General features: G+C 37.8%; 26 protein-coding genes, 1 long non-coding RNA gene, 2 other non-coding genes and 2 pseudogenes across 51 annotated transcripts; 24 read left to right on the top strand and 7 right to left on the bottom strand.

The window, feature by feature from the left end:
• The first annotated feature begins 25,149 nt into the window (after positions 1–25,149).
• Positions 25,150–26,800, top strand: LOC125212313 (protein KTI12 homolog pseudogene; annotated as a pseudogene). The gene is made up of 2 exons (XR_016136677.1): positions 25,150–25,306; positions 25,654–26,800. The product of XR_016136677.1 is annotated as a protein KTI12 homolog pseudogene (transcript).
• A 4,129-nt stretch (positions 26,801–30,929) lies between these two features.
• On the top strand, positions 30,930–35,708 carry LOC125216394 (putative methyltransferase PMT5). The gene is made up of 9 exons (XM_048118090.2): positions 30,930–31,157; positions 31,338–32,274; positions 32,399–32,534; positions 32,728–32,968; positions 33,622–33,826; positions 33,966–34,117; positions 34,224–34,527; positions 34,846–34,978; positions 35,044–35,708. Exons 2-9 carry the CDS (start codon positions 31,769–31,771, stop codon positions 35,191–35,193), a joined length of 1,827 nt encoding a protein of 608 aa, XP_047974047.1. The 5' UTR covers positions 30,930–31,157; positions 31,338–31,768; the 3' UTR covers positions 35,194–35,708.
• Positions 35,709–39,623: 3,915 nt separating this feature from the next.
• LOC125216503 (14-3-3-like protein GF14 iota) lies at positions 39,624–41,939 on the top strand. Its single transcript, XM_048118236.2, has 7 exons — positions 39,624–39,780; positions 40,119–40,425; positions 40,953–41,040; positions 41,135–41,244; positions 41,341–41,486; positions 41,577–41,623; positions 41,701–41,939. Exons 1-7 carry the CDS (start codon positions 39,708–39,710, stop codon positions 41,704–41,706), a joined length of 777 nt encoding a protein of 258 aa, XP_047974193.1. The 5' UTR covers positions 39,624–39,707; the 3' UTR covers positions 41,707–41,939.
• Positions 41,940–62,874: 20,935 nt separating this feature from the next.
• LOC125213961 (PLASMODESMATA CALLOSE-BINDING PROTEIN 2-like) lies at positions 62,875–63,860 on the top strand. The gene is made up of 3 exons (XM_048114783.2): positions 62,875–63,026; positions 63,367–63,606; positions 63,690–63,860. Exons 1-3 carry the CDS (start codon positions 62,972–62,974, stop codon positions 63,728–63,730), a joined length of 336 nt encoding a protein of 111 aa, XP_047970740.1. The 5' UTR covers positions 62,875–62,971; the 3' UTR covers positions 63,731–63,860.
• Positions 63,861–64,968: 1,108 nt separating this feature from the next.
• Positions 64,969–65,555, top strand: LOC148931253 (uncharacterized). The gene is made up of 2 exons (XR_016136177.1): positions 64,969–65,118; positions 65,194–65,555. It is a non-coding gene; the product is annotated as an uncharacterized LOC148931253 (long non-coding RNA).
• Positions 65,556–67,214: 1,659 nt separating this feature from the next.
• LOC125210568 (pentatricopeptide repeat-containing protein At1g26460, mitochondrial-like) lies at positions 67,215–92,110 on the bottom strand (annotated as a pseudogene).
• On the top strand, positions 83,522–86,148 carry LOC125213962 (glutamine synthetase, chloroplastic/mitochondrial-like). 10 transcript variants are annotated; one of them, XM_089066300.1, is made up of 9 exons: positions 83,522–83,756; positions 83,848–84,175; positions 84,351–84,476; positions 85,069–85,119; positions 85,214–85,292; positions 85,360–85,459; positions 85,547–85,621; positions 85,798–85,833; positions 85,922–86,148. In XM_089066300.1, the coding sequence occupies exons 6-9, from the start codon at positions 85,437–85,439 to the stop codon at positions 86,043–86,045; spliced, it is 258 nt and encodes an 85-aa protein (XP_088922426.1). In that variant the 5' UTR covers positions 83,522–83,756; positions 83,848–84,175; positions 84,351–84,476; positions 85,069–85,119; positions 85,214–85,292; positions 85,360–85,436; the 3' UTR covers positions 86,046–86,148. The 10 variants fall into 10 exon arrangements, with proteins under 10 accessions (XP_088922426.1, XP_088922428.1, XP_088922429.1 ...); XM_089066302.1 differs by having other exon boundaries at positions 83,522–84,003; positions 84,122–84,175; XM_089066303.1 differs by having other exon boundaries at positions 83,522–84,003.
• LOC148931252 (uncharacterized) lies at positions 87,143–88,695 on the top strand. Its single transcript, XM_089067035.1, has 2 exons — positions 87,143–88,065; positions 88,156–88,695. The coding sequence occupies exons 1-2, from the start codon at positions 87,148–87,150 to the stop codon at positions 88,693–88,695; spliced, it is 1,458 nt and encodes a 485-aa protein (XP_088923161.1). The 5' UTR covers positions 87,143–87,147.
• Positions 92,111–98,704: 6,594 nt separating the features above from the next.
• On the top strand, positions 98,705–100,844 carry LOC125210867 (PLASMODESMATA CALLOSE-BINDING PROTEIN 2-like). 3 transcript variants are annotated; one of them, XM_048110475.2, is made up of 4 exons: positions 98,705–98,969; positions 99,311–99,550; positions 99,630–99,669; positions 100,289–100,844. In XM_048110475.2, exons 1-4 carry the CDS (start codon positions 98,915–98,917, stop codon positions 100,563–100,565), a joined length of 612 nt encoding a protein of 203 aa, XP_047966432.1. In that variant the 5' UTR covers positions 98,705–98,914; the 3' UTR covers positions 100,566–100,844. The 3 variants fall into 3 exon arrangements, with proteins under 3 accessions (XP_047966432.1, XP_047966435.1, XP_047966433.1); XM_048110478.2 differs by lacking the exon at positions 98,705–98,969 and adding an exon at positions 98,984–99,045; XM_048110476.2 differs by lacking the exon at positions 98,705–98,969 and adding an exon at positions 99,046–99,186.
• Positions 100,845–112,704: 11,860 nt separating this feature from the next.
• Positions 112,705–115,120, top strand: LOC125211160 (ureide permease 1-like). Of its 2 annotated transcripts, none has more exons than XM_089066906.1 (8): positions 112,705–112,776; positions 112,974–113,258; positions 113,335–113,473; positions 113,541–113,691; positions 113,780–113,817; positions 114,193–114,272; positions 114,339–114,713; positions 114,790–115,120. In XM_089066906.1, exons 1-8 carry the CDS (start codon positions 112,705–112,707, stop codon positions 114,940–114,942), a joined length of 1,293 nt encoding a protein of 430 aa, XP_088923032.1. In that variant the 3' UTR covers positions 114,943–115,120. The 2 variants fall into 2 exon arrangements, with proteins under 2 accessions (XP_088923032.1, XP_047966829.1); XM_048110872.2 differs by having other exon boundaries at positions 112,716–112,838.
• An 845-nt stretch (positions 115,121–115,965) lies between these two features.
• Positions 115,966–117,636, top strand: LOC148931251 (uncharacterized). Its single transcript, XM_089066768.1, has one exon. The coding sequence runs from the start codon at positions 115,966–115,968 to the stop codon at positions 117,634–117,636; it is 1,671 nt and encodes a 556-aa protein (XP_088922894.1).
• Positions 117,637–120,930: 3,294 nt separating this feature from the next.
• LOC125212744 (magnesium transporter MRS2-5-like) lies at positions 120,931–123,388 on the bottom strand. Of its 2 annotated transcripts, XM_048112988.2 has the most exons (7): positions 123,248–123,388; positions 122,296–122,814; positions 122,041–122,111; positions 121,847–121,975; positions 121,438–121,770; positions 121,310–121,357; positions 120,931–121,227 (listed from the first exon to the last, which is right to left on the bottom strand). In XM_048112988.2, the coding sequence occupies exons 2-7, from the start codon at positions 122,702–122,704 to the stop codon at positions 121,000–121,002; spliced, it is 1,218 nt and encodes a 405-aa protein (XP_047968945.1). In that variant the 5' UTR covers positions 122,705–122,814; positions 123,248–123,388; the 3' UTR covers positions 120,931–120,999. The 2 variants fall into 2 exon arrangements, with proteins under 2 accessions (XP_047968945.1, XP_088923735.1); XM_089067609.1 differs by lacking the exon at positions 121,847–121,975.
• A 2,076-nt stretch (positions 123,389–125,464) lies between these two features.
• On the top strand, positions 125,465–128,222 carry LOC125212746 (uncharacterized). The gene is made up of 4 exons (XM_048112990.2): positions 125,465–125,601; positions 126,479–127,465; positions 127,625–127,870; positions 127,964–128,222. Exons 2-3 carry the CDS (start codon positions 126,501–126,503, stop codon positions 127,830–127,832), a joined length of 1,173 nt encoding a protein of 390 aa, XP_047968947.1. The 5' UTR covers positions 125,465–125,601; positions 126,479–126,500; the 3' UTR covers positions 127,833–127,870; positions 127,964–128,222.
• A 435-nt stretch (positions 128,223–128,657) lies between these two features.
• Positions 128,658–131,607, bottom strand: LOC125208975 (nuclear transport factor 2-like). Its single transcript, XM_089069419.1, has 9 exons — positions 131,501–131,607; positions 130,575–130,747; positions 130,201–130,462; positions 129,918–130,096; positions 129,741–129,831; positions 129,540–129,661; positions 129,415–129,477; positions 129,244–129,307; positions 128,658–128,947 (listed from the first exon to the last, which is right to left on the bottom strand). Exons 2-9 carry the CDS (start codon positions 130,743–130,745, stop codon positions 128,829–128,831), a joined length of 1,071 nt encoding a protein of 356 aa, XP_088925545.1. The 5' UTR covers positions 130,746–130,747; positions 131,501–131,607; the 3' UTR covers positions 128,658–128,828.
• A 794-nt stretch (positions 131,608–132,401) lies between these two features.
• Positions 132,402–132,473, bottom strand: TRNAT-CGU (transfer RNA threonine (anticodon CGU)). The gene has a single exon. It is a non-coding gene; the product is annotated as a tRNA-Thr (tRNA).
• A 59-nt stretch (positions 132,474–132,532) lies between these two features.
• LOC125211369 (Asparagine synthase family protein) lies at positions 132,533–137,268 on the top strand. Of its 3 annotated transcripts, XM_048111116.2 has the most exons (14): positions 132,533–132,687; positions 132,781–132,985; positions 133,698–133,891; positions 133,997–134,129; positions 134,256–134,522; positions 134,708–134,805; positions 134,994–135,108; positions 135,394–135,499; positions 135,861–135,954; positions 136,156–136,352; positions 136,455–136,554; positions 136,664–136,780; positions 136,894–136,950; positions 137,024–137,268. In XM_048111116.2, the coding sequence occupies exons 1-14, from the start codon at positions 132,592–132,594 to the stop codon at positions 137,171–137,173; spliced, it is 1,929 nt and encodes a 642-aa protein (XP_047967073.1). In that variant the 5' UTR covers positions 132,533–132,591; the 3' UTR covers positions 137,174–137,268. The 3 variants fall into 3 exon arrangements, with proteins under 3 accessions (XP_047967073.1, XP_047967076.1, XP_088923267.1); XM_089067141.1 differs by lacking the exon at positions 132,533–132,687 and having other exon boundaries at positions 132,888–132,998; positions 133,760–133,891; XM_048111119.2 differs by lacking the exons at positions 136,894–136,950; positions 137,024–137,268 and having other exon boundaries at positions 136,455–136,573.
• A 1,757-nt stretch (positions 137,269–139,025) lies between these two features.
• On the top strand, positions 139,026–143,948 carry LOC125215031 (putative RNA-dependent RNA polymerase 1). Of its 2 annotated transcripts, none has more exons than XM_048116316.2 (5): positions 139,026–139,184; positions 139,707–140,317; positions 140,581–142,439; positions 142,512–142,662; positions 142,743–143,948. In XM_048116316.2, exons 2-5 carry the CDS (start codon positions 139,793–139,795, stop codon positions 143,811–143,813), a joined length of 3,606 nt encoding a protein of 1,201 aa, XP_047972273.1. In that variant the 5' UTR covers positions 139,026–139,184; positions 139,707–139,792; the 3' UTR covers positions 143,814–143,948. The 2 variants fall into 2 exon arrangements, with proteins under 2 accessions (XP_047972273.1, XP_047972274.1); XM_048116317.2 differs by having other exon boundaries at positions 139,033–139,184; positions 139,786–140,317.
• Positions 143,949–145,459: 1,511 nt separating this feature from the next.
• LOC125215034 (cytochrome P450 CYP749A22-like) lies at positions 145,460–147,776 on the top strand. The gene is made up of 5 exons (XM_048116325.2): positions 145,460–145,792; positions 145,854–146,077; positions 146,611–146,837; positions 146,910–147,270; positions 147,342–147,776. The coding sequence occupies exons 1-5, from the start codon at positions 145,483–145,485 to the stop codon at positions 147,774–147,776; spliced, it is 1,557 nt and encodes a 518-aa protein (XP_047972282.2). The 5' UTR covers positions 145,460–145,482.
• A 998-nt stretch (positions 147,777–148,774) lies between these two features.
• LOC125215033 (Translin family protein) lies at positions 148,775–151,046 on the bottom strand. The gene is made up of 7 exons (XM_048116324.2): positions 150,919–151,046; positions 150,725–150,837; positions 150,248–150,327; positions 149,922–150,063; positions 149,692–149,841; positions 149,311–149,530; positions 148,775–149,202 (listed from the first exon to the last, which is right to left on the bottom strand). The coding sequence occupies exons 1-7, from the start codon at positions 150,983–150,985 to the stop codon at positions 149,105–149,107; spliced, it is 870 nt and encodes a 289-aa protein (XP_047972281.1). The 5' UTR covers positions 150,986–151,046; the 3' UTR covers positions 148,775–149,104.
• A 36-nt stretch (positions 151,047–151,082) lies between these two features.
• On the top strand, positions 151,083–151,155 carry TRNAV-UAC (transfer RNA valine (anticodon UAC)). Its single transcript has one exon. It is a non-coding gene; the product is annotated as a tRNA-Val (tRNA).
• A 2,416-nt stretch (positions 151,156–153,571) lies between these two features.
• On the top strand, positions 153,572–159,804 carry GEK1 (D-aminoacyl-tRNA deacylase). 3 transcript variants are annotated; one of them, XM_048116322.2, is made up of 9 exons: positions 153,572–153,891; positions 154,558–154,700; positions 154,857–154,920; positions 155,553–155,605; positions 155,861–155,916; positions 156,119–156,193; positions 156,369–156,548; positions 156,621–156,685; positions 159,554–159,804. In XM_048116322.2, the coding sequence occupies exons 1-9, from the start codon at positions 153,603–153,605 to the stop codon at positions 159,556–159,558; spliced, it is 930 nt and encodes a 309-aa protein (XP_047972279.1). In that variant the 5' UTR covers positions 153,572–153,602; the 3' UTR covers positions 159,559–159,804. The 3 variants fall into 3 exon arrangements, with proteins under 3 accessions (XP_047972279.1, XP_047972277.1, XP_047972278.1); XM_048116320.2 differs by lacking the exon at positions 159,554–159,804 and adding an exon at positions 156,859–157,125; XM_048116321.2 differs by lacking the exon at positions 159,554–159,804 and having other exon boundaries at positions 156,621–157,125.
• Positions 159,805–162,998: 3,194 nt separating this feature from the next.
• LOC125211753 (18S pre-ribosomal assembly protein gar2-like protein) lies at positions 162,999–166,323 on the top strand. 3 transcript variants are annotated; one of them, XM_048111666.2, is made up of 5 exons: positions 162,999–163,287; positions 163,883–163,971; positions 164,238–165,154; positions 165,369–165,982; positions 166,063–166,323. In XM_048111666.2, exons 3-5 carry the CDS (start codon positions 164,261–164,263, stop codon positions 166,169–166,171), a joined length of 1,617 nt encoding a protein of 538 aa, XP_047967623.1. In that variant the 5' UTR covers positions 162,999–163,287; positions 163,883–163,971; positions 164,238–164,260; the 3' UTR covers positions 166,172–166,323. The 3 variants fall into 3 exon arrangements, with proteins under 3 accessions (XP_047967623.1, XP_047967624.1, XP_047967625.1); XM_048111667.2 differs by lacking the exon at positions 162,999–163,287 and adding an exon at positions 163,344–163,700; XM_048111668.2 differs by lacking the exon at positions 162,999–163,287 and adding an exon at positions 163,762–163,806.
• Positions 166,324–184,104: 17,781 nt separating this feature from the next.
• Positions 184,105–186,664, top strand: LOC125216478 (wall-associated receptor kinase 2-like). The gene is made up of 3 exons (XM_048118193.2): positions 184,105–185,032; positions 185,113–185,292; positions 185,366–186,664. The coding sequence occupies exons 1-3, from the start codon at positions 184,174–184,176 to the stop codon at positions 186,559–186,561; spliced, it is 2,235 nt and encodes a 744-aa protein (XP_047974150.1). The 5' UTR covers positions 184,105–184,173; the 3' UTR covers positions 186,562–186,664.
• An 18,766-nt stretch (positions 186,665–205,430) lies between these two features.
• Positions 205,431–210,096, top strand: LOC125214353 (Prolyl oligopeptidase family protein). The gene is given in 12 exon segments (XM_089069236.1): positions 205,431–205,913; positions 206,142–206,305; positions 206,568–206,790; positions 206,869–207,090; positions 207,092–207,314; positions 207,507–207,641; positions 207,713–207,841; positions 207,942–208,029; positions 208,104–208,449; positions 208,596–208,812; positions 208,954–209,147; positions 209,223–210,096. Coding segments are annotated over 12 exon segments (2,493 nt in total). The 5' UTR covers positions 205,431–205,557; the 3' UTR covers positions 209,419–210,096.
• A 123-nt stretch (positions 210,097–210,219) lies between these two features.
• On the top strand, positions 210,220–214,981 carry LOC148931250 (uncharacterized). Of its 2 annotated transcripts, XR_016137360.1 has the most exons (5): positions 210,220–212,628; positions 212,757–212,937; positions 213,749–213,827; positions 214,214–214,401; positions 214,573–214,981. XR_016137360.1 is itself a non-coding variant. In XM_089069237.1 (4 exons), the coding sequence occupies exons 1-4, from the start codon at positions 212,524–212,526 to the stop codon at positions 214,317–214,319; spliced, it is 471 nt and encodes a 156-aa protein (XP_088925363.1). In that variant the 5' UTR covers positions 210,220–212,523; the 3' UTR covers positions 214,320–214,981. The 2 variants fall into 2 exon arrangements, 1 of the variants encoding a protein (XP_088925363.1); XM_089069237.1 differs by having other exon boundaries at positions 214,214–214,981.
• A 142-nt stretch (positions 214,982–215,123) lies between these two features.
• Positions 215,124–215,689, top strand: LOC148931249 (uncharacterized). Its single transcript, XM_089066767.1, has 2 exons — positions 215,124–215,558; positions 215,657–215,689. Exons 1-2 carry the CDS (start codon positions 215,124–215,126, stop codon positions 215,687–215,689), a joined length of 468 nt encoding a protein of 155 aa, XP_088922893.1.
• Positions 215,690–225,497: 9,808 nt separating this feature from the next.
• Positions 225,498–227,860, bottom strand: LOC125208915 (B3 domain-containing protein Os01g0234100-like). Its single transcript, XM_048108442.2, has 6 exons — positions 227,700–227,860; positions 226,648–226,797; positions 226,344–226,553; positions 226,239–226,272; positions 225,785–226,169; positions 225,498–225,702 (listed from the first exon to the last, which is right to left on the bottom strand). The coding sequence occupies exons 2-5, from the start codon at positions 226,759–226,761 to the stop codon at positions 225,793–225,795; spliced, it is 735 nt and encodes a 244-aa protein (XP_047964399.1). The 5' UTR covers positions 226,762–226,797; positions 227,700–227,860; the 3' UTR covers positions 225,498–225,702; positions 225,785–225,792.
• A 7,057-nt stretch (positions 227,861–234,917) lies between these two features.
• LOC148931248 (uncharacterized) lies at positions 234,918–236,078 on the bottom strand. Its single transcript, XM_089066766.1, has one exon. The coding sequence runs from the start codon at positions 236,076–236,078 to the stop codon at positions 234,918–234,920; it is 1,161 nt and encodes a 386-aa protein (XP_088922892.1).
• A 25,636-nt stretch (positions 236,079–261,714) lies between these two features.
• LOC148931247 (uncharacterized) lies at positions 261,715–262,671 on the top strand. Its single transcript, XM_089067941.1, has 2 exons — positions 261,715–262,138; positions 262,205–262,671. The coding sequence occupies exons 1-2, from the start codon at positions 261,715–261,717 to the stop codon at positions 262,669–262,671; spliced, it is 891 nt and encodes a 296-aa protein (XP_088924067.1).
• Positions 262,672–270,660: 7,989 nt separating this feature from the next.
• LOC148931246 (uncharacterized) lies at positions 270,661–271,617 on the top strand. Its single transcript, XM_089067940.1, has 2 exons — positions 270,661–271,084; positions 271,151–271,617. Exons 1-2 carry the CDS (start codon positions 270,661–270,663, stop codon positions 271,615–271,617), a joined length of 891 nt encoding a protein of 296 aa, XP_088924066.1.
• A 7,989-nt stretch (positions 271,618–279,606) lies between these two features.
• Positions 279,607–280,563, top strand: LOC148931245 (uncharacterized). Its single transcript, XM_089067222.1, has 2 exons — positions 279,607–280,030; positions 280,097–280,563. The coding sequence occupies exons 1-2, from the start codon at positions 279,607–279,609 to the stop codon at positions 280,561–280,563; spliced, it is 891 nt and encodes a 296-aa protein (XP_088923348.1).
• Positions 280,564–284,743: the final 4,180 nt, after the last annotated feature.

The following is a 284,743-nucleotide window of genomic DNA, read 5'->3' as shown; positions in this document are numbered from 1 at the left end:
CTGTAAATTTGCGGCCCATGACATACATAATGTATTAATAAAAATATGGCCCAAATATATTATAGGCCCAAATCCATTTCAATTCTCTTTTCTTCTATCTAGGGTTCATCAATCAATCCTCACAAACCCAAATCCATTTCAATTCCCTTTCCTTCTATCTAGGGTTCATCGATCAATCCTCACAAAGGAAATGACAATGGAATCTTATTGTGTTGATTGTATTGCAAAATGAGTGAATTACAAAAATGTTCCTTGGACTATGGGGTTATCTCATTAATGGTTCGGCGGACTTTAAAAATATCACCAACAGTCCCTGGACTAAGGATTAATATCAAAAACGGTCATTTTGCATTGTTTTGAGACGAAAATGCCCTTTTGAGGGGTTTTGGGCGGGGGGGTTGTTGGGCAATTTGGTCCTTTTACACTTTTACCATTTTAAGTCTGATATTATTTCAGTTATATATTAAATCTGATATTATTTCAAAATTATCATTCTTCTTCCCTTTTATCATCCTTCACTTTGTTTCTTTATTTCAATATTAGATTTAATTTATAAAATTAAATTTTAATTTTTAATTTTTAAATATCAATAAATTTTTTTAATTAAAACTATTAATTCATGGACACTATAAATATTGATTAAAACTATTAATTTTTTTTATTTAATATAATATTTAGCTGAATAAAAGAAGTACAAAAAAATAATATTAATCATGATGGAAAAATAAGAGCTATTCTATTTAGCCTCCGTTCGGTTGTTATAATTGCTTGTGATAGAATAATATGAAGTTGACTAAAAATTTTATATAGGAGTATTTTTGTTGAAATTTTCTAGTAATTTTGATTTCTTTCAAATTAATATAAGAAAATTATATTAGTCTTACATTAGATGCATATGTATTTCAGAATGAATCGTGTTATATGATCTATTTATGATTAAAGATATTAAATATTGATTAAAACTAAGGCGTTGTCATATCTTATTGATTAAATATTAGACACTATCAAATATTGATTATGCTATTAATTTTTGTTATTTAATAATTTTTATAATTAAAAAAATTTATTGATATTTAAAAACTGAAAATTAAAATTTAATATTGTAAAATTAAATCTAATACTGAAATAAAGAAACAAAGTGAAGGATGACAAAAGGGAAGAAGAATGCTAATTTTGAAATAATATCAAATTTAGTACGTAACTGAAATAATATCAGATTTAAAATGTTAAAAGTGTAAAAAGACCAAATTGCCAAACCCCCTAAAATCCCTCAAAAGGGCATTTTCGTCTCGAAACAGTGCAAAATGACCGTTTTTTATATTAACCCTTAGTCCAGAGACTGCTGGTGATATTTTTAAAGTCCAGAGACCATTTATGAGATAACCCCATAGTCTAGGGACCATTTTTGTAGTTCATTCTTGCAAAAGAAGAAGAAATTTTGAAATTGAAGTATAAATTAAAGGAGAGTCATAAGTTCCATCAACTACTCTCCAGAATATCATATGAAAACGAGGTATAAGCTCATCCACCAAATGTTGTCAATTTTTGTTATTTTAGTCCATTCACAAAATAGTGTCCACTTTTCCTGGTTAGGGTAGGAGCTTGGATAAATAGTAACGTAAAACAAGAATAATGTAAATCAATTAAGTATCTTTAAATGTAGAAATCAATTTTTTTGTTAAAAACCCCACTTATTTCATTTATTATCATCTTATGTTCTAATTATTTAATTTCTTAGATGTAGAAGCAATAATGAATTAATTCTACTGCTACTAACAATCTTCAAAAAATTAGTTGGACATGAAAAATCTAAGTTAGCATTGTTCATTAAACTAGTACTAGTATTTAATTAACTGTTAATTTGCAGCCCAGGACATACACAATGTATTAACAAAAATATGGCCCAAATATATTATAGTTACTTAGATCTCAAGCCCAACATATTATATAAAATAAAAAAATATAAACATCGAAATATAATGCGAACACCTGATCCCACTTTCCAATCTTTAACCATCGCTCCTCTATACATGAAAAGTCGGACCATGTTTTCTTAAATTTATTTGTTAATATTCTATGTGTAGTATATGAGCAACTTTAAAATATGAGGATTATATCCTTCCCCCAAAAATTCTAACGCCCTCGGTATATATATCTATATATATAGATAGTATTTGAATATATTAAATTAGAGTTCTATTATCTACAAATCCTCTATTAATGACTAAACTAGAGACCAAAATTGAGCCCTTAGATCTAGTTTTTAATGGATGAGATTAGACCATACTTTATTAATTTCGCTCCTTCATTAGATAAACAATTTACTTCAATCCAAGGGTATTTTGGTCAAAATACATTTAGGGTAAAAATTTCGCAGCAACCTTCATTCAATTCATGCGGTTTTCTTCATTTTTGATTCTCTCTCTATCTTCTTCTCCAAAATCGACGAATTTCTTCTACAAATCGACGGATCTTCTTCTACAAATCGACGTTGATTTTTTTCTCTACATCAACGCTCATCTTCTACTCCAAATAAACGATTCAAAGCTGTTTCTCCTGCTAAAATCGACGACTCCACAACTTACTCTTCTGAAAATCGATGACATATTCGTCCACCGGACTACAATCGACGACATTTCCAGCATATTAGAGTATATTCTAGTCGATTAACCACATATTCGAAATGGTTGACACAAGGAAGTCGTCGACCGATAGTGGACGCCAGTTGCGTTCGAGCAGAACTTCTGGTGAAGGTAATACACCTATTAAGTTTTCCAATTTTTATTCTTAATTTACTTCATCTAATTCTTAAATTTGTTTATGATTTTAGTCAAAACAGAACTCAAATATCATCGTAAGAAGACAGATAAATCGAAGGAAAAACAATCAACTACCAACAACGATGCAGCTACTGGAAGAAAAATTGTTGAGGAACCGTCCCATAAAAGTTGAGTCGTATTCCTTTTTAGTCCGTCTCAATAAAGTTGGGTCATTTCCTTTTTTAACAAAAGACAAAACATCTAATCACTCTTACTTTATTCCATCATTTACTTTACTCTCTCTTATCTTTCCTACTTTTTTCATCTCTCCTATTTATTTAATATAAATTCTTAATCTCTGTGCCCAAAAGTTTTGTCTCAACTTTTATGGGACGGAGGGAGTATTTGTTATGAAGTAGTAATTTGATAAAATGAAGTTAAAGCCCTAATATATTATCCTATGAAGTAGTAAATTCGTAAAATGAGGTAATAAAATATTGTAATGAAGTAATAGACATTAAATATGAACTATCTATTTACTGTGTTGCATGGGTTTAGGGTTTTAGGATTTAACTCAGCTGCTGACTTGTTTGCACATTAAAATGAACTACATATTCTTTTTAATGAAGTAGTAAATTGATAAGATGAAGTAATAAATTATGATAATGAAGTAATACAAATGATCTGTATAAAATACAGTAAGGTTTATTACCAAAATGAAGTAATAAAACATATAATGAGGTAATAGTCTATAAATATGAACTATATGTTTATTGTTTTGTATGAGTTTAGGATTTTAAAATTAAAATTAACTGCTGCATTGTTTGCATATTCAAATGAACTACATATTTTATGTGATGAGGTAATGCAACTGATCTGTTTTCCTATTACCTATAATCTAGTTGTTGTGGAGTATTGAATTTATATAAAGAAGTAATAAGTTATGATAATGAAGTAATATTAACGATATGTTTATACAGTAGGTTTTATTACTAAAATGAAGTAATAAAACATTATAATAAAGTAAATGACTCTAAAAATGAAGTAATAAAACATTATAATGAAGCAACATCTTTAACTAATGTGTTGTTTGCACATTAAAATAAACTACATATTCTTTTTGATGAAGTAGTAAATTATATAATGAAGTTAGTTGTGTCTTTAATGAAGTAAAAGTGAAAATCACATTAAATGAAGTAACATTGAAAGTATCTTTTTCTCTACTAAGTGTGCGCACAGAAGGAAATAACAGGTTCCCTCGGTCCAGCAAATCCACTAGATCACGCGGTCTAGAAACTCGTTGGTCGTAGGAAATCCTGGTCGTCGGACACACAAAGCACTTCTTTCAAAAACCCTCAACCACTTTACTAAACCTAGTATAGGGAAGTAGGGATCGATCCCACAAAGAAGGATGCGTAATAATCATGTTCAAGGATTTGGACTTGTTTTTGGTGTTGGCTGCTGCCACGCATTTTTTCTTGGGTTGAGGAAAACAAATTTAACTTGATTTGGGAATCTTAAAACTCCTATGCTAATAGCTAGACCTAGGCGAAATAACAAAAGAACGTTGCAAGAAAATTAACTGCTCAATCACCAGATCTAAGAAAACTACTCTAATTACCTAGACCTAGGAAATAAACTGACTGTGGGGACCATGACTGAAAAAACAGAGTACGGACGAAAAGCTGGCAGAATAACTAACTCGAGTACTAACTAACAGCGACATCATCTTCTTCAACCAAATTGCGTAAAAACTCATAAGAAAATCAACATGAACGAAACCAGAGCAGAGCAAACTAAATCTAAATCAAATTGATGCATAACAACGAAAAACTAAACGGATCTACAGATGCTAGACGAAGTAAAACAGGAAACAAGCAGAAAACTCAAATCCATCTAACAACTTCCTTTTCTCACTTCGGATCCAACCTCAGACGCTAAATCCACTCCGGATCCAAGCGTCCGACACAAACTCCAACCAACAGAAAACACTTCATCACTTCAGATTTGAACAACAACCTTCAATCAGTCAATAAACCACATATCTATCACCGAAATCTCAGATCGAGCACCACAACATCAAAATAAAACAAAGATCGACATAATACTTGTTAAAATAAACTCTCAGCAGCGAGATCTACGTAAATCAACTCAAAATATCACAACTAAATGCAAATCAACATAAGCGAAAAATAACGAGTATCATCAACAGCCAAGTCGACTCCCAAAAGTGAAGTTCGACCGCAAAAGTGCAAAACAACGGAAATTAAAAGAGATTGTATCTTCGTCCACACGCGGACGGTGTTGCAATTGAGAACTTCTAAAGAAAATGAACCTTTCGTAACCCGAACTACCCCATATCTCCCATTCCCAAGTGTGTGTTATGTGTGTGAGCTAAAAGAGAGTGAAAAAGTGATATGATGTGCGTTGCATGCTCTTCTATATATAGGCGTTGGAGTGGGGCCCAGCGAGGTATAGATAGACTTTGTTGCCCTCAGCTACTGACTCCCTCCGTCACGCCTTCTTTTCTTTTGAATTCTGCTCACTTCACTTCATTCCTTTGCTAGACCATCTCCTTCAGCATTTCCTCGATCTAGCGATATTTTTCACACACCTGGCTTAGGAAACGTGTTAGACCCAGCAAATTATAACGCTTTTCACCATATAACCGATGCATGAAATTAGCCTTATCAAACTGCTCACACTTAAACCATACTTGTCCTCAAGTATAAAGACAAGAAAAGAAAAAGAATAAGGCGAATTTCAAGCAAGGTTATCTCCTGACCGACTCCTAGACCTAGACACAATTAAAAACTTAAAAAGTTTAAGAAAAACATACAAACCCATAAACACATATACATGAGCTATCTTCAACTTTTAGGCATCCGTCCCCACAAGATTAAAGTTAATTCAATAGGTTGCACTCCTCCAAATAGGCCCTTTCCCTTCCTTTACCTAGTCAATCTGTCAGCTTGTCAAGATAGCCTTTTACTTACCCGATTGTTGGATTCACTCGATCACTCATTCCTCACCAGGGATGTTAGGATCGATTCTCTCTTAAGTTAATGCTACACCACTGAAGCGTCGGGTTATGAGAGTTCCTCCTTTCCTGAGTCAGGCTATTATCCTTCCTGCCTTCTAGACAACTTCCCTCTGGACTTCGTCCAGCTTATTCCTCCTTTTTTTATACATATTTTTTCCTTTCTTTTTATATAAATATATATATATATATATATATATATATATATAAAAATATATATATATATATATATATATTTTCCTGGACTTCGTCCAGCTTATTCCTCCATTCCTCCTCTCTTCTGGACTTCGTCCAACTTATAACACCTTACCTGGACTTCGTCCAGCTTATACCTTCATAACCCAATTTCCCATTTTTTTTTCCTTCACAACTCTTCTCCCTAGGCATTCAGTGGTGGCCCTTAATCATGTGTTAGCTCGAAGTTATTTAAGGCTTATAACTCACTATTATAGTAGGGCTTCACAACTAAGTAAGTAGAGGCATCCTCCATCGTTCTCGCTTCACTCAGATTAACTAGGCTTATTACAGGAAAAAGCTTCTAAGTTGAAATGCCTCCTATCTTCAATTCTTTCACTAAGGGAATCATGCCGTATTATATTCACTGGCTCATGCGAAAAAACTTAGACTTACAGACTCTTAGCATGCAGACAAAATAATGCATTGACTCCTCTCCCCCTCCCACTTCACTCAAGCTTGTCCCCAAGCCATCGTAGTGAAGAGGGGAACAGAGAGATCAATGCAAAACAACAAAACAGGTTACAAAAATAGAAACTTCTCACACTTAGACCAAGCATTGGGCTAAGTGGGAGAAAAACACAATAAAACAGAAAATACAAACTTCTCACACTTAGACCACGTTGTGGGCTAAGTGGGAGAAGACACAAACAATTATAAAACACACATAGGTAATAGAAATAATAAAAAAACTAAAAGAATGAAAATTAAAATTTACTTGGTCATGGATTGGTGATTCACTTCTGGGGCTGGCTCCCTCGAGAGCCAGACTGGGGTGGGATTCCGGGTCGGGTCATTCTTACTTTCTTCTTTGCTGGCTGCTCCAGCTCTTCCTCCTCCTGTTCTGGTTGTTCGAGTACTGGTTTCCTCACTATAGACTTTGATTTAGATGGGGCTGGAACTTGTTTGGGAACGGCCGGGGGGATCAACTGCTTGAGCGATTGCTGCGATTGCCTGACAGAGGGACTGCTCTGAATGGGCTGCTTGACTTCACTGCTGGACCCAGGAGTTGCCTTCGACTGGGTCAAGGGGAGCGTCTGCTGCATCCACTTCAACATTTTCATTGAAAGCTCCACCGCTTCCGTCATTCGCTCATTTTGTTTGGCGCACTTCACCGCCAAATCTGCAATGTTACCCCCCAGGGTCTTCACTTCCTCCCGATTCCCATTCAACTCCTTCCTGATCCTACCAAGTTCCTTAATTATTTCCCTCCTCATTGACTGCATTTCCTTCTTCACGTCCTGGACTTCCTTGCGTAGCTCTTCAATCTCTTCACTTGGCATGGCTTCCTCGGCTTCCTCCGGCTCTGCTTTCACCTTATCTCCCAACGAGTAGAAGAGAGTCTTGGTGCCGTGAGTCTGTAGCAACCCCTTGTTGAAAAAATAATCAACATTGAACACTTCTGGGGGTTCGCACATGACTACCAACGGAGCGGTCTTGGCAATTTTCATTTCTATGTTCCGCTGGAGGTAAGCGCCGATGAGGTGGCAGGTGTACATATGACGCGCAGGGTTGCTCGTCATTTGGTGGCATGCCTGCGCCAACCAATATCCTAGGTGCACCTTTACACCTTTCGCCATGCACCATGTGAAGTAGAGGTCGGTAGTTGTGAGTGCTAAATTAGCGGTACCCATCAAGTTGTAACTGACAAACGTCTGAGCAAAGCGGAGAATCCGGTCTTCAATGTGGGAGGCCTTGGAGCAGCTGGACTTAAACGTCCCTGCCTTGGTGTGCGTGATCAGTTCCCATGCCGTTTGCACCTTGAAACCGGGTGTGTTCTTCGGCACTCCAACCATCCTATCATTCCACGCCCCCTCTTCATCCTCGGCTTGGGTAAACAACCTCATCCGCAGGGACCATTCCCGAATGCTCATCTCATACTCTTCATTAAAAAGCCTGAACGTTATAGAATCCGCGTCGAGATCAGTGGTGTTCTTCAAACGAAAGGTGGAGAAAAACTCCCTTGCTAGATCCACTGGCACCCTCTCCTGGCTGTGCTGTAATAACCACTCAAATCTATCGATTGGATACAAGCGCGGAATTCCTTATCACATGCAATCATTTTAAGCTTCCTCGAGCTGTACTGCTTCCCCGACTTGGCCATCTTCCCGGCGCTACATCTTTCCTTGTACACTGCGATCCTCTTTTGGTCGTCGAACTGCCTCATCTCTTCTAACAACTCTTTAGTCAGCCAGACTTCCAGACGCCCTGGAATCGGCTCATCTTCAGCTTCTTCAGAGTCATAGATGGGTTCAGGATGGGCTCATCCTGTTCCTCGACAGAGGGTTCCTCGGTTATAGGGGAAAGGGTCTCCTCGACCTCCTTGACGGAGGGAGCTTTCCTAGACCGGGTAGATGAGGTCGCCGCCGCCTTTCCTTTCCTCGCCCTTTCCTTGGCCAAGCGGCGCTCCTCTGCCTCTGCAGCATCAGGAACTAAGTCATCGACTTCATCGAGGAGGCTCCTCCTGGTGCGCCTCCTTTCTGCCCTCTCATCAACCTTAGGTTCATCTTAATCCTGGTCGCCCACCAGGTCCACAATCAATTTCAGCCCTCCCTCGGGCTCCGACACTCCAGTAGTGAGCAGATCTGCTTCTTCCAATCGCTTTTCCGGGGTTTCTCCCTCGCCATCCAACATCGGGATTGCCCCCTCAATATAAATGGGGTTCTCCCCCCTGACATCTCATGGGGTTGCCCCCTCTTCCATAGGTTCAGGGGTTGCGCCCCTGAAATCAATTGGGGTCTCGTCCCCAGTTTCCAAAGGGTTTTCCCCCTCAGCAACATTCTCTAAAACAGGGGTTTCCCCCTCAATCACACTATCCACAATAGGGGTTACCCCCTCCACCACTTCATCGAAAACAGGGGTTTCCCCCTCACAAACTTCCCTACCTTCAAGATTAGGGTTCTCAGGTTCTTGTCTTTCTGTCTCCACCATGGTTTCGTCGTTCGTCGGTCCGTCACCTCCCGGCCGTTCGTGTACTGCCTCCTCTTCCTCCGCCTTTTGTGAAGCGGTTTCTGCATGATGAGATGTAGAATCTTGTGGTCCTTCTTCATGAAGATTCACCGGTTGTGCAGCTGAGTCTGCCGGAATCGTCAGTGGTGGTACGACCGGCGCAGACGGCATCAGGCTAGCGGCGAACAGGGCATACACTTCTTTTGCTTTCTCGACGCTCCCCAATTTCTGCGTCAATTCCGCCAACAGGGCTGGGTCGTACACCGTGCTTTGTGAACTTCCGGTGCGTTGGGTTGAATCCATCGGTGCAGATCTGAAAATGAGAGAAAAACTGGTCGGATTTGGTTAGGGTTTAGTTTCTAGAGAGAGAGAGAGCAAAAGTAGAGAGAATGGAGAGTAAATCAGATTTCGTCGATTTGGGATTATTGGAGAGAGAAAGACGACGGTTGCTTTTCTGATGAAAAGATGGTGCGGTTGCAGGCATGATGTAAGCAACCGTACAACTTCCATAATTATCGGCCAGATTTTGAATTTCAAAATATCTTTTTCCCTCCTTGACCCCTTCCTCCAGGCTTCCCTTGACTTCTCCCTTCAGGTTCTTCTCTAGCTGATTCCCTTGACCATATCCTACATGAAAAAGAAATGAAGGTTCCAGACTCCTAGGTCAAGGTTAGAGTATAAAAATATCGGTTCCCTTCGGAGTCTGGTGCTTCGAAAATATTTTTGGATTTTCTAAGTTTGAAAAGTAATTAAACTATTTACACACTTTATTTTTATGTATTCCCGAGATTCCCTGGTTCAGTTTGTATTTTCAAAATTGTTAACCTACTCCTTGACCCAGGAATTCATCGGGAATATCCCCCCGTCCGTTTAGGCGATAGTAGGGAGTGCATGTAGTGGAACTTCGTCCACAACACACAACTCGGAATTATCCCTATAGACTTTCACTCTATGACCATTGACAAGGAAAGGAACAGAATTCGGAGCACTTCCCTGGATCTCCACTGCTCCGTTTGCTCGGATGCCGATGATGGTATATGGGCCGATCCATTTAGACTTCAGTTTACCTGGCATTAGCTTGAGTCGGGACTGGAAAAGGAGCACTTTCTGTCCCACATGAAGTTCCTTGACCCGGAGATTCTTATCATGCCATAACTTCGTTCTTTCTTTGTACCACATGGCAGACTCAAATGACTCCAGCCGAAGCTCCTCCAATTCTTGCAATTGTAACTTCCACTCTTCTTCGCAAGCTGTCGGTTTCATGTTCAGTTCTTTCACTGCCCAGTATGCCTTGTGCTCAATCCCAACAGGTAAGTGACACATCTTGCCAAACACAAGTCTGTAAGGCGACATTCCAATAGGCGTTTTAAAAGCAGTTATGTAAGCCCACAATGCGTCTCCGAGCCTCTTGCTCCAGTCCTTCCTTGACGGATTAACTGTTTTCTCCAATATCGCCTTGATCTCGCGATTAGAAATCTCTGCCTGGCCATTAGACTGAGGATGGTATGGAGTCGACACTCTATGGTGGACACCATATTTCTTCATCAAAGCCTCCATGATGCGATTACGGAAATGAGTTCCTTGATCCGAGACGATGGCCCGAGGAACTCCATATCTGTTGAAAATTTTGGTCTTCAAAAATTTTGCCACCTCCTTCGATTCGCATGTTGTGGTGGCCTTAGCTTCGATCCACTTAGACACATAGTCCACCGCAACCAATATATACGTGTTCCCACAAGACGATGGGAACGGTCCCATAAAATCCATTCCCCACACATCAAAAATTTCACACACGATCACCGGGATCTGAGGCATCTCGTCTCTCCTTGAAATTCTCCCCTTCTGCTGGCACCTCTCGCAACATTGGCAGAATTTAAAGGCATCCCTACTTAGCGTCGGCCAATAGAAACCGTTGTCCAAGACCTTCCTCGCTTCTTCCTTGGTCCAAAGTGGCCTCCACATGCTAAGGTGTGGCAATGAATTAACACATCTCTTTGTTCTCATTCGGGAATGCAGCGTCTAATCACTTGATTTGAGCACATTTTCCACAGGTAAGGATCGTCCCAAAAGTAATATTTAGCTTCACTTCTAATCTTCATCCTCTGGGCCCAGGAAACTTCGTCTGAACTTGGCATCTCTCCCGTGACCAAGTAGTTGGCTAAATCAGCAAACCACGGTTCTGCATTTAGTGCGCGCTTCCCCTTATCCGATTCCACTAGACCGGTCAGAGCCAAAACTGCTTCCCAGTTAGGTGGTCTAGGAAATTTCTCCAGAAGGTACAAATGCTCCTCGGGGAAGGCATCGGGTATGGCCTCTTCTGTTTCCCCCTGATGTATTCTGCTCAAGTGATCAGCTACTTTATTCTCCGTTCCTCTCTTGTCTCTTACTTCCCAATCAAACTCCTGTAAGAGTAGCACCCAACGGATTAATCTCGGCTTAGACTCTTTCTTAGCCAGCAAGTACTTAATAGCCGCGTGATCTGTGAAGACTATAACCCTCGACCCAAGAAGATAGGGTCAGAATTTTTCAAACGAGTATACGACAGCCAACATTTCCTTCTCCGTGGTGTCATAATTTTTCTGAGCCTGATTCAGCGTCTTGGAAGCATAGAAGATCACACAGCTTTTTCCATCAATTTTCTGTCCTAGGACAGCTCCCACAGCAAAATCGCTCACATCACACATTATCTCGAAGGGATGGCTCCAGTCTGGTGTCCTGATAATTGGTGCTGATACTAACCTGTCCTTAAGCAACTGGAACACCCTTTCGCATCCTTCGTCAAAGATGAATTCCACATCATTATGTAACAACCGAGTGAGTGGTTGCGTGATTTTTGCAAAATCCTTGATAAACCTCCTATAGAACCCTGCATGGCCTAGGAAGCCTCTCACCTCTTTTTGGTTCGTAGGGTATGGTAATTTGATATCACATCCACCTTTGCTTTGTCTACTTGAATACCTCTCTCCGAAACCACGTGACTCAGGACAATGCCTTCAGTCACCATGAAATGGCATTTCTCGAAATTCAACACTAAATGCTTCTCTTGGCATCTTTGTAACACTAGATCGAGGCTGGCTAATGAGTTTCCATATACGGTGAAATCGTCCATGAATATCTCAATGCATACTTCCAACAGATCCGAGAAAATGCTCATCATACACCGTTGGAAAGTTCTCGGTGCATTACACAATCCAAACGGCATTCTTCGGTATGCATAGGTACCAAAGGGGCACGTGAATGTGGTTTTCCCTTGGTCCTCTAGATTAACGTAGATTTGGAAATAGCCGTTGTATCCATCAAGAAAACAAAAGTACTGTTTGCCAGCTAGTCTTTCCAGCATCTGATCAATGAAAGGTAAGGGATAATGATCCTTCTTTGTGGCTTCGTTCAACTTCCGGTAGTCGATCCACATCCTCCATCCCGTCACTAGTCTGGTGGGTACCAACTCATTCTTTTCATTCTTAACAACCTGTATTCCTGATTTTTTTGGTACCATATGGACAGGACTGACCCACTCACTGTCAGGAATGGAGTAGATAATCCCTAGAGCAAGCAATTTTAACACCTCCTTTAGGACCTCCTCTCCCATATTCGGGTTCAGTTTCCGTTGTGCATCTCGATGAGCCTTCGCACCTTCTTCTAAACGAATGTGGTGCATACAAAGATCCGGACTTATTCCCACCAAATATGAGAGAGTCCATCCTATTGCCTTCTTGTTTCTTTTGATGACTTCTAATAAATCCTTCTCTTGTTCCTTGGTCAGGTTGCTGTTGACTATTACCGGAAATGTCTCATCCTCTTCCAAGTAAGCGTACTTGAGGCCTGGTGGAAGTGTCTTCAGCTCCTTTTTTGTTCCATTCGTCTCCTGGGGCAAGGGATTGTTGTCCGCAATTTCTGGTGACGTCTCCTTCCCAGACCCAGGAGATTTTTCCAGACTAGCCACATGAGCCGATCCCTTAGATTTAACTGACTCAGGGTTCCTGCAGAATTCCATAATGGCCTCCGTGAGTTCTTCATCTGTCAATTCTGCTGTGTTCATTGCTGCACACCATCCTACAACTTCTCTGTCAATCGAATGACTCAACTCCGAGTTGTCGATTTGTTCCTGTATCAATTCCGTCTCAAGATACTCTTGGACCAAAGGGTTAATAACATCAATAGCATAGAGATTCTCAACATCTAAAGGCCTTTTCATCCCCTCATCTATGCTAAAGGTATACTTTTCCCCGTTATAGTCCAAGCAAATTGTTCCATCAAAGACATCGATAATGGTCTTAGCGGTACGCAAAAATGGTCTCCCTAAAAGTACCCCACTGGACTCAGCAGACTCATTATCATTCATCTTGATCACATAAAAATCAGCAGGATATAGAAAATCATGCACCTTGACTATAACATTTTCCAACACTCCTTCGGGGCAGATGCAAGTTCTATCTGCTAACTGGATCACTACCTTGGTAGCAACCATTCTCACCCCAGTCAACTTCTTATAGATCGAAAGCGGTAAAATATTTATTGACGCCCCTAGATCACACATAGCATGCTCGACCTTGATATCCCCTAGAGAGATGGGCAATGTGAACATACCTTGGTCGGTGCATTTCGAGGGCATCCTTCTCTTTTGTATCACAGCAGACACAGTCTCCCCGATCACAATCTTCCCATCTGGCTTGGTCTTCCCTGCAATAAACTCCTTGATAAACTTACTGAAGGCAGGCATTTTTAAGGCTTGCAAGAATGGCAGGTTGATTTCCAACTTGCTAAAAATCTCCATGAGATCCTCTGTATCATCCTTTTTCTTCTTCGCCTCCCCGCGATATGGAAATGGTTTTGCTCGCTTTACTGCATTTGTGGAAGTCCCAGCCTGGGTTTCATCAACTCCCTTGTTTCCTTCCTTACTCACTTCTTCAGGTTCGGGGTCTAGGAAGAACGGGTCCCTTGGTCGAGGTAGGGATCCCCCTAAATCTCCCTTCTGGAGGTCTTCCTGAACAAGGATTTCCCTGGGTCTAGCTCCTTCCTCTTGATGCAGCTGACTCTATTTCCCTTCACTAGCCTGCATGGGCACTTCCTCATCAATTTCCAACGTCGGCCCTTCATAACCCCGCCCAGATCTCAAGGTGATTTGACTAATGTTTGCTCGATCTGGCGGTTTGACGGTGGCAGGGAGTTTCCCTTCATTCCCTCGCATCTCATTCAAGGAGACTGCAATATGGGACAGTTGCTTTGCCATCATATCCATGACGGCTTTATGTTCAGACTGAGCATCTTGTAACTTGTGCACCATGTCATTGTTGGAGTGTAGGTTACCCTGCATGAACTACTGTGAATTCAATAGATCATGGACCATGTCGTCCAAACTCCTCTGCGGTCTGGAGTTGAATTGACCAGAATTTGGTCCTTGACCTTGGTTCTGACGATAGTTGCCTTGATGATTGTTGTATTGGATGCTAGACCCTTGATTTCCCTTATGGTTATTGTACTGGCTACCAGACCCTTGATTCCCTTGATGATTTGGTTGGGAATTCTGGTAGTTCCCTTGGTTATTTCTCTGATGAGGTGGCACATAGGAACTCCCTGGATTGTTCTGATTTCTGTTTCACCAATTTGTTTGATCCTGATTCCTGTACCCCAGCTGCAATTGCCCCTCTTGACCTTTCCCTGACCAGTTGGACTGCTTCTCCGGAGGGTGTGCATAATTCGTGAGCTGAAGTGGAGGTGGCTGGCCTTGATCATGGTCAGTCCATCTGAAGTTTGGGTGAGTCCTCCATGGAGCGTCCCTCTGCCTTCCTTGGTTCCAACTTCCGTCGGGATTCCAACTTCCCATCGAATTTGCCTGAGCTTGACACTCCCCTTCGCAGGGCTGACTGTAGTATGGTTGAAGTTGCCTTTCCTCCTGACCAGGGGGTTTCTCAATTTCCACTGGAGCATGCGGATTATATTTCTCAATTGCATTTAGCAAGGCCTTTTCCAGTTTATCGATCCTATCTTCCACCTTCTTGTCTTCTTGTTCCATCACTGCATTGGCTGATCCTCTCCTCAATATACTTCGCGGGTTATCATAGGCCTTCTTCGCCTCGATCAGCCTTCCCAAGGTTTCCCGAGCTTCACTTGCCTTATTCTTGGTAAAATTTCCCCCGCTAGAGGAGTTCATCAAGTCCTTTGATTCCGGGTTTGCACCTTCGTAGAACAGATATTAAGTCTCCGCTTCTATCATCTTGTGGTTCGGACAAGCATCCAACAGCCCCTTGAAACGGGACCAATAAGAACTCAGAGACTCATCGTATTCTTGTTTGCACTCCTGAATCTCCTTCTTCAAGGCATTTGTCTTGTTGGATGGAAAAAAGTAATCCAGAAACTCTAGTTTAAAATCCTTCCACGTGTTGATCGAGTCCGGTGAGAGCCTTAGCAGCCAAGTGTTTGCCTCCCCCTTGAGAGCAAACGGAATTGCTCGAAGACGGTAGTCCTCCTCTGCTGCCTCATTGGGTCGCTTTTGAATGCTTCATAGTTTACTGAACTCGTTCAAAAATTCATAGGGGCATTCGTTCCTACGCCTAGAGAAAGTGGGTAGAACTCCGAGTACATTCGTCTTGATATCGATCAACCTCCGTCGTGGGTTCGAGACTATAGCATGAGCGGGTTCACCGTCAAGATGTGCGGTGAGCGACCTATTTCCGGATCGGGATCTAGCAGATGAGCCATATTCGGGTCCTCCTTCTCCTCGGTCTCGGAATGCTCTGTTTCTGTTGACGACTTCGGGTTCCCCTCTGTCGACGAATTCCACTCCTTTTCACTTTCTGACTCGAACGGAAATGGATCCTCCGTCCTCAATCCTGATCTGGTGGTGATGGTAGATGTAGATTCCTTGACTCGCCACTTGTATTGGCCGCTCCCTGACCCAGATGAGCTTGCCCAACTTCCAGAATGGAAGCCTGCTTTCATAAACTGTCAAGGAGAAAGAAAATGACAGAAATTAAAATATTTACACCAAATCCTTAAACGAAATAACAATAAACGCCATCCATCCCCGGCAACGGCGCCATTTGAAAGTATCTTTTTCTCTACTAAGTGTGCGCACAGAAGGAAATAACAGGTTCCCTCGGTCCAGCAAATCCACTAGATCACGCGGTCTAGGAACTCGTTGGTCGTAGGAAATCCTGGTCGTCGGACACACAGAGCACTTCTTTCAAAAACCCTCAACCACTTTACTAAACCTAGTATAGGGAAGTAGGGATCGATCCCACAAAGAAGGATGCGTAATAATCATGTTCAAGGATTTGGACTTGTTTTTGGTGTTGGCTGCTGCCACGCATTTTTTCTTGGGTTAAGGAAAACAAATTTAACTTGACTTGGGAATCTTAAAACTCCTATGCTAATAGCTAGACCTAGGCGAAATAACAAAAGAACGTTGCAAGAAAATTAACTGCTCAATCACCAGATCTAAGAAAACTACTCTAATTACCTAGACCTAGGAAATAAACTGACTGTGGGGACCATGACTGAAAAACAGAGTACGGACGAAAAGCTGGCAGAATAACTAACTCGAGTACTAACTAACAGCGACATCATCTTCTTCAACCAAATTGCGTAAAAACTCATAAGAAAATCAACATGAACGAAATCAGAGCAAAGCAAACTAAATCTAAATCAAATTGATGCATAACAACGAAAAACTAAACGGATCTACAGATGCTAGACGAATTAAAACAGGAAACAAGCAGAAAACTCAAATCCATCTAACAACTTCCTTTTCTCACTTCGGATCCAACCTCAGACGCTAAATCCACTCCGGATCCAAGCGTCCGACACAAACTCCAACCAACAGAAAACACTTCATCACTTCAGATTTGAACAACAACCTTCAATCAGTCAATAAACCACATATCTATCACCGAACTCTCAGATCGAGCACCACAACATCAAAATAAAACAGAGATCGACATAATACTTGTTAAAATAAACTCTCAGCAGTGAGATCTACGTAAATCAACTCAAACTATCACAACTAAATACAAATCAACATAAGCGAAAGATAACGAGTATCATCAACAGCCAAGTCGACTCCCAAAAGTGAAGTTCGGCCGCAAAAGTGCAAAACAACGGAAATTAAAAGAGATTGTATCTTCGTCCACACGCGGACGGTGTTGCAACTGAGAACTTCTAAAGAAAATGAACCTTTCGTAACCCGAACTACCCCAGATCTCCCATTCCCAAGTGTGTGTTATGTGTGTGAGCTAAAAGAGAGTGAAAAAGTGATATGATGTGCGTTGCATGCTCTTCTATATATAAGCGTTGGAGTGGGGCCCAGCGAGGTATAGATAGACTTTGTTGCCCTCAGCTACTGACTCCCTCCTTCACGCCTTCTTTTCTTTTGAATTTTGCTCACTTCACTTCATTCCTTTGCTAGACCATCCCCTTCAGCATTTCCTCGATCTATCGATATTTTTCACACACCTAGCTTAGGAAACGTGTTAGACCCAGCAAATTATAACGCTTTTCACCATATAACCGATGCATGAAATTAGCCTTATCAAACATATAGTATTCTAAGTGAACTATCTATAATTATATATGATATGTTGTAAATTTATTCTGTATTCTTATGTATAGGTGAAAATTCCTCTAAAAGAAGATGAATGCGAGTATTTCTTTGGAAATCTTCTCAAATTACTTAGGCAAGTACTCCATTCATACACTTTATTACTTCATTCATGTTCCCTGTTACTTCATTTATACACTTTATTACTTCATTCATGTTAATGCACACATGAATGAACATACAAACTGTGCTATATGCAGAAGACAAGAAATTGAAGGCTCTAGTGCAGAATATTACCCCCACAGAGAAACTAATGGGTTTAATTCATAAACTCTCATTATATTAACTGTTGTGTTCTTTCAACATTAAAATGAACTACATATTCTTTTTAATGAAGTAATAAATTGATAAGATGAAGTAATAAATTATGATAATGAAGTAATATAAATGCTATGTTTATACAGTAGGGTTTATTACTAAAATAAAGTAATATAACATTATAATGAAGTAACAGACTCTAAAAATGAAGTAATATAAAGTGAAAATCATATTAAATGAGGTAACAGAGTAATCCAAGTGAAGTATCTATAATTGTGGATGATATGTTGTATATTAATTCCGTGTTTGTTATGTATAGGTAAAAACTTCCAACAATAGAATGTGAAATTTCAACATGTATTATATAATGTGCATGTTTGTACTTGTTTATGACGACGATGTTGTGAAAGTTACAAATATGGAAATGTGTTCTTTGATACCTCGGTAATTGATTGTGGTTGGCGTTATAGATGCATGGGCTTCCTACCTCAATAACATGGAAGAATTCCGATCACCGTACTCATCAAGGTGGCTATTCTTCACCACGTACCCATGTGTAAGTACAAATTATTGAAATATAACAAGATTGTATGTTATGAAGATCCTAACTACATTAATATTAATATGCAGTTGTATACCATTGTGACAAAACCTCAATCCATGGATGCCAACACAGTTATTGCAAACTTCATTAATATTAATATGCAGTAAGTACAAATTATTGAAATATAACAAGATTGTATGTTATGAAGATCCTAACTACATTAATATTAATATGCAATTGTACACCATTGTGACAAAGCCTCAATCCATGGATGCCAACACAGTTATTGCAAACTTTTGTAACAACTTGGATAGAGAGGTGAAAGAAATACCATATTTCAAATGGGAAGATGTGAACACGGTACAAGCAACATTAGTATTACTTCAAGTGTGATTTATGTCTTCATTTGTCAGATTGTTCATAGTACTTCATTCATACACTATATTACTTCGATCATGTTGCTTGTTACTTCTTTCATACACTTTATTACTTCATTCATGTTTCATGTTACTTCATTTTTCAGATTTTTCATAGTACTTCATTTGTATACTTTATTACTTCATTCATGTTGTTTGTTACTTCATTCAATAAGTCTTCTTCCCCGTATGTGCAAATCAGCATTATTATGCTGTTTGTTTTTGCTTCAAGAGAAATGCTATTACTGTAATAGACAATTCTGCAAACGGGGATGACAACGACCTCACAACAAATTATGGTCACATTCCAGAAACATTGGTTCGTATTCTTCTCTTATGATTGAATTTTATAGCACATACATATGAATACACACAACTATAAATGACATGTATTTGTTTTGTACATGCAGAGATCATATTTTTATCATTTCCTCACCAAGAATGGTCTCCACTCATATTGCAAGATCATTTCCAACGCCAAAATGAAGAGATTGAAAATGCCATGGAGGACAGTTGATAACATTGAAGACTGTGGAGTATTTCTGATGCGGCATATGGAAACGTACAAGGGTACGCATGAAGGTTGCTGGAATTGTGGCTTGAAGAAATCAAGTTCGGGTGTGCTTTAGAGCTTGATGGCTAAATATTGTTTGGCGTTGATGTTAGCCGAAAACAGCCACGAAAGCTTCAACAACAAAATTGTTACAGCAGCGTATTACGAAGAGGAAAGGCAAACACATTGAAATTGATGTTGAGAAAATGATTGCAGCATATTTAAAGAAGAAATGATGACTTTAGTAGATCAAGTTTTGTATTTGACATACATCTGTTATGAATAATTTTGAATAAAGTACCACGCTTTGTAATGTTATTCATTATTAGCCTATAATATTGCATTGGGTAACAGATTTAGTTCATTTCAGAAATCTTAGTCCATTTCAAAGATCTATTGACAAATGGAAAATATAAAGTAAGATTAATAATCTACTCCTACTATATATTTTCTCTATTCTCTTTAAGATTAATAAGATATTATAAAAACATTTTAGTCTATTCTCTTTAAGCTTGTAAAAAGTCTAAACAAGTTCAAATTCAAAATGTAGATGAAGTACTCCCTCCGTTTCTTCATAGTTGAGTCATTTATCCATTTCGGGAAGTTTCTTCATAGTTGAGTCATTTCTATATATGGTAACTTTTTTCTCTTTCTTACTTTACTCTCTCTTACTTTATTCTCTCTATTTGATTCACTTTATACTTTATTCTCTCTACCTTTTTCTCTCTCTTACTTTTTTGTCTATTTATTTAACACATCCAATATTCTTTTCTAAAACTCCATGCCAAAAAGTTTCGCCTCAACTATGGCGAAACGGAGGGAGTAAGAAACTACATGATTGAAGTACAGAAGTAAGGGAATGAAGAACATAAATATCCGAATGAAGTAACATTTGGAACAGAACTACTAGAACAGAATAGAACAACCAGCCTCAACATTGGTTTTTCCTCTTTAAATGTTGTTCAGTATTAGCCTAAAATACTGCATTGGGTACCATATTTAGTTCATTTCTGAGATCTTAGTTCATTTCAAAGATCTATTGATTATTGATAAGTGATTGACATATGGAAAATATATCAAAGTAAGATTAAGAAAAACATCATAATAAAAAACAAATAAGCCATTATAAAAACACTTCAGTCTATTCTCTTTAAGCTTGCAAAAAGTTTAAACAAATTCAAATTCAAAATGTAAATGAAGTAAGAAACTACAAGACCGAAGTACAGAACTAAAGGAATGAAGAACAAAAATATCCGAATGAAGTAATAAATTTTGGAGCATGACTATTGGAACAGAACAAAACAAACAACCAGCTTCAACATTGGTTTCTCTTCTTTTACTTGTTCTTCTCCTCCTGTATCTTGTCACAATTTCTTGAATCATACCGACCAACCTCGCCACATTTTCCACATTTCCGACCAGGCTTGGACATCTCTCTCATTTCTTTCTCAAGGCGTGAAAGACGTCGACCGGAACCCTTGGTTTTGACGACATCAGGCGGATAACTTCTATTTCACTAGGGACTTCTGAGCCATAAAAATTCTCAATCATCTGTCTCTTTTCACTTATGGACAATACATTTCCCTCACCATGTACTACTTTTCTCCCTTCAGCCATAATATGTCTAAATGCACGAATTTTATCTCAATCTCCTTCAATAAGCCGTGCAATATCATAAAAATCTCCATGCATATCCCTGCTTCATCTCATCCACAACAATAAATGTTTCAATATCATCATCAAAACCACAATGCACAACCTTGATAAATTTAGACTTCAACCAACGTCCTCCATGTAACTCATTAGGGATTAATTTCAGTTTTACTAGTTGATAAGGCTAATTTCATGCATTGTTTATGGGATAAATTCTGTGATTTCCTGGGTCTAACAAGGTTTTATAAGCCAGGTGTGTAGAGAAACTGCCAGCCCCAGGAAGATAGAGAGGATCCCCTGGAGAAAGAAGCTGGCGGAGAAAGTGAGCAGAAAAAGGGAAGAGTTTACTAGATGAAGGTGTTAGGTTTGGTATACTGAAAAGCATGTTTCGAGCAAGTTTCGCGCGAATAGAATCTTGCTTGTATACGTAAAACTCTACAATCCACTTTTAACTGGCACGATCAACGACGACGAAGATCTTCCGGCGATCATCTCGCCGGAACGGCACTTTATTCTCCCTTTACTTAATTCACCTAACACAATTTTTCTTAATCTCTGAGCCGAAAAGAAACGCCTCAATTACTATGGAACGGAGGGAGTAGTAAAATTTTATACTTCTTCTCACAAAATTTCAATACGTACAAAGGCAGTATAGCATAGCTGTTGCTTCTACGAGATGGAGGCGATGGACATGGGTGCGACCGGATACAATGAGGGTGAAGAAATATCAGACATTGAAGCATCGGTAGGGGCAGTGGAGAATCTCCTCGGTTATTGTTTCAAGTAGAAGAAGCTTCTGGAAGAGGCCTTGGCACTCCTCCTGGCTGACTCCCCCTCCGCCTCGCCTCGCTCTTGGCTTGGCCGTCGCCAACTTCATTTACCTTTACTATCCCAGCCTCGATCCCGGGAAGCTCTCGCTCCTACGCTCCGCCAACACCAGCACTGTGAAGCTTGTGCGTGTCGCCGTCCGCCACCACCTCTATAAGTACGTACGCCACAACGCCGCTGTCCTTGATGAAAGGGTATCTCCTTCAATTCATTTTTTGTAACTACTCAATTCGCCCCTCTTTCTCCCGTTTATGGCTTTTACTTACTGATTCCATTCCAATTTCGGTTTGCACTTTATTAGTTTTTTTTTTTTTACCAATAATTGATGTTTTATAGTAACTGGTAGCTGATATGATAAAGAGAAATTACTGCCAAGTTTGGAGAAAATTTATACAGTGGTATACTTCTGATTGACTCTAGAGGTGTGTAGTGGAAAAGATGTAGTAATCAGAACTTGGCTTTGCTGCAGTTGATGGTGAAGTTGGCTTTTGTTAAGTAAGCACTTTTAGTGATGGCTAATTGTTCATCAAATGTATAGTTCACGTTCGATGAATTTTGCTGTAATTCATCACTGAATACGCCTGATCAAGTGCTTCTTAGGATGCTGAGACAACTACGTTAAGATCATGTTCAATTTATGCCTATGTTTTTATGTAAGAGTATTCGTACTGGTACTACAAGGCAAGGAAGAAATAGAGATACATAAGAATGGAAGGTATTAGTGTATAGTGATGAAGTTGATTTTAATTTTAAAGTTAATATAGTGTATAAAGAAGTTTTAAAAATTATGAGTAATTCTTTGCTGTGATAGATTTTTATTTCTGCTTCATGATTTAATGTTTATACATTATATTATGTGATTTGTTTCAAATTTATATACTTCAATGTTGATATATAGAAATTTTTTCCTTATATAACTAAAATTGTTACTCATATTGTTCATTGTTAATATTGATTCTAATTTTATTTAATTAATTTAAAATTAAAAATTAATGTGTTAAAAAATATATTAATTTGTGGATAGCACAGATGTGATACTAATCTACACATATATAAAAGACCAATTTTAGTCTTCTTTTAAAATTTTTGTAAGTTTTGTCCTCATCTAGAATATTTATAAGTTATAGGACCAATTTGAATATTATGGAATAACTAATTCCTTCCAATAATCATTACATTACATGTAGAAACGTATTTAAAGTATATTTACGTTACATTATCACCACAAAATAAAGTAATACTAATTTTCATTCGAATTCTCAATGATTATTGTAACGGTTCTCCACTAATTAAAATATTAAATTACGTACAAATAACTACTCCCTCCGTCCCGCTTAAGAAGACACGTTTTCCTTTTTAGTTTGTCCCAATTAAGATGACACATTTCTTTTTTTAGTAACTTTCTCTCTCCAATTAATACACTCAACCACTTTTTTTCACTCCTATTAAAATATTCATCTTTCTTTATCTATCTGCTTTAATACTTACGTTCACCTTCTCTCTCTCCAATTAAATACTTTAATCAATAACTCCCAAAATCCCGTGTCGGCTAAGCAATGTGTCATCTTAGCCGGGACGGAGGGAGTAGCTATTAATTGTAGAAATTAACTAGCATTGAATTATATAAATTTACTGTTACATAAAGAGAATTAACCTATCCTATTTAAATTCATGGCTATAAATATATGGTCCATAGGTGCAAATACCATTTGTATTCCACAAAATTCTTACCACAAGTTTGGGAAAAGAAAATGGCCGTTAATAGTTGAGTATTGTAATTGTGTGACAACGAATTTTCAAACAATAGGTACATTTCATATATTTTGATATAATTTTATAGGTAAAATGTAAATGGTGAGATCATTTACGCGGTCTTTGGGTGTGTCGAGGACCTTAATTGCTCGGTTGTAGTTAATAATCGAGTTCAAGGAAGCTTGGATGGAGAAGGTAATCAGCAAAAAATTTTGTGATTAGTTATTTTATATATATATAATGTCTTTTTTAACATATATTTTATTTTAATTATGATCCTAAATTTTTTTATGGACTATACAAATATGATAGGTGGCAGTTATGAATTCACACAATCTTTATTTTCTATTTTCTATTTACGATAAACTTTATTCTTTGGGTTCATATGTTTGATTAATTCTCATTATTTATGTAATTGCGGGAATTATATACACTACGTGGATTGTGGTGTTGGAATAAATTGTGTAAGCATATCGTGTAAGTTTGAAATTTGTAGTTTGTTTTGATAATTGATATTGAGCTGCAAATATTTCTTTATTTTAATTATTAATATAAAACTTAAAATAATACTGTATCTTTGAGATAATGAAATTTGATGTTAATCTCCAATTGATCGAGAATAAGGGGGATATGAGATGGATACGTAAGTTGCAGCAGAAGTATATCGCAAAAGAAATTAACATCTGAGTGAAGAAGACGATTTGACAATGTGTTTATGTTTGGTTAATAGTATTTTATTTATTTATCTATTTATTTTATAATTATTTTTATGTTTGACTTTGGAAATAATTTTCATGCACAAATATTATAAGTAATGTCTTTTTTTTTTAGAGAGATTGTGTGTGTTTTGAAAATTTTAGTAGTAAATTTTTTTATGTCCCGCATACTTAAACTATTTTATCTCTATATTTTATTGGCTCTTTAGTATTGATAATTATGTCTACTTCTATTGATGTATATGGTATTGAAGCATTTATGTTGTTTATTACTCCATATAATATGAAATTATGATTGTCGTTTTGTGGAAGACATTAATACAATGTAAAATTATGATTATTGTTTTATGATAGAGAATAAAATGGTCCTTTGAATTGTTTTATACATCTGTGATTAAAGTTGATTTATAAAGTTGTTTAGTTATATCTTTTGGGGTTGTTCATTTAAATTGTACTCCCTCCGTCCCGCTTTAGCAGTCTCATTGACTTTTCTGCCCTCTTTTTATAAAAATGATAAAAAAAATAGTTAAACATGAGAAATGGTAAATTAAGAGAGAGAATAATATAGAGAAGAGTCTTTTCTACATTATTGTCTCTCTTACTTTACCATTTCTCCACTTTAATTATTTTTTATTATTTTTACAAAAAGATGATAGAAAAGTCAATGAGACTGCTAAAACGGGACGGAGGGAGTATTAGTCATCTGTGATTTTTAATCATGAGATCATATAGTTGTATTTGGTTTTAAGTAATTATTAGTTCAAAATATGATGTTACTATGATGAAATTATATCGATACGTGCATAGCACGAGCGTGATACTAGTTTATTTAAAAGACCAAATGAATTGGGGCTTGAAATGGACGGATCCATTCTCTCCGGTCCGCAGCTCCAGTAGCTTACAGTTTGAACTTTGAACTAAAATCAAGAGAAGCCGTCGAAAAAGGAGAAAGAAGCAGAATTATTTGCTGCGTGAATAGCAAGCTGTCCTTTATCTCTGCAATTCCAGGTATATTGTTGTTGCTTCGCCCAACAGTTTCCTCTTTTTTAAAGTTTTTTAAGATTTTGTTTGAGGTCTAGGATTAATTGACAAGTGTTGCATAAAATTAGACAACAAGAAGGTGTGATTTGCTTACTTTGGGAGATATCATGTGTTGACGGATAGCAATGCTGAATTAATTAACTTCGATCAATGTGGAAAGCCCAATTATTTAGAAGAATCATGAACAGCTATTATAGGGTTTTGTATTTGGCTTGAACAATTGTTATTAATCACTTCAAAATGGAAATTATCGATGCATTTTTGGCAGATTGTTTTATTTTATGAATGGAAGCTTACACAAATTAGCCTTGCAGATGGCTTTGGTTGTTATTTGTGGTCAGCCTTGTAGTGGGAAGTCGACAACTGCGGCCTTCCTGCCCGAAGCCCTTCACGAAACAGAATGCAAGCCATCAGTCCGGATCGTAGATGAGTCTTCCTTTCATGTCACACGGAACGAAGGTTATGCTAACATGCCATCGGAAAAAAATTTAAGGGGGGTTTTGAGATCCGAAGTCGACAGATCTCTGTCTAGAGACAATATTATAATAGTGGACTCTTTGAACAGCATCAAGGGGTACCGGTACGAGCTATGGTGTCTGGCTCGCGCAGCTGGTACAAGATATTGTGTCGTGCACTGTGATGTAGACGAGACACACTGTCGGAGATGGAATGACCAAAGGAGGGAGAAATCAGAGGCGTGTTATGATGATAAAATATTTGAGGATCTGGTTAGGAGATTTGAGAGGCCGGACAGCAAGAACCGTTGGGATTCCCCGTTGTTTGAGCTGTGGCCGTCTAGAGATGGGATTGAAAAATCGTCTGCTGCCATAATGGATGCTGTGACTTACTTGACGAAAAGAGTAGACTCCAAAACCAAAGATGTCAAAGTGTTGCAGCCCACTATTGCAACACAGGGTGCACGGCTAACAGAGGCGAATTCTCTATACGAATTGGATAGAGCGACACTTGAGGTGATGAATATGATCGTGGAAGCACAGTCACGTGCAGCTGCAGCTGGAGGTCCCCTCAGGGGGTTGACTCTTGGACCGGGTTTACCTAGTGTTGATATGTCAAGGCATGTTGGCCTCCCTGAGCTGCGTAGGCTCAGGCGGACTTTCATAAAATTAACAGGGCAGTCGAGCTTGAGTGGTCCGCCACCACCCTCGGATGCTGATAGTGCAAAGAGGATGTTTGTGGATTACTTGAACAGGGAATTAGAAAGTAGTTAAGAGTAAGAGGCAGATCGCAGTCAAGACAAATCCTCATCATCGTTCTTTAAATCCACGTGGCGTCTATGCCGGAGAGATTTGCATTCTGCATTCTCCTTGGAAGTGATTTTGAGATGAACAGCATTGCAATGGAAATATGCATATTTCTTGAAGATCTTGTGCCTTTTTGTTTTTTTGTTGTATGGTGCCAATCTGTTTAAGACATATATATAGTCATAAGTTACTTTTTCCATCCATCTTCTGTTAGATCTTTGTTATTTGCTTTCAAACTCATTGTTTTTCTGCTAGATTTCTACATTCTTGTTCCTTTCGATATAGAATTAAGGCCATTCATATAGGGGACGATACAAATTGCCGATCGATCGGCGGTTTTATCGTCCCCTATTTTACGATTTCCGCCGAGGAATGGTGCCCTGAAACTGCCATTAAATCATCCGTGCCGAATTCGATCGGCAGTCCGATCAGCCTATTGCAGGCTTGACCGCTGATCGCGGTTTTTAGTATTATTACTCTTTAAAAATCACACTATGAATACCACTTTTCATCTCAATTTCATTTACACCAAACACTCCAATTTTAACTTATCTCTCTTTTTTCCACTCTCTACACTCGAAATGGATCCCGCCGACGATGAAGAGATTGTGGGTGCCTTAGAGCAAGCCATGTTGGAGTATGGTATGCACATAGAGCGATAACGACGAAAACAACAGTTAGAACAGTAGGTCCCTAGGCCAATCCACCATCGGTAGTGGATCTTCCGAGATCATGGCGTAGTTGTACTTGGACTACTTTGCCACAAAACAATGGTGGGGTTCGACGATTTTTCGTCGGCGTTTGAGAATGCATTGATAGACGGATTTATAGGGTGCTATTTGCAGGTGTTCAACGTTTGAGAATGCATCGATAGACATATTTATGGGGCGTTATTGCAGGTACTTGGACCGAAAGATAAATTACTGACGTATTAGGAGGAAAATAAGGATGAGATGATTGGTAGGGCGGGTTTATGCCCCACTATTATCAATTCTCGAAATTATATTTCTTGTAAACAAAATGGATTCTAAGAGCATTAGCAATGGAATGCCCTTCCAAAGTGTCCTTTTTTTAATTATTTCCATGTCAGCATTTTATTCCACCTATTCTTAAGCGTTTATCTCCTTGCAATGGAACGGCCTATCTCAAGGGTCTATTCTACTTTCCATTTCATTTCTATATCATCAATATTTTTTTTTATTTTTTTTAGTTTTTTGCACTTCTATATTTAATATGTTATCACCTTAATTAAATTAAAATGTTAAAATAATATAATACATGAATAAATTTTAATTGATCTCAAATATTGGGCAACTAATTAATTAATTAGATGAAAATCTAAATTAGGCCATCTCTAATCTATAGTCCATTTATTTAATAAAATTATTCGCCCACTCATAAGCCCAATAGAATTAATACAATTAGTTTAAATACAAATTACGGTTACATTTTCTCTTCTACCTCAATCATCTGCTGCTTCTTCTTCTTCCGCCGTATTTCTTCTCTCTCTCAGCAAAATAAAAAAATATGATCATAGGGCCAATCGTCGGCTCTATCACCACAATGGTGGGCCGTCGTTAGGATCGGCCAAGACCAATACAACAGCTCAAATGGGGGAGGTGGAATGGGGCGATGATCGACCCCCCTCTTCCAAAATGAGGGGCCGATGGAGTAGCCGATCATAGACTCGATTGATCGCCCCCCATTACTAATGCTTTAATATATTGAATTTATAAGATTGGCGTTGCTAATGCTTTAATATATAGAATTACATTCTAGGTTTAGAAACGCATTCCAATACAAAATGATTTTTGGAGTTTGGAGTTAAGTGGGCCCCACCGTATCTCTTTTCCTTTTATCTTTGTCGGTTACTACCGTTGCACTAAGATTTGAAAGAGCAAGTAAAGTAAATATTTATAGATGAGTATTTCTTGAAAACAAACGCATTCGTCTTTAATCCCACGCCAAATTTTTATATCGAAGTAGCTATTTGAACGTCATGGCATGTGTCACTGCTTTATGCTTACACAACACAACTCATTTCCCGTTTTATGTAGTTGTAAGTTTGTAAGTTAGTTAGGGCATTTGGTTGTAAGCAATTGTTAAATGTTAACCACATTTTCTTCTTAAAATCGATTATTTAACATATGTTAAATGTTAACCACATTTATTTTCCTTAAAAACGAGTATTTGACACATTTAGATTGGTGTTGCTCAAAATTGATACAAGTACATCTTTGAATGACCCATAATGATTTCAATTCTCTCTTCATGTAAATACGTGATATCGGTTATTCTTATTTGTTAACAAAATTAATAATCATATGTGAAATAAATTAGTAAAGAATTATATATAAAATATATTTTAAAAAGTTATGCCCAAAAATTGCTAAAATGTACACTTTCTCAGCCATCTCTTAAATCTATGAACTATTAAAGGGATACGATTTTTAATATATAATTAGTAAAGTAAGAGAAATAGAAAAAAAATGATTGAAATATATATTGTTAGTGCAGATTGAATCTCACCTTATTAAAGAGAAAAAAAATTTAAAATAAAAATTCATAAATTTAAATAATATATTTAAAACGAAAATAGTTTACTAGTATATTTTAATGGTATTAACTCAGACTTAGTATTTCAAATAGCTACATGCCATGACGTTCAAATAGCTACTTCGATATAAAAAGATGCTTATGAAGAGTATATTTGGCGTGGGATTAAAGACGAATGCGTTTGTTTTTAAGAAATTCTCATCTATATGTTGAATTTTGGAGGTGGATGGAAGTAATAGCTGGAGAAATCAGGAAAGTATACATGTACCCAACATGAACTTTAATTGTTAAATTAATCACATTATTTTTATTCTTGTTAAACTATCATGCAACATTTCGATATGGTTACAACTATTGTAATTAAACAAAATTTTAATATCTATCCAACCACATACACAAACATGACCATATTAAAATAAAATAAATCTTTAAGCGAAAGAAAACACACTAGTCCTTTAGTTGTAATGATATAATTAGGACTTTATGTTGGAAAAGGGTTTGACGAACCACATGTTGCAATGATTTCACGCCAACTTACATAAATTACAAATTAAGCTATAACTAAATGCGTAATTATATTGTTGGCTCAAGTAAGCATAATGTATAAATTTAATTTTATTTTATATTTGAAAACCTAAAAGTTAAAGATTTGTATACTATTTATCCTTAATTTGTAGTAGTATATAAAATAAAGGTAAATCTATATACAGCCGCATGACAGATGACTACACAATGATATTTTAGTAAATTAACAAATGGATAATTGCATCACTTCTATTTTAATCTTTTTAGCTTATCAATTTTTCATCGTCTTTTTTCATTTATATAAATTATATATCAATATTTTTGAAATAAATATTTATAAAATTTGAACAATTAAATGAAAATTTAAATATAATCGTATATAATTAATTTATTTTTTCCTGAAAAAATAATAGGTCAATTTTTGAGTAAAATTTAAATGATAAAAATGACACAAATTTTAATAGGTCAATTACTATATATTGAGATAAAATTAATAAGTTTTAAAGTGTAAAATAACCAAAAAGTTGGATCTATTCCGTCATTAATATCCTTATTTTTAGAATGGTTATTATGTCACCAAAATCATATGAATCAGATAGGTTGCATGGGAATCACTAAAAGGCCTAGTAAATCCAACAAAAACAAAAATCTCTAATAAAGCCGAATTATACATTTCCTCCTACTAACATTCACAAACGAAGTAGTGTGATAAACAGGTTTGTTTAGAGGGAGTAATAATACTCTTAAACATAGTTAGTAAATATAACTCAGTAGTCTTATTATTTCCTCAGTCCCAAAATATGTTTATTTTCAACACATACTTTTTTAAAGTGATATTAGCGAGTTAAATATAAATAATGAAAAATGATTGATTTAGAAAAAGAACGACTCACTTAACTTGTTACTCGTGACTTTTCAAAAATTAATACGAATTAACTTGCAAATAGAGATAATATAATTTTGTCATTAAAAGGAGTGGTTAGAACTTGACGACTAATTGTCTCATAATCATTATTTATGAGATTAATTAATATATACCATGACTGATCAACTCTGTTATTAAATTTTAATTTTAATTTGAACTTGAACTTACATGGCGTCAACTCTATTATATTTCTTTTATGGAGATTTTGATTAATTAATAAAAGATGAAGATTGTTTGTGGGGTGAAAGTGCAATTAGGAATAATATGGTGGAGTAAAACACAAATGTACGCAGAGAATAATTGCTGCTCGATTTTGTGTTCCTGAATTTGCGATGAAATTGGTTCTCAAAATCAGTCACAAATCATTTGAAAATTCGAATTTCTGTTACACAAAATAAATAAATCCAGCCATTAAATTATTGTTTATTTTTTCCCCAATTATAGCTCAGAACTTTCTCTCTCTAGATGTCAATGGCGAATCCGAACCTTGCTGCTTAACCGCCGAGGACCTGACCTTTTTCCTTCTATATCTGCGCACTTCAAAATAACGGTGAGCAAAAACTCAATTTTACTCCTCTTTTTTTCTTTTTTCTCGGAGTGTTGTTTTTGCTGCTGTCGGTAATGCTGATTGTATTGTTTGTGGATCTGATATGAGTTTGAGATCTAGGTGGATTTTTGGAGTGAATACTATTAGTGATTTGTGTTTTTTTGTTGTAATGCCGTAATGCAGGTTTGCCTGGCTTGATCTGAAGGCTTCTGTTATCGAATTCGCGTGGTGATTTGATTGAGAACTGAATTACTTTTTTTTTTTTAATTGTTTTGAGTTCGGCATTGCTGTATTTGGATACCTGTGGCGGTTAATTTGGCTTTTAGTGAGGAAGGCAGTTGCTGAATGGATTGTTTGCAGCCCTAAAAGGGAAAGTTTGCGCGATCTAAATACATACGTCATAACTTAGGATAATTGATAACTGAATCATGTGAAATTGCAGAATTATTGGTTTGCGCCGATGCTAGCTGAGATAGTTTGGAGTTTTGATCGTATTTTTTGTGATCTGATAATTGGTTATGGTCTTCAGTTGTTGGAGGTTGAATTTGGAGCAATAACCAAACTCCAGTTGGAAAATTTCTGCATTCATTTTGAATAGATCACAAGAGTTGGACATGAGAAGCTCTTGGTACAATAAACTATTATTGACCTTTGGGCCTAGACCGCCGCTCAACTGGTTGCTTTTGTTTCTAGTTATTGTATTAGTTTTGGTTGCGCTATTGGGATCTTCTCCTTTTAATCCACTCGATTCTGTGACTGATCCTACAAGACCTGACATTTATTCGAGCTATAGAAGGTTGAAAGAGCAAGCTGTTAATGATTACTTGGAATTGCGAAAATTAGGAACCAGTCCGTCAAAGGATTTCGATCTCTGTGGGAAGGAACGAGAGAATTATGTTCCTTGCTACAATTCATCTGCTAACCTGCTAGCTGGTTTTAAAGATGGGGAGGACCTTGATCGTCATTGTGAAGTATCACGAGACCGAGAGTATTGTTTGGTTCGTCCCCCAAAGGACTATAAAATCCCTTTGACCTGGCCAAGTGGAAGGGATGTGATATGGAGTGGAAATGTGAAGCTGAGCAAAGACCAATTTCTTTCATCGGGCAGCATGACAAAAAGGTATTCCTTCTTGTTTTTTACATTTTCAGTTGCATTTTGACTACCTGGTGAGTAAAAGATTTCATATACTCAGTAACTTCTTGTGAGTAAAATATTTGAACTGTTGATGTTGCAACTGCTCCAGGCTGATGTTACTAGAAGAGAATCAAATTTCATTTCATTCGGATGATGAAATGGTTGTTGATGGCGTGAAAGATTACTCTCACCAGATCGCTGAGATGATAGGACTGGGGAGTGACACTGAATTTCGTGATGCTGGTGTAAGTTTTCATCACCAAGAATAGCTGCATTTGCAAATTCAATCAGGTTTTATTTTTTGAATCAGGTGACTCAGGTCAAAACATATTGGTTGTAAGTCATTTTTTCACTTGGAACCAATATTAGTACATGCTTTAGTGCAGGAAATCATTTAATATTTCTGTCACATTGAATTCTTTTCCTGCTGCATTGCAGGTGCACAATGTATTAGATATTGGGTGTGGGTTTGGTAGCTTTGGTGCACATTTGCTCTCACTGAAGGTAATGGCTGTCTGTATGGCGGCGTATGAATCAACTGGCAGCCAAGTTCAGGTAGCCCTTGAAAGAGGTCTCCCAGCAGTAATTGGAAATTTCATCTCAAAACAGATACCATTTCCTTCCTTGTCATATGACATGATTCACTGTACTCAGTGTGGTATTTTCTGGGATGACAAAGGTACTTTCCCTGATTGTTCTAGGATGCTGTTCTTTCAATCTGTTTTTTCTTAGTGCGAGGCTTTATTTGTTATGAGACATTCTTTGTTGGTCCTATGTGCCTTTAATTTTCTTTGTGTTTCTTTCTGATTAGTCTATTTTAGTTATGCAAGTAACGATAAGCAGTGGGCAAATTTCTTGCAAGAATACCTGTAATGCATGCCGTGTTAAATAAGAGGGAGAGTATGTCAAGAGTAATAAGAAACATCATGACCATTAAATCATCAGTTGTGGACTTCCAGTTGAAGATTTTTATTTAAGATACAGAGTTATTTTGTTGGATAACATGCAATGAAGAACCTTCTGATTGTTCGCTATTTTGATGAACTACCTTTGTCGAGCCTGCTTAGGGAAATGGAAATCAATTTAGTCTTTTGTGTATGCAATTTTGTTTAAAGTGATTGTAGATTTAAGCTTTTCCTTCCTTTTTCATACAACCGAATCACATTATATGTAAATCCGACTTCTCTCTAGAGTTATATATAATGTGTATGCTCAATTGAGTCAAGTTCAATCATCTATGATAACTAAACAAGAAAACTCAAGTGGCTGAATTCTAGAACAGGGACCGTCTTGTCTGGTTTCTGTTGCTAATGATGTGCTACTCTCTATCAGATGGAATGTTTCTTATTGAAGTTGACAGAGTCCTCAAACCTGGAGGGTACTTTGTTTTAACCTCACCCAGAAGGCGGCAAGGAAGCAAAAGAGCCATAGCAACTCCTCTTGAAGAATTTACGCCAAAACTTTGCTGGAATCTTCTGGCACAGCAAGACGAAACATTCATCTGGCAGAAAACCACAGATGCTAAATGCTACTCCAGGTGAGAGCAGTTACTTTGTTACATGTTCTTATTCCGTCTTTGTTCTGTTCCTCTTCTCCATGATGTATTCATTCATTCATTCATCATATTCCTATTATTTTCCTGCTTATTGCTGTAAAATTTTTGGTTCTGATTGTAGTAAGCAGACCTTTCCCCTTTGTAATGGGGAAGATGGCCAATCTTACTATAAACCACTTGCACAGTGTATAAGTGGGACTGGTACCAAGCGTTGGATTCCAATTCAGAACAGGTCTTCTGGTTCATTGAGTTCTGCTGAGCTTGCTATCCATGGTATGTAACACGTAGTTTGAAACCTTATGATGTATAATATCCTTGCTTGGTGGCCACTGCCATCTTCAGCTTTCAAACAAATTAATTACATTCAATTTGAATACAGGAATAAGTCCTGAAGATTTATTTCAGGACTCGGAGTATTGGAGGTCTGCTTTAAGAAATTATTGGTCACTGCTTTCTCCCTTAATTTTTTCTGACCATCCAAAGAGGCCTGGTGATGAAGACCCAATGCCCCCGTACAATATGGTTCGAAATGTGATGGACATGAATGCTCGTTACGGAGGTTTAAATACTGCCCTTTTGGAAGCAAGAAAGTCTGTGTGGGTAATGAATGTCGTTCCTGTGGGTCAACATAACACACTTCCTGTCATTCTTGATCAAGCTTTTGCGGGTGTCTTGCATAACTGGTAAGATGTTAATTCTGGTATACTCTTCCCTGTGTATATTGTTGGAGTTGAAATTATGTATATCTTATATCTGTCTAGTCCAACTTAAAATCTTCAATCAATTTTTCATAAAATAGCCAATTAACCAATTTTCTGTAAATGAAAGAACTGTCTACTGTAGATATGTGCAGTTTGACGGATCATCTTCTTTGCCTTGTGAAATTTCTTGTTGAGATTATAAATATCATGTCGTCCCACTCTTCTGTCTTCTAATCTGCGACTGAAAGTTCCATATCCTCATATCTATATAATACTTAAATCACAATTTTTATGATGCAGGTGTGAACCTTTCCCCACATACCCTCGCACGTATGATATGCTTCACGCTAATGGACTTTTATCACACCTTGCTTCTGAGAGATGCAGTATGCTTGATTTAATTTTTGAAATGGACCGCATTCTTCGGCCTGAGGTAATTTTTATCAAATGCTTTTAATTCACCAAAATCTTGATTTTACTAAACCTTGTTTGTGGCAGGGATGGGTTATAATTTCTGATAAGGTTGGTCAAATAGAGATAGCACGAACTCTTGTGACACAGCTGCGGTGGGAAGCCCGAGTCATCGACCTTCAAGATGGCAGTGAGCAACGCCTGCTAGTATGCCAGAAACCGTTTCTGAGAAAATGAGGTTTCCTAGTACGAAATATTTCGCCATCTATACGACACTCGGCTTGCTTTAAACGAACATCGGATGGAGCACGCACTGTGTCTAATTTTTGACACTGTGAAGATGAAATCACATCAGTTATGGTAAAATGATGGAGTTAGAGCAATGAGGAAGTTTCCTGACACGTTTTTCTGGAGAAGAAATGTAATTCTATACAGATGAGAAATTTTGGAGGTTGTAGATATCTGATTAATGTTTGCTGCTGCAGTTCAAAGGAAAAGAAGATTTTTCCCACTCTAAAGGAGACAGATTGTAGCAAAGTTGATCCTTGTGTTTTTTTTAATGTATTTATTAATTATTTGTGTAATTCAATCATGTTTGTATTTCTTATTCGATTGCTACAAAGTTCAATTTTATGTTCTATATTCTGGGTTCTTTTTCCCCCTTTGCTGCATAGTTATTGGGTTTGGGAAATTTACCCAAATTTGTGTAAACTCATATCTCATTCATATATATACTTTGAAATAAATTGTTATATAGAGTAGTACAAATTTGAATATTGGAAATTAACTTCATCGAGATGTTACATAATCTTACTCGCCATTCCTCTTTGAAAATTGAAGTTTCATTTATGTTTTTTTGCGCATTTCTTATACTCAGTTTAGTACTAGTACTCCCCTCGTTTCACTATAGTTGAGTCATTTTTTTATTTCGCAAAGTTTCTTCATAGTTGAGTCATTTCGATACATGGTAACTTTTTTCTCTTTCTTACTTTATTCTCTCTACTTTATTCACTTTATATTTTATTTTCTTTACCTTTTCTCCTCTCTTACGTTTTTATCTATTTATTTAACACACCTAACATTCATTTCTTAGACTCTGTGCCCAAAAGTTACGCCTGAACTATAGTGAAACGGAGGGAGTACTATTTATTTTTGAAGTACTACATCGTGCTTGTCCTTGAAAAATAAAAACTTTTGACACGATACATGTTTTAATGTGTAATTGATAAAGTAAACGAGAAGAGTTATTAAAGTAAGGGAGAGGAAAAGAAAAATAGGCATAGTAAAAGAGAGGAAGAGAAAAAATAATGAAAATAGTGTTAATGGATCGTGGGGTCCACTTCCTGTCACACCCCAACCATTATGACTTACGCACTTACTATAAATAAATTCAAAATTTTAAAAGAAATAATCCACACGTCAAATACAAAAAACACATATATTTTAAAATTTCAAAACCAACATTTATGAAGTACATATTTAAAAATATTCTAAACAACAGTGGGACCCTCTTACCACTCTTTATATTATATATTTATCTATATGCAAAAATGATGAAGAGGAGAAAGTAAAGATGCGTCAACCGCCAAACCTGATAACATGTGCAGTCCTACGACATGTCAACGAATAATTTCACTGATATCTTTTTTCCTGAAAAATATTAGTGGTTTATATGAGCCACAACTCAGTGCCTTTAATTCCACGGACCAAACATCAACCATATTCTTTAAATAATATATATATAACAATATTTAAAAATAATTCCATATACATATGCACATGCCACTTTGTTCAGTTTATTATTCTGTGACAGTTCAAGCTATCTGCCCGGGATTTCCAATATGCTAGTGTGATTTGACCTGTAGGTCCCACTGTGCATTGACCCGTAGGTCCCAATATGATTTGACCCGAAGGTTCCAATATGATTGACCCGAAGGTCCCATTATGTCCACTGTGATTTCAGATTCAGGGCAAGACTATCACAAATCATCTCTAATCGAATGATTCAGTTAATTCCATGACCATATGCAAAACATATCTATTGCATCAATTACGTATCCATATATTCCATCAATTAACTCCAATACTATAGATCAACATATCCATTACACAAATCACATATCCACATTATATTGCACCATCAATATCAAATAACATATAATCAGTCTCACATCATATAATTCAAATCCACTCCAATTTAACACATAACAATTAATCACATAAAATATGTAAAATTAAAAATGTGATTTATACACACCTATTTACGATAGGCAATCTAACTTAATTCCAAATTTCTTTTCCCATTCTACAATCCTTTATCTGTCGTGTTCACATGCTCCCCATTTTTCTTATCTATAAATATTTCTTTTGCACCGGTTATCTCTAAAATGAAATTTGAGTTTATGCTATAATTTTTCATCATCTCCCTCTTCTCTCTCTCTCTTTTTTTTTCCAGATAAAACTCCCCTCTTTATATAAAAAGATTCATCACCTATATACTACACCGGAGTGGATCTCCTAATCCATTTTTCCTACTCTATTCTTAACTGCTCCAAAACTACACACGTGAGACGATATGGCCAGCTCCTCCTCTTATTTTCTCTACACGTGTCCCAATTTGTAACCAAATCTATATATTACTATATATCAAAGAAAACAAGCTACGTATATCTAAATACATTAACTATTAAAATATTAAATAAAAGTTCTTCTACGAACACATTCACGTATATATATATAATATAAATTTATTACTTTAATTAGTTAAATATTAAATTGGTTTATACATTTATAGTACAGATACATAGTTTAATTATCCTGAACATAATTTTAATATAATACCATTGCTTATACTCCCTCCGCCCCAGATAATTCGATCCAGTATTCCATTTCGGACCGTCCCATATAATTTGTCCCATTCCACTAACCCATTCCTACTCACATTTATTATAAAACTAATATTTTAAAAGTAAGACTCACATTCCACCAACTTTTTCAACTCATTTTCCATTAGATTTCTTAAAACTCGTGCCGGGTCAAAGTGTCCCAAATTATTTGAGACGGAAGGAGTAAATATCATACCCATAATAATATTTGTACAAAATAATCTACAAAAATATAAAATAATGCCTACTTTGGTCAAGGATGTTACACTTCCAACAATAGAGAGTTTCAATTTTTAAGGGACGGAGATAATACTCTGTCCTTGAAAACAATGAAAATTTGGTTCGCCATGAGTTTTAATGTATAACTGGTAAAGTAGGAGAGAGAAATAAATGATAGTGTAAGTAGTGTTAGTAGAGAGTGGACTTTGTATCATTAGTAGTGTAATATAATTGTACAAGTTATAAATAAAATGATGTGTGAGGATCTTGTGTTTAAATTTCATACTTTTCGGTGACTGACTAATAAGAAAATAGTTCATACTTTTTAGGTATGAAGGGAATAGTAATTATTTAGAGGAGTATAATTGTAATGTAACGTAATGACATTTGTGGCTAGGGCTGGCATGGAATGGTATGGCAACTTGACATGAATCCTCACAAAATTAACGGATTGGATCAAAGATTATTGTATTTGTGTGTCCTTATTGGGTCCGTTAAGAACATGAAAAATTCGTGTCGGATTTGGTGTATCCGTTAAGAAATAATATTATAATATTATTAATTTATAGTATTATTTTAAAATTTGAGTTAGAGCATCCCCATCCGTGCTCTTATTTAAGAGCACGGAGGTGGGCCCGGACCCACTTTTACTCCTTGTCCTTAGGCAAGAGCACAACACCCACATCCGTGCTCTTCCGTAAGGACAAGCTCAAGGATCCCACTATTCTATTATTTAATTTAAATACTTCAATTACTAAAAACATTTCTACAATATAAAAATATATTAAAATATAAAAATTACATAATTAAATCCTAAAAAATAAAAAATACATAATTAAAATTCTGAAAAATAAAAACACATAATTAAAAAGTGAATTTTGAGGGGAAAAATTGAAAAATAAATTAAAAGTGTGTAGAAAACGAATATAATTTATTGAGAAGTGGGAAAATATTTTTTTTATAATTAAAAAATGATTTTTAAAATTAAATTCGAATTTTTTAAAAAAGTTACAAAAAGAAATGAAATTGCCGTTGGCCAATCGTGTGCCGCCACGTAAGGCTGCTCAGCGGCACGGACGGGTAGCTCACAGCGGCGGACGGACGAGCTCGTGCTCAGCGGCACGGACGGACGGACGGACGCCACCGCTGCGGATGCTCTTAGGATACGCAGTGTGAGTGAAATGTGAATTTTGAATTTTGAAGTTTGAATTTGTTAATACTTAAATTAGTTATGGTGTCATGTTTAGATTTGGAGGTAGCAGGTCTAGTTCATGTTCAGATTTGAGATTTTTTTAATATGTCGTGTTCGTGTTTATCGTTATTTGATCGAGTCATTAACATGTTGATATGATAACAGCCCAATGATAAGCCATCGGGTTGTGGCTGCCCATATATATTCCAACTATCACTATGTCTAGATTCAATTTCGAACTGAATTAAAATGATTTAAAAATTTACACCATTTAGAAAAGGCCGACAACAAAGAAACATAATCAAATTACGGAAATGACCCTCCATCAATCACACGGCCCACACCACATTCATTTTCTTATAAAATCTCATTCTCCTTTACACCCAAGAAAATCAAAACACCTAAGTTTTCGTTTTTCCTTTTAATTGGTGAATTTGCGCATCCTCAATCCAGAAATGTCGACCGAGAAGGAGAGAGAGACTCATGTCTACTTGGCCAAGCTCGCTGAACAAGCTGAGCGCTACGATGGTATCAAATATAAATCACATTTTTTCTTCTTATTCACTTTATCAATTTTACAAGGGGATCTTCTGTTTCCCTCATTTTTCTTCTAATTTCATTCTATATTTGCTCAAATTATGGCTTACAATGTGAAATTGGGGATTCATTCCACTGCAAAGCTATTTCTGTGATTTATTTTATTTTTACTCGGATTTCTTTTTTGTTGGTAGGGATTTTAGTAGTATAATTTACAGTCTTAACCTAGTGGGGACAAAGAGCTATTCTAGTGTAATCATGTAGTATTGTTTTCTATCTATCTTTCAATACAATTATAAGCTTGATTCATGTTAAATTGGACTTGGCAGAAATGGTGGAAAGCATGAAAAATGTTGCAATGCTTGATGTTGAGCTGTCTGTGGATGAAAGAAATCTACTTTCTGTGGGTTACAAGAATGTGATTGGTGCTCGTAGAGCTTCGTGGCGAATCATGTCTTCCATTGAGCAGAAGGAAGAGTCCAAGGGGCATGACAACAATGTCAAGCTCATCAAAGAATATCGTCTCAAGGTTGAGAATGAGCTGTCCAAGATTTGCCACGACATACTGGCGGTCATCGACAAGCATCTCATTCCCTCTTCTGCCTCTGCTGAAGCAACTGTTTTCTTCCACAAGATGTGAGTGAAATTAACTTAGTTTTTTGGTAAACTATGAGGATGTTCGATATGCAAGATTGTATCTCGGGATTGATTATATATGTAGTATGTTTGGTTCATAAGATTGAATCCCACAACTCAATCTTCGATGGATAATCATGTGATCATTAGTCATAGCCAACTCAATCCTAGACCTAAATTATATCTTGATACTATTTTATCTAGGAAACCGAACACCACCTATCTCGATTGGTAATCATAGCATAGGTATCGTAGTCTAGAAGCATTGGATTTTTGTTTGTTACTATCAGGCAGGGCTTGTGAGTTGTGAGTTGTGAGTTGTGATGTACTTTTATTTTTCAGAAGTGAAAAGAAGGCATATGCTTCTCGATTGAGTCTGAAACCCTACATTTTTAAGTTAATGATTCGATTGGAGAAGTGAATTAGAGGATGTTGTTATCACGAACCTCATCATGCATTTCACATTTTCATTCTGGCTAAAATTGGTTTGATCTCACTGAATCAGTTCTCTACCTGGTATTTTATAGGAAAGGTGATTACTGTCGCTACCTTGCTGAGTTCAAGGTTGATCAAGAAAAGAAAGAGGCAGCGGATCTGTCCCTCAAGGGCTATGAGGCATGTTACCCAACTAAGATAGATAACTAATAAACCAATCTTAGTCAACATAATCGATTATATTGCTGAAATGTTTTTTTGTTTCCGAATGTAGGCTGCATCTGCCATCGCAAATACAGATCTGCCCTCTACCCATCCTATCCGTCTTGGTCTTGCTTTGAACTTTTCAGTGTTCTACTACGAAATCATGAATTCACCCGAAAGGTAATCTTGTCAAGTTTATTAAGATGCAATGCATCGTTCTTAGATATCTTCAGATCAGTGATGGTAGTAACACTTCATTTCGTATTTAATTGGCAGGGCCTGCCATTTGGCTAAGCAAGCATTTGACGAGGCCATTGCTGATTTGGACACTCTGAGTGAAGAGTCTTACAAAGATAGCACTTTGATTATGCAGCTTTTGAGAGATAACCTCACTCTCTGGACATCTGATTTGCCCGAAGATGGTAAACAATAAGTTTTATTCATCTTACTGCGTAGAGAATGTGAATGCTGATGAGAATGACTCGTTTGTAACTGCATTTTTCCCTGTTTAGGCGAGGAGAATGTGAATGCTGATGAATCCAAACCAGCAGAAGCTGAGGTGAAATTTTTACTTCCTTTTCTTTTAGCATATCCCAGCCAATCAATATCTACTGAGACGTTCGTTTTCTCCTGCAGAATTAATGCCGTGGTGCAATATTTGTATCTAAAACTTCATGTTCTTCCAAAGGGTGTTGTGTGTTTCAAGCTTCCAAGTAAAGCTGCAATTGTAGGGAGAGTTGGGTGAAGATCGAATCCCCTAATGTCAGAACATGATGGTGACTAATATTTACACATTTTTGTTATGTTAGTTTGCCTGCAAATTCTACCTGCAAATTTTACCCCTAAAATCTATTCATCTTCAAACTTCAATATCACATTTGGCTAATGCTGAGACAGTTAGATTCTTGACTAGAATGTGGCATCTCATGATTCTTTAAGGGCTATTGGATCCAAAATCACAAATTTTAACATTTTTTCATTGAATTAAAATTCGATTGCAGTAATACAAATTTAGGCTTTGTGGGGAATTTATCATGATTAGAAATTTTGCAAAATTTGCGATAAATTCTAAAACTATGATAACCCACCGGCCCTATTTATTTGTCATGATTCTAACTAGAAAAATAATCGAAAAATAATTTAATTTCTGAAATTTTAAAATATAATGTTTATTACAATATTAAGAAAACAAGGAATGTAATCTTATTCCTAAAATTAGGAAAAGTTAATGGAAAAACTGGGATTCTGATTCCTCGGCCTAAAGCTGTTATTCTTTTGAGAAGTACGGAACAAAAGATGCAATACCTGATTTCTCTTCTACGCATCTCACCTCTTTCGGTTTCTCACCATTTTTCACCTCTACCAAGTTATCTTCTCCCTTTAAATCTCTCAAGTTCATGGTTATTTTCATTATCAGGTAAGTTCTTTATAGAGCTTTTTTTTCAGTTTTTTTCAATTCATAAATTTCTGTATGTGATCTATTCTTAGTTGCCTGCGTATAATTTGTCATGTGTAAATGATTAGTTTGTGTAATTGATTGTAATTGACAGTATCAAAAACTTAAAAAGCACGTACACCTATATCTTTGTGCGTATACTGTCACCAAGAAAATATTTGTGTAATTATCTGTAATAATTTTGTATTTAATTGTTACACCAAAAAAGGGAGTAGTTTTTTAGTCCAACCATTTATGCCATTTTTGAGTACATGACTAAAATTTTTTGCAGTAGATCCATATTTGATGTTGTAAAATAAAAGACGCAAAATAATTTGGGTTTGCAGTATGATTGGAGAAGTTTTATAGGCAAAACACATTCTTAGGTCCTTATATTTTAATCAAAATGTTCATTGGGTCCTCGTACAATTTTTTCGTTTTAATAGATCCTTATACCTTTCTCGTAAATTTCATCACATCCTCGTACAATTTTTTCGTTTTAATAGGTCCTTATACATTGATTATAACTTTTATTAGGTTCTTATACAATTTTTTATTTTAAGACATTCTTTTACTTTTATCTTAGATAATAATTTATGTTTAATTAAATTTAATGAAGCTTTTAATTTTATTATTTAACTTATCTTATGATTATAAATATTAAGGGAAACGTATCTTTCAATATAAATATAAATAATCAATTAAAAATTCGGATAATTATTCTAAAAAAAAACTTCGATTTTAATCTTCAATCACCACGATTAATCTTTTTTATTATTTTCTACAACTTATTGAGATTATTGGATAACAAGATGATATTATCTTTATAGACTATGCTAAGTTAAACAATGGAATATTAAAAAGTTAATTAAGTTAAATTAAATTTAGATTATTATCCAAAATAAATGTAAAAAAGTCCCTAAAATAAAATATTGTACAAGGACCTAATGAAAGTTATGATAAAAGTATAAGGACCTACTAAAATAAAAAATTGTACGAGGACCTGATAAAAATATTGTGAAAAGTATAAGGACCTATTAAAACGAAAAAATTGTACAAGGACCTAATGAACATTTTGATTAAAGTATAAGGACCTAACAATGTATTTTGCCAAGTTTTATATACCAAAAATGAGATTTGATGTATGGTTTAGAATACTCCCTCCGTCCATAAAAAATAGTCTCATTTTGCCATTTTGGATGTCCACAAAAAGTTGTCCAATTTCTAAAATTGGAAAGTTTTTTTTCTCATATATACCCAATTTTTTTTCTCTCTACGTCTCTTACCTTACCTACTTTTTATCACTCTCTCTTAAAAACCTGTGCCATTCACAAATGAGACTATTTTTAGTGGACGGAGAAGAGAGTATTATCAACCAAGTTTAAGTTGATATTTAGAACGTGTTTACTACTCTCTCTCCGTCCTACTTTAAGTGACAAATTTCTCTTGGCTTTGAGATTTGAGGAAATGATATTTTTTTGAAGAGTGAATAAAGTAAAGAGATAAAGAGAGAATAAAATCAGATACTTTTTTAGGAGAGGGGGGTGGGGGGGGGGGGGTATTGACTCGCCTAAATTGTTCACTATAATTAGAGCATAAAAGTAAACAAAGCAATCGACAATTTGGTTTCTAATAGAATATGGAGAAAAAACAGAGCTTATGGATTCAACGTACAAGTCTCTGTCTCAATTCAATTAATTAGACCTATTATTTTTTTTGTGTCCAGGATTGCTAGAAAAATCACGATTCTAGGATAAGCCCTCTCTTGAGTGCACCTATCTAGTAGAATAGACTCTAAGTATTCAAAGTCTCCTTCCAATAGATTAGATTCTAACTCCTTAAGTTCCTAAGACCCAAGCCCTCACGAAAGGTCCCCTCTCTCAAGTGCAAATAAACCTATGTAATGTACTCGTTCCCTTAATCACGTAAAACTAGGTATCTCTCAATTAATCTAGCTAAATGGACGTAGTTCTTATATTAATCAGGTACAAAAACAATAAAAGCACAAGTCCAAGCAAAACAATAACAAGAGCTAGGTAAAAAGGTTCAATTGCACAAATTAAAATAGAAACATGTAGTCTTCACCAAAAACCCTATGAAAGTATTTAGCTACTTATGTTCATAGGAATTCTAACAAAATATTCGTTGAAAAAAAAATTGGAAACATGAACAACAAGGAGAATGGATGTCACAGAGAAGAGCTGAACGGATGGAAGTCTTCTAATCGTTGATTGAATTCTCCCGGACGTCTTCCTCTTTCTTTAAGACGGTTTTTGGGTATGAATGGTTGCGTTAGGAGCCGTGTTTGGTGCCCTTTTATAGGTAGAAGTCCGAATTTGAGTTGAAATCGTCCGTGCAAGTTCCAGTGGGTCGTTGAATTGCCACTCGGTGAGTCGCCGAGATGATTCTGGAAAAACGACACTTTTTGGCAAGATGCCGAAATTGCGATGGCTTCGTAAAACAGCTATAACTTTCTCTACCAAACTTTGATTGACATGTTCAAGGTATCCACACGAATCTCTTTCGAAGACGAAGAGAATGGTATCTATTTGAGAGAATATGGAGCTCGTCTTCGCAGTCGGATTACGGTCCGGAGGTGGAACAGGTTCTAATTCAGTGGCTGGACCTGCAAGCGGATGACGCAACGTGGATGGAAATTGAGGATGTACCAGGTCGGTTTCCATACTTCCGCCTTGAGGACAAGGTTGTTTCCGCAACCGGGGCAGTTGATAGCAACAACTATTGGGCATGGAAAGTTTACAAATGAGGCCATCATGGTGTGGTGGATTGGAATGCAAAAGTGATACGCTTGGATTTTGCACTATTTTAAGGCCGTTATTTGGTCCGTTTTTGATGTCAAAGTCACTCTACACGTCCATTATTTGCATATTTTGTCTATTTTGGTATTTTGACGTGTTTTGTGAGAAATGTGCATAATTGAGCCGAAAAAGGGAGCCAAAACGCAAAGTCTAGAAATCTAGAGTCAGACGGCGACCGGCGACCGCCGCGGAGGTGTGCGACGATCGCCGGCGCCTGGCGGGCAGAGCAATGCATCGGTCCGCCTCGGCAAAATACGCTTGGAAGAGAAGTCTCACCCGGCGACCGCCGGAAGTCATGCGGCGGTCCACCGCCGGAGAAACAGACTCTCTTGACTCCAATGCGGCGACCGCCGGCCAAGGTGCGGCGGCCTGCCGGAGAATGGCGGCGAATCCGAGATGCCTTAGATTTGCTCCAAGATTTGCCATATTTTGAAGATCTTTTCCTTCTACAACAAGGAATGGCTTTCCCCTATAAATAAGACCTCAAGCTTCATCAAAAAGAGAGAGAGTCTACTTGCAAAATAATTCGTAGAGATCAAAAGCTAGAGTACTTCACTTCCAATTGTCTTCCCTTCAATCTATGTGTTTAGCTTATTTCATCATGTGTAACTAAACTCATAGGATTCTAGGGATGTGTTAGTAACGACTTTGGTTATACAATTCATTTTTCTATTTAATATCCGTTTTGTTTTTACTTTGTTTCTTCCCTAAGTAATTCTGATGCTTCATGATTGAGTGACACAATCGTATATGATTTAATATAACTTGCATCATAACCGTGAGAGAGTTCTAGCGAGTTAGATCCACTCAGTAGACGCTACAGTTAGCTTCCCTTAAAACGGCACTGTTAATTGAGAGTGAGGACTTTTCAAGGGTCTTAGGAGCTTTATGATGTTACGTGTTAGGATTGACAACCCTAATCTTGTAATCAACATTTGCATCGCATGAGCATAAGCTAAGTGACTCGTCCTATCAAAGTAATAACTGTGCTAGGGTATTGTAGTTTGGAATTTGTATAACCATAATTGTGAACGCACATCCCTGGGATTCCCTTATCTCTATCGATTGTCTCTGTGTTTTTCTTGCATTTAGTTGTTAATTGCTTTTAATTGTAATCTGTTTTCAAAAAGTTTTCAAAATTCACTTGTTATTCCAGATAGTAATTGAGTTCTAGTAGAGGATAGACACTTTGTGTTTGCCTTCCCCGTGTTCGATATCCCGATACTGACCTTTAGCTATACTAATTCTACCCTATATACTTGCAGGTATTTTTAGTGCTAATAAATAGTGCATCAAAAAGGCGGGGATGGCGTGGTTGTGGTGGAAGATTTAAACGTGACTAAGTGAAACAGAGGTTTTAGATAGCAGTTATCGTTCATTATTGAGTCAGTTATTGTCTATTATTGAGTCAGTTATATTCAATTAAGTCCATGATGGAGCGGTTATTTCCATTAACTCCATTAATGAGTCAGTCATTCCCACTAAGTCCATTAGTCAGTTACCTTACTGATAAGGCTAATTTCATGCATCGGTAATGTGCGAAAAATGTTATAATTTGCTGGGTCTAACACGTTTCCTAAGCCAGGTGTGTGAAGAAAATCGCTAGATCAAGGAAGTAATGAAGGAGATGGTCTAGCGAGGGAAAGGAACGAAGTGAGCAGGATTTACAAGAAAAATTGGCGTGACGGAGGAGTCTACAGCTGAGGGCAACAAAGTCTTATCTATACCTCGCTGGGCCCACTCAAATGCCTATATATATATAAGAGCATGCAACGCAAAGGAGAAAGTTTTCACTCTTAGCGCACACACTTTACACACACTTGGGAATGGATCTGGGGTAGTCGTGATCGGAAGGGTACTTTCTAGAAATTCTCGTGTTTGGCAACACCGTCCGAGTGAGGGCGAAGATACAATTACCTTTAATTTCAGTTGTTTTGCTTGTTTTCACCGTCGAACTTCACTTTTGGGAGTCGACTTTGATGTTGATGATGCTTAATTGTTTTACCGTTCGTGGATCTGCGTTTAGTGGTTAAATTTCAAGTCATTTTGCATAGATCTCTCTGCTGTTAGCTTATTTCTTCAATTGTTATGTCGATCTCTGTTTATTTTGATGTTGAGGTGTTTGATGTGGAATTTGGTGACAGATCTGTGGTTGTTTGAGTATTCGGAGTTTCTTTTTTTAAATCTGACGTGATGGAGAGTTTCTGCTGTTTGGAGTTCATGTCAGACGCTTGGATCCAGAGTGGATTTAGCGTCTGAGGTTGTATTCGACGTGTGGAAAGATAGTAGTTCGATAGATCTTGTTTTTTTTTTCTTCTTGGTTTCTATTTTACTTCGTTTAGGGTATGCAGATCTGTTAAGTTCTTCGTTATTATGCATAAATTTGATTTCAAGTCAGTAGCTCTGTTTTTATTTTGCTCATGCTGCTTTTCTTAAGAAGTTTACGCAATTTTGGTTGTAGAAGACGATGTCACTGTCAGTCGGTACAGGAGTTAGTTATTCTGCCAACTTTTCAGTCGTACCTTGCTTTTTCAGACATGGTCCCCACAATAGGTTTATTTCCTAGGTCTAGCTGTTAGTTTAAGAATTTTTTAAAAAGTTCCCAAGTCAAGTTAATTTTTTTGATTTTCCTCAACCCAAGAAAATGCGTGGCAGCAACCAACACCAAAAACACTCCCAAATCCTTGAACATGAGTATTACGCATCCTTCTCTGTGGGATCGATCCCTACTTCCCTATACTAGGTTTAGTAAAGTGGTTGAGGGTTTTTTTGGAAGAAAAAGTGATCTGTGTGTCCGACGACCGGGATTCCTCGCGACCCACGAGTTCCTAGACCGAGTGATCTGGTGGACTTGCTGGATCTAGGGAACCTGCTATTTCCTATTTGAACACGTAGACCACAGCCAAACCTTTCACTTACCACTGTATTATAGGTAGTGGTAGGGATAGTCTTGAGCATATTTTTACTTGAATTGTAATTGGCAAGTGCTCTTAACGATGGTAATTGAGAGAGGTAGGGCAAGATTGGTTGCTAGACATTGTAGAGAATGTGTATAGAGAAAGGTACTTTGTTCTCTTATTTTTTGGTGTGTTATATAGGAGAGGAGTATCATTAATTACAGAAAGAAATCAATCACCAATCATTCTATTATAGGGAGTATATTACATAATATATTCTGCATTAATCAAGTATCAATTATGCCTCAATCACTGATCTTCTCTGATATTTGAAACTCCCCCTCAAGTTGAGCAATGGTATCTCCAATGTTTAACTTGTCCAAAACTTCCTTGAAGACTTTGGGATGCACAGCTTTAGTGAGGATATCCGCAAGTTGTTCTTTGGATTTAACGAATGGAAATTCAATGACTCCTTCTTCAAGATCCTCTTTGATAAAGTGGCGGTCTACTTCCACGTGTTTAGTTCTATCATGTTGCACATGATTCTCTGATATGCTAATCACTGCCTTGTTGTCGCAGAATAGTCGACTTTTCCGAGTAGGTGGGAAACCTATCTCAGTTAGTAGTCTCCTTAGCCACAAAATTTCCATTAGACCACTCTTGATTCCCCGGAACTCAGCTTCAGCACTTGATAGAGCCACCACCTTCTGCTTTTTACTTCTCCAAGTGACTAGGTTACCACCCACAAAGGTGAAGTATCCTCCTGTTGACTTCCTGCCGATTGGATTACTTGCCCAGTCAGCGTCTGTATATCCATCTATATCCATATCTTCCCTTTTCTTTAAGAACACCCCATAGCCAACAGTCCCCTTTAGATACCTCACTATTCTTAATGCCGCTTCCATATGGTCCTCTTGGGTCGATGCATAAACTGGCTGACTATGCCGATATCGTAGGCAATGTCGGGTCTGGTGTGAGATAAGTAGATTAATTTCCCTACTAACCTCTGATACTCTTCTCGGTTTGTCAAGCTTGCTTCTTCTACAATCTTTAGTCCATGATTAGATACCATTGGCGTTTCTGAGATAGCAGAGATGAGAAGGATACCATATGCCTCGGATGTTGGTAGTCTCATGTATGCTATGCTTTGTACTAGACATGATACTTGCTTTGCTGTTGGCATTGTAGCAAGATATCAATCAAATCTCGGCCAAGGACATTGGACTACCGTAAAGAACATACTCAAGTACCTTAATCGGACTAAGGACTATGTTCTAGTTTACAATGCAGCCGAGCTCTGTCCTATAGGATATACTGATTCAGACTTTCAAGCTGATGTAGATTCGAGAAAATCAACTTCTGGATATGTGTTTATCTTAGGAGGTGGAGCTGTGATTTGGAAGAGTGTAAAACAGAAATGCATTGCAGACTCTACCATGGAAGCCGAATATGTGGCCGCTTCGGAGGCTGCAAAAGAGGCTGTATGGCTTAAGAACTTCCTTCTGGACTTAGGTGTGGTTACGAATATGCCCAAGAGCATCACCATTTATTGTGACAATTCTGGTGTTGTGGCAAATTCGAGGGAACCACGAGCTCATAAAGCGAGCAAGCACATAGAGAGGAAGTATCATATCATTAGAGATATAGTGCAGAGAGGAGACATACAAGTGGTCAAGATTGAGTCAGAAAACAACCTGGCAGATCCTTTCACGAAGGCATTATGATGCACTTTTTATTAGCACTAAATAAACCTGCAAGTATACAGAGTATATATAGTATAGCTAAAGGTTAGTACCGGATATCGAACACCGGGAAGACGAACACAAAGTGTCTATCCTCTACTAAGACTCAAATACTATCTGGAAAAACAATTGGGTTTTGAAAACTTTTGAAAAACTAAAAACAATAGAAAGCATAGACCAACTAAAAAGCGAATAAAACACAGAGAAAGACGATAGAGATAAGGGAATCCCAGGGATGTGTGTTCACAGTTATGGTTATACAAAATTCCAACTACAATACCCTAGCACAGTTTATACTTTGGAAGGACGAGTCACCTAGCTTATGCTCATGTGATACAAATGTTGATTACAAGATTAGGGTTGTCAATCCTAACGCGTAACTCCAAAAAGCTCCTAAGACCCTTGAAAAGTCCTCACTCTCAATTAACAGTGCCGTTTTAAGGGAAGCTAACTGTAGTGTCTACTAAGTAAATCTAACTCGCTAGAAATCTGTCACAGTTATGAAGCAAGTTATATTAAATCATACACAATTGTGTCACTCAATCATGCAGCATCAAAACTACTTAGGGAAGAAACAAAGTAAAAACAAAACGGATATTAGATAGAAAAAGGAATTTGTATAACCAAAGTCGTTACTAACACATCCCTAGAATCCTATGAGTTTAGTTACACATAATTGAATAAGCTAAAAGCATAGATTGAAGGGAAGACAATTTGAACATAAAACTAAAGCAAATAAAACCCGTGGGTTGAATCCTTGTCGTTCTTGATGTTCTTGAAATCCTTCTCCAACTCCTTGCACCAATGAAGTACTCTAGGTCTTGATCTCTATGAAGTATTTTGCAAGTAGAAGTTCTCTCCTTTTCGATGAAGCTTGAGGCCTTATGTATATGGAAAAACCATGCCTTGTTGTAGAAGGAAAAAATCTCCAAAATATGGTAAAACTGGGCGCAAATCTAGGGCTTCTCGGATTCGCCGCCTTTCTCCGGCAGGCCGCCACACCTTGGCCGGCGGTCGCCGCGTTGGAGTCCAGAGAGTCTGTTCCCTCGGCGGCGGACCGCCGCACATCTTCTGGTGGTCGCCGGACGAGACTTCTCTTCTAAGCACATTTTCCGAGGTGGACCGCTGCATTGATCTGCCTGCCAGGCGCCGGCGGTCGCCGCACACATCCGCGGCGGTCGCCGGTCGCCGTCTAACTCCAGATTCCCAAACTTGGCATTTTGGCTCCCTTTTTCGGTTCAATTATGCACATTTCTCACAAAACATGTCAAAATACCAAAATAGACAAAATATGCAAATAATGGACGTGTAGAGTGACTTTGACATAAAAAACGAACCAAATAATGGCCTTAAAACAGTGCAAAAACCGAGCGTATCACATTAGCGGTCAAGCCGTTTAAGAGCCATGTTGAAGGAATGGGAGTTCAACTAATACAAGACCTCAATCCGCTTTCAGTATAAGTGGGAGATTTAGATGTTAGCACATTTTTTTTGTATACTAGAAAGTGTTTTGAGTATAAGTGGGAGATTGTTAGAGTTTGTATACTAAAAATCACGTTTCGAGTGACTGAATACTGTAAAACTCTTATTTTCTTTTCGAAGGAATAAAACAGATTATTTTTGTCATAATGTTGTTATGTTTTACATTTAATTGATGTTACTTTCATGTTTAAATGTATAAGTTAACTTAACAAAGTCTAAGTCTTTGTTTTAGTAGACCGGTTGTGGGCAGCGTCCACTTTAAGGTAACACGGTCAGTCCTAAACAAATAAAAAGAAGAATTTCACGACCTAGATGGAATTAGACTATCCATCGTGAAAGGTTACAATGTCAGTCCGCATATTTCTAAGCCTTACTAAAATAAGATGACATTGGTGTGGTAAAGCACTGAACGGATCTAACAGCAAGACTTGTCTGTGTGCTATCTACTGAAAGGCGAGGTCTTGATAAATATTTGTTTCTTAATCAATGTAGGTTAGCATTGAGCATACGACATTGATTATGCATTACTTTGACTTATCAAATGGTGCGGGTTTTTCGTAACCCAATAATCGTGATATATTGGGTAGTGGTGATTAATATCTAGCAGTGCTAGGATTGCTATTATATTGAATCGTGCATGAGGTGAGTCTCGTTTGATAATGTCCTCAAGAGGAGCGCGAAACAAGGTTTTATTATTCGGAACCTAGCTAGTTGGAGTTTGATTACTCTAAGAATAATAAATAAGCGTTTCATGCTAAGTCCACTCTTGGAATTAATAAGAAGTTAATTAATTAAGTCCATAGCAAACATTAATTAATTAATGGACATTTTTATATTAAGCGCGGGAAATGAAAGTTAAAACGGAAACCCAGATTACTTATAATTTTGGATTTGGATGGGGAGAGTTCAATATTACTTCTGTGGTGGCTGTTCGTAATATTCCAATTAAAGCTTATATTAAATTGTGGGTTCAATTTAATTAGTAAAAAGTAAATTGGATGAGCCCATATCCAAAACCTTCCATAGATCCATGTCTGGGCCCAAAAGGAACTTAATATAAATAGGAGAATAAAGAAGACAGAAATCAATAATTTTTATAGCCAAAATTTTCGTCCCCCTCTAGTAAGAGGAGCTCGAAATTTTCCTCTAATTGAAAAAAAAATTCTCCTGCCTTCTTTATTTAAGTACTAGTATTCCGGTGAGATCATCCTCCACTGATATTGGAGTAAAGTTCGGGAACCAAAGAGAAGATCCGTGGTCTAGTATTCAAAGCGTCACGTGGAGAAGTAGCTAGCCATCATCAATTCTTTGGAGAATTAATAAGGTATTATTTATGCTCCGTAGAAAAGCACGTTTTAGGTTTCAATATACTTAAAGTATGATTAATTCAAGTTATGAGCATGATACATATGAGAATTACGCGAATAGATTTTGTCTAAATAATCTGCTAAATAGATTTGATTATCATGTGATTTATTTGTTCGATTAATTATTAAATTATGTACACGAACGCACTTCCGCTGCCAGTTCCTTCACTTGGAATTTTACCCAGAGCGCCTCCAGTGTCAGATTCCCTTGCTTCATACCATACGCCTGTTTGTGTAAGTCACTGACTTGGAATGGAGCGGCATCACTTCCGTATGTAATCGCCAGCCCCTCCCATAGATCGCGGGCTGTTGCATATTGAGACACCTCGCTCACCAAGTTGATTTCAATATTGTTTATGATCCAATTGAAGCAGCAGTGGTCCCGCTGTTTCCATTTCTGGTAATCTGGGCTGTCGGTTGAAGGAGGGCCGGGAACTCCATCGATGTGAGATGCTAAGCCCTTTCCTCCGATAGCCCGCTCCATCAGATTTGACCAGAAGAAGTAATTATCACCATTTAGCTTGGTATGAAGGTGAACTTCCCCAAACGATTCTGGTTGAGGAGAGATTTGGCTTGGTTGTTGGTTCGTTGGCTTCGGCTGTTGGCTGCTTTGCCATTTCAGAAACTCTGCAAACTGTGCAGCGAGTTATGTAGAGGAATTTATTTTGGTTAGTTGGGATTTTATCTACGTCAGATTTTGACATTTTTGTGGTTTTGCAGGTATTTTTAGTAAAGATCGGGAAAGGTATGCCCGGGATGGTGATGAATCTGTTCAAAGTCCCAAACCTGCTCTGATACCATCTTAACGATGATAGTCGAGAGAAGTAGGGCAAGATTGGTTGCTAGACATTGTAGAGAATGTGTACAATTCCTCCCTTTTATATAGGAGAGGAGGATCACTAATTACAGAAGGAAATCAATCACCTATCATTCTATTCTAGCTAGTATATTACATAATATATTCTGCATTAATCAAGTATCAATTATGCCTCAATCACTGATCTTCTCTGATATTTGACAAGTGCCATAATGGGTTTAGAGGTTGTTCAATATCTGAGCACTCTATTCGCGTAATGAAATTATATATGTTTTACATTTCTCCTTTGAGTGTTACTAGCAACCATCTTGCCTTTACTCTTATTAGACATCAATAGCAGCAAAGGTTTGATAAACAAGATCATCACCCAAATGTTTGCATTGCCAAGGGTGATGCGGTTAAGTGCAACAATAAACTTATATGGAGGATCAGATTGGCCTAAATTCTCAAGCTGGTGAGCAAACACTTTGACAAAATTTAGTCATTTAAAATACATTAGTAAGCTTATACTATAATGCAATCATGCAAAAACTTGAGGATAGCTATTCTTGTATCAATAGACAAGAACTATAGGCATCCACAGAGAGGAACTTACCATATCCAAGGTCCTGAAACCTTTCTTCGATAATGCCATTGACCAGAGTCTTTAGAGAATGGAATGAGAGAAAACTTCTTCTACATCTTCTCTGTTAGTATACCTAATTTGTAAATTCCCTAAATTAGCATGACTATATATTTCCAATGTAAGATTCAGGACTATGAACCTTTGTTTGGCACAAGGAATGTTTGAGAACAACCTATGAACCATCTACAAGTCGAGAATTGCATGCTCTACCAGCAGTTCCAAGGACAGGCGGCCTTGCTACTTCACCCCAAGCAATCCATTTGGCCATGAACTCAAGACCATAATAAGTTAAATCACTGTCATTAGCAATATAATTACACGTCCGCCAAGGAGGGCATTGTTGTGATTTTTAGGGTGTGATTTAAGTTCACAAAACAAGTTTTAATTCCCTAAAAACACTACTTCTGCAAGTATACAGACGTGCAATGTAGTACAAAGTGTATCGAATCCACAGAGAGGTGGATAATTTCTAAAGCTATTAAATCTAACTAAAAAACGATAAATTTGTAGTTTTATATGTTTGGACAAACGACTCAAACAGATAGATCAAGAAAGTAAACTTGAGATTATCACAATAAAAGGGAAGAATTACTCCTAATTTGGTTCAGGTTGTTTTTTCACATGACTTCTATTTCCTAATTATTTTTCCAATGCCTTTAGGGATCATGTTAATTTTACGCTCGCTCGCAGGTGATCACTGATTGAGGAATTTTACACCTAGGATAGGTTGATCACGTCTCCTAGGCTCTACTCACCAACCCCTCACTCCTATAGTCGCATAGTATGCTCGAGATTAACTTTTTAACATGATTCAACACAAAGGATCCACCCCCGGGTTATCACCTAACTCGAAGGTTCCTTATCTTTGTTTGCTCCTTATATTAAGTTAAAAAGACATTAGAATTAAAGCAATTTCCAAGTTCAGTTTGCATGCTCAACTCAACAAGGATAAGAATAATCATCAAAGATAAGAACTATAAAGCAAAAGAAATTATAAAAATTCAATTAAGGAAGTTCATGTTCAACAACCCTACTACAATTAGGAGTAATCCCAAGCTCTAACCACCCGTGATGGTCACAATAACAAGGAAACAAGCTAAAGATACCATGGGGGATAAGGCGTGAGTGGATGAAGCTTCAATCTTGCTCTTCTTCTTCTTCTTCTTCTTCTTCTTCTTCTTCTTCTTCAAGTCTGGCTTTCAAGCTCCAATTCTCTCTCTAAAATCGTTCCAGCCGCCAAAAGTCCCATTGGAAGTCGTGCCCTAACTTTTTAAATAGTTTGGGCTGAAAAAAAAAATAGGCCCAGTCAAATTTGCCCGGTCGGGCATTTTTTAGAACAAAAATCGCCCGGCCTGGCGCTTTCGCGACATACAGGTCGGGCATTTTTCGCCCGCCTGCGCGTTTTTCAATGCATTGCGCAGTCTTCGTAAAACACCCATATCTTCTTCATCCGGACTCCGATTGAGGCGTGCGAGGTATCCACGCGAAGCTATTTCGAAGGTGAATGTAGTGGTGGCCTTGTAGAAGCATATTAAGTTAATCTTGAAAGGCTGATTACAGTACAAGTTCGGACCTTTACTGTTCTCCTCTCTCTCTTAGAGCTTGGTCTTTTGTCCTACAATATATCAAAATAAGTCCATTTTTCAACTTAAAAAGTATGTTAACATAATGCAATAAAGGACTACAATTTGATTCACATCAGGCATAAGGATTTATTCTGTTCCATTTACTAACATCCACAAACTCGAGGTCAGCAATGAACCCTATTCGGTGATTGTCGAATCAAATAGATATATGAATAGCTGGTCAAATGAATGTACCTTGCATCTCTCTATAATTGATACCAAGGTATCTAGCCTCCTGTTATTAACCAAACTATGAACACAACGAGAAAATGCATTCATTAACAACATGTATTCCGATGTCAATGCCAAATCTATGTACAGTACTTCGGAGCACGACTAATGGATTGTCGAAAGAAGCACTGTAATAACCATGTCATACGACTCGTCGTCAGGCAAAGAATCCTTGCATTCAAGGCCCTCTCTGGATCATCCTGACACGAATAAAGTACTCCCTCTGGCCCGCTTAAGATGACACGTTTTCCTTTTTTGTTTGTCCCAACTAAGATGACACATTTCCTTTTTTGGTAACTTTATCTCTCCAATTAATACACTCAACCACTTATTCTCACTCCTATTAAAATATTCATCTTTCTTTATCTCTCTACTTTAATACTTACCCCCACCTTCTCTCTCTCCAATTAAACACTTTAACCAATAACTCCTAAAACCCCGTGCCGGCTAAGCAATGTGTCATCTTAGCCGGGACGGAGGGAGTACTATAAAGAACTAATTCTTATACTTGACAAGAAAAGGAGAAGTCATGAATTAACTACCAAAATATTCATATTTACTGAATTCGTAAATTAACATCAACTCAAAGAACCAAAAGCTACCTATAAGCACCTCCATCGAGTTTATGGTTAGTAACAATGAGAAGCTATCAGATTCTATCTGAATTCAACAAATGGCATAGGCAATGCTTGTTCATTTAATTTGAATAATTTGATAAAGGCTAGACCTATCAATCAATTTCTCGGCTGCTAACGATTCAACAACGTGTTGCATAGCCTTGAGCACATGAAGATACTAGTCGAACATGCATGGGCGCCAATCTCAGCGCCAAGGAACTGGAATGGGCGACAAACTTAGCACCGAGGGGCGATGGATGGGAGTAGATGATCGGCTCCCTTTCTACAATGGGAGACAATCTTGGGTCCGAACGTGAGGGTTGTGCGATCGGCCCCCTTGTGAGTGCTCTGTTGAAGTGAATGTAAAATGAATTTAGTGAAGGAAAGCGGCGCCTTGTCTTTAAATTGTAAATAAACTGATGTGTATGTGGGTTATGAGTTGGAGAAATATTTTTAAAAATGGAAAAGTGCTATTTTTATAGGACGGGAAAAAAAAGGAAAATGTCTCTATTTTTAGGCAGCAGAGGAACGTCAGCCAGCTCAGGCTCTTGGCAGATGTGAGCGAGGCGGAGCCAAACATTGAATTGGGGCCATTATTGCTGCTGAAAGATTTGATCAAAATGTAGTGACTAGCTAAGCGTATAAAATCGTTGTTAGGGCTTTTGGGGTTGTTAGAAGATATTCCATGAAATCAGGGATTTGATATTGTAGCATATTCTACCGAAAATAGAGGAGAAAAATTAATTGTAAATTAGGTTTACCTTGTATAGATATTATGTAGCCTATATAATCATGTATTCCGTCATTCTAAATAATTGAATAAGAACAACCCTTTCCTCCGACCTTTGGTTTAACACGGCCTCAGAGCAGATCGATCTTGGCTCAGAAAACTTTCATCACAGCCAATAATACCTATTTCTCGACCCTTACAGACCAAATCAAGCCCAGAATACAATCGCTACAACCAAAATGTCGGATACAGAAGACACAAAAACCAATCCAGAACAGATAATCAGCCTAAGGAATAGCAAAAGTGTCACTGTTGCATTCAAGTTGAATGGAAGAAACTACCCTGTTTGGTCTCGATTGATCAAAGTGAAGACTGGAGGCCGAGGAGCCTACTCATACATCCGAAACGAGCCCCCGGAAACAGGAAGTGTGGGAGGAGAAAGACTTGGTGGTGTTCTCGTGGATTGTCAACAATATTGAAGACGACGTCATCGCCGATTTCGCACACCACCAAACATCCAAGGCGCTGTGGGACAACCTAATGGTGACCTTCAAAAGCAAAGCAGATCGATACCTCATCTACGATCTGGAAGATCAAGCAATCAACATTAAACAAGGGAATATTGACTTAGAAACATATACCGGAAGATTCATGGTCTCTGGATCAACATCGATAGGTGCCAGAAGCAACCAATTAGCTGATGTGTCAAAGGAATTGATCAATTCCGTGCACACTCAAGTGATAAGCGACTGATTAAATTCTTGACGGCATTGAATCGGGAATATGATTTAGTTCGACGGGAGATATTGAAGGAAGAACCCCCCATCAGTGGAAGCTTCCTACGGCATGGTGAAGAAGGAGGCGGCTCGACGTCACATCATGCCACCGGCGTCCTCTTCGCCTACCGGAGACGCCATCGGAGGAACCGATTCATCATTTGGGGGGAGATCGGTCACGGTTTTGTCGCCCAAAGTCAACGCCCATCAAATTGAGGAGTTCCGCCACCACCACGCTCCGCCGCTACCAGCCGGCCGACGGGAAATCGCCCAGATCGCCCAGATACATCAAAACTTTGGTGCTCTCACTGTGGGAAGCAAAAGCACATATGGGAGACATGCTTCAAGCGATTGGGCTACCCAGAATGGTGGGAGGAACGACAAAAGGCGAGATCGACACAAGCCTAGGCAAAGCTAGCCGTCGGGGTGAACGACGAAGGAGGTTCACGGAGAAATGATGGGGAGACTACTGGGCAGGGAACCAGAGTTCGATCGGACGGTCAAACGACTGGCGGCAACGTGCGAGGAGCGGGCAATTTTGCAGAACGGATTGAATCGGGAAACGGCGCCGCCCAAGGAGGTATAGGGTTTGGGTTAAAACCAAACCCTAAGTCTAATTTTTCATATTATACTTTCGACCCTGTGCAGAATAAGAAATTTTATAAAGAATCCCATGTCATTAAAATTCAAACCCCAGCTGATTATAAATTCGAAATTGGACCCAAAACTTCCCAGATATTGCGAGTTTACTCGGATTATGTGTCAAAATATCGATTTGCGAATTTACTCGGATTATGTGTCAAAATATCGATTTGCGCCCTTATCTTCTGCTGCATTTCATGTTTAAAATATAAGTAAAGAGATTACTACTGTATTATCTAAAATACTAATGCAACGTCAATTTCAATAGATAAAGATGTAGAAAAAATTTATATAATAGAATTGATTGTCCAACGGATTAGTGAAGTATACTTATAAACTAACTATTTTCCAAAATTCAACCAAAATGGAAAAAGGGTAAGAATCATTAACCACGGATACAAAGTTCGAATGGATTATTCTATCGATCTATTTTTATATAAAAATAAATTCTCTTCGTTGTTATTATTTGACACTAATTTTCCTTTTATTCATCTGTCAATATTTGTCGCACTCGTTAAGTTAATATTTTAAGTAACATATAAACTTTTTCACACTCACAATATTAAAATTAATATTATATAAAAGTAGAACATACATTTGACTAACTTTCTTCATTCATTTTTTTTATACTCCTTCGGTCCGCTATTAGGAGTCTCATTTGTTAGTAAAACGGGGTTTAACAAATATTAAGTAAAGTGGATTGAATAAAGTTAGTGGAATATGAGTCTCACTAATATATATTAGTTTTAAATCAAATATGAGTGGAATGACCGAATGAGTTACTCCTATTCGCGGACGGACTAAAATGAAAAAAACGGGACTTCTATTTGAGGACGGAGGGAGTATTCCTTAAAATTTGAACAGTGTCAACTTATAACATTTTATAGTAGTACATGGAGGGAGTAAAGTAACGTACCCCCTCCAACCACCTACAAAATAAGTATAAATGATACAGATTTTAATGTATAATTAATAAAGTAAGAAAAAGAGGTGATAGGAGCATTGTTAGTGAAAAATGTAATCCGCTTTATATGAGAGCCTTAAATAGAATTGATCTATTTTTCAACGACATTCTAAAATGTTTTGACAAGAGTGTTAGAGTATTGGATTGAGCCCACATGCATAAATAACCGTTAGATGGAAAACCAGAAACACATCACACATGCAATACAGTATAAACTCAAATTTATTACGATTAAGAATCAATTCATCTCTTGTTTTGACAAGAGTGTTTTTAAGAGACGAATGAGAGTATTGGATTGAGCCCACATGCATAAATAACCGTTAGATTGAAAACCAGAAACACATCACACATGCAATGCAGTATAAACTCAAATTTATTACGATTAAGAATCAATTCATCTCTGCAAATCAGCTAAAACCCCAAAATCACTCCATATAAAGTTGAAACAGATATACGAATGACCCTCGGTATACGGTGAGGTGATCTCTTCCGTATTCCGATTTCTACTTTTCCCCCCTCTCTATCTATTGTATTACGATAAAAATCAATTCATCTCTGCGCAAATTAGTTAAAACCCCCAGAATCACTCTGGTCTCTATGTAAATTTGAAACACATCGCACATGTATTTATAAATACAAACTTCTACTATCTAAAATACTGATGTCACGTCAACTTCAAATATCAAAGTAATGATTATTGTATCTTGCATCTATAAAAAAGACCCTAACTATTTATAAATACAAATAATATAAGTAAAGGGATTACTACTGTATTATATAAATGCAACGTCAATTTCAATAGATGAGGAGAATAGATGAGGAGGGGAGTGATCAATGGCTAACTCATCCCTTAGTTGCTAACTATAACTAATTTAAGACCATAAGATTTTAGAAATCTTATGATCTACAATTTGCCATGTGTAATTTCGTTTTTCATTTTTTAATATTAAAAAGATAATAGCAATTATTAAATTTAGGGTTTAGAAATATAATGTCAATACAGTGTATGAAATACATCAACACGAAGACATAATAATGTCAACACAATTTCATATTGACATTTTACAAGCATAATATTGACATATTATGTAAGGTGTATTGACATAAATCTGTTCGTAAAAAATACAAAAATTCAAAAAAAATATTCAATTTTCTTTTTCAAATTTTGACATCGGAACATATTGCATGTAGTATATCGTTGGAATCCCTATAAAATTATCTTTAATTTGATATATGTTATATGAATTTAAAGTTTTGGGATTTCTTTTAAAAGTTAGTTATAACTAACTTGACATTAATACCCCTATTGATTTTTATTAGAATTAATCCTATAGTTTTATTGACGTTTTTTGTTGATCGTATTGACATTTCATGGTTGATGATCTAGGTCTTTAATTTGAATATCTAATGGCTATTATTGGGTTGTAGTTAACAATTAAGCATTGAGTTAGCAATATAACACTCCCTCAGATGAAGATGGAGAAATAATTTCTATAATTTAATTGATTGTCCAACGGATTAGTGAAGTATACTTATGAACTAACAATTTTCCAAAATTCAACCAAAATGGGAAAAAGGTAAGAATCATTAACCACGGATATAAAGTTCGAATGGATTATTCCATCGGTCTATTTTTATATATAAATAAATGTTCTTCGTTGTCATTATTACGATTAAGAATCAATTCATCTCTGAAATCAGTTAAAACCCGAAAAGCACTCCGTATAAAGTTGAAACAGATATACAAATTACCCTCAATACACTCTTTCATTTCCACTTTTTCCCATATATTACGATTAAGAATCAATTCATCTCTGCAAATCAGTTAAAACCCCCCAGAATCACACTAGTCTCTATATAAATTTAAAACACATCACACATGTATTTTTATAAATACAAACTACGTACTACTATCCAAAATACTACTCTCTATATAAATTTAAAACATATCACACATGTATTTATAAATACAAACTACTACTATCTAAAATACTGATGCCACGTCAACTTCAAATATTAAAGTATTAATGATTATTGTATCTTGCCAAAACATAGTTATAAAAAAAATCCTAACTATTTATAAATACAAAGAATATAAGTAAAGAGAATACTATTATCTAAAATACTGATGCCACGTCAACTTCAATAGATAAAGATGTAGAAAAAAATTTCATAATTGAATCAGTTGACCAACAGATTAGCGACGTATACTTATGAACTAACTATTTTCCAAAATTCAACCAAAAAGAAAAAAAAGGTAAGAATCATTAACCACGGGTATAAAGTTTGAATGGATTATTCCATCGGTCTACTTTTATACATAAATGTCTATTTTATATATAAATAAATGCTCTTCATTGTATTATTTGTAACTAATTTTGTTTTTATGTATCCGTAAATATTTGTAACACTCATTATGTCAATATTTTAAGTAACATATTTCAAATTTTACTAAATTTATCACACTCACAATATTATCATAAAATTAATAGTATATAAAAATAGAACATACATTCGACTAACTTTCTTCATTCACTTTTCTTTATATTTCTTATAATCTAAACAGTGTCAACTTATAAAATTTTATAATATATGGAGGGAGTATGAGTAATGTACTCCCTCCAACCCTAAAAAATAGACAGAAATGATATAGATTTTAATATACAATTGGTAAGGTAAGAGAAAGAGGTGATCGGAATGGAAAATGTACCCACTTTATATGAGAGCCTTAAATAGAATTGATCTATTTTTAAATGACAATAATTTGACTAGAGTATATTTTTAGGAGACGGACGAGAGCATTAGATTGAGCAAAGTTGAACCGGGACAGCCCACGTGCATAAATGACCATTGGATGGAAAACCAGAAACACATTACACATGTGATACAATACAAACTCAATTTTATTACTACGGTTAAATATCAATTCATCTCTGCAAATATTTTAAGCCCCGTAATCACTCTATATAAAGTTGAAACAGATATACGAATTTCTGTATATACATACGTAAAACTCACCTCCCTTGTCTAGAAATCTCCAATACCCTCAATATACTCTTTCGTTTACACTTTTTCCCTCTCTCTTGTGAAGGTTAAGCCATCCTTTTCTCATAATTTCTTGAGGATACTCATCTAATCATGACTGTTTTCAAGGTTGGTTTAGTGTTCATCTTAGCCTTGGCTGGCTATTCAGGTGAAGTTCTTGTTTTCTTGCAATTTTCAAGTAATATGCTTGTTTTAAACTGAGAAAAGGAAGAAATAAAAATGGGTTTGTGAAAAGTTTTGATCTTTATCCTTTTTTCCTATCTAAATTTCTATTCAGGTGAAGTTCTTGTTTTCTTGCAATTTTCTAGTACTAAGAGGTAGAATGCATATCTTAAACTGAGAAAAGGAAGAAAAGAAAATTTGGGTTTGAGAAAAGTTTTGATCTTTATCCTTTTTTCTTATCTAAATTTCTTGGAGTGATTTGTTGAGTTTTATTCAAGAATGTCTGAATATTGGTGCCTGTTTTCTTACCTGATCTGTCTGTACAGATGCAAGTTACTGTGTCTGCAAGAGTGGTGTGAGTGACAGTGTTCTTCAGAAAAATATAGACTATGCTTGTGGAAATGGAGCTGATTGTGCAGCAATTCATCAAAATGGGACTTGCTATAACCCTAACACTGTTAAGGATCACTGCAGTTATGCTGTGAATAGCTATTATCAGAAGCAGGGAAATGCCCCATCCAGCTGTGATTATGGAGGGACTGTCACTGTCACTTCTAATCCTCCTAGTAATTACCTACCTTAGCATTTGTTTTTTTATTGATTTCTATGCTTCAAATGCTGACCCTCTCTGTTTCTAACCAATTTGCAGATGTATCATCATCATGTGTCTATCCTTCTGGTGCTAAGTGATTCATTCCCCCTTTTTCCCAAGCACCACTGTTGGTTATGGATCTTGAATTTAAATCTCTTGTTTGATTTGAAGTTGTTGTGAATAATCTATACATATATAAAAGGCGAGTTTTGGCCTTCTTTTGAAATATTTATAAGTTTTATCCTCATTCTGAAATACTTATAAGTTATGGACTAATTTGAATATTTGATAATTGGGCATGATAATCAATGCATATTGCATTTATAATTCAATAAGTAATTATTTAATAACCGATAAATGTGGGAATCATAATTAATAAGCATCTTCTTTGTCCATATATCATTTTGGGTATTACAAATGAAAATCTATCTATACATCTTCATCTTCATCATATAAAAGTTGTGTTTTGAGTACTAATTTAGAATATTTTTAAAATATATTTGTATTAAACAATATAGTGTATTAATAATAATTATAGGATTTGTAACTTCTTTCAAAATTAAGAATTGTATTAGTAATAATTATGATAATTTAAAATGGCAGTTACAATCTAATCACATTATTGTGTGGGGAAATAATTTTTGTTGGGTTAAGCGTTAGTAATAAATAGAAATCCACCATGTATATATTGATGAATTAACATAATTTTCACGCCGCGTGTGTATCTTAATTTATTTCAATATATTAAAGAATTTATGTACGTACAAAATTATTTTTATGCACATAGGAAATCACTAACTCTCATTTAAGAACCAAACAAGTATATATGCGTATTACATAGGTTAAAAATTTTAATCAAAAACTCATCTATCTGCCATTTTAGATTAAAAGATTAAGTCTCTTTTAATTTCATAAGTATCGAGTAATATAAAATTATTTTAATTAAATGACATTTCATTTCTTTGTAACACTCAATTTAATATCCAAAAATTAATTCTCATCATTATTTTACCGTTACATATTTGCTATCATGAATTCTCTATGAGAATAGAATAAAAAATCAAAATAATAAATTCTCTTATAAAATTAATGTGTGTCCGTATATAGTTTCCATCCATCAATCAATTTTTTAATTAATTATTCAGTTTTTGAAACTTATTATTCACATTTAAAGGTGCAAATTAATGACTTTAATTTGGAGAAGTTATAAAGCATCTCATGGTTAATTTTTTATCTATAAATATGACGATTGAAGACTTACTATCTACACATTCCTACTTACCTCACACTTAAGTTTGATATTTTTGTTCATATATCTTATGAAAAAAGGTCGTTATCATGGAATCATTCTTCACCTTTCTCAATGATCTGGAGCCTTCCACAATTTATTTTGTTATCGAAGTTCGTTGCATCCACGTTTATGAAGCTACTGCTCATGGAGCCATAACCAATGCCATCGGGTTATAGTGTTTTTCATTACCGTGCGGTATGCTGTTTAATGAGTTATTTTATGTTTGTATGCAAATTATATAAAATCATTAATCATATTTTTTTTGCTTAGGGCGTTAGCATTCAAGCAACTTTTTCGTGAAGTTTACACGAAAATTTTGGTGCAATACTTAAGGAAGTGACGTTTTTTCGTACAATTTCATGTTTATCATTTGTTGTATTTTCATTGTGGTTGTGTGTTTTGTTTTGTTTATTTGTTTTTTTTTTAATCTTCACAACGACAGAGAATGAGGTAGAGGGGCACAGCGTGGACGAAGGCCGATGATATGGTGAAATTTATGTGTAGCATCACAGTTGGCATACTCCTGTCCAATTTGCATATTCATATTTAGTCTTTTTCAATAATAATATTATTAATAGTCCTACTAATTGTGGATTGGATATTAGGCTATTCATCAAGTTTAGACTTCCCCATATTATTGGTCTTTATATTTTTGGTCTAATCTTCTTCAATAATTATATTAGTCTGATGAACTGTAGTTTATTCCTTTTGTTATAAAGATGAGCTATTAGGCTTTTAAGTTTAAGCTTGCCGTTATTCCTTTTGTTATAAAGATGAGCTATTAGACTTTTAAGTTTAAGCTTGCCTATATTATTGGTCCATTATATATTTGGCTAAGCGATAGCCTTCACTAATATATATTACCATCTTTTTGGATCACTTATATAAGACGTTATTACTTATCCTCTGTCCCATGATAGAAAATTATACTATATCAGTATTTTTTTTCCACATATCTATATAAGTTGAGTTATGGAAGTATTAATGCTCTTATAAATTAAATAGTATATTATAACTTAATTCTTTTTTAATTCTTTTTTAAGTTTTACTTTAATATTGCCTGAATCATTTAGCTATTGTTTTATATTTATTCCATGTCAATTTTTAAAATTTGTTGTTATTAAGTGTGTCAATTAATAACAAAATAGTAATAAGTTAATTTGAATTAGTCTAATAATATTGATGTATAATTTATTTATTCACAATTATGAAATTTTTGTATAGAAAGTAGTTCGTGAGATGTTATACTTTCAATTAATTCTAATATAGGAATAGTATTTTTATTTAGTACTCCATGATACATGGATTATTTTTTTTTTCTTCGAAGAACTTAATGAAATGATGTTATTTCAAATAATTTCCATTCATGTATTATGAATCAAAGCTTTCCAAATTTTTATGATTCATTCTTAATTATTTCATGTTTAATATATATGTTTTAGCCGTATAATTCATAGTTATTATATACATTTTTTATAATGTTTTAAATTTTTTGTAAATAACCTATAATTTAAAATTATTATTTTAAAATATTTAATCTGTGCATCGCACAGGTGTGATACTAGTAATAATAATGATGATGATTCCTGGAAACATACATATATGATTCCATGCTATACTCTATAATTCGAAAAGAACGTTCCGGCGGGATCTCTGTACCCATTCGTTAAACGTTCAGCAAAAGATTCCACCTTGTCGTCAAACTTGTAATTCAGCAAAAGATTCGACCCGGGCAAGGGCTTCACTCAGTTAGAAGGTTTTTCACATTTGGGGAGTGTAAAAGGGGTAGGGTTCAGAATTTGGGGGAAAAAATGAACTGATATCTATTTCAAGGGAAACACGCCATCTAGGAAGGCGTTTTTATGACGAAAACGGCATTGTAAATGACGTTTTCGTTTATGATTTTATTTTTATATATCAAATTACACTAAAAACGCCAACATGATTGTCGTTTTAAGTTTAAACACTCTAACACGACGTTTTAATATTAAACATGCCAATCTGAATGGCGTTCTAGAATATCGATTTTATTTTTTATTAATAAGAAATTAATATAAAAATGCCAACGAAGATTTTATTTTTTACTTATAAACACGCCAACTTCGGTGGCTTTTTTCCCATAAGTGGAAGAAATAAAAAGTGGGTACATACTAGCCTACACATTCCAATAGACATGCATGGAGGATCAGGTCGGCCTAAAAAAATTCACAAGCTCGAGAAAATTTAGTCATTTACATCACATTAGTAAGGTTATACTATATTGCAACCATGCAAAAACAAATGAAATTAACTCAGCCTATGAAAACCAATTTTCCATAAAGCTTGAAATTTGATCCCTAACTTCATAAACAAGCATAAATGTATAAAATCGATTAACACAAGTCAATGACGTTTGAAACAATATCAATCCAACTGATTTACTCTTTGAGAATCATTTAGAGTATATGCATCCAAAGCACTTAGCAAACAAGATAAGCACTATAGGCATCTATAGAGAGGAACTTACCATATCCAAGGTCCTGAAACTTTTCTTCGAGAATGCAATGACCATAGGATTTAAAGAATGGAATGGACAAAAAAGTTTTTCTTCATCTTCACTGTCAAAATTTTTATAAGCTATCTTGAACTCATGTTGTGTACTGAATGCCTTTTGTAAATTCCCTAAATTAGCAAGACCACATATTTTTCCATTATAAGATTCAGGACTAGGAACTCTCTTTTGGCGCAAGGAACGTTTTGAGAACAACCCGTGAACCATCTATAAGTCGCGAATTTCATGCTCTACCAGAAGTTCCAAGGGCAGAGAGGACTAGTCCTTCATTGACCGAAAGAAGAACATGCGGCCTTGCTACATCACCCCGAGCAATCCATTTGGCCATGAACTCAAGAGCATAATTAGTTAAATCACTATTACCTAGTTGCATTGCAACATCTGCAATATAATTGCACGTCCGCCAAGGAAGGCATAACGATTTATTCTGATCCATTTTCTAACATCCACAAACTCGAGGTCAACAATGAACCCTAATCGGTGATTGTCGAATCAAATAGATGTAGGAATAGCTGGTCAAACGAATGTACGTTGCATCTCTCCATAATCGATACCAAGGTATCTAGCCTCCCGTTATTAACAAAACTATGAACACAATGAGAAAATGCATTTATTGACAGCATGTATTCCGATGTCAATGCCAAATCTATGTACTTCAGAACACGACTATTTTCATTTGTAGAAAGAAGCACCGCAATAGCCAAGCCATACGACAGGTCGTCATGCAAAGAATACTTGCATTCACGCCCTCTCTGGATCATCATGACACGAAAAAATTAAAGACTTATCAATAGAACAATAAACTTTATAAGGAACTACTCCCTCTGTCCATTAAATGTTGTCCAATTTTGTCATTTTGGTCCGTCCGCGAAATGTTGTCCACTTTGCTTTTTTTCATTTTTTGGTAAATGGACCTCAATTTCCACTAAATCATTACACTCACATTTTTTATACAACTAATATATAAATGTGGACAAATGTGGACAACATTTCGCAGACGGAGGGAGTGATTCTTATCCCCCTTTGTTCCTAATTAATTGGCACTAATTCCGTTTTTTGTCTCCCCATTAATTGGAACTCTTACTACTCCCTCCTGTTTTGGTTGATATACTGAAAAGCATATTTCGAGCATGTTGCATGGATAGAATTGTTTGTATACAATAAGCTCTACAATCCACTTTTAATCCAAGGCGCGAAGAAGTAATTTATCGCATTTGTGATTGTTTATGCATTTATAAGATGTTTCTTAAACATTTAAGTGTATAAGAAGCAAAACAAGTCTAATTCTTCTGTAGACTGGTCATGAACGACGTTCATAGAAGGTGACGCAGTCGGTCCTTTATAGAAGAGAAATAGAATTTCACAACCTGGATAGGCTTTAACTACATATCGTGAAGGTAACGGTTGAGATAAGTTTTTCTTGTTATTAATTGTAAGACGAGGTCTCGGTGATTGTTATTTTTTAATCATTGTTGATATAGCATTGAGCATACGATATTGATTATGCACTACATTGATTTATCAAATGGTGCGAATTTTCCGCAATCCAAGAATCCTGATATCTTGGGTAGTGGTGATCAATTTCTAGAAGTGCTAGTATTATTATTGCAATGAAATCATGTGCTGGGTGAGTCTAGTTTGATAATACCCTCAAGAGGGCGTTCGAAAAAAAATTTAATATTCAGAAACCCGGCCGATTGGAATTTATCCTAGAATAATAAATAAAGATTTTGAACTAGACAACTCTTGGAAAAAAATATTAATTAATTAAAGTCAAATAGCAGACTTAAATTAATTAATAGATATTTATATCTTAAACACGGAAAATAATAAATTAAAGAGAAAAAGCTCGGATTACTCGTAATTTGGAATTGGACGGACAATCAATATTATTTTACTGTAGTGGCTGATAATAATATTCTGTTCGACTTGTATTAAATTGAGGCTCAAATTAATTAGTAAAAGACCAAAAGGTTTGGCCCATCATAACTCTATATAAAGGAGATTAGACAGAAGAAAAATTAATTCATTTTATTGAAAATTTCGTTCTCTTCTCTACAGGTTGAACGTGTTTTTCAGTTCTCTCCAGAACTGAAAATCTGTCTTCTTTCTAATCAAGCCCTTTTCGATGATGACAAGTTTTGACCACCCAAAGGTTATTATCTTAGTTCGGGATACAGATTAGAAGATTCGTGGTTGAGTACGAAGAACATCACGTGGAGAAAGAGCAAGCAATCGTCTGATTCTTTGGAGAATCAGATCGGTAATTCTAAACCGTAGGAATTCATGAATTAGGGTTTAAATTCCTTAAGCATGAATTAATGTGCGTTCTTGTATGTAATTGATTATTTAACATATGATTAATTAATCTCATAATCTGTCAAATAGATCAGTAGATCTGATTTGTTTGTTTATGCATGTCTTCCGCTGAGCAAGGAGCACCAAACCCCATCGCTTTCGTCCCAACTAAGTTAAGAAATTGTATTGAAAAGTAGGAGAGAGGAATAAAGTTGAAATGATAAAGAGAGAGTAAAGTAAATGATAGAATAAAGTAAGAGTGATTGGATGTTTTTTTTTTGTTAAAGAAGGAAATGATTCAAATTAGTTGGTCATCTCACATAGGAATACGACTCAACTTAGTTGAGACAGATGGAGTACTACTTTTGGTAATAGACTCCTCATTCTCTTCACTCATTCACTCACATTTTAGTACTCTATATAATTAATAGTATTGATGCACTATTTTTTACCACTAAATAAACCTGCAAGTATACAGAGTATATACAATATACCTAAAGGTCAGTACCGGATATCGAATACGGGGAAGACAAACACAGCTATCTTGTACTAAAACTCTATTACTATTTGGAGAACCAAGAGAATTTTGAAAACTTTTGAAAATAGAAAATAAGTGAAAGTAAATAACAACTAGATGCAAATAAAACACGGAGATAAAAGATAGAGATAAGGGGAATTCGAGGGATGTGCGTTCACAGTTATGGTTATACAAATTCCAAACTACAATATCCTAGCACAATTATTACTTTGATAGGACGAGTCACCTAACTTATGCTCATGCGATACAAACGTTGATTACAATACTATGGTTGTCAATCCTAACACGTAACTCCAAAAAGTTCTTAAGACCCTTGAAAAGTCCCCACTCTCAATTAACAGTGTCGTTTTAAGGGAAGCTAACTGTAGCGTCTACTAAGTGAATCTAACTCGCTAGAACTCTCTCACAGTTTTGAAGCAAACTATATTAAATCATACATAATTGTGTCACTCAATAATGTAGCATCAAGAATACTTAGGGAAGAAACAAAGTAAAACAAAACGGATATTTAATAGAAAATTGGAATTGTATAACCAAAGTCGTTACTAACACATCCCTAGAATCCTATGAGTTTAGTTATACATAATGGAATAAGCTAAACATATAGATTGAAGGGAAGACAATTTGAATATAAAACTAAAGCAAATAAAACCCGTAGGTTATATCCTTGTCGTTCTTGATGTTCTTGAAATCCTTTTCCAACTCCTTGCACAATGACGTACTCTAGCTTAAAGTCTCTGGGAATTATTTTTGCAAAAACAATCTCTAATTTGATGAAGCTTGAGGTCTTATTTATAGGAGAAAGTCAATCCTCATTGTAGAAGGAAAAAATCTTCAAAATATGGTAAATCTTGGAGCAGATATAGGGCGAATCGGATTCGCCGCCTTTCTCTCCGGCGGGCAGCCGCACCTTGGTCGGTTCTGTCCTTTCGGCGCGGACCGCCGCATGACTTCCGACGGTCGCTGGACGAGACTTGATTCCAAGCCTGAGTTTCCGAGGCGAGCCGCTACATAGCTCTGACCGCCGGGCGCCGGCAGTCGCCCTACAACGTTGCGATGGTCGCTGGTCACCGTCAGGACTCCAGATTTTCAGACTTTGCGTTTTGACTCCTTTTTTCAGCTCAAATACGCATATTTCTCACAAAACACGTCAAAATATCAAAATAGATCAAATATGCAAATAATCGACATGTAAAGTGACTTTGACATAAAAAACGGACCAAATAATGGCCTTAAAACCGTGCAAAATCCGAGCGTATCAACTCCCTCAAACTTACATTTTTTGTTTGTCCTCGAACAATACAATAAAGACACAAGAATAGACGCACAGAATGCACAAGGACTAGACGTCGTCATTGCCTTAAAAGATGGAAGAATAGATTCAACATGTATTAACGCAATCAAATCAAGCAAGGCTTATTAGTGCACTTACATTACAAACTCGTGGAACACCTTGAATTCAAGCGCTCACATGTGGCAAACTTCCAAAGATGGGAAGTGTTCTTTCTCTCACTCTCAAAGTGTATAAAGGTAATGTATATAACACTCAAATCATGCATCATGCAAAGTTTACCATAGGCTTGCTCAAAGTCTAATCCCTCCTCTACTAGCTGTGATTAAGCATCAAAAGTCTGAAAGGTCTTTATCTTTGGTTGTAATGTAGGCTCTTTGGTAGGTGAAGAATATCTGGCTAAAAAGTGACTAAATATAAAATATCCCAAGTAGCGTTACAGTGACTCCACTTTTCTAAAAATCCAAGACACTTTTAATACTTTATTTTTCTCCTTCAACTCACTTTCCAAACCTTTAATTTTTCTTTTTCTTTTTCACAACCATTCACACTTTTTCTTTTTCTTTTTTTTTTATTTCTTTCTTTATCATAAGCATCCTTTCTAAGATCAATCACATAAATTGAATTTTCACTTTTTTCACAACTTGTAGTTTCTTTAAATTTAAGCACACAACCTTTATACTTTCTTCCTTATCTCTACAATTCCTTTACAAAATAAGATAGCAAAAATTAACTAACCCAAGGAATTGTCCCCATTATTTTGGCTTCCAAAGAATAGGCTTAAAGGCTCAAAATTGGCTCCAAAGGGAAAAATTTTAAAAAATTGAGAGGGTCGAAAATTTTGGATAGAAGTAGGCTAGAAAAGATGGCCAATTGACGGACGAGGTTTTTTATGGCAACGACTCTTGTGTGTGCGTGTCAACTGGCAAGGAGGGTGCCTAGACCTAGCTGTGTCGTTGGGTCTGTGCCTAAAACCTCTTGTCAACAAAAATACCTCAACCCACTTCTACTGGCTAGTATAGTGGAGTAAGGATCGATCCCACAGAGATGGATGTAGGCGAAGTGCAATTGCAAAGACATTTTGGAAGGATTGGTTTGCTACCATGCTTTTGGGGTTGAGCTTAAACTAGGCATGAAATGTAATGGGACCTATATCTAGAGTAGGAAACTTGAACTTGAAAACGAAAATAGAACATATACTTAAACTGCCCGGTAGGTGAAAATGAGACCTATACCCCTCCTGACTAGTAGGTCAGGGTGGACTCTAAATGCTGCATGCTAAAAGAAATTAAAATGCTTGTGTAAACTAGGGTGCGAGTGTGCATGTGAAAAGCTACTAGATGAAACTTACTAAAAATGGCTAGACAAAAGGCAAAGGGAATCAAAGGACTGGCTGCTGGATTTGCAGAAAAGCTGAAAAAGTTCAGTACAAAAGCAAAGAGTAACAAAAGCAACATATCTTTGATTGTGACATTTTCTACTTCACCAAGCTAAACTAACCAGATCTAACAAACTCCATTGATGAATGCTCAAGCTCAAAAATTCGTAAATGCAATATTTAACTTGAAATCAAGAACGAAAGCCAGAAAAACTGAGATTTACGCATACTGGTCAACATGATAGGGTGACAGAAACAAGCAGAAACAAATTCCATGCATTTTATGAAACTTAAACCGATTAAATCTTGTAAACATTTAAGGAAAAACTAGATCTAACAAAGCTAGGCAGATTCAAGCACGTAAACTAAAATCTAGATATTTAAAGCAATAACAAAGCTGAAACTCAAATAAAATCATAAAAACTTAATTTCATTCAAACATTCAAACCAAAATATGCTTCAAACAGATTAACTACTGAAATCCGAGACAAATGCAAGTAGAACAAGTTCTTAAACTAAGAAAGCATTAAAAGAAAGCATGTAAATGGCTGATGGCTTCTTCTAAAACTGGAACTGGACTACGGCGGCTGGAATGAATCAGGCATGATGACTCTCCGCCGGCAGGTGGCCGGAATCTTCAAGGCAGGCTGCTGGATTTAGAGAGGAACTAAGAGCTAATGGAGCTATTCTCCCAAAAAAGTGAGTAGTGTATTTCAAAGTTGTGATAAAGTTCCCCTATGTTCAGCTCCTATTTATAGGGTGGCTTGCCCTAAAATCTAGGGTTGCCTCTTCATGCGAAATGACAATTTTGTTCCTCTTTAGTAGTTGATTGTTCCAAGAAAGTCCTTCCTTCTCGTGTCCAGTTCCGTGGTATCCATCCTGGCCAGTTTGCACCTTTTCTGCTCATATTGACTTTGCACACCGTTTGCTTCTTTTTCACTCGAATTTCTTCCGTTCCTTTCCTCCTGATTTAGTACCCCAACCTGCACACTTTAGCAACTATTTTGCAGATATTATCCAATAAAGCACGTTATACTGACCAGTAACCAAGGCCTAGAACGAGACTCATCACCAATCATCCTCCTAAATCAACTTAAACACTATGTAAACTTAGGCAGACTAGGAGCAAGTTCTAGAAACATATACACGAATACAGATAAATCACACAAGAAGGATATTAAGGCTCAAATCTCACAAAGTATATGCATGATTCAAGGCGAACAAGCAATTCACTAATTATGCACCTTTCACCAAACCATCAAATCAAGACGTCAAGCCACGATTAAACATGGATGGAATGTAGTATCATCAGCAACTCAGTCTAAAGTGTGTCCCTAAGCATGCATGTTTCTAAGTTCTTCATGCTAAGTTCATGACATGGATTCAAGAAAATATTTTAGAAAACAAAATTCACCTACGGGGTTTTGAAAAACAAAAACAAAAACTTAAAACAAAAAGAAAACCCTAAAACAAAAACCTAAACTCACGGTCCACCACTTTATCCCCCCAAACTTATTTACAACAAAGTGTAAAATAAGTTTGTAGAGTCGGTTGGGACGTGAGTAAACTACTGAAAAGAAAACATACCTTGAAAAATTTCGAGTAGAGGTCGGTTGGGAACTGTGCTCAAGTGGCGGTCCGCCGCGGCCTGTCTGGTGGTCGCCGCATATCGTCAGATTTTTCCAGCGTTCAGGTGGCGGACCGCCGCAACACTTGCGGCAGTCGCCATGTAAGGGTCTGAACCTGCGAAAAAAATTTCAAAGCAGAAAATTAAACCAAAAGCAAAAATACTTTAGAATTAAAGCAAAAATTGTCAAAAACATAAAAAGAAATTGTCTTAAAATATCCAAAAACATGATACAAATGCTCATTTAAAGTCATTGAGCTTGACTTTTTCAATCTTGAGGAGGTGGAGGGAAACGGGCGTTGAGGTCGTCGAACGCGCCAATAAGATAGGCGATGTCGCCACTCATGGTTTGGCACTCTTGTCGAGCCTCGGCGGCCATCCGTTGGAGCTCTTCAATTTGTTGACGTTGATGAACGTCCTCTAGCCTTTGTTGCTCCCAAAATTGTTGCTTCGCCATGCGCCAATCGTCTTGAACCGTCCATCCTTGGCAGTTGTAGGCATTCTCCCTTTGTTGCTCCGCCCAACGGTTGTCCCAAGTGTTGGACATATTTTGCATATAGGAGAAAATATCCCCTAATTGGGCGGAGGTTGGCTTGAAACTCATCATTGGGACTCGGCCTCCCGCGGCGGCGGTTCGCTCTAGTCCAGCGGCGATGTCCTTCCACTTCTTCTTGATGTTGGGGCGGCGGTGGTGGCGGCACTCCACTTCCTTGGGCATGTGAATGCTCTCATTCCTCATTATAGTTGTCAATGGAATCGAAGGCGGAGTCATCCTCGGGTTCAAAAACGGGAATGCGAGAAGGGAATTCCTCTTTTTAAACTCCCCATTGATGGGGTTAGCCTCAATGTCTCTCCGGTGGGCGGGCGTGTCGAGCTTCCAATTGGCTTGGTTTGCCCAAACATCGACCTTAGTCAACTGCGGAATTGGAACGGGAAAGTGATCCCCCGCCGTCAGCTGCGACCCCACCTTCGGTCGTAGATTTGATCCGTCAAAGAGAAGAATTGTTGGAGGAATTGAGACACAACTTAGAGCGGGCGCAGCAAAGGATGACGGAATCAGAGAACAAGCATCGCCGGCACGTAGAGTTTGGGGTCGGTGATCGCGTCCTTTTGAAGTTGCATCCGTACCGTCAGCATTCGATAGCAAGATCGATGTCGGCTAAATTGGCTAGGCGTTATTATGGTCCTTTTGAAATTATCGAACGAATCGGTCCAGTAGCCTACAGATTGCGTCTGCCTGAGGGGAACCGAATTCACAATGTTTTTCATGTGGGTCTTTTGCGCGCGTTTGTGGCAGGGGGCGACACAGAGCCTGCTGTGGTGTTGCCGTCGGAGTTCTTTGGGGATGAGCGTGAGCCGAAGGAGCATGTGTTGGCGCGTTGGTTGGACGAATCGGATTCCCCGACGTGGGAGCCATTGGACGTTATACGTCATCGATTTCCTAATGTGCTCCTTGAGGACAAGGAGGTCGCTATGGAAGGGGGAGTTGATACGATACAACCTCATGACGCAGAGCAACAACCAGCTGTCGACGAGTCAGCTGTGGAGTCTCAAGGTGAAGGACGCGATTTAACGGTGGTGCCACCGTCGATCGCCACGACGAAGGGCAAGAGGAACGTGCGTCGGCACGACGAAGGGCGCTGGAACCACTCTCGGCCATCGAGCAACGCCGCCGACCGCCGTTAAGGGATTTAGCCCTTAACAAGTTCCAACATGATTATCATATGCAATACTCAAATTGGATTGACTATGAATCGAGTGGTCAGCCGCAGTCATTATCTCACTTTGATTATAATTATTGGCCATGCCAGCCACCATCACACCCATACCCAACCGGAGTAGGTAGGAGGGAGCAGTTTACCATCGCCCAATTTGAGTCCTGCGTGGGGCAACTTCGGGCGCAGCCGCGACCTCCACCAGACCCACCCAACGGAAAGCTGCCGTATGCGACGCATTACCAGCCGGACAAGTCCCAGCTGATAGAAATCCATGGGTTCCATCCTGAAACCAATTGGTGATAGGAGGAGGGCCCATGAGACTTATATACTAGTTTCAGTTTTCTCTTAGACACCGATGTGGGACAGTCATATGTTATATTTTTTAGTTTCAATTGCCAACACCCTCCCTCAAACCCTTCAAGGTGAACCTTGGAGGGGTTGGACTTTTTTTTGATCGATTTTGGACCACTTGGCCCAAATTTTAAGTCAAGATATACTGCTGGGTCAGTCATTTTTTCGGTTTCGGCCCAGATATACTGCTGGGTCAGTTAAATTTGACCCATAGTCGGCGACCCGCTCTGATACCAGACTCCTTTGATTCTGGGTTGAGTAGTTTCTCGTTGACGGACTCCCGTCTGACTAATCCGTAGGCCTTCCTTGCTGTTGGAATTGGCTCCATATTGAGGATCTCCCTCTTGATTTTGCCGTATCTGTGGTCGTCTAATGCCCACAAGAACTGGTACAATCGGTGCCGCTGAGTGTTCTGGTTGTACTTTTCAATACTGGACGGAGTGTCCATCGGGTTTGGATCTCTGGTATCGATTGAGATCCAGAGATCTTGGAGTGTCTGCCATAAACCCTCCAGTGATAAGTTGCCTTGTTTGATGCTATATGCTTGTCGGTGCAGGTCTGAAATCTGGAATTGGTCGGCGCCGCTTCCATACGTCGTGGCTAGACTATCCCACAAGTCGTATGCCGTTTCGTATTGGGAAACCTCATTGACTAGGCTGGCGTCAATATTGTTTATAATCCAGTTGAAACAACAATCATCCCGCTGCTGCCATCGATTGTAGTTTGGGTCTGTCGGTGGGAGAGGATCTGCAACTCCAGTTATGTGAGATGCCAGACCTTTCCCCCGGATCCCCCTCCTCATCAGTTTCGCCCATAGGGGGTAGTTATCCCCGTTGAGCTTTTCTGCTAGGCGCACCTCGCCTAGTGATTCAATAGATGAAGGCGGTTGGTTTGGGTTTTTCTGAGACATACTTAGTCTCATGAACTCAGCGAATTGTTCGGCTGAAAGGGTTATTGGCTGGTTGTTTTTCGGAGGTGTTTCAGGTTCGGAATCTGACATTTTGTTTGGCTGTGTTTTGCAGGTTCGAAAAAAAAAGCCGGGAAAGGTACTCGAGACTATGATGATAATTTTCTGAGTCTCAAGCCCGAATTAACCTGCTCCGAATACGGAATTGGAGCGGGCCTCGCCGTAATCGACAGAAATCGGGCGCCCACATCGCAACACCACCAACCACCGAGAAACGCTAACTACCGGAAGGAAGAGGATAGGAGCAAATTGGTATGCAACCACTGTGGAGGGAAGAAACACACCAGGGATACATGTTTCCACATCCACGGATTCCCGGAGTGGTGGGAAGAGATGAAGAAGGCGAGGCAGGCCCGAAATGCAAGCCGAAACGGCGGAGGCAACGGAGGCGGAAGAGCATCAGCAGCCGTCGCTCTCGACCGCGACACCTACACCGAGAATCCGGTGGGCGGCAGCGGCGGCAATAACGGCGGAGAAGTGAGGACCACGGAGGAGAAGCCCAAAATTGGATCTGTCTCCATAGCACGGACATGGTCAGAAGGTAATTCATCGCCCATCGCCGGCGAAATGGCCGGCGAAATCACCGGCGACAGTAGCGGCGAAATCGCCGGCGAATTGGGGGAGAAGAAATTGGGGGAGGCGGCTAGGGTTTCTATCGAGAAAGTGGGGGAGGCGGCTAGGTTTACAAAAATTAAACAACCCCAACTTTCGGAAATTGCAATCCCGGCCCCCAGAAACCCGAAATACCACTTGATACCCCACCCTAAAATATCCTCTCAGAAACCACCCCTAAACTCCCAGAAACCCCATACTAACCCCCACCGCCCCAAACCCTCTCATATTGAACCCCACAAAAACTCTACATCTCAGATTAAACCCCAAATTGCAAAAACCTTGCAAATTACACCCCAACAATCAGTCCCAGTTGAATATCAGCCCTCCATACCGTGTCGGAACTCATTTGATGCCTTAGCCTGTTCCTCTACATCCGTGTCGGGCCCGAAGGATCCTCACTGGATCTTTGACTGTGGGGCGACGGATACAATCTCCTTTGAGGCCTCAGATTTTATATCTATCTCCACGGCAAATAAAACCTTTGTCCAGACTGCCAGTGGGGACCTAGCACGAGTTATGGGGGCTGGCACAATTAATATTTCGCCCACTCTACGCCTCTCTAATTGCCTCTATGTCCCGTCGTTATCACATAAATTGTTGTCTATTAGTCATGTGACAAAAGAACTGAACTGTAAATTACTAATGCAACCTCAATTTTGCATGTTGCAGGATATCAAGACGGGGACGATAGTTGGGCGTGGCACTGAGCGAGGCGGACTGTACTATGTGGACGAGATAGCCCAACAGAGTACTGCAATGATACTGACTCCCGGACCGACAGAAAGACAGGCTTGGCTATGGCATCGTCGGTTAGGACACCCGTCTTTAGGATATTTTCGACTTATTTTTCCTGAATTAGCTACTTCTTTGAAATCCTTTCATTGTGATACTTGTGTACTAGCTAAAAACCATAGACATTCCTTTAAGTTGAACAATACGAGAGTACAATCTCCTTTTGCTTTAGTACATTCTGATGTTTGGGGTCCTGCTCCCGTCACTGGGGGGCACGGCTTTCGGTATTTTGTGTTGTTTATTGATGATTACTCCCGTATGACCTGGATCTATTTTTTGAAAAATAAACATGAGGTGTTTGATAAGTTCGTAGAGTTCTATAATCTTATTCAAACCCAGTACAACCACACTATCCAGATCCTTAGATCAGACAATGGGGGGGAATTTGTCAACAATAAAATGCAGGAATTTTTTAAACTAAAGGGATTGGTCCACCAAACCTCGTGTGCGTACACCCCGGAACAGAATGGAGTGACTGAAAGAAAAAACCGTTACATCCTGGAAATTACCCGAGCCCTCTTAATTGAATCCAAAATTCCAAAATCCTTTTGGCCCGAAGCTATCGCTACCGCCGTCTACCTCATAAATCGTCTACCTACCGGGATTCTTCACTTCAAAACACCCTTAGAAATTTTTTCACAACACTTTGAAATCCCATCCTCCTTATCCCTTGAACCCAGAGTTTTTGGTTGTTCCGTCTTTGTCCATATCCCTAAGCACGAACGTTCAAAATTTGATCCCTGCGCCCTCAAATGTGTTTTCCTTGGCTATGGAAAAAACCAAAAAGGCTACCGATGTTATGACCCACACACCCGTCGGATGCACACCACCATGATGTGACTTTGTAGAGGGGGAATACTTCTACAGCCAATCCAGTAGTCAGGGGGAGACACAAACCTTCGGAACATAGTCCAAACAATGACCTCCTAGATTGGCTACCAGATATTGAAAACCACCACTTAGGGGGAGAGCCACATCCAGGGGAACACCAGACAGGGGGAGAGTCACAGCCAAGCCCTGTCACAGACGTTGGTCCACCTGAGGAAGTGAGCAGCACCGCCGGGCCGTCAAGTCCTATAATACAGAACGACGAACAAAGTGACATTGTCCAGCCGTCAACCCCGCCTTCGATTCCTGAGGTAAACAGTTCAGATTTGAATAATATACCTTCGGATCACACTAATCTTGATAGGGGCAGTACTGGGGAATGTGGAGCTAGTGGAAGAAATGGAGATACAGGAGATCCATATGAACTACCTCGGAGAATTACAAGAGGAATCCCTCCTCGAAGGTACTCACCAGACTGGAAGGGGAGAAAGGCAAAATACGCAATCCAATATTGCTCAAAGTCACCTATCAGAAATGGCTCGGGCCTTCGAAGCTGCCTTATATGAGGAAGAAAACATTCCACAGTCATTTGATGAGGCAAACAAACATAAGCATTGGAGAGAAGCCATGAAGAGGGAGATAGATGCCCTAGTAAAGAATGGCACATGGGAGAAATGCACATTGCCAGAGGGAAAGAAGCCAGTTGGATGTCGGTGGATATTCACCATAAAAAGAAGAGCAGATGGTTCAATCGAGAGATATAAGGCGAGACTTGTGGCAAAAGGGTACACCCAAGTGTATGGAGTAGATTATGAGGAGACATTCTCCCCAGTCGCAAAGATGGATACTGTGCGAGCACTATTATCTGTAGCAGTGTGCAAAGACTGGTCACTACACCAGTTCGATGTGACGAACGCCTTCCTCCATGGAGAACTAGAAAAGAACAAGGAAGTTTACATGGAAGTCCCACCAGGATTTTCTGAAGAATTTGGACGAGGAGAAGTCTGTCGACTACGAAAAACCTTGTATGGGTTGAAACAGTCTCCACGGATCTGGTTCGGGAGATTCTGCCAAGCAATGTTCAAACATGGATTCCAGCAAAGTCACTCAGACCACACGCTCTTCACAAAAAGGAGAGATAACAAGGTAACATGTCTGATTATTTATGTTGATGACATGATTATTACTGGAGACGATGTAGAAGAAATCCAGAGGTTGAAGGAAAATCTATTCAGAGAATTCGAGATGAAAACCTAGGAGCACTCAAATACTTCTTGGGGATTGAAGTGTTACGATCCAGACACGGAATATTCCTAAGGCAAAAGAAGTACGTCCTAGACCTATTGACAGAAACAGGTCTCCTCGAGTGCAAGCCCGCTGACACTCCAATGGTTCCCAACCATGGCTTGAAAATAGAGGAAGGAGCAGAGCTGGCAGACAAGGAAAGGTATCAAAGACTGGTCGGAAAGCTGATCTATCTCTCACATACTAGACCGGACATCACATACGCTGTGGGTATAGTAAGTCAGTTCATGCACCAACCACAAGCCAATCATATGTAGGCCGCATTGAGGATAGTACGGTACTTAAAAGGTACTGTAGGTTATGGAGTATTCCTAGCAAAGAGAGAAGACTTGGAGATTGATGGATACACCGATGCTGATTGGGCAAGCAATCCGGTGGATAGAAAATCTACAGGAGGTTATTTCACCTTCATCGGAGGGAATCTAGTCACTTGGAGAAGCAAAAAACAAAAAGTTGTAGCTCTGTCAAGTGCTGAAGCTGAGTTCCGAGGAATGAAGAGTGGACTCATGGAGATTCTGTGGTTGAGGAGATTATTGACAGAAATTGGTTTTCCGCCTACACGGAAAAGTCAGTTATTCTGCGATAATAAGGCGGCCATTAGTATCTCAGAAAATCCAGTACAACATGACAGAACGAAGCATGTGGAAGTTGATCGCCACTTTATCAAAGAAAAATTGGAAGGAGGCATCATTGAATTTCCCTTTGTTCGCTCAGAGGAACAGCTTGCTGACATACTCACCAAAGCTGTCCATCCAAAGGTCTTCAACGAAATATTGGGCAAGTTAAGCATCGGAGATACCATTGCTCAACTTGAGGGGGAGTGTCAAGACATAATAAAAGAAGAGAAGATTACAGAATTAATGGTGAAGAATATTTGATTGACTAGGATTGATACCATTACATATTTTCCTAGAATAGATTGATTGTATTTACCATAGATAGAAAATTCTCACACCTATATAATAAGGTGATGAAGTCTATTGTAATACAACACAGAAATATACAAAAACCGATCTTCTACTCCCAAACGCTTTCTCAATATGAGTTACCCTAACCTCGCCTCTCTCGATTACCATCTTTAAGACCAGCAGCCGTCGTCCTACCAACCAGAACCGTACCCACCACCGTCGCCGTACAGGCAGCCACAGTTCGCAGTCATGGACAAGAATCCGCACGCACCGCTGCCTCACTACTAACAATCAGCATACCAGAACGTGGGGTATCCACCAGTCCCTACGACTCTGCTATATGATCAGCAAACACAACCCCCGTCCGGCTAAACGGCGCCGGCATTCCAACCCCCACAGTTAGCAGTCATCGCCCATCTAACGCAATCAATCGACGTCAATACATGTGGCTTATCAGCCACACCACGAGATGCCATATGATCAACCAGAGTGGCAGTCCCCTTTTCAGCCACTGCAGCCGGTCCAACCACAGCATGCAACCTGCTGGGATCCACCCAGACAGCAGCCGTCACAGCTGGACCCAGCTCCACCGTATGGGGCGCCGAGTTACGGACTCCCTACCTGCTGGGATCCACCCGGACAGCAGCCGTCACAGCTGGACCCAGCTCCACCGTATGGGGCGCCGAGTTACGGACTCCCTACCTGGGACTATCGCGTGCAACAAGAACGCCACGCATATGATCAACAACAGTGGCAGGATTGTTACAATCAAACTAAAATGGAGATACCTGCGGTTCACACCCCTTTGTGAAGACCAGATGTATCAAGTCAGACTAGTGGCTTGCCAAGTGATACTAATGCCATTGGGGTAAGTAGAGATAGCAGTCCCGATTTCAATTTGGGTAAGTAGAGATAGCAGTCCCGATTTCAATTTGCTCAAGGATCGCAGCTTCCCTGAGAGTGATAGAGTTCAACGTGAGCAACAAGACAGATCAACTAAGGATGAATGTCAAAATAGGAGTAGCACAAATGTCAGATCCTCGGTTAACAATACAAAACCTCCAAGCACGAGTTTTCAGAGCACGGCAAAAGAGATTCCTAAGTCCAATTTTGGACCTAGAGCTTCGGATTCTGTTGGGCTAATGAAGTTCGCAAAAGAATTATCTAGTCCTCTGTGATCTTAGAAAAACACTACAAAAAAAGTCTATATTACTGGCGGATTTTACTGGCGGACTATTTCCGTCAGTAATACTGGCTGAATAGTGGCGGATAATCCGCTACAACAGTCAGTGGCGGAATACTGACGGATCTGTGGCGGATTTTAATTTGCCCATAGCAGTGGCGGATTAGTTCCGCCAAAAAAATCATTTTTCAATAAAAAATATAAATATAATAAATAATAAAAAAGAGTGGCGGATTTCCTCCAATTATTTCCGCCACTGTAACAAATCTGAATTATACTAGGGCACACTTAGAATTCACGCATTTATTCAATTCACTCTGCGAAATCTTCCCGTCGTTGCCGTCGCCACTCCAGCCCGTCGCCGCCGTTCGCCGCTCCAGCTCCGTCGCCGCCGATCGCCGCTCCAGCTCCAGCTCCGTTGTCGTCGCCCACTGTGCTCGATCCACGCTGGTGCCTCGGTGTCCTTACGGTTGATATAGGGGGGTAAATTTATTGTTCATTCAAGCTTCAATATCGTTGTTGTGCAACTCAATTTTGAAGTAACATTTTCTTTTCCGAATCTGAATTAAATTAGGGCACAGATTTACGCTTTTCATTCTGAGTGCGCGAATCCTCCCCGCCGTAGCCGTCGCCACTCCAGCACGTCTCCGCCGTTCGCCGCTCCAGCTCCAGCTCCATTTCCGTCGCCCGCTCGCATTTCGCAACAACCGCGGTCGCCACTGCCACCATGGTATCCTTGTTTATCCCAGCCTTTCTTCGATTCTCTATTTTCTCATTTAACATTTGTTCGTTCTCATTCCTTGCTTGTCGACATAACAATTGGTAAATTCTGCCTCTTCTCTCTGAAGTGGCGGAAGAGAAGCCTGCGGTTGATGATTTCAAAGCCCTTGCCATAGTTGAAAGTAATTCCCTTAAATTCGACCTCTTAATTGTAATTCAGGCTAAATTATTGCAGGAATTGAACTGATTTTCAGTTGGTTCAAAACTATCGATTTTCTTTTCTGCTGAAATTTCGACGTTATTTTGGGGGATAAGAGGAACAATTAATTTGTGAAGCATTTCTGTTTTTATTGCCAGAGCCTGAAGAAATTGAGGAGAGTAAACGTGAAGGATCTATGGGCAGAGGTACTCACTCTCACAGATCTCATTTTGCTGGAAATTCTTGTCTTGTGAAGAGAGTGAGAAGTCAAAAGCAGAAAACAAGTGAGTGCTTTCTTCTTCAATCATGAAATCTTTATTTTATTTTGTCTTGGATGCTATGTTTATTTTTTATTCCGTACATAATAGAAACTTAGGACTGTAGAAACTTATTAGTGTTAGTGTTGCCACCATGAATGAATGATTATTTTCTTCCATATTAAACTCTCTGTTAACTGCAAGTCTTTATGAATGAGTGAGAAGCTTTTTATGTGAAAATGGACTTGCCTCTTGCTCGTTGTAATGATGTTAGCATGCATGATATTTGCTTCATGACTTTTTTCTAAGAATTAGGCTTGGTGCCTCCTTTCTTTTCTCTCCTTGCTCACTTTTTTCTCTGAATGCTCTCTGTTGATGCATCTTTGTGACATCTTCTTGAAGAAACATCTTATATGAAGTTAAAATTAATGATGTTAAGGTGTTATTTTAGTTTCTTTTTCTAAGTAATGTGCTATAATTTTTTTTAAGGTTTTACTTCATCCAGCAATCTTTGATGGAACCTAAAGTAATCCATTAAAAGTCCATTACTTTTTTTTGTCTTTTTACTTTATATGTTTGGATCCTTATATTCTAATTAGTTTAATTTCTTCAATTTTAGGCTGTATATTTCTTACACATGCCCCTATGCTCATTTTGCCCAGAGAACAAGGTCCACACATTTGAGTTATTTTAGATTTGATGATAGTTGAAAACTAGTTGATTTCAAGTTATTTTTAGATTTTTGTTTGCATTTCCCTGTGTAGGATGCCATCACTAGATTTTTGTCTTGACTTGATTCGATATATTGATCAAAACTTCGAAGGCCCTTCGCTTTTTCCTAATGTAAGCTCATCTACTATGTTCATATCACATATTTGGTGTTTGCCTTACTACTGCGCGACTGAAGCAGATAAGTCGTTTGGAAGCAACATATCCGATGCTCATTACAAAGTTTGTTTTATGCTGGGATGAACATAAGTGGTACTAATGGGGAGGTTATCCCAGGTTAGGTATCTTTCCTCAGTTAATCTTGTTTCATAAAATACACACAAACACATTGCCCTTAATAGAATACTAATGTTGCTTGATTCTTGCAGTGGGGGTTTCAAGTTGGTCCAAGTGTTGGGATTAAAGCCGGAGACCACATCTGGTGCGCAAGATACCTGCTTGAGGTACGCCATTGTTTATAGTAAATTTCTTGAGATCAATAAACAAAATTGGGTTGTATTTCTTGACAGAGAATTGCAGAACCAACTGGAGTTGTGCTCACTATAGATCCAAAACCAATTGATCTACTGTCAATTTGATGGTAGCTAGCTAATCTATTCTTGATCGTTTGATGGTTTAGGGACTGGAACGGAGCAGAATGTCACACCTATTACAGGTATTGTTGCCTTGTTGGGCTACTGCTACAGTTAAATTTTTAGTTAATTACTTATGCATGAGTTTGTGTGTGTTCTTTCAAACTTCAGCACCCTGAGCATGAGAGAGGAATTTCCAAGTGAACCATCAGCGCATGCGGAAAAGAGAAACGAGCGAAGGCTGACAGGAAAACACGAGACTGCCCGACCTGAAGATTATTCTACAAGAACATAACGTTATTTTGTTATTAACTAAGTTTTAGAATTTGCACTTATACTCAATATTATTAAACTTTGGTGTTATGAGTAATTTTGAGTAACTAACGAGTATTCGAGTATCTATTGTTACTTTTGCCATGAAAAAATTATTTATTTATTTGTTGGAAAAATTATCTCCAGGGTGGGTGAATAAAAATAAATAAAATCAAAATTTCTACTACAAAATATAGTGGCGGATTCATCTGCCACTAAATAGCATTATATGTTAGTGGCGGAATAGTGGCGGAATGTGAAGTGGCGGATACAAATCCGCCACTAACAATGGCGCTCCAAATCCGCCACTATTTTAAATTTTTAGTGGCGGAATTTCTCTGGCGAACTGTTTTCCGTCAGTAAACCGTAGTGGCGGAAATATAAGGTTTAGTGGCGGATATTTCCGCCACTAAATAGCGATTTTTTTGTAGTGAAACTATATGAATTACTCCCTCCGTCCCATATTAGGAGTCAGTTATAGTTATGGCTCGGGTTTTAAGAAAGAATTGATGTGTGTAATAAATGAAGTGAGAAGGTGGGGTGTGTAATAAATGAAGTGAGAAGGTGGGGTGTGTAATAAATGAAGTGAGAAGGTAGAATGTGTAATAAATGAATTGAGTTGGTTGAAAGTGAGTCCCTTTTGACTTTTTAGGTGTAAAAATATGTTTAATGTTGACTTGTTAGACAAATTCATTAAATTAAGTTTTAGGTGTAAAAATATGTTTAATGTTGACTTGTAAGACAAATTCATTAAATTAAATAAACTTAAGATTTTAAATGTTTCAATATGATTAATAAAAACAACAATTAAGTCACCTAAAAGGTGAAGAGGCCATCGGCCAAAATTTAACAAAACAAACAAGAGGGAAACAATTTTTTCATTAATTCAAACTCCAAAATTAGGAGGGAATTAGTACAATCCATGGAGGGAAAAATCAAATGCTAAGGTACACCTATAAATACATTCACTCCACCATTACTATCAACCACTTCTAATCTACCTACCAAAAAAGAAAGCAAACATATTTATAGCTAATTTACCCTCAGAAAATTCTCATCATTGGGCAATGGAGATGGAGCAAGAGATGGAGGAGGAGATGGAGCAAGAGTTATTTGAAGAGGAAGATCAATTTCCAGAGGCAGAACAGTTTCCAGAGGCAGAGCCTCTTCAAGAGGCAGAGTTTGGGCAAGGGTCGAGGGCCTCTCTGAGTTTGAGCAGCCAAGAGAAGAACCTTATTGTGCAGTTCCTTCAACAGCAATGCCGTGCTGGAGCACTTCCACATGGTTCATTGAAAGATGCAGCCAACAAATTCAAAGTGCATCCAAGGACAGTCAGCCGCTTATGGAGGATAGCCAGTCATCAAATGGAACAAGGAGAACCTGTTGTCATGAAAGGAAAAGCATCAGGTTATACCAAGACAAAAGGTAAAATAGACCTTGATGAAGACAAGTTTAGACACTTGTCTATGCTTGAGAGATCCTCCATAAGAAAACTTGCTATAAAGATGCAAGTTAGCAAGACCACAGCTGGCAGATGGTCCAAGGCTAACAAGATAAGACCACATACAAATGCCATCAAGCCTGCACTCACTGATGCAAACAAAATTTCAAGAATGAGATGGTGTCTGACTCATATTCAGCCAACCATAGCTGAAGGTAAGCTTCTCTATCATGCAATGCATAACATTGTTCATATTGATGAGAAATGGTTCTACATGACAAAGACTTCAGACAGATACTACCTGTTGCCGGATGAGGATGAGCCTTACAGGTCTTGTAAGTCAAAAAGATTCATCACTAAAGTGATGTTCATGTGTGCTGTCAGTAGGCCAATGTTTGGCAGTGATGGGCAGACCATCTTTGATGGTAAAATAGGCATATTTCCATTCACAGAGCAAGTTCCAGCCAAAAGAAAGTCAAAGAATAGGCCAAGAGGGACACTTGAGACAAAGCCTATCCCATCAGTTAACAAGGAAGCCATGAGAGAATGTCTCCTTAATCAGGTTTGTACATTTCTTTGTTTCACAATGCTATCAGACATTAGTAATGTCATCACTTAGTCATCTAAGCATTCAATCACAAATCATGCACAGATTATTCCAGCAATCAAGGCTAAGTGGCCAGCCAATGCAAGCAAGGAAATATACATCCAACAAGATAATGCCAAACCCCACCTCACATCCTCTGACTTCCAATTTGAGGCTGCTGCAAGTACAGATGGTTTTAAATTCCATCTAATTAGCCAACCAGCCAACTCCCCAGATACTAATGTGCTGGACCTTGGATTTTTTAGGGCTATACAGTCACTACAAGATGACAAACTAGCCACCAATATAGATGAATTGTTGGCAAATGTTTGGAGTTCTTTTGAGGAACTCACACCACAAACTCTGAACAAGGTTTTCCTAACATTGCAAAGCTGTTTAAGCAAGATCCTAGAAGTCCATGGGGGCAACAACTACAAAATACCCCACTTGAACAAAGATAGGTTGAGTAGGACAGTGGGGCTTCCAACCTCACTTGAGGTTGAAGAAACTCTTGTAAGGGGCAGCTTGGAGTATCTACTACTCCCTGAGAATGATGTGGGTGGCTCATATCACATAGGGCATCTAAGCACTGTGTTAGGGTTGTAGATAGGGCACTTGGGTCATGGGGTTTACAGTATAAGCATCAAATTAGGTTGGTGTTTAGGATGTAAACTTGTTTTTTGGTTTGCAGCCTTTATTTTGGGTTAGGGTATATAGGCTGCAATATATAAGCTGCAGTATGTATGAATTGCAAGTGTAACTGCTATAAGTGGGTGTTTTTGTTTAAAAACCATCACAAAAGGTTCATCATATGCCCTAAGACTCCAAACCATGAAAGGGGTGGCTTATCAGAGCCTCCACACCATCAAAGGGGTGGCTCTAAGCACAATAAACCAACCAAGGCAGTGTATACACATAATAGCATGCATCTCTCAGAAAATTTTCATCACAGAGGACCAATCACACAAGATCAGAGCCTCCAAACCATCAAAGGGGTGGCTCTAAGCATCATAACCCAACCAAGGCTGTGTATATACATAATAGCATTGCTAATCTCAACAAAATTTCATCACAAGGCACCAATCTCACAAGATCAGAGCCTCCAAACCATCAAAGGGGTGGCAGTAAGCATCATAACCCAACCAAGGCAGTGTAGACACATAATAGCATGCCAATCACACAAGATCAGAGCCTCCAAACATTAAAGGGGTGGCTCTAAGCATAATAAACCAACCAAGGCAGTGTGTACACATAATAGCATGCATCTCTCAGAAAATTTTCATCACAGAGGATCAATCACACAAGATCAAAGCCTCCAAACCATCAAAGGGGTGGCTCTAATCATAATAATCCAACCAAGACAGTTTATACACACAATAGCATGTCAAACGCTCACAAAAAAGTCATCACAGAGAAACAATCAGACAAAATCAGAGCCTCCAAACCATCACACAAGATCAGAACCTCCAACATAGCCAAGGCATCAATATTCCTCAATCAATTCCATAGAAACAGCCTCCAAACCCAATACAGGGGGTGGCTTACTCAGAAAAAATACTCACAGATTAGAGGAAATCTTTCATGCTAGGCAACAACATCAACAACATTGCTTTCTCATTCTCGGTGTACTCCACCTTTGATGAAGACGGTGGTTGAGCTTTAGAGTCGGCAAAGGGGTGGGACGGTGGTTCTGTTTCAGAGTCGTCAAAGGGCAGGGACGGTGCCTGCGTTTCAGACTCGTCAAAGGGCAGGGATGGTGCCTGCGTTGCAGAGTCGTCATAGGGCTGGAACGGTGGTTGAGATCCTTCAAAGCCCTCAGACGGTGGTGGGGTTTCAGATCCGTCGAAGACCCCAGCCGGTGGAAGAAATTCAGATTCTTGGACGACCTCAGATGGTGGAGGCGTTTCAGAACCGTCAACGCCGCCAAACGGTTGTCGATTTCCCGATCGGTGGTACAAATCCACCGCTCGTTCGATTTCCCACCGGTCAAGGACCTCCGGTGGTGTTTCAGGGACGATTAGGGTTTCTGACGATTCAAAATCCGGGGTTGCAACCCATTCATCGGCCATGAAAAGGCAACGGTGATGGAGTAACGGCGGTTTTAGAGAGGCGATTAATCGGAGGCGGGGATTAGGGCTCCGTTCTAGATGAATCGGAGGCGACGATTAGGTTTCTTCTAGATCGAAGAAACACAGTCGGGAGAGAGAGAGATAGATGAAAGTCAAATGAGGGTAGGGTTAGGTGGGTTGGGGGGGTTGGGGTTAATTAAATGTTTGATTTTTATTTTGGTTTATTTTAATGTAGGTAATGGCATTTTTATGTAATTTTGATGAAGAATGGGGTAAAATTGTATGAACAAATATGGAAAATACTAAAAGTGACTCTTAAACTGGGACGGACTTTTATGGCAAAAAGTGACTCTTAAACTGGGACGGAGGGAGTATCATGGAGCGGTGTGTAGCTCTTTTTGTCTGACTTTGTGGAGACTTTTCTTGGGATATGCACCCTCTAATTCAGATAGAAGGGATGGAGTGCTGAGAAGAATGAGCATGGAGTGTATTGACCATGTTGCTCAATATTATGAGATTGCTGATATACTTTGCACATATGAAGAGATTGGCATGCTTTGTTCGATTGCTTGATTCTGTTGCAGAGAGGAAGGAGGACATGAATTCTATTTGAAAAATCAATTGAAGAAGTGAAAAAGGTTGTGACATCATTCAATGCTGCTCGAGTGCCATCCCAAGATGTTAGTTGAGAATTGTTGGGATAAGAGGAAAGGTGCTTACACCGGTTTCCATGTAATTACAATGACATCGCTTGACACTAATGCTCGATTGATACCTCCACACATCAATGACACACTGTGCTTGGTAATTAGTGATCGTGTTGACAAGCATCCGGTTTTAGCGTTGAGTTATCACGAATCCAAGGGTCCTCCCATGGTGAGTTGTGATGTTGATGAAAAAGGGAGACACTCGACTAGTCGGTGTGTGTTAAATCGAGGAGGGGATAGCTCGTCAAAGATTCTGTTCGCGACGCTCTTTGTTGTGTCGTGGTTCCCACCTTGAAGACAAGGTGAATTTTAACCGTGGGTGAGTTTGATACTGATATATCTATAGAAGATCCCATAACACTATTATTTCATATATTATTGATTTATTATATCTTTCCCATATATCTCTTAGGATCTTTATTATTTTGTTCACCAAGTTAGGTTATTCGTAGGAGTATTATAAATAGGATCTATTGTTATTCTCTTGAATCAATCAATGAAATCATAATTATTTGTTTTTTATCTTTATTTAGTTTTTTGTTTAAAATTTCCGATCGTCGACAGAACCCGGCTTCTCTGCGACTTTGTTTATCTTGTTCACTTGATAACTATTCTATTAACTTTTCACTATATTTCTTGAAACTTGTGCCAAATCAAATTGGTGCTAATTAATGAGGGACGGAGGGAGTATTTGACAAAGAAAAGGAGAAGTCATGAAGTAGCTTGCAGGATATTCATATTTACTGAATTCATGAAATTAAAATGTGGAAAAATAACAACACTCTCCGGAAACTAAAGCATGAAAGCAGCCGTAACAGAAGATATGACATTGTTCTGGGACATAACATCAACTCACCTCCATCGAGTTTATGGTTAGTAAAAATAAGAAACTAGCTGATTCTATAGCATAGGCAAATCTGGTTCATTAACTTCATTTAATTAGAGTTAAACATCCAAACGGCAAAAGAAGAATGATTTTTCTCTTCATAACCCACATTTGAAAAAAGGTCAATAATTTGATAACTGCATAGCCTTGAGCACAAGATTGAACGACGCCGTATTTGGCGCTACCTCAAAATCATTCATTTTCTTGACGAGATCGATGAGCTGCGCCGTAAAGATCGACTTCTGGCTTGTTCGGTTTCCCGCTTCTATCTAGCGATTTGATCTAGAGCTCAAAGAGCTGCTTCCGATCCTGCCATCGCTGCTCTGTGGCGTCATCCATTCGACAAACTGATCGATCATTCCATTCGCGATTGCGCTCGCCCCAAGGGGCTTAGGCTGAGGAACCCGAGGCTGGGGGAGGTGGAGGAGGTCGCATTCCGCCAATTTTCAGTGTGGAACGTCAGCCAGAGGAGTCAATTGCTCTTGCTCATTGCTGGACGGAGATCTCTGAGGACCCGATTGTAGCCAACAATCACGAGGGCGGTTTCTGGGGCGTATCACAAAAAGATACGAACATGTAAAGCCCGCAGGTGCCCCGGCACACCAGTCCGACGATCTACGCAAACATTGGAAACGCCTGGTGTATGAGTGTGCTAAATTTCACGATTTCTACAATGGCAATGCGAGATGGTTTAAGTAATGGGAGATATATCTGCAACTAAAGGATTGCCCCAAATTCATAGGGTTAATACGTTGTGTCAGGAAGGACGAGCCGGAACCCGAGTACTTCTGAGGCTGTGCTTCCGTTGTTTTTTATTATGTTTTCTATTTTTATCTTTTTTTTTCTTTAATGTATGATGTTTTATTATGTTTTTAAATGAAAATTTAATTTGTTGTATATTACGTTCTCTTTTGATTACACAAACAATTAAAAGTGAAGTATTAAATGAAATGTTCATGATGCAAAAATTCAAAAGACAAAGTATATGATCAAAATCATAAAATGAGCATATGTTCGGACTAGTTTTGGTCTTTACTCAAATGATTAATTTTGGGTGAAGTTTGTGATTCCTAAAAACTTTGCTTTTATTATCCGTATAGGTATAAATTTGAATTTTAAAAAAAAATACCATTAACTAATTGAAGATGTACCCACATTTGAGGAAGGGAAAATGTAAAATTCAATTAAAATGAATGAGGCATATTTGGGCAAACTTGACTTAAACAGATTAGATCCAAGTTTAGATGCAGAGGCAAATTTCTTTCAAAGTAGGTTGATTTAGTTATCGCGGCCTTGGGCCAGCCGAGAACTTTGCTTTTTATATGGGTGAAAAAATGCAAAATAAAGAAGAACTTGTGCACGTAAGAGGGAAATTTCGGATGCTTAGGTGTAGGGAAATATGCACGAGTGCTAGGTATAATATGCACCGGATAGGAAATATGCATGGTATACCACTGTATAGGAAAATTGATACCGTTACCGTACCAAAAAATTTCGATATGGTGTCATACGGTACCGAAAATTACGATATACCAATAATTTGAAATTTTCAGTACGACACGGTCGATATACTTTTTTTGTAATTTTGTACTCCTCTTTTAAGGATTGTCTTAACTGATGAGTATTTCCTTAATATATTGCCACCCTTACTCTCTCTTACGGAGTACAACCACTTACATTATCGAGAGCACCGACATCGCACGCACGTTCAGATGCTTTTCTAGATTAAGTGAGTTCTGTACTTTACAAACTATTTTGATGTTTGCATGTTTAATAGTCAATGGCAGGGCATGTGGGGTTAGCAGCATCCACCGGTAAGTGCCGCTGGAAAGCTTCGTTCGCTGACCAATGGTAGTTCTACTTCTAATCCAATGTAAATTAGAGAAATAGTGAGAACTGAGAAATAGGAGGTGGAGGAAAAGAATTTGGAGAGAAAATATGATGAAATTGAAGAGAAAACGAGAAATTCGGGGTCAAACTCGAAGATTTATGTAAATGTAAAGTGAATTTAGGGCTAAATTCTATAAATAAGTGATTCTGGAAAACTGCTTCCATGGATAGGTGGTTTTTTTTTTTCTATCATTGGGTGCTACGCATTCTAAGAATGCCTGTTTGAACACGCATAGGCATTCTTAGAATGCGTAACTTAGGTGAATATTCGCAGAACAAGAAGAATCAAACTAAACACGCATTCTCAGAATGCGTATTTCAAATACGCATTCTTAGAATGCGTATCTAACGTGAATAAAATTGGTGCAGCACATAACAGAATCGCAGACGCCGCCGCTTCTGAACTACACTTTCTCGCGAAACCCTTCCAAGAATGCTACATTGTCATCCGATTCTTGCATAAATCGTCCAAATTCGTCTAATTGTTTCTCCCTCAAGGTAAGTTACATGCTTTTCTTCTTTATTTAGCATATATTTATAGTTTATGGTGAAAATTGTAAATTTAGGTCGACGAAACGTCGGCGGCAGCAGATCGACGGGAGCGGCGGCGGCGAAGAAGCAGCGGAGACCAGAAGATAGTGGAGTGAAGTGGCATCTGCGATTTTGTTCTGATTTGCCACAATTTTATTCACTTTAGATACGCATTCTTAGAATGCGTATTTACTTTTAGTTTTCTGCGAATTTATTTATTCACCTAAGTTACGCATTCTAAGAATGCGCATTCAAACACACATTCATAGAATGCGTAACACCCATTGACAGAAACAAAAAAAAAATCACCTATCCACGGAAGTAGTTTTCCAAAATCACCTATTTATAGAATTTAGCCGTGAATTTAGTGAAGGGATGCGAAGTCTTTCCTTTAAATTGTAAATAAATTGATGTGTATGGCTCATGAGGTGGGAAAAACTTTTCATAAATTAAAAAGTGCTATTTTTATGGAAAGGACGGAAAAGAAAATGTCCTTATTTTTAGGCAACAAAGGAACGTCAGCCAGCAGAGGCTCCTGGTGGAGGTGAGAGGAGGCGGAGACGAACCTAGAGAGGCGACGCATCGACGGCATTGTTCTTGCCAAACATCGAATTGGTGCCATTATTGTTGCGGAAAGATTTGATCAAAATGCAGTGATGAGCTAAGCGTATAAACCGTTGTTAGGGCTTTGCGGTTTTAGGGGTCAAAATTGTAAATTTGCATGTACTAGTAGTTTGAAAATGATGCAATAAAACAAAATTTTAGGGCAGATAGTATTTTTAAGATGTTGTTTAGTTAATAAGATAATCATTAAGATTATGTAGTAAATATAATATGTAGAATGACAAAACGCCCATGTTATTAATATATGCAAAATATTTCTGTAGGGATGTGATCAGGTCAATAAGTGAAATTCTGTCAAAAATGAAAGCAAATCTCAGTCATTGGATCTTGTGATGTAAATGTTAGATTAATGTCACGTGTCATCTAATAATGTAGATTGTGTCGTCTAATAATGTAGCTCGACTAATAATGTAACGCGCTTTAGTCGAACAATGTAGATTGTGTAGTCTAATAATGTAGCTTGTTACGCTTTTACTGTGATAATGTAGCTCGGATATTATTATCACAACCATCCAATTTAAGGATCCAAGGGCTGAGATTTACTTTGATATTTGACAGGATTTCACTTATTGACATAGTGCACCCCTATTTCTGTAAGTGCAAAGTTAGTAAGATACATAAGTGTTGCTTAGATTATTGGACTCCCTTCGTTCATTGATACGAGTTTTAATGAGAAATTGTAAAAGTAAGAGAGACGTGGAGAATAAATAGATAAAGTAAGAGAGAGTGATGAAAAAGTGCATAAAATATTAGAGAGATGATAAAAAGTAGGTAAAGTATGTGATATAAACTTTCCGCTTTTAGAAATGGGACTATCTTTTGTGGACATCCCAAAATGACAAAATGAGACTACTTTTCGTGGATGGATAGAGTATTAATAATACATCATTGGTCCACGAAAAATAGTTTCATTATGTCATTCTGGAATGTCCACAAAAATACTCTCATTTCAAAAATAGAAAGTTTATCTCTTTTAATTTACCTATATATTCTCATATTTCTCACACATGATTCACTTATTCAACATATCTCTTACTTTACCTATTTTTTCTCTTTCTCTCTTACTTTACTAATATTTCATTAAAACATGTGATGTCCACAAATGAGACTAATATTTTACGGAGTCCCGATTTATCATTTTTAGGAAAAAATTATATTAATTGGTGATTATAGAAGGGCATGTGAAATACTCCCTCCGTCCCACTTTAGGAGTCCCGGTTTACCATTTTTGGGTGTCCCACTTTAGGAGTCCCGGATGGAATATTCCATAAATGGTATTAGGCCATACATTCTACTAACTTTTTTCCACTCACATTTTATTATAAAACTCATATAAAAAGGTAGGACCCACATTCCACTATCTTTTTTCACCAATTTTCCTTTACATTTCTTAATACTCGTACCGAACTCAACCGGGACTCCTAAAGTGGGATGGAGGGAATATATAAATTAATAAAGATTTGATTTAATTTAATTATTACTCTCTCCGTCCCATTAAATATGAAATATACTATTAACAATGTTATTGTACCTTATGCTTTCAACTATAAGTTTCCTTCGTCCACTCCGATTCAACGCCGCTACACCCCAAAAGTTTCTTTATTTTGACTATAAGTATTGTCAAATGTCTATTACTCATGTATAATCGTAGTATCATAATAATGGAAAAACTAAAGCACTAAAATTGAAGTTTAATAGGAGTAGTAACTTTTGTACTCATCACAATATAATTTACTTCCTCCGTTCCATACAAATTGACCATATTTCCTTTTTTCGTCCGTCCCATAGAAATAGTCATATATCCATTTATGGTGACCGTTTTCTCCTTCTTTTTTACTTTTTCATTTATCGGCCCACCATCCACTACACAATTTCAACTACTTTTTCTCCTTCTTTCTTACTTTACCAAAGTACACATTAAAATCCGTGCAAACCCTAAAGGGCCAATTTCTATGATATTAATAGAACAAATCTAAAACATACTAATAACTTTGGATTTGTGATTATACGATTAGTCGGGTTCGGGTACTTGCATCAGATATAAAGTACCCAAATTTACACACAGGTCGGATATCGTATAAAATACTTTTAAAATTTTGAATTTGAATACCTGATTTTTTTGGATTTGAATACCATCTGGTACATACTATAAACAATGTGTGTAAATTTAAAACACTCTTTATCAAAGTTATGAATATCATGGTTAAAAAAAATTTACCCTAACTATTTATAAATACAAATAATGTTATTAACTAAAATACTGATGTCACGTCAACTTCAACCGATAAAGATATAGAAAAGAAATCCATAATTGAATCGGCTCTTCAACAGATCAGTGAAGTATACTTATGAACTAACAATTTTCCAAAATTCAACCAAAAAGGAAAAAGGGTAAGAATCATTAACCAGGATATAAAGTTCGGATATTCCATCGGTCTATTTTCATATATAAATGTCAATTTTTTACTCCCTCCATCCCACTCTAAGGGATATATTTTCCTTTTTGGAATATCTCACTCTAAATGATACAATTGATACAATTTTAAAAATAGAAACATCACTCTCTTTCACTTTATTCTTTTTTACTTTACTCACAAACAACAATACATAAACCTCCGTACCAAATAAGAAATGCTTCACTTAGAGAGGAAAAAAGGAAGTAGTATATAAGTAAATGCTCTTTGTTGTCATTATTTTATTAATTTTCTTTTTAGTTATTCGCCAATATTTGTGACACATACATATCATGTTACTCTCTCCGTTCCACAGAAGATGTCACACTTTCTTTTTTAGTTTGTCCACAAAAGATGTAACATTTCCAATTTTAGAAAAAGTTCCCTCTTACGTGAATATAAAAATTATATTTTCTCTCTCTATTTAATACACAAAACAAAACCTCCTAAAATCTCGTGTCGTCTCACAAGTGTGACATCTTTTGTGGGACGGAGGGAGTAATACTTTAAGTAACATATTCCATATTCCACTAACTTTATACATTCATAATATTATTATAAAATTAATATTCCCTCTGTCCCATTAGAAATGAAACGTTTTCCTTTTTGGTTTGTCGCATTAAAAATGAAACATTTATAAAAATAGAAATAAAATCTCTCTACTTTTTCTTCTCTCTTACTTTACTCTCTCTTCATTAACTCACAAAACAACACTACATAAAATCTCGTGTTGTAAAGCAAATGTTGCATATTTAATGGGATGCAAGAAGTATATAAAAGTGGAATATACATTCGACAAACTTTTTTCATGCAATTTTCTTTATAAAATTCGAACAGTGTTAACTTATAACATGTTATGGTACATGGAAGGAGTACGAGTAATGTATTCTCTCCATCCCTAAAATATAGATAGAAACGACAAAGATTTTAACATACAATTGGTAAAGAAAAGTAATCATAGTATTGTTAATAGAAAATGTAATCCATCTTATTAGAGAGAAAATTCTTTTCCTAAAATAGAATTTATCTATTTTTAAAAGATATTCTAAAATGACAAATATGATTTATTTTTAAAAGACTATAAAGTACTCCTTTCGTCCCAAGATAAGTGACTCATATTCCTTTTCGAAACATCCTAAGATAAGTGACTCATTTCCTTTTTGGTACTTCCTCTCTTACTTTTTCTCTATACTTTATTCACATTCCATTTTATTAATAAAACTCCATTTACTTAAATATCGTACCGAAAAGTTTATGGTTACTTATCTTGAAACGGATGGAGTAATAGATTGGGCAAAGTTGAACAAGAACAGCCCACATGGGTAAATGACCGTTGGATGGAAAACCAGAAACACATCACACATGTGATACTGTACAAACTCATATTCATTAAGATTAAGAATGAATTCATCACTGCAAATCAATTAAAACCCCAGAATCACTTTTTCACCACTATATAAAGTTGAAACAGATATACAAATTTCTGTACATACATACCTCCACCGTCAAAACTCACCTCCCTTTGTCTAGAAATCTCCATTACCCTCAATATACTCTTTCATTTGCACTTTTTCCCTCTCTCTCATAATTTCACCAACCAGCTTGAGTAGAAGTGAAGGTTAATCCATCCTTTTCTCATAATTTCTCGAGAATACTGAGCTAATCATGGCTGTTTTCGCGGTTGGTTTAGTGTTCATCTTAGCCTTGGCTGGCTATTCAGGTGAAGCCTTGTTTTCTTGCAATTTTCTAGTACTATGCTTGTCTTAAACTAAGAAAAGGAAGAAAATAAAAAATGGGTTTGTGAAAAGTTTTGATCTTTTTCCTTTTTTCCTATCTATATTTCTTGGAATGCTTTGTTGAGTTCTATTCAAGAATGCCTGAATATTGGGGCTGTTTTCTTATCTGATATGCATGTCTTAAACTGCGAAAAAGAATGGGTTTGTGAAAAGTTTTGATCTTTATCCTCTTTTCCTATCTAAATTTCTTGGAATGATTTGCTGAGTTCTATTCAAGAATGTCTGAATATTGCTGCTATTTCTTACATCATCTGTATTTGTACAGATGCAAGTTACTGTGTGTGCAACAGTGGTCTAAGTGACAGTGTTCTTCAGAAAAATATAGACTATGCTTGTGGAAATGGAGCTGATTGTGCAGCAATTCAACAAAATGGGGCTTGCTATAACCCTAACACTGTTAAGGATCACTGCAGTTATGCTGTGAATAGCTATTATCAGAAGAAGGGAAATGCTCCAATGAGCTGTGATTTTGGAGGGACTGCAACTGTCACTTCTAATCCTCCTAGTAATTACCTTAACATTTTTTTTTAATTGATTTTCCATGCTTCAAATGCTGACCCTCTCTGTTTCTAACCAATTTACAGGTGTATCATCTTCATCATGTGTCTATCCTTCTGGTGCTAGGTAATTCCCCTTTCTTCCAAGCACCACTGTTGGTTATGAATCTTGAATTTGAAGCTCTAGTTTGATTTGAAGTTGTTGTCATTTGATTAGTGATTTTCTTGATTGATTAAGGTGAGGAGTGAGTTAATGTGCCCTTGTTGAGATGGAGGATTATTAATTACTCCCTCTGTCCCATGGACATAGGCTAATTGGGATGACACGGGTTTTAATGCGTAATTAGTAAAGTAAGTAGAGAAGGAGAAAAAGTAGTTGAAATAATGTAGTGGATGGTGGGGCCCATAAAGAGAAAATTAGAAGGGGAAAAAGTCGTCATAAATGGATATGGAATATTTGTTGGGACGGACGAAAAAGGAAATTCGGCCTATTTCTATGGGACGGAGGGAGGGAGTAGTTCTTTGTGATAAATATGAGTATACTTAGTAGAGTTGTAGATGTGAAACTGATCGGTGTAGATGCCGGCTTGTTTGTCGGATTTATGTTGATAATATTGGCATTTTTGTAGTGTAGAAAGGGCTTTATAGATCCGAATATCGTTCCAAACGCTTTTCGCATTTCATTTTTTCACTGTTGTTTATGTGTTTCGTGTTCAATATCTCGATCGTCTTCAATCATTGTGCAGCAATGCTGGTGGCGCTACTCCATCGACCACCCCTGCCACCGGAGGAACTTCAACCACTCTACCACCTCCGGCCTCTCCAACCACAGTAGGCAGCACTTTCCCAGGCGGGAGTGGTGTCCCTGGGTCGCCCATGACTCCTGGTTTTGGCCTTGCACCAACGGGGACGGGAGCTGGATTTGACAATGCTGGTGTCAAGCTTTTTGCGTATCGAAGCAGCACTTTCATGCTTGCTGCTGCAGTGATCTTCATATCTGCCCTCTTTTGCCCAACGATGTGATGAGAACCCTTGAGTTGTGCAAGATTCTCCGGGCCTGAGAGGTGGAGAAACGGACGGTCCGACATCGACTACACAAACAAAGTGATTCTCCTTTTGTGTTTTTTGTTTTCTTTGAAAAAGGAAGGGTTGGGGAATCTGATGCTGCTATTGTGGCTGTTTTGTTGGGGTAGAATGTGGTCTCTCACCTGTTTACATTTTTGTGTATACAATCTTAGATTAGGGACCCGAATATGATGCTTTATTATCTTTTTCAAATTTTATTACGATTTTGATACTCTAGTTACATGCTTCATCAATAGGAGTACTATTACTAGATAGTCTTGTGAGCTATAACCTCCATCCTCGAAATATTATCTATGTTTGACTCAACACGGATTTTAAGAAATGTGATGAAAAATAAGTGGAAAAAGTTAGTACAATATAGGTCTACATAGTATTAGTTTTATAACAAAATATGAGTGTAATGAGTTAGTGGAAAGTAAGATCTATTTTGTGGACAAACCAAATTGACAAAACTGGATAACAATTCACAGAGGGAGTACCTTATTTATTTACTTATAATTGTGTTGTAGGTAATCATAGGAAGATGGGTAAGTTTGATTGTACTCTCTCCGTTCCATAAAATAAATTAGATAAATTAGCTTAGGAATTAAAATTAATAAATTTCTCCTTTCTTGCATGGAAAACCAATCAACGAAAAAATAATACTCCCTCCGCCCCAGATAGTTTGGCCCATTTTTCTATTTCGGCTCGTCCCACATAATTTGTCTCATTTCACTTTTTACCATTTTTTGTAGTGGACCTCATATTCCACTAATTCATTCCTACTCACATTTTATTATAAAACTAATATATAAAAGTAGGACCCTCATTCCACTAACTTTTTCAACTTACTTTTCATTACTTTTTTTTAAACTCGTGTCCAGTCAAAGTGAGATAAACTATCTGGGACGGAGGGATTAGAGCATCCACTATAGGGGAGCCACGGCCGGGCCACGCCAAAGCCGCGAGCCGCGGCTCCCATAGTGACATGGATGGGCAGCCGCGGCCGGGGGTGCCCACGAGAGCGCCACGATCGTGGCCCAACCGTGGCTCTCCTATTGCAGCGGCCACGGGCCACGGCTCTCCATATTTTCTGATTTTTTTTTTTTTTTTAATTCTATAAGTATACACATTTTTTTACCTCATTCCTACACAAATTCTATAAATATACCCATTTTTAATTAAAATATACATAAAATGAAAAAAATAAATTATTTGGTGGCTTGGGCATGTCCACTATAGTGTAAAACATGGGCGTTGGTGGCCCGGCCACGATTTTATGGCTTGGCCACGTTTTGTGGCTTGACCCGGCCAACTATAGTGGACACTCTTAGTAGATGATCCGTGAGCAGAAGAATTTTAATTTGGGCTCAAGACATTTTATTGACCAATAGTGCCACTATCCAATTTATTTGGCCCAAAATGAATTAAATCAAAAAGCCCATCTCACAACCCACATCAATAAAAAAACGTGGCCCAAAAGAGAAATAATTCCTAAGCGGCCCAAATCACAAAATGAATAATTCAAATCACAAAATATTTAATAATTTATTTAGATAAAAGAAAAATAATGGTGAAGAAAGAGGATCTCTTACCCTTCCGGTCAACTACCTCTCTCAAACACACAAATCAAATTAGGGCTCTCAAAACAAAATCACATCAAAATTCTCTCCTGTAAATTTGTTGCGTTCAGAAATTTTTAAGAAATTGTAAATTTGAGTGTCAGAGTTCGAAATCTGATAAGTTTCGAAGATTTAAGCTTTTTTCATGTAGCTATGTGATTTCGGAAATAATGAAAGTTTGCATAAATAAGACAAAATTAAATGTTCAGCTACTAACAAAATTAAACACATCTAATTTTCAACTGTTAATAAAATTAAGGGATATTGGCATCTAATATCACGGAACTTTAAAAAAGTTGAGTTTTTCCCACGAACTTTAAAATTGGCAAATAATATCACGAACTTTACCCCGTGTTTGTTTTTTCCCACGAATGAAAAAATTCCCACAAATAATATTGTGATACCGATTTTTTTTCGTAATTTCTCGACAACAATTTTGAAAGTTTCAAGTTTTTTAATTTTTGAAGATAGTTTTTCTTAAAGCACACCCTCCAAAATTGTTCTTTAATCTATTAAAATAACATAAATTTTTTCATTCGTAGGAAAAAACAAACACGGGTAAAGTTCATGATATTATTTGCCAAATTTAAAGTTCGTGAGAAAAACCCCAACTTTTCGAAAGTTTTGTGATATTAGATGCCAATATCCCTAAAATTAAACACACCTTCATAATGTTAAATACACTGACATAAATTAAACACTTTTACATAAATTAAACACATTTACCTCAAATTAAACACAATTGCATACTATGGACTGCTAAACACACTTGCATATTGTGAACTGCTAAACACAATTGCATAAATAAAACACACTTACTATGAAATGCTAAACATGGTCTTCGACATCATTTTGAGCTCACTATTTCCCTAAGCAAAAGGTAAAATAATCAAGCACATCGTCACAAAGTATAGCTAAAGCATGCTTACGAGAAAATACATCAGTTGCAACATTTATTTACCTTTCATGTACTTAATTTTACATAGAGGAATAACTTTGACAAAAACACTCCATTTGTCGTGTCTCTTATCTAGCTTATGTTAAAAGACAACGAAATAAAATATCGTTAAGAGAATTATTTTTTAAGATAGGTATACTAGAAAACATGTTTCGAGCAGGATGCACGATTAAAATTGCTTCTATAATCCACTTTTAACCAATTAAAGGCGAGAAGAGGTAGTTTTATCGCATTTATTTGCTTATGCATTTGTAAGACGTATCTCAAATATTTGAATATAAGAAACAAACAAGCCTAATTCTTCTGCATAGTAGACTAGTTGCGAATGGCATACATAGTAGGTAGCGATGTTGGTTCTTTGTAGATATAATATAGTTAATCACAATCTATATAGGCATTGTGATAGAGACCCCGAGACAGCAGACATTCAGACCAACGAACCAGGACCGAGCCACACGGTGAGCGACGTGGAAGACAAGGGACGCAAGAGCAGAGGAAGGAAGCGTGAAACGGCAAGGAAGGAGAGGCCACAAAGAGTGAGATCCAGACCAGCGAAGTACAGAGATTTCATATCTCCATGAAGTTTGGAATTAATCTTTTTTATGGTTAGTTAGTTACGTTTTTTCCATATTAAGACATTCCATTGTTTAGAGTTATTTTATTTAATCTTTTCGGGTTTTCTTCTTGATTCTTTCCCGAATCGTAGAGTCGAATCAAGCAGGGTTGCGATCCTATATATTATAGGATCCATTAGAGAGTCAAAATCATCGAGAATAAGAAATAAAACTCTTTTCTCATGAAAAACCCTACTCTCTTCCACCACTTTTGTTATGTTCATTATTTTCATTCTCAAAACAGGTACTCAAACTCCTAAGATAGGATTCGAAGCCTATCATCTGGTGCTTCATTGAGCTCTCTTTCTCCACCGACCCTCGCCCATCGCCATCATGCCGGAGATCGACACAGAGACGTCGGGCGAGACCGAAACACCCACAACCGTGTACTCCAACGAGGAACTTACACAATTGCTCTTTGATTTGAAGATTCGTTATGCCGGGTACGATAAGAAGTTTAACCACAACCAGTTCAACCTTGAGTCGTTCACACGCCGATAAGAAGTAACGAACAAGATACTCGAGGAGGGTATAACTCTCTTGCTGGACGCCAACCACCGGCGCAAACCGGTTATACCCGACGACCTGGGGCCTCCACCAAGATGGAAACTCCCTCCATCGATTCTCGTTACCCCGGATGGAATCGAGGCCGAGCAACTCCCGAGGGTTGAACCGGAGGCGCCCCGGTTCGACGACACCAACGCATCGGAGTGGATTCGTAAAATTCAATGGTACTACAATCACTATTACACTCTATTGAGTGATCGGGTCTATTTGATGTCCTACTTGTTCGATCACCCGACATCTAGTTGGTTGACCTTCTGGGAGGACAACTGCAGCCACAAATCTTGGGATCAGTTTTTTATGGCGGTTAAGAACCGTTTTGACCCAGAATTATATGTTGATCATGTGGGATGTCTTGCAGAACTTCGTCAGACCACCACCGTCGAGGCTTACCGATCGGAGTTCAAAGAGGTGATGCAGAAAACGGCAAACGTGTGCGAGGATACCCTTATCTCTTTATTTATCTCTGGGCTGCGTGACCCTATGAAGCATGAATTATTGACTCGTCGCCCCGCTACGCTCGCTGAGACATTCAACTTGGCGCAACGATCAGCAGCTTGCCACAAGCTCACAACAGCACCGAAACAGACACCCCCCCCCCCCGGCCACCATGGACGGGCCACGACAACCGCCCCCGCTCAACTACTACCACTACTCCGCCAACGACGACGAGTCCAGCCGGGCCAGGCCAACAACAGCGCCCACCTCCACATGGGCAGCCTCGGGAGGGTGTGCCTCTTCTCCGGATATCTAAGGCCGAACGAGATGAAAGGACCCGTAGGAACTTATGTTGGCATTTCCCGGAGAAGTATTCAAGGGGGCGTGTGTGTACTATGAAGTTTTATGCTCTATTCGCGGACGAGGAGGTGGATGACATACCCGACGAGGAGATTCTGAATGAGACGGACGATGCTGAAACCTTGGTGATTTCGGGCGACGTTTCCAGTATACATGTGATTGGACCATGCCTGAAACCTCACTCACTTTGCTTAACAGGATTGACTAATGGATCTGAGGTGGCCGTACTGATTGATGGTGGCAGTACACATAACTTCATCAAACCCACCATCGCAGATCATGCCTGAAACCTCGCTCACTTTACGTTGTGATTATGTTTTCCTGCAAACCCACCCCTATTTCTCTGCAAGACATGACCTTCTACATTGATCTCTTCATTTTACAGGTCGAGGGGCCGGATGTCATACTCGGCGTTCAATGGCTGCAGGATCTTGGTGATGTTACTCAGAATTTCCGTAATAGGACGATGAAGTTTGACTGGGTGGATCAGACTGTGTTCCTCAAAGGGGAAAATGTTCAGCCACGCCGAATTTCCTATAATAACATATTCTCTCTCGTGGATCAGGAGCCAGATTGCGAGATTTTTGAGCTCATCGCAGCTCGTGCTTATGCCGCGACAACCCTAGTCGTTGCTAACCAGCCGCAGCCTGACCCTGTCTACCGGAAGGTACTCGTCCTATTAATGTTAAGCCTTACAGATATCCGTATTTTCAGAAGGCAGAAATAGAGCGCCAAGTCAAGGAGATGCTAGCTCAGGGCGTTATTCAGACTAGTACCGGCTCCTTTTCGTCACCAGTGCTCCTTGTCAGGAAAAAGGATGGGACGTTTCGTTCATGTGTTGATTACAGAGCGCTGAATGCTGCCAGTACTCCAGATCACTTCCCGATCCCTACAGCTGATGAACTATTCGATGAATTGAACAAAGCCAAGGTATTCTCTAAGTTGGACTTGAGGTCGGGTTATCATCAAATTCGAATGCAAATTGCAGACATCCATAAAACGGCGTTCCGGACACATGAAGGACACTATGAATTTTTGGTGATGCCTTTCGGGTTGACAAATGCTCCATCAACCTTCCAAGCGGCAATTAACAATATTTTCCAACCTTTCCTTCGTCGATTTGTGATTGTATTTTTTGATGATATTCTTGTCTACAGTACCTCATGACTGATCATGTTACACATCTAGAACAAGTTTTGCATATTCTGCGAATTAAATGTTTCTATGTCAAACCATCTAAGTGCTCATTCGGGGTGAATACTATTGATTATTTGGGACATATTATATCGGTTGGTGAACTACGCGCGGACCCCTCCAAGATAGAGGCAATGACGGCATGGCCAACACCGGTTACAATTAAGCAATTGCGTGAGTTTCTTGGCTTGACTGGGTATTATAGGAGGTTTGTGAGGAATTATTCTACCATTGCATCACCCCTCACCGATCTCCTGAAAAAGGAGTCCTTTATTTGGACTCCTGCAGCTGACACCAGTTTCGCAGAGTTGAAACGAGCAATGACTGAAGCACCGGTACTTCGCCTGCCAGATTTCGATATTCCATTCACCATTGAAACAGATGCGTCGGACTTTGGGATTGGGGTTGTGTTGCTTCAGAATAGTCAACCCCAGCCCTTCTTTAGCAAGAAACTCGGTCCTAAGCGACGAGTGGCGTCCACATATCATAAGGAGCTTTATGCCATCGTTGAAATGATGCAGAACTGGCACCAATATTTGTTGGGAAGGGAGTTTATTATTTGTAGTGATCAGCGCAGTTTGAAGGATTTACTGTCACAAATAGTTCATACTCCTGATCAACAATTTTACATCAAAAAACTCATGGGATTCAAGTTCAAGATCGAGTACAAATCTGGGGGCTCGAACCAAGTTGTTGATGCCCTGTCACGAATTGAGCATGGAACGTGCGATGAGGCACCGCAACTTCTGGCTCTTTTCGCTCGTCCGGTACCGGCGATGTTGGAGATAATCCGCGGCAAAAATAGAGAGTTGCCTGGTTTAATCTCGCTGCACATGGAGGGAGGTCGTTGTAGGGGCTGCCCCAGCTCATGTTTCCGTCGTCGACGGTCTCTTGTTCTTTAAACATAGGCTATATCTCAGCCGAGACTCCTCCGCGATTCCAGATATCCTTGCAGACGCTCACAACTCCAAGATGGCGGGTCATCCTGGTGATAGGAGGACTTTCGTCGCCCGCGTCTCTGCATCCTTTTTCTAGCCGGGCATGAAGACAGATGTACGTTGGTTCATCGCGGCATGTTCGGTGTGTCAGGCAACGAAGTATATGACGGATAAGCCATCTAGGCTTCTTCAACCATTGCCCATTCCGGACTCTGTATGGTCGGCGGCATCCATGGATCTCATTGTTGGTCTCCCTCCGTCGCATGGGTACACGGCAATTATGGTGGTCGTGGATCGCCTCTCCAAATACGCCCACTTTGGAGCACGGAAACCGGGTTTTGATGCAAAGAAGGTTGCCGCCATATTTGTTAACACTGTGGTTAAGCTCCATGGCTTTCCGGAGAAATTGCTTTCTGATCGGGACGCTATTTTTATGAGCGATTTTTGGAGTGAGTTGTTGGCCTTGAGTGGAACGAAGCTGCAATTTACAACAGCTTATCATCCGCAGACGGATAGCCAATCGGAAGTGACAAATAGAGGACTCGAACAGTATTTGCGGGCCTTTATGTATGAGCAGCCAGGTAGGTGGTTTGAATTTCTTCCATGGGCTGAATTGGCAATGAATTGCAGTATCAACGTGAGTATTGGGATGTCCCCTTTTCGTGCTCTTTATGGCAGAGATCCACCAAATATATTTCATACCCCAGCCACCCCGGCGAATAACGCAGTTGTGGCTGCCAACTTGGGTGACCGAACAGCCTTGCTTCGGGTTTTGAAGGCCAATCTTGAGGCTACTCAACGGAGAATGGCAGATGCAGCTAATAAACGACGCCGTCATGTCGAGTTTGCAGTTGGTGATAAGGTGTTACTTCGTCTCCAACCTTATCGCCAGGTTTCGGTCGATCGACCGATTTCGACGAAGTTAGGCAAGAGATATTATGGTCCTTATGAGATTGTTGAAAGGATCGGGGCAGTCGCTTATAGGCTGCAGTTACCAATTGGAAGCCGCATTCACAATGTATTTCATGTCTCATTGTTGAAACCATTTGTTCAGCCACTGTCAGAGTCCACATCGCAGCAACTATCGTCGGATTTTGTGCAGAGTCGGCCTATCGATGTACCGGTAAGCGCATTGGAGGAGCGTGTAGTGATTGTCGAGGGCCTTCCTCAGTGCCAATCGCTCGTCAGTTGGGCATCGGATCCCGCCAACCGGACTTGGGAGTCGAAGGAGAAGTTGTTGCAGCACTTTCCTACTTTGGACCTTGGGGGCAAGATCGTTCTTAACGGGAAGGGAGTTGATAGAGACCCCGAGACAGCAGACATTCAGACCAACGAACCAGGACCGAGCCAAACCGTGAACGACGTGGAAGACAAGGGATGCAAGAGCAGAGGAAGGAAGCGCGAAACGGCAAGGAAGGAGAGGCCACAAAGAGTGAGGTCCAGACCAGCGAAGTAGAGAGATTTCATATCTCCATGAAGTTTGGAATGAATCCTTTTTTTGGTTAATTAGTTACATTTTTTCCATATTAAGACATTCTATTGTTTAGAGTTATTTTATTTAATCTTTTCGGGTTTTCTTCTTGATTCTTTCTCGAATCGTAAAGTCGAATCAAGCAGGGTTGCGATCCTATATATTATAGGATCCATTAGAGAGTCAAAATCATCGAGAATAAGAAATAAAAACTCTTTTCTCGTGAAAAACCCTACTCTCTTTTGCCGCTTTTGTTCTGTTCATTATTTTCATTCGCAAAACAGGTGCTCAAACTCCTAAGATAGGATTCGAAGCCTATCACATTGGCTACCTAATTGTGAAAGGTTTCAGTGTCAGTGTGTGTAAGTTTTCTTACCTTAAGAAACTAGTGACACTATTGTGGTATAACACTAAATGGATCTAACAATGCAATTAGGGCTGATAATTTTTGGCACGACACGAACCCGCACGAAAATAATGGGTATGTGTCAAAGCTAATTGGGTTCGTGTTCTTATCGTGTCGACATGTTAACGACACGAAAACTTCGTGTCGTGTTCGTGTTACACGTTAAGAAATAATATTAATATATTATAATATTATTATTTTATTCTTTATTTTAAAATTTTATAATTAAAATTTAAAATTTAATATTATAAATAATATTAATATATTATAATATTTTTATTATAGTATCGTTATTGTGTCGAGTCATATATGTGTTGTTATCGTGTCGTGTTGACCCGAAGTGGTTCGTGTCGTTAATGGGTTCGTGTCGTGTTCGGGTCGTGTTCGTGTCTAAGGGTAGTGTTAAATTCTCCAAATCATTGTCCCACATCGGCTTGGTGATGATCCTAGCTTCTCTATATAAGTGTGGATAACCCTCCCCCTTATGAGGCCTTTTAAGGGGTGAGTGACCCATTTCTAATATGATATCAGAGCGGGCCCAAGTCGATGATGGATTTCTCTTTATTTCTTATCTACCTCATTAGTGGAAGACCGATGTCCTTTTCGGCCCACATCGATGATGGTTCTCTCTTATCTCTTGCATTGCCTACCCACGTGATGGAAGCCCGATGTCCTTTCCGGCCCACACGTGAGGGGGCGTGTTAAATTCTCTCAATTCTGTCCCACATCGACTTGGTGATGATCCAATCTAATCTATATAAGTGTGGATAACCCTCCCCCTTATGAGGCCTTTTAAGGGGTGAGTGGCTCATTTCTAATATGGTATCAGAGCAGGGCCCAAGTCGATGATGGTTTATCTCTTTATCTCTTCTCTTGCCTACCCACGTGATGGAAGTCTGATGTGTCATTCCGGCCCACACGTGAGGGGGCGTGTTAAATTCTCCAAATCATTGTCCCACATCGGCTTGGTGATGATCCTAGCTTCTCTATATAAGTGTGGATAACCCTCCCCTTTATGAGGCCTTTTAAGGGGTGAGTGGCCCATTTCTAATAGGTAGCGGGTCATGTTCGTGTTTGTAGTTTTCTTAACGGGTCGTGTTCGTGTTTGTTGTTATCGTGTCATGTCGTTATCGTGTCGACACAAAAACGACACAACACGCACGATTTGCCACCCCTAAATGCAATTAGTCTTTCATGAATATTTACTAAAAGACAAGGTCTCGATAATTGTTACTATTTCTTATTAATCATTATTGACATAATATTGAGCATACGATATTGGTTATCTACTACTTTGTTTATCAAAAAGTGCAAGCTTTGTGTAATCAAAGAATCCTAATACTTTGGGCAGTGGTGTTCAGTAAAAATTACAACGTAGGATCCTGATGATTAGCCAATGATTCTCATGACCCAACAACTCTAAATGCCTTTGTCTCATCTTTCAATGGGACGAGATCCCAACTATGAAACAACTTGGAATCCCAAAAGAAGGCGATGACCTCTATGTTGATGTAATATCCTTTATAGCGTTTTCAATCTATGTTATTTTCTTCTCTCTTTTTTTTGCAATTTTATTTGTTTTATGATTTAAAAATAAAAAAAAACACTTAGTAATATGTCAAACAATAAAAATTGGTAAAATAAATTGTGATTGGAATTAGGCATACCTTATTTCAAGAGTACCGCCTAAAATAAACAATAGTACTGATGTAAGAAAAAAAAAATTTGTGACTAAAAATAAAGCTGATTTAATTTCATTTCAGTGAACGTCCATAGTGTTTAGAACTTTTGATATTAATACTGATAGATCATATTTCACCATCAATCGTCGAAATCAGTAGCATGAATTCACACATAACTTGCGTGATTAATTGATAATGGTTGCTTATTGAACACAAACTTTAAAAAAAATTGACAGGTTCGTATTTTATTGGATTGGTTGGGCGATAAATACATAGTACTATATAATTTTCTAAAGATTTTCCATTTGTCATAGTCAAAGTTGAGGAAAAGAAAAATTTACATTTATCAAAGCACGTGTTTTGACTCCTGCGGTTCGTTATGAATATTTTTCAAATCAAGTAATGTTATTGGTTTGGTTGGGCGACATATAGTATGAATTTTTACTCCACTTTGGAGTCTATATGAACATAAAATAAAACAAACATGTTTAATGAGGAAAGGGAAAAGAAATAAAAACAAACACTAAAAGAAAAATTTAAAAATTACTCCTATTTAGTTAATATGTTCACATTTAATGTTAGTTGATATACTATTAATTAATATTTTATCATTAAATTGCAAAGATATCAATGTGCAATCGGATGAAAAATTGTAAAACTCTCTTTTTTCCCTCTTGCCAACAACTAGAGAACAAACCTTCGTTCTAATAGTCAGCACTCTATGCAGTAAGGGATTAAAAATTGCAAAACTCTCTTTTTTTCCCTCTTGCCAACAACTAGAGAACAAACCTTCGTTCTAATAGTCAGCACTCTATGCAGTAAGGGATTAGCCAAATAATTTGCTCCATTCACATAAATAAAAATCAAATCCATAACCTCATACTTAAAGGATGAGGTCTTTATAGATATAGATAACACTCTTTGCTCTTAAAATCTTGAACTTTGGGTGAATATGATATTTCTATCGAATTTTTAAGTGGTCTTAAGAATCATAAACTCTAAATCTGGTATCAATTTATCACAGAGGGTCATATTTCCAAGCCGACATATCTACTAAGGCATATTTTATCTTATTAGACATTTATTAGCCAAAGCCAAATTCAAGAATTAGAATTTCAATACAATGTAATTTCATGTAAAATTTATTTGAGCCGGTAGAGAAAATTGTACATTTTCAATTTTTAAAATTATTTCCAAAGTTCGTAGTACATATCAGGATTTGTCTGAAATTTATAATTTTTAAAATCAAAACTATTAAATTATGTCTAGCATAATCGTAACAAAACACTAATGCACATGACATTACTAATTCAGATGAAGTTGTCACAAAAATATAAATTGGTAGATTTAAAAGTTTAAAAAAGGTAAATTTACTAAAACAGCTCCCTTCTAAGAAAGGTTTCAGTTTTCAAGATAAGATATTCTGTAAGACTGTAACTATATATGGTTGACTCATATTAATTCTACATGCCATAGAAGTCCAAATTTGCTGGCATATATTAATGTCCAGTTGCAAAGAACCAAATCAATAGTGATACAACTCTATTTTTCTATTACAATCTCATTTTCAAGATTCCATCTTAAAGATACCCGGATCTTCACGCCTTCCAAAAATAATGATTCTATCATTGATAGACCAGAGCTTCTTCATTCTGTAGTTTTCCACTACATGTTCAAGTCAAGATTGTTTACAGATTGTTTTCTCCAAAGTAAAAATCTCATCTTTTTTCACACACAGAACATGGGTTCCATTTTGTGGGGCAGAGTTTTCTTGTTTTGATTTGCAGAACTATTAGCTGTTAATGCGAAAAAAAAACAGTTTTTGGCTTGATTTATTTTAGTGGTTGGTGATGCATCTCTTTCTTTGCTCTTTTTATATGATACAGATACAATTATTTGCTACTCTTCATAATGATTTTGTGGTCTAGTTTGAGAAAATTCATGTGCTTTTTTAGGTTTCTAATTCTAATTCTAATTCATCATGGTAATGGTTGCATAATTGTCTTCTTTTTATCCATTGACTATTTTGCAGTTTGCTTTTGCATTAGTCCAATGATACAAATTTCATCATTTCAAGATTCATCCCATCTGATTTGTGTTCTTCCCTTTTTCAATATAGGATTATTTAAGCCTCCCATCTCTTGAATCAGAGAGATTCATATTTACACAGTTGCAAATGTATCTGGTTGAGAGCAAAGGAGGTGCGATAGCTTGCATGCTCCTAGCTCTATCCTTCTTGGGCACATGGCCTGCGTTGTTAACTCTCCTCGAGAGGCGAGGCCGCCTCCCTCAGCACACTTATCTTGATTACACAATCACAAATCTCTTGGCTGCAATCATCATTGCCTTCACATTTGGTGAAATTGGCAACCAAAAGCCAAACTTCCTGGACCAACTATCTCAGGTCAGCTTATATCCATTTTGTCTGAATCTTGCAATAGATATGAGCATGGCATTCTAAACAAGTTGATTACTTTCAGGATAATTGGCCTAGTGTGTTGTTTGCAATGGCTGGTGGGATTGTTCTGAGCCTTGGCAATCTGGCAACGCAGTATGCTTGGGCGTTCGTTGGTTTGTCAGTCACCGAGGTTATATCGTCCAGCATAACCGTTGTCATAGGTAGTATGGGTTTTGTGATAAGTAGGTTGATGTATTTTCTAAATCAGATCCATATTGGTTCATCCAGGAACGACGTTGAATTATTTCTTGGACGGAAAAATCAACAAGGCTGAGATTCTTTTCCCTGGCGTTGGATGCTTTCTGATTGCTGTTTGTTTTGGCTCTGCTGTTCATTCTTCCAATGCTGCTGATAACAAAGCTAAGCTTGCTGCAGCTGTGTACGTTTTCCTCGTTCAGTTCTTGATGGCATTTCGAGCTTTTGTATTGTTGGTGTCTGTGTTTGTTGATGCAAATCTCATTTTACAGTGAAAAGAATGCTCATACTTCCATAGAAAGAAACAAGGGTAAGAGCATATAAAAATATAAATTTCTTTTCCTACTGTCCTGTTAGGTTGACAATTATCTTAAATTGATAACTGACAATTATTTCAACAACCTATGTTATAGATATAACACCAAGACATTACTATGTCAACTAAATATAGTTTACATACGTATACTATCAACAAAAGACATACGTATGTCAACTAAAAGTACTATCAACAAAAGACATACGTATGTCAACTACTTTTAGTTGACATATATATGTCTTCGTGTTGAATTCATAACATAGGTTGTTGACATAGTTGTCAGTTATCAATTTTTAGCTAGTTATCAACTAATCATATCCATTTTTTTCCTATGTGCTTTCATTCATATATTTTGTATATAATCTACAGATTTGGAGAATGGAAGCAACAAAGCAAAGTATGGCACTGCAGATTTTCTCATAGATCTTGAGAACAAAAGGGCAATCAAGGTTTGTTTAGTGCTTTCATTTTGAAAGGAGAAAAAACAAGATTTGAATATGATGTTGGTGGTGTAGGTTTTTGGGAAGGGAACATTCATAGGTTTGGGAATAACTTTCTTCGCGGGGCTATGCTTCTCCCTCTTCACTCCGGCCTTCAACCTCGCCACAAACGATCAGTGGCATACACTGAGAGACGGCGTCCCCCACCTGAGTGTGTACACTGCATTCTTCTACTTCTCATCATCCTGCTTCGTCATAGCCGTCATCCTCAACATCAGTTTCTTGTACCGCCCCATCTTGAACTTGCCCAAGTCGTCCTTGAGAGCGTATGTTTCTGACTGGGATGGCAGAGGTTGGGCCCTTTTGGCTGGGCTTCTATGCGGATTTGGCAATGGCCTTCAGTTCATGGGAGGCCAGGCTGCTGGTTATGCAGCAGCAGATGCTGTTCAGGTCGGTTGATCATCATCTTCTACTGTTTCGATCTTGAAACATAATACTGATCACATTTTGGTTTGCGTCTATGTAGGCTTTGCCCCTGGTGAGTACGTTCTGGGGTATGATTCTGTTTGGAGAGTACAGAAGATCTTCGAGGAGAACGTATGTGCTTCTCGTTGGCATGTTGTTTATGTTCGTGGTTGCTGTTGCTGTCCTCATGGCGTCGGCAGGTCACCGGAAGTAGTGACTAGCATATCATCACTGATGTAGGTGCTGCTTTTCTTTGTGACAAAAAAAGGAACCTAAAATAGACAAAAAGGAAATGTAAATTTGGTTGAAAAAAAGAAATTGTAAAGAATATGGTACTTTTATTCTTAGAAAAGGTGTGTTGTGTTTCATACATAAAAATGCTGAGTTTTGTCTATTGTTTTTAATGAAGAGTTACCACTGTCATCAAATGAAAAAAGCTATTCAAAAAATAAATCTGCTATTGATTCTGAAGAACAAGAAAACTAGTGCAAATTAAAGATTGATAAGACAAACGTGGTATAGTTAGAAATGGAATTACTTGTAACAACAATCAAGGCTCACCACAGACCTACCTGCATATGTGACCAACACGACAAGAGAGAAGACATACCTTAAGAGAACCACGAGGAATCTGGCTGACTCAACCAACGGAATACAGAACGCAGACTATGACTCCATCAACACATTTGGAATAAGTAAAGATTTATGAGTCTTGACTCCAATGAGGATTCCATGAGTGAAGATGAAGGCATTGATGAGTCGGAAATGCTAGCAGATACTTGATACGACATGGCGAGTCTACAAAAGGGGAGACCGACAGGTGGTTGATTGGGAAACAAACGCGGGAGAGAAAGAAGGAGAGTAGACGAAGTCAAGAGGAGCAAGACACATCGGCTTAGTAGTTGCAGATTCATTTTCTGTTATTTTGAATATTTGATTTTCTAGCTGGTAGATTTGTTGAGATTTAGTTGTTGCTATATTCCCTCACATGTAAGTCTATATATTACAATTCCACAATGATGATTCAGCATCTTGGGAAATTGGATTATAGGCGATCTTCAGATCGGGGGCCTCCTTGGAGGATTTATCTTCTTATTCATTATCATTCCATATCAATAAAAGCCGACAGTTCCTCTTTCCCATACTTTTGATTCATAGTTATTCTATCATACATTTGAGCACTCCTCGTGCTCTACCTGGTCCGGCGCCTTTACTCTTATCAATTGGTGCGGTGACGATGGTTAATACTCGCAGTACAGAGTCACGACTTGACGGATTAGAGAAGGCCGCCGGTGACTTAGAGAAACGGACGGGAACTCTGACATCAATGGTCGATGAACTAAATATTCAATGTTCCGGCATCGGTACCAAACTTGATGATTTCATGGCAGAAATCCGGGCTACGTTGGCCGCTGGTTCCACGTCCACTCCCAAACAACCGATCCTGACAACTCCCCCATCGGGATCTGGCCCAACCTCGGCCACCAACTCAACCCTGACCATGCCCACATTTGACGGCACCGACGCTCTCTCTTGGTTGACGCGTGCGGAGCAATATTTTCTGGTGGCTGGTACATTACCGGAGAACCGTTTAGACGTAGCCATGGTCGCTTTGGCCGGCCCGGCCCTGCCTTGGTTCCAACTCTTACATCGACGCCTTCCCACATTGACATGGGATCATCTCAAGCGGGAAATAATGAAACGTTTTGGGGATAAGATGGCGCTCGACGGTTATGAGGCGTTCACTTCTACTCGCCACGAGGGTTCTCTCACTGACTTTGTGACAGCCTTTGAGGCTCGGCTGGTGCAGATTCCAGATTTGGCGGATCACCAATACCTCGGGTTCTTCTTGGCAGCTCTATGTCCAGAGATTCTGATGCACATGAAAGCAGCAAATATCACTTCTTATTCTGATGCAGTACAGATGGCGCTGCAGCTCGATCAACTGTCGGGGTCCCAACCGATCCCCACTCCGACCCCGCCCCCTGTCTCCCCAGCGCAGCCTGTACATCGTTTCAGCTCGAAGCCATTCCCTTCTCCTTCAGGCCCTGTTTCCACACCTGGGCCACGGCGATCATCCGACCGTCGATTCCGCCAGGTCTCTGCAGAGGAATATAAAAAGCATATGGCGGCAGGCACTTGTATTCGGTGCGGATTGAAGTACAGCCCATCGCACCGCTGCCCTCCGAAAACACTCAATGTCTTTGTGTTGGACGACGACGAGCCCATTTCCGACACTGAGGAAGAGGCCCATCGCACCGAGGAGGTGAGTTTGGAACTCCACTTATCTGAACTCTCTTTCAATGGCCTTGATGCTACAGATACTATGAAGCTTTATGGCCACATTGGCCACAACAAGGTCCTCATCATGGTAGATAGTGGCGCGAGCCACTGTTTCATCTCAGCAGCACTAGCAGACAGCCTCCAGCTCCCGGTCACCCCCACCGCCGCCTATTCGGTCACGTTGGGCGACGAGTCCAAGGTCCGATCTTCCGGGATCTGCCAAGGGGTCCCTCTGCGATTGGCTTCAGCAGAGTTTATGGTCTCATGCTATGTGTTTTCGCTCCGGAGTATTGATGTTATATTGGGAGTGTCATGGCTGAAAACTCTCGGTGACGTCACAGCTAATTGGGAACGGTCCTCCATGAAATTTAATGTGCAGGGACGGATTGTGACAATTGGAGGTGATCCAACACTTACCCGCCGCGCTTGCTCGGCTGCTGCCATCACTCACTTGGACGCGGGCGACGCGGGCTGGGTCCTCCGGTCTATGTCAACTGCCGACCCGTCCCCAGAATTTGGATTCGACCCCTCCTTACCACCAGCAGCTCGCGACCAACTCCAGGCCCTTGTCGAGGATTTTCCCGCGGCGTCTCGCCCGATTGAGTCCCTTCCCCCTCACCGGTGAACAGACCACCGTATTGCCCTCAAGCCCGGCTCCCTTCCGGTCTCGGTTCGGCCCTACCGTTACAATCACCTACAAAAGGATGAGATGGAACGCCTTGTGGGGGAAATGCTGGCTTCAGGTATAATCCAGCCTAGTACGAGTCCTTACTCCAACCCGGTCCTTCTCGTCCGGAAAAAGGATGGTTCGTGGCGTTTCTGTGTGGATTATCGGGAGCTCAACAAGCGCACCATCCCCGATAAATACCCGATTCCTGTTATTCAAGAGCTATTAGATGAACTACATGGTTCTATCTGGTTCAGCAAGTTGGACCTCAAAGCCGGTTATCATCAAATCCGGGTGGCCAGCCCGGACGTGCATAAGACAGCTTTCCGCACTCATTCCGGTCACTACGAGTTCCTCGTCATGCCATTCGGCCTCACGAACGCCCCGGCCACATTTCAAAGCCTTATGAATGACATTTTCCGTCCTCTTCTCCGGAGATTTGTATTGGTTTTTTTTGATGATATTTTAATTTACAGCAAGACTTGGGACTCTCATTTGGAACATCTTCGCCACGTCTTTGCCATCCTTGAGGAGCACTCCCTCATTGTTAATCCAAAGAAATGTCTCCTGGGCAGGCAGCAGGTTGAATATTTGGGGCATGTGGTGTCCAGCGATGGAGTAAGGATGGATTCTAACAAGGTCTCGGCGGTGCTCCGATGGCCTACGCCCAAGTCCCTAAAGGCAGTGCAGGGATTCCTCGGGTTGACGGGGTACTACCGTCGCTTTATACGGGATTATGGAAAGATCGCTGCCCCTCTCACTAGTTTGCTTAAGAAGCAAATCGATCCCACTAGGAGACCGGCTTGGGTGTGGCCGCCAGAGGCAGAAGAGGCTTTTACCGCCTTGAAAACAGCCCTCACATCTGCCCCGTTGCTCAGGATGCCAGATTTCTCGAAGGAGTTTGTCATCGAGTGCGACGCGTCGGGACGCGGCCTTGGTGCGGTCCTCATGCAAGACAAGCAGCCAGTAGCTTATTTCAGTAAGACCTTGTCCCCTCGTTGGCTCGCCAAGTCAGCATATGAGAAAGAATTAATGGCGTTGGTGCTAGCCATTCATCACTGGCGTCCATATCTGCTCGGTCGTCGTTTCGTCGTTCGTACTGACCAACGTAGTCTCCGCCAGCTCTTAGCCCACCCACTTTCGACCCCGGCTCAGCAAAATTGGGCGGCGAAATTGCTTGGCTATGATTTCACTATTGTCTACAAGGACGGAAAATTAAACCGTGCTGCTGATGCCCTATCTCGCCAGGACGAAGAGGGCTTACTTCTAGCTGCCATTTCCCGACCAACTTGGCCCGAGTGGTCGTCTATCCAGGGCTCTCTAGCCGAGGATCCCATTCTCCGCAACATCATGGGCGATCTGACCAACGGGCGGAAATCGAAACCCCATTTTGAACTGATACATGGGACCTTGTTTTATAAAGGGCGCATTGTGATTCCATCTCACTCTCCATGGATCCAGCGTCTCTTAGCCGAGTATCACGTCACACCTTCCGGGGGTCATGCGGGCGCCTACCGCACGTATCGTCGGCTAGCTTCAAATGTATATTGGCCTGGAATGATATCTCAAGTAACCAAATTTGTGGCAGCCTGTGCAACGTGCCAAAGGAACAAGTATGAGACCTTGGCCCCTGCGGGATTGCTATCGCCGCTGCCCGTTCCGGAGAGAGTTTGGGAGGACTTGAGCATGGATTTCCTATCGGGATTGCCACGTTCGGGCGGTGTCGACTGTGTGCTCGTTGTCGTGGATCGCCTTTCCAAGTATGCCCACTTCCTAGCTCTCCGCCATCCATTTTCCGCCAAACAGGTCGCCGACCTCTTCACCAAAGAGATCGTCCGCCTCCACGGCATACCATTTTCCTTAGCTCCTTCTGGCGTGAGCTGTTCCGTGCCACGGGAACGAAGTTACGAATGAGTTCCGCGTACCACCCGGAAACAGATGGCCAAACGGAGGTGCTAAATCGCTGCCTTCAAACATACCTGCGTTGCTTCTCGTCGGAGCGACCGAAGCAGTGGCATAAATGGCTCGCTTGGGCAGAATACTGCTACAACACGAGTTTCCACTCAGCGTCAGGGACGACACCATTTGAGGTTGTATATGGGCGTCCGCCCCCCACGATCCACGCTTATCTTCCGGGGGAGGTTCGGGCGCAGGCGGTCGTCGAGTCCCTTCAATCTCGCGACGCTGCTTTGACTATCCTCCGCCAGCACCTAGCTCGAGCCCAGCAGCGTATGGTTCGTGCAGCTAACAAGCACCGACGTGATGTGGAATATGCAGTGGGCGATATGGTTTTTCTGAAATTCAGGCCATACCGCCAATCGACCCTGTTCTCGGCAGCAAATAGGAAGCTGGCGCCACGTTTTTTTTGGTCCTTTTCGCGTCGAAGAACGCATTGGGACGACGGCCTATCGTCTCCTTCTTCCACAAGGTTCCCGAATCCACCCGGTGTTCCATGTGTCCTTACTGAAACGGGCAATTGGTGAGGCCACAGCTGAACCGGTGCTTCCCGAGGCTCTGTTGGAGGCAGAAGCACCCTACTTACCAGAAGCTGTTTTGCAGCGCAGGACTCTGCCTCGGGATGGCGAGCAGATTTCCCAGGTCCTGATCAAATGGGGCGGCCTACCTATGGAGGAAGCAACTTGGATGGACGAGGGTGATGTTCGAGGTCAGTTTCCTTACTTCCGCCTTGCGGACAAGGCTGTTTCGGGGGAGGCGGCAGTTGATACGACATGGCGAGTCTACAAAAGGGGAGACCGACAGGTGGTTGATTGGGAAACAAACGCGGGAGAGAAAGAAGGAGAGTAGACGAAGTCAAGAGGAGCAAGACACATCGGCTTAGTAGTTGCAGATTCATTTTCTGTTATTTTGAATATTTGATTTTCTAGCTGGTAGATTTGTTGAGATTTAGTTGTTGCTATATTCCCTCACATGTAAGTCTATATATTACAATTCCACAATGATGATTCAGCATCTTGGGAAATTGGATTATAGGCGATCTTCAGATCGGGGGCCTCCTTGGAGGATTTATCTTCTTATTCATTATCATTCCATATCAATAAAAGCCGACAGTTCCTCTTTCCCATACTTTTGATTCATAGTTATTCTATCATACATTTGAGCACTCCTCGTGCTCTACCTGGTCCGGCGCCTTTACTCTTATCAATACTCGAGAAAGGGAAAGCAGGCTCCGGTTCCAATTTCAGTTTTTTATTAAGATGTACAAGTCTGATGCACACTAGAACTAAAAATAGGTACAAGAAACTGCAAGAACTCAATTAAAATTAGGAAATGTAGTAGGTGATCCCTTCCCCTAACCGACTACTAAGGGATGACTTTTTTGTTCCGGAAATAGGCCAAAAATAAACCATACAACACTCCACAACAGATTCCAGAAATGACAAGTACCCAGTTGAATGTAGAGGCCTCGTCGAATACAGTGTCTTCGAAATTCATTCCAAAAACTGCAGCCACAGCGGCAAACATGGCAGTGACAAAGGTAGCAGCTCTGAGAAGCAACTCGAATTTAATCAGCTGATTCTGTACATTTCCCTGCAGAAGCAAGATCAAGTTAGACATTAAAGATTAAGTATTACTTGAAATAAAACATGTGATAATTGATTGTTTCCTTTACCAGCTTTATGTTGATTAAATCCTCGGTATCATCAATATACTCTTTAAGCTGCACGACAATGGAAAATCGAATTAGAAAAAGAAACACTGCATTAAGAAAATTGTTTACATCGTGAATCTTTTGCTGACCGATAGCAACTTATTGAGTGTGTTGTCTATGCCAACAAAGTATGCTTCAAGTAACATCTCAAGTTGATCGGTATTTTCTCCAGAAGAAGATGAGCTCGAGAAGCTTCCATGTTTAGTGGAACTCATAGTGCTGAAAGCTCTCTGCAATCTGTGGACTCCGCTAGATGATCCCACCGCAGAAACAGGAGCATATTTGGATCCAAAATTTGCATCATTAATTTGATTGCATACATCACTATCTGTAAGTATATCCCTTCTTTCTTTCTTCTCAGTTAGAAACATCTCTGCCATGTCTCCATCATCGTTCATCAGATGCTCTATTTCATCACAAACCTGGTATTCAAGAATACGTAAAAAATATATCAACACTGTCCATGTTTATGTTAGGCTTTGCCAGCAATAATTTCACCTTTTGCACTCGCTGAGTCAAGGCCAGAAGGCTCCCTTTGAATCTACGTACACGCTCTAGATTGAGGGTGCTTATGAATGAGGCCAATTCGTCGAGCACAGGATATATATCCAATTCTAAATCCTTTGTCTACTAAATTCATGAATTTCAGTGCAACGATATATTGGATTCATAAAACAAGCACAACTGCATACCTGAGCATCAAGTGACATACATGTATGCTCCAAAGCAACCTCCAAAGCTCTGAACTCGAAAGGTAGATCGTCTGACCCACGTAGAAAATTATATCAGTGAAACACGATTCACTAATAAGGTGAGCTCTTGTAATGTACATTGTATTTTCTACCTCCTTTCCTATTTCACCTTTGTACATATACAAAAAGGAAACAAAATTCCGGTAGTTTGCTTCATAAACCAAATTAAGCATATGAGCAATTCCGGTATCTTACCATAATTATCTCTGGATACCTCGAGACGCTTGCACAACTCATATTTGTACTGCAGCACTGAGTCTTCTACGGAGTTCTTCAGTATAACCTCATCAGCGGTGATGATGCACCTAATCTGCTCAAGACTGACAACAATGGCCTTGTCACGGCCTAAAATCGAAGAGGGATGGATAAACAAAGGATCCAAGAGTCTTAGGTCTCTGGAAGGCAGCAAACAGCGTCTCATGACAGTTGGCTTATCTAGTTCCATGACTTCGGAGTTCCCTTTGGTATCAATCAATATCCAAGACCGATTTCCAAGATGATGATTTCTCTTCTTCAAGCCGGGAAATCCAGGTCCACGTGCATTGTCCCTCCCAATACCATTTGCATAATATCTCGAATAATCAGCACCGAAAGGTTGAGCCATCTTCACATCTAATGATCTAAGATATCTTCATGGGTCGAGTTCGATATTTAGGCTAAGAATGACATCTTACTTCAGCAACTAGTACATATTTCTACAATCTGATGTAGGAACTGAAAAAGGGAAATATAAAAACATCCAATTAGGTGGTGTTCGGTTTCCTCTAGAATTAAATTATGATATTATTTTAGTTAAAGAGACATTAATCACATGATTAGGATGCAGTTGTTGTTGATTCAATCTCATGAACCAAATACAATATATATTTAATTCCAAGATACATACTTGCAAACCGAACAGATGTTATTATTTAAGATCAACACAATATGTAACTAACAGACATCACAGTATAAAATTACACTTGGATTCAGAATTATGAGGGAGTATTAATAAAAGTAGGAAGAAGCCAATTTTGGGGCAGCAAGAAAGAATCAAACTTTTATACAAGCAACTAAAGCTGAATTCTTATCTAATTTGGGAATTTCTATATCAAACCATAAACCCCCCATTGAGATAGCACATATATTTGGTTGAAGAAGAGTATACCTTTGGTGACAAGAATCCGTCTTATTCGCAAAATTTGGGCAACGGAGATTCTGCTTTCACTTTCAAGGTGCACCTCACGGTCAACGTGATTTATCACTTCCTTTTCTTAAGGGCTTAAAAATCCAAGACTTTGGGTTTTCGAATCCAATCGAAATGTAAACTTAATAAAAAGAATTAAACTATAACATTACAAAAATATAGTATTTCGCTTTGGAAAATTTTGCCACATAAATTATAAAAAATGGCAAAATTTTAGCTAGTCTCATGCTTTTCAAATTCGTCAAATTAAATTATGAGAAATAAATTTTGCAACTATCCCATTTACAATAAAAGATAGTCAAAATACATACATATATAAAAAACGAATTTTAGCATTTTTTTAATATAATTATAAGTTTTATCCTTATTCTAAAATATTTATAAATTATGGGATCAATTTGATAATACTGTGTTTCGAGCTTAAACTCCATAAGTTATGGTGGAAAATTTTCTTGTATTCAACCATAGTATTGTAACTGCCATATACGTTCTAACTACCATTAATTACCATTACAAGTCACTAATTACTATTATCATATTTATTACAATTACCATTACAATTATTCAATATTGGGATTAAAGAATTAGTGCAATTTACCACCACTACCCAATTAATTTGTTTGAATCATTTCTATAAATTAATGGTCTATAATTAATTTAAAATGTGGCACTGCAGTTATAAATGATGATTGATAAAGAATCTATTAATCCAAATTATTTTTATTAATGGATTATAATTTGAAAGGTCTTCATTTGTTATTAATTTAATTTATCACAAATAATATTCGCTTAAAGTCACAGAAACACATACGAAACCCATTTTCTATAAATTTGGCTTTTTTACAAGGATACTTTAGCTTGAGTTCCACCAAGCTAATAAGCTTGAAGAATTGAAAGAAATTCATTCTTGCTATGGGCAATTTCAATAATGCTTCAACTCATTTTAGGATTGAATTAGCTTCCCGATCATTCTACAAAGTGTATCATGTTTTCTTTAACGCCTTCATGTGCTTAATATTGATTGCCCATCACGTATTTTGTCAGAGATAACTAATAAGGCTCATTCAAAAATTGCAAAATTTTGTCATAAATAAAGTTCAAGTATACGGGATAATCCAACAACGAATATAATTTAATTATAGGGAGATGGAAGGAGTCTCATTTTATTATTTTGGGATATTCACACAAAATAATCTCATTTCTTAAAATGTAAGGTTTCTCTTTCATACTTTTCTCCTTTTTTCTCTTCTCTCATACTTTACCCAATTTTTTCTCTTGCTCTCTCTTACTTTATCAATTTCTCGTTACAACTCATATCATCCTCAAATAAGACTATTTTTTGTCGACGGAGGGAATAAAATATTGTTAAATAAATCTATCTACTTATAACTTATTGAGCTATTGAATTGTCTTCCTTTAAAATCTATTTATTAGTTTCTAAACTATAAAATCTATTTATTAGTTTCTAAACTATAAATTTTGTTCTGATGTTGCAATCAATCAAGTTCTGATTAATTAAAATATATATTCCCTTCGTTCTATAATAGTGGAGTTATTTTACTATTTTGCTACGTTTCATAGTAGTAGAGTCATTTCTCTTTTTAGTAAAAAGTCAACACATTTTTTCTCACTTACTTTACTTTCTTTTATTTTATTCTCTCCTCATCTCTCAACCTTTTTCAATTTCATACTTTATTCTTCTTTTACTTAACTCACCCTAACACACTTATTTTTAATCTCCATGTCAAAAAGAAATATCTCCACTATTATAGAATAGAGAGAGTACAAAATTAAATTGTTTCAATTTTGAATTCTCTTGCATCATCAGGTCTCTCATTTTCTCTCCTCCATCCATTTTTTATTATAAACTTCAATTCAATAAAAGAAATTATTCAATATAGTATAATATGACAGTGTTGTATTGACATTTTACGTAAATTATCATTCATGTCAGCATGGAAATTTGGATTATTTGCAAAACAATTAACAAAAATATTTAAAATTAATTTACAGAATTTAGAAATTTGCATACATTATCAGTCGATTAATAAAATACAACTAAAGCGCGTGAAGATCACGTGGCGCAAACTGGGACGGTTGAAAAATAAGGCGCCAAAAAATACAGATTGTTTTGGAAAATGAAACTGCGAAAAGTCAGCTCTTCCTTTCATTTTCATTATTCAATTTCCCCTCAAAACCCTCATTAATCCTCCTCAATGCCTTTGGGATTTATATTATTATTCCCATTTTTCTCCGAAAGGAAACGCAAGAAAGGGATATCCTGAGGATCATTGAAGCCTGCGATTATTTTTATGGTAATTTTCTCTAATTTGGGAAAAACTTTTCATTTAATTTTTGCTAATATGATTATATGCATCGTGAATCTTGCTGTGTTTGTTCGATAAAATGGTTGGGCAACAATTGCATTTTTCCATTATAAAAAATGTTCTTGTGCTTTTTTTTTAATGTGAAAATTTGGTAATATTGTTGTCTGAAAATATGTAATAAGATGAAATTTGGTAAAATGTTAACTTGTTATAATACGAAGAGTAAAAGTCAATTATGGTTTTAGACATATGACCAAAATACGAATTTGGTCAAAAACATTCGGTTTTTGAAAAACAGGTCCATAACAAATGAAAATGTCGCTGAAATAGTCCTTTTTTTACGGTTCTGTAAACAAAATGGTCAATGTTAATTACACAATGGCATGATCGTTAGTTTTTTCATGGAACCGTCAAAAAATGACTACTTCGGCGACATTTTCATTTGTTATGGACCTGTTTTTCTATAAGTGAATGTTTTGGACCAAATGCGTATTTTGGTTATATGTTTAGGACCAAAATTGACCTACTCATGCGGGAGAAATGATTACAAGATTCTTTTTCAATTATTATTCAGTGAAATCAAATTTTCTTGATTTTATGGAGCCTTTGTCCGTAGTTAATTGTAAAATCCAATCAAAGTTTAAGTAGATAACTATTTATGAGATGTGCAATAACATATACTCTTTCTGTCCCATTAGAAACAAAACATTTCTTTTTTATTTTTCACGTGTTTTGAAAAAATAATAGTAATAATAGTTAAAGCGGAAAACAAGTAAAGTAAGAGAGAGAATGATGCAGAGGACATGAAAAATATTGGTATATTCTTGTTCTAATTCTCATCTCATGCATTTATCTTGTGTTTCAGTGTTGTATATCTTGGTTCAGTTATGGACCATGAAAGGGACGGTGTTGAGGAAAATAACGGTGATTCTCATAGTAGGCGTGTAATATCGAATATAGACCTAGGAGAGGGCGCTATTAACGATAACGAACATGGTCGTGAAAGGGACGGTGTTGAGGAAAATACCGGTGATTCTCATAGTAGGCATGCAATATCGAATACAGACCTAGGAGAGAGCGCTATTAATGATAACGAACATGGTTCAGTTATGAACCGTGAAAGGGACGGTGTTGAAGAAAATACCGGTGATTCTCATAGTAGGCGTGTAATATCGAATACAGACCTAGGAGAGGGCGCTATTAACGATAACGAACATGGCTCAGAGACAAGTTCAAGTTCTTCCACATCAAAGTCTTCTTGTGAAGATATCGTTCGAGTCAGTTCTCAAATTGAACCTCCCGACTCTGTAGGAGAGAGTAGCATTCATGGAGGCTCATGCAGGTCGGAAGAGGGTGTTAAAGACGAGACACCAATTCTATCGCCTTCTTTCCAAGTGACGGAATGCCCCGAGGATTATGATCCCGATAGTCCCGCTTATGTCTTTAGTAATGACTCTCCAACAATGGAAGGGAATTCGTCTCTTGATGAATTTTTGTTTAGCATTCATACGGGAGACGATAGTTTCTCTTCTTCTTATGATGCAACGATCGATACTGTTGCAGATGTAGGTAAATCTACAGAGCAGTTGAACGGTAATGAATCAAGAAATTCGGGTGAGTTAGGTGGGTTTGACCAAATTTCTGCAACTACTAAAGGAGTTGATCCGAACGAAAGATCAGACATTGGGAAGACCGTGAGCGTGGATGTGAAACATGGAGAGAAAAGAATGGTTGGTGAACCGCTCAACAATGATCCGGTGGTTCTCATGAATAACCAAGTTGGCACGAGTGTAGGAGGTTCCACGGATACTAGTTACAAACATAAGCAAAATGGAACAGTTGCTTTGCCAAAGTGAGTGTCGTGTCTCGTAATCAATTTATACGAACTTTGTATTCTTGCGTGTATTTTGTTTCTTGTTGGCACACAAAAACTTAATTCATATGACGGATAAAGGTATCTTCACGTATCATTCGAATTAATACCGAAGAATATTGCTCTCTTGTGTTCCAGAAAGAAGAAATCTTGCCATTGCTTTGAGTGGCCTAGGTGCTGTAGTAAATTTCCAGGTTGCTCGTGCAAATGGATTCGTTGCTCCCTTAAATGGTTCAGCTGTCGTGGGTGCTTGTGTGAGAGGCCGAGCAAGCAGTTGAAGTATCCAAGATGGGCAGGCAACTGCTTTAAGTGCCTGTACTGGCCTTGCCTCAAGTGCCGATGTTGAAATTGTACATCAACGTGTTGATCGTTGTGATTCCAATAGTAAGTATGTCGATCTTCGTGTGTCGCATGATTTTGAGAATATTATAGCATCAAATAACATAGATGTAAATCATCTTCTTCTATGCTTTATAGGGTGTAAAATTGGTGAGTGACCACTTCCAAGAAGAAGGTTCGGAGCATGCAACCAAGCTCGGTGAAGGCAACAACAAACCAAAAGGCACGCTCACTCGCTCTTCCTTTTCGTGTTCTTTTCTCATACACACCTTGTACGTTTACTATATGTGCAGTAACAGATAACTGTAACCTACACACCTTGTACATTTACTATAAGCTCGAAATTCAGGTTGTTGTTTTAAGATATTTTTCTCTATATTTGTATGTCTACACAATATAATCTGCAATAGACATTAAAGAAGATTGTGCGATTTTAAATAAATGTTTTGACAGAACATGTATGCACATACTGCTGATTAGAGAATGGAGTTTTGATAAATTCCAATGTTTTAATTTGATGTAGCATTCATTCCAGGCTTATAAAAATAAGAAAAAGAGTATGCATGTTATGTGATCATCGTTCAATAGTAGATAACAAATTAAATCCCAACTAACTTATTATTGAGGTATCAATTAATATGGAGAAATGATTATTCAGTTTATGTTTTAAAGGGTGTCATCCATTTTTAATTAGGTGTATGTTTTAATAACTAACTCATAAAATCGGAGGGGCAATTGCTTCATTCTGCAGAAGGGAGGAGGGTGTCTTTCACTCATTGTCATTTTTGACATACACATTTTTTGAAAATGGGTATATTTATGAGTTAAAATTAAGTAAGTTAGGAGCATCTGCAATATAAGCTAGTAGCACATTTTACCTGTCTCTTATCACAAAAATGGGAGAACAAAAGCAAGCAAATATTGCCCACTTAATTGAAAATGTAAAAAACAGTATTTATATGTCATCAAAATATCAAATGACATAGTGATGAATGCAGATTACTTAAGGATTGGTCTGCCTCGGCCGCTGACCGTAGTTACTCCAATCTCCATTCTCTGTCGTACCGGAGTTGTCATTGTGCGGTCCACGCCTCGTTGCTGGCCTCGCTCTACCGTTGTTACCTACCAATAAAAAAAGCATCAAAGATGCAGCCACATGTGTTCATAGCTTTGTTTTCAACAGTTGAAAGGTTGGAATTATGAGGGAATTCATTTGATACTAACTAAACCAATAGGCCTAAATACTATATATAAGATCATCCCAATTTATTATTTTTATAAAAAGAACAAATTATTAAGTATATATAAACCAGAGAGCTGACAAGTTATTACCAAGTTGAGTAAATTGAACTGCTGAAAGTAGCGTTGTGACTTATATATATGTATATGAAAGGCGTGAAAAATGTTGGTTCGTTCACCTCGATTATAAGGTTTCTTGGGCATGATATAGGCTTCCTTATCTCCGAACATCACATGATGCGCCTGCAAAGAAGCGAAACACGTTATTGCAGCTGTTGATATGCTGACCAAAATGGTAAAAAACACATGATGTCCTTGGAATAAAATGATGTTTGAAAACGAGAGTGTACCTCAACTGCACGACGCGCAGAATCTGCCGACTCAAACTCCACGAATCCGCAACAGAAACCATCCTGAAAAGATGCAGGATTGAGTTATTGTAGTTTTGAGTGGGACAGAATAAGTTGAATCGAACCTCGTGTCTTCTGATCTGAGTAGTGTCCGGATCATTCTTAACATGCCCGAATTGTTTTACAACGTCCATAACTCCTTGTTTACTAATGTCGTAAGGTAATCCACCAATATATATACCCTTCGCTGCAACGATCATCAAATAAATCAGAAGCCACAATTTGGTTATAGCTATGGAACCGGCTGGCCTAGTACCGGAGCTTACCTTCTGAATACGCACTAGGAGACTTAGGCGCGACTTTGCTTGTGGAAGACACACCGCCACTAGGAGAAACAGCAAGAGTCTCTTTTGCAAGCTTTCACAAATTTCAGAAACATTCTTATTAGACAAGTCTCAATATTAGAATAGGAATTCAAATAACGATAACATCAGCTAACATACCATAGAAGCATAGGTGATTTTCGTGGCTACATTTGAAGAAGATGGTTTGACATCAGGTGTGTCAACTGGCTGTGGTTTTGTGCCTTTTGGCGGTGAGGCCGGGTTTTTTTCCTCCATGACTTTTCCATTTTGAATTGCTGCTTTGAAGTTTAAGGCCGTAGCACCATCACGAGTGTCGCCTAGGGAAGGCCAGGGTCGACATTATTTACATAGTACAACACAGAAGAATAGATTAATCCGGGCAACAAATGGCAAATCGAGTTAGAATGTAAATTCACTACACCAGAATCCTGAGTAGGAGCAGCCTTAGTTGAGGGCTCGCAAACGCAACAAAACTGAAGAATGTCATTCAAGACGAAGAATCCTTTTTCCTGCTTCGCCAAGAAAAAAGTCTGACTAAAATTCCTTTGGACATTATTCTTTGTGGTCAAGCAACCAGTAACAGCAACAACGATTCCTCCCTTGATAGATTCTTGTGCATTCGTGGTTTTGATGTCCACAGAGCAATATTTGTATTCGGACGACATAACGTTTTCACTTATTCCCTACGCAAAGCACATCAAAATTGAAAAAGTTAGAGATGCATATTGAAGGAACAAAATCACTAGTATTGGTTTTAGTAATGAATAGTTGAAGGACAACAACGAAGATAGTTACACTTAGGGTTGTGACAGGGATCACGACACCATCAGCCTTGGGCCAGCCTTGTAGGCTCTGCTCCTGGTAAAACTTATGGAGATTTTGAGGACATTGGTTGAGTATGACATAAAATTGCTTGACAAAGGCATGTGCTACATCTAGAGGAGTTGGGTGTTGTTTTTCTTCCATAACTGCATAGACATTTACCAAAAGAAACCATACAGATTCTTAGTAAAGTATAGTGAGAGAAAAACTAAGTAAAGAGATTTAAGTGCATAGCAATACAACACACACACACATGTAGGGCACAAATGGGAAAGTGATCAATACAAAATGCAGGCCAGATCCTAATCATGAGATTTGCCAATCTGATGGTCAATAATTAACCAAAAACACTGAAGATCATTATTAATTAGTTTTAGATCATTTTAGGTCATTCTTACTAAAATGACTTAAAAATGACCTGTATGTTTGGTTTTGCGTTTTGTATTAAAATTGAGTTTTGCATAGACCACAAGCCGCACAAGTATGAAGAATTATGTAAAACAGTCCAATTAGATAGGACAGTCATACTGGAGTTTACACATATCACTTGAAACATGAGGAGATATCATATAGAAGCAAACTAGTAGGAGTATTAAATATCAAGAAGATAATTATTGAACACTAAATGATAGAGTTTTTGCACCTAGCATAAGAAAATGAAAAAGATGATTATTTAAGCAAAATGAAAAAGATGATTATTTAAGCAAACAATGCATAAGAACAAGTGGATCTAATGTTGAAACATGAGCTAAAACAACTTTCCATTGTTACAAAAGATCATTCATAATCCAGAAAAGTTGCACAAAAAGGGATAGAAAACTTAACCTCTGCACTGAACAATGAACATACATACAATTCAAGAAAACACAAACAAAGGGAACAAGGGTTTTAGTTACTACCTCTTACGACTCGACAGTGAAAAAGAAAAGTGAAGGAGATGGAGGGAGAAGGAGAGAAATTAAAAGAGAGTTAAAGGGAGCATTAAGTGCAGATGCAGCACAATTAAGGAAAATTTGAAATTACATACAATAGGATAGAATAAATCGGTTGGAGATTTGGTTGCCATGTCAGCGCTCTCAATTTGTGGGTCCAACTTACCGGATCTGCTGTGGGTCCCTTTTGTCTCGTTTGACTTTTGTCCTTTATTATTGATACTTTTGTGTTTCATATTTTGAATTGAGTGAAAAAACTAATGTTGTTTTCGTTTGAGAAAATATGTCAAGTAGACCATATTCAATTATATTCTAAAATCTAAATTGAAGTAAGTAATATTCCAAAACCAATCTCATTCGCAGCTATGTCACCAACACAAAAGGTTAAAATAAAAGGGACAAATAATTACTCCTTCCATCTCACAATAATTGTCACTCTTATTATAGGCACGAGTTTTAAAAAATGTAAAGAAAAGTTGGTTGGAAAAGCTATTGAAATATGAAATCTACTTTTTATTGATTTTATAATAAAATGTTAATGAAATGTGATAATTATACAGACAGAAGTAGAAAAGAGTGACAATTATTGTGGGACGGAGGGTGTATATAACTGATGTCAAATTAAAAAAAAAATCTTCATCCGTCCCACAATAAGAGTCATATTTTGTCATTTTTGTTCATCCCAAAATAAGAGTCACATTTCACTTTTACCATAAATGGTCACATTCCACTCACAAAAAATATAAAATCAATATAAAAAAGTGGACTCATATTCTACTAACTTTTCTAATCCACTATTCTTTACATTTAATGCGACAACCCATAAGGGATTAACTACATTGAATAGCAAAAATAATAAGGAAATCAAAGCCCCCGGCGAGGATCGAACTCGCGACCTTTCGCTTACGAAGCGAACGCACTACCACTATGCTACGGAGGCAATTCGTTGTTAATGTAATTATGTATTTTAATTTACAAAAGTCTAAGAAAAACCCTAAACGTCCTATTTAGGGTGGAGATTGCAGAGAGCAATTAGGGTTTTTAGTGAAATTGAGACGATGTGTGGAATAGCTCTCTTTATTTCTGGAATTAAGATTGATTTATCACTTCTGCTACCCAATTACACCTCCCCATCTTCTCAATTTTGTGATCTGGTAATTTCACATTCCGTTGTTCCCTGCTTCTATTCACTGCTAATCTAGACTGACTTCTCCATTTCTTTTTGTGATTATGTGTTAAAAATCCAGCCTTTGGTGTCAGAGGATGATATAAAAGCAGCTCTGCAGAGGAGGGGGCCAGATAGCTTAGGAACTAAAATTGTCAAACTTTATTCGGATGGGAGTGAGTTCAGTGGGGAATTGCTATTCATTGGGTCGACGCTGCAACTTAGAGGAGTGAATCCGGTTGTGCAACCACTGACTGATGAGTTGGGAAATGTTCTTGTTTACAATGGTATATTACAATGGTATATTATACTCAATAGTAGTTTGGTAGCTTCAGCTATTGCTATTTTCCGGTAAATTTGAACTGTTAATTGTTTTTTGCAATTTGATGGTTTCGTTGAAGTTTCGTAACCGCCATGACACACAGAAGGACTTCATCCATGCTATACTGGTTGGAAAAATATTTATTTGGTAAAAACAAAAATTTATGAGTCGCATTGGGAATAGGGACCCCGAGCTTCATATATATAAATATATATAGGGAGATGATCAAAGTATAACTAATCATAAATGCATAACTAGAGAACACGAATTTAGTGCACCATAAGAGCGATTTTAGTAACTATAATTTATAGTGAAGTATTTGCTCCGTAAAGGATTTGAGTTCACTATAATGGTATTTTGGTTCACTCCGTGTTTTCAAATTCGTGTTGTGAACTAAAACGCCCTTATAGTGAGCTAAATCGCTCTTATAGTGATTGCCCTATGGCACTACTTTATATATATCTATATGTATTATTTGTACCTATCAGGATATCTGCTTATCTAGTGTTCTATCTGCGGGTTTGCTCATTATTAGTTATGCTTAAATTTGACATAATTGTGTTTTGTTTCCCATCTCTGTGTGGTGGAGGTTGATTTGTTTTGTCTATGCTGTGTTGTTCAGAAATGGCATGGGTGAAGTCTCAGTGTCAAATCATTTTGCTGTTTATGTTTTTTAGGCGAAATTTATGGAGGGAATCAATTTAAAAGCGATAGCAATGACACGGAGATTCTTATGCAGTCTCTTGAACGCTGCTGCTCATGTGTATCACATGAAAATGTGGGATCTACAGCTTGTTCTAAAGGACATATAGAATCCGTTCCACAACTTCTGTCAAAAATTAGGGGACCATGGGCGATGATCTATTGGCAGGTAACTGTGTGTGGTAAGTTTCTCCTATGATTTCAAAAAATGCTAAGGATACGAGTGTTTCGAGTTTTGTGATTAGCATTTCTGCTTACAGTTTTATGCTTGTAGGATACTTCAAAAACTCTGTGGTTTGGTAGAGATGCTTTTGGAAGAAGAAGTCTTCTAGTTCACTGGCCAACACTCGATGATTCTCGTCTGCTGCTATCCTCAGTGTCACCACCTTCTTCTAAAAAACCCCATGGTATACGGTTTAATAGATGTCTCCATTTCATCCTATTTCAGTTGAGAAATCTGTTACTGTTGGCTTTTCACTTTAACCAATAATCCTCTTGACTAACTCGGTAGTCTACCTGGTATCTGTATACAGATATCGAGGAAGAGAAAGGGAAAACTGAGTTGGATTTTTGGGAAGAACTGTCATGTGGTGTATATAGTGTCTCAATAACTCCTCTAAAAATGGGTGGTTATCTAGTTGGAGAAGTTAAAAAACATGGTTGGACTGATGTTGGGCTAAAAGAACTGATCACATGGGAGAGAACTGGCATTGAGCCCAAACCTGAGAATCTAAGTGGTTACTTCAGTGAATGTCCTCTTATACAACATGACGTTCTTTCAGATTTTTCATCTGAATCAGGTCAGTGTCAAGAAGTGAGTGGGCTCAAACCTCTGTGCCTTCTTATCTCATACTTTTAAATTGAATTGATTTGTCAGTCCTTGCATTCTTCTTCATAAATGTTTGCATTATGATATTTGATTACATCTGATACCGAATCCTGGCTGTATATTTAAATATTGGATTTTCTCCCTGATTTGCAACAGATTGTTTACGAAGTGTGCCTTTAGCAACAGCTCACAAAGTGCTCAAGGCTTTGACAGAATCTGTAAAGCGACGGACCAGTTTGAACAGAATCTACCAGGTTTGGTGTGAATTTGCATTATTTTGTTGTAAATAAATGACTAAGATTATTGTAAGATACAGAGTTTCTGGTGTCAGTGTTAGAATCTAAAACTTTTTGAAAGCTGCTGATGTGTGTTATGCTTTATTTAGAATATTTGAACTATTCTATTTACTAAATTCTCAAGCTTAATCTTGGTGCTTGCTCAGGTTTATCTGGGGAATCATACTCAAGGGGGATATGCTCCAATAGCAGTGCTGTTTTCTGGTGGTTTAGATTCTATGATAATTGCTGCTTTACTGCATCAGTGCATTGATTCTGAATGTAAGTACTCAGCTATTTTGACTGTGAACTCTCATTGACTTTACCATGTAACTATGTATCCTTGCAAGATCATTGCAGGGTGTTTAACTTGGTCAATGACTCAATTAATATGAACTCTTGGGTCTGAATTGTGATGTAGAAATTCACAGTTACAGTGTGCTGTAAATTCGATGATAAATATAAAGTTCATGATATGATTACATTAGTTTACATCTACTTTTTATTTGCTTTATGAAAAAGAAGCTGCATGCTTACCGTTCTGTCTTATGAAAACTCTGATTGCAGATGAAATTGATATGCTTAATGTCAGCTTTGATGGCGAGTCAGCACCAGATAGAATCTCAGCCAAGGCTGGATTAAAGGAACTTCAGAAGATTGCACCGTCAAGGAGGTCAGTTGATTTAGATTTTTGATGTTTCAGATTTATGTTTATGGGGCTAAATTTACATTCAAAAACACTGGAACCAGTTTTAGTAAATTTTCTTCGTCCTAGTCAGTTGTTAAAATTCGAACTTGTATGCATCTTAAAGTAATTAATACCAGTCTAAGTTCGCCAATGCTTTGTTAATGCAATCTGCTTTGGCTTCTTATCCAAATTTCTTGGAACATATAAAGTTATGGTTACAATATGGTTTGAATATGAAACTCATATTATATACATACAGTTTCTGATCTGATAAGCGCCCCTTGCTCCTTAGAACACCCCCTTGTAACGATATTATATTTTTTATACTTTGTATGTCAATTCACAGATGGAACCTTGTAGAAATTGATGCTGACTTACTGAAGTTGACGTTCGAGACAAAGCATGTCATGACACTTATAAATCCTTCTAAAACATACATGGTATAGTTCTTTCATTTGGTTGCGTATTAGCATGATGTTCTATTGTTTAGATTCTTCTTACATGCTTTATTGAATAATACATACACGTTCGCAGCTTGCAGCCACGCACACTTCCCATTTTAATCAACGCTTCAATATTGCTTTCTTATAACTTATTCAAAGTGCATATACCGAAAACCCCATCCCGTATAATTGCTGCAGGACCTGAATATAGGCTTAGCATTATGGCTCGCTGCTGGAGGAGATGGTTGGCTTTATCAGGAGACAAGCGGCAACGATGGTATTCAATATCAACGCGTCAAATATAAGTCCATGGCCAGGATTCTCCTAGTGGGTTCAGGTGCAGACGAGCAATGTGCTGGCTATGGCCGGCATAAAACAAAATTTAGAAATAAAAGGTGGTCCGTCGTTTGTTACCTGCTCAAGTGCATGTGTTCTATTGCAATAATTGAAATTAATTGTGCGAGTTTGGTTTACTTATTTCTTCTTGTTCATGCCAGTTGGCTTGGCCTCCATGAGGAAATGAAGCTAGACATGCAAAGAATATGGAAGAGAAACTTAGGGAGAGACGACAGATGCATAAGTGACAACGGGAAGGAGGTGCTGAAAGTCCTCGATTGTATAAAAACTTTGACATGGAGTCTCTATAACTCTAATGAACGTGTATCCGCAAACAAAATTTCACATTCGATTATTTTGTTTTTGTCAGGCTAGATTCCCGTTTTTGGACGAAGATGTCATCAGGACTTTGCTCGATATTCCTCTATGGGAGATTGCAGACCTCGATAAGCCAAGTGGAGTTGGCGACAAAAAAATTCTAAGGGAGGTATGCCATTATGAATTTGTGCTACAACATTTGTAGCAACACAAGTAAATATAAAATCTTGGTGATGCCTTTTCACTTGGTTGCGCTTAATATCCCCCGTTGCACTTCTGCAGGTTGCACGATTACTTGGTCTCGATGAAGTAGCTCTTCTGCCCAAAAGGGCAATTCAGGTCACAACTGAAGGCCATAATTTAGTAGAAACCTGCCTTGTTTGATCACTGTCTGACCTTGTTCGTCTTGCAGTTCGGGTCGAGGATCGCGAGGGAATCAAACAGGAAAAATTTTGGAAGCAACAGAGCTGCAAACCAAGCCTCTGCAGGAAGTGTGGCGATTCATAGACACCATCAGACTGAAACAGTGCTGATGCCTGAATTGCCAGAAACACAAATTTGATGCTGTGGTTAATATTCAGTTGTGTGAGAAAATTTTGTGGGACGACAGTTTTGTCTGATTTTAAGAGTTTATATACAGTTTTGTTCTCTTTTTTACTTCTCTTACTTTTCTCTCTTATACTTTACTTATTCTATTTTAACTTTACTTTTCTCTCTTTCATATTTTACTTTTTCTATTTTAACTCTTTAAATATCAATTCCTTAAAATTCAGTGCCCAAAAGGAGTGTTTCGCTTATCATGGGACGGAAAGAGTATATTTTTTTTAACAATGCTCGATGATTATTGTTTCCAGACTTATCTTTAAAATTCTTCTGAATCCTTGTTCCGCGACATGACGAACTAGAAAAAGATTTGATAAGCCCAAAAAAAATCACAACCCGAATCACTCAAAACTGAAGAGCATGCAACATGACAGGGTTGGCTAGGGTGAGCTAGAATGAATTAATTCTCACTAGTTTTAAGTTTTTATTATTTTTCGAACCCTTGAAGGTGAGTACTAACTTTTCGAATGTGGATAAAAATATATTTTGATTCTATTTGAAAGTTATAGTATTCGTTAATTTTTTTTTATTTTTCTTTTATATTAATCATAAGAGATTATATATATAATTAAAAATAATACTCCATACGTTTTCAGGAAGATGACCCCTTCCTTGGGTAGTACGAGAATTTATGTAGTTTTATTTTATGAGTTAGGTGGAGAGAATAAAGTAAGAGAAAGACGAATAAAGTAGAGATAAATGAGTTCTTATTTGTGGTAATGAGTCATCTTAGATGAGACAAATTAGAAAAGAAAGTCGTCATCTTCGGTAGGACGGTGGGAGTAATTGGATTCTCTTCACCCACACAATAGTTTCTAAGTTGAAATAACATCATTTGTAATGTACTTATAAATTATAGTTTCATATAATTTCATTTGTAATAGTTTCATCTATAGTTTCAAGTTGAAATAACATCAATTGTACATATAAAATTATTAAAAAAATATACTCTATAATTTTATTGGTAAGTGACATGGGTATTAATACGAAATTGGTAAATTACGAGATAAATGATAAAGTAAAGTAGGAGAGAGAAATAGAAAAATATAAATAAAGTAAAAAGGAGAAAGATAAAAAAAAAATGAGTGATAAATTTTGAAGTAACTTTTCATTTTTAGTACAGTATAAGACTAATTTTTGGTAAACAGTGATAAAAAGATGAGATTATTTTTCATGGATCGATGAGTATTAATTTAAAAATTATACTCCCTTTGTCTTCATTAATTGTTCATTTTTGTCATATTCGTCTAATCCCATTATTGTATCATTGCAATACACACATGTAACATTTCATCAATTAAAAATCAATACTCCCTCCTCCACCAAGAAAATAGTCTTATTTTACTATTTTGAGATATCCATAAAAGATAGTTTCATTTTCTAAAATGGAAAGTTTCTATTTCATACTTTATCCACTTTTTTTCTCTTTTACTTTACCTACTTTTTCTTTTCATTTCTTATTTTACTAATTTTTCATTAAAACCCGTGTCATCTATAAATGAAACTATTTTTTTACATACTTCCTCCGTCCCAGCCTAAGCTAGACATTTCATTTTCGCACTTGTTAAAAGAAAAATAATTACAAATAGTCACCCTAAAGTGGGTGAGAGAATAACGTAAAAGTCTCTTTTACATTATTTTCTCACTTACTTAATTTTATCTGATATATTCATATGTACTGTATACTATTATGAATTTATGATCATTAATCCGATCAAAGATTAACAAATCGCGACTGCGTAATTTGCGTAAAACATAAAAAGAGAAATTTACTTACTTACTACTGTTACCGTACGTCCCTGCATATGGAATCTCAGCCCTTCTTTTCCTTTCCACTCTAAAAGCAGAAGCAGAAGCAGCAGCAGCCAAAAAAACAAACATTTCTTCTCCTTTTTCTTCATTAATGGAGTAGACATATTGTTGACTTGTAAACCTATCCTTTCTTTCTCTGAACTCTAGCAAACAAAAAGGTATCACATACTGATCCACTACCAAACTCATTTTTTTGCATTTTGCTTCATTTCTTCTCTTACACAGTATGTGTCTGTGGATTTTACTATTCATTGCGTTTACTTCAAAAGTCAAATACAAAATCATTTTTAAAAAAAAAATTATGTTACCTAGAATTTTGATATTCCATGATTTTCTCTAGCTTTTGATACCATCACTTGTGAGTAAGATATTTTATTTTCAGTTTTTTCTAACTACTGATAACTAGGAAGATTTTGGATCTATGTTGGTCTGTTGTTGTTGTGTTGGATGTATCTCTGTTGCTACTTTATTTTCAGTTTTATCTCACTACAGATATCCAGGATTCTGGATCTACGTTGGTTTGTTTTCAGCTTTTGTTGTGTTGGAAGCATTATGTAATACTCCCTTCCTCAATGATCATTTGGTTGGACACTAGTTTTAATGCATAATTGGTAAAGTAAGAGAGGGGTAATGAAAATTTCATACTAAAAAGGAAATAATTTATACTTTTCGCTTTTCAGGGACCGAGAGGAATATAGTCATCTTAGCTTGACTAATAATGTAGTTCGTTAAATTAGTGATTCGTGAACATTATTGCAGTTAGCAGATGGGGAGGACGATTCAAGTGTCTGGCTTCCCCACGCTTCTTTCTGCCGAGAGGATCAGGATGATCTTCTCGGAGCATGAACTATTGCGCAATATCGTTGGTACTATATATGCCATACAAGTAAAAATCAAACAGGAACCTGGTTCAAGGGCTTATGCTATAGTCCAATTTACGCATAGCCTAGACGAAGACACATTGATGCGTTTGAGAAACTTTCGCCCAAGGTGTGGTAATTCCTATTTGAAATTTTGGGATCAGAAAGACATTGTGCCAAATCCTAGAACATATGACAATGTTATGGAGGGTGTGACTTTGAATTTAGGATGCCAGGTTTCACAAGACGAGTTTTCGGTGTTGTGGAATGCTGCAGATGTTTGTGTTAGATTCGGAACTGGCCTTAAGGTTATGCACTTGTTATTGTGTCATGAGTTAGTTGAATACAGGCTTCAGCTCTACTATGACAATATATGGCAGATTGTGCTGTATGATTCTGGCATTCATGCTCCCAAGCTGCTTCTCATTCAGGTCTGTTTTTAATGGTATTACTTTGCTTCATTCATAAACCATTGATATATAGATCTACATCAAAGGAAATAACTAGATACATTACTTTACAAGGTGCATACTTATGCTTCTACATCAAAGAACACTGAATTTTCTTCATATTTTCTCTGTATTTACTGCTTAATTTTGCTGTATTGTACCAATTCTACTTTTGTTTCATTTTGGTGTTATAGATGAAACATAGGAACTAAAAGAACTGATAAGTTTTGTCTAATGTCTTGTAGTTATATGGAGCACCGCGAATCTACAAGAAGCTTGCAGACTCTGAGTATAGCTATTTTCAGCAAACTCCAGACGATCAATGGGTCCGAACAACTGATTTTACCCCATCGTTGTGTATCGGACAATCTTCCGGTATATGTCTCCGGCTTCCTTATGGCATAAAACTTCCTGATTTTGAAAGACACTTTGTATACTACAAAGAAAGTAAAAAGCCATTCTTCTTAAAAACTGGTGTGCCATTCTGTGAAAATATGGATCTAGTTCCGATCATGCAACCTCCCCGAGGTCTTGATTTTCCATATAGACTACTCTTCAAGGTTTGTTGTTTGGTGCAAACTGGCTGTCTTCCCGGGGCGAAACTAGATGAGAACTTTTACCGGCTGCTCAATCCAGAAAGATTTGATATTGCATACCTGGAGCAGCTTTTGGAAAAGCTTTACTATTTGAAGGAGTGCTGTTATGATCCTCACTCATGGCTTATTGAGCACCATCAAAGCTACGGCTCATTCAAGAAACTGAAATCTCCCGCTGTGGATGCTGACGTGGTGCATATCCACAGGGTTCAAGTCACTCCGACCAAAGTGTATTTCCATGGTCCAGAAGTGAATGTATCAAATCGTGTGCTACGCAACTTCCATGATCACATTGACAATTTTCTCCGTGTTTCATTTGTGGAAGAGGACTGGAGTAAGATGTATGCATCTGATTTATCACCGAGGGGAGCTGGTGGGGATGAGAGCACGAGAACAAAGCTGTACGATAGGATACTTTCTACACTCAGGAATGGCATCACAATTGGGAGCAAGAAATTCGAGTTTCTTGCATTTTCCTCGAGTCAATTACGTGAAAACTCCCTATGGATGTTCGCTCCAACCGACAACCTCAATGCTAATGATATAAGGCAGTGGATGGGCGACTTCAGTTCCATACGGAACGTGGCAAAATATGCTGCAAGGCTTGGACAGTCTTTTGGTTCGTCCACAGAGACCCTAACTGTAGCTCAGAATGAGGTTAAAAAGATCCCTGATGTTGAGCTTGTTAGAGACGGAACAACATATATCTTTTCTGATGGGATCGGAAAGATATCAGTCGACTTTGCACGGAGAGTTGCTATAAAATGTGGTCTCAGAAGCAATATTCCATCTGCCTTCCAGATCAGGTATGGTGGCTACAAAGGAGTAGTCGCAGTTGATCCCACTTCATCAGTGAAGATGTCGCTGAGACCGAGCATGTTGAAGTATCAATCGGACGATACAAAACTGAATGTTCTAGGATGGAGCAAATACCAACCCTGCTTCTTGAATCGCCAAATCATCACACTCTTATCCACTCTTGGGGTCGCGGATCATGTCTTTGAGAAGAAGCAAAGCGAAGCAGTCGCTCAACTGAATGATATTGTAGTTGATCCACTCAAGGCTCTCGAAGCTTTGGATCTCATGTCTCTAGGAGAAAACACTTACATCTTGAAGGAAATGTTGAAATGTGGATATAAACCTGATGAAGAGCCGTTTCTTGCAATGATGCTGCAAACTCTCCGGTCATCACAATTGCTGGATTTACGGACCAAATCCAGAATATTCATCCGACAAGCTAGAAATTTGATGGGATGTCTCGATGAAACTGCCACATTAGAATATGGACAAGTGTTTGTGCAATTTTCTGGCGCTGGGCAGAGGAAGTTCTATGAGGAATCCATTGATGAGTATTCATCTACTGATCACAATTACGTCGTTAAAGGAAAGGTGGCTGTTGCTAAGAACCCATGCTTGCACCCTGGCGATCTCCGGGTTCTAGAAGCTATTGATGTCCCAGCATTGCATCACATGGTGAACTGCATAGTATTCCCTCAGAAAGGAATGAGGTAAAAACTCACTTGTTTTTAGTTTCTTGTATAAGATTGTTGAAGGCTAATAATGAAATGTTGTGATAACAGACCACATCCGAACGAATGTTCTGGGAGCGATTTGGATGGAGATATATATTTTGTTTGTTGGGACCCCGATATGGTTCCACCGAAACAATTCTCACCTATGGATTACAATCCTGCCCCAGCCACACGGCTTGACCATGAGGTTACTATAGAGGTACTTTTTTTTTTCTCTCTTTCATCATCTACATGATCTGTCAAATTGGTAAGCTTTTCGCGCAATTGATGTTCTTGCAGGAGGTCCAAGAATACTTCACCAACTATATCTTGAACGAGAGTTTAGGAATGATTGCCAATGCTCACATTGTTTTTGCTGACAAAGAGCCATTCATGGCCATGAGCAGTCCTTGTTTGGAGCTAGCTGAGTTACACTCAGTGGCAGTCGACTTCCCCAAAACTGGCGTCCCTGCACAGATCCCTCCTAAACTACGCGTGAAAGAATACCCTGAGTTCATGGAGAAGCGTGACAAGCCCACTTGCGAGTCCAAGGGTGTGATAGGCAAGCTCTTCAGGGAGGTTCAGCATGTCTCCACTGACATGAGTTCCTTAAAGTTCACAAGAGAAGTGGCTAGAAGCTCGTACGACTCTGACATGGAAGTTGATGGCTTCAGAGACTACATTGAGGAAGCGTTCGAGTGCAAGACCAACTATGACCGTAAACTTGGAAACTTGATGGACTACTACGGCATCAAGACTGAGGGTGAAATATTGAGCAGAGCTATTATGAAGATGTCGAAAACCTTTGATCGAAGAAAGAGTGCTGAAGCGGTTGGTGCTGCAGTGAAGTCTCTGAGGAATGAGGCTAGATCATGGTTCAAGAAAGGAAGCAAATCGGGGGATGAAAAAGCAATGGCTTCGGCTTGGTATCACGTGACATATCATCCCGATTTTTGGGGTCATTACAACAAGGATATGAAGATGAAGAGGAATCACTATATTAGTTTCCCATGGTGTGTGTATGACAAGCTAGTCCAGATCAAGAATGAGAAGAAAAGAAAAGATGATTCAAACAGCAGCTCAGGTCAAGAAGGAATCAAGAAGAAGAAGAAGAAGAACTCAAGAAAAGAGCAGTCATATCAAGGAGGAAACATGAAGGGGGAGACTAGACAAAAAGACACTTCAAAAAGCAGCTCATGTCATGAAGTAATCAAGAAGGAGAGTGCAAGAAAAGATCACTCAAAGGGCAGTGAAAAAATGATGATGATGATGATGATGGAGAATTCTTCAAATAAAGATGAGCTAGCAAGCAGCTCAGGGTGCCAGAAAATGTGGATAAAAAAGGAGTTGAAAGGTCTGACATTGAAATGAGTATTTTGAGTTGAAATTTGGCATGTAAATATAGTTCAAAACTTAAGCATTTAGGTAAACTAGAATGCATGCATTGTGTGTTTTGTTATCTCATCAACTGATGCTGAGTTTGAATGCAGTGATTTTATTTGTGAATTGTGAGTTTGGTTTTGATGTTCTGAAAATAAGCCCTCGAAGCACCATTGATGTCATGTGTTTTCAAGAACTTATCAATCCAACGATTCAAGAACTTTTTTGATGATTTTGAGGTGAAAACAATATTATTATTTCTACGAATAAATGATGAAGTTATCTTTTCTATGACGAAATAGAACATGAAATGAAATGAAAATATAATGAAATGAATAACAATTAGTATTATCTCCTTCAAAAAATGATTTAATAATAAATGAATATTGTTTCAAAATAAAAATTGATAAAATAAGAGAGTAATAGAATTATTATTTTCCAACATATCTTACTATAGGAGAAAATTTAAGATTAATAACGACAAAATATATTTTTGGTAGAGAATAATCAATCCTAGATTATATAATTATTTTGTCATCTACATATCTTTCCCTTCTAATATCTCTTACCACCTTTGGTATGTTTGACACGTACAGTATATTAGAGATTATGTTTTCTCCTTCCCTATTTATTTATTTCTTCCCTCCTAATTAAGATGTCTCACTTTTCTTTTTAGCTTGTATCATTCAAAATGATTTGTTATTAAAATAAAAATATTTTTATCTCTTCTTTATTCCTCCTATCTTATTTTATTCTCTCCACTCATATCTCTAAAAAAATCATTTTCTTAAATCTCGTGTAGAAATGAAACACCTCACTTATGATGAGACAGATAGAATATATATCACGGACAGGTGGAGTAAATATCTCTATTAGTCCATACAAAACAACACATCAAAAACTGAAATATGTTTAAATTAGAGTCAAATTATTCATAGCTACGTACTCCGTCCGCCATTAGGAGATTTTAAGAAATGTTAAGAAAAGTTTGTAGACTAATGTTAGTGGAATATGTGTCCCACTTGTATAAAATATTAGTTTTAAATGAAATGCGAGTGGAATGAGTTAGTGGAATATGAGACCCTATTTTCATTTATAGTAAAATGAATCTTCTTATTCACGGACAGACTAAATTTTTTAAAAAAAGACTTTTATTCGCGGACGGATGGAGTAATTTAAATCCCTACTCTTTTCAATCTATTCAAATATTTATCTCATCCTTATAAAATTTGAGTCAAATGATATTTAATTAAATTAATCATTAGTATTATTTATTATATTAAATAAATCGTTGAAAATTTCAAAATCATTTATTAGTTACAGAATTAGCCATAACCTCATTGCACTTGGAAGACAACTTTTTCATCGTTGGATACCTCTCTTCAATCTTCAAGGATGTATTTGTAAAAACTGTATATTCTTAATCATATTTACTAAGTACTATAAGTACAGTGTATACTAAGCAAAAGTCATTTGCTAATGATAAAGAAAAAAGAAAGAAACATAAACAAAATATTCTATAGATAAGAATGATTCCCTTTCTATGTTGGTATGATCATAAAGCAGAGGAAAAAAACTGTATTTTCATGCTAGAAAACATCACTTTCACTACCTTGTTTGCCTGAGTTGTTTTCATCACCACCCCAACAATGCCTCATCTATGAATACAAGGCATTCGCCTCATTTCAAGGCTCTGTGCATTACATCAACCATGGTCATCATCAACTTCTTTGTGTCTCTCATCTCACTCATCTTAATCAGATTCATCTACAAGGCAATATGGATCCCGCTTCGCGTGCAGCGAATGATGAACACACAGGGAATCACTGGCCCTCGTTACAGACTCATTCACGGAACTACTAAAGAGAGCATGGTCTTGAGAAAAGAAGCACTCAAGGGCCCCATGGAGTTGTCACATGATATATTCCCCAAAATCCAGCCTCACTTCTATCAATGGATGAAGCTTTATGGTATGCTGACTATAACTAGCTCGATTTCGGAAACTATTCTCAAATTTGTTGTGTTTAACAGGAAAGAATTTCCTAACCTGGACTGGCCCTCAACCTCATGTGGTGATAACTGAGCCTGAAATAGCTAAAGAGATACTCACAAACAAGAACGGAGTTTTCATCAAAATTAAAAGTAGAGGTAATGTGAAGAAGCTGCTTGGAGATGGGCTTGTTATGGCTGAAGGGGCCAAGTGGTTGAAGCTAAGGAAACTGGCAAACCATGCATTTTATGCAGAAAGCTTGAAGGTCAAATAAAATATTTTCATTCTACTCTCTTTTGGCAATTGAAACTAAAAAATATAATACAACTATCTCACATCGATGTACAAAGAGAACTGAAATTACTAAGTCTCATGGGGCCGTCCTCCAATCACCAATTGGTTTCAGGATGAAACTCATGGATTTCTATCATTGTATCGCCAGCTGTCGGTCAAATTTAATTGACCCTAAACCATAAACCCATCAGTCTATATAGGTTGAAACCGAAAAGAAATGACTGAATCTGGACTTAAAAATTCGGGCCAGTGCTCCAACCGATCAGAAAAAAAGTCCAACCCCTCCAAGCTTCACCTTGAAGGGTTTGAGGGAGGGTGTTGGCAATTGAAACTAAATAGTACTCCATAATATAACTATCCCACATTTGTATACAAAGAGAACTGAAATCACTATATAAGTCTCATAGGCCCCTCCTTTTATCACCAATTAATTTTAGGATGAAACTGGTGGATTTTTATCTCTCAATGTAGCCAGTTTACGACCCCCACTATTTGCTTGTGTAGGAGATGATTCCATCCATGATTGCAAGTGTTGAAACAATGCTGCAAAACTGGAAGCACTACCATGGCAGAGAAATGGATGTGTCTGAACACCTTAAAATCATGAGCTCAGATGTGATCTCAAGAACTGCCTTTGGCAGCAGTTATGTGGAAGGAAAGAACATCTTCGACATGCTCACCAAGCTAGGCTTCCTTATCTTCAAGAATGCGTACAAGATCCGGCCTTTCGAGTACATTCCACACCATCATAATCATTCTATGTACTATCTTGCCATTTTTACTGATCAGTTTTGATTGTTTAGAAGGATTTGGAAGACTCGAGAGGAAGTAGAATCGGACGAGATTGAGCGGTCCCTCCGTGGCACTGCCATGTCAATAGTGAGGAAGAGAGAGGAGGCAGGGGATTATGGGACTGATTTTCTTGGAGCATTGCTAAGAGCTCACCATGATTCAGACAAGAAGAATAGGATCTCACTCGACGATGTCATAGATGAATGCAAGGTGTTCTTCCTAGCCGGGCACGAAACTACGAGCAGCTTGCTGTCATGGACAATTCTTCTCTTAGCAATCCACACAGATTGGCAAGAAAAGGCAAGAAAAGAAGTGTTAGAGATTTATGGACAGCAAAATCCTACTGCAGAAGGCCTTCCTAGATTGAAGACGGTAAGAGAACTTTTACAACATAGGACTATTACAATTAACTAACACAAGATAATTCTCATTTGTTGACGAAGGCTAACATGATTATCAATGAGACGTTGAGGCTCTACTGCCCTGCTGCGAGCCTAGTGAGGCAGGGGACGAGGCGGGTGAGGGTGGGGAGATACGAATTCCCGGCCAAGATGGAATTCCACATCCCACCTCTGGCACTGCATAGGAATCAAGAGATATGGGGGAAAGATGCACATTTGTTCAAACCGGAGAGATTTGCAGAGGGCGTCGCTGCAGCTACCAAGAACAACCCCATGGCCTTCCTCCCCTTTGGCTACGGGCCAAGAACGTGCGTTGGCTTGAATTTCGCTAGCAATGAGACCAAGATTGCACTATCAATGATCCTTCAACGGTATAGCTTCACTCTGTCAAAGAATTACTCGCATTTTCCTATTAGTATCATCACCACAAGACCACAATGTGGTGTGCACATCATTCTCCACCCATTACAGCAGTAAAATGGAATGTCACATGTTATCCCATACAATACTTTAAATAAAAGATCAACATATGGTAAGTAAAAGTGAATGTATACATCATTATTAGTACACTTTAACACGCACACACACATACACTGCTTGATCTGATATTCATGATAATGTGGATTGCAATATTTTATTTCAATCATGTAAGCAGGGAATCACTGATTATTTTTTATTTTGAGTTATGAAATCTAGAGATTTTAGTGGCTGATTGATTTACAAAGCTAGAGCATCACAATGATTTTTCCTATATTGAATTACACCAACTTCTTAAAAGGAAACAGACACCTTCACCTACAAGCTAAACTCTTTTTAATTTCTCTAGTTTCTCTCAGTTTACCACAAACAAATGGAAATGGAACTACATTGTCTTTAGGTTAATATTCCCTTAGTGCATTTCTCTCCTTTTCTTCAGTTAGGGTTTTGGGTTTTGAGGTCCCAAGGGCTGCGATTCCTGATTTTTCGTTCGGTGAATTTTAAATCATTGCATTGTAAATCATTCTTTAAAATATCAATGAGACAAGACAAGGACGGGCCACATTTCCACCATCTTCCTACTGTGGCATTTAAATGCACCAAAACCACTACACCATAAAGGCAGAGATAAAAAAAAGTAGGGACATACACAACACTTTTGAAATCAGATACATGGCTTGTATTCCAAAAGATGGGGAGAAGTTTTAACCTGACTCGACGAAGTGCATTGCAATTTTAGCACAAATTTCACACCACAGTCTGTATTCAAATAACTGAACCCATTAAGATAACCTACTGCCGAACCCATTAAGATAACCTACTGCCGAATTTCACACCACAGTCTGTATTTCACACCAGTCTGTATTCAAATAACTGAACCCATTAAGATAACCTACTGCCGAATTCTGTCTCAGCACATCTACACAGTATGAATAGGAGGATACCCACTAGTTAGTTATTCAAAAGGCACATAAAGGCACAAATTTCACACCACAGTCTGTATTCAAATAACTGAACCCATTAAGATAACCTACTGCCGAATTCTGTCTCAGCACATCTACACAGTATGAATAGGAGGATACTCACTAGTTAGTTATTCAAAAGGCACATAAAGGCACAAATTTCACACCACAGTCTGTATTCAAATAACTGAACCCATTAAGATAACCTACTGCCGAATTCTGTCTCAGCACATCTACACAGTATGAATAGGAGGATACTCACTAGTTAGTTATTCAAAATCCTGCTGCTTTTCTCCCAACGTATACTGCGGATGCAAAAGGTAATTGTGAAATCAGTGACCGTAACTTGACAGTTCGCAGAATCTGTCACTCATTCTCGGGTACACCCAGCATAGAAAAGCTGGTATCTTCAGATCCGAGGAATGGAATATACTCTGACCCTCTGACATGGACGCTATAGCAAGCTGAATGATGATATGCAAGTTGTGAGGTTGAGGAATATTTAAATCAATGGCACATTCCTTTGGAGCATACATAAAGCATATCTACAAATAATACTATTTAGATCATACCGTTTTCTATTTTCATTACACTTTGGAGCATTACATCCATCTTTTGCTTCATATCTGAGAAGTGCTTCATATCCGAGGAGTCGTCCATCTTTGGGGCAACAAGTGTCAGATCTCTATAGATTTCACGCACAAACCTGCAAATCTTTTCAGCAAACTCAAGTTCACCGTCTGATATCCTACTCATTGCCATCCTCATCAGCTCTCCAGTTAAGTCAGCAAGCTGAATATGATGAGTTGCTAATTATTGTTAGAGACGGATATTGAACAAGGCACTGTAGAATCGTAAGAGTCTCATATACCAAAGACAAAAATAGGTGGAGGCTGACATAGAAAATGAAGCTCGTAATTTGTGTGAATGTCACAAAAATGTTAGAGCATTACCCCCAGCAGATAGTCAAGCACATTAATTTGCAAAGGCTCATTAGATGGATCGCCTAGAGTTCGTAAGGAAGCATTGATCTCATCAAGATTCAAAAGAGCACCTGTTTTGCAAAAGCTACACAGTGTAGCAGCTTCAATATATTCCTGAATCTAGAAATGCAAGGAAATCAGGATTGAATTGCAAAACATTTTGAAGCCTTCAGAAGTTAAAATGGCAGAATAATGGTTACCCCGGGAGAATAGGCTCGTCTTAACTTCCAAAAATCTGTTCCTGCAAGCTCTTTTACTAAACGAGCTATATACTGATCCATCACAGCAGCTAGATCATTTTCTGCTTTCTGTAAAACTTCCTCTTTATTGTGCTTACTGAGTCTGTTATTACCAAGGTTAAACAAACAGTAACTCCTATTTGAGTTGAATATCAAACAACACCAAGAAACAACAAGGTTATGGAAATAATTATACAAGTATACATGGATTCGAAATATATAGAGTACTTATTAGCATTGAACATTTCATGAAACACATGAACATAAAACAACAATATCCTTTTTACCTGTGCACTTGAAATATGACTTTTTTACTGTTCATAGTAATATCCCGGCTGGCCTTTACCACTCTTTCTCTCTTGTCATTCTGTTGTGCAAATATATTAAGAGTGAGAAAATATCAATTTGAAGAGAGTTGGACAGGAATTTCATTGTCGTTTCTTCTAGTAGTAGCAGACAAATTCAGTAAGAAATGGCAGCCCAGTCAATCTTAACGAAATTAGCAATGCTACCAAGAGCTGGTTATGATAGGTCCAACAGCCTATCCTTCATATGTAACTTAATCAATAACTAAAAAATCAATCAACTGCATCACAAAGCTGCATCAAATGCAAATAAGGCTTAAGTAGAACACCAATCCTAGGAGATTCCGATATACTATACCCAACAGTCTCCAATTATTCGATTAAATTAACAAAAGGAAAACCTAGAAAACATGTTGCTAGAAGCGAATTGATACAATATGAAAAGGGGAAAATGAATACCAGGTTATTAAGGTAAGTAGCGTAATCGGAAAAGGCGTTCTTCATATCGTTTTGGCCTGAATTGGTTGTCATGGTTCTGGGCTTCTTGGCGGCGGCACCAACAATTTCTGCAACTGTTGGATAAAATGCGTCAATGATTAGTTCGGCGTTTCCAATTTGTTGCTTGTGTGTTGAAGAGAGAGAGAGAGGCTTACAGTTAGCGAAGCGATGGGGTTTGGCCGCCATTAGAGAGAGTTTACGCGCGGCCGACGAATTCAACATCTGTGCTCTCGATTCATGATGATTCAATAACTGCAGCAATATTATTATTCAAATTTTAAAGGAATAAGATAATAACAAGAATGCATTTAGACGTGAAGTTGCTGTGGTGTAGTGGTTATCACGTCAGTCTTACACACTGCAGGTCCCCAGTTCGATCCTGGGCAGCAACATAACTTTTTATAGAATGATTTTTGGAAAATTAGCCAAATATGATCAACTTTTTAATAAGTTTCTCTCATATTTTGAAAATTTTCTAGTGTATCATAATTTTCTTGATAGTCCCATAGTTCAAAATGTTCATCGTTTCATGTGTTTTTATTTAGAGTGATATGTACTTAATCTTTTATTTTTGCATATAAATAGTACTTAATCTTTATTTTATATTGTTTTTGGTATTTATAAATCACATTTTTGGTACCTGATGCGATTTTCACCCCAAAATGTCCTTAATTTTTTCATTTGTGTCACAAAGGATATTTTGGACATATACAAAACTAGTACCAAAAGTGATACTATTATAATATATTTTCTCATTCTTCTCACTCTTTATACAATTATTATTCATCAATTTAATATTATTATTTTGGGATGGAGGAAGTATGAAATTTTTAAGTATATTAATTATAAAAATTAAAATTATAAACTTAATTATTAAAATAATTTTTGTGATTCAATTATTTTTTAATATTAAAAATTAAGAATTTCAGATTGATTAAAAATTAAAAATTTTGAATTAATTAAAAATAAGGCTAGCTAAAATTTTTTAATTTTTAATATTAAAAAAATAATCAAATCACAATCAAAATTAAATTTTGATAAGTAAATTTATAATTTTAGATTTTATAATTTATATATTTAAGAATTTCATAGTACTTTTTTATTTTAATTTTTTACTTTATACTCCATCCGTCCTATAAAAATATGTGCATTTTCCATTTTCGTCTGTCCCATAAAAATATATGCATTCCATTTTTAGAAAGTTATATCTATTTAATAATATAGGTCTCACAATGCCCTAACACTACTTTAACTATCATTCTCCTCCTCTCTCTTATTTTACCATATCATTCTTCTCATCTCTCTTACTTTACCAATTTTATCTTAATTTTCGTGTCATATCCGTTGCCCATATTTTTAGGGGACGGAGGGAGTAATAGTTTAAGAGAAATAGAGAGAAAGAGGATTTGACATAAAATAATTGAAAAAGTTAATTGAAAAATATCATTTTAGGCAATCAAACTATAAGAAAATATCATATCTATACTAGAGAGAGAGAAAATATTATGTCCAATACCTAGATATGAAAGTTCAAAAATGCCCGCCATGCCTTGAGGGTCATTTTTTGTACAAAATTGTAATGAATAATGAAAAAGTACCATGAATGTGATTACATCTTAGTTCATGGACTATCCATGATATTTTTAGAGTTCAAGGACTGTTTGCGTGCGAAACAAATAGTCCATGATGGACCATTTGCCTAGTTCACTCAAATTAATAATATGCCCTTATATGCATGCATAAGGAGTACTTTATATGCCCACCAAATGATGTTTACATTTGTCATTTTGTCCATCCACAAAATATTATCCACTTTATTTTTTTTAATTTTTAGTATGCATATCTCATTTTCAACTAATTCATTCATTATACTCACATTTTATTATAAAACTAGTACTACTCCCTCCGTCCCAAGGAAGATGACTCCTTCCTTGAGCGGCACGGGATTTTATGCAGTTAATTTTTGTGTGTTAAGAGGAGAAAGTAAAGTAAGAGAGGGGAAATAAAGTAGAGATAAAGGCGTTTCCATTTTAAGTAATGGATCATCTTGGTTGGGACAAACCAAAAAGGAAAGTGAGTCATCTTCAATGGGACGGATGGAGTACTATATAAAAGTGGAATCCACGTATCATTAACTTTTTAAAATCTCTTTTCTCACATATCTTAAATCCCGTGTTGAGTCAAATCTAGATAACATTTGGTCGATAGAGGGAGTAGTATATTTTTTTCATTTTGGTCTATCCACCAAAATTTTATCTATATCTATTTATGATCATTTTCTCTATTTAATGTAATGAAACTCATTTTCTATTAGCAATACTTCAATTATTTTTTCACTCTCTCTCTTATTTATTAATTTTAAATTTAAACCCTTCTCATTTACTACCTGGACTATTTTTTATAAACTTTGAAGTATTCTTTTTGTCTCTGAATATGAATCCTATTTTTTCATTTATTCCATCAGCAGGTAGGAATCCTTGTTCATTTTTTTTTTACTATAAATGGTAATAGATTCTCACATTCAACTAATTCATTTCACTTACATTTCATTTAGAGCTAATATATACAAGTGAGACTAATATAGTGAGACTCATATTCTACTAACTATTTTTATTAATTTTTTTCAAAATTTGTGCGACCAAGAAATAAGATTTTTAGTGGCGGACTGAGGAGTATTAGTTTGACTCTTTGAATAGCTATTAGGTAATTAATTTCTTGAATGTGCTTTTTATTTATGCAGAATCATATTATTTGACTTTAGTATTTTTTTTTTTTTATATTTATACACATTAAAAATAGTGAAAATATATAAATTATAGGTTTCCACATTCGTGTGCAAATGGCGACTCTAGTGGTGGCGACAACCGCCGATCCGGCGTCGATCAATCCGGCAAAAGCCCTTCTGGCAATGCCCGGGTGGATTCCTGGCCCCACCCTCGATGGCGGGATCAGGAGCTTCATGAACGGCGAATCCCTTCGACTGTTGGAACAAGACAAATTCATCATCGAAGAAGACGACCTCGACTTGCGGTGGGAATCCGCCACCGGTGAGACTGTCTCAGAGCTCCTCTTTCTCTCCCGCCACGCCGCCGCCTCCACCCGCCCTGCTCTCACCATCCACCCTATAGGTATATTCCTATTCTAATCATGTTTTGAGTTTTGAGTTGAGTCCCTTGATCGCTTCATTTCATTTCAACTTGGAATTGAAATTGAATTGGAATTGGAATTCCACGGAATTATAATTCAATTCCAAATCCTTTGATTGATAAAAATGATAGGAAATTGAATTTGTAGACATTATGCACACACACTCATGTGTAGTGTGTGTATTTAAGTGTGTAACTGTGTGTGTGTGACAGTGTGTGTGTGAGTGTGTGAGTGTGACTATGTGTGTAACTATGTGTATGCATGTGTGTCAGTGTGTGTGTTTGTATGTGTGTGTTACTTTGTATATGTATGTGTGTGACTGTGTGTGTGTGTGAGACTATGTGTGTTGTGTGTGCTCTGGTTAAGTAGTGTGTGAAAGTGTCATTTTTTAACTATTTGGAATTTCAATTTTCTATTTTTGATATGGAATTCAAATTGGAATTGAGAGGATTGATATTTTGCGGTACCAAACATCAGATTTGGAATTGAAGGCTCCAATTCCAATTCCACATCCCCAATTCCATGGTACCGAACAAAGCCTTAAATTTGGTGCCTTTTAACTAGAATTGCAAGCTGATGACGTTTTTTCACTTTGTAATTTATTTATCCTTGAAAAATTGGTTTGATGCTAGAAGCATGAGGTGCAGGGGTTCCTCATTTGAAGGAGGGAGATGTTCTTCCCCAAGGGGGAAGGCCGGGATGGGCTGCGCCGCCTTGTCCCCGTATAGGGCCTTGGCTCGTGCTTTTGAAGAAGCTTGCTCAATCCCACAACTTAGTACCTGAATTTGAGGTTACCTAATTACTCATATTTAACATTTAAAATCCAGAATGTATGATTTGTTATTCTATGTTTCGACTTCTTGTGCAAGTTCATATTTTGCAGGTGTGTGTGTGTGTGTGTGAGTTTGTTGATTGATTACCATCATTTTGTTTCTGTTGGATACAGATTACATTGGAAGCTACTCATCATGGACCTGTAACATCTAAGCCAGCTATGTTCATTGAGATAGGTATATTATGAAATAAATAAAATTATGCAAGTAGGCAGTGGTTCACTTGAGAACTATTTCTTGTTGAAGTGTGCCTACTGATTCAGCTCTAAAAGGAAATGTAAATAATTCAGCTCAAGCTGAATTATTAGGAGCCGTAGGATGCAGAGTAAATAGATAGAGTAACCTCAACCGTCCATTCACTTGGATGATTTCAGCTGATGAATTAAAAAGGTCTTAGCTGTTTATAAAGTCAGAGAGAGAGTTCTTGTTTTAGATCCCCAAATTAGAGATTTGTAATTGATCATCAAGAATCTGATTTCAATAAAAGAGTCCTACATTTTCTTCGTGAATTCCTTTCTCAATCCATAGTTATACTTGATTGTCTGCCAACATATCTTAAAATTAGAAATTTGAGAACTATTAGTTGGAACCACAAAATGTATCAGTTGGAGCAATTGATATATTTTGTACTACCAACTGATAGTTCTCAAAGTTCTCATTTTAAGATAGTTCGGAAATGATTCATCTCCTATGCAAGCAAGCTTGGCAATAGGTTGTGTGCGCTCGATTTTATTTCTTCACTGTCTTCTCTAAGTGAATCACACTTAATTTATGGGCTTTCCGTGAAAGTTTTCTTTTACTCGTTTTAGGTAGCACGGAAGAATACTGGGGAAGATTGGATGCTGCTCAAGTTATTGCGCAAGTGAGTACATGCTGATCCCAGTCTAAAAACTGAAACTCACGAAGTAGTTTCTGAAAATGCTTTTTAACTGAAAACAAGCTGCAGCAAGAAGAATGTCTCTGACTGAATTTGTCGTGTATGGGTGTTCTCTATGTGAATACACTTGATTAGACTTTTGTATGTGAACCATTTTCTTTGGTAATGCACGTTAGCATTTGAGTATTATATAGTGCTTTCAACCTATATGTTGTGATGACATTTTCCGTTCAATTTTAGTTGGTATGGGAGGGACTTGGTCGCGGAGCAAGTCCTGCTGTCGGAGTTTGGAGCAGGTTTGATGAATACTTTTCTAGTTCTTTTGATATTTAATTGTCATCACTCATGAGTAAACTCACAGAGAACTTGACCCCTTTCCAATTGCTTTCTATGTAGATTTCGAGTAATCGAGTCATAACTTGTTCATATTCGTATTTTACACAATATTCGTATATTGCACATAAAGTGTTGTTGATGCATTTTATTCAATATTACCAGTTCGACTGAAAAGAAGAAAGTGCTGCTTGGTCTCGGAGGAGGACATTATGTACCCCGTCACATGGACATAATTCTGTGAGTTGATTGCCTCGACTTGTTTCGTACTTTTGGAACCTTCCTTTTGTGTGAATTTGGCTCATACCATATCATTCCATCAGGAGTAGTTTTCCGAAAAGCATATTGGTTGATCCAACACAATACAATGCATTGACCGATTTCTTAAATCATTATCGTCTTTGAAATACGACAGAAAAGAGGGAACCTGGGTCGGCCACCTCATATCTGGATATTCTTTGCCAATGGAAGATCCGGGGAAGGCAAAATTAAGCGAAGATATTGGAGGGACGTGGAAACAAGCCATCCAAGTTGCTTTTGATGCTACAAAAGCAGCCTTCCCAGGTGGGGAAATCTTGGCGCATCTTGATCACAGGTAAGTTCTCCGAGGATACGCTTAATTTCTTTCCAGACTCTGAAACTGCATTGTCCTTTCGTACCTGCGCAGGAGTTTCAAGGGCTGGCAAAAGAATGCCATCACAGAGTTCCTCAGCAAGCAGAATATAAAGATCGGTAAGCCTGTAGATTTCTGCTGATCCTTATTTAGGTCAGTTGGTCCAAATCCTAGGATTTTTTTATTAGGTTCTGAAACTAGAATTTGGCATTAGATTCTCTCATATTTTTCTAACATCTGGTTTTTATGAACCTAAAAACATGTTCTATTCTCAATTTTTTCCTGATCACAGACCAAGTGAAGGGAATGAGTTGGTATTTTCCATTTGTTTCTAGATTGGGCTTTTAGTAACAAGAAAAAATAAAACAGACAAGCACAAACTTTGGACATTGTGGCTTTTCATCAAAAATGTAATGGTAACAATTTTATCCACAATATTTCTAATTTTGGCTCTGGTAAATGTAGAGCTGTGAACTTGTAATTTTCCCAATTTAAGGTTGAATACTGTGACAGTGAAAATCTATTTGCAATGGACAACTTTTGTTATCCTGTAAGGAAACGGCTACATGTAACAAATCCTCATTTATTGTTTCATGAAAATATATTAAATCCTTCTTAGAGTCTACTTGTGTAATCAATTTATTAATATGGTAATCTATTTGTTTGAAGATGAACACTACACTTGTATTTTTTTAATCAGTAGCTCAATTTTCTACTTAGTTATACAAATTTTAATAGCCAAGTTGAAGAACAAGAACAAGCTCCCTGGTTCTGTAAATTTTAAGGTTGTTTTTCTATTAAATCATCACGTGTTGTTTTTCGTTGTGTGTATATAGTGTGGCTTAATATTATTATGAGAAGAGTATCATTTGAACCTTGAGAGAAATCCAGTATTTTCAGAAAAAAGGTGCTGTAACTTTATTGGTCAGTTGTGGACATGTGTAACACCCGACTTTTTCTTTTTTCTGTGTGTTCTTGTAAGGCCGAAAATTTCTCAAACCTTGTTTCTTTTGTCGAGAGAAAAGTTTCACAATTTGGGCCTATAGCAATTATTTAATTCTTTTTTTAGAAACCCAAATCAACATGGTATTTTTTTTCTCATGCGACCCCAATTCCCTTTTTCTTTTCGAACAAAATGAAAACTGCATTAAGCAGAAAAATAGGAACAAATTAGCCAAATCTATTTAGAGATTGCCTACATATATATCCTCTCCACGTTCACAGGCAAAAACCAATTTCATAAGTTACATCTTTCTCTCAAAAACCCTAAAGAAAACCACCGAGAGAGTTAGAAAAGAGAGATGGGGCGGCGGTGTTGCCGTGTTGAGAAGAAGGTTGCGCAAGTTCCAGGCGGCATGGATCCGACGGAGTGATAGCGACGGGCTGAACAGCAGTGGACAACAGCAGCGGCTACGATGACGGAGAATTACACCGAGCTAGGCAGAGACGGCTCGCACTGATAGAAGCAGTGGGCTGATGAAACTCCGAGAGTGCAGTGGCTGACCTGGCACCGACAGCTTTTTGACAGTAGCGGCGCTGCATATAACCGAGGGAAAAGAGTAAGGAGCGCGGGGTGCCGGCGATGGAAATCGTGACAGCAACGGTGCTGCATTCTGACCGACGGAGAAGCTGCAAACTGAGAACGGAGACGGAGAGAGGATGACAATGGGCTTGGACCGAGGAGAGGCTGACAGCTGCGTCGGCAAGGGCTACCACTATTTATGAAAACACATGCATATGAGAGCACTATGCCACTAACAAAGAGGGAAACGTGCATGAGGGATAACTACCCACTAACTAAAAAAAAGAAACGGGCGTGACTATCTACTAATCACTAACTGCAGAAAGAAACATGATAATAACTACTTTGAGAATAAGGAAAAGACTTGGTCAACACTAAATATGATGCTCGTATCAGTTAGCTCTTTTAAAAATAGGTGGGTTAGGGATGATCAAATGGGGCTTCTTTTGATAAATGATAGGCCGAGGAGTGTTGGACTAATGAAGATAGGATGCACAGTCAGCTCTAAATAAATTTTGGAGATGCGAAATTGGCCTAACGAAGATGGTCATGGAAAATTTTCAGAATTTTCTTAAGTAAGATCGAAGGGTAAGGTTTTAACATAATACATGCATTGTTTAATTAAATGTATTTTCTAAAGTCTAATTTGTGCATATTATGTTATTCCATAAAAATGGTGAATTTTTGTAAGCTACTCCCTCCGTCCGCCATTAGGAGTCCCATTTGTGGGCGGCACGAGTTTTATGAAATGTTAAGAAAAAAAGGGTGAAAAAAATTATTGGAATAGGGGTCCCACTTGTATATATTAGTTTTAAATGAAATGTGAGTGGAATGAGTTAGTGGGAGGTGGATCCTATTACCATTTATAGTAAAAGTGAACCAAGACTCCTATTCGCGGATGGACTAAAATAAAAAACCGGGACTCTTATTTGCGGACGGAGGGAGTATTTGAAAATGGAACAGAAAGACGAGTTGAGGATTTAAGAGAACGAGGTGGACTTTCTTTTTAAATAAGGGCAATGCCCTAAGTAAATTTTTATGTGAAAATGATATGAATATTTATCATGCCGTGTTTTGTTTTATTCTATGGAACCTATCTGATGTGACTTTTGCCATCTATGGATAATCGAATTTGGGTCTGACTAGGGAGTGAGTCCCTACTCAGGCTAGTGTACACCAATGGGGATCTTGAGCCGTCTTTTGGGTCGGCCGGTCTAGTGACTTGGAATGTGGCCACATTCCTTGTCATCAATGGATCAGATATGGTAGACATCTATGGGGAAATGACTGCGCAGTCGCGAATTTTACGATGGAAAATATTTTAGCGTCTGGGGCATTTTTCAAAGTTAAAACCCCGAGTTCACTCAATGGTGGCATGATAAATATTTTTTATAAAATGTTTTCGGCATGAGTCCACTTAGTGCATCAAGTACTCAGCCCTGCATTTCTTTTTAAAAATGTGCAGGTTGAGCTGTGACGAGCGCGATGGGTGTTGAGCAGAGCTGGTGAAGATTTGTGTTTGCTTTTAAATGTTCCTAATATTTTATGTCTTCATACATAATACTCCCTTCGTCCCAAGATATTAGACTCGTATACCACTTTGGGGTGTCCCAACATATTTGACCCATTTCTATTTATGGTAAAAATTTACTTTACTACCAACTCTACTTACACCACTAAACAACACCTCCTAATTTCCTGTGCCCAAAAGAAGTGAGTCTAATATCTTGGGACGGAGGGAGTATTATTCTTTTCTCCTTCCGCTGAATGTTGTTTCTTTGAGTTCATGTATTGTTGAGATATTATTCCTTTGAGTTGTCGATTGTTGAGATGATACTCTGATTTTTATTCGAGCTATTTCTCTTATATCGAGCTTTGGTCGAGTTTCATTGTTTTCCCCTTTCTTCCCCGCTCTTTAATCCTCTCCTAATCACGATCAACCGTGCTTTCTATCCTTAGAAAATGTGGGCGTGACAATATGAGAAAAAAATATGTACCTTGTGACAAAAGAAAAGAAAAGAATAGTGATCATTTCAGTTGCTCATTTCTCAATTACTCCATTCGTCCTCCAGTTAAAAAATTAAATTATTTTATCATTTCAGGTTGTTCATTATTTTAAAAATTATTTATTTACTTTTATTTGTGGTATATAGATCTCGTAACTTCTTAAACTCACAATCTATTACTCCCTTCGTCCCTCATAATTTGTCACCATTTGACCCGACACAAGTTTTAAGAAATGTAATAGAAAGTGGGTTGAAAAAGTTAATGGCACGTGGGTCCTACTTTTATATATTAGTTTTATAATAAAATGTGAGTAAGAATGAGTTAGTGGAAGATGAACTCCACTACCAAAAATAGTAAAAATGAAAGGTGATAAATTTTTCGGGACGGACGAAAAAAGAAATAGGTGACAAATTTTCAGAGACGGGGGGAGTATATAAAACTAATACTCAATCCATGAACTATAATAAGCAATTTAACAATCACATGATTATAAGTAAATATTTACTGTTTGCGAAATCAGTGAATTGTACGTCAGCGAGAACATCATACTAGTCTCACTTGTATATAATAGTCTCACTCAATCCATCATTTGTCACCATTTGTCACCATGTGGATCTCATAACTTCTTAAACTCACAATCTATTACTCCCTCCGTCCCCCATAATTTGTCACAATTTGACCCGACACGAATTTTAAGAAATGTAATAGAAAGTGGGTTGAAAAAGTTAATGGCATGTGAGTCCTACTTTTATGTATTAGTTTTATAATAAAATGTGAGTGAAAATGAGTTAGTAGAAGATGAGGTCCACTACCAAAAATGGTAAAAATGAAATGTGACAAATTTTAGGGACGGACGAAAAAGGAAATAGGTGACAAATTTTCAGAGATGGAGGGAGTATATAAAACTAATACTCAATCCATGAACTATAATGAACAATTTAACAATCACATGATTATAAGTAAATATTTACTGTTTGCAAAATCAGTGAATTGGACGTCAGCGGGAACATCATTCTCCATGGATTCAATGAAGATGAAGATTCAATGAAGACGAAGATGAAGTGGCGGATGGAATTCAAAACAAGGGGGGACGGTGGCATCCCCAATTTTTTTTTTTTTACTACTATTATTATATGTATAATTTTATTAGTAATGTATTTAACAAAAATTTCCAAAAGATAGCTATGAATGTTGAAGGAAAGGAAGAAAGTGTACTCAAACTTGCAACTTTTTATCCTTTCAATTTTTCAAGCATTGATTTGAGACCTTTTGATTGTCAACTACATATATTCATGGAGGATATGAGAAGAGAGAGTATTTTCTGGAATGACGTTTGTGAAGAATAAGTAGCGAAATAGAATTGGTGATCAACCTTTGAATGATTATTTGGTGACTTTCATTGAGAAAGAAATGTTTCTACAAGTCTGTGATGATGATATAGCCCATCGCTTTGAGGAAATGAAGACTCGCAGAAAAATAAATTAGATGTTATGTATAGTTTTTGGTTTATTTTATTTTAAAATACACGAGTTCAAAATTGAATCATATTTCAAATATTATTTTACCGATATTTTCTATTTTTTTAGTGTTATGTAATTATTTATCATACGATTCGTACCCCCAAATGACAAATCCTGAATCCGCCACTGTGAAGATGGAACATCATTACTCGGTATTTACAATTTTTTTATAACGTGTGTATTATTAATGCCATATATTAATGTCTATGAAATTGACATGACACTAATTTGTTGAGTGGTACATCCGCATCATAATTAAGTAGAAAATCACTATACAGCAAAGGTATTATAACGATATTTGAATGCTTAATTAAATCATGATATACTTAAATCATGATATACTTAAATATTTATTTTTATTTTTGAATGTAGGGATGTTTTTATTTTAGTTTTTATAAACAAATAATCTTAAGTTTTACAGCTTTTTGTCAGTACAAATGATTTCTGAAACCCCATTAGTTAAGGTTGTAATAATTAAAAGCACATAATTATACTCCCTCCGTCCTCCTCAATTAAGAGTCACACTTTTCCATTTCAGTTCGTCCCCAATTAAGAGTCACACTTCATTTTTACCATATATAGTAAGTAGGTCCTACATTCCACTAACTCAATTCACTCACATTTTATTATAAAACCAATATAAAAAATTAGTTCCACATCCCACTAATTTTTTCAACCAATTTTTCTTTACATTTTTTAAAACTCGTGTCCAGACAAAATGTGACTCTTAATCAGAGACGGAGGAAGAACTATGTAGGCCTAGAGAGAGACTATACGTGGTTTGGAAATACGCCTCCTCCCATCTCTTAAAAGTAAATTCTTTTCTTTTTTATCCATTTTTAAAAATAAAAAAAAATTATTTTAAAAATGTCTTTCTATTTAATGGATAGGGATTCATTTTTTATTAACATATTTTTCCTTTTATCTATTTTACTTTAACAATTTGATATTAAAACTTGTGACATTTTAAAATTTTTTATTTTTAGAGGACTGAGCGAGTAGTATAGTAGTATTCCGTCAGTCTAGAATTTAGTCCTATTTAATTTGAGATATCAAAAAATATAAAAAAAGTGGATTGAATAATTTAGTGGAATATGAGTCTCACTTATATATATAGTCCATCTATCTTACTTAAATGTCCACATTCTTGAGTGACACAAAATTTAAAAAGAAAATTGTTAGGTAGAATAAATAGAAAGAACAAAAGATAATTAAATATTTTAATAAAGATAGAAGAAATTTAAATATAAAAAATGAATATTTTGAGTGTTGAAACAAACTAAAATAGCCTGAGTCTTTACTTTTAGCAAATGTGTGGAATAAATTGATTGAATATAGAGTCTGATTACCATTAATGAAAAATATGTAATGAAACTTTTAAAAAAAGTATAGACGAAAATGATATAATAGAACCCTTAATTAGGCTTGGAATCCGAGGATGGGTTTGCCTCTATGTACCAGCTCATATTTCGCCTCCATTTTCTTTCCGCTTCTGCAAATACCTCTGAATAATATCGTGATTTTATGTTAGATTCAATTTTTCAATCTTTGTGTGATTTAGGCCGTTATGAATGTCTCTTTCGATACCTTTTCCTCTCAATATTTTTTGCTATTACTCTCACTGAAAGGGGATTTTGGCAGTCTTTTTGTGAATTGGTCTTCTCTCAAACAGGTATTTTATTGTTTCTTATCTCTATTTTACAAAAAAAATAATATTTTCTAGGAAATTTGGTTCGTTCAGATTTGATTGTTTTAAACTTTTAAGAGAGTAGCAGCCAAATGATGTATTTGTGTTTTTGACTTTGAAGCTTTTTGAAAAACTCAAAAAAGGTTTGAAAAAGTAGGGGGACTTTATCTTGTCCTCTTCTTCACCTTTAGACAAAGAGTAGAATCCAAAGCTTACCGTGCCTGATTTTTTTTTTATAGGCTATTTACTTTTTTAGTTCTGTTTTATAATGTTTCTTCTAATAAAAAATAAGTATGACGTTGGAGCTTTTGCATTTACAATTATTAAAACTGAAAAAGATGATTCATTGGTGAAGATATACAGCCATGTCTAGAAAAGGCAAATGTGATGATTTTTAGGTATTCATTCATTTATTTAAAAGCACTCTAGACCAGAAAGGATGCATTTTTGTATATGAAATCAACTTGTAATTGTTCTTCAAATTGTTCCAGGCTGCATCTTTGAGTAATTATGATGTTTCAGATTGTTCTAGTAACTGATAACTTTATGAATAAGCTAAAGCTTTCCTTATTGGTGGCAGAGTTTGAAACTGGATCCTGTGAAGCAAAACCTCAGAATTCTGGCCTTTGATTGAATTATAACGTTGTAGTTCCGCGTGATGAGATTAAGGTCGGTACAGTTCAATATCTAGCACTTTTTTCCTTGTTTTAGTGGATGACTTGTCTGTGATCATATTTGTTCACCTAAACTTGTCTGTGGCTATGCTTTCTATATCCTGTTATCTTTACTGATTCAGTTTTGTACTCCGTGTCACATAATGAATTGATTGTCTTTCAACTAAAATATTTTTGTTATTTAATAAAAAGTTGTCTGAAGTTGAATTTGTATTAACAATCTTTCTGAGCCTTCTCCCAAATTTCAAATGTATTTGGCAGCATCTTTGGCCTGCTGAAGAATCATGACCATGAAGGAAAATTGTAAAGAAACCACCTTTGACTCGAGATGTTTAGGGCAGAAAACTGATACAGTAGCATTTGGAAGTAAAGAAAAGTATGCGGTAAATATTTCTAGGATGGATGCCAGTCTAGCAGAATTAGAGGCAAAAGATAGAGATGACTGTTCGAACTTTAAAGTTTCCGATGACTCTTCTATTGATAATGAAAATCGAATGGCAGCTTCTCTTTGGAAGGATGGTCAAAATGGACTCTCACATCATCTAATAATAGATAATGAAACAATAGATTTTTGTGTAAAAGAAAGTAAAGATAGACAATCACACCATGTAAACAGTTGGGATAAGGATGCAGATTCATTATCTTCGGACTCGTTTGATATGGAGAAAGAGCAGGGAAGTCCAGTGTGTAAAAGTTTTGACACAATTGAAGAGTTAGCAGATTGTAATGTAAGTGATTACAGAGATTCCAGTTCTCCATTGTTCACCGATAACAATGTATTGGAATGTTGTCTTCCAGAGTTGGAGGTTTGCTATAGAGATATTGATTGTGAAACGTCAAGGGATATATGTGTCGATGAAGGGAGGCCTGAGAAAGATTCAAATGCAATAGAAAGTTCTATGTTTCCTCTGTCTTCTAATGACAATGACGATCTTGAAGCCAGCGAAGATCTATCGTTGGATGCCGATAGCTTTACTGCTGACCAATGTAGGAGCAAAGATGATAATTTTGGCAAAATGTTCATCTCTCGGGAAAAGCTAGATTCTTGCCTAGAGAATGCAGTGGAGACGAATGAAGCATGCTTTGGTGGAACTGGCAAGGCTGAGAGCGATTCTTTGTATGATTTCCTTGGAGATAGGAAACTTCCAATTGAAACATATTCTAGTCTGCCTAACCAGGTTTTTGTTACCCAAATTTGCTTCACCCACCATTTTTGTTCTAAGTGGTTGATTGCTCTGAGCTTTGCTAAACACACCAATTGGTGTTCTATTATATTGCTCTCTAGTTGCGTGGCTTGCTATCTGTCGCATGAACTACTACAGATTGCTATACAATCTTGTGATGCTTTCTTATTAATGAAGTTGATTTATATTTCCATTCTATCCCTGGCAGGTTCTTGATCAAGAAGCACTAGCTGGATGTGCTGCTTCATCATCAGACGAGGCAGGAGGCATGGGGAATGATGTTCGAGGTAGCTGCCTAGCATACAATAGCAGGATTGAAAATGAAACCATTATTTTCAATTTCAGCTCCCCTGATGGGTTGATAGTTGGAAACAGCATGGCTGAAGATGTTGAGGAACGGTCTACTAAGTTGGGGGATGTAAATGCTGAAAATCTTCCTGCTGTAATGGAAACTAGTATTCAGTGCACAAGCGACTTGCCGCAACAATCCCTACTAAGCAATGAATGGAATTCTGATAGTGGGTCCACTACAAATGAAGGATCCCCGAACAATATACAAGCGAATTCAGATGATGGCCTAGGTCAGTCTCCTAGCAACAAAAGCCCAGCTGCCACAAATGAAGCACATGCTTCTGAGGCAAACAACGATAAAAGGGAATCCGGAGACATCCCAGTTGCTAACCAGTTACAACAAGATATGGGGGAAACAAGCTTCTCTGCAGCTAGCATGATCACTTACTCTGGGCCAATAGCTTATTCCGGGAGTGTCTCTCATCGATCTGATGGAAGCACAACGAGCGGAAAATCTTTTGCTTTCCCAGTGTAAACATTCTCCCCTTATCAAGTCTGGTCTCCCCTTGTTGTTTCATCATTAACCATGTATTTGTCTCTCCTCTTTGCAGATTACAGTCCGAGTGGAATAGCAGCCCAGTTCGAATGGCGAAAGCAGATGTGAGAGGTTTTAGGAAACACAAGGGTTGGAGATCAGGTCTCCTCTGCTGTAGATTCTAAGTGATAGCTTTATTAGTAAAGAAATATACGTGTGAAAATTTTAGAAATGGAGAATTGTAAGTATGTGTTTTGATTGTCAGAGCTGCTGCCATGTGATATTTATTTAGTGTATACATGAGCAAGGATTAAGCTATGTCCAACGTTTTCTTTCATTCTTTCCTCTCTTGTTAATTTATGTGTTAATATCGGTTGCAAAGTGGGAATCATTGTTTGACCTGATAGACTCTGCTAACTTTCCTTGAAGTTACTGAAATTATATCCTTCGCTCCCACTTTAGGAGTCCCAATTGAGTTTAGTATTAGTTTTAAGAAATGTAAAGACAAACTGGTGAAAAAAAATAATGGAGTGTTAGTCCTATTTTTATATAGTAGTATTAGGTAGAATGTGGAACCTATTATTCCCCCAATTCTAACTAAGTTGAGTTATAATTCTTTTTGGGTTATTCCAACTAAGTTGAATCATTTCATTTTTGATAAAAAGCTAAAATATCTAATCACTCTTACTTTATTCAATCACCTATTTTACTTTCTCTTTATCTTTCTACTTTATTTCTCTCTCTTACTTTTCAGCACAATTTTTTAATTTTCGTATCCAAAAGTTTTATTCAACTTAGTTGGGACGAAGAAAGTACTATTTATAGAATATTGTAAGTTGTAACTATGACTCCTAATATGAGACAGACTAAAATGAAAAATTGCAATTCTTAAACTAGATAAAAGTAGGGGTGGGTAAACGGTCGGTTAATCGATCTTAAATATTGGTAAAAAAACTAACCGGAATCGACCCGATATTTAGTTCGATTACTTAACTAACCGGCTCGGTTAGAAGTAAAACCAATCGATTATCAGTTATAACCGAACTAACACTTCAACTTTTAATTTTTCACTTTTCATCTATTATTATTATTATTGTTATTATTATTATTATTATTATTATTATTATTATTCCTATTTCCTAGTAATACATAAATTTGTTTATCACTCCAAAAGTTTAAACTTTAAATTATCTAAAAACTTTTCTAGGATAATTAAGTGAAGCGATATCCTATTTTTAAAATAATGGTTATACACTTTATTGATTTTGAGATATTATAAATGATAGTAACACAAATTAAAATAGACATTGACATAATTCGGAAGCAAATTACATTATTTTTCTATTATGATGCCACATAAAGCAGTGGAGAATCAGTGTAATATTGATATGATATTTTAAAAGTATAAAAATATTATAGAAGTTTATTAATCAAAAATATAATTGAAATTAAAATTTAATTTAATTTCGGTTATCGGTTATAAAATTCCGAACCGGTACCTACCCGAACACCGTGATTTTCGGTTATCGATTAACCGATGTCCAACCGGTTTCAGTTCGGTTCTCGGTTAACCGAATAACCGAGAGCGTTTACCCACCCCTAAACAGAAGTATTTAATTGGTGAAATCGAAATCTTCGACTTGTACTATATCCTAGAACCCACCGGTGACACCATGCTAACACAATTAACACCATAACCAATCCTAGTTCACATGCAATTATATATTCCATTCGTCCTATAATTTATGTCACTCCTTTTTAGTTTGGCTCATAAAAAATTGTCACATTTTTTTTTCTTTTCTCTTTAAAAAAATTCTCTCTCATATTAATATAAATATACTCCTTTTGTTCCATAGTAGTGTAGACATATCTTTCCGTCACAGAGATTAAGAAAAAAAATGTATTAGATGAAAAGATAATAAAGTAGGAGTGGGGAAAAAGTAGAGAGGGAAAAATAAGAGCGAGAAAATGTGTTACTACTACTTTTTAAAAAAAGAAATGACTCTATTACTATGGAATGACTATGGAACGGAGATAATACTATTTTCTTGGTGAAATTGAAAAATTGAAACTCTTAAACTGGACGGAAGTATTTATTTGGTGAAATCGAAATCTTCGACTTGTACTATATCCTATGCTCAGAACCCACTAGTGACACCATGCTGACAAAATTAACACCATAACCGATCCTAGTTCACATGCAAATTATATATTCCATTCGTCCTATAATTTATGTCACTCCTTTTTAGTTTGGCTCATAAAAAATTGTCACATATTTTTTTTCTTTTCTCTTTGAAAAAATTCCCTCTCATATTAATATAGTAGACATTTCTTTCCGTTACAGAGATTAAGAAAAAATAATGTATTAGATGAAAAGATAATAAAGTAGGAGTGGTGAGAAAGTAGAGAGGGAAAAATAAGAGCGAGAAAATGTGTTACTGCTACTTTTTTAAAAAAGAAATGACTTTATTACTATAGAATGACTATGGAAAGGAGAGAGTACTATTTTCTCTTTCCACTCAATACACTGGCGGATGGGGGAGGGAGCCGTTCAGAGAGAGCCTAACCTTTCCCTTGAATCAAGCCGAAAATAGCATATCCGCCCCTCCGTGGACTGTAGAAATTTATTTGTTTTCAATAAATTGACTATAAAGTGTAGTAGTCCAATGGTTTTGATGTTGGGTTTTTAACTAAGAGGTCTAGGGTCAACCCTTAACAAGAACATATTTATTACTTTTTTTATTTATCAATTCATGTTTCTTCTTATTTTCAAAATATTTCTTTTAAATACTTTATGAAATCTAAACTTTTACTAATTTGCATATATTATGTTGTTATATTTATTCTTTAGTTGAAATTATATTTAATCTTGTGTTAATGTTTTTTAGTCCTAAAGTACTTATAATTTGTGATCCATGTATCTTAATTATTCTCTATGTAACAAAACAAACATCTTAAATATTTTTGAAATCTAAATATTACTGCTCTACTTATATCACTTTTGATATAATATTTACGATGATTTTAAATATATATAATATTTACACTAATTTTATATTTTTAAATGAATAATACATATTTGCAAGTTAATGAATAATATTTAATTATTAAAAATAATATTTAAATATTCAATTTCACCTCCGCCATTTTTCAGGGTTTGGATCCTCTACCTCTATATACAAAACAACATATCTTAAAATGCCGTATTATTACCCAAGTGTATCATCTATAATGGGACAAAAGGAGTAACTAATTCTATGTATGCGATGTGATCATTAATCATTATTGCACACAAAAATCTCTCTCATGATTCATGAGTTGATATGCAATTGAGTTCTTGAAATCATTTTTGCAGCCAACTGAAAGAGCAGATTTTGTATAGGGTCGTGTAATCAACTAATCAGAAAAAGACTCCTAATCTAGTCGTGTCGCCAGCACGATGACCTAAAACCTGATATCAACAATTTTCTCAACCCACTTTTACTGGCTCGTATAGCGGAGCAAGGGTCGAATCTCACAGAGATGGATGAGTGCGAAATGTGATTGTGGTGTTCTGGAAGGGTTGGTTAGCTACCACGCTTGGGTTGAGGTTTTCCTAAACACTAAACTCAAAAATGACCTATACTCTATTGACTGGTAAGACGGTCTCATATCGGGATAAGGTCGTGTACGTGAAAAGATGGTTTATCAGACTTGAGTGCATGTGAAAAGTAAGAGTTTACTAAAAATGGACAGATAGTGACTGAAACAAATATCCCAACGAACTGGCTGATGAATTGCCAGATCTGCAGAAACAAAAGCAAAGGACAAAAGGTAAAGTAGCTGAAAAAGCATAAAGTGGTCCACAAATCAGATTTGGTTGTTGTCTTCTCCAACAAGTATGCACATACAGCTGATAAACACAGACTCCATGAACAACAATTCAAACAACATCTTTCACAACTTAATATCCAAAATTAAAGCTAATTCGAGAAGATTAAAACCGATAATCATAGATTAAATAGACTGACTAACATGTCAGGTGGCGACAACTACGTAATCACAAATCTCATGCATCAAACTTCAATTCGAACGATTAATCAATTGGAATTTCACTTAATCATTTCAAATCTAAAACTACTCAAGAAGATTTATGCATAAAACACTTGGAAATTTATGCTAACTACTAGATCTAACTAATATAGGCAGAAAGAAACACGATTGCAACCGAAAGATAAACAAAAGCAAACTTCCATTTCATAGCTACTGGATCTCAAAACACAATAATTCAAAAGCATAGCAGAAATGAAAATTAAACAGTAGATCCAACGGAATAAACAAAGCAAGAGTTTAAACTACGAAAACAAGTAAAGATTGTTTTGCCCCTCGGGCGCTAAAACGGTATTCTAGCGACTACAACGACTGGATGAGGTGATGGTGAACTTTTCGCCGGCGGAATACCGAGGTCTTCAAGTGAGCATGACTGATGGCGAGGAACGAGAAGTATCGGATCTAGTCTCCGCAGCGGACTCGAGATTTCCGAGTGCGGTTTCTAAAATGTGAGTTGGTGTGTCTTCGTGTGTTTTCCTTCATGCGACCTTCTATTTATAGGGTGGCTTGCCCTAAAAATTAGGGTTGTTCTTCCTTGTGCATTGTCGCTTTTGCCCCTTTAAGTAGTTGGCCGTTTCCTAGCAATCCTCTCTTCTCCATCTCGAGCCTTTTGGCATGCATCCTGGTCGTATTGCACCCTTCTGGCGTCCTTTTCACTTGAGTCTCCCGATCATTCTCCTGCTGACTTGTACCCTTTCCTACACACTTAAGCAACCTTTCTTGCAAATAATGCACGTTAAGCTCACCTTACTAACCAGTAACCAAAGCCTAGAATGTGACTTATCACCAACCCTACCTTAAAATGATTTTACATGATGTATTCCTTCTATTCCAATGAAGTTGAGTCATATTTCTTTTGGTATGTCCTTTGGTAGTTAAGTTATTGCCATTTTTGTTAAAAAAATTATTCTGTCACTTACTTCACTCTATCCATTTTAACATTTAACAAATCAATTTCTTAAATCTCGTTTCCAAAAGAAATGCTCCAATTACCTTAATATGAAGGGAGTATATTTATATTCTCTTTAGAATAAAAAATAATGTAAAACTAAGAAATAAAACAGAGATAATGATATTTTTATTTTGAAAATATGTTAATTAGAGAGGCTTATCAGAAAAGAAAAATATATTACTCCTCCGTTCTGCAATAGTTAAAACGTATCTTTTCGGCACGCGATTTAAGAAAATTTATGTTAAATGAGTTAAGGAAATGAAGAATAAAGTAGGAAATGAAAAGATAGAGAGATAAATAGAGAAAAAAATAAGAGATAGTAAATAAGAGAGAAGAAATGTGTTGACTTTTGCTAAAAAATGAAATGACTTTACTATTATAGAATGTACCAAAATAACAAAATTACTCAACTATCGCGGATCGGGGGAATATGATTTAAAGTAGAAGGTATGGAGTAGGTATAAAAGTAACAAACAACTCTACCTCATGAATCCGTGATGGAAAAGGGACTCTATCCTAATAATTTATTACTCCATCTATTCCATAAAAATGTGCACTCTTTTCTTTTTAATCCGTCCCATAAGAATATGCACTTTCCAATGTTTGAAACTCTTTCTCTCTATTGGAGTGAGACTCAATTTTCCACTAACAATACTTTATTTACTTTTTATTTTCTACCTCTCTTACTTTCTCAATTATGCATTAAAACTTATGTCCAACCTAAAGTGTATATTCTTGTGGGACGGATGGAGTAATAACGTCCATTGTATCCGTAATCAACACACACCTTTTTTTATGAATAGGTATATCATAAGTCATAACCAACTTAATCTATTCACTCATCCCATTACTGAATAAAATGCAATATTTTCAATTAACCAATACTACAGACGTACAGTAATACTCCACCATCCTATAAAAATATGTGTATTTTTTCATTTTTGTCCGTCCCACAAAATATGTGCATTCCATTTTTGGAAGGCTAGCTATCCCAATTTATAATTCATATACATCGACTTATTTACAACTTATACCACCATTAAACACTACTAACAATGTGGGTCCCACTATCCACTAAAACTACTTTAACTACCTTTCTTCTCCTCCTCTCTCTTACTTTCCGAATTTTATCTTAATTCATATGTCATATCAATTGCCTGTACTTTTATCGGATGGGAGTACATTTTTTGACTCACTGTACAATTTAGTAGAACTCAATACTCACTTTAAATAATACTAATACTTTTCTAAAAATATTGTACCAAAAGATGTAAAGAACGTACTAAAAATCTGTAATTTTATCTTAAGGGGCCGTTTGGTAGCTATGTTTCGCTTAGATAAGAGATTAATCCGGGTTTATTTGTGTGTTTGGTAGTTATGTTACCAAACATAGTAGCCCGTGTTTTGCATCCGACGCGCACAAAGCCCACTAAAAATCTTATGTTTTAATCATATTTTGTAACTACCCAAAATCCTATGTTATTTATGATTTTTGTTGATGTCAATGTGTTGTTCTCACTTTATTTATATGATATTATACTTATAATTACGTAATACTTGAAGACAATTGCTTTTGTTAAAACAAAAATATACTCTGTACGATTTCGTTCAATCCACAAACACTTTAAAACTTCGGAAAAATTTGAACGTATAAAATTTGGCACTTGATAAAATATTTTCATATAAAATTTGTCCAAAATAATCAGTGATAATTCATAAAATTTGTCCAAAATTATTAATGCTCACAAAAATGGAATACCAAAATAAAGATACGTTTTTTTGAAGACGTTTAGCTTGGAAAGATGCTAATTTTTGCAAGGAGTTTAGCTTGAAAAGATGCCAATTTTAAACAAAAATATACAATTTTATAGGAATTATTAGGGCAAAATGAGGATAGTTTAGTAATTAACTTAAATTAATGAGGATAATTTTGGCAATCATAATTTTAATCCTTGCTTGTGACTTATTGTACCAAACACTACAATAAGATAATTCACAATAATCTTAGTCTACCAAACACCCAATATATATAAATTAACTAATCTAAACTATGATTACTATCATAATGGTATCATGTCTAGTCGAAACATGACATAACTACCAAACGGGCTCTAAAAGTGTTGGTGTTATGTATTAATTGACATATTCAGATCAGGTTGTGATATTGTTGGAAAGAATTTTGAAAATATTGCAAAATTAATGAGAAGATTAGACGTGATCAAGGCAGAGATATCAAGCTAGAAGATGTTAGGTTTGGTATAGTGAAAAGCATGTTTCGAGCAAGTTTCACCCAAATAGAAACTTACTTGTATACGTAAAACTCTATAATCCACTTTTAACCCGATTCAGTTTTATTCGAGCAGGTTCGCACGAATAGAATAAGTATATTATTACATTGTGTTTGCTTGTGCATTTATAAGATGTTTTATAAACATTTAAATGTATAAGAAGTAAACAAAGTCTAAGTCTTTTGCTTAGTAGACTGGTTGTGGGCGACTGATACGCCCGGATTTTGCACTGTTTTAAGGCCATTATTTGGTCCGTTTTTGTTATCAAAATCACTCTACATGTCCATTATTTGTATATTCTATACATTTTGGTATTTTGACGTGTTTTGTGAGAAATGTGCATATTTGAGCCGAAAAGGGGAGTAAAAACGCATAGTCTGGAAATCTGGAGTCAGACGGCGACCAGCGACCGCCGCGAAGTTGTACGGCGACCGCCGGCGCCCGGCGGTCAGAGCTATGTGGCGGCCCGCCTCGGAAATTTACGCTAGGAGAAGAGTCTCGCCCGGCGACCGCCGGAGGACATGTGGCGGTCCGCCACCGAAGGGTCAGAGTCTCTGGACTCCAACGCGGCGACCGCCGGCCAAGGTGCGGCGGCCCGCCGGAGAAAGGCGGCGAATCCGACCAGCCCTAGATTTGCTCCAAGATTTACCAAATTTTGAAGATCTTTTCCTTCTATGATGAGGAATAATCTTCCCCTATAAATAGGACCTCAAGCTTCATCAAAAGAGTTTTTTTGGGACACACAACAAGAACACATTCATAGAGATCAAAAGCTAGAGTACTTCAATTGTGCAAGGAGTTGAAGAAGGATTTCAAGAACATCAAGAACGACAAGGATTCAACCTACGGGTTTTATTTGCTTTAGTTTTATGTTCAGATTGTTTTCCCTTCAATCTATGTTTTTAGTTTATTCAGTCATGTGTAACTAAACTCATAGGATTCTAGGGATGTGTTAGTAGCAACTTTGGTTATACAATTCCGTTTTCTATTTAATATCCGTTTTGTTTTTACTTTGTTTCTTCCCTAAGTTAATCATGATGCTTCATAATTGAGTGACACAATTATGTATGATTCAATACAACTTGCTTCATAACTGTGACAGAGTTCTAGCGAGTTAGATCCACTTAGTAGACACTACAGTTAGCTTCCTTTAATACGGCACTGTTAATTGAGAGTGAGGACTTTTCAAGGGTCTTAGGAGCTTTTTGGAGTTACGTGTTAGGATTGACAACCCTAATGTTAGTAATCAACGTTTGTATCGCATGAGCATAAGCTAGGTGACTCGTCCTTTCAAAGTATTAACTGTGCTAGGGTATTGTAGTTTGGAATTTGTATAACCATAAAAGCGAAAGCACATCCCTGGAATTCCCCTTATCTCTATACTTTTCTCTCCGTGATTTGCTTGCATTTAGTTGTTTACTGTTTTTAATATTTACTGTTTTCAAAAGTTTCCAAAAAAATTCTTGTTTCTCCAGATAGTAATTGAGTTCTAGTAGAAGATAGACACTTTGTGTACATCTTCCCCGTGTTCGATACCCGGTACTAACCTTTTGCTATACTATACCTACTCTGTATACTTGCAGGTATTTATAGTGCAAATAAAAAGTGCATCAGCGACGTCCACTTTAAGGTAACACAGTCGGTTCTATGCAATGCTTTGCAAAAGAAAAAGAAGAATTTCACAACCCAGATAGGCTTAGACTACCTATCGTGAAAGGTTGCAATGTCAGTCCGATTATTTCTAAGCCTTACTGAAATAAGATGACGTTGGTGTGGTATAACACTTAATGGCTCTAACAACAAGACGTGTCTTTATGCTATCTACTGAAAGACTAGGTCTTGATAAATAACTATTTCTTAATCTACATACGTTAGCATTGAACATACGGTATTGATTATGCACTACTTTGACTTATCAAATGGTGCGGGTTTTTCGCAACCCAATAATCCTGATATATTGGGTAGTGGTGATTAATATCTAGCGGTGCTAGGATTGCTATTATGTTGAATCGTGCGCGGGGCGAGTCTCGTTTGATAATGTCCTCAAGAGAAGCTCGAACAAGGTTTTATTATTCAGAAAACTAGCCAGTTGCAGTTTTATCGCTCTATGAATAATAATTAAGTGTTTCTTGCTAAGTCCACTCTTGGAATTAATAAGATGTTAATTAATTAAGTCCATAGCAGACATTAATTAATTAATCAACATTTATATCTTAAGCGCGGGAAATAAATAATATAAATAATGGAAACCCGGATTACTTGTAATTTCGGATTTGGATGTGGAGTGCAATATTACTTCTGTAGTGGCTGCTCGTAATATTCCAATATAAGCTTGTATTAAATTGTGGGTTCAATATAATTAGTAAAAAGCTAATTGGGGGAGCCCATATTCAAAACCTTCCATAGATCCCTGACTGGGCCCAATATGAACTTAATATAAATAGGAGAATAAAGGATAGACAGAATTAATTAATCAGTAGTAGAAATTTTCGTCCCCCTCTGGTTTTAGAGGAGCTCGAAAATTCTTCAGCTCTCCTCCGTAAGGAATTTCTGTCTTCTTTTATTCGAGTTCTAGTATTTTGATAAGATCAACCCACCCTGATATCGAGATACAGTTCGGGAACCAGTTAGAAGATCCGTGGTCTAGTATTGAAGATCATCACGTGGAGAAGGCGCGGGTAATCGACGATTCTTTGCAGAATCAAAATCGGTAACTCTAAACCGTAGAAATCATTTTTAGGATTTTTATTTTCTAAGCATGAATTGTTTGCGTTCTAGCATGCAATTATCTGTTTAACATGTGAACTGATTAATCGCATAATCGGTCAAATAGATCCGTGTCTGATTTATTTGTTTTGTACAAGTCTTCCGTTGTGCAAGGGGCACCAAACCCCAGCAGAAGATTGATACCATTAATCATTTAGAGTGAACTACAAAATTAGTACCAAGAACACGGGGTTCACACATTTTTAATATTCAATATTTACAAAATCTTATTTACTCCACATTTACAAAATCGTATTTTTAGTAAAAAAGTTTCATAATCCTAAATGCAGTCATTTTTACTTTTCTACCCTTTAGTCCTTGAGGGGTATATTTTTCTATTTAGTTTGATTTGAGGACCAAACTTGTGATTTTTGAATGTTTATGTACTTCTTTTGTAATTTGTTAAGGACCAAAAATCGTTGTGTATTAGTAAATTTTTATATATTATCTCGAAACAAATTATTTAAATCTTTGTAGTGTTATCTAAAAATAAATTGTTAAATCTTTGTAGTATTATTTTAAATTATTGCATAATAATCAAGAAATTAATATGCATTTGTAGTAATATTTAGAAAATATTGAATGGTTATTTTTAAGAAGACGGTATCAAGAAACATCAACTGATCAACAACACCATATCATTTTTCTAATAAGCCAGCAACAACAAACGTCAACAATACCATTTCATATTATGAATGTTATAATATCATTTTTTTAGTCTTATATATATGTTTAATAACATGCAATTAGGATATAATTAGAATCGTCATAAAATTATCGTTAATTTGATATATTTTTTGCAAGAAAATAATTTATATTTAAAATTTTGAATTATTTAGGAGGGAGAAAGTGAATTCCGTACTCCCTCCGTCACAAGATAAGTTGTCACGACCGCATTTTCTAAAGATAGAAAACACGGTTGATCGCGACTAGTGGGTGATTTAAGAAGCGGGGAAGAAAGGGGAAAACAACACAACTCGACCATAGCTCGAAAGAAATGGGAATAGCTTGAATAAAATCAGAGAATCATTTCGACAATCAACAACGCGAAATGAATATTATCTCAATAATACCTGAAATCATAAGAAATACTATTTAGTGGAAACATTCAAGAGTAGAATAATATTATGTATGAAGACATAATAATATATTCAGAACTATTTATTTGCTATCTTCTTCACTTACATGCTCAACATCATCCGCGCTCGTCACAGCTCAACCTGCACACAGGGAAAAACACATGCAGGGCTGAGTACTTGATGCACTCAGTGAACTTATGCCGAAAATATTTTGATAAAATAAAATCATGTTAAGCCATCTTTGAGTGTACTCGGGTTTAACTTTAAAATGTCGAGAAACATTAAATTTCTTCAACTTTAAATATGGCGATCGGCCGATCTACTACTATCATCATCAACTATCACATACCAAATCTGAACTATCGTGTGGAACGAGAATGTGGCCACAAACTCGATCACTGGACCGACCGACCCAAAAGACAGCTCACAATACCTATCTGGCTATCTGTGTACACTAGCCTGAGTAAGGGCTCATCCATTAGTCAGACCCGAATTCGTTAACTATTAAAGTCTAGAGGGAATCAAACCCAGTAGACAATCAGATTGACAGTTCCAAAAAAAAAACCAAAATATGGCAAGACATAACATATTTGCAAAGAGATACATTATTCATAATTTGACAAAATATTTCAAAAATATTTTAAAAGAAAGCCCACCTCAACAGCTTAGGATTTTCCTGAATCAAACGTCACCTCCGACCTTAACTGGTGTGCGAACAACCTTCTTGAAAAAAAAAAAACAATTAAAGTACACATGAATCTCGAGAAAATAAACATTTAGAATGCATGCATCTTAAGGTTCAATTATTCTCGCTCTTCTTTAGGAATTTCGTTGGAACTTGAAATTATAATTAAAACGTTTGATTTAATTAATCCTCGTTCTTTCCTTGGGCTTCATAAATTACGATTATTTGCGGCCGCCTGAGGTGTTGCCGGGCGATGACGGCCGGCCGCTTGCATCTTCAAACTCTTATCGACAATCTCGTACTTCTTCATCCTCTTCGAAAAGTGTTTGGGAATTTATTATCTTTCTCGTGTAAAAAGAAATAATAACAGAATGCGATTCCAAGTAAAGAATTTAATTTGAGCTCCAAAATTATTTTATAAACCCATAAATCCAACCCCCTCAATTTAATTAGCCCAACATAATTTAGTCAAGGCCTAAAACACAAAAACAATTGAAAGATTTGGGAACAGACAACTCCCACCCATCGTATTCGTCCCCAATCTCTCTTCCTCAACTAAATAAATATATACCGCCTCCATCCACCATTTAAAGAGCCATTTTGACTCGACACAGATTTTAAGAAATTATTTGATTTTATTAAGAAAAGTAAAGGGAGAAAGTGAGTGAAATATGCAACTCATTTAAAGTAGTACTCCCTCCATTCCATAGTAACAGATGCATTTCGTTTTGCTCACTCGTTTTAAAAAAATAATTATAAATAGTTAAAGTGGAGAAAAAGTAAAGTAATAGATAGAATAATGAGGAACTCAAGAACGGGATCATGAGTGAAGCTCATGAGACTCCATACACTGCTCACCCTGGAAGCATGAAGATGTACCAAGACTTGAAGAAGTCATTTTGGTGGAATGGCATGGAGAGGGATATCGCGGCATTTGTGGAGCGTTGCTTAGCCTGCCAACAGGTGAAGGCTTTACATCAACGACCGTATGGAAAATTACAACCGTTGGAAATACCAGAGTGGAAGTGGGAGCACATCACCATGGATTTCGTGACGGTTTTGCCAAAGACCCTCAAAGGAAACACCGCCATTTGAGTGATTGTAGACCGACTCACCAAATGTGCGCACTTCATACCGATTCCTATAACTCATGGATCGGACAGACTAGCTCGTATCTACATAAAAGAAATCGTGCGATTGCATGGAGTCTCAGTGACGATTACGTCTGATCGTGACCCGAAGTTCACTTCAAAATCAGTGCGAGCTTGGAACACGATTGAACTTTAGCACGGTGTTTCACCCGCAGTCCGATGGGCAATCCGAGAGGACGATACAAACTCTTGAGGATATGCTAAGAGTCGTGGTGCTCAACCGAGGCGGAAGTTGGGAGACCGCACTACCGCTAATTGAATTTGCTTACAACAACAGCTTTCAAGCAACAATCAGCATGGTGCCGTATGAAGCATTATATGGAAGAAAGTGTAGATCACCGCTCTACTGGGATGAAGTTAGCGAACGAAGGGTACTCGGACCCGACGCAGTCGAGGAGATGATTGAAATTGTTCGACAAATCCGGGTGAGAATGAAGGAAGCCCAAGACAGACAAAAGTCTTATGCTGATGTCCGACGGACCGACTTGCAATTTCAAGCCGGCGACAAGGTTTTTCTCAAGGTATCCCCGTCGAAAGGGATAACGCGTTTCGGTGTTAAAGGAAAGTTGAAACCGTGTTTCATCGGTCCTTATGAAATTCTTGAAGAAGTAGGACCCGTAGCTATCGATTAGCGCTACCGCCAAACCTTGGGAACGTACACAACGTCTTCCATGTGTCGCAGTTGCGGAAGTACATGTTCGACCCGAAACATGTGATTCACTATGAGGAAGTTGCTTTGAATCCGGATTTGAGTTACGAGGAGCGACCTCAGATGATCTTGGACCGTAAAGTTCAAATCTTGAGGAACAAATCTATTGCCAGCGTAAAAGTACTTTGGAGAAACCACGAATATGAGGAAGCCATGTGGGAGCTCGAGGATAAGATGATGGAACTGTACCCGGAACTCTTCCCATGAAGTACCAAATTTCGGGACGAAATTTCTTTTAAGAGTGGTAGGATGTAACATCCCACTTTTTCGAACCCTAATTTTTGAGACGTGAAATTTTTTGCATTAAATGCTTTTAATGCTATGATATATGTGGATTAAATGATGAGTGATTTATTGCAATATGGAGTTGTGTTTGAGTTGAATAGTCAAACTTGTTGAATATATAACGTGGCTATGGAATAGTCAATATTGTGAAAAATATGACGTGGCCGTGGAATGGTCAACGTCGTTGAAAATGTGACGTGGCGGTAAAAATTGAATGGTGGATTTGGTGATGCGAATATGTGAATATTATGATGCGGGGGAAATAATATTGTGGTGAATTATTTTCCTAAGGGATGAGTGAGAATTTAATAGGAGCATTATATAACTAAGTGGAATTTTCGACCCCTCCTATTTATTGGAAAGAAATCCTATTTTTTTTCTTGGATTTAATTATTGCTTGGGATAATTATCCGAATTAAATCCAAAGTTCGAATATTCCTATTTATTCCATGATATTTTCGAAACCCCTATCATACTATGGAGATTTTCGAAATCTCCTAATTTTATGGGAGAAGGGATTTTATTGTTATATTATTTGATCCCTTATTTATTCTCTTCCATAAATAAATTCAAATATCCTAGCATATCTTGCCATATCTAAGAAGATCTTGCCATATCCTATTTAAATTAGGATTTTAATTAAATTCCTTGTGGGGGGAATGAAAATCACGCCTATTTCCTTTTAATTGGATAGAATTATTATTTTATTTTGCTCCGTGATATTTTATTCTACTCTGTGGAATATTCATATTAAATCATAGGCTAATTAAAAGGCCTAAATTTCGAAATCCCCTATTCTCTCAACATTTTTAACGCCACTACAACCACCAAATCTCCTCCAAATCTTTATTTATTTAATTATTGGGTTATATCTTGCACTCTATAAATATAAGAGGGAGAATCAAAAACCTAGCATCGCAAAAACCGCCCCATCTCTCCCTCACTCTCGTCGATCTCTCCCACTCTCTCTCTCAAAATTTTCTTCTACTTTCTCCATTAGTTCTTCATCTTGTGTGAGGAATTGAAGTTGAAATTCAAGAATTTGTTGAAGAATCAAGGCTACTACTTTGTTTCTACCATTCATTCTATCGAAAAGGTATTGTTTTATTTGATCTTTTCTTCCTCTACCGATCAATCGGTGTTCTTGAGTCCACATGCATTTAGATTGAGTGAAGGGGAAAACAATCGATGAATTTGTGATGCATATGTGTGTGTGTGTGACCGTGTATGTGTGTGTGACCGTGTGTGTGTTGCACGCCTCGGTATGCGTGCACATGTTGTGTGTGTGTGGGAAACACTCAAGCGTGACACGATTTGATGATAAATCTGGAGTTGTTGTGCGAATAAAAGCGTTACGATAATCGTACTTTGATTTTGAATGGTGATATTAAAAATAATTGATGGGAAGAAGGGAAACGTGAGAACATGCATGATTTTGATCCATGATTGAGACTTACTTGAAATACATAAATTAAAGGTGAGAACTCGCGCTCACGGAGTGATAGCAAGAAGAAGAACATACTTGTGACCTAGGAATCGAGGTGGGCTTTATTCTTAAACTCTCTCTTATGTTGCAAATATATGAAAGTGGAGCGATAAGGGTGGATTAAACTGTTATGTCATGCCTATGATTTTTTTGGATATTGTGTGTGCCTGATGCCTAGTTTGCGAGTGCGCTCCATTAGGCTATAGGGCTATATAAACGAATTCGGGTCTGAGTAGGGCCGCAAACCCTATCAGGCTAGTGTACACGGGAGATCGGGAGCCGTCCTTGCTAGTCGGCCGGTCTCGTGGGCGAAAGTGTGGCCACACTTCGCCGCACCATGATATTGTTGATTGATGAGAAAATGGGAGGTATTGTTTGACTGGCCAGTCCATGAAATATTTTTGTGATACTCGATGCTATTCTTTAAATAAATGCTAAACCTCGAGTTCACTATGGTAAGGGTGGCAACATTATAAAATGTTTTGGCATGAGTCCACTGGGTATGTTTAAAATACTCAGCCCTGCATGTGTTTTCTCTATGTGCAGGTTGAGCGGCGACGGGCGGTCGATGGTGTTGAGACAGAGTTGAATCGAATAAAATGGTTGTTTGGAACTTTGAGTGTAGTCGTGTCTTCATACATGGCTTCGCTTTCTCTTGGATTGCTTCCGCTGAATTTTTGAAACTATTTATCTTTGGTTGATTTGAACTTATTTCTTTGAATTGGAATATTGTGAAATATTGCGTTTTGTTAGATTTACAACAAACCCTTGACTTTTGAGCTTAGCCTATGTTATCTATTAAATCTTGATTTTCGTGATTTAGCCGTTGACTTATTGCCTTGATAGTTCATTAAACACTTGGTCAGATCTCTTTAAATGAAACCCTAGTCTACGTTCTTGTTGCCTTTAAGTTCGCCTAAGTAGCAGTTGCCGTATTTATTAAACCCTAAAATGTCGGGCTGTTACAAATAGGCCCAAGGAAGTACTTGAGCTCGTTCATACTGATGTGTGTGGACCAATGTCAACCGAGGCAAGGGGTGGTTTTCGATATTTCATCACCTTTATTGATGACTTCTCGAAAATTGGATACGTCTATTTGATGCGCTACAAGTCTGAAACTTTTGACAAGTTCAAGGAGTTTAAGGCTGCTGTAGAGACGCGTCATGGCAAGAGTATCAAATGCCTGCGATCTGATCGCGGAGGCGAGTACCTAAGTGCCGAGTTTTTGGACTACTTATTAGCGTCGGGAATTCAATCCCAACTGACTGCGTCGGGCACACCCCAGCAGAATGGCATAGCTGAAAGAAGGAATATGACCTTGTTAAATATGGTCCGATCGATGATGAGTTATGCACGGTTACGAATTTCGTTTTGGGGACATGCCTTGCTATCAGCAAGCCATATATTAGACAATTTAACTTCTAAATCAGTTCCTACTACCCCATATGAGTTGTGGACTGGGCATAAGCCCAATCTGAAACATCTCAAAGTGTGGGGTTGTCCGGCTCATGTTTTGGAAAATGATCCAACTAAGCTGGAATCTAGGACGGAGGTATATGTGTTTATAGGTTACCCTAGAGGATCGAAAGCTTATGAATTCTATAGTCTCCGAGATAAGAAAGTCATTGTGAGCACACATGCCACATTCTTAGAGGAAGACTATGTAATGAATCATAAGTCCAGCAGTGAGATAGCTCTTGAAGAGCTAACTTCAGTCACAAGTTCCATTAACCAAGAACAGACACCTAGTGTAACAACAATTCCAGAAATTTCAACTAATACACCAAATGTTGTAGTGCCGCATCGCAGTGGGAGGGTCTCTCATGAGCCCGAAAGATACATTGGTTTGGAAGAGTGCATGGATCACTCCTCGGACAGCAATGTACTTGATCCCTGGAATCTTGCAGAGGCGCAGGCAGATGTCGATCATTGCGACTGGGTGAAAGCAATGGATTCAGAACTACAATCAATGGTAGAAAAAGACGTTTATGATTTGTCCATCCTACCCGAAGACTGTACTGCCATTGGGAGCAAATGGATATACAAAAGATATATGTTTGGTTAAATTAAAATTTATATCAATTTAATGATACATATATTAATACTATCAACTATTATTACATAATATATCAATTACTGACTCAATACTAATTAGTTAGTTAATTTATGAATATCAGTAGAGTTTTGTAATAATAATTAATATATTTTGTAATATAAACAAACGTAAATGCATCAAAAAAATTGATATAGCTCTCATATTAGTCAATATATCAGTTCTAAAGTGAACCAAGCCCATTCTATAATGCATTATTACATATATAGCATTTCCGCGTCAAGGAGGGGGAAAGAGACGTAGATATTGGAGAGTAGTAGTAGAAAAGAATTGGTACTGGTATTAGTAGCAGCCAATCAAATGAATTATTTATTGTCAAGATGGGGACTTTTCATCATAGATATTTTCTGTCTGCTAGCCATCGCCTTCAATAATTTTCGAATCATTATTATTTGATCAATTTTTTTCACGGTTCGGTTTTTTTTTTTTCATTTATTTTTATTTGTTTAAAATTAAAAAAAAATCTTATTTTAAAATCTTTTTTATAAAACTATCAGTGCCAAAGAAATCAAAATACACTAACACCACTACCCAAGATGTGGCCATGATATTCCAATCATTATTGAGAAGCAAAGAAACTCAATATGCTGGTAATGCTCATCTTCATATTGGTCTCCGTTGTCTCATCATATGGTAATAATTTCCCCATAGCTTTGCCAAACTGCGACGACACTTGCGGCAACATAACCATCCCATTCCCTTTCGGCACCAAACAGGAATGCTACATCTCAAAACAATTCTGGGTGACTTGCAACCACACAGCTTACGATCCTCCGAAGCTCTTCTGGTGGGACACACATATCGAAATCACTAGAATATCCCTTGACGGACAGATGACGCTGCTGCGGTCCATAGCGTATGATTGCTACGATAGGACTGGCGCAAGATCTTCCAACTTCACTTCTTGGATAAATCTTACTAAATACTTCACGGTGAATAATACCGGGAATAAGTTCACCATCGTGGGGTGCGATGCCTACGCCTACGTCTCAGGGGATAGGCTCAACCGCAACTTCAAGACCGGCTGCACCGCCATGTGCAGTTCGGAGGCTGAACTGACGGATGGGGAGTGTGCTGGCGTCGGGTGTTGCCAGACTCCCATTCCCAGAGATGCGTGGCGGATCCAAATTGAGGTCAGTAGTTTTTACAATTACACAGAGGTTTCGGAGTTCAACAACTGCAGCTATGCTTTTGTTGCTGAGGAGTCTGCCTTCAAGTTTTCAAAGGATAATCTCACAAACTTGGCTGACGTTGAAAAGCTTCCTATGCTGGTTGATTGGGCCATCGGGAATACCACGTGCGAGGAGGCCAAGAAAAACGCCACCGGCTATGCTTGCACCATTGACAACTCTGAATGCTACAAACCTGTAAACGGCTATGGCTACCGCTGTCGTTGCAATAGTGGATTTGAAGGAAATCCTTATCTAACTCATGGATGTATAGGTATTACTTAGTATAACTATACTTTTGCAAATACTCCTTGTCTTTTACTCCACTACTAACGCTATTTGTATATCTTGCAGATATTAATGAATGCGAAAATAAGACTCTAAACAATTGCACCAAGAATGAGTACTGCAATAATACACAAGGAAGTTACACATGTTCTTGTCCCAAACATTTAGATGGTGATGGACGAGGTGAAGATGGCTGCAAGCTTGCCGCAAAGAAGCAGAATATGATGATTGCCTTTATCTTCATTGGTAAATAAACATTTTTGGATTCTTGAAACATATATGTATACTCCTTTTTTAATTTTAACAAACAAGCAAACAGGAGTTGCCTCTGGGATTATTACTCTGCTACTTGTTGTCATCCTACTCTACATGGAACTCAAGAGAAGATCGCAGAGAAAGAAGAAGCAACGATTCTTCCTCCAAAACGGTGGACAAATGTTACAGGAGAAACTGGCGAGGAGAGAAGCCTCATCGGACATGGTCACCATTTTCAGCTCATCCGAGCTCCAAAAGGCTACCAACAACTTCCACAGCAACATGATCATTGGCCGAGGCGGCTTTGGCACCGTGTACAAAGGCGTTCTAGCGGACAGAAGAACCGTTGCCATCAAGAGGTCCATAAGAGTTGATCCCACACAAATCGAGCAGTTCATCAACGAGGTAGTTGTTCTATCTCAAATCAACCACAGGAATGTAGTTATACTTCTTGGTTGTTGCCTAGAAACAGATGTTCCGCTTTTGGTCTACGAGTTCATTAGCAACGGCACCCTTTCTTCACACCTTCACAATGAGGCTAAGGCGTGTGCTCTTGATTGGAGCACACGTCTGAAGATCGCTGCAGAAACTGCAGGGGTGTTGTCATATCTGCACTCTTCAGCTTCTATTCCCATCATACATAGGGATGTCAAATCGGACAATATCCTCTTAGATCACACTTTTACAGCTAAGGTGTCCGATTTTGGAGCATCAAAGCTGGTTCCAATTGATCTCGAGCAGCTGTCCACTGTAGTGTTAGGAACTTTGGGATACCTTGACCCTGAGTATATGCAGACGAACCAATTAACAGAGAAGAGTGATGTTTATAGTTTTGGAGTTGTTCTGTTGGAGCTAGTCACAGGACGGAGAGCATTGAATTTTGATAAGCCGATAGAGGAGAAGAGTCTAGCCAACTATTTCCTGTCTGTACTCAAACAGGATATGTTGTTTGAAATTCTTGATGAAAAAATTGCGAGGTCAGAAAATATGGATCAAATATCTTTGGTTTCTAAGCTAGCGAAAGATTGCTTGAGCGTGAGAGGCGAAGATAGGCCGAGCATGAAGGAGGTGGCAATGGAGCTTGAAGGGCTAATACTCGGAGGAAAGCACTCATGGGCACGAAATAATGCAGACAATGCAGAGGAGATGGAGTCTTTGCTATCAAATAATCCAGATGGAATGAGAGGTGTGAGCTCAAGTGTGGGATATGACAGCATTAGCAGGGATCATATTGTTTTACCAATCAATGGAGGAAGATGATATTTTACTTTAAGAATTTATGTGTATATGTTCATGTTGAGTTTTGTGATTTAGTATTGTGTCACATATTGTGTTTTGTAATATCAAATGACTGTTTTTGTTACTTCTCTCGTAATTGCTAGCACTGATGTGAAGTCACATATTCGAGGTATTTTTATCATAATAGTATATCATGAATCTTCAAAGGTTTTAGCAAAATTTTTAGCACCAATACAATTTAGAAATGATAGTTAGATAAGTTCCATCACAATAAGGGGTAATTAAGTTGTGAATACAAAATGTTTTATAAGTGTTTTAAAATGGTACAAAAAGTTATAATATTTTCTTTTTACTGCCTTTTTACAATATTGTCAAATATACATATAGTATATTTGTATTAACATTAGTGGTTCCATGCTGTGATATATGAATATTAAAATGTAATCAAATGATAATTATACCATCAGTGAAAATTGTACTAGTTTTAGTTTTGTTGTTATGATTTGATTAAAAATAATACAAACACCAATTATCATACCATTCAAACCAATTAACAATAAGCTTTGGGCTACTATTACAAAATTTCAAGTCTTACAGAGATGAAGCTTTGGGTTTATGGATATTCAAAATTTATTAATGAAGAAGACGAAGTCTCATTTTGGGACCAAATAATTTAAAATTTGTTGACTCCAATAGACATTAATGAAGAATGTATCGTTTCGCTTTTGCTTGTTAGGCCATTCGCATCATTGTCTCAATACCGTTTCAATACCGTCTCATCACTTCATTATTTATGGCCTGATTGTAATTTTTATCTCATCTCTTAATTAAGAGAAAACATCTGTATCCCCACATCTCTTAACCATCTCATCCCTTAACTATTCATTCAATTTCATTTTTTATTTTTATTTCCAACAAATTCAATTAATATTTCATTGAAATATTAAATTAATACTAATAATTCATAAAATCATTAAAAACTATGAAAATTACAACATCCGAAAATACGAAAAATACATAACTGGAATCCTAATATTACAATTTATTGAAATCCGCATAATCATGGAAAGTGATGCGGTAATCATAGAGTGTTTGAGTGATAATAGAGAGTTTTTTATGGTGGATAATTTGTGGGAATGATTTGATATTTATAGAAGTGATTGGGGGCTTAAAAAAAATAGAAAAAAAAATTAAAAAAGTTGAAAAAAATGGCTATAAATGGCTAGTATTTTTTGAGAATTTATTTATTTATTTATTTATTTTATTTTTTTCAGAATTTTTAAAAAAATTAAAAAAATATATTTTTCAACAGATATAAACAACGCTCACTCGCGGGTTCGCCTGTGGGCGTCACGAACGAACGGGAGCTCGCCACGTGGCCAACGCGCATGGCTATCTGGCTCGCCAGCCACATCTTCGCTGAGAGACATGGGACGTGACGAGACGAGACGGCGTTCCTGTATCACTATCTTGATGAGGTCTCGTCTCTCCGAGACGAGATAGAGCCCGCATCGAGTGATGCGAATGTTCTTAGGATTTTACTTTTTGTATCTTGCACAAGCTGGCATGCGAAATTTGCATTTACTATCCTTAACGTCATTTGCCTCAAAATCTGGACACCTTCAGTATTCAGTAAAAAAAGAGTATTTCATTCATTCGCTAATAGATCTCTCATTTTTTACCGGCTCAAATTTTAAGAAATTATTTAGTTTTATAATAGAAAGTGGTAGAATAAGTTAGTGGAAGGTGGATTCTACTTTATTAAATTAATTTTATAATAAAATGTTAGTAGAGTGAGTTAGTGGAATGTGAGAACCATTTTCCAAAAGTAATAAAAGTAAATTGAGACATTTATTAGGAGATGGACGAAGAAAAATATGACTTTTATCAGCAGGAGGAGGGAGTAATATATGAATCTCTTTTTATTATTCAATTCAGTCTGTCCTCTAGTAAAGTCCTAAACTTTTTTTTTTTTATAAATCGTAGTACGTCTGATAATCATATACAGTAACTCATTTTATTTAAAATTAATTTATATAAGCTAGATCCAAATGCACTTTTTTTTAATTTCTTAAAATCCGAAGAAAAATGGGACGAAAGAGTAGTAAAATTTATCTATTTTTGTGTCATAATTTTAGAACGGTTTAAATTTGAAAATTGGTGTACTTATTTATAGACAAATGATCATCTTTATTTAACATTTCCTTTTACTTTGTACTTTGTACTTAGATACTCATATGATACCATAACTTGATTAATTAGTGAATATATAAAATGGGGTGAGTTTAAATGACAACACCTCTTAAAGTGACACTATGACACCATGTTAGACTGTAATATTATAAACGCTAGACTGCAATAGTATGAACGCTACACTGCAATCTATAGATTGCAGTCTAGCGTATTGGATATTGCAGTCCTTGAACATTTATCCTTGAGTATTTTTTATGATTGCCACATGGCAGCTTATTATTCGTCCAAATGTACAAATGATTGGCTAGAAATAGTGGTATGGTGTTACTTTAAGAGGTGTTGTCATTTTAACACAAACTCACATAAAATTAATCTAAATTCTGATATATGACTATATATTCAGTTGAACAACTATACCGCGTGAAAAATAGTACTCCCTCCGTCCCAATAAATATGAAACGTTTGCTTTTCGGCACATGATTTTATGTAGTGTTGTTTTGTGAGTTAAAGAAGGGAGAGTAAAGTAAGAGAGAGGAAAAAGTAGAGATAAAGTTATTTCTAATTTAAGAAACGTTTCATTTTTAATGGGACAACCCAAAAAGGAAAACGTTTCATTTATAGTGGGACAGAGGGAATATTATTATACTTTGAACAAGTCGTAATAAGAAAAATCAAACAACTGACTACTAAAGTTAGAACCACATTCTCTTTTATTTTTGGTAACTTTCTTTTTTTCTAATAATTCTAATAAGATGACCTCATTTTCTATTAACAATACTATAATGATTTTATTCTTTTCTATTTCTTTTTTTTTATCAATGGTGGATTAATTTTCGTGTTGTCCCAAAAATCTATACTTTTTTGGAAGGGAGTATATCAATTGAAGATTACTACGAAATTTCTTCGAAATTGTAGACGTGTCTCTATCATTCTATGTTCTTTGATTGCTATCGGAGTACCATATCGTTCCTTTTTGGTCTTTCAAAATTTGTATTTAAATTTTGCATCAAAATTTTCATAATTATGTAAGAATAAATCTTTTTTCTCTAGGTAAACTATGGCATCAGATACCACCAAAGAATCTTCAAATTATTTCATTTGTACTAAAACTAAGCTTCGGAGGGAGTACTAAGCTTGTTCTACTGTTTAGAGACACAGTTTTGGAATTGGTTTAAATTTGAAACTAAGAAAAACAGTCCCATATACTCCCTCCGTCATGCTTAAAATGACACGTTTTCCTTTTTAAGTCCCAATTAAGATGACACATTTCCTTTTCTGGAAAATTTGTCTCTCCAATTAATATACTCAACCACTTTTTCTCACTTCTATTAAAATATTCAACTTTCTTTCTCTCTCTATTTTAATACTTATACCCATCTTTTCTCTCTCCAATTAAATATTTTAACCAATAACTCATAAAATCTCGTGCCGGCCAAGAAATGTGTCATATTAGCCGGGACAGAGGGAGTAGAACACTTGAGAAAAACAGTTTTGGGGTTGGTTTAAACTAAGAAAGAAAATAAAATCAATCTCATATAGCGCTTGAGAAATACAGATAGAGACAAGGAAATTCCAGGGATATATTTTCACAGCTATAGTTTATATAAATTCCAAATACAACACCCTAGCATAGTTCATGCATAACTGTAACGAATCACACAAGTATTGCCCATGCACCAAAAAGTAGATTAAGGTTGTCAATCTTAGATTAGTATCAAACAATTCAATTAGACTTTCAATTTTATTGGTAGCAGCCTGATTAGTCCACTGGGCTGGTGTGAAACTCAACACTTTAGGGTTACAGTTGAATATTTATAACTCGATAAAACCACAACCCGATTAGCCTACACACGATTAACCCGCATCCCGAAGAGGGTTGGCCCAAAACTCACTAGCCTGTCCCGATTGACATCTCTAGGGTCAAATGGCAATGTTTATTTAAGAACTAAAATAAAATGTAAAAGATGTTTTATCTTTTCAATTTATTAAATCGTTTCATTTTTTATTCACATGTTAAAATTTTAATTTTTAAAATAAAAGAAATTGGTATTTTAGTATATTTATTAACGTTTCTATTTTAGTATATTTAGTAGCGTTCCTCGCTCGTCAGGGATGAGGGCGTTACAATCAACTTCACAAGTATATTGAACTATTCGTCATTATATGCCCCCTATGTTCGCCAAAAACTGTTGTCCGCCATATAAAAACATATTTACTTATTATTTTCAATTTTAATACATGAATCTCATACTCTACTAACACATTCTACGTTATTCTCTCTCTTACAAATTTCTCTTTCCACTTTAACTGTTTATTACTCTCCACGTTCCATCGAAAATGGCCCACTTCCTTTTTAGTTTATCCCAACCAAGATGACACATTACTAAAAATAAAAACACCTTTATCTCTACATTATATCCGTTTTTTACAAAACTCTCTCCTCTTAACACACAAAATGAAATTGCATAAAGTCTTGTGTCGCTTGATACGCTCGGATTTTGCACTGTTTTAAGGCCATTATTTGGTCCGTTTTTTATGTCTAAATCACTCTACACGTCCATCATTTGCATATTTTATCTATTTTGATATTTTGACGTGTTTTGTGTGAAATGTGCATAATTAAGCCGAAAAAGGGAGCCAAAACGCAAAGTTTGGAAATCTGGAGACAGACGGCGACCGACGACGGCCGCGAAGTTGTACGGCGACCGCCGGCGCCTGGCGGTCAGAGCAGTGCAGCGGTCCGTCTCGGAAAATTACACTTGGAAGAGAAGTTTCGCCCGGCGACCGCAGGAGGTCATGCGGCGGTCCTCCCCCGAAGGAACAGAGACTCTAGACTCCAACGCGGCGGCCGCCGGCCAAGGTGCGGCGGCCCGCCGGAGAAAGGCGGCGAATCCGAATTGCCCTAGATCTGCTCCAAGATTTACCATATTTTGAAGATCTTTTTTTTCTACAATGAGGAATGGCTTTCCCCTGTAAGTAAGATCTCAAGCTTCATCAAATTAGAGAGCTTCTACTTGCAAAATAATTCACAGAGATCAAAAGCTAGAGTACTTCTAATTGCGCAAGGAGTTGAAGAAGGATTTCAAGAACATCAAGAACGACAAGGATTCAACCTACGGGTTCTATTTGCTTTAGTTTTATGCTCAAATTGTTTTCCCTTCAATCTATGTATTTAGCTTATTTCACTATGTGTAACTAAACTCATAGGATTCTAGGGATGTGTTAGTAACGACTTTAGTTATACAAATTCCTTTTTCTATTTAATATCCGTTTTGTTTTTACTTTGTTTCTTCCCTAAGTAGTTTTGATGTTGCATGATTGAGTGACACAATCGTGTATGATTTAATATAACTTGTTTCATAACTATGACAGAGTTCTAGCGAGTTAGATTCACTTAGTAGACAGTACAGTTAGCTTCCTTTAAAACAACACTGTTAATTGAGAGTGAGTACTTTTCAAGGGTCTTAGGAGCTTTTTGGAGTTACGTGTTAGGATTGCCAACCCTAATCTTGTAATCAACATTTGTATCGCATGAGCATAAGCTAGGTGACTCGTCCTTTCAAAGTATAAACTGTGCTAGGGTATTGTAGTTGGAATTTTGTATAACCATAACTGTGAACACACATCCCTGGGATTCCCTTATCTCTATCGTCTTTCTCCGTGTTTTATTCGCTTTTAGTTGATCTATGCTTTATTGTTTTTAGTTTTTCAAAAGTTTTCAAAACCCAATTGTTTTTCCAGATAGTATTTGAGTCTTAGTAGAGGATAGACACTTTGTGTTCGTCTTCCCCGTGTTCGATATCCGGTACTAACCTTTAGCTATACTATATATACTTTGTATACTTGCAGGTTTATTTAGTGCTAATAAAAAGTGCATCACGGGCACACCCCAGCAGAATGGTGTAGCTGAAAGAAGGAATAGGACCTTGTTAAACATGGTCCGTTCGATGATTAGTTATGCACGGTTACCAATTTCATTTTAGGGACATGCCTTGCTATCTGCAAGTCATATATTAAACAATTTACCTTCTAAATCAGTTCGTACTACCCCATATGAGTTGTGGTCTGGGCGTAAGCCCAATCTAGAACATCTCAAAGTATGGGGGTGTCCGGCTCATGTTTTGGAAAAGGATCCAACTAAGCTGGAATCAAGGACGGAGGTATGTGTGTTTATAGGCTACCCTAAAGGATCGAAAGCTTATGAATTCTATAGTCTCCGAGATAAGAAAGTCATTGTGAGCACTCATGCCACATTCTTAGAGGAAGACTTTGTAATGAATCATAAGTCCAGCAGTGAGATAGCTCTTGAAGAGCTAACTTCAGTCACAAGTTCCATTAACCAAGAACAGACACCTAGCAACAATTCCAGAAATTTCAACTAGTACACCTAATGTTGTAGTGTCGCGTCGCAGTGGGAGGGTCTCTCATGAGCCCGAAAGATACATTGGTTTGGGAGAGTGCATGGATCACTCCTCGGACAGCAATGTACTTGATCCCTGGAATCTAGCAGAGGCGCAGGCAGATGTCGATCATTGCGCATGGGTGAAAGCAATGGATTCGGAACTACAATAAATGGTAGACAAAGACGTCTATGATTTGTCTACCCGAAGGCTGTACTGCCATTGGGAGCAAGTGGATATACAAACGTAAATGTGGACCCGATGGACGAATTAAAGTTTTTAAGGCAAGACTAGTGGCTAAGGGGTATACCCAAAGGGAAGGCATCGACTACGATGAGACCTTCTCCCCAGTGGCTATGCTCAAATCGATCCGTATTCTTTTGTCTATTGCAGCTAACATGGATTGGGAAGTATGGCAGATGGACGTTAAGACTGCGTTTTTAAACGGCAGTCTTGAGGAGACCATCTACATGGAACAACCCGAAGGCTATGTGGTAAAGGGCAAGGAACACATGGTTTGGAAGCTTAAGAAGACCATTTATTGTCTCAAGCAAGAATCTAGATCATGGAACTAGTGTTTTGATCAAACTGTTCGAAAGTTTGGATTTGAAAAGTGCCCTAATGAAAGCTGCGTGTATAAGAAAGTTGAAAAGGGAAATGTTGTGTTCTTAGTTTTGTATGTAGATGACATTCTTCTAATTGGAAACAATAAAAAGATGTTGTCATCAGTCCGAACATGATTGTCCAGCCAGTTCGAGATGAAAGATATGGGTGATGCGGGTCACATTCTTGGTATCAAGGTTCTTCGAAACCGTGCGAAGAGAACGTTGTGCTTATCCCAAGAATCATACATCGATACGGTACTTAGACGCTTTAGCATGCAAGATGCCAAGAAAGGTTTCTTACCTTTTAGACATGACATCCATTTATCTCAAGAGATGTGTCCGAAGACAGCATCTGAGATAGCTGAGATGAGAAGGATACCATATGCCTCGGCTGTTGGTAGTCTCATGTATGCTATGCTTTGTACTAGACCCGATATTTGCTTTGCTGTTGGCATGGTAGCAAGATATCAATCAAATCCCGGCCAAGGACATTGGACTGCCGTAAAGAACATACTCAAGTACCTTAATCGGACTAAGGACTATGTTCTAGTTTACAATGCAGCCGAGCTCTGTCCTTTAGGATATACACATTCAGACTTTCAAGCTGATGTAGATTCGAGAAAATCAACTTCCGGATATGTGTTTACCTTAGGAGGTGGAACTGTAATTTGGAAGAGTGTAAAACAGAAATGCATTGCAGACTCTACCATGGAAGCCGAATATGTGGCCGCTTTGGATGCTGCAAAAGATGTTATATGGCTTAAGAACTTCCTTCTGGACTTAGGTGTGGTTACGAATATGCCCAAGAGCATCATCATTTATTGTGACAATTCTGGTGCTGTGGCAAATTCGAGGGAACCACAGGCTCATAAAGCGAGCAAGCACATAGAGAGGAAGTATCATATCATTCGAGATATAGTGCAGAGAGGAGACATACAAGTGGTCAAGATTGAGTCAGAAAACAACCTGGCAGATCCTTTCACGAAGGCATTAGCGGTCAAGCCGTTTTTGAGAGCCATGTTGAAGGAATGGGAGTTCGACTAATACAAGACCTCAATCCGCTTTTGGTATAAGTGGGAGAATTAGACGTTAGCACATTTTTTTTGTATACTCGAAAGTGTTTTGAGTATAAGTGGGAGATTGTTAGAGTTTGTATACTAGAAATCACGTTTCGAGTGATTGAACACTGTAAAACTCTTATTTTATATTCCAAGGAATAAAACAAATTTTTTTGTCATAATGGTGTTATGTTTTACATTTAATAGATGTTAATTGCATGTTTAAATGTATAAGTTAACCTAACAAAGTCTAAGTCTTTGTTTTAGTAGACCGGTTGTGGGCGGCGTCCACTTTAAGGTAACACGGTCAGTCCTAAACAAAGAAAAAGAAGAATTTCACAACCTAGATGGAATTAGATCGTGAAAGGTTGCAATGTCAGTCCGTATATTTCTAAGTCTTACTGAAATAAGATGACATTGGTGTGGTATAGCACTGAACGGATCTAACAGCAAGACTTGTCCTTGGGCTATCTACTGATAGGCGAGGTCTTGATAAATATTTGTTTCTTAATCAATGTAGGCTAGCATTGAGCATACGGTATTGATTATGCATTACTTTGACTTATCAAATGGTGCGAGTTTTTCGTAACCCAATAATCCTGATATATTGGGTAGTGATGATTAATATCTAGCGGTGCTAGGATTGCTATTATATTGAATCGCGCGCGGGGAGAGTCTCGTTGATAATGTCCTCAAGAGGAGCGCGAAACAAGGCTTTATTATTCGGAACCTAGCTAGTTGGATTTTGATCACTCTATGAATAATAAATAAGCGTTTCATGCTAAGTCCACTCTTGGAATTAATAAGAAATTAATTAATTAAGTCAATAGCAGACATTAATTAATTAATGGACATTTTTATCTTAAGCGCGAGAAATAAAAGTTAAAACGGAAACCCAGATTACTTATAATTTCGGATTTGGATGGGGAGAGTTCAATATTACTTCTGTAGTGGCTGCTCGTAATATTCCAATTAAAGCTTATATTAAATTATGGGTTCAATTTAATTAGTAAAAAGTAAATTGGATGAGCCCATATCCAAAACCTTCCATAGATCCCTGTCTGGGCCCAAAAGGAACTTAATATAAATAGGAGAATAAAAGAGACAGAAAATATAATTTTTTACACCAAAATTTTCGTCCCCCCTCTTATAGAGTAGGGTTCGAATTTTCCTCTCCTCCTAGGAGTAGAATTTATGTCTTCTTTATTTAAGTCCTAGTATTTCGGAAAGATCAACCCACACTGATATTGGAGTACGGTTCGGGAACCAGAGAGAAGATCTGTGGTCTAGTATTCAAAGCGTCACGTGGAGAAGCTGCTAGCCATCATCAATTCTTTGGAGAATTAACTAGGTATTATTCCTGCTCCGTAGAAAAACATGTTTTAGGTTTCAATATTCTTAAAGCATGATTTATTCAAGTTATGAGCATGATACATGTGAAAATTACGCGAATAGATTTTGTCTAAATAATCTGCTAAATAGATCTGATTATTATGTGATTTATTTGCTCGATTAATAATTGTTGAATTATGATAATCAATGCATGTAAAAACCGCACGCTTCTGCTGCCAGTTCCTTCAGTTAGATCTATGCAATGCTTTGCAAAAGAAAAAAAAGAATTTCACAACCTAGATAGGCTTTGGCTACCTATCGTGAAAGGTTGCAATGTCAGTCCGCATATTTTAAAGCCTTATTGAAATAAGATGACATTGGTGTGGTATAGCACTGAACGGATCTAACAGCAAGACATGTTTTTATGCTATCTACTGAAAGACTAGGTAGAAGGTCTCAGGTTCTTTCCCTAAGGTTTTCGTATGTAATTTGGAGTGTATCCAACTGATCAGGAAGAGATTCCCGACCCATCTGAGTTGTTGGTACGACAACCGGGACCTGGCTCCAACAAGTTTCCTCAACCCACTTCTACTGATTAGTATAATGGAGGTAAGGGTCGAATCCCACGAGGATGGACACGTTTTGATAACTGCGGTGACTTACCTGGGTGTTTTGGTTAGCTACCACGCTTGGGTTGAGATTTTACCTAGGCAAGAAATAAAGGTGGTACTCTACTGACTAGTAGGCGTGAAATTAACAGGCATGTGGTGGTGTTCGTGAAAATAGGGGACAAGGTGTCTCAGAGGCCGTATGGAAAGTAGACAGTTACTAAAAGAGGAAAATTAGACAACAAGGTATATCTGGTGGCTGGTGGCTCTCTGACAGGTCTGGACAGTACAACCGAAAAGTAGGGAACAAAAGCAAAAGTAACTTAAAAGTAAAGTGGTCCAAACTAAAGTTGATTTTGACGTTTTCTTCTTCACCAAGCATTAACAAAAATCAGATGAACACAAACACTATAACTAAACTCAGATTCATAACCTCAAACTCAAGATCCATTGATTAAAATGCTCAAACTTAAAATAAACGGTGAAACTGCAATTTTACTTCTACTGACTAACATGCAAGGCGGTGATTATAATGCAACACGAAGACTCAAGCACGAAGATTAGACTAAAACATAACTACAACTTCAGATCGACAACTCCAGGTAAGAAAACACTTAGAAATTAAAAGCAACAACTAGATCTAATTTTCCTAGGCAGAATGAAGCAAACTCGAACCAAAGCGACATACGAAATAGAAACTTCATAATTTAACATTGGAACTTCACAAAGTACTTCAAAAGGCAACACGATGAGTGTTTGCAACAAAACCAACGACGAAAGCAAGTAAAGATTAAACTAGAAAGCAAAGTAGTGATTGTTTGGCCACTCCGGGTGATGATACTGCTATACTACTACGGCAACTGGTTGGAACGGTGGATCGATGACTTCTCCGGCAGACTCTTGGACGTCAAGTGACCATAGCTGTGGCGAGGAACGAGAGGTTGGACAATGCTGAATGACTGATCTTCTAGAGAGAATTCTACTAAGTGTGTTTTGAGAACTGAGAACTTAGAGCTCCTAACCGAACTCTAAGGGACCAACTCTAACGGCGAACTCCTTTCTCTCTCTCCAAGTGGTTTCTTTTATAGGGAGGCTTGCCCTTGCTTTTAGGGTAGACTTCCTTCACGTTTTGACTTTTCTGCCCTTGTTAATGATCATCCCAGCTATCCTTCTTCTCCATCTCGAGCCTTTTTCTTTGGCATGCATCCTGGTCGGTATTGCACCCTTCTAGCGCCCTTTTCACTTGCGTCACCCGAATCGTCTCCTACTGACTGGGATCCTTTAATCCTGCACACTTGAGCAACTGTTTTGCAGATAATACATGCATTTCGCGACATACTGACCAGTAACCAAGGCTTAGAATACGACTTATCACTAGGTCTTGATAAAATACTATTTCTTAATCTACTTATGTTAGCATTGAGCATACGGTATTGATTATGCACTACTTTGACTTATCAAATGGTGCGGATTTTTCGCAACTCAATAATCCTGATATATTGGGTAGTGGTTATTAATATCTAGCGGTGCTAGGATTACTATTATGTTGAAACGTGTGCGAGGTGAGTCTCGTTTGATAATGTCCTCAAGAGGAGCTCGAACAAGATTTTATTATTCAGAAAACTGGTCAATTGGAGTTTTATCGCTCTATGAATAATAAATACATGTTTCTTGCTAAGTCCACTCTTGGAATTAAAAAGATGTTAATTAATTAAGTCCATGACAGACATTAATTAATTAATGGACATTTATATTTTAAGCGCGAGAAATAAATAATAAACAAAGTGAAAACCCAGATTACTTGTAATTTCGGATTTGGATGAGGAGAGTTCAATATTACTTCTGTAGTGGCTGCTCGTAATATTCCAATATAAGCTTGTATTAAATTGTGGGTTCAATTTAATTAGTAAAAAGCTAATTGGGGGAGCTCATATCCAAAACCTTCCATAGATCCCTGTCTGGACCCAAAAGGAACTTAATATAAGTAGGAGAATAAATGAGACAGAAAAGACACATTATTATTTTCTTAAAATTTTCGTCCACTCCATCACAGGTAAGGGGGCGATTTTATCTCTCCAGCTCTCCTCCGTGAAATTGATTTTTCTGTCTCTTTTATTTAAGTCCTAGTATTTTGATAAGATCAACCCACCCTGATATCGAGATACAGTTTGGGAACCAGAGAGAAGATCCGTGGTCTAGTATCGAAGATCATCACGTGGAGAAGGCGCGAGCAATCGACGATTCTTAGGAGAATCAAATTGGTAACTCTAAACTGTAGAATTCATGTTTTAGGATTTACTTTCTTTGAGCATGCAATTATTTGCGTTCTAGCATGCAATTATTTGTTTAACATGTGAATTGATTAATCGCATAATCGGTCAAATAGATCTGTATCTGATTTATTTGTTTTGTACAAGTCTTCCGCTATGCAAGGGGCACCAAACCCCAACAATTGGTATTAGAGCCAATTTTTAGCTTTGATTATGTGGATTAATTTCATGTTACGTGAATTGCTTGAATGCATGTTTATATTCGCTGTGTATTTGTTGTACGACGAATTATGAATGCTTGCGTATTTGTCCGCTGCGTGAATCAATTCCTTTTGATGCTTTGACTTTGTTTACAATTAATTCTTGTTGTGAACATGGTGTCGGCTCCTCTATTTTTTAATCGTTGCCTTCCGTGTTTTTCTCGTGAATTGGCTATTGGGAATTGAATCAATACGTGATCTCTCCAACATGTAATCATTAATTGAGAGAATGATCTTTGCATGATTACTTGATTAATCGATCAGCAGCGGGTGTGGAGATGCAGCGACTGTCCGTTGCAGCGGGAGCAGCGGCGGGCTGCGTTGTCTTGACGGCGCAGCAGCAGCAGCAGCGATGGGTGGAGACGAGCAGCAGTGGCTGCGGGCTCAGAGGGAGTGCAGCGGCACTGAATTGGGGTTTACCCCATGCGCAACGCTCACGCGGGTGGAACCCTCGCGACGTCGCAACGCCTCGTCCCGTGACTTCGCTTTCCAAATTTTGATTAGAATTTCAAATCTTTGGATTCAATTTTGAAAATAATTCAAGATTAATTTGAAAATAAGATTTGATTATATCTTTTGTAGATTTTATATATTATATGAGATTTAATTATGAATTAAATCATGGATTAACTAAGATTATTTCCTTATATTATGGATTTGTATGAATTTTATTCCTAGATGAATCGTAGTTATATTTGGAAAATAATAATCTAATCTTTTATCTATGTCCTATGGATTTATATGAATTTATTCGTAGATGAATCCCAGTTGGATTTAGATAATGATAATATTATTTTATTCTTATCCTATGAATTTATATGAATTTATTCATAGATAAACTCTAGATGTTTGGAGAGGAATAATATGGTATTTTATTCTTATCCTATAAATTTATATGGATTTATTCATACATGAGTTCTAGATGGATTTACATAATTATAATATAATATTATCTAATTCTATGGATTTATATGGATTTACTCCAAGAATAAATCCTAGATGAATTAGGATTAATATTAATATTAATTAATTTTATCATCTGGATTTGAATAGATTTAATTCTATTAAGACAAATCTTAGATGCATTAAAATAAGTATTAATCCAAGTTATCCTTATCTTTTGGATTTATATCCTAGATAGATTAGGATAAAGATGATATATAAGAAAATCCTTATTTAATTGGATTTAGATGAATTTATTTATCTAAGAAATCATAAGTAATATTTGATATATTCTAGATGTCTATTCTAAATAGAATTAAGATTTGTATAAATCTTGGTTGATAGGATTTTTTTTATCTTATAGATTATGATGGAATTGTTTTTATCTAGTAATATTCTAGTACGATTTAAATAATGATAATCCTAGATCAACGTTATCAAATAGTTCTGACACAAGTCATCGCCTAAAGTAACAAGAAATGACTACAAGAAGGTTTAACTGAAAAGTAGAAAATCTTCAGAATAATAGTCGTTATGTTATTGTTAGAGAAAAGTAACATGATAGATGACGAATTCATACATGCTGCATTTTCTTTAAGTCCTAGTTCATTTGAACAAAAGACTAGATACGGAAATGGAAGAGCCTGGATTGTCATCGAAGTTTGTTTAAAGCGAGAAAAGATGCTTTGTGAGTTGGATTGACCTATTTTATAAGAAGGACAATGACTTACATGACAATGCAACTTCTAAGTAAGAGATCTTGATCCAGTTAGGTTTTTGTTGCAGTAGGAGCTATTAATGCTCAACTATTGTTTTATGGTTGATGCTTAAGGCATCATAGTATTAAAATAATATAAGTGCGACAAGGTTGAGTATTCAACAACACATCAACTTCTTAATAATTGAATGATAAGGTATCTATGGCTCTTAGTCTTAAGGCCAAGAAAATACTTAGCAATTGTTCGAACTGATCTAGACTATCAAGATTTTAACATTTCGTTAAATAGCTTGAGAGTTGAGAAAGTCTGTTTGATGCACTATGAGTTAGAATCATTTGATTTTTCAAGAGATTCAGAATACTTATAGAAGTGCAACATAGAAAGACTAGCAAGTCTCAATGGTTTACACCATAAGGAGACGAGCAAAGGGTTATGATCAGTAGTGGGAGTCTAATCTCTATTAACGAATCCAAGCATTCATCTAATGAATGGGGCAGTTATGTAAGAAGGAATCGAAGTCTCTCTAAGACAAGTTTGATTAAGTGATGAGTTGTACTCATTAAAATCTTATCATTGATGGGATAAATATTAAAGAAACTATCAACATCAGTACCTTCTACAAAACACGAGTTGTGGACTAGAGCGTCTCTAGTCTAGCACATCTCAAGGTGTAATGTTGTTCCAACACGTGTTGGAAATGTGTCCAAGAAATTGGAGTTGAGTAATGAGGCATGTTTTATGGTTTGTCCCAAATGATGTAAGGTAATAAGTTCTGTAATCTTCAAAGATATAATTCTTGTATGAAGATCAAGAGATGAACTACAAGCCTAACAGCGTGATAACTCTCAAAATAAAGAGAGAGATATCGGATTTTCCACATTACCAATAAGTCATACCATTAGAAACTTTTGCACTAATAAAATCAACTTCAGTACCTAAGATTGTAAGAACCATATCGTAGTGGGAGCGTTCCACTGGAACACAACAAGTTCATGGGTCTAAGAGTGTCGTAAGACTCAGTCTTAGATTAACTTGAACATAATCCCTTTAACTGCAAAAAGATTAGAAAAAAAAAATAGTGAATAATATAAAAATAAAATTACACTTAAGAATGTATACACTACTTCATCCGTCCCACAAGAATATAAAAAATGTACAATTTTGTTTGTGTGGAATGTTCCTTATACTTTAAGATATAGATATCGTCCTTATCGACTATAGTGCTATTTTGCAAACAAATTCTAGTTATTTAAAAATAAATATTATAATATTTCAGGCTACGTGGTGTTACAATATTATTTTAAAAGGTGTTTTCATTTTAACGCACCCCTATATATATACTATAATATATCGTTAATATTATTCAATTATATAACTAATTCGTTTAATATATTTCGTATTTTGATTTTTTAAAATTTGAAAATTTACTTGGCATATTTAATTTTGACTTTTAATAAAATATTTTAGTTAGTGAAGCCCATTTAGCTTCCACATTTGATACAACCATATTTCATGTAGTACATTGAAGTCCATTTAGCATCCACATTTGATGCATCAACATTTGATGCATTGAAACCTAATTCATGCGCCGTCGCTTCTTCTCCATTATTCTTAGTGGAGTAGTACTCTTTCTCAATATTTCCGGCGCAAATCCGAAATTACTTGAAGATATTTTATGTGCGAACTCTTCAGCAACCCTCTTTCCTCTCAATTCTGTTTTTTGCGTTTTGGAATTCGTTTTGCTTATTAAATGGCGGAACTCGCCGCTGAATTCTTCAGGATTGACACAACATTCGTCCGCTGCAGATGAGGCTTCTTTAGTGTCCAGTGCTTCAGATCGCGGCGGTTAGGGTGTCCACTATAGTTGGCCGGGCCAAGCCACAAAGTGTGGCCAGGCCACAAAATCATGGTCGGGCCACCAATGTCCATGTTTCCCACTATAGTGTACATGGCCAAGCCACAAAAAAATTTATTTTTTCCATTTTGTTTATATTTTTATACTACAATAAAAATTGTTAGACTACAATAATTAAATAAAATGCATAATTTAATGAAAACTAAATCGAAAACCAAATCTTCGTTGTATTATAGAACGGGGTAATATTATACAACGAAAATTGTTTTGGAACACGCAAACAAAAACATAAAAAAACACCGCCATCGCCGACTACTCGGTCTCATCATCAGAATCCGCCACTTCATCTTCACCCCTTGCATCATCACCGCCAACGCCATCACCGTCACCACCACCGCCACCGCTCTGAGGTCCCGTCGCTGCCGCCGCCGTGTCCTCCCACCCCAACAACGACCTCAGCCTCACTATAAGGTCATAGTACATCACCTTGGTAGTCGGGTCGGTCAACTTCTCATACAAGGCCAGAGTGTCCTTGAGTTCCTTTATCATCTGCACCGCTAGGGTGTTTTGCAACGCCGCTCGGGCCGATCCGGGGGCGGGTGTAGACGGGCCCGCAGCAGAGTGTCGGGAGGCAGCGGCGGAGGCTGATCTAGCGGCTCGGATTGCGGACTGTTGACCCAGGGGCCGAGGACGCCGGGATAGTGACGGGGGGGAGGGGGGGTTTCCTCCATGACCTCGTCGTTGAGGTCGAAGGTCCTTGAACCGCCGCTACTACTGCTGCAGTTGCCGCCCCTGCCCCGTCTCGTACGGCTTGGCCCAGACTCAGACGCGTTCTCGCAGATGGCTCTGAATTTTGGGGAGTCCCGCAGAACGAGGAATTCTGCCCAGTAGGTAAACTTCTTGCCTACTTGCACATCGAACAACTGCATCGACAAGGATTTTATGTCGGCTTCGCTGCGGCCACTCTGAGCAGTGCGCATTTGGTTCTCGTATATACCAATGAACTTCCGAAGAGCTGTAGTGATCCTGCCGAACTTCTTTCGAATCTGATCGGGTGTACGGTCGACGCTCCCCGGCGGTTTAAATTCATTGTAGACCACCAAGACTTTCCGCCAGAAGCATAAGTCGGTCTGATCCGTGCCAACTATGGCATCTGTCGTCACCGCGTCCCATGCCCTAGCAATGGCAATGGACTCGGCGTCTGTGTACAGAAACCCTCGTCGACCACCGCCGCCGCCATTGCCTTGTCCGCGACCACCGCGGCCGCCGCCCTGCCCGCCGTCGCCGTCGCCGCCACTTCGCGCAGATCCTCCGCCACGCCCGCTGCCGCCGCCGCCCCTTCGCCCGCCGTTCCCGCCGCCACTTCGGCCGCCGCCACCACCGCCGCTTCTTCCACCGCCTCCTCTCCCCGTCTCTACACGACCGAGCGTCGGCGTCAGGGTATCAGGGGACCCCATCAATTGTTCCCATGTGAATCTATCAGATTCATCAAGCGGAGATTGACTGCTCTGAAATGGGGAGGATTGAAATTGGGACGAGAAGTTAATCGCGTCCATGTTGGGTCGATAGTCGCCCGTCCCCGGTTGGGTACGACCCGCATATCTCTGCTGATAGGCCGAGGACTGACCCCGGTTTTGGGGTGTTTGTAGCCACGGCGCCGGCGATGGCGGACTCTACATCTGGGATGGAGGAGGGGTGGGACTCGATCTCCAGCGTTGGGGGGGTGGACAGCTCCCCTGTCTCGAATCTCCATAACCGCGATCGTCTCCGCCTTGCATTTCACAAAAATTCAAATTGAAGGGAATAGGGTAAATTGTGTGTGAGAGTAGAGTAAAAATAAGATATGAATTTTAGGTATATATAGAAAAAATTTCGAAATTTAAAAAAAAAAAAAAAAAAAAAAATCGGAAGTGCCACGGCTCGTGGCCAATGCTATAGGAGGGCCGCGGCCAGGCCACGATCGTGGCGCGCCCACGTCCACCACCCCCCCGGCGCGGCTGCCCACCCCAGTCACTATAGGGAGCCGCGGCTCGCGGCTCTCCCGTGGCCTGGCTGCGGCTCCCCTATAGTGGACACTCTTAGAGCATTGGGTGTGGATTCATCCGTCTGCCAAAAAGAGCGAGGTGAATAGGCGGAGCTGGTTGCACCTAGCGCGAAGGCGCTGAAAAGCGTGCGTGAAGGTCGGTACTCCTCGCTGGTCTGAAATGAAAGGCGTTCATCCACCGTTTGAGCCCTTGATATTAAGGAGTATTTGCAGAGCAAATAAGCAGTAGTTCTACTCTCATTGTGTCTATTAAGTTCATCTCATATTTATAATAAGAGTTGTTATATTTCCTGTGTAAGCCACTCTGCAAAATTTCTTGGAGTATACACACAAACTGTGGCAGTACAATGACACTCATTTTCCCGCCAAAAACTATGCCACATTGCATGTCAAAAAACTCTCTCTTTATATATTGATAGATAGATACACAAACAATTTTTTTTCTCTCTTTGCAATTAAAATATCAAATCTTTTTTTTCAATACTTACCCCTATATTTTTCGCTCTTTAATTCAATAAATTGACAGCAATTCAATTAAAATCTCGTGTCGACTAAAACATTTTACTTAATTCGAAATCTCACCACCTTCCCGGGACGGACCCATGTATTCTTGCGGCTTTATTGATGATAAATTTGTAAAATAGTAGGAGTAGTTGATATGGACCGATAATATCTTCGTCTCGCATACAAAGCCCACTTGACTGCACTGGCACTCAGTTTTCGCCGGCGCTATGGCGGCCCCCCTCCTTCGTGCTGCCCTATCAACTAGAAAGACCCTTCTTACACTCCCCAACCTCCCCTCCCCTTCCCTTTTCTCTACCGCCTGTAGGAAAACCCTCAATCTACCGCCGCCGCTGGCCAAAAAGGTTCCTTTCTCGGCAACAGCGCACGGTGTGACGTGGCAGGACCCCTACCATTGGATGTGCAACACCAACGACCCCGATTTCATCAGCTACATCAACCAAGAGAACTCCTACGCCGATGCATTCATGCGAGAAACCCTAGAATTGCAGAACACACTTTATTCCGAGATGCTTTCCAGATTGCCCCCCGATATCACCACCCCTCCCCATCGTTGGGGGCCCTGGTTCGTAAATTGATTCGAATTTCAGTTTTTCACGGTTTTAGGGTTCGTCGATTTTACCAAATTTGTTTCTTAATTCGCTTAATCATTATATTTGTAGCCTAATTTAATGTTTAAAGGCACTGATTGTAGCCTAGCCTTAGCTCATACTGTAACTAATTAGAGCGACTGTGCGAAGTAAACTTTAAACTAAATTTTAGTTGGATTATTGATTGGATCAAAATTAAATAGGTTGTATTATCAGTGCATTCCAGAGGGGAAGGAGTATCCCATCTTATATAGGAAGCCGGCAGTTGAGAGAAAGGGTTGGATAGCATCAATTTTCACTTCTTCCGGAGGTGGATTTGGCAGGGAACAAGTGTTGCTCGACTGGAATGATATTGCAGAAAAACACGGCAAGTGCTTCCAACTCATCATTTCCATTCTAGCTGCAGTTTGACCTTATGCTGAACTTCTCTATCATTAGAAGAACTGTTCTTGCTTGGTTTAATGAGACTTTCAGATAAATGAAAGTTTCGATTTTGAATCATCTTCGACTCTCGTTATATGACCATTACCTAGTATTTGCAATGTATGATTTCATTCATCTTGCATTACCAGCAAATATTCTCGTATGCATGTACATGCGACATAAAATTTGAGATTTTATTTTTGTAGGATATGTCCATGTGAATACCTGCAGAGTATCACCAGACCACAGGTTTCTTGCATATACAGTTGACACCAAAGGTGACGAACAATTTCAGCTTCAAATAAAGGACATTGCCAATGATTCAGTTCTTCCCCAACCGAAAGTTACCGGTGTTGTTAGTTTGGCTTGGGCTCAGGATAGCTCTACTCTATTTTATACATTATGCGACCAAAACCTACGGCCTTACAGGCAGATTCTCTAACCACTTGCATGTTTATTTCCATAGGAAATCCCAAATAGTTTCTCACATGTATACAATCATATCAGGGTAATGTGCACCAAATTGGGATCACATTCTGGGGATGATGCTGTGATACTTACAGAAAATGATTCCTGCTTCTGTTTAGATATTGCAAGTACGAAAGATGGGAAGTTTATAACAGTGAATTCTAATTCAAGGACATCATCTGAGGAAAGAACTATTGTTTCCACGTTCTAATTCAAGGACATAATCTGAAGATGGATTCCGCTCGTATTTTCATGTTAGTTCTCTGGCTGCACTGCAGGTTTGGTTCATAAATGCAAGCAACCCGCATGCTGGGCTGCAGAGATTTTGTCGTCGTGTCTCTGGAGTTCAGTACTTTTTGGAGCATCATCGTGGCATTTTTTACGTCCTTACTAATGCTCCTACATGTAAAGATAAGAAGTTTTCAGGCATTGGATTATATTTAGCCAGATGCAGAGTTGAGGATGCACAATCAACTAATTTGGAAGTAATCTCTCATCTGTACTAATTTGGTATCTAAAAGTATATTTCTCTTTCTGGTGTGATCATTTACTTACTTGATTGTGTTATTACCTCCTCTTGTATCAAATTCGATCTTTGTTATCTACTTGTTTAGTGGTATTTAGTTTTAAGATATTTCCAGAACTACTTTTACCTATATATGCTTTCTGTTTCATAGGATTTCTTCATTCCGGGTGATGATATGTGTTTATGGGATATGGATATTTTCAACGGGCATCTGGTCCTCTTCCTCACCAAAAACGGCTCGGCTTCAGCATGCTCTATCAACATGCCAATTGATTTTGACAATGAGGTATGGACATTTTCCTACTTCAATTAATACAGCTTGTTAATGTAATTAGCCTTGTTTGGTTCGAACTGCAGAATGAAATGGAGATTGATGGTCTCGATCCTTGGTTTTTTCCTCTGCCCTCTGATATGTGTATAATCAAACCTGGTCTGAATGACGACTTCATGAACACTGTATACCGTGCTGTCCTGTCGTCTCCTGTGGTATGGTTTTGGATAACGTCATTGATAAAAATTGACTCTTAACGCTAACATGTCTTTAGGATAATGAATTTGAGCTGAAACCTTGGTTATTCATTTGCAGATACCTGATTTTACGGTTGACTATGATATGTCGACTAGAACCTTCTCCATTGCTCACCAGGAAGACGTGAGAAACATTTCAGCAACAGGTATATTTGAGTATTACTCGTGAAATTATGACTATAGCATTGCTAAGCTTCTAGACAATTCGTGCTGTAAACAGATGTCCAGGGTGGTGGGAGTGTTGGGTGGAAGGAGTGGAAGGACATCTATGAGAAATATTCTCGTTATGAAGAGGAAGTGACGACCACAGATATGCATAAAAATGAAAGTGTTTGGTGGAAGGATTATTCTGAGAAATATTATTGCACAACGAAGGAAGTGATTTCCCACGATGGTGTCAGAATCCCGATGACCATCCTTTACTCTCGGGCTGCATATCGAGAGGGTCAATCTCCTGGGCTTCTTCATGGATATGGTGCCTATGGTGACGATTTGGATAAAAGCTGGTGTCCTGACCAGTTAAGCTTACTTGACCGAGGTTGGCTCTTGGCATTTGCTGATGTAAGGTGTGTATAACTTCATCAATTATGGAATAGTTAATGAGGAATAGTCTAACTAGCAGTCGTACTAAGTTTTTGTCGGATCACTGACAGATGACTTCTTGTAAGTTGACGTGATCTTCGTTCATTTTTTTGGTATCTTGTGGGGTCAGGGGTGGTGCTGGTCCGGATTGTTCATGGCATGAATGTGGTCGTGGATTGAACAAATTGAATTCCATACAAGATTTTGTCTCGTGTGCTCAATCTCTAATTGATGATGGCCTAATCCATAAAGACCGGTTGAGTGCTCTGGGTGTGAGTGCTGGGTGTTTACTTGTTGGGGCAGCTGCCAACATGCATCCGCAACTGTTTCGTGCTGCCATTTTGAAGGTTCATAGATTACTCGTCTCTTTCAGAAAACCAATATTTGCCTTACTTTGGTGACATCAAAGAATGATGCTGGAGCAGAATAACCCATTGAGCTCTTATACGCCACTTTCTTTGTTCGTTTTCTCTCTATGTTGATGATAGGTCCCTTTCCTTGATGTTCTTAGCTCACTACTGGATCCAAGTTTACCTCTTACTACACTGGATTATGAAGAATTCGGAAATCCTCAGAATCAATCTTGCTTCGAATACATTCTCAAGTACTCTCCTTATGAAAACATTCCTGAGGGAGCATGCTGCCCTTCAATGCTCGTCTCGGCTGCATTCAACGATGCCCGGTAATTCTATAATTCATTTGTTTGATGGGAATAGCTACAAATAGAATACCAATGCTTATTTTCACAATTGACTAGGGTTGGCGTTTGGGAATCTGCGAAATGGGTGGCTAAGGTGCGCGACACAACATGTCCGAGCTGCTCGTCTGCAGTCATCCTACGAACCAGCATGGACGAAGGGCATTTTGGCGGGGGTGGCCGTTTCGCTAGTTGCCGGGAAAAAGCGTTTGATTATGCTTTTCTAATTAAGAATACCGACTTGCAGAAAGTTTGAATCTTACCTGAATGAAAGAATTTGCAGAAAGCTCGAATCTCATGTTTTAAATTTGGAAATGGATGTTTTGAAGCCGTGCTACTAATCAAATCTTTCAGCCTTTTCAAGCTAGGTCTAAGTCTTCACGACTGATGGCGTTGTGAAACGTCCCGACTGGTTGGTTGCTGGACGGTGTAAGGATTATATGATCCTGTGAAACACGAGATTAGTGTCGTGAAGCAAAAGATGGAGGAGAATGTCAATACTTGAATTGCGTAATACTAACCTTAGCAGTTGGTGTGGCTCCTCTGTTTGCTCGTTTTCCAAGATTGATCTGGACCGTGATGCTGGCTCGAGAGAGATCCACGCCCGTGCTCTGAAGCGCTTGCGTCAATGCAGCCAATAATCTGTTGACAGATCACATATCCCATAACCCCAGAGTTTATAAGGGAAAGAGGAGTATTTGAAAGAGATAAATTAAGGTGTAGGTTTTAAGACACTAAATAAGTGAAATGTTTAGCAGATTCATGATTCATGATGCCCAATGATTGTTGATTGTATCTCATTAAGGACTTACGAGCCCAATTATCAAGCTTACCAAAAATTCTTCTAAACAAGACAAAGCATGTAAACAACACCTGCAACATTACATGTACTCCCTCCGTTCCATAGTAATATAGTCATTTTACCATTTTAGTACGTTCTATAGTAATAGAGTCCTTTCCTTTTTTAGTAAAAGTCAACACATTTTTCCACATCTACTTTACTCTCTTTTACTTTTTTCTCTCTTTCTCTCTCTTTTTTAGTAAAGGTCAGCTTTTGTTAGCTTTTTCTTTCTCATCATCACTGCCTCCATGAGTAGCTTCGCGTACCTAGGTATCTCCTGCAACGATTCAACGAGAGGAATATTAGTATGGACCTTGTAAAACATATTGAGAAATGCTTGAATTGCTATTCAAGCTTGAATTTCTTCTTCGGCTGGAAGGGGAGTACAATCTCGTTGTGCCGCTCGAGTTCCTTCTTGGTAGATGCCTCTGCCTCCTCAGTAGTGGGACGCTACCATGTGTGCGGCGGTCCGCCGGGCATCGGCCAGAATACTTTTTGTGGTCCTGCGGCGGCCTGCTAGGTGGTGTGCGGCGGTCTGTGGGGCGTCGGGCAGTCCCCAGATTTTTGCTTGGCCACCCACTTCTTGTTTATGTCCGCCACTCGTGTTGCTGCCTTTGCTCTGTCTTTTTCAAGTTTCTTATGGACTTGGTCCATTTGAGTTTGAATGTTCGTGACGGCAGTGGCAATCGTACTTATCCCCTGCTCGAGGTTGTTCAATCTCGCCTCAACGACTCCAATCTTGGTGTCATTGGTCTTTCTATCCTGTGCTACTTTCAAAATTTTCATGATGCCTTAGTCATACTTTTTCTCCTTCTTGATAGGCTCAACTACTCCTCCTTTGCTAATATTAAATCCTGCGGGGGTTGCAAGAAATTATTATTAGAGTACGAAAGGTTAGGATGAGGATGATTCCCATTATAATTATTGAAATTACCGCCTCCTGGTTAGGGCGATAATTATTGTTATATGATCTGATGGGACTGCCTCCTTGTACATAGTTGACATCTTCCATAGGAGAGGTAGGAGTGTCGGTTTTGGTGACTGTGATGACGGAGAACTATGCAGTACTGCACCAACAACTTTTCATTAAGTCACCTATTGTGGCAAATGGTTTACCACTTGAAGAGTAACAAGAGTTTAGAATTGCAGCAGTAAATTGAAAAGTGTTAGAATCTAAGTGAAATTGAAGAAGAGTGAATTGAGAAACAAGAAACTCTTATTAATTTCTGCAGAATCGAGAGATACAAATTGAGCTGAAAACTAACTCAGCAAATCTAAAACAAAGCCTTTTATATTCTCTTCTAATCCAACAGTCAAAGAGAAAAGAAATCAACGGCCGAGATTAAAGATCATATTCTTGATCTAATCTAACGGCTACTGAACCAACTTGAGCTAATGAGCCCAATACCAGCTTTGATGCAGCTGATCCATCAATTCCACAAAAAGGATTCTTGATAACTCTACAGAAGTATGATCTTTTAATTATGCAGAATAGGAGCATTTGAGATGTAATCTCCATGAATTTGTATACAGCCTAGATAAATAATTACATTAATATATCAATATCATGTGTGCCTCTTCTTGTTGGCGGAGTAAAATTTGATTAGGTTCAAAGTTTATGTCCAATGATTTCCAAAAACAATATTCTGGACTTTGTTCATAACTTCATTCTTTTGCATGTATGCAAAGATGTTCCTTATCATTTATAGAACTGAAAGTTTCCTTACCTGGGTAGAAATGGGAAATAGTCAATTTGTTAAGTACTTCTTCAAAATTAAATATTTAATTCCTTAAAAGGTAAATATATTAGAATAAAAATCTTAATTTATATAGTTGGATCTGTATATATTGATGCCAACTTTTGAATACTATGTCTATAATTCAATTCATGCTTACATTTGGTAAACCTTTTTCAAGTTGAGTCAAAGCTGGATTCCATTATTGTAAATAAAAATTTATAAGTTGGGTCATACTTCACTGAAGTTCAAAGCTTTCCACTTAGCGGTAGGTGAACTCTTTATTACATACATGGAATTGAATGGCTAAGGAAAACTTAATTTTAGTTGAATTGATTCCACTAGCTTTTGTTGTGCTGGCGATGAAACTTATATAAGGGTACGTTATCATCTCATTATATAGACATGGCAAGGTGCCTGGCATTTTTTTGACTATTTTCTGCATGAATAGGTGGTTACATATACATATACCATACAGATTTTATGTCTTGAGTGCATACCAATGAGCAACATTGACAAGCTTTAATTTTTGTAGAAATTTTTTTTGCAAGGCTCTATGGGGACTTTCTCTTCATTGGAGGGCCTTCTTGCCCTTAATACTTTCCCATATTGATCAGGCATCTTGTACATGTTCAAGTAGTGATCCTCGAAGGAACTTCTCATCCCAGATACTTGTGGTTCCTTTTTTTTGTGGCGACTGTTCCAACACTTGAAAGAGATAGTTTCTACCTTCTTTACCTCTTAGTTTTGATTTTTCGCTAGTACTTCCTCATCCATCCGAGACATGATTCACCGAGTTACATGCAGTCAGTATTTAGGTGAATGTGTTTTAGGGCCGAGTCTAGTGGCTCTCTGGCTCTGGAGATATCAACCACTTGCTTTATACTTGGTTAGTAAAGTAACTTTTAACAGTTGTTTTCACATTGTATATGTTTTCTATCTGTGCAGTTAAATTATTGTTACATTTCCTATGTGTGTTTTTTACGACTATTTGGCTAACTTATCTTACATATTCAGAGTTTTGCTGCACCACAGTTGAGTCAATATTATCTTCATCAAATGGTATCATGTGTGAAAGATCATACCAATGTTCTGCCTAGTGATATATCAAATGATTTATCCCAGTTATGCTTGTCTTCTAGGAAATCTGTTGGAAGTTGCTGGGGTTGCTATTGCTCAGCATGGTTCATTTGCTTGGGTAAAGTAACTTTCTATTACTTGGTGGATTCCTTCTTCACCTGAATGCTACAAGCTTTAATAGATGTTTTTCAGAACGTAATATTGTCATTGGATCACTGAATCTTTTATAACCATTGGTGGCATTGCTGCATTTGTTATGGGAACTCTGTATGCTCATAAAATTGTCTGCACACAAAATTCCTCCTGTGTTTTACCTCTGTTTATTGTATATATAATTCTCAAATGACTCATTCTTATAATGATCACTTGGGGGAGAGGGTGTTAGTGAAAAGAAGCAACGGAGACGAATCTGTTGTACAGCCAGACAGTGTTTGCGAGGAAAAGTAATAAAAATGTGACTCTTTTCTCATTGGGAGTTCGGATAATGCATTGAATACAATACTTGATAAAACATAAACTCCTCTTCTAACCTCAAGGAGTACTTATAGAAGCAAATGCAATAATTATGAAATAAAGATAGCATGATGCCACTTCCTCTACCATTTAAAAATTGCCACAGTGTTAACTACACCTAGTAACAGTCCTGTAACAGATAGTGACAGCTCCACTTTCTCCAAGTCAGTAGCTTATGTAACTTTGTTACAGACGGGAGGTTGCGTATCAGAGGGGGTGGACTTGTCCTGAACTATTTTTTCTTATAAATCACCGATCAACAATTTTGTTGTTCTTGCCACCACCTTGTGAGTTGGAGCCATACATTTACATCTGCCATAGTTTGGTTGTCATTTTTCTTAGAATTCTGTGTCATTACCTTCTTTCTAGCTGATGGTCATTTCTGTGTTTCATGGCTTTCGATCTCTATCTGTCAGGCTATAGATTTTGCTACCGTTTCAACATACTTAGTCCAAGCACTTCCTCCTCTCCGAACACCAAATCAAGGAGGTACAGGTCTGTTCTATTTGCTTGGCAGAGTTGAAGCTTTTATACAAGATACTAGTACAGTAGTACTCATTATTCTATTTAAGTTACATTTGTTTTTCTTATATAAATGAGCTGGTCCATTATAATATTTTACTCCATAATTCAGATTCTTCCATGAATGATAATGAAATGCTGGTTGGTGATGAGCTGTCACAAATAACTTTAAACAGGGTCACAACAGATATTTAATGCTTTAGATTCTCGATTTCTTCTACAATTGGTACGCAAGATGTTTTATCTTGTGTATGGTCAGATACAATAATTTTGTTTTTGCTTGTGTTTAGATAACATGTTTACTTTCTGTTTCTCCCTCCATCTCTCGTTCTCACCCTCTTTTGTCCGACACCACACAGATTAATGCCTTATTGGGTGCGCTTGTTCCTACAAATTCACGTAAAGGCAGACCTGATGACAAAGAGGTGGCTGCTGTTGATGCGGCTTGTTCTTTTCTGCACGTGACTTTCAACACTTTGCCCCTAGAGCGGATTATGACTGTGCTAGCTTATAGGACAGAGCTGGTTCGCTCGTCATCTTGAGACAGGTAAATGCTGTACCATCTATTTTTTCCGTACAAAGCTTCATTTAAGTTTCTAAGTTGTCTAGCTTGTTAACTCAAACTTCTACATATCATGCGTGTCGCTTAACTAAGATAGTACGTAGGTATAGTGACCAGTAATGTCACTTTAGAACTATGTCCTGACTCGATAAACAGTTGTTCTTGCTATATGAGCCATGATACTATGAAAGGAGACAAGCAGATGAGTGAGTGCAGCAACTTCCATACTCTGGATTTTCTGAGCCTTAATAGTTATTAGTTTCATAGTCTATAGAAAATTTATTTTCTATTAGATTATCTCTCGAGAAGCTGATCATCTACAATGGAAGCTTCGAGGAAGGAAACTGAGGTGAAGGCTTGAAGAAGAGTTCACAGCTGTCATAGAACTGTGAAGAGTTTACAGCTGTCATAGAGCTGTCAAGTAGTTAGAGGTTATTTTCAGTTGTTAGTTTAGATTAGAGCTTTTATATTCTGCTCTTGTGGTATCTACACTAAGCATCCTTGTATATAAGGGGCTCGTGCTTGTATTGAGAGTCATTCAATAATACGAAATCAAGTTTCTCTACGATTCTACTCTTCTTCATCCTTCGGTAGAATCATGCCATCTTTACAAGTTTATCATGGTATCAGTGAATAAACCTTCTGCATTCTCACTCTGATCTCTATTCTCTCATCGATCTCTCTTTTCCACCGATCAATCGATCAAAATGAGTGGTCGCGGCGGTCGAAATCAAGCTCAAGCTCAACCAGCTGAAGATACCTCTAGTCCATATTTTCTTCACCCGAGTGATAATCCTGATGTAATTCTCGTTCCACAACTTCTGATTGGCTCCAATTACATCACATGGAGCCGTTCCTTCATCACAGCTCTCCTAGCTAAAGACAAATTGGTTTTTGTTGATGGATCTATTCTTCGTCCTAACCGTGATGATCTTCTATATCCATCATGGATCAGATGCAACAGCATGGTCATTGCTAGGTTGCGAAACTCAGTCTCTTCTAAGATATGTTCAAGTATTATGTACCTCGATGATGTGTATGAAATTTGGTCAGATCTGAAAGAGCGTTTCTCCTTAGGTGATTCTGCTCGTTTATATCAGTTACGGCAACAGTTGATGACTCTCTCTCAAGGATCTTCTGATGTTAGCAGCTACTTCACAAGTTTGAGAATTGTCTGGGATGAATTCAAAAATTCACAGCCACTCTCTTGGTGCACTTGTAATCGGTGCAATTGTGGCAGTGCAACAAGGTGGCATCAACACCAGGAGAATGATTGCACTATGCAATTCCTAGTTGGTTTGAATTCTACTTTTTCTCAAATCAGATCTCACATTCTATCACTCACTCTAAGGTTTTTTCCTTAGTTATTCAGGAGGAAAGACAACGGGCATATCGATGGAAGTCTATCTTCAGCTTATTCTATTCCAACTCCAAATCCAGCTCCAGTCACAAGTGAGCAGCCTTTTGCAAATGCTGCATCTAGCTTTGGCAGAGGCCTCAACAAATATCTTTGTAGTCACTGTGGTAAAACTAACCACACTGTGGATAAATGCTTTTTTCTGCATGGTTTTGCCCCCTGGATTTGGGAGAGGAAAAGGCAAATCAATTGGATCTAACTCATCTGGTTCATACCACAACAGATCTATAAATTGTGTTGAAGATAGCTCTAATGCTACTGACTTGAAGGTGTCTCCCTTGGCTGCTATGAATCTGTCTAGTATGGATCAGTATCAGCAGCTTGTGAACCTCTTGCAGAGCCAATTCCACAATCAAAACTCCCTAAATACTCCATCTGATAATACTCAGTTCTCACCGTCGGAATCAGGCTCAACCAGCTCAATCATATAATCCTTTTTCTGGTACAGTTTGCTTTTATCCTTCTGTAAATACTTTATCATCATCATGCTCTAGCTCTTCTACTTGGATTTTAGATACAGGTGCTACACACCATGTCTGCTATGATCCATCTCTCCTATCTTCTGTATCACCAATCTCCAATGCTTCTGTAAACCTTCCCAATGGCCAAACAGCACCAATCACCCATATAGGTACTGTCAATATCACCTCTCAGATCACTCCAACCTCAGTTTTACATGTCCCTTCCTTTTCTTTCAACCTGATTTCAGTGAGTGCTCTCACCAAAAACACCTCATGTACTATGACCTTTACTCATAATCAATTCCATATCCAGGAAGCTTTACTGGGGACCATGATTGGGAGGGGTAAACGAGTTGGAAATCTCTACATATTTGATTTTGCAGACTCTCCAGCTGCTAATCAAAGTATGAAACAATCCCACTCTCATAAAAGTCTCTCTACTAGCAGTTCTTATTCTGCTGCTTTTGTTAATTCCGTTGTAAGCTTGGATGTTTGGCACCAACGGTTGGGTCATCCTTCACTTAATAAATTGAAAATTCTATCTGATGTTTTGTCTCCATCAGACACTCACTTATCTACATGCCAAATCTGTCCTCTAGCCAAACAAAAGAAACTGCCTTTCCAACTTCCACCTACAGTTTATCAGCCATTTTTGATCTGATACATTGTGATGTATGGGGGCCATTCTCTACTCCTACACATGATGGATTCAGATATTTTCTCACCATAGTTGATGACTTTTCCAGATTCGTTTGGACCTTCTTACTCACTAAAAATTCTGAAGTTCAAGCTGTTATGAGTCAGTTTTTCTCCACTATACATACCCAATTCTCAAGAAAATCAAAGTTATAAGAAGTGATAATGCAAAAGTAGAGAGAAAGCATCAGCATTTGTTGAATGTTGCAAGAAGCTTGATGTTTCAATCTCATCTCTCTATGGATTATTGGGGTGAATGCATTCTCACTGCTTCATTCCTCATCAATAGAGTTCCTTCATCTGTGCTCCCAAATAAAACTACTCCCTTTCAAGTTCTGTTCAATAAAATCCCTATATATTCCAACTTGAAGGTCTTTGGCTGCCTCTGCTTTGCTTCCACCCTGGATAAAAGCAAGCATAAATTTTCCCCTAGAGTCATAAGATATGTTTTTATTGGGTATCCTTCTGGGTATAAAGGCTATAAGGTGATGGATCTAGAGACAAACAACATTTTCATTAGTAGAAATGTTATTTTTCATTAAACTGAGTTCCCATTCTCACATCAGTCACCATCTTCTTTTCCTGATAATAATGCCTCTTCATCTCAAACTGATATCTCACTCCCTCTTCTGCTTCAGAAAAATCTCTCTCCAAATAATGCTTCTACTGATATTCCCTCAAATCCTCACCACACTGCCTCTGGAAGAACCATCAAGACACCATCTCATTTGACTGACTACATATGTAACTCAGTAGTCTCTTCCTCTAAATATCCCATTTCCTCATATTTTTCTTTGAACAAGCTCTCTCAACCTTACCTCAAGTTCATCATTCTTCTTTCCATACTCACTGAACCTAGCTCCTATAAACAAGCTTCCCAACATCCTAAATTTTGGCCATGCAAGAGGAGCTACAGGCTCTGATCAGAACTGATACTTGGCTGATTACTATTCTACCACCAGGCAAGATTCCTATATCTTGCAAATGGGTGTATAAGATTAAATTCAAAGCTGATGCTACGGTTGAAAGATATAAATCCCGTTTGGTGGCCAAGGGATTCACACAGCAAGCTGGGGTAGATTTTCATGATACTTTCTCCCTATTTGCAAAGCTCACTACAGTTAAGATGGTATTGGCCTTGGCTGCTATTCATGGATGGCATCTGGCTCATCTTGATATTAATAACGCTTTTCTGTATGGTGAGCTTGATGAAGAAATATATATGACATTGCCTCCGGGGCTGGCAGTTCCAGATATTCCACCTAAATCTGGGAAGCTTCTGTGCAGATTGAAGAAATCATTGTATGGTCTAAAGCAAGCGTCGCGACAGTGGTATCTAAAATTCTCCCATGTGCTATCAGGCTTTGGTTTATTGCAGTCAGCATCAGACCATTCATATTTCTATAAACACTCCAGTGATGGAGCCTTTTTTGGTGTTGTCATCTACGTAGATGATATTCTGGTTGCAAGGAACAATGATGCTCAGATCAGCAGTTTTAAAGAGTTTCTCAATGGTCACTTTATATATAAAGATCTTGGTGCTCCTAAGTACTTCTTAGGTATTGAGATTGCTAGAAATCATAGTGGAATCTTCATGTCTCAGCACAAGTAAGCTTTGGATTTGGTCTCTGATGCTGGGCTTCTTGGTTGCAAACCCTCTACAGTGCCAATGGACTCAACCAAAACTCTCCAACAAGAAGAAGGGGAACTCCTCTCTGACCCCACAGCTTATAGAATGTTGATTGGTCGACTAGTCTATCTTTGCATAACTGGACCCGCATAACTTTTGTTGTCAATAAGCTTAGTCAGTTCTTGTCTAAGCCTTGCTCAGGGCACATGCTGGCTGGAGAGAAGGTTCTCAGATATTTGAAAGGCACCTTGGGCCATGGTCTGTTCTACTCGGCCAAAGCTGATCCTTCTTTAAGCATTTTTTCTGATGCAGACTGGGCTGCTTGCCCTGATACTAGAAGAAGTATTTCTGGATTTTGCTTGTTTCTTGGAACTTCTCTCATCTCTTGGCGTTCAAAGAAGCAACACACTGTTTCTAGATCCTCAACCGAGGCTGAATACAGGGCAATGGCTTTAGCTTGCTGTGAAGTTGTTTGGATTGTAGCTTTGCCTAAAGATTTTGGAGTTCATGTGAAGCAGCCGGTTCCTCTTTACTGTGATAACCAGGCGGCGGTCTACATTAGTTCTAATCCGGTGTTCCATGAGCGTACCAAGCACATTGAAATAGATTGCCACACCATTCGAGAGAAGCTGGTTGAAGGGGTGATCAAGCCTATGCATGTTCATAATAATCTTCAGCTGGCAGATATTTTTACTAAACTATTAGCAGCTGCATCTTTTCATACTCTGTTGCACAAGATGGATTTCACCACTGTGTACAGTCCATCTTGAGGGGGGCTATAAGATTATCTCTCGAGAAGCTTATCATCTACATGGAAGCTTCGAGAAAGGAAACTGAGGTGAAGGCTTGGAGAAGAGTTCACAGCTGTCATAGAACTGTCAAGAGTTTACAGCTGTCATAGAGCTGTCAAGTTGTTAGAGGTTATTTTCAGTTGTTAGTTTAGATTAGAGCTTTTATATTCTGCTCTTGTGGTATCTACACTAAGCATCCTTGTATATAAGGGGCTCGTGCTTGTATTGAGATTCATTCAATAATACGAAATCAAGTTTCTCTACAATTCTACTCTTCTTCATCCTTCGGTAGAATCATGCCATCTTTACAAGTTTATCAGTTTCTGCTTATTTGATAATATTCTGGAGGCTTTTGGAGCCTTAGTACACTAATACTTTTAAAGAAAAATAATCACTCATCAGTCATGAGTCGTGTGGTTCTATAGTTTGGTGCTTTAATATTCTTATTTCATTTGTTATAAGTTAACTCAATATTCATTCCTTTGTCTAGGCCTTGTGGTAGATTCTTTGGCTTGATCCAGTGGTAACACCTGATTTCTCAAAGTCTGCTGATGGTCCTTCTGCTATGTAGAGGCCGCCCATAGAATTTCTTCAACACAGGGTTTGTGTAGTTCCTTCTGAGCTCATGTCACAGGTACATTAGGTTTAGGAATTTTTTTCTTAAGTATTACTTGTGTTTCTATTAGATATATCTTAATGTTGTTGTGCATGTGTAATTATATTGTGCTCCATATAGTCATTAGTCATTCACCTCCCCAAGTGACTTCAAAGCAGATGTTCCCATTGATTTATTTGTCTGTCAATGATGTTGGATACAATATTAAAATCATTAGTATTTTATTTTTATTGCTACCATCTCCTCCACAATTACTTACGATCAATCATCTCAGGCAAATGACATTCTTAAACAGGCTCCTTTCTTGGTACCTTTTACAAGCAGAGCTAAAATATTTCATGTGAGTGTTTAAGTTGTGCTATGTTTCCTTTTTAGCTTTAATGTAGCTTTGATGAATGTTTAAAAATATCGTAGAACTATGTCTGTTTTAATCCACCACTTGATATTGAACTATGAAAGAGAGAAATAGTGCTCATTCAATTTTTACCAGAAACAGATTCAAAATAAGAAGAGATCATATATTAGAGGATTCCTTCAGCCAATTAAATGCATTGGCTGAAGATGATCTATTTATCTCTGCATGTTGTGCCTGTTTCTCTTGGCAACATATGCTCAACATTAACTTTTGCAGATTTAATGCCCGTTCCTATATAATCTTCCTGTTGTTTTCATCCAGATCCGTATAACTTTTGTTAATGAACTTGGCTGGTATTGATGGTGGAGGTATTTTCAAAGTATGGACTGTTTAAGGTTGTGAATTCTTCATGATTGATGTTGCTATTTTGATGTGCTTGTATTCTGTATACGTCAATGTATGAATTTAGCAGCCCAACTTTTGTACTTATGCTATACTAAGATGCGATTTGATTGTTCTCCAAGTAATAACACTTATGATCACCTGAAGTGGCAGTAGTGAATGAGTGATAACCATTAACTAGAAAGTCCTCTGTACCCTATTTGTTTCCTTACATATTTAATCAGAGTTATGCTTATCTTTCCTCACATGAAGTATAAATTTTTAAGCTAACCAGTCCGAGAAATTGATGTGCCTTTGCTTGCTTTTATTTTTGCTTATTTTCCTCCCTTTTATATGACATGTCGTGGTACTTTCTATTCTCCTATTCCGTATTGTTCAGGAAACTGCGGATCCAGAATTGACTTGCCTCCCTTGGATCCAGAATTGTTGGGATCGACGAGAGCGCCAGACAATGAGTGGCGACATCGCCTATCTTATTGGCGCGTACGACGACCTCAACGCCCGTTTCCCTCCTCCTCAAGATTGAAGAAGTCAAGCTCAATGACTTTAAATGAGCATTTGTACCATATTTTTGGGATGTTTTAAGACAATTTCTTTTTATGTTTTTGACAATTTTTTCTTTAACTTTAAGTATTTTTTGTTTTAGTTTAATTTTTGTGCGTTGAAAATTTTTCGCAGGTTCTGACCTCTTCATGGCGACCGCCGCATACGCTGCGGCGGTCCGCCACCTGCTCTCTGGAACAATCTGTTGCTGCGCGGCGATCGCCGGACATGCCGCGGCGGGCCGCCACCTGGGCACAATTTCCAGCGCGATTTTTTGAAGTTTTTTGAATTTTCGCCCAGTCAAGCCTCAACGCGAAATTTTTCAAGGTACGTTTTTCTCAGTAGTTTACTCACGTCCCTACCAACTCTACAAACTTATTTTACACTTTGTTGTAAATAAGTTTGGGGGGATGAAGTGGTGGACCGTGAATTTAGGTTTTTGTTTTAGGGTTTTACTTTTTGCTTTAAGTTTTTGCTTTTGTTTTTCAAAACCCCGTAGGAGAATTTTTGTGTTCTAAAAATATTTTCTTGAATCCATGTCGTGAACTTAACATGAAGAACTTAGAAACACGCATGCTTAGGAACACACTTTAGACCGAGTTGCCGATGATATTACATTCCATCTATGTTTAAGTGTGGCTTAACGTTTTGATTTGATGGTTTGGTGAAAAGGTGCATAATTAGTGAATTGCATGTTCGCCTTGAATCATGCTTATACCCTTGTGAGGATTTGAGCCTAAATTTCATTCTTGTGTGATTTATCTACATGCATGTACATGTTTCTAGAATTTGCTCCTAGTCTTGCCTAAGTTTACATAGTGTTTAGTTGATTTAGGAGGATGTTAGGCCATCTTTTCTAGCCTACTTTTATCCAAATTTTTGACCCTCTCAAATTTTTAAAATTTTTCCCTTTGGAGCCAATTTTGAGCCTTTAAGCCTTTTCTTTGGAAGCCAAAATAATACAATTCATTGGGTTAGTTAGTTTTTGCTATCTTATTTTGTAAAGGAATTGGAGAGATAAGGAGAAAGTATAAAAAGTAGGGTGCTTATTGTAAAGAAAAGTACAAGTTGTGAAATAGGAAAAATCCTAATATGTGCTTGATCTTAGAAAAGAAAAGAAAGGATGCGTATGAGAAAGAAAAAAAGAAAAAAAAAAAAAAAAGGTGTGAAAGGTTGTGAAAAGAAAAGAAAATCAAAGGATTGGAAAGTGAGTTGAAAGAGAAAAATAAATAAGAAATTAAAAGTGTTTTGGGTTTAGAAAAGTGGAGTTATTTGTACTTTACTTGGGATATTTTTTTTATTTTAGTCACTTTTTAGCCAAATATTCCTCACCTACCAAAGAGCATACATTACATCTAGTAGAGGAGGGATTAGAGTTTTAGCAAGCCTATGATAAACTTTGCATGATGCATGATTTGAGTGCTTATATACACATTATCCTTATACACTTTGATTTCAAGGTGTTCCACGAGTTAGTAATGAAAGTGCACTAATAAGCCTTGCTTGATTTGATTGCGTTAATTCATGCTTAATCTGTTCTTTCATCTTTTGAGGCAATTATGAAGTCTATTCCTTGTGCATTCCGGGCGCCTACTTTTGTGTCTTTATTGTTTTGTTCGAGGACAAACAAAAATGTAAGTTTGGGGGAGTTGATACGCTCGGATTTTGCACTGTTTTAATGTCATTATTTGGTCCGTTTTTTATGTCAAAGTCACTCTACACGTCCATTATTTGCATATTTTGTCTATTTTGGTATTTTGACGTGTTTTGTGAGAAATGTACATAATTGAGCCGAAAAAGGGAGCCAAAACGCGAAGTTTGGAAATCTGGAGTCAGACGGCGACCGGCGACCGCTGCGAAGTTGTGCGGCGACCGCTAGCGCCCGGCGGGCAGTGCAGTGCAGCGGTCCGCCTCGGAAAATTACACTTGGAAGAGAAGTCTCGCCCGGCGACCGCCGGAGGTCATGCGGCGGTCCGCCGCCGAAGAAACAGACTCTCTGGACTCCAACGTGGTGACCACCGGCCAAGGTGCGGTGGCCCGCCGGAGAAAGGCGGCGAATCCGAGATGCCCTAGATTTGCTCCAAGATTTACCATATTTTGTGATTTTTTTCCTTCTACAACAAGGAATGGCTTTCCCCTATAAATAGGACCTCAAGCTTCATCAAAAGAGAGCTTCTACTTGCAAAATAATTCATAGAGATCAAAAGCTAGAGTACTTCACTTGTGCAAGGAGTTGGAGAAGAATTTCAAGAACATCAAGAACGACAAGGATTCAACCTACGGGTTTTATTGCTTTAGTTTTATGTTCCAATTGTTTTCCCTTCAATCTATGTATTTAGCTTATTTCATTATGTGTAACTAAACTCATAGGATTCTAGTGATGTGTTAGTAACGACTTTGGTTATACAATTCATTTTTCTATTTAATATCCGTTTTGTTTTTACTTTGTTTCTTCCCTAAGTAGTTTTGATGCTGCATGATTGAGTGACACAATCTTGTCTGATTTAATATAGCTTGCTTCATAACTGTGACAGAGTTCTAGCGAGTTAGATCCACTTAGTAGACACTACAGTTAGTTTCCCTTAAAACGACACTGTTAATTGAGAGTGGAGACTTTTCAAGGGTCTTAGGAGCTTTATGGAGTTACGTGTTAGGATTGACAACCCTAATCTTGTAATCAACGTTTGCATCGCATGAGCATAAGCTAGGCGACTCGTTCTATCAAAGTAATAACTGTGTTGGGGTATTGTAGTTTGGAATTTGTATAACCATAACTGTGAACGCAAATCCCTGGGATTCCCTTATCTCTATCGTTTATCTCTGTGTTTTATTTGCATTTAGTTGTTAATTGCTTTTTATTATTTTCTATTTTCAAAAGTTTTCAAAAATCTCTTCTCTTTCTAGATAGTAATTGAATCTTAGTATGAGATAGATACTTTGTGTTTGTCTTTCCCGTGTTCGATATCCCGGTACTGACCTTTAGCTATACTATTCCTACTCTATATACTTGCAGGTATTTATAGTGCTAATTAAAAGTGCATCACTGGTAACCGGCGTGAGAATTCCACGACTGTTTGTTAGAGTCTGGTCCAGCGGTGAGAAGGTTGGGGCCGGTGGCTGGTCGTACAGCCGGGGTCGGTCGGGTGGATCAGATTCGGGTTGCAACGGAGGGAGCGTTGCTGCTACCCTGCGCTCATGCTCAACCAACCGGGTCTCGAGTCGGGTGAACCTAGCGAGAATATGCTCCAACATTACTGCTGTTGAATTCAATTGCAAGCCTTCGGATGCTTGCGATATCTCCGACCATGAACGAAGATTGACTTCGGCCATGAGTTCGAGGATGAAAGCATCAATTGATAAAAGTTTAACCCCTTATCGAGTAGAAATATAGGAGAAAGTCGTGAGGAAATCGAGCCTCGTCGATCAATCTAATGCAGAAAAATAAAGACGGTAAATTAAAAGATAAATACTTATTCTTTCATTGATTGAATAATGAGAATAATTCCTATTTATAATAATCCTATGAATAACGTAACTTGGTGAACAAGATAATAAAGATATGAAAAAGATATGATAATAAAATAATAGAGACATAATAGATATTTCCGAAGATATAATCGTATCAAACTATATTCCCCTACATAAGTGTTTACTTCCAACAATACTTCAAAATGTACATAATAGTGTAGCACAATACCAAAATCCTCCCTACAGATACGTCAAAAGATATGCAAATTAGAAGTTGATAAAAATAATAGCTTCCCCAATATATTGACACTAGAACATATGCATCACTGGAATATGATTAATAAAGTGGAACAAAGTCATATAACATGCCACTAGAAATCGACAAAAATTGAATGCGGAAACAAAATCACCCAAAATCTTTCTATGTTTTATATATCCAAACTCAAGCAGAATACATCATAAAGCCATAAACCATTAAGCATTTCAAGATGCATCCATCTAAGTAATAAATCGGATCATATTTTGCACAGATGGAAAAAATGGTGGGAAAATTAAATAAAAGCTACTTTTTTTGAATGACATTGTGGACCACCTCTTCTTTATCCACACTCCACACTAAAGACGACAAGACGATTTGGAAGCACGAGATTTGGGGAAAGAGAAGATTTTAATATCTATCTATACATATATATAAAAGGAGAATTGTGGTGATAATAACAAAAATGTCATTGAGAATATTTTAATAAAGTTATAAAGTAAAAAGATTTTATTTTTCTTACAGTAACAAATAACACTACATCGTTCTCTAGGCCTCGTGCTACTCTAAACCTAAAACTAATCTTCAGATCATGTCCTCACCATCCTGTGCCAGCACCTTTGTTGATGACAATGTTGAGTAGTATGGGTCCTGTGATTTATGCCTAGTCATTAGACATGTCATATGGAGCAAACAAAAATATGAGTGGAAAATATGGATAAAACGCCCTTACTAAATCCTTCACCAAGGAGCACTGGCGACCTCCCTAATAATCCCTGCCCTCCGCATGTTCTCTACTTGTTGGAGGGCGACTAGCAGCTGAGCTATACGAGCTCGTACGAATCTCACCTTCATCCCAATACGTTCAAAATTTTCTAACACGTCGTCCCGGGCCTCCAACTTTTCAACGGCGTCACTCGTGCCCGTGATCTCTCTAACGCAATCTGCTATGCGTGTGGTTTCGATTATCATCCCAGCAACAACCTTGATATGAACGAACTCTAAAACAGTTGAATGCAGAATTGTGTCTTGGCTGCTACACAGCTCGTAATACTTCACTCGGCAATTTAGATTTACTTCTTCGTTGATTGATTCGCCAGCAACGAAGATGCTGTAATCTTCAAAATACACAAAATAACATTTAAATTATAGCTTTTGGATGAAACATACTGAATTAGTAAGAGTACCTTCTTCGACTGGATTGTGTTTCACAATATACATCTTTGAGAAAGAAAAAACAAAGAGTTAGATTTGAGTTCGTGCAATTCAAGAAACAATAAATGGAAACAAACCTTAAACTTGCAGTCATCAACAAGTTCAAAAACTAAGTAATCCTGTTCCATCAATGCATGTGAAGTCGAGAAGTCTCTCCATCCTGGTCCACTTAGAGAACTAGTATCAAACGTGTAACTCGTTTCGTACTGATCGTCATTGTCATCCACCAAGACTACTTGGCTATTGTGATCGGGTAGATATGAATGACTAAACCCCTTTGGTATGCTCTACATTTTTGAACGAGGATAGGATATAGTTAATGAAGGATATACTATATTTCTAATTAGTTGAGAATGAATGTAAAGAAAGAATTTAACTTACAAAGCGGAATCGTCTAGAAACGTGCGATCTGCGCAGTTCCTTTACAAAATGAGGGGATGCCGGAGAGAGGGATGCACTCATCTGTTGTGCTCGTTGCCTGGTGGAGATGTCCATCACATTCACACACACTGTATTCAGGCACTCAAACACCTACATATGTTACAGATTGGTGAATATGCAATCAGAAGAAGAAGAAAGAGTTTTAAAACTCTTTTAGCATTGCAAATGTTAAAATAATCGTTCCTTGTCCTTCATATAAAGCTATTTGCCACATGTAACTCTTTAAAGGAGCAGACAAATTTCAGATTTATCATATGAAAAAGCAGACTGGCAAAATTGAATGGAAACATCAACAAATCAACAAAAATACCTACAGATGATCTGAGAACAAGTAAAGGCAAATGGTTTCATAATTTCGACTACTGGAAGCTGCATATGAATTGGATAAGACTGCCGCCCCAATGAATTTTGAGATTCATCAACAAAAGCATCACTATCTTTTTCTCCTACATCCTACACATGAAATCTAAGCTATACCAATTTCTGAAATCTAAGACGGGGCAAAGGAGATAAATTAGCAAAATCAGGCTATAATTAAAACAGAGCTAAAATCTCCATCCTTTAAACATGTATGACTAATTTCATCATGGTTAGAAGACCATCCCAAACTTAAATGAAGTTAGTACATGCCTGAAAAAGCCGAATAATGAAATTACTGTTATTTTGAGCTAAAAGTGAACAGGGTACATACCAAGGAACTTAGCATTTTCAAGAATGACACGAGCATTTGAAAATTGGACACATGAGCTCACAAAAACCATAGTTCAGCCAAGAATGTGCCCAAAACTACCTTCTGACCACCTTTCAAGCAACCATGAGCTACTTATTTCAGCCATTTTTATTAATAAAGTTTCTCTTGTCATTTTGGATCCTAACTCTAAACTTTAAAGCGCTCAGGCATCACAACTGGACATTTGATTCATGAAAAGTAAAATGAATTTTTGAATCTCAAATTCTCACAATTCAATGAGAAAAATGAAGCATTAAGGTACCGGGTAGGAGAGTAGGGCTTTGACGGATGTTGGGGGGAATGCTAGACGAGGAGCAGCAGCAGAATGTAAAGGTGCAGTCCCACGGCGCAGTGAGAAATCTCCGATTCACACACTTCACTCTGATTTGGGGGGATTACTTTTGTACGTATTGCATATGTATATGTGACATGTGATACCAGAATTTTTAAGTTCATATATTTGGTATTCCCTCACGAGATTTTTTTTGAAAAGTTAAGTGTTAAAGTGGGTCCGCCCCATGCCCCAAATATTAAAGCAAGTTCAGGGATGCTGGGCTTTATTTCAAAAGCACCAGTTTCTAACTCCATGCAAGTCTATCTACATCCTTTGGTAAAAGCTGAATTGGGCTACGATAATAAATCAGAGCTGTCAAGGGTAGGATAAGAAGTAAAGGTGATGGGAAATACGTGATGAAGGCACTAAAGAAAGTGAGACTGTGAGGGGTGAAACTTGTTTCAAATTGAAAATTAAAAAACGATTTGAGTTTTAATAGCTTTTTATATTAGCTAGTTGTGATTTACATGAATCAAATAGCTCAATTACTTAATTGTGATATATTTTTAATATAAAAATAATAACAGCATATACCTTTAAAATACCATTAAAATTTGAATATATTGATTTGACAGTTTCATATATATTTAATTAATTATCCGCAGTATTAAAAATTTGTCACTCAATTCTAATCAAATGTCCATAAATTTAAGATATGTGACCATATAAATTGATTTTATTACCAAATTTATTTGTAATACATAATATCAATAGAATAAAAATATGAAAACTCTAATGGTTACTATATTAGAAAGTGAAATTATTGTATTTATTAAAATAAGAAAAAATGGTAGTGATAATACAGAGCAATATAGTAGAAATGTCTGATTTAAGTGATCTAAAATGATGGTCACATAAATTAGTAACATGAACAAAAATATAGCGGGCCAATAATATGGAGAAGGCCTAAATTTGATGAATAGCCTAATAGTTCATCCCAATAACTTAAACAATATACGGGGTACTCATCGGATTAATAATTGTATAAATACTGAAAAGGACTAAATCCAAATATGTAAAACGAACAGGAGTATGACGGCGGTAAATGATGCTACATTGCTACACAAAAATCCAACCATATCATCGGTCTTTGTCCATTGCCCTTCTATCTCATTTTCTTATGGTACAATTTATCATCGAGAAAAAAAAGTTTGAAAACCATACTAAAAAGATAATTCCATCATGAAAAAATGTGTATTTATAAAGAAAAGTTTTTCTAAACCTTTCAAATTCTAACCAAAATGAAAAGTCATCCTTTATCTAGCCAATCAATGACCATTGAAATAAATACTACTATTAATTTATGATTTAATTAGTGAACATGAACCTGCAACATAGATCATTTCGCAGACAACATATATAGATCATTTCGCAGACAACATATATAAATTAGGAGAAATGTCCGATTCAGAGAGACAGCCGGCAACCGCGGTGGGATTTATTTTTCGAGATTAGGGGTTAATTTTTCAAAATAAGAAATTATTATTATTATTTTCTAATTCTCATTCATTGTTCTTATTATTACCCTTCTAATGATTATAAATCCAACATACCCTTCAACCCAATTCATTTTCTAAACCCTTCTACCCAATTTATCAAACATTTCGCTCTATTCCTTTTGCCACATTCGTATGTATATATGTATATGCTGATAGAGTTTCAACTTTTTCAGATATCACATTTAATTTAATAAACAATTTTTTTATTTAGATACATATGTAATTTGATACACAATTTCCCCTCACACGCAATTTAATGAGTATTGCTTACTTCTTTAATTCCATGAGCAATTGCTTTAATAAAAAAGTGAACTTCAAAAATGGTCCCTGAACTATGGGTTTATCTCGAAAATGGTCCCTGGACTTTAAAAATATCACCAGTAGTCCCTGGACTAAGGGTTAATATCAAAAACGGTATTTTGAGACGAAAATGCCCTTTTGAGGGGTTTTGAGGGGTTTGGGCAATTTGGTCTTTTTATACTTTTAACATTTTAAATCTGATATTATTTTAGTTATGTACTGAATCTGATATTATTTCAAAATTATCATTTTTCTTCCCTTTTGTCATCCTTCACTTTGTTTCTTTATTTCAATATTAGATTTAATTTTACAAAATTAAATTTTAAATTTCAATTTTTAAATATCAATAAATTTTTTTAATTAAAACTCTTAATTCATGGAAACTATAAATATTGATTAAAACTATTAATTTTTATTATTTAATATAATATTAAGCTGAATTGAAGAAGTACAGAAAAATAATATTAATCGTGATGGAAAAATAAGAGCTATTCTATTTAGCCTTCGTTTGGTTGTTATAATTGCTTGTGATTGAATATTATGAAGTCGACTAAAAATTTTGTATAGGAGTATTTTTGTTGAAATTTTCTAGTCATTTTGATTGATTGTTTTCAAATTAATAAACGAAAATTATATTAGTCTTACATTAGACGCATATTTATTTCAGAATAAATCGTGTTATATTGTCTATTTATGATTAAAGCTATTAAATATTGATTAAAACTAAGACGTTGTTATATCTTATTGATTAAATATTAGACACTATCAAATATTGATTATGACTAATAATTTTTGTTATTTAATAATTTTTATAATTAAAAAAATTTATTGATATTTAAAAACTGAAATTTAAAATTTAATTTTATAAAATTAAATCTAATATTGAAATAAAGAAACTAAGTGAAGGATGACAAAAGGGAAGAAGAATGATAATTTTGAAATAATATCAGATTTAGTACATAACTAAAATAATATCAGATTTAAAATGTTAAAAGTGTAAAAAGACCAAATTGCCCAAAACCCCTCAAAAGGGCATTTTCGTCTCAAAATATCGTTTTTGATATTAACCCTTAGTCCAGGGACTACTGGTGATATTTTTAAAGTCCAGGGACCATTTTCGAGATAAACCCATAGTCAAGGGACCATTTTTGAAGTTCACTCTTAATAAAAATGCATTCCTTGTACTGAACATAAATGCACTGTTTCTTTTAATTCTAACTAGTATTAACACCCGTGCTATGTACGGTTATATGATTTTCACTCAATGAATACAAATTCTAAATATCAACCGAAATAAAAACTAATACTCCCTCTGTCCCTGAAGATTTGTCACTTATTTCCTTTTTCGTATGTCCCTAAAAATTTGTCACCTTTCACTTTTACCATTTTTAGTAGTGAACCCTACATTCCACCAACTCATTCGCTCACATTTTATTATAAAAATAATAGTATATAAAAGTAGGACCCACATGTCACCAATTTTTTCAACTCACTTTCTATTTCATTTCTTAAAATCCGTGTCGGGTCAAATAGTGATGAATTATTAGGTACGGACAGAATTTTATAGTACATATTTATTTTGTGAGAGTGAGTAAAGTAAGACATATGAATAAAATAGAAACAATTGTGTTTCCATTGTAGAAAATGTGTTAATTAGAATAGAAGATATCCATTTTATATACTTACACTCTTTATTAGATATTGTAGAAATCGGTGGAAGGGTTATTCATTCAATATGTGTATAAAGGAGAGATTACAGGTTTATATAGACTAGGAATATCTATACATGGTAAACCTAAATTTACATAAATTACTCTTCTATCTTGGGAGAAATATATTCTCATATCAATTCTTGATTTTGTGCAATATCTTCTAACACTCCCCCTCAAGCTATGTAACGGGATTGCCGATACTTAGCTTGCACAGTACTTCTTGAAACACCTTTGAGTTCACTGCCTTCGTCAAAATATCGGCCAGTTGATCTTCAGATTTGACATAAGGCATTTCCACCACCTTGGCTTCAATATTCTCCTTTATGAAATGTCGGTCAACTTCCACATGTTTGGTTCGGTCATGCTGCACCGGATTTTCAGAAATACTAATAGCTGCCTTGTTGTCACAGAATAATCTACAAGGTAGAGTAGAATGAAGCTCCAACTCCGTCATTAACCTCCGTAGCCATAACACCTCAGTTAGTCCACTCTTAATCCCTCTGAACTCTGCCTCTGCACTAGATAGTGCTACTACCTTTTGCTTCTTGCTTCTCCATGTCACGAGATTCCCTCCCACAAAGGTGAAATATCCTGCAGTCGACCTCCTATCATTCGGGTTTCCTGCCCAGTCAGCATCAGTGAACCCATGTATCTCCATGTGTCCGTGTTTCTCAAACATGAGTCCATGCTCGGTCGTTCCTTTTAGATATCGGACGACCCTTAGCACTGCCTCCCAATGCTCTTCTTGCGGTGCGTGCATGAACTGGCTCACAACTCCTACGGCATAGGCTATGTCTGGTCTCGTATGTGATAGGTAGATTAACTTCCCAACAAGTCTCTGATATCTCCCCCTGTCGGTTGGTTTTCCCCCTTCCTTTATCTGTCCATGATTTTGCACCATTGGAGTATCTGCTGGCTTGCAGTCTAGCATCCCAATCTCCGCTAATAGATCAAGTATATATTTTCTTTGGTTTATGAAGATCCCTTTCTTCGATCTCAACACTTCAATTCCCAAGAAATACTTGAGGAGGCCCAAATCCTTCATCTCGAATTCCCGGAACAAATTCTTTCTCAAATCAATTATCTCTTCCTCATCATCTCCTGTAATGATCACGTCGTCTACATAAATAATCAGACACGTAATCTTGCCCTCCTTCTTCTTGAGAATCAGAGTATGATCTGAATTACTCTGTTTATATCCATACTTCTTCATAACCTCTGTGAATCTCCCGAACCATGCTCTTGGAGACTGCTTCAACCCGTACAATGTCTTCTTTAGTTGACAAACTTCTCCTACTTCAAACTCCTTGGTGAACCCAGGTGGAGGATCCATAAACACAGGTTTGGGAAGTTCCCCATGTAAGAACGCATTAGTCACATCGAACTGATGAAGTGGCCAATCTTTATTTGCCGCGATCGAGAATAGCACCCTCACAGTGTTGATCTTGGCTACTGGAGAAAAAGTCTCGGCGTAATCCACCCCATATGTCTGAGTATACCCCTTTGCCACAAGTCGTGCTTTGTACCTTTCAATCGTACCATCTGGTCTCCTTTTGATCGTGAACACCCATCTGCATCCAACTGTCTTGACCCCGTCAGGTAGTTTGCCTTTTACCCATGTTTTGTTCTTCATAAGTGCCTTCATCTCGGTAAGCATGGCTTCCCTCCATTTCTTGTGTTTCATAGCCTCTTCGGCTGACTGTGGGATTTCCTCTTCTTCATATAGTGCAGCCTCGAAAGCTCGTGCCATCTTGGTGAAATTTCCCTGCACAAAGTTTGCCACTCCATATCGACTTTTCTTCCCAATCTTCTCCGGTGAGTACCTTTTTGGTGGGACTCCCCTTGTGCTTCGATACGGAAGTACATACTTCCCGGTGTCACCGTCAATCGTGTTATCTTCTTTTTGGAGTTTTGTATTAACAGGGTCAGAAACAACTGGACTTTCAAGTGTTGGTTCTAGAGTTACCTCGGATATCGTTGGAGGAGAATTACTTGGGCGCGGATGAGATGGTTCTTGTGGAGAGACCTGCTCGGCAGCAGTGACGACTGGGTCGGGTGGCTTCTCGATTGGGGAGCTTGGCAATGGCACAACCCAACTTAGGTAGTCCGCAGAACTATCTGGAACACTCTCCCCCTGACTACTAAGGTGGGTGTGGTAGAAAAATTCGGTTTCCAAAAAATTGCGATTCATGGTGGTGGTGATCTTTTTGGTGAGAGGGTCAAAGCATCTATATCCCTTCTGGTTTACCCCATATCCCACAAATACACACTTGGTTGCACAAGGCGATAGTTTGGTTCTTTCATGTTTTGGGACGTGGATGTAAACGGTACAACCGAATATCTTGGGCGAAAGGTTCATGTGGCTGGGAATTTTGGTTTGTTTGGATAGTGTATCGAGAGGAGTCTTCATGTGAAGGATTTTGGTGGGGAGTCGGTTCATAACGTAAACGGAGGTGGCAATTGCTTCTGGCCAAAAAAACTTGGGAACTTTGGATTCAATCATAAGAGCCCGAGTCATTTTTAAAATGGTCCTATTTTTCCTTTCAACTACCCCGTTTTGTTCCGGTGTGTAGGCACACGAGGTTTGGTGGATCACACCGTTCTCTTTGCAAAATTGGGTCATAGAGCTGTTAACAAATTCCCTCCCATTATCGGACCTAAGGGTTTTGATAGTGGTATGAAATTGTGTTTGTATTAGTTTAAGAAAGACGACAAATTTATCAAACACTTCAGATTTATGTTTCAGAAAATAGATCCAAGTCATCCCAGTGCAGTCATCGACAAAAATCACAAAATATCGAAAACCATTCCCCCCAACAAAAGGTGCAGGACCCCATACATCAGAATGCACTAAAGAAAATATGGATTGCATACGAGTGTTTGTAGGTTTAAAAGACTGTCTGTGGCTCTTGGCCAAAACACAAGTTTCACAAGAAAAATCAGAAGGTACTGAAAGATTCGGATAGAGTAATTTAAAGTAACCAGGGGAGGGGTGCCCTAGTCGTCGGTGCCAGAGCCAAGTTTCCTGCTTCGTGGATCCGTGAGCCAGCATTGCACTGCCATGTTGAGCTATCTCGTCCACGTAGTAGAGTCCTTTCTTCTCAGTGCCACGCCCAAGAATCCTCTTCGTCTGAATATCCTGCAAGATACAAAAGTTGGGATGCATTAGGAATGTGCAATTCAGGTCTTTAGTCACATGACTAATAGACATCAGCCTTTGAGACAGTGTAGGAACATATAAACAGTTCTTGAGACGAAGAGTAGGCGATATCTCAATTGTGCCAGATCCTACAACAGAAATCAATTCTCCACTTGCAGTTCTAATATATGACTGTGTATCCTCACTAAAATCGTTCCGATCGGGTGTCATAGTATCAGTTGCTCCACAATCAAATATCCACCCCTTCGAATCATTATCAGTGACAGTTTCAGCATGAAAAGCAGCGGAAATATTTTCTAGGGGTGCAAACTTGTTTTTTGACAAAAAATTGGGGTATGACATAATATTTCGGATAATAGGTGGGTCATTTTTGAATTTAGTGAAGTCAGGGGGGCGACATCTATTAAAATGGGGCCCTTTTTCATATTTTTCATTCTGCAGGGGGGTTAAATGTAAAATGAGATTAGGGTTTGGTTTAAAAACCAAACCCTTTACCTCCTTTAGCCGCGCCGTCGGAGAGTTCCGTCCATTGTGCCAAATTTCCGGTGCCTCGCACGTTGCCGCCGACCGGCTGGTTCTCCTGGCGCACCCTCGTTCCCATTCCAGTCATTTCCCCATCATTCCTCCTTGCTCCATCGCTGTTTACTCCAACAGCGAGTTTCGCCTGAGATTGGCTATTCCTTGCCTTCTGCCGTTCCTCCCACCATTCCGGGTAACCTAGCCGCTTAAAGCAGGTTTCCCATGTATGCTTCTGTTTCCCACAGTGGGAGCACCATAGTTTGGAGGTATCGGGGCGGTTTCCCGGCGGTCGGCTGGTGGCAGCGGGGCGCTGCTGTGGTGGACCGTCAAATCGCGGCGGTGGGCCGTTGCGATTCGATGGGCGTTGGTTCTGGGCCGCGAGTCCGTGTCCGATTTCTCCCCCAAATGACGAATCGGTGCTTCCACCGTAGGCTTCTCCGGTGGGTGGGGACGACGCCGGTGGCATGATACGACGTCGAGCCGCCTCCGTCTTCACCCATCCGTAGGCTGCCTCTACCGATGGGGTCGGCTCTTCCTTCAAGATTTCCCTCCGAATTGAATCGTACTCCTGATTCAATCCGGTCAAGAACTTAATCAAACGTTTCTCGTTTGAGTGGGTTCGGAACTGATCAATTCCCTTGTCACAGCAGCTTATCGGTTGTTTCTGGCTTCGGTCGATGTTAATCCACAAACCGTGGATTCTCCGGTAATAAGTTTCTAGATCGAGATTTCCTTGTTTGATGTTTATTGCCTTCTCTTCCAGGTCGTAGATGTGGTACTTATTGGCTTTGTTTTCAAACGTCACGGCAAGGTTGTCCCATAGTGCTTTGGCTGTTTGATGATGCGCGAAATCGGCGATGATATCGTCGTTGATGTTGTCGACGATCCACGAGAACACCACCAAGTCATTCTCCTCCCACTCGTCGAACCCCTTGCTTCCGGGTTCAGGGGGTTCGTTTCTGATGTACGAATAGGCTCCTCGGCCTCCAATCTTTACTTTGATCAATCTCGACCACAGGGGGTAATTCTTTCCATTCAGCTTGAATGCAATCGTGACACTCTTGCTGTTCTTTAAGCTTGTTATCTGTTCTGGTTTCGTCTCCTCTGTATCTGACATTTTGGTATGTAGGATCTGGTTTCTGGTTGTTTGAAAAAGGTCGGGAAAGGTATTTTCGGGGCTATGATGAGAATTTTCTGAGCCCGGATCGAACTTGCTCTGAGGCCATGTAGAAATCGGTGGAAGGGTTATTCATTCAATATGTGTATAAAGGAGAGATTACAGGTTTATATAGACTAGGAATATCTATACATGGTAAACCTAAATTTACATAAATTACTCTTCTATCTTGGGAGAAATATATTCTCATATCAATTCCTGATTTTGTGCAATATCTTCTAACAGATATATATATAAAAAATGTTTCAAGAATTTAAAACTCCATCTTTAAGTTGTGTAACTTCTTTCATTTCATTAAATTCTTAATTTTTTTAGTGATATAGTCAAATTTTAATAATAATAAAAAAAATCACATGTAGTTAATTCATTTTTTATATATTTTAAATTTATATAGTAATTTATGTAATTTTAATAAATATTTGAGCTATTATGCACATAAATGTTTGGCTTTTGTGTTCATGTGTTTTTGTCACTTCATGAACAAAATCGAAGTTAATACTATGGGTGATTGAAGTTCAATATCCATCAACTTAAAAAAAGAATTAGCAAAAATAAGATACATACAAATATATCCACGCATAGTAAAATTTGCATATTTGCCATATCTAATACCACCTATGTCCCACAATAACATTTCACTTTTACTATAATGGTAAATAAGCCTCATATTCCACCAACTTATTTCACTCATATTTTATTATAAAATTAATATATATAATTAGAACTCATTGAGTACTAACTTATAAGGACATCCGCAATGGGGCTGACGATGCGACGGACGATGCATCGTCCGCCACTGCAGCATCGCGGACGATGGGTTAACCATCGTTCGCGCCCGATAGATCGTCCGCGGATGATGCGCGGAGGATACCCATCGTCCGTCGCATCGTCCGCCACTGTGGACGACGCGGACGATGGGCACGCGTTTCCTTTTTTTTTTAATTTTTTCAACAAATTTTTCTTATTTAAACACTACTATTCACTACCATTTCACACACTCCAATTTCACATCTCTTCAATTTCTCTTCAATTATTCTCTCTCATCAACTCAAAAATGAATCCCGACGACTACGATTTGAGTACATCGGATGGTTGCAGACGGGCCTTGACTCGAGCCTTGTTCGATGTCGTTAATGAAGCCAAGGCGGAATGCTTGGCACAAATGCAGCGGGAGCAGGCGGCGGCGGAGGCGGAGGCGCGGGTCCCTCGCCCGATACGACGTCGGACATTTGGCTCCCGCGAGCACGACGTAGCGCACGAACGTTTGTTCGCAGATTATTTTGCCGAGAATCCAAGGTGGGGCCCGAATGTTTTTCACCGCCGTTTTAGAATGAGCCGAGATCTTTTTCTCCGCATTGTGCACACGTTGGAGGGTCGTGATGAGTACTTCCAGTATTGGGAAGACGGGATCGGCAGACCCGGACTTACGCCGTTGCAGAAGTGCACGGTTGCGATCCGCCAGTTGGCCTATGGCACAACAGCGGATATGTTCGACGAGTACCTTCACGTCGGGGATACAACTGGCCGCGATTGTCTGAAGAAATTTTGTAAGTTAGTTGTGGAGGCTTTTGGTGACACATATTTGCGACGACCGACTGCTGACGATTGCCAGAGCCTGATGCGGATGCACGAGACGGTGCACGGCCTCTGGGATGCTAGGGAGCATCGACTGTATGCACTGGCAGTGGAAGAACTGCCCGACGGCCTGGAGAGGCCAATTTACTAGCGGCTACAAGGGCAGCCACCCGACGATGATCCTAGAAGCCGTCGCTGACCACCGCCTCTGGATCTGGCATGCCTACTTTGGTATAGCTGGGTCGAACAACGACATCAACGTCCTCAACTCGTCCACCCTATTCGCCGATCAGTGCAGGGGTCGCGGTCCGGCCATTCAGTTCACTGCCAATGGCCGCACACATCATATGGGGTACTACTTGGCCGATGGCATATACCTTATGTGGCCTGTTTTTTTGAAGACGATCAGATGCCCAATTGGTGAGAGGAGAGTCTTGTTTGCGGCAAAGCAGGAGTCCGCGCGGAAGGATGTGGAGCGGGCTTTTGGGGTGCTCCAATCGCGGTGGGCAATCGTGAAAGGTATGACGCGTTTCTGGTACAAGGACGTCATCGCCGATGTCATGTATGCGTGCATCATCATGCATAACATGATAGTCGAACAAGAACGTGGTCATGTCACCAATTGGGTGGATGATGAAGTCGGATCTAGCTCCAGCACGGCGACCTCGCCGATCACTCGAGGATTACCGACTGGCTTCAGTGCGGTTTTACAGCGACAGGCCTCAATGCGCAACAAACAAGACCATACTCAGCTCATGACCGACATGATTGAAGAAGTTTGGACCCGCAACCGCCGCCATTGAGAAATTGTAGTTTTTTTTATTTCGTATTGTAATGTTTGAATTTTAATGAAATGAAGTTAGTTTTCCAAATTTTGAAGTATTTAAATATTCAAATAATAGAAAAATGCTTAGGCCGTCGCTTAGGGCGGGTATAGTCCGCCCCACTGCAAGTGGAATAGGAGGAGGATAAAAATGCTGACGTGGCAGTGCATAGGGCGTCGCTTAGGGCGTCCAATTATGGATGCCCTAAATCACTTTTCTTTACATTTCTTAAAATGTTTTATTAAAATGTTTGAGATCTTAAAACTCATTGTGTACTAACTTATAATAGGACTATCGTAATAGAAACATGGACGAAAAAATGTTTGAGATCTTTTTTGTAGTTTATTAATATATTTTTTTGTTCATTAACTATATTAACATGAGAATATATAAATGTGTATCAGTTTTATAATTTTTGTTTCCTAAATATTTCTACTTTGTTTTATTTCTTCTTTCATGTTTATTCATTTTTCTTATCATTTTTTTTTGTTATTAAATTTTTCTTGTAATCTTAGTTTTCCGAAATTAGTGTTATTAGCGTGGTTATTATTCAAGAATAATAGTTAGTCTTTTAATTTAATTTAATTATTAAATTCGAAATAAAATTCGTGATATTATTTGGTCTAACCATGCAAATGCCCAAATAGTTGCATTTTAAATATTAATATAATCCAAACAATTCAAAAGACCAAAAATATTGGCCAAAGTTCACTCTATTAATTCCTCATCCACCGAGAAGAACACTATATAATCCACCGCCTCTTTTCTTCCCGACTGTCGAGTAAAAACACTGCAAAAACCAGGCTCCTCCCGTCTTTCTTCCGGTCTCTGCTGCCAGAGTATCAATTCATTCGTCGAAAATGCACAAAAAATATGTATAAAAAAATATTGACATCTAATATAATAAGACTTTAAAAAAGTTGAATTTTTTCCAATAAGTTTGAAATTGACAAATAATATCATGAACTTATCTTGTGTTCGTTATTTTCAACCAATGAAAAAATTCCAACTATATTTATAGATTAAAGGCCAAATTTGGAGGGTGTGCTTCAAGAAAAACTATTTTCAAATATTGAAAATCTTGAAAGTCTCGAAGTTGTTGTCGAGAAATTAAAAAAAAAATCCGTATCATGATATTATTTACCGGAATTTTTCATTGGTGAAAAATATCAAATTCGAAGTAAAATTCGTGATATTATTTGCCAATTTCAAATTTTTTGGAAAAAACTCAACTTTTTAAAAGTTCCATGATATTAGGTGTCTTATACCCTTCTTATATTTGTATCTGATCGAGACTAAGTTTATCCCTTATTTTTTTTTTTTTTTTCGTATTGTTTAATGTTATTAAAAGCTCATTTTAATATCTTTTTATTGATTGTATGCCTACTGTTAAAGCTAGTTGTCATTAAAGATCACATAGATGTTCAAATAAAGAAAGAATTCAACCATGTACCAAGCCGTTTAAGACCAAAGTTAATTATTTAGGTATTAATGTTGACGGGAAGTGATGAATTGTTAATTAATTAGTAATTTTAAATTAAGACTAAATTTTAGTCATTAAATTAGGAGATCTAGTGGTTGAAATAATGCCACATAAATTATATTTTTAATTAAGAAAATTATTAAATAAAATTAAAGGATATTAATGTCAATTCTCTTTTATTAAAATCATTTTAAAACTTTAAATTTACGTAACTTTCTCGATTTAAATTATTTTTTTACAAAATATATATCAAATTAAAGATAATTTTATAAGGATTTCAACGAGATATCAATTGCATATGTTCCGACGATGTTTGGATGATGAAATTTGATATTTTTTATTTTAATTTTCGTAAATGTTGATAACTAGATTTTTATCAACAAATACCTCAAAAAATTTCAATATAATGCATATAAAATCTCAATAAAACCATGTAAAAATCTCAATAAATATGTGTTGACCCTAATGTTGATATGTTTATATTTAGTTTTTTTTGACAATATATTTATTTAATTAAATTTTCTAATCTTATTATTTTATTGTGTTTCCTGGTATTTACGATCTTGTTTGATTTCTTTCATTCACAATTTGACTGATTATCCATCTACGTATTTATTTGACAGTTTGGGTACATACGTACCATAATTTCAGCTTTATATATGGACTTTTTTTACAGTAATTTTTTTTAGAGTGAACTATACGATTAATCTCTGATCTTGTCATAAAATACACCAATGATTTTAAAAAAATTATAGCATCCCTAAAAATTATATTTTTGGTATCTGGCGGACTTTTATACCCTTATGCATTTGGAAAATGACCAAAATGGCATGGAGGGCATTAAAAAACTTTCAGAAGAGTGATTTTTCAGTTTTGCAGGCTGTGCAGTGGAGGCGATGTGATGAGAGTGAGTAGATTTATTTTGTTTTTGTGTATTACTATTTTATTTTTTGCACTTGCACTTGATGATGTTGGATGGGTAGGAAAATATTTTGAATTAAAATTGTTAATTGTTAATAGAAATTGAGCTTTATTCTTAATATATGAAGCCTTTGGTATTAAGATTTGGAATTAATGTATGAAATATTGTGAAAAGATAATTAATTAAAATGATTTTAGATGATGTAATTAATTTGAAACGCAACTCCTAACCTGTTTAAATTTAATACATTTCTCTTGTATACCCCATAAAAATGCCGATTAGTTTTATTTTTTATAATTATTTTTCAATTTGATGAAACTATATTTTAATTATAGGGTGAGGTTTGAAATTATTAGCCATAAGAATAGGGTGTTATTGTATGATTAAATGGTTGAAGTAGCTACAAATATATGTTCTAGGGTGTGAATGGACATAAATTGTTTTAAAATATTGTTTGAAAATCAAAATTTGGATTTGAAAATTGTGCTGGCCGAATTATGTGAATTGGATTTGAAAATCAAAATTTGGATTTAAATATTGTTTCACCAACATTTTTCGTACTTTAATTGGAGCCACCGACACCCGTTTCTTTCTTCACCAGAAAGATTATCGGAAACACTAGACATTTCCCAAATTTTTGCACAATACGTTTTTGATATACAGTAGAGAGTGAAGATACAAAGAGAAAAAAGAGAGAGATGAATGATTATTTAAAGGGAAGGAGAGAGATATAGGAAAGAAAGTGGTAAGTCATGGTTGTATAGTTCAAAAGTCTAAAATATCCTTAAACATTGAATATATACACTAGTGGTGTTTAGGGGGTTATTTTTTCTTTAGGGACCAAAAATACTATAAAATTTTTTTAGAGACCATTGGTGTATTTTATGACAAGATCATGGATTAATTGTGTACTTCACTCTTTTTTTTTAATATGAGTTTCATAGTCTTCTGTAGTGTTGTTGCTCATGCCATTGCTAGATGCAGAAGCAATTTAACAATCAAAAATTGTGACTGGCGAAGGAGTGTGATACTATTACATTATATCGCACAAGGTATCTCTCTAACTTTTAAGTTATATTTTTAAACATCTTTATCAGTATGTTTATGCGTATCAATGTCTTTCTTTACATAAATTGACTGACCTGTATTAAATGACAGATAAATAAAAATTAATTAATTAACTTGCTGCAGTATATTAAGTTATGTAGATATTGTAAAAATTGAGATATTCATGTAGAAAATGTCTTGAATATTTGAATTTAAATATTTATCATATATAACAAATATGAGTATGAATTTAAACCGTGGTACAAACATTGAGGCTGAATTATTTTCTGTCATGTTTTCACCGTAAATTTTTCTTGCTAAAGATTTCTTCAACTACTCACCCCTCTTTCCCTTCCATTGCTATGCGTAGTTATTGTTATCCTCATCTTTTTTCCTCCCATTTGCTATGTGCAGTTTTATTATCACAGATTCCTGCAAAAAGCTTAGAAGATCTTGTATCTCAGCAATCTCTTAATGTTTTTGGATCATATATGTAAATAATAAATAAATACAATAACAAAAGAAAATAACAAAATAATAAATAATAAATAATACTAACTAAGATAAAACTGAAGCAAAGGTACTAAAGAATGAGAATACTAAAGAATGAGAAAATAAGTAGATTAGATAGGAATCACAAAAATCTAAAATTAGATAATAATTTTTGAAGGGGGTCGTGTCGTTTCTTCTCTTCATTCATATTTGATAGGCCTCTAATCCCTGAAAATTATAAAATGTTCAGTTTAATTGCAATAAACAGTGAAATGGTTTAGAGAGAGAGAGAGTGTCGACGAAAATGAATATGAATATTCCCTCCGTCTGCCATTAGGAGTTTCATTCATGGGCGGGTTTTAAGAAATGTTAAGAAAAGTGGGTGGAAAAAAGTTAGTGGATTCCACTTGTATAAATTAGTTTTAAATTAAATGTGAGTGAAAAATGAGTTAATGGAAGGTGAGACCCCATTACCATTTATGGTAAAAGTGAACCGAGACTCTTATTCGCGGACGGACTAAAACGGAAAAACGGGACTCTTATTCGCGGACGGAGGGAGTAATTATCACTGGACTGGTATTTATAGAATAAACTAGTGTTATCACCCGTGCTATGCACGAGACATAAGAATTTTCAGATAATAAAGATAAATTCTAAGGTAATAAATTTTAAAAATAAAATACAGAGAGAGAAGGAAGATAATATAATGATGGTTATAGTTAAGAATATGTGTTAGTGGAAAAGATGTTCCATCATATAAGGAAGAAATATTTATCATCAATAGATAGAGAATAATTTTGAAGAACGAATAAAAATGGAAAAATATGACAATTTTTCACCGGCAAAGATAATAATACAATGCTTAAATATTTTATACATAAAAATAAATTACTCATATATATCACAAAATGTTTTTGTGAATTACTCCCTATGTCCCATTTTAGGAGTCCCGGTTTACTACTTTTGGGTGTCCCACTTTAGGAGTCCCGGTTGGAATATTCCATAATTGGTAATAGGCCCCACATTTTACTCACCTTTTTCCACTCACATTTTATTATAAAACTAATATATAAAAGTATGATCCACATTCCACTATTTTTTTTCACCAACTTTCCTTTTTCTTTCTTAAAACTCGTGCTGAACTCAGCCGGAACTTCTACAGTGGGACGGAGGGAGTATATAATTTAGATGAAAATTGCGATGAAGAAGTAACCTTTACTAAGATTTAGAATTGGTTAGAAAATTAAGTTGTGAATTTAGAATTTTAGTTATGTTTCATATATAAATCACATTTAAAAATTAACATAACACTTTAATAGAAATTAGTTTAGACATATTAATTTGGGCTCAATTTTTGATGCACAACTCTACAACCCTACTCATTAAATGGTTGCTTCGAGAAATGGTACTTATTAAATATAAAAACTTAATAAAAGTAGTAAATAATTTAACTGATTAATCTTAATCTCCGACCCACAAAATTTTGCATAGAAGTGGTGAAAAACATCTTTAATTCTTTGTAAATCCCAATTCACAAAATATTAGTATTTTATTTACATTTGCAGTTCAATGTATATATAGCTTAATGTACTCTAACCCGGAGTGCATTTGATTGTATTTCATTTCAATCCTATTTTTTTTTCTTTTGCAAATCTTACTTTCTTCTCTGTTTAGTCTAGTTTTAGCACCCGCTACGCACGGCCCACTAATTTTATAATAATGGTTGCAAACTATAAATAATTAAAAGGAATTATTGATCCTTTTATTTTTCTTAAAAAAATTCTTATATGAAACACAATTAAACACAGTCGTAATTTGTGAAAAAAACATACACTACACACATATCTAAGATTTTCAATAAATAAATAGTTTATAAATTTTTAAGACCCACATGAGCAAGAGATTAACTAACTTTTATTAATAGTATGCACATGACACAGTAAAAAATAATTAAGATGCTGAAACTTGAACGGCAATTTTAATTAGAAGGTATAAAGGATCTAGTAATCAAAACATTTTAACTAACATTAAGATAATTATGATAATATACTACTGCATAAAATTAAATTTGTAATTTATAATTAAGATAATTTTAAAATCAAAATTTGACCAATGTATAAAAATAAGATAATTTTTTTTTATAAAAATATAAAAAAAATAAACAAACTGATTTATTAAATAGGTTCTTAATTAAATTAAGAAAGTTGGTCGGATAATAGTAGGGATGTCAATGTAGCCCGCAATCCGTGGGCTGGCCCGAATAGCCCACCAAATTTATAGGGTTAGGGCTGAAAATTTCTAGCCCGATAAAATTACAGTCCGATTAGCCCGCACCCGATTAACCCACAACCCGTTAGGGCTAGACCGAAAACCCGATGGGCTGGCCCGGAAACCCGATAAAATTTCTATCGTTCTATTTGGTTGACTCTAATTCGACACTTTATTAGTTATTTTATAATATAGATTACTAAAAAAATAACTTTCAATTTTATATATTAAATATATAAATTATATATTAAATTTTTTATTAACATAATAATAGATAAATAAATTAGAAACTTCAAATTCACTAAAAATATATATTTAAATTTCAAAATATGCTTTAAAATTTCTTGATGTTTATATTTTATTTTGCATAAATCTCAAATATTAGTATTTGATCATGTTTATATTTGAGTTTAAGCATATATCTCAAATTTATCATAACTAAATATTTTACATTTTATAAATATAACTAATTTTCACCATTATTTATTGGATTGATTGCATGTTAATTTTATCGGTAGAAACCCGATTAACCCGTTGGCCCGTAACCCAAGCTTTTAGGGTTAGAGTCGAACTTTTATAACCCAAAAAAATCACAACCCGATTAGTCCGCACCCGATTGACCCGCAACCCGAATAGGGTTGGCCTGAAACCCGGTGGGCTGACCCGATTGACATGATTCCTTAATAAATCATTCGCATCAGATAATAGGATTAGGAGATAATTAGATTAGAATGGTTCCTCAAAAATTATTGCTGATTTCATGTGCCTCACTATTGATCTACCTGGACTAATAAACTGGAAGAAAAAAAAGATAACCATGAAAAACATAACAAACAAAACTTGGAAAAGCAAACTTAGAGAACAACATAAATCAAATCTGAACATAGAGATACACACACTTCATTATTGAGACACAACAGAGACTTTTAATAATTTATGATAGTAATTTCCTATTCATATTGGTTAATTGTTTACAACGTTGCTTAACAGTTCGATTAAAATTATTAATTGTTCCTCCTAAATAAGCTGTACTCGTTTTAAACACATCTCATTAAGCTCATTCATAAATTAAAAACCTAGATCCATTAAGAGCCCTTTCAAAACTAAGACAAATCTATACATAATCTACTACTTACAGATAATATTGCAAGGTACTATATTACTGTGTGATTATTAATATGTAATCATAGAACAAAACAAATAACTGGAAAAAAATGGCATTAACAGAAATCTAAACAGATATTTTAATGTGAATCTTATAGATTGAAGACTCATGAACTTGCCCCGGACTTGTTCTTGTAAATAAACCCAACGAATAAACAAGATAAACTAAGAAATTGAACAAAAAAAATGGATAAAAGAATAGAGGATGTATTAATGTTATGATTTAGGTGAAGAACAAGAAAGAAATTTCAAAGACCTTTCACATACAAACAAACACCTAATAGCTCCACAAACTAGCAACACAAGAACTAGCAAGCATACCTTTACAATCAATCTTAGCCCGGCAAAAGATCGAATGCAATCCGAAGGAATTTAATAAGTCTTCAAAAGATGAAGAAGGTGAGCTCTCAAATATGGAGAAATTGTCTCTTACAAATATTCAAAAGCTCCTGACAAAAACCTAGAATGGGTATTTATACTAGAGGTTAAAAGTGCAAAACAAAAGAGGAAAAAGGAGAAAAAATTGCAAGTCGCACAAAAACGCCCGGGTCGGGCGTTTTTCTTCTCCAGGCCGGGCAAATTTTCTGTGGTCGGGCGTTTTACTTGTTGGACTACGTGGCTTTTGTAAAACGACCATAACTTCCTCATCCGGGCTCCGATTGAGGCGTGTAAGGTACTCACGTAAAGCTATTTTGACGATGACAACAATGAGGGTCTTAGAAGAGAATTTGGACACCATCTTGATAGGCAAATTCTGGTTTGAGTCAGACCTCCGAATCCGGCTTGGCTCCTTGCCATATCTCCACCTTCTTTTCGGACCCCAATTAACACATGGCCCTCGATGTCGTTGCATCCTATGATTGTGAATATCCGGATTCACATCATCCTCTTATTCTTTGTGAAAGGATTTGTCCTCAAATCCTGTTCTTCGATTCTTCTCTAGGATACCCAGATTCACATCATATTTACTTCAATTTTAAGAATGTGACAAATCTGAACATGAGATACAGAGCAATACTACAACGACAGAAGAGGAACTTCAGATTATTTCCTTAGAGACTTCAAGAAATAATTGGAATGATACCTGCAAAAAAAAAACTTGTTGATAGATATATGAATCTATATCACATAGATTAAAGCAAAAAAGAGAAAAACATAAGCAGTGGCGGAACCAGAAAATTAAATAAGCCGGGGTCGATATTTTTTAAATAATATTAAATATTTAATTTTACACGTAATGTGTCTACAATTTTTATTATACACGAGATGATAACTATATTTCGACGAATCGCCATATCTTGAAATCACTGAAGAATATTCTCATTCAACCTTTGTTTTTGAATCATTCGTTAGATTTTTTGAGTAAATATCGATGCAGAGCTGTAACTAAAAACAAGGTTCCATAAGGCCATCTCCAACCATTCACCTATGATTTTCCACATGTTCACCTATGTTTGTAGACGCGCGAGGCGGAGAGCTCGGCTGAAGGAGAGTCGTTGTTGTTCTCCATTTCGCGATGCTCTTGTACAGAAATTTAGAGAGAGAGAAAACTCGTTAAAACAAGCGGTATAAATGAAAATGACGTTCAAATAGTGTATATATAGTGTTTCGGAAATTTAAAATAATAAAATAAAAAAAACAAAAAAAAAAACCACTGGCCGATCGCCACCTACAATGGTGGCGAGCCAATTGGCGAGCGCTTCGGTTAGCGCTCGAGAATCAGCGAGCGCTTGCCGAATCTTTTGCCGATTCCTCGCTCGCCGCTCACAATGGTTCGGCAAGCGGACCGGCCAGCGCTGGGAATCGGCTAGCCGGTCGCTCGCTGAACCATTGGAGATGCTCTAAAAGGAGAGGCGCCTCTCTCGGTGTGAGGAAAGAGAAATTATCAGAAGGGAGAAGAAAAGCCAATCGGAGGAGTTATATTACTCCACACGCTGATTTTAGACAACGCATGACAGTCTCTGCAACCTACTTTGGTGAAGCAAGAAGTAGAGAGGGTTTAGCCGTGTAGGATATCCCATTTTCTTCTAATCAAATAGTAATTAAACCTACACGAAAAATACATAGCTCAATTAGTATTTGCCATTTCTTCTAATCAAATACTCCCTCCGTTCCGGAAAGATTGTCCCAGTTTATTTTCTGCACTCGTTTTGCAAAAATAATAATAAATAGGTAAAGTTGAAAGAGAGTAAAATAAAAGAAAGAATAATGTAGTCATTATTCTCTCTTTTACTTTAATTTCTCTCTACTTTAACTATTTATTATTATTTTTGCAAAACGAATGTGAAAAAGTAAATGGTACAATCTTTCTGGGACGGAGGGAGTAAACCTTTTCTGCAAATCTAAATGAGTAGACTTTCAAGTTTCATTTTTAATTAGTACAGTTTCAGAACTGTTCTCTCATTACTTGGAGCCTATAAATTATTGTAATTAGCTCAATTCGAAAATCTGCAGATTGGAGATCAGTGACTAATATTTATTTGAAAATTTTAATGGCAGATATTTCTTTTTGTTTGGATTTTGTATGCAGATTTAAATATGACTTGTAAGAAACTTCTGTATTTCACCACTTATGCTAATGAAATTCAATCTCAGGTTTAGGTTCTTTGAAAGAGGCAAAGGGCATTGGAAAAAATTCAAGAATTCAAGAATTCGCAAATTGTAATTTGTTGTTTCTTGTAAATGCTGTATAATTCCGTTGTGATGTCTATTGTGTAAAAGGAGTAGTTCAGAAATTAGGGTAAAAATATAGGCCTCCAACTGAAAAATAGGTCTGAAAAATATGCCTGCAACTAAAGTGGACATGATTCCATCGTAGGGATGTATTCAAATCTTTTTCATATCTTTTGTCCTTTTTCCTTCTTAATCCTAGCCCCACGATTTTGTCATCTGACGGTTAGATTAATGCCACGTGTCATTTAATAATGCATATTTTCATTCTAATAATGCACAGCGGCTAATAATGCAACATTATAGACTAATAATGCACATTTTCATTCTAATAATGCACAACGGCTAATAATGCAACATTATAGACTAATAATGCATTGATCACAACTATCCAATTCAAGCATCCAAGGGCTGAGATTAAGAAGGAAATAGGACACTTAGGATGCAAAGGAGCCTAACGCACCCCTCCTCCATCCAGATATATATATATATATATATATATATATATATATAGAGTAGTGATATAGGGCAAGCATCCCTTAAATATATAACTAGAGAATAAATCTCAACCACAAGATCAAGAAAATTAAGGCTGATATTCAACATATAATTTTCGAAATTGTCCCAAATTTTACTTCATTATAAGAATGAATTGGTTCACTATAATAAGGCGGGGGTAAAATAGTCATTTACAAAAGTTAGGGTTAAAATCAATCACTCATTTTGAAAAATGAATTGTTACGCCATAACTGTAACGCCCCGCTTTTTCGAACCCTAATTTTTGTGACGTGGAAATTTTGCATTAAATGCTTTTAATGCTATGATATGTGGAATTAATTGATGCGTGAATTAATTGCAATATTCTATGTGACCTAATTGCGATTTTGAGTTGAGATTGAGTTGAATGGTCAACTTGTTGAATATGTGACGTGGCTATTGAATAGTCAACATTGTGGAAAATATGACGTGGCCGTGGAATGGTCAAAGTCGTTTGAAAATGTGAAGTGGAGATGATTTTTGAAAAATGTGGATATTTTGATGTGGGAGGAAATAATATTTGTGGTGAATTATTATCCTAAGGGATGAGTGAGAATTTAATAGGAGCATTTTATTTAAGTATGTGGAATTTTCGACCCTCCTATTTATTGGAATGAAATCCTATTTTTCTTGGATTTAATTATTGCTTGGGATAATTATCCAAATTAAATCCAAAGTCCGATTATTCCTTTTATTTGATGAAAATTTCGAAATCTATGTTATTCCTAGAGGGATTTTCGAAATTCCCTTATTATGGGAGAAGGGATTATTTTATTATATTATTTGATCCCTTATTGATTCTCTTCCATAATTTAAATTCAAATATCCTAGCATATCTTGCCAAATCTAAGAAGATCTTACCATATCCTAATTTAATTAGGATTTTTAATTAAATCCCTTTGAAAGGCTCAAATCACACGCCACTTTCCTATTAAATTGGGGAGACTTTTTATTATTATTCTTGCTCCGTGATATTTTATTCTACTCCGTGAAATATTCAAATTTAAATCAAAAGCTATTAAAATAGCTTGAAATTCGAAAACCCCCTATTTCTCAACTATAATAACGCCACTTCCCCAACAAATCTCTCCCAAATCTTTATTATTTAATTATTGGAGTATATCTTGCACTCTATAAATAAGAGGAGAGAAATCAAAACCCTAGCACTACAGAAACCGTCCCCCACTCTCCCAACTTTCGGTCTCTCTCTTTCTCCCACTCTCTCAAATTTTTCTTATACTTTCTCCATTAATTCTTCATCTTTTGGAGAAGAATTGAAGCTGCAATTCAAGAATTCATTGAAGAATCAAGATTCTACTTGTTTCTACCGTTTGTTTTTGCAAGAAAAGGTACTTCTATTATTAATCTTCTCTTCTTCTACCGATTAATCGGTGTTTCTGAGTCCACATGCATTTAGAACGAGTGAAGGGGAAATTAATCGGTGAATTTGGATGCATGGATGTGAGTGTGTGTGTGTGGCCGAGAGTGTGTGGGATCGGGAGCCGTCCTTGCTAGTCGGCCGGTCTCGTGGGTGAAAAGTGTGGCCACACTTTCGTCGCACTATGAAATGATGATTGATGAGAAAATGGGAGGTATTATTTGACTGGCCAGTCCATGATGTATTTTGTGACTCGATGCTTATCTTTAAATAAATGCAAAACTCGAGTTCACTATGGTAAGGGTGGCATAACTATAAAATGTTTTGGCATGAGTCCACTGAGTATGTTTAAAATACTCAGCCCTGCATGTGTTTTCCCTATGTGCAGGTTGAGCGGCGATGGGCGGTCGGTGGTGTTGAGAAGATTGAATCGAATAAAATGGATGTTTGGAACTATAAGTGTAGTCGTGTCTTCATACATGGCTCCGCTTTCTCTTGATATGCTTCCGCTGAATATTTTTGAACTTGTTATCTTTGGTTATGGTGAACTTAATTCTTTGTTTTGGATTAAGGGGAATTATTGCGTTTGTTGGATTTATGCTAAACCTTTGACTTTTGAGCCTAATCTATTAAGTCTTGATTCTCGTAAGTTAGCCGTTGACTTATTGCCTTGATCTTCATTAATTGCTAGGGTAAATCTCTTTAATTGAAACCCTAGTCTCTGTTCTTGTTGTTTTTAAGTTCGCCTAAGTAGCAGTCGCTGCATTTATTATACCCTAGAAATGTCGGGCTGTTACAGTTGGTATCAGAGCCTCAGTTCTTTCCGCTCTGGACCCAAGAGTCTTGTTGAAATAAAATCTGAAATTTGGGGAAATTGATTAAATAATCATCGTCGAAGACTCAACACCACGACGCGTCTCCGCTCAACCACGAAGAATGAGGTAACAAGTATCTCGATGAGTATTGATTTGAGTTTGTGAAATGTTGGAAATTGCGATGGGAATATTACTCTGGTGTAAATGAAAATATTTCAATGGGAATCGAAGTTAATATGGCGTCTTTGAAAATATTGCTTGGAAGTGTGAAATGATGTATATGCGTGGATATGAATTTGCTAATTGCGACTATGCCAAGAATGATGAATGATGTTGTGCAAGTGAACTTGTATTTTTCTCGATAAAGAAAATCGGCAAATATGTGTTAGTCTTTATGTGCTTGGATGAATGAAATCCTATATGATTGTGATTACTTGGCTGCTACGAAACAACTCCTATGGGAAATAGGAAGTAAATACTATGGCTTTTGGAAAATGTTGTGAAGATATGAAATGGGAGACATTATGAGAATATACAAATTGTTTTTAACAGTGAGGCATGAAGCCGTTGAATGTGATGGATATTGAAGTATGATTGTGAACTTGTATTGGTTGATGTTGAGATTTGTTATCACTTCGGCGAAACTAAAGAATTAACTTGAAGGAAATACATGTTGCTTCCATGAACGACAAAACTTTGTGCATATGTGGTTGAAATTTCATGACTATGAAACTGTGAAAGGCAAAGCATGATATGCGTGTGGTTGCGAATTGTGATTGTGATGTTGATGCGCATGAACTGCATGATTTATGAAATGCGATTCCATGAATGATTGATTGACTGAGTGTTGCTATTCACATATATCGATTTACGATGCTTGTTATGAAACACCAAATGGGTTATATGAAAAACATGTTTGATTGTGCAATATATGAATGAAGTTTCATGTGGTGATAATCTATGACCAATGAAGTACAAGGTATCGTCTAGAATCACTTCGAGAGTGAAATGTGAAATTTGTGAACTTTGTTGCGAACGTAGAAGCCCTATGAAGCTTGAATAGCATTTAAGTAATGATCGAATATACGTTGAAGTGTGAGACTTCAAGCTATGCTTGAAATTATAGAGTGCCTAAGAAGTAGGCCAGACTGAACGTGCTAAAACTCAGTTGCAAGATGACAACTGCAATATCACTTTCCTGAGTGACAAAACCAACGAAAATATATATATGTTGAACTTGGTGTATCCTTACAATTGTGAGATCATACCTAAGAGCTAATAAAACTATGCAGTCTTGCATACCCTGCCAAAGTGGCGACGCGACACAAATACGACGACGCTTGTGACACATTAAGATCGCGTGTATAATGGCAATCGAAAATGACCATGTGGCATGGCAAGAAGAAGACTTTGAAGATGCGACCATCAAAAATAGTTATTCATTTCGATGATACGATGAATCTCAATTTGGAATCCACGGTTCCATAGAATGATGTTACCACGTTCATGCTCGCGAAAAATGTGCGAGAGAGTGCGACCTTCGTAGCTTGAATGACCGATTTTTAAATCAACAGTACTTACTTGGATCCTAAGTTCTTTTCAGGACATTTTGAATAACCGTGAGCCATTGTCTATTTAAACGCCTTGGTTGATTCACAATTTGCAAGTGATATCCATTATTTCTTTTCCTATAACGAGTCATGACTCACTTGGCTTGAAAATTTGGTGTTTGCCCTTGTAACTTTGGACATCTGGATTGAGTGGTCTTTTTTTATTCGTCATTCATAAGGACGATATTTAATTTTACGAGCCTCCGTCATTGAACTTTGATCCTAAAGTTGTTTGCAGTTATGACCTTTAGTATGATCACATCTCCAGACCTGATTTATTCAAATGATGGAATATTCTACTTGGAATTTTGTTCACCTCTTCATTTCGCCAGTTCGTTCTTGCAGAAGTGAAATTCTTTGTAGCTCAATGATTTTTCTTTCGCCAACACCAAGTTGAGGCTATGATGTTCTCTCCTTCGTTAACGGGTTTGATCGTGTTAATTTTCTGAAAAGTTCCAATCACTTTGAGTTGCCCTCAACAAACCCGTGAATCCATTGATGTGATTTCATTTTTCAATAACATGATGTCATTGAACCATTGATAGTGCTACTTCATGACATTTGTTTATGTTTCTAAATTCTGCCGCGACTGATTGTTTTAGGCTTTGACATGTTTGAACGATATCATTCATTGCTGTCCAGAATTTTTGCAAATTTTGATCGGGCAGTCTGCTATGGAATTTGAGATTTATTGCAGTTTCATCATGTTTCCATGACCTACCTCATGTTCTTTCGAACTCTCGTCAGAAGTAAATTCTCAAGCTCTATGGGTTTTACATGATCCTTCTAAAACCATTTAAATTCTCAAAATGGACGAGTTAAGTTCAATGGAACTTAGTCTTTGCTTTGTTTCAAACCAATTGTCAATGATGAGATTTGAAAGTGTCGAGCTAGAAACATTATTCTTGTTTGCTTGTTTAAGTTTGGAGCCTTCCGATGAAAGACATTTTGTGGTGCTTTTTCGAGTTGAAATCAGTTTCTATCCAAGTAAGACTGTTTGATCAATTTTCAAATTTCTGATACTAGACTCAAGGAAATATTAGAGTTGTGCTTTTGGAGACACACGAGGAATAAGTTCCAATGGCCAGTCATGCGCGGAAATTTATACACCAACTAAAAACGTCGACATAACCAATAAACGAGACGTTAGATATTCTGCAACAACGAACTACCTGTCACAAGTTGCTAGAAGATCGAACTTAAACAACAATCTCTTGAGAAAGGAAATATGTGTACGAATAGCTGATGATCCATGCATGAATAACGAAGCAGAAAATCTGGATATTTGTTGTAATCGGATGCTTAGAGAGAAGATGATGGTGTCCTCACCAGTAGGAGGAACGATAGAAATCTCTCGAACATGCTCGAACGTAGAAATTTTTATGGGAGAATTTAAGTTAGTCGCTCACGATATGCAAGTTATGACGATGGAGGATATCGATATAATCTTAGGGATGGAATGGTTGACTACAAATTTTGCGACGATTCGTTGTAAGGAGAGAGAAATATCTCTATAAGCTCCAGGAAAGGAACCCACCATATACCATTGAATCTCGATGAACCGACGAACCTCTATAATCTTTGCGCTGTAAGCTACCGCGATGATGAAGAAAGGACGTCCCGCACATCTTGTCTATCTCCACGAAGAGGAGAAGGAGGAAAGGAGAGTGAAAGACGTCGCTGTCGTGCGAGAATTTCCAGATGTTTTTTTTTGAAGTGTTACCTGGATCGCCGCCAGATCGACAATTGGAGTTCACAATCGACCTCGAACCAGGAGCCGCACCTGTGTCTAAGGCACCGTACCGAATGACGCCTAAGGAATTAGAGGAACTCAAGATACAACTTCAAGAGCTCATGGACCTAGGTTTCGTTAGGCCTAGTGTCTCGCCGTGGGGCGCACCAGTACTTTTCGTAAAGAAGAAGGATGGATCGATGAGGATGTGCATCGATTATGGAGAATTAAACAAATTGACCCTTAAGAACAAGTATCCACTGTCGAGGATCGATGACCTGTTCGATCAACTTCCAGGAGCCGGAGTGTTTTCGAAGATGGACTTGAGGTCCGGATATCATCAACTAAGAGTTCGAAGGGAGGACATACCGAAGACTGCGTTTCGTACAAGATATGGACACTACGAGTTCGTTGTAATGCCGTTCGTCCTAACGAATGCCCCAAGCGGTATTCATGGATTTGATGAATCGAATATTCCACCCGTACTTGGATAAATTCGTCCTAGTATTTATCGATGAAGTTTTAGTCTACTCGAGGAACGAAAAGGAGCATGAGGAGCATCTACGGATCGCTTTAGAGACTTTGAGAAACAAGAAGTTATACGCCAAATTTAGCAAGTGTGAATTTTGGCTGAAAGAAATAAACTTTCTTGGACACATTGTATCGGCAGAAGGAATCAGAGTGGACCCCGCCAAAGTTGAAGCGGTGCAACAATGGAAGTCACCATCAACCCCAAACGAGATTCGGAGTTTCCTAGGCTTGGCAGGATACTACCGAAGGTTTATAGAAGGGTTCTCCAAGATAGCGAGACCAATGACGCAACAACTTAAGAAGGGAGTCAAGGTGAATTGGACCCCAGAGTGTGAAGCAAGCTTTCAACTCTTGAAGAAGAAGTTGACAACCGCGCCGGTGTTAGCCGTGCCAGAATCTGGAGTGAACTACGTAGTCTACACCGATGCTTCGAAGGTTGGACTAGGATGCGTGTTGATGCAAAACAACAAGGTGATCGCCTACGCGTCACGACAGTTGAGACCGCACGAGCTGAATTACCCAACGCACGATTTAGAGCTAGCAGCAGTGGTACACGCCCTAAAGATTTGGAGGCATCATCTCTACAGAGTTCGATGTGAAATCTTTACGGACCACAAGAGCTTGAAATATTTCTTCGAGCAGAAGGACTTGAACATGCGACAACGAAGGTGGCTCGGAAGAGGAAAGTTTGATACGAGAGTTTAGGAATTGCGATTGGAAGTAATAAGGGCACCTGAAACAATGGAAAGACGAATCGCCACCTTAGTGGTGGAACCAGATTTGAAAACGAGAATCGTTGCAGCGCAACGAATGGATGCGAAACTCGAAGAAATTCGAGTGGAAGTGAGAACAGGCAAATCGGGAAGTTTTAGTGAGGAGTCCGACAATGCCCTCATCTTTGAAGGAAGACTATGCGTGCCCGACAACGAGGAACTCAAGAATGAGATCATGAGTGAAGCTCATGAGACTCCATACACTGCTCACCCTGGAAGCACGAAGATGTACCAAGACTTGAAGAAGTCATTTTGGTGGAATGGCATGAAGAAAGATATCGCAACATTTGTGGAGCGTTGCTTAGCCTGCCAACAGGTGAAAGCTTTACATCAACGACCTTATGGAAAACTACAACCGTTGGAAATACCCGAGTGGAAGTGAGAGCACATCACCATGGATTTCGTGACGGCTTTGCCAAAGACTCTCAAAGGAAACACCGCCATTTGGGTGATTGTGGATCGATTCACCAAATGTGCGCATTTCATACCGATTCCGATAACGCATGGATCGGATAGACTAGCGCGTATCTACATACGAGAGATCGTGCGATTGCATGGAGTCCCAGTGACGATTACGTCTGATCGTGACCCGAAGTTCACATCAAAATTTTAGATTAGTCTACAGCGCGAGCTTGGAACACGTTTGAACTTTAGCATGGCATTTCACCCGCAGTCCGATGGACAATCCGAGAGGACGATACAAACTCTCGAGGATATGCTAAGAGCCGTGGTGCTCGACCGAGGCGGAAGTTGGGAGACCGCACTACCGTTGATTGAATTCGCTTACAATAATAGCTTCCAAGCAACGATTAACATGGCGCCTTATGAGGCACTCTACGGGAGAAAGTGTAGATCACCGCTCTACTGGAATGAAGTTGGCGAACGAAGGGTACTTGGACCCGATGCAGTCGAGGAGATGATTGAAATCGTTCGACAAATTCGTGTGAGAATGAAGGAAGCCCAGGATAGACAAAAGTCTTACACTGACGTCCGACGGACTGACTTACAATTTCAAGTCGGTGATAAAGTATTTCTCAAGGTATCCCCGTCGAAAGGGATAACGCGTTTTGGTGTTAAGGGAAAGTTGAAACCACGATTTATCGGTCCTTATGAAATTCTCGAAGGAATGGGACCCGTAGCCTATCGATTAGCGCTACCGCCGAACTTTGGGAACGTACACAACGTGTTCCATGTGTCACAGTTGCGGAAGTACGTGTTCGACCCGAAACACGTGATTCACTATGAAGAAGTTGCTTTGAATCCGGATTTGAGTTACGAGGAGCGACCACAGATGATCTTGGACCGTAAGGTTCAAATCTTGCGGAACAAATCCATTGCTAGCGTGAAAGTACTTTGGAGAAACCACGATTACGAGGAAGCCACGTGGGAGCTCGAGGATAAAATGATGGAAATGTACTCGGAACTTTTTCCATGAAGGTACCAAATTTCGGGACGAAATTTCTTTTAAGGGTGGTAGGATGTAACGCCCCGCTTTTTCGAACCCTAATTTTTGTGACGTGGAAATTTTGCATTAAATGCTTTTAATGCTATGATATGTGGAATTAATTGATGCGTGAATTAATTGCAATATTCTATGTGACCTAATTGCGATTTTGAGTTGAGATTGAGTTGAATGGTCAACTTGTTGAATATGTGACGTGGCTATTGAATAGTCAACATTGTGGAAAATATGACGTGGCCGTGGAATGGTCAAAGTCGTTTGAAAATGTGAAGTGGAGATGATTTTTGAAAAATGTGGATATTTTGATGTGGGAGGAAATAATATTTGTGGTGAATTATTATCCTAAGGGATGAGTGAGAATTTAATAGGAGCATTTTATTTAAGTATGTGGAATTTTCGACCCTCCTATTTATTGGAATGAAATCCTATTTTTCTTGGATTTAATTATTGCTTGGGATAATTATCCAAATTAAATCCAAAGTCCGATTATTCCTTTTATTTGATGAAAATTTCGAAATCTATGTTATTCCTAGAGGGATTTTCGAAATTCCCTTATTATGGGAGAAGGGATTATTTTATTATATTATTTGATCCCTTATTGATTCTCTTCCATAATTTAAATTCAAATATCCTAGCATATCTTGCCAAATCTAAGAAGATCTTACCATATCCTAATTTAATTAGGATTTTTAATTAAATCCCTTTGAAAGGCTCAAATCACACGCCACTTTCCTATTAAATTGGGGAGACTTTTTATTATTATTCTTGCTCCGTGATATTTTATTCTACTCCGTGAAATATTCAAATTTAAATCAAAAGCTATTAAAATAGCTTGAAATTCGAAAACCCCCTATTTCTCAACTATAATAACGCCACTTCCCCAACAAATCTCTCCCAAATCTTTATTATTTAATTATTGGAGTATATCTTGCACTCTATAAATAAGAGGAGAGAAATCAAAACCCTAGCACTACAGAAACCGTCCCCCACTCTCCCAACTTTCGGTCTCTCTCTTTCTCCCACTCTCTCAAATTTTTCTTATACTTTCTCCATTAATTCTTCATCTTTTGGAGAAGAATTGAAGCTGCAATTCAAGAATTCATTGAAGAATCAAGATTCTACTTGTTTCTACCGTTTGTTTTTGCAAGAAAAGGTACTTCTATTATTAATCTTCTCTTCTTCAACCGATTAATCGGTGTTTCTGAGTCCACATTGCATTTAGAACGAGTGAAGGGGAAATTAATCGGTGAATTTGGATGCATGGATGTGAGTGTGTGTGTGTGGCCGAGAGTGTGTGTGTGTGTGTGTGATGACCCGAACTTTTGATATTATAAATGTAAGAAGTGACGGCTAAATATGTATTATATGAATAATAATTGAAAACTAAATTTTGGTTTTATGAACTTGAAGCCTTATACAGTTGTATGATAAAGTTGTGAGTTCAGGGCGAGCCATGTAGAAAGTTTCGTTGTAATTTGTTAGTGTCGAAGTTGTTGCCACCAATTATAATAAATGCTTAACTCAAATAAATTAATAATAACCCCAAAAAAGGAAAATATAACTCTCGCATATACATGTTCGGAAATTCAATATAAATTAATTAGATATGCACACCTCTATATTTTTATATATATACACCAACACTTTGACTAAATATAAAAATAAAATTATGTTGGCCAAAGTTAAGCGTTGAATATAGTAGTCGATATATTTAATTGAACAATAATATGATTAATGTGATGAATAGGGAATCTAGATAAACTCTAGTATTCAATATAAAAAAAAAAACACATAAAATATAAAAGTGGAAGGAATAACAAACTTATACATCCATTAAATATTAATTTGGGATAATGATGATAATAATAAAAAAAAAGAAGCCATCATTATATCTAACTATAGCAATGCTTATTAAGGTATCAAATAATATACACATCAACTAGGCCTAAGCTACGTGTAACATTAGAATCTTGTATATATATAGGTATGTGTCCCTCATCTCCTCACTTTTAAAATAAAACCAAAAAGACATCGTCTAAATTTCCAAACTATACTATAACTCCTAGAAATCTAGAAAGAGAAGAAGGTATATTTCGTAACTCTTCATTTTTATTTAAAGAAGGTAGTTCTTGTTTTGTATTCATTCCTTAGATAGAAATTGAATTGAAAAAGTAAATAATACCTACAACATGCTTGATAAACCCATGATTTTTTAATTAGCAACATAAATTAGAGGACCTTTTGAAGAGTAGTTTCGGCTCAGATTCCGGGAACACCTCAGATGACCGCTCAGGCAAACCCCATGAGAATTTCGTCCCTAATAAAGATAGAAACCTCCCAACTTATCCAAAGAGTTAATTGTTATGTTAAAGATTTAAAATTTGATAAAAAAGAAAGTTATCGAGAATAATAGTATGATGATGGAACGGAGAATAGAAGTCTTCCATGTTAAGGTTTCGGCGATAAGATTTTGATGCGACCGAGCCGCCACGCGTCCGTGGGACGGCGAGGCTGGAGCGACGGCGTCAGTTGGGGCTGATCGTCGCTCAGTGGCGCGAGGCGTGGGCGAGTGGCGGAGAGACTGTCCCTTGTCCATGCTCCGCGGCGTCAGAGAATTTAAAAGAGGGTCAGCGGTTGTAACGTGTGAAACCTTAACATAGGGCTGCTAGGAGAGAGAGAGGTGTTGTCGACAACGGCCATGGCAACGGGGTTTGGCAGCAGGGGCTCTCGGGAGAGAGAGCTACTCTCTCTTCGTTGGGTCTGAAATCGGGAAGGGATGAAAAATTCCTATCCTTTATAGTTTCTATAGTTAAGCGCGTTCAACTATTTAATTGAGAGTTGAGATGCATGCATGAATTAAAGGAATCCATTTTAAGTTTTATTTGTTGCTACAAAAATAGTTGTGCCCCAGCCTCTTTCCGAAAAGCATTAATAACTTAACTAGTAATATAAAAATAAAAGATGAAAAGATAAGAACTAGTAGCATATCTTGAGATTAAAATATTCCTCATAGCTAAACTTGGGTTGCATTTTGATTGAAAAGGGAGGAAACAGAAGGAAATTGTCATTGAGACAGAGTAAATCCCAATATCTTGGAAAGTGAATAAGGTGAGCTTTCTATCCTACATACTAATGTGGATAAAAATCCCAAAGTAATTTCGAGAGGAGTTTTGGTATAAATCCAAACTCATGCTCGTAAAATGTTATTGTCCTGTCATAATTGATTTATGCCTATCTGCCTTGGTTATGCCAAAAATGTTATAATCGAATTCGGGTTTAAGTAAGGCCGCAAACCTTGCTTAGACTAGTGTACACAAATGGACCGTGAGCTATTGGCCGGTCATGTGACCGTCGTGGAAGGTGGCCACCTTCCCGGTACACAAATGTTAAGATATGGTAAAGGAACTTAGACCGCGGTGGAAAATAAAATTTTAGCAAGCTCGGGCCTTTTAAGTAAAAATCCATGAGTGTTGCTGTAATGACTTGACAATACTTTCAATGTATAATTGTATCTTTCGGCACTGTGTTCATTGAGTACTCCTGTACTCAGCCCTGTATGTATTTCTAAATGTGCAGGTTGAGTTGCAAAAATGGTGATGCGAGGGTGTTGAGAGAAAGTTCTTTTTGAGTTGTTCACTTCCGCTGTGAAACCTAGAACTACTAATCCTATTTTGCATCATAGCTCTATCTTTTGGTCCTGTATAAACCTTTAATCAAGTATTCCAGGATGTAGTATGTGATATTTTGATAATCTTCAGATTGAGTTTGTGCTTGTTATTGCTCATTCCTAGTTCTCATCCCCACTTCTCTTAACCCTTCCCTTTTTGTCACGAATTTATGTACTATACTATCCTTAGGTAGTGCGGGCGTGACAGAGTGGTATCAGAGCAAGTTCTTTTCTGCCCTGAACTTAGTGTCATTTTTCTTTTCATTCATCTGTCTAGATTCTTTTCCACTAGACTGTAAGGCGATCAACTCTCAACACTCTCACCTATCGCACTCAACCAGAAGAGTGATTCAAATGCCAAATTATGTAATCATGGAAGGAAAGAATAAAGAACGAGAAATCGGGTTGAAGAAGAAAATAAGCTATTACAATCTTTCGCTTTTCTGAGCGAAAAGTAACCATAAATGGGAGATTATAACAAATAGAAAGTAACCAAGTCACGAAACTTAAGTATGGAATCTTGAGGCAATAGAATATTATCATATCTCTTCATAATTTAATTTAATATCATGGATATAGATATACTTATGTGGCACAGATGTGAATTGACTAATGTTTTAGTGTAGATGGCCCCTTTCCGACTGACTGCTAGGATGAGAACGTCACCGACACAAAGCCCAGAAGATGTGATAGAAGAGTATGAGGAATGTGCTATGCACTTTAAGGAAGATCTAGGAGAATTTCTTGCTTGGTTTGGCAAGCTCTGGAGACGGGCCCACCGGTACGGGGTTGATGATATGGATGGGATTTCACGACTTATTAGTCTACTACCTTCTACTTGGCAGCAATGGGCTAGGATGACCTCCAGGGATTATATTTTCTATCGTAGGCCACGCTTTGTGTACACAGGTGATTTCCTCCGCTTCTTAGGGGAAATTCAATTGTGCTATACTGTTTACAAACATGCTCCTCTAGGACCATATATATTACCCGGTGACCCAATCCCAGCAGGAGGATCTATACTTCCGGGTCAGCCGAGTATCATGCCTGGTATGATGCCACCTTCTCCTTGGCCCGTTACTTGGGGACATAGGGCACGATATGATGCTGAGGCAGGCCCGTCACGGCCACTGTCGGGTGAAAGAAGATGGTCACCCTTGAGGTGGTCACCAGTGAGGATCCCTGAGGCCCAGGCACCTATGGGACGTGCTACAACGACAGACACGTCGGCAAAGAGGCGCAGACGGGGCAAGGCCCCAGCTCGTACTCCCATCGACTTAAACGATCAGCCAGCTACGGTGGGCACTGGTCGTTTACAGCCTTTACCTGCAATCCCACGTGTATCTCCAGTTGAGAGGACTTCTCCGGTCTCTTTCCACCTGCCGACTTCAGAAGAACTCAAGTTCAATGCATGGATAGTTAGTCATTTTGATGAGATGACTCGTGGACGATATAGGCCAGGAGGGAGTCGTATGACTGCCATCATCATTAGCAGTTCTGATGATGAAGACTTTGAAGAAGAGCCAGAAGAAGGTCCGACCTGCAAGTCAGAAGTCAGTGTCACGAAACCTACAACTCCTTAGTAGTAGAGTAGATCTGTCACTGTATCCGTTATGAGACTATTATGATATGTGTTTTTGTCTGGTGTATAGTAGCTACTACTTTTTGTATGATGCATATATGGGTACATGTGCTTCATATTTAGGTTTTGACGATATTTTGGATAGTCGCATGATGCTTGTAAACCTATATTTGTACAAAAAGTCCTTTTTGGTTATCCAAAAGGGCAATTTTCAGATGTATATATATGTACATATTTTCAATGACTTCATTATCTTTATTAGTGTTGTTTGATTTGATTGTATTGTTGAACAATTTTAGTTTGACACAATACAAACAACATTTATTTATTTATTTTTCTTTCTTTTTCTCAATTTAAATGATTTTATCGCATATATACATATATGTAAAGACTTATCAGAAAAAAAATGTTTTTGTCAATTTAGAATGCCACCAAGGAGAGTTGGGCGACCTCGAGGGAGAGGGAGAGGAAGAGGAATTGGAATAGTGCCACCACCCGAACATGAAGAATTTGAGGAACAACGCGAAATAACTCCACCACCCCCACCACCTCTAGCGCCGGGTCGAAGAAAAGAAGAGATGTTCTTGAAACAAAAACCACCAATATTCGATGGGATGGGTGATCCGATGGATGCAGAGACTTGGATACGTATAATTGAACGCATTTTTGACTTATTTCACTTCACAGATCAAGAGCGTTTAAGTTGTGTGCCTTTCCAATTAAAAGGGTCAGCAGATTACTGGTGGGAGGCACGGAAAAAAATAATGGGGGCTCAAGAGTTAACTAATATGACCTGGGAGCAATTCAAAGAAGGATTCTATGAGAAATATATTCCCAAAAGTTACCGGAAGAATAAGGAAATGGAATTTTATAATCTGAAACAAGGGAGGATGTCGGTAACAGGTTACGAGCGTATATTCACTGACATGTCTAGATATGCCCCAGATCAGGTTAACACGGAGGAGAAAATGGCTGAAAAAGTTTGTGGTGGGTTAAGACATGAAATAAGAATGGCACTGGCAAGCCATGGTGGGTTATCTTATTCCGAATCTCTTAGACGAGCGCTTGCCATTGAGTCAGCGATGCCAGTAGAGAAACCTATGCCTATTGTACCACCGCCACGTGCTCAAATTCAAAGTCCAGGAGACAAAAGGAAGTGGGATGGTAATCGAACTCAATATGAACAAAAGAAACCATGGTATGGCCAAGATCGTGCGCAGAACTTTCCGAGACAATTTACTTTCAATTCAGCAGGAGGCCGGCCAAGTCCAATTCCATGCTCCAATTGTAACAAGATACATAATGGGATATGTAGAGCCGGGACTGAATCTTGTTATAAGTGTGGTAAAATTGGTCATTTTGCTAAAGATTGTCCAACCAAGTCTTATGGAAGGGGTACAAGACCCTATCCACTAGCACAACACTCCTAGCTACGGGCGGTAAATGCACAACCTCAGAGAGGACAGCAACAACCCCCACAACGTCCGCAACATCCGCAAGTGAGGCTTCCAACACAGGCCAGGGCCTACGCGTTGAGGCGGGGGCAGCCTGAGGGAGAGAAAGGAAATCTGGCAGGTATGGCCATGCTACTTGACATGCCTGTCATTTTATTATTTGATACTGGAGCTTCACATTCTTTTATATCGGACTCTTGTGTTGATACCTTGAAACTGACGACTGAACTAGCTAAATATAAAATTAAGGTAACATCACCCGTCGGGGGAATTATAGAAACCACTCGAACTTGCTCGAATATAGAAGTCTTGTTGGGAGAACATAAGATCCTAGTTAGTAATTTGAAGGTCCTGAAGATGTGTGAGGTTGACCTTATACTAGGAATGGATTGGTTGACTAAAAACCATGTTACCATCCAATGCAAGGAAAGAAAAATTTTCTTTCAAGATACAAGTGAAGAACAAACAAGTTTCTATGGGGTCCCCATGAATAAACGAAAATCCATAATCTCTGCCTTACAAGTAACAAAATTAATAAGAAAAGGGTGTCCCGCGTACCTCGTTTACCTGAACGAGGAACATAAGAAAGAAATAAAAATTGGGGATGTGAACGTCGTGTGTGAGTTTCCGGACGTGTTTCCTGATGCTCTACCTGGGTTACCACCTGATAGACAACTGGAATTTAACATTGATTTGGAACCTGGATCTGCCCCAATATCCAAAGCACCATATCGGATGGCGGCAAAGGAGTTGGGAGAACTCAAGATACAGTTACAGGAACTCATGGACCTAGGCTTTATCAGACCTAGCGCATCACCATGGGGAGCTCCTGTACTTTTTATCAAAAAGAAGGATGGATCGCTAAGAATGTGTATTGACTATCGGGAACTGAACAAGCTAACACTCAAGAATAAATACCCACTGCCGAGGATAGACGATTTGTTCGATCAACTCAGAGGTGCTAGTGTGTTCTCCAAAATGGATTTAAGATCTGGCTATCATCAGTTAAAGATTCGGCCAGAAGATGTACCCAAAACGGCTTTTCGCACCCGATATGGTCACTATGAATTTTTAGTAATGCCTTTTGGATTGACTAATGCCCCTGCTGTATTTATGGATCTCATGAATCGCGTATTCCATCCCTATCTGGATAAGTTCGTCCTGGTTTTCATAGACGATATACTCATCTACTCGAAGGGTGTAAAGGAACATGAGGAACATCTCAGAGTTGCATTAGAAACCTTGAGGACTGAAAAGCTCTATGCAAAATTTAGCAAATGTGAATTTTGGCTAAATGAGGTAAACTTCCTTGGACATATGATAACTGCTGAAGGCATTCGAGTGGATCCAGCAAAAGTGGAGGCTATACAAAACTGGAAATCACCAACCACACCTAATGAAATTCGAAGCTTTCTGGGGTTGGCCGGCTACTACAGAAGGTTCATTGAAGGTTTCTCCAAGATTGCTAGGCCAATGACGCAACAACTTAAAAAGGGCATCAAGTTTGTGTGGACGTCAGAATGCGAACACAGCTTCCAACTACTGAAGGAAAAATTAACAACAGCTCCGGTATTAGCAGTCCCTGAGTCAGGAACGAACTATGTAGTTTACACTGATGCCTCAAAGAGTGGTTTGGGTTGTGTGTTGATGCAAAATGGGAAAGTAATTGCTTATGCGTCACGGAAACTGAGGCCCCATGAGATGAATTACCCAACACATGATTTGGAATTAGCCGCGGTAGTACATGCTCTGAAAATATGGAGGCACCATCTTTATGGAGTTCGATGTGAGATTTTCACCGATCATAAGAGTCTCAAATACTTCTTTGAACAAAAGGAACTGAATATGCGACAGAGAAGATGGCTTGAATTAGTAAAAGATTATGGTTGTGGCATAAACTATCACCCAGACAAGGCTAATGTGGTAGCCGATGCTCTTAGTCGAAAATCCCAGCAATTGGCAAAGGTGATCACTCGAGAAGAAGAACTATGTCGAGAATTCGACAAAATAGGGTTGGAAGTAGTACAAACACCTGAAACAGTAGAAGCAAGGATTGCCACCTTAGTGATGGAACCAGATTTGAGAACTCAAATAATTAACGCACAAAGACAAGATGACATCATGGAGAAAATTCGAGCAAAAGTACGATCTGGTGATGAAAAGGGTTTTAAGGAAGAAGCAGACAACGCTCTCACCTTCGATGGAAGAATCTGTGTGCCAAATAATGACGAGCTCAGAAATAAGATTTTGAGTGAAGCTCACGACACCCCGTATACTACCCATCCAGGGAGCACCAAGATGTATCAAGATTTGTAAAGAAAATTTTGGTGGGGTGGTATGAAAAGAAGCGTTACCATGTTTGTGGAAAGATGCCTAGCGTGCCAGCAAGTTAAGGCACTGCACCAACGACCTTATGGGAAATTGCAACCTTTAGAAATTCCTGAGTGGAAATGGGATCATATAACAATGGACTTTGTAACAGGTCTGCCTAAAACCAAACAAGGAAATACCGCTATTTGGGTTATCGTTGACCGCCTTACCAAGTGTGCTCATTTCATTCCCATTCATATCACTTATGGGTCAGAGAAGTTAGCCCAATTGTATGTCCAAGAGATCATACGCCTGCATGGAATCCCGATAACAATCACATCGGATCGAGATCCGAAACTCACCTCAAAGGTTTGGAAAAGCTTACAAAAGGAACTGGGCTCAATGCTAAATTTTAGCATAGCATTTCATCCACAAACAGATGGACAATCAGAAAGAACGATTCAGACCCTAGAAGATATGTTACGAGCAGTCATACTGGATAGAGGAGGTAGTTGGGAATCCATTTTGCCCTTGATAGAATTTGCATACAATAATAGCTACCAGGCTACCATTGATATGGCACCATACGAGGCATTATATGGAAGGAAGTGCAGATCACCACTCTATTGGGATGAAGTTGGTGAAAGAAAGATGCTAGGTCCAGATTTGATAAATGAGATGATTGAGATTGTGAGAAAAATCCGATTGAGAATCAAGGAGGCACAAGATCGGCAAAAGTCTTACGCCGATGCACGCCGGACGGAGTTGAAGTTTAACATTGGAGATAAGGTGTTTTTGAAGGTATCTCCTTCTAAAGGGATAACTAGGTTTGGAATCAAAGGAAAACTGAAGCCACGTTTCATCGGGCCATACGAGATTCTTGACGGAGTAGGTCCGGTGGCATATCGTTTGGCATTACCACCAAGCCTTGGGAATATACACAACGTGTTTCATGTATCTCAACTCCGGAAATATATTTATGACCCAAAGCACCTAATCCACTATGAAGAGGTTAGTCTAACACCAGATTTAAACTATGAAGAGAAACCTATAGCCATCCTTGATCAAAAGATACAACAGTTACGGAACAAGTCAATCTCAACAGTGAAAGTTTTGTGGAATCACCATGGACAAGAAGAGGCAACATGGGAGTTAGAGGAGAAAATGAGGGAACAATACCCAGAAATGTTTATGTAAGAAACAACAAATTTCGGGACGAAATTTTTTTTAGGAGGAGAGGATGTGATGACCCGAACTTTTGATATTATAAATGTAAGAAGTGACGGCTAAATATGTATTATATGAATAATAATCGAAAACTAAATTTTGGTTTTATGAACTTGAAGCCTTATACAGTTGTATGATAAAGTTGTGAGTTCAGGGCGAGCCATGTAGAAAGTTTCGTTGTAATTTGTTAGTGTCGAAGTTGTTGCCACCAATTATAATAAATGCTTAACTCAAATAAAATAATAATAACCCCAAAAAAGGAAAATATAACTCTCGCATATACATGTTCGGAAATTCAATATAAATTAATTAGATATGCACACCTCTATATTTTTATATATATACACCAACACTTTGACTAAATATAAAAATAAAATTATGTTGGCCAAAGTTAAGCGTTGAATATAGTAGTCGATATTTTTAATTGAACAATAATATGATTAATGTGATGAATAGGGAATCTAGATAAACTCTAGTATTCAATATAAAAAAAACACATAAAATATAAAAGTGGAAGGAATAACAAACTTATACATCCATTAAATATTAATTTGGGATAATGATGATAATAAAAATAAATAAAAAGCCATCATTATATCTAACTGTAGCAATGCTTATTAAGGTATCAAATAATATACACATCAACTAGGCCTAAGCTACGTGTAAGATTAGAATCTTGTATATATATAGGTATGTGTCCCTCATCTCCTCACTTTTAAAATAAAACCAAAAAGACATCGTCTAAATTTCCAAACTATACTATAACTCCTAGAAATCTAGAAAGAGAAGAAGGTATATTTCGTAACTCTTCATTTTTATTTAAAGAAGGTAGTTCTTGTTTTGTATTCATTCCTTAGATAGAAATTGAATTGAAAAAGTAAATAATACCTACAACATGCTTGATAAACCCATGATTTTTTAATTAGCAACATAAATTAGAGGACCTTTTGAAGAGTAGTTTCGGCTCAGATTCCGGGAACACCTCGGATGACCGCTCAGGCAAACCCCATGAGAATTTCGTCCCTAATAAAGATAGAAACCTCCCAACTTATCCAAAGAGTTAATTGTTATGTTAAAGATTTAAAATTTGATAAAAAAGAAAGTTATCGAGAATAATAGTATGATGCTGGAACGGAGAATAGAAGTCTTCCATGTTAAGGTTTTGGCGATAAGATTTTGATGCGACCGAGCCGCCACGCGTCCGTGGGACGGCGAGGCTGGAGCGACGACGTCAGTTGGGGCTGATCGTCGCTCAGTGGCGCGAGGCGTGGGCGAGTGGCGGAGAGACTGTCCCTTGTCCATGCTCCGCGGCGTCAGAGAATTTAAAAGAGGGTCAGCGGTTGTAACGTGTGAAACCTTAACATAGGGCTGCTAGGAGAGAGAGAGGTGTTGTCGACAACGGCCATGGCAACGGGGTTTGGCAGCAGGGGCTCTCGGGAGAGAGAGCTACTCTCTCTTCGTTGGGTCTGAAATCGGGAAGGGATGAAAAATTCCTATCCTTTATAGTTTCTATAGTTAAGCGCGTTCAACTATTTAATTGAGAGGTGAGATGCATGCATGAATTAAAGGAATCCATTTTAAGTTTTATTTGTTGCTACAAAAATAGTTGTGCCCCAGCCTCTTTCCGAAAAGCATTAATAACTTAACTAGTAATATAAAAATAAAAGATGAAAAGATAAGAACTAGTAGCATATCTTGAGATTAAAATATTCCTCATAGCTAAACTTGGGTTGCATTTTGATTGAAAAGGGAGGAAACAGAAGGAAATTGTCATTGAGACAGAGTAAATCCCAATATCTTGGAAAGTGAATAAGGTGAGCTTTCTATCCTACATACTAATGTGGATAAAAATCCCAAAGTAATTTCGAGAGGAGTTTTGGTATAAATCCAAACTCATGCTCGTAAAATGTTATTGTCCTGTCATAATTGATTTATGCCTATCTGCCTTGGTTATGCCAAAAATGTTATAATCGAATTCGGGTTTAAGTAAGGCCGCAAACCTTGCTTAGACTAGTGTACACAAATGGACCGTGAGCTGTTGGCCGGTCATGTGACCGTCGTGGAAGGTGGCCACCTTCCCGGTACACAAATGTTAAGATATGGTAAAGGAACTTAGACCGCGGTGGAAAATAAAATTTTAGCAAGCTCGGGCCTTTTAAGTAAAAATCCATGAGTGTTGCTGTAATGACTTGACAATACTTTCAATGTATAATTGTATCTTTCGGCACTGTGTTCATTGAGTACTCCTGTACTCAGCCCTGTATGTATTTCTAAATGTGCAGGTTGAGTTGCAAAAATGGTGATGCGAGGGTGTTGAGAGAAAGTTCTTTTTGAGTTGTTCACTTCCGCTGTGAAACCTAGAACTACTAATCCTATTTTGCATCATAGCTCTATCTTTTGGTCCTGTATAAACCTTTAATCAAGTATTCCAGGATGTAGTATGTGATATTTTGATAATCTTCAGATTGAGTTTGTGCTTGTTATTGCTCATTCCTAGTTCTCATCCCCACTTCTCTTAACCCTTCCCTTTTTGTCACGAATTTATGTACTATACTATCCTTAGGTAGTGCGGGCGTGACAGAGTGGTATCAGAGCAAGTTCTTTTCTGCCCTGAACTTAGTGTCATTTTTCTTTTCATTCATCTGTCTAGATTCTTTTCCACTAGACTGTAAGGCGATCAACTCTCAACACTCTCACCTATCGCACTCAACCAGAAGAGTGATTCAAATGCCAAATTATGTAATCATGGAAGGAAAGAATAAAGAACGAGAAATCGGGTTGAAGAAGAAAATAAGCTATTACAATCTTTCGCTTTTCTGAGCGAAAAGTAACCATAAATGGGAGATTATAACAAATAGAAAGTAACCAAGTCACGAAACTTAAGTATGGAATCTTGAGGCAATAGAATATTATCATATCTCTTCATAATTTAATTTAATATCATGGATATAGATATACTTATGTGGCACAGATGTGAATTGACTAATGTTTTAGTGTAGATGGCCCCTTTCCGACTGACTGCTAGGATGAGAACGTCACCGACACAAAGCCCAGAAGATGTGATAGAAGAGTATGAGGAATGTGCTATGCACTTTAAGGAAGATCTAGGAGAATTTCTTGCTCGGTTTGGCAAGCTCTGGAGACGGGCCCACTGGTACGGGGTTGATGATATGGATGGGATTTCACGACTTATTAGTCTACTACCTTCTACTTGGCAGCAATGGGCTAGGATGACCTCCAGGGATTATATTTTCTATCGTAGGCCACGCTTTGTGTACACAGGTGATTTCCTCCGCTTCTTAGGGGAAATTCAATTGTGCTATACTGTTTACAAACATGCTCCTCTAGGACCATATATATTACCCGGTGACCCAATCCCAGCAGGAGGATCTATACTTCCGGGTCAGCCGAGTATCATGCCTGGTATGATGCCACCTTCTCCTTGGCCCGTTACTTGGGGACATAGGGCACGATATGATGCTGAGGCAGGCCCGTCACGGCCACTGTCGGGTGAAAGAAGATGGTCACCCTTGAGGTGGTCACCAGTGAGGATCCCTGAGGCCCAGGCACCTATGGGACGTGCTACAGCGACAGACACGTCGGCAAAGAGGCGCAGACGGGGCAAGGCCCCAGCTCGTACTCCCATCGACTTAAACGATCAGCCAGCTACGGTGGGCACTGGTCGTTTACAGCCTTTACCTGCAATCCCACGTGTATCTCCAGTTGAGAGGACTTCTCCGGTCTCTTTCCACCTGCCGACTTCAGAAGAACTCAAGTTCAATGCATGGATAGTTAGTCATTTTGATGAGATGACTCGTGGACGATATAGGCCAGGAGGGAGTCGTATGACTGCCATCATCATTAGCAGTTCTGATGATGAAGACTTTGAAGAAGAGCCAGAAGAAGGTCCGACCTGCAAGTCAGAAGTCAGTGTCACGAAACCTACAACTCCTTAGTAGTAGAGTAGATCTGTCACTGTATCCGTTATGAGACTATTATGATATGTGTTTTTGTCTGGTGTATAGTAGCTACTACTTTTTGTATGATGCATATATGGGTACATGTGCTTCATATTTAGGTTTTGACGATATTTTGGATAGTCGCATGATGCTTGTAAACCTATATTTGTACAAAAAGTCCTTTTTGGTTATCCAAAAGGGCAATTTTCAGATGTATATATATGTACATATTTTCAATGACTTCATTATCTTTATTAGTGTTGTTTGATTTGATTGTATTGTTGAACAATTTTAGTTTGACACAATACAAACAACATTTATTTATTTATTTTTCTTTCTTTTTCTCAATTTAAATGATTTTATCGCATATATACATATATGTAAAGACTTATCAGAAAAAAAATGTTTTTGTCAATTTAGAATGCCACCAAGGAGAGTTGGGCGACCTCGAGGGAGAGGGAGAGGAAGAGGAATTGGAATAGTGCCACCACCCGAACATGAAGAATTTGAGGAACAACGCGAAATAACTCCACCACCCCCACCACCTCTAGCGCCGGGTCGAAGAAAAGAAGAGATGTTCTTGAAACAAAAACCACCAATATTCGATGGGATGGGTGATCCGATGGATGCAGAGACTTGGATACGTATAATTGAACGCATTTTTGACTTATTTCACTTCACAGATCAAGAGCGTTTAAGTTGTGTGCCTTTCCAATTAAAAGGGTCAGCAGATTACTGGTGGGAGGCACGGAAAAAAATAATGGGGGCTCAAGAGTTAACTAATATGACCTGGGAGCAATTCAAAGAAGGATTCTATGAGAAATATATTCCCAAAAGTTACCGGAAGAATAAGGAAATGGAATTTTATAATCTGAAACAAGGGAGGATGTCGGTAACAGGTTACGAGCGTATATTCACTGACATGTCTAGATATGCCCCAGATCAGGTTAACACGGAGGAGAAAATGGCTGAAAAAGTTTGTGGTGGGTTAAGACATGAAATAAGAATGGCACTGGCAAGCCATGGTGGGTTATCTTATTCCGAATCTCTTAGACGAGCGCTTGCCATTGAGTCAGCGATGCCAGTAGAGAAACCTATGCCTATTGTACCACCGCCACGTGCTCAAATTCAAAGTCCAGGAGACAAAAGGAAGTGGGATGGTAATCGAACTCAATATGAACAAAAGAAACCATGGTATGGCCAAGATCGTGCGCAGAACTTTCCGAGACAATTTACTTTCAATTCAGCAGGAGGCCGGCCAAGTCCAATTCCATGCTCCAATTGTAACAAGATACATAATGGGATATGTAGAGCCGGGACTGAATCTTGTTATAAGTGTGGTAAAATTGGTCATTTTGCTAAAGATTGTCCAACCAAGTCTTATGGAAGGGGTACAAGACCCTATCCACTAGCACAACACTCCCAGCTACGGGCGGTAAATGCACAACCTCAGAGAGGACAGCAACAACCCCCACAACGTCCGCAACATCCGCAAGTGAGGCTTCCAACACAGGCCAGGGCCTACGCGTTGAGGCGGGGGCAGCCTGAGGGAGAGAAAGGAAATCTGGCAGGTATGGCCATGCTACTTGACATGCCTGTCATTTTATTATTTGATACTGGAGCTTCACATTCTTTTATATCGGACTCTTGTGTTGATACCTTGAAACTGACGACTGAACTAGCTAAATATAAAATTAAGGTAACATCACCCGTCGGGGGAATTATAGAAACCACTCGAACTTGCTCGAATATAGAAGTCTTGTTGGGAGAACATAAGATCCTAGTTAGTAATTTGAAGGTCCTGAAGATGTGTGAGGTTGACCTTATACTAGGAATGGATTGGTTGACTAAAAACCATGTTACCATCCAATGCAAGGAAAGAAAAATTTTCTTTCAAGATACAAGTGAAGAACAAACAAGTTTCTATGGGGTCCCCATGAATAAACGAAAATCCATAATCTCTGCCTTACAAGTAACAAAATTAATAAGAAAAGGGTGTCCCGCGTACCTCGTTTACCTGAACGAGGAACATAAGAAAGAAATAAAAATTGGGGATGTGAACGTCGTGTGTGAGTTTCCGGACGTGTTTCCTGATGCTCTACCTGGGTTACCACCTGATAGACAACTGGAATTTAACATTGATTTGGAACCTGGATCTGCCCCAATATCCAAAGCACCATATCGGATGGCGGCAAAGGAGTTGGGAGAACTCAAGATACAGTTACAGGAACTCATGGACCTAGGCTTTATCAGACCTAGCGCATCACCATGGGGAGCTCCTGTACTTTTTATCAAAAAGAAGGATGGATCGCTAAGAATGTGTATTGACTATCGGGAACTGAACAAGCTAACACTCAAGAATAAATACCCACTGCCGAGGATAGACGATTTGTTCGATCAACTCAGAGGTGCTAGTGTGTTCTCCAAAATGGATTTAAGATCTGGCTATCATCAGTTAAAGATTCGGCCAGAAGATGTACCCAAAACGGCTTTTCGCACCCGATATGGTCACTATGAATTTTTAGTAATGCCTTTTGGATTGACTAATGCCCCTGCTGTATTTATGGATCTCATGAATCGCGTATTCCATCCCTATCTGGATAAGTTCGTCCTGGTTTTCATAGACGATATACTCATCTACTCGAAGGGTGTAAAGGAACATGAGGAACATCTCAGAGTTGCATTAGAAACCTTGAGGACTGAAAAGCTCTATGCAAAATTTAGCAAATGTGAATTTTGGCTAAATGAGGTAAACTTCCTTGGACATATGATAACTGCTGAAGGCATTCGAGTGGATCCAGCAAAAGTGGAGGCTATACAAAACTGGAAATCACCAACCACACCTAATGAAATTCGAAGCTTTCTGGGGTTGGCCGGCTACTACAGAAGGTTCATTGAAGGTTTCTCCAAGATTGCTAGGCCAATGACGCAACAACTTAAAAAGGGCATCAAGTTTGTGTGGACGTCAGAATGCGAACACAGCTTCCAACTACTGAAGGAAAAATTAACAACAGCTCCGGTATTAGCAGTCCCTGAGTCAGGAACGAACTATGTAGTTTACACTGATGCCTCAAAGAGTGGTTTGGGTTGTGTGTTGATGCAAAATGGGAAAGTAATTGCTTATGCGTCACGGAAACTGAGGCCCCATGAGATGAATTACCCAACACATGATTTGGAATTAGCCGCGGTAGTACATGCTCTGAAAATATGGAGGCACCATCTTTATGGAGTTCGATGTGAGATTTTCACCGATCATAAGAGTCTCAAATACTTCTTTGAACAAAAGGAACTGAATATGCGACAGAGAAGATGGCTTGAATTAGTAAAAGATTATGGTTGTGGCATAAACTATCACCCAGACAAGGCTAATGTGGTAGCCGATGCTCTTAGTCGAAAATCCCAGCAATTGGCAAAGGTGATCACTCGAGAAGAAGAACTATGTCGAGAATTCGACAAAATAGGGTTGGAAGTAGTACAAACACCTGAAACAGTAGAAGCAAGGATTGCCACCTTAGTGATGGAACCAGATTTGAGAACTCAAATAATTAACGCACAAAGACAAGATGACATCATGGAGAAAATTCGAGCAAAAGTACGATCTGGTGATGAAAAGGGTTTTAAGGAAGAAGCAGACAACGCTCTCACCTTCGATGGAAGAATCTGTGTGCCAAATAATGACGAGCTCAGAAATAAGATTTTGAGTGAAGCTCACGACACCCCGTATACTACCCATCCAGGGAGCACCAAGATGTATCAAGATTTGTAAAGAAAATTTTGGTGGGGTGGTATGAAAAGAAGCGTTACCATGTTTGTGGAAAGATGCCTAGCGTGCCAGCAAGTTAAGGCACTGCACCAACGACCTTATGGGAAATTGCAACCTTTAGAAATTCCTGAGTGGAAATGGGATCATATAACAATGGACTTTGTAACAGGTCTGCCTAAAACCAAACAAGGAAATACCGCTATTTGGGTTATCGTTGACCGCCTTACCAAGTGTGCTCATTTCATTCCCATTCATATCACTTATGGGTCAGAGAAGTTAGCCCAATTGTATGTCCAAGAGATCATACGCCTGCATGGAATCCCGATAACAATCACATCGGATCGAGATCCGAAACTCACCTCAAAGGTTTGGAAAAGCTTACAAAAGGAACTGGGCTCAATGCTAAATTTTAGCACAGCATTTCATCCACAAACAGATGGACAATCAGAAAGAACGATTCAGACCCTAGAAGATATGTTACGAGCAGTCATACTGGATAGAGGAGGTAGTTGGGAATCCATTTCGCCCTTGATAGAATTTGCATACAATAATAGCTACCAGGCTACCATTGATATGGCACCATACGAGGCATTATATGGAAGGAAGTGCAGATCACCACTCTATTGGGATGAAGTTGGTGAAAGAAAGATGCTAGGTCCAGATTTGATAAATGAGATGATTGAGATTGTGAGAAAAATCCGATTGAGAATCAAGGAGGCACAAGATCGGCAAAAGTCTTACGCCGATGCACGCCGGACGGAGTTGAAGTTTAACATTGGAGATAAGGTGTTTTTGAAGGTATCTCCTTCTAAAGGGATAACTAGGTTTGCAATCAAAGGAAAACTGAAGCCACGTTTCATCGGGCCATACGAGATTCTTGACGGAGTAGGTCCGGTGGCATATCGTTTGGCATTACCACCAAGCCTTGGGAATATACACAACGTGTTTCATGTATCTCAACTCCGGAAATATATTTATGACCCAAAGCACCTAATCCACTATGAAGAGGTTAGTCTAACACCAGATTTAAACTATGAAGAGAAACCTATAGCCATCCTTGATCAAAAGATACAACAGTTACGGAACAAGTCAATCTCAACAGTGAAAGTTTTGTGGAATCACCATGGACAAGAAGAGGCAACATGGGAGTTAGAGGAGAAAATGAGGGAACAATACCCAGAAATGTTTATGTAAGAAACAACAAATTTCGGGACGAAATTTTTTTTAGGAGGAGAGGATGTGATGACCCGAACTTTTGATATTATAAATGTAAGAAGTGACGGCTAAATATGTATTATATGAATAATAATCGAAAACTAAATTTTGGTTTTATGAACTTGAAGCCTTATACAGTTGTATGATAAAGTTGTGAGTTCAGGGCGAGCCATGTAGAAAGTTTCGTTGTAATTTGTTAGTGTCGAAGTTGTTGCCACCAATTATAATAAATGCTTAACTCAAATAAAATAATAATAACCCCAAAAAAGGAAAATATAACTCTCGCATATACATGTTCGGAAATTCAATATAAATTAATTAGATATGCACACCTCTATATTTTTATATATATACACCAACACTTTGACTAAATATAAAAATAAAATTATGTTGGCCAAAGTTAAGCGTTGAATATAGTAGTCGATATTTTTAATTGAACAATAATATGATTAATGTGATGAATAGGGAATCTAGATAAACTCTAGTATTCAATATAAAAAAAACACATAAAATATAAAAGTGGAAGGAATAACAAACTTATACATCCATTAAATATTAATTTGGGATAATGATGATAATAAAAATAAATAAAAAGCCATCATTATATCTAACTGTAGCAATGCTTATTAAGGTATCAAATAATATACACATCAACTAGGCCTAAGCTACGTGTAACATTAGAATCTTGTATATATATAGGTATGTGTCCCTCATCTCCTCACTTTTAAAATAAAACCAAAAAGACATCGTCTAAATTTCCAAACTATACTATAACTCCTAGAAATCTAGAAAGAGAAGAAGGTATATTTCGTAACTCTTCATTTTTATTTAAAGAAGGTAGTTCTTGTTTTGTATTCATTCCTTAGATAGAAATTGAATTGAAAAAGTAAATAATACCTACAACATGCTTGATAAACCCATGATTTTTTAATTAGCAACATAAATTAGAGGACCTTTTGAAGAGTAGTTTCGGCTCAGATTCCGGGAACACCTCGGATGACCGCTCAGGCAAACCCCATGAGAATTTCGTCCCTAATAAAGATAGAAACCTCCCAACTTATCCAAAGAGTTAATTGTTATGTTAAAGATTTAAAATTTGATAAAAAAGAAAGTTATCGAGAATAATAGTATGATGCTGGAACGGAGAATAGAAGTCTTCCATGTTAAGGTTTCGGCGATAAGATTTTGATGCGACCGAGCCGCCACGCGTCCGTGGGACGGCGAGGCTGGAGCGACGGCGTCAGTTGGGGCTGATCGTCGCTCAGTGGCGCGAGGCGTGGGCGAGTGGCGGAGAGACTGTCCCTTGTCCATGCTCCGCGGCGTCAGAGAATTTAAAAGAGGGTCAGCGGTTGTAACGTGTGAAACCTTAACATAGGGCTGCTAGGAGAGAGAGAGGTGTTGTCGACAACGGCCATGGCAACGGGGTTTGGCAGCAGGGGCTCTCGGGAGAGAGAGCTACTCTCTCTTCGTTGGGTCTGAAATCGGGAAGGGATGAAAAATTCCTATCCTTTATAGTTTCTATAGTTAAGCGCGTTCAACTATTTAATTGAGAGTTGAGATGCATGCATGAATTAAAGGAATCCATTTTAAGTTTTATTTGTTGCTACAAAAATAGTTGTGCCCCAGCCTCTTTCCGAAAAGCATTAATAACTTAACTAGTAATATAAAAATAAAAGATGAAAAGATAAGAACTAGTAGCATATCTTGAGATTAAAATATTCCTCATAGCTAAACTTGGGTTGCATTTTGATTGAAAAGGGAGGAAACAGAAGGAAACTGTCATTGAGACAGAGTAAATCCCAATATCTTGGAAAGTGAATAAGGTGAGCTTTCTATCCTACATACTAATGTGGATAAAAATCCCAAAGTAATTTCGAGAGGAGTTTTGGTATAAATCCAAACTCATGCTCGTAAAATGTTATTGTCCTGTCATAATTGATTTATGCCTATCTGCCTTGGTTATGCCAAAAATGTTATAATCGAATTCGGGTTTAAGTAAGGCCGCAAACCTTGCTTAGACTAGTGTACACAAATGGACCGTGAGCTGTTGGCCGGTCATGTGACCGTCGTGGAAGGTGGCCACCTTCCCGGTACACAAATGTTAAGATATGGTAAAGGAACTTAGACCGCGGTGGAAAATAAAATTTTAGCAAGCTCGGGCCTTTTAAGTAAAAATCCATGAGTGTTGCTGTAATGACTTGACAATACTTTCAATGTATAATTGTATCTTTCGGCACTGTGTTCATTGAGTACTCCTGTACTCAGCCCTGTATGTATTTCTAAATGTGCAGGTTGAGTTGCAAAAATGGTGATGCGAGGGTGTTGAGAGAAAGTTCTTTTTGAGTTGTTCACTTCCGCTGTGAAACCTAGAACTACTAATCCTATTTTGCATCATAGCTCTATCTTTTGGTCCTGTATAAACCTTTAATCAAGTATTCCAGGATGTAGTATGTGATATTTTGATAATCTTCAGATTGAGTTTGTGCTTGTTATTGCTCATTCCTAGTTCTCATCCCCACTTCTCTTAACCCTTCCCTTTTTGTCACGAATTTATGTACTATACTATCCTTAGGTAGTGCGGGCGTGACAGAGTGGTATCAGAGCAAGTTCTTTTCTGCCCTGAACTTAGTGTCATTTTTCTTTTCATTCATCTGTCTAGATTCTTTTCCACTAGACTGTAAGGCGATCAACTCTCAACACTCTCACCTATCGCACTCAACCAGAAGAGTGATTCAAATGCCAAATTATGTAATCATGGAAGGAAAGAATAAAGAACGAGAAATCGGGTTGAAGAAGAAAATAAGCTATTACAATCTTTCGCTTTTCTGAGCGAAAAGTAACCATAAATGGGAGATTATAACAAATAGAAAGTAACCAAGTCACGAAACTTAAGTATGGAATCTTGAGGCAATAGAATATTATCATATCTCTTCATAATTTAATTTAATATCATGGATATAGATATACTTATGTGGCACAGATGTGAATTGACTAATGTTTTAGTGTAGATGGCCCCTTTCCGACTGACTGCTAGGATGAGAACGTCACCGACACAAAGCCCAGAAGATGTGATAGAAGAGTATGAGGAATGTGCTATGCACTTTAAGGAAGATCTAGGAGAATTTCTTGCTCGGTTTGGCAAGCTCTGGAGACGGGCCCACCGGTACGGGGTTGATGATATGGATGGGATTTCACGACTTATTAGTCTACTACCTTCTACTTGGCAGCAATGGGCTAGGATGACCTCCAGGGATTATATTTTCTATCGTAGGCCACGCTTTGTGTACACAGGTGATTTCCTCCGCTTCTTAGGGGAAATTCAATTGTGCTATACTGTTTACAAACATGCTCCTCTAGGACCATATATATTACCCGGTGACCCAATCCCAGCAGGAGGATCTATACTTCCGGGTCAGCCGAGTATCATGCCTGGTATGATGCCACCTTCTCCTTGGCCCGTTACTTGGGGACATAGGGCACGATATGATGCTGAGGCAGGCCCGTCACGGCCACTGTCGGGTGAAAGAAGATGGTCACCCTTGAGGTGGTCACCAGTGAGGATCCCTGAGGCCCAGGCACCTATGGGACGTGCTACAGCGACAGACACGTCGGCAAAGAGGCGCAGACGGGGCAAGGCCCCAGCTCGTACTCCCATCGACTTAAACGATCAGCCAGCTACGGTGGGCACTGGTCGTTTACAGCCTTTACCTGCAATCCCACGTGTATCTCCAGTTGAGAGGACTTCTCCGGTCTCTTTCCACCTGCCGACTTCAGAAGAACTCAAGTTCAATGCATGGATAGTTAGTCATTTTGATGAGATGACTCGTGGACGATATAGGCCAGGAGGGAGTCGTATGACTGCCATCATCATTAGCAGTTCTGATGATGAAGACTTTGAAGAAGAGCCAGAAGAAGGTCCGACCTGCAAGTCAGAAGTCAGTGTCACGAAACCTACAACTCCTTAGTAGTAGAGTAGATCTGTCACTGTATCCGTTATGAGACTTTTATGATATGTGTTTTTGTCTGGTGTATAGTAGCTACTACTTTTTGTATGATGCATATATGGGTACATGTGCTTCATATTTAGGTTTTGACGATATTTTGGATAGTCGCATGATGCTTGTAAACCTATATTTGTACAAAAAGTCCTTTTTGGTTATCCAAAAGGGCAATTTTCAGATGTATATATATGTACATATTTTCAATGACTTCATTATCTTTATTAGTGTTGTTTGATTTGATTGTATTGTTGAACAATTTTAGTTTGACACAATACAAACAACATTTATTTATTTATTTTTCTTTCTTTTTCTCAATTTAAATGATTTTATCGCATATATACATATATGTAAAGACTTATCAGAAAAAAAATGTTTTTGTCAATTTAGAATGCCACCAAGGAGAGTTGGGCGACCTCGAGGGAGAGGGAGAGGAAGAGGAATTGGAATAGTGCCACCACCCGAACATGAAGAATTTGAGGAACAACGCGAAATAACTCCACCACCCCCACCACCTCTAGCGCCGGGTCGAAGAAAAGAAGAGATGTTCTTGAAACAAAAACCACCAATATTCGATGGGATGGGTGATCCGATGGATGCAGAGACTTGGATACGTATAATTGAACGCATTTTTGACTTATTTCACTTCACAGATCAAGAGCGTTTAAGTTGTGTGCCTTTCCAATTAAAAGGGTTAGCAGATTACTGGTGGGAGGCACGGAAAAAAATAATGGGGGCTCAAGAGTTAACTAATATGACCTGGGAGCAATTCAAAGAAGGATTCTATGAGAAATATATTCCCAAAAGTTACCGGAAGAATAAGGAAATGGAATTTTATAATCTGAAACAAGGGAGGATGTCGGTAACAGGTTACGAGCGTATATTCACTGACATGTCTAGATATGCCCCAGATCAGGTTAACACGGAGGAGAAAATGGCTGAAAAAGTTTGTGGTGGGTTAAGACATGAAATAAGAATGGCACTGGCAAGCCATGGTGGGTTATCTTATTCCGAATCTCTTAGACGAGCGCTTGCCATTGAGTCAGCGATGCCAGTAGAGAAACCTATGCCTATTGTACCACCGCCACGTGCTCAAATTCAAAGTCCAGGAGACAAAAGGAAGTGGGATGGTAATCGAACTCAATATGAACAAAAGAAACCATGGTATGGCCAAGATCGTGCGCAGAACTTTCCGAGACAATTTACTTTCAATTCAGCAGGAGGCCGGCCAAGTCCAATTCCATGCTCCAATTGTAACAAGATACATAATGGGATATGTAGAGCCGGGACTGAATCTTGTTATAAGTGTGGTAAAATTGGTCATTTTGCTAAAGATTGTCCAACCAAGTCTTATGGAAGGGGTACAAGACCCTATCCACTAGCACAACACTCCCAGCTACGGGCGGTAAATGCACAACCTCAGAGAGGACAGCAACAACCCCCACAACGTCCGCAACATCCGCAAGTGAGGCTTCCAACACAGGCCAGGGCCTACGCGTTGAGGCGGGGGCAGCCTGAGGGAGAGAAAGGAAATCTGGCAGGTATGGCCATGCTACTTGACATGCCTGTCATTTTATTATTTGATACTGGAGCTTCACATTCTTTTATATCGGACTCTTGTGTTGATACCTTGAAACTGACGACTGAACTAGCTAAATATAAAATTAAGGTAACATCACCCGTCGGGGGAATTATAGAAACCACTCGAACTTGCTCGAATATAGAAGTCTTGTTGGGAGAACATAAGATCCTAGTTAGTAATTTGAAGGTCCTGAAGATGTGTGAGGTTGACCTTATACTAGGAATGGATTGGTTGACTAAAAACCATGTTACCATCCAATGCAAGGAAAGAAAAATTTTCTTTCAAGATACAAGTGAAGAACAAACAAGTTTCTATGGGGTCCCCATGAATAAACGAAAATCCATAATCTCTGCCTTACAAGTAACAAAATTAATAAGAAAAGGGTGTCCCGCGTACCTCGTTTACCTGAACGAGGAACATAAGAAAGAAATAAAAATTGGGGATGTGAACGTCGTGTGTGAGTTTCCGGACGTGTTTCCTGATGCTCTACCTGGGTTACCACCTGATAGACAACTGGAATTTAACATTGATTTGGAACCTGGATCTGCCCCAATATCCAAAGCACCATATCGGATGGCGGCAAAGGAGTTGGGAGAACTCAAGATACAGTTACAGGAACTCATGGACCTAGGCTTTATCAGACCTAGCGCATCACCATGGGGAGCTCCTGTACTTTTTATCAAAAAGAAGGATGGATCGCTAAGAATGTGTATTGACTATCGGGAACTGAACAAGCTAACACTCAAGAATAAATACCCACTGCCGAGGATAGACGATTTGTTCGATCAACTCAGAGGTGCTAGTGTGTTCTCCAAAATGGATTTAAGATCTGGCTATCATCAGTTAAAGATTCGGCCAGAAGATGTACCCAAAATGGCTTTTCGCACCCGATATGGTCACTATGAATTTTTAGTAATGCCTTTTGGATTGACTAATGCCCCTGCTGTATTTATGGATCTCATGAATCGCGTATTCCATCCCTATCTGGATAAGTTCGTCCTGGTTTTCATAGACGATATACTCATCTACTCGAAGGGTGTAAAGGAACATGAGGAACATCTCAGAGTTGCATTAGAAACCTTGAGGACTGAAAAGCTCTATGCAAAATTTAGCAAATGTGAATTTTGGCTAAATGAGGTAAACTTCCTTGGACATATGATAACTGCTGAAGGCATTCGAGTGGATCCAGCAAAAGTGGAGGCTATACAAAACTGGAAATCACCAACCACACCTAATGAAATTCGAAGCTTTCTGGGGTTGGCCGGCTACTACAGAAGGTTCATTGAAGGTTTCTCCAAGATTGCTAGGCCAATGACGCAACAACTTAAAAAGAGCATCAAGTTTGTGTGGACGTCAGAATGCGAACACAGCTTCCAACTACTGAAGGAAAAATTAACAACAGCTCCGGTATTAGCAGTCCCTGAGTCAGGAACGAACTATGTAGTTTACACTGATGCCTCAAAGAGTGGTTTGGGTTGTGTGTTGATGCAAAATGGGAAAGTAATTGCTTATGCGTCACGGAAACTGAGGCCCCATGAGATGAATTACCCAACACATGATTTGGAATTAGCCGCGGTAGTACATGCTCTGAAAATATGGAGGCACCATCTTTATGGAGTTCGATGTGAGATTTTCACCGATCATAAGAGTCTCAAATACTTCTTTGAACAAAAGGAACTGAATATGCGACAGAGAAGATGGCTTGAATTAGTAAAAGATTATGGTTGTGGCATAAACTATCACCCAGACAAGGCTAATGTGGTAGCCGATGCTCTTAGTCGAAAATCCCAGCAATTGGCAAAGGTGATCACTCGAGAAGAAGAACTATGTCGAGAATTCGACAAAATAGGGTTGGAAGTAGTACAAACACCTGAAACAGTAGAAGCAAGGATTGCCACCTTAGTGATGGAACCAGATTTGAGAACTCAAATAATTAACGCACAAAGACAAGATGACATCATGGAGAAAATTCGAGCAAAAGTACGATCTGGTGATGAAAAGGGTTTTAAGGAAGAAGCAGACAACGCTCTCACCTTCGATGGAAGAATCTGTGTGCCAAATAATGACGAGGTCAGAAATAAGATTTTGAGTGAAGCTCACGACACCCCGTATACTACCCATCCAGGGAGCACCAAGATGTATCAAGATTTGTAAAGAAAATTTTGGTGGGGTGGTATGAAAAGAAGCGTTACCATGTTTGTGGAAAGATGCCTAGCGTGCCAGCAAGTTAAGGCACTGCACCAACGACCTTATGGGAAATTGCAACCTTTAGAAATTCCTGAGTGGAAATGGGATCATATAACAATGGACTTTGTAACAGGTCTGCCTAAAACCAAACAAGGAAATACCGCTATTTGGGTTATCGTTGACCGCCTTACCAAGTGTGCTCATTTCATTCCCATTCATATCACTTATGGGTCAGAGAAGTTAGCCCAATTGTATGTCCAAGAGATCATACGCCTGCATGGAATCCCGATAACAATCACATCGGATCGAGATCCGAAACTCACCTCAAAGGTTTGGAAAAGCTTACAAAAGGAACTGGGCTCAATGCTAAATTTTAGC

The sequence above is a fragment of the Salvia hispanica genome, chromosome 3 (genome assembly GCF_029641045.1).
Source record: "Salvia hispanica isolate PSC_SH4W2 chromosome 3, Shi_PSC_v1, whole genome shotgun sequence".
Lineage (NCBI taxonomy): Eukaryota > Viridiplantae > Streptophyta > Magnoliopsida > Lamiales > Lamiaceae > Salvia > Salvia hispanica.
The sequence above is the reverse complement of the archived record's forward strand: the minus strand, read 5'-3'. Positions and strand labels throughout refer to the sequence as shown.

Bases quoted from the DNA above. Each gene is read 5' to 3' on its own strand.
- LOC125208975 (XM_089069419.1), bottom strand. From the start codon at position 130,745: ATGGAAGAAAAACAACACCCAACTCCTCTAGATGTAGCACATGCCTTT. The intron at 130,463-130,574 runs GTAACTATCTTC...TGCTTTGCGTAG, and splicing joins TCCCTGTCACAACCCTAAGT to GGAATAAGTGAAAACGTTAT. The intron at 129,478-129,539 runs GTTCGATTCAAC...GCATCTTTTCAG, and splicing joins CTCAGATCAGAAGACACGAG to GATGGTTTCTGTTGCGGATT.
- LOC125211753 (XM_048111666.2), top strand. From the start codon at position 164,261: ATGACCATGAAGGAAAATTGTAAAGAAACCACCTTTGACTCGAGATGT. The intron at 165,155-165,368 runs GTTTTTGTTACC...TATCCCTGGCAG, and splicing joins ATTCTAGTCTGCCTAACCAG to GTTCTTGATCAAGAAGCACT. The intron at 165,983-166,062 runs GTAAACATTCTC...TCCTCTTTGCAG, and splicing joins AAATCTTTTGCTTTCCCAGT to ATTACAGTCCGAGTGGAATA.
- LOC148931251 (XM_089066768.1), top strand. From the start codon at position 115,966: ATGGTTAATACTCGCAGTACAGAGTCACGACTTGACGGATTAGAGAAG.
- LOC125213961 (XM_048114783.2), top strand. From the start codon at position 62,972: ATGACTGTTTTCAAGGTTGGTTTAGTGTTCATCTTAGCCTTGGCTGGC. The intron at 63,027-63,366 runs GTGAAGTTCTTG...CTGTCTGTACAG, and splicing joins AGCCTTGGCTGGCTATTCAG to ATGCAAGTTACTGTGTCTGC. The intron at 63,607-63,689 runs GTAATTACCTAC...ACCAATTTGCAG, and splicing joins TGTCACTTCTAATCCTCCTA to ATGTATCATCATCATGTGTC.
- LOC125216503 (XM_048118236.2), top strand. From the start codon at position 39,708: ATGTCGACCGAGAAGGAGAGAGAGACTCATGTCTACTTGGCCAAGCTC. The intron at 40,426-40,952 runs GTGAGTGAAATT...GGTATTTTATAG, and splicing joins ACTGTTTTCTTCCACAAGAT to GAAAGGTGATTACTGTCGCT. The intron at 41,245-41,340 runs GTAATCTTGTCA...TTTAATTGGCAG, and splicing joins ATCATGAATTCACCCGAAAG to GGCCTGCCATTTGGCTAAGC.
- LOC148931248 (XM_089066766.1), bottom strand. From the start codon at position 236,078: ATGTCAGATACAGAGGAGACGAAACCAGAACAGATAACAAGCTTAAAG.
- LOC125215031 (XM_048116316.2), top strand. From the start codon at position 139,793: ATGGGGAGGACGATTCAAGTGTCTGGCTTCCCCACGCTTCTTTCTGCC. The intron at 142,440-142,511 runs GTAAAAACTCAC...TTGTGATAACAG, and splicing joins TTCCCTCAGAAAGGAATGAG to ACCACATCCGAACGAATGTT. The intron at 142,663-142,742 runs GTACTTTTTTTT...ATGTTCTTGCAG, and splicing joins ACCATGAGGTTACTATAGAG to GAGGTCCAAGAATACTTCAC.
- LOC125210867 (XM_048110475.2), top strand. From the start codon at position 98,915: ATGGCTGTTTTCGCGGTTGGTTTAGTGTTCATCTTAGCCTTGGCTGGC. The intron at 98,970-99,310 runs GTGAAGCCTTGT...GTATTTGTACAG, and splicing joins AGCCTTGGCTGGCTATTCAG to ATGCAAGTTACTGTGTGTGC. The intron at 99,551-99,629 runs GTAATTACCTTA...ACCAATTTACAG, and splicing joins TGTCACTTCTAATCCTCCTA to GTGTATCATCTTCATCATGT.
- GEK1 (XM_048116320.2), top strand. From the start codon at position 153,603: ATGGCGACTCTAGTGGTGGCGACAACCGCCGATCCGGCGTCGATCAAT. The intron at 154,921-155,552 runs GTATATTATGAA...TACTCGTTTTAG, and splicing joins AGCTATGTTCATTGAGATAG to GTAGCACGGAAGAATACTGG. The intron at 156,549-156,620 runs GTAAGTTCTCCG...GTACCTGCGCAG, and splicing joins TTGGCGCATCTTGATCACAG to GAGTTTCAAGGGCTGGCAAA.
- LOC125215033 (XM_048116324.2), bottom strand. From the start codon at position 150,985: ATGTTGAATTCGTCGGCCGCGCGTAAACTCTCTCTAATGGCGGCCAAA. The intron at 150,064-150,247 runs GTAAAAAGGATA...TGGTAATAACAG, and splicing joins GTCATATTTCAAGTGCACAG to ACTCAGTAAGCACAATAAAG. The intron at 149,203-149,310 runs GTATGATCTAAA...ATCATCATTCAG, and splicing joins TGTAATGAAAATAGAAAACG to CTTGCTATAGCGTCCATGTC.
- LOC148931252 (XM_089067035.1), top strand. From the start codon at position 87,148: ATGGAGGAGGAGATGGAGCAAGAGTTATTTGAAGAGGAAGATCAATTT. The intron at 88,066-88,155 runs GTTTGTACATTT...AATCATGCACAG, and splicing joins GAGAATGTCTCCTTAATCAG to ATTATTCCAGCAATCAAGGC.
- LOC125211369 (XM_048111116.2), top strand. From the start codon at position 132,592: ATGTGTGGAATAGCTCTCTTTATTTCTGGAATTAAGATTGATTTATCA. The intron at 134,523-134,707 runs GTCAGTGTCAAG...GATTTGCAACAG, and splicing joins AGATTTTTCATCTGAATCAG to ATTGTTTACGAAGTGTGCCT. The intron at 136,951-137,023 runs GTCACAACTGAA...TTCGTCTTGCAG, and splicing joins TGCCCAAAAGGGCAATTCAG to TTCGGGTCGAGGATCGCGAG.
- LOC148931246 (XM_089067940.1), top strand. From the start codon at position 270,661: ATGGCCCCTTTCCGACTGACTGCTAGGATGAGAACGTCACCGACACAA. The intron at 271,085-271,150 runs GTATGATGCCAC...ATGCTGAGGCAG, and splicing joins TCAGCCGAGTATCATGCCTG to GCCCGTCACGGCCACTGTCG.
- LOC125211160 (XM_089066906.1), top strand. From the start codon at position 112,705: ATGCATCTCTTTCTTTGCTCTTTTTATATGATACAGATACAATTATTT. The intron at 112,777-112,973 runs GTCTAGTTTGAG...TTTTCAATATAG, and splicing joins CTCTTCATAATGATTTTGTG to GATTATTTAAGCCTCCCATC. The intron at 113,818-114,192 runs GTAAGAGCATAT...TATAATCTACAG, and splicing joins TTCCATAGAAAGAAACAAGG to ATTTGGAGAATGGAAGCAAC.
- LOC148931249 (XM_089066767.1), top strand. From the start codon at position 215,124: ATGAGTGGTCGCGGCGGTCGAAATCAAGCTCAAGCTCAACCAGCTGAA. The intron at 215,559-215,656 runs GTTAGCAGCTAC...CAATTGTGGCAG, and splicing joins TCTCTCAAGGATCTTCTGAT to TGCAACAAGGTGGCATCAAC.
- LOC125216394 (XM_048118090.2), top strand. From the start codon at position 31,769: ATGAGAAGCTCTTGGTACAATAAACTATTATTGACCTTTGGGCCTAGA. The intron at 32,275-32,398 runs GTATTCCTTCTT...CAACTGCTCCAG, and splicing joins TCGGGCAGCATGACAAAAAG to GCTGATGTTACTAGAAGAGA. The intron at 33,827-33,965 runs GTGAGAGCAGTT...TTCTGATTGTAG, and splicing joins GATGCTAAATGCTACTCCAG to TAAGCAGACCTTTCCCCTTT.
- LOC125216478 (XM_048118193.2), top strand. From the start codon at position 184,174: ATGCTGGTAATGCTCATCTTCATATTGGTCTCCGTTGTCTCATCATAT. The intron at 185,033-185,112 runs GTATTACTTAGT...TATATCTTGCAG, and splicing joins TCTAACTCATGGATGTATAG to ATATTAATGAATGCGAAAAT. The intron at 185,293-185,365 runs GTAAATAAACAT...ACAAGCAAACAG, and splicing joins GATTGCCTTTATCTTCATTG to GAGTTGCCTCTGGGATTATT.
- LOC148931250 (XM_089069237.1), top strand. From the start codon at position 212,524: ATGATTCACCGAGTTACATGCAGTCAGTATTTAGGTGAATGTGTTTTA. The intron at 212,629-212,756 runs GTTAGTAAAGTA...TTACATATTCAG, and splicing joins AACCACTTGCTTTATACTTG to AGTTTTGCTGCACCACAGTT. The intron at 212,938-213,748 runs GTAAAGTAACTT...TCTATCTGTCAG, and splicing joins AGCATGGTTCATTTGCTTGG to GCTATAGATTTTGCTACCGT.
- LOC148931245 (XM_089067222.1), top strand. From the start codon at position 279,607: ATGGCCCCTTTCCGACTGACTGCTAGGATGAGAACGTCACCGACACAA. The intron at 280,031-280,096 runs GTATGATGCCAC...ATGCTGAGGCAG, and splicing joins TCAGCCGAGTATCATGCCTG to GCCCGTCACGGCCACTGTCG.
- LOC125208915 (XM_048108442.2), bottom strand. From the start codon at position 226,761: ATGGACATCTCCACCAGGCAACGAGCACAACAGATGAGTGCATCCCTC. The intron at 226,554-226,647 runs GTAAGTTAAATT...TCAAAAATGTAG, and splicing joins TTTCTAGACGATTCCGCTTT to AGCATACCAAAGGGGTTTAG. The intron at 226,273-226,343 runs GTTTGTTTCCAT...TCTTTCTCAAAG, and splicing joins TTGATGACTGCAAGTTTAAG to ATGTATATTGTGAAACACAA.
- LOC148931247 (XM_089067941.1), top strand. From the start codon at position 261,715: ATGGCCCCTTTCCGACTGACTGCTAGGATGAGAACGTCACCGACACAA. The intron at 262,139-262,204 runs GTATGATGCCAC...ATGCTGAGGCAG, and splicing joins TCAGCCGAGTATCATGCCTG to GCCCGTCACGGCCACTGTCG.
- LOC125213962 (XM_089066300.1), top strand. From the start codon at position 85,437: ATGGGGAGGTTATCCCAGGTTAG. The intron at 85,460-85,546 runs GTATCTTTCCTC...TGATTCTTGCAG, and splicing joins GGGAGGTTATCCCAGGTTAG to TGGGGGTTTCAAGTTGGTCC. The intron at 85,622-85,797 runs GTACGCCATTGT...TTGATGGTTTAG, and splicing joins GCGCAAGATACCTGCTTGAG to GGACTGGAACGGAGCAGAAT.
- LOC125212746 (XM_048112990.2), top strand. From the start codon at position 126,501: ATGGACCATGAAAGGGACGGTGTTGAGGAAAATAACGGTGATTCTCAT. The intron at 127,466-127,624 runs GTGAGTGTCGTG...CTTGTGTTCCAG, and splicing joins GGAACAGTTGCTTTGCCAAA to AAAGAAGAAATCTTGCCATT.
- LOC125215034 (XM_048116325.2), top strand. From the start codon at position 145,483: ATGAATACAAGGCATTCGCCTCATTTCAAGGCTCTGTGCATTACATCA. The intron at 146,078-146,610 runs GTCAAATAAAAT...TTGCTTGTGTAG, and splicing joins TTTATGCAGAAAGCTTGAAG to GAGATGATTCCATCCATGAT. The intron at 146,838-146,909 runs GTACATTCCACA...TTGATTGTTTAG, and splicing joins TACAAGATCCGGCCTTTCGA to AAGGATTTGGAAGACTCGAG.
- LOC125212744 (XM_048112988.2), bottom strand. From the start codon at position 122,704: ATGGCTCAACCTTTCGGTGCTGATTATTCGAGATATTATGCAAATGGT. The intron at 121,976-122,040 runs GTATGCAGTTGT...TGAATTTAGTAG, and splicing joins GTATGTCACTTGATGCTCAG to ACAAAGGATTTAGAATTGGA. The intron at 121,771-121,846 runs GTGAAATTATTG...CTTGAATACCAG, and splicing joins TGACTCAGCGAGTGCAAAAG to GTTTGTGATGAAATAGAGCA.